Raw genomic sequence first — 288,358 nt, 5'->3', positions numbered from 1 at the left:
GTATTCTCTGGGTAACTGAGGAAGGGAATAGCTGTTGCCTCTCCTGCTACAAAGGGATTTCTGGAAGTTGAAGGGGGTCCAGGAACTGGGTTTTCTGGTTAGACTGGGAATTGCTTTTTAGAGGAGCTCAGCTTCCACCATTTCCATACCACTCTTTGTCCAACCAATTTCATTGCCAGCTGGATCAGGCTTTATGATACCAGGCAAAATCCTGGGTGCATTTCTGCATTGGAAGCCTGACTTTGGGGTGATGTGAGAACAGGGAGAAAGTGCAGGGCAAGGCCAGAAGGACTCATACGAGAAACAGGAAGAGTGAAGAGAGTGCATTTCTGGGTATTGCCTCATGTTTATATCAGCACAGCCTCCTCCAGCCCCTCTTCCTGACCTCACACTCTTCACTCCCTCGTGCAAGTCCCATCAGCACATGGCTGGTGGCCCAGGAGCACATCCAGGGCCAGGGTGCTCCCAGCAGCAGCAGCAGCTGCCTGTCAGTGTGATGGATGCAGCCAAGTTCAGGCATGTGACAGAAATTCTCAGAGCAGGGGCCAATGTGAGACTGTCCAAGCCTTTCAGGAGGTGGCCTTGGAGAAATGACCCCACAGACCCACTGGGCTGCAGAGCCATCCAGTGCTTGTTTGTTTAATTGGGATGTATCCTTCTCTGCTCGCCAAGAGAAAGTTTAGAGGGTGTTTTCTTTGTATTGGCTGGGAAGATGAGAATTTGCAGAGGATTAAAAAAGAGAACGGAAGTTTTGTGGTTTGGTTTTCTTAGGGCTTTTTTTCTCCCCTTAGAATTTATTTTTCTTTGATTTTGGTGACATGAATCTCCCCTCATCCCCCCAACCCCCAGACAGATGGAGGGGGAGCAAAGGACAGCAGACATGGGGGAAAAGAAACTCATCTTGTGACAAGAGAGACAGGGGCAGGTCAGGCCCAGGCTTCTCAGGAAAATAAAAATGCTCACTGCTCCTCTAGACTAGATAGAAACAATCCTCTTTTTCCCACTGCTATGCCCCTGCTCAGCAAACCCTGCCCCAAAATGTGACAGCTTGGAGAGAGGCCAGTCATTGCCTGATCAGAATTCAGCATCATCACCACGGCACGTGGGGCATGGAGGCAGCCAGCAGGGAGGAGGGACCACACAGCTCTGCCTTTCACCTGCCCTCTGCAGCCCCTGCCCATCCCCTCCATGGCCTGGTCAAGCTGCTGGCACGAGACACAGACCACAGATGGCCCAGAGGGACATTGAGGACATGGTGACACTGAGATTGCACGCCAGCCCCTGCCAGCTGCAGCATTCAGGGCTTGGAAAAGGAAGAGGATGGATGCAGAGGTTCATCTGAACTGTGTGAATCCTCCCCATGGCTCTGAGTCCAACAGCTAAAACCCCAGGTTTCTTCTTCCCTTCCCAGAGCTGACTCAGTGTCTGCTCCTCTTCCTCACTTCTGCACTGGGTGGGAAACTGGAGCAAGCAGGAGAGAGGAGAGGAAAGTTTGCCTCTGCCAAAAATATTTGCACACTGACCAGCAAAACTGTAACAGGGACACACACAGACACACAGCTGCAGGATCTGGGCTGCCCTCTGGTCTATCAGTGGCAAAAGGGACAGAAGGGACCTTGCAACTCAGCATATTTCTGTGGGCTAGTGGTGACCCACAGGGCCCTGCACATCTGCAGCACCCAGTTTACCAAACATCCTCCTCCCTGTGCTAGGGATTGTGGCTTCAAGGTCAGAGAAGGTCAAATGCATCAAGCCCTATGTAACAGGTTAAATTTCTCCCCATCTTGGTCTCTCCCACTCCTGACACCTGGATTTCTGACACTGCCTCTGTACTCACTTCTGTCTCAGGATGGACCAGACTCTGTGGGTGTTGGCCTCTTCCTCTCCTTCCCTTTGTGCTTTTTGTCCTGCATCTCTTCCTGCCTCTTCAGCTGTCACCTCTATCTCATCCCTCATGTTCTTCAGCCACAATTACTGCCAGAGACCCTGTTCTCCAGATTCCACCCTAGAATTGCTCCAGTCCAGCTCCCAGACAAGTTTCCCAGCAGCATCCTCCCCACCACTTTGAAACAGCCAGCTGTGCTCTTCATTCACAAGCTTTTCCCTCTTGGAGGGAAAAAGATGACTTGCATCTCTCCTTTTGTTTCTCCCCCCAACTTCTCAGTCCTTCCCTGGGCTCCCCAGGACTGTGCTATGAGCAGTGCCAGCTCCCTTCTGAGACTGCCCCTCACCAAGATGCCCACAAAAAAAAAGGCATGAATAAGGCTAGTCATGTGCTAAGACCTCATTATTTCATTGCACTCCCCACTCTGTCGCCATCTGAGGGCTCTTGTCTTGAGCTGTGATGGGGCTGCTCTCAGGCACACAAACATCCTTTCATTTGGAGCAGCCCGTGACGGGGCCTCTTCAGCATGAGGAGAACTGTGTATAAATAGCTCACAATGCACCTCACCCTGTGATCACTGCAGGGACACAATTAATGAACAAGCCCGTGGTACATAAAGGTACATTCAGACTGTGAATATCACAAGCATTTAAAAAAAATAAATAAAATTGGGTTATTCGGTGTTATCGCAGCACCAGAGACTGGTGGGATTTGCTTTCTCAGACTCTTTCCAACAGCTCTGTTTTTGGCCTTCTAAATATCCATCAGCCTGGTGTGAAGCCCTAAGATGCTGTTACAAAGGAAAATTTGGATTCAGCAGTAATTTTTATGGATGTAGAGCAATGAAACTTGGTTCAAAAAATCAGATATAGAGAGTAAGATCAAGATACATGAACTGTTCTTCTTCCATAGCCTATTTGTTTTCCCTGCCCTGTGGCCTTCTACAAGAGGAGGCAGAATAGACCCTCTTGCCTAAAACAGCTGCCTGAACCACCATGCACAAGGCTTATCAGAGTCAGGATCAGTGCAAACCCAAATTATTGCACACTGAAGAATATTTAACATTTTATTGTAGGGAGAGGGGTCACCCTCCCATTGCTTGATGAACCCTCAAGTACATCCTGCCAGCAGCTGCAGAACTAATTACAGCCCCACGCCTGCCCCACGGGACCTCATTCCTTTTCCCAGAAATGGGGAGAGGTCCCTGCTCATACCAAGTCTAGGAATTGGGCTTGGCTTGTTTTTATGTTCTACATATAAAGAAAGAGCTAAGACCTGAGAGTGCATCTGAAAACAATAAATTGGAAGTTGTCAATGTGTATCAGCTCCAGTAAAATTTCAGTAAAAGTTTGTTCTGCTTCTTTGTCAGCCTCTTTCCAGCTTTGTTTTTAATGGATTTTCTCCCAGTTTTAAAATCATATTCTCTTGGACAAAATGAAGGAGAAGGGAGCCCCAGTTACACGAGTTTAAGTGGTGCCTCATGAGCATGGTACTTATCAGGTGCTGGAGACATGTGCAAGTGGAAGAAACAGGCTCTGGATAAAACAGTTTTGAGGCTTGGGGAAGAATCTGTGAACCCCTTCTGTGGGATCTGAAAGAGATAGCTTAGGAAACCAGCAAGTGATGTGGGTAGGGTTCCTTCAGAGGTCCTCACCTTGACAGAGATGTGGCAGGTTTCCACAGAATGATAATTGTGGCCTTTTCCAGCCCCAGGGAGCTCTCAAAGTGCTGTCTCCTGGCTCTATGCCATGCCATAAGCACACATATCTCAGTTCACACGCTCTCCACTGCAGAGTTTCCACCACTCTGCCATGCAAACACCTAAAGAGCAGTCTACATGTGCAGGGAACTGCTGGGTCAATGTGAGAGAGGAGAGAAAATGCAGTGCCCAGATGTGCAAGTACCCCAATTCCTGTGCTATGGCTCCCTGACTCTGCTCCAGGGCCTCAGCTCAAGGGGCTGATCCTGCTGCCCTGGAGAGCAAGGAGAGGCACTAATGGGGACTGCAGGATGGCAGACAAAATACAGCCTCAGTCAAAAATTAACAACTGTCCTTTGTGAGAATGAGCCAAGGGCTGCTCCCCTTCTTAGGAGCCCCATTTGTGGGTGGCAGTCAGAGACCATGGTTCCTCCCTCTGGGACCAGCCCCAGGCAAGGTGGTGCTCCAGGGAGGATTCTCCCCTGCACACCAGTGAGGTCAACACAGTCATTGCCTCCTCATCAGCACCCCCAAAGAGCTCACCATGCAATCTGAAGGGCAAAAGGGGTCCTTAAGAGCAAAGAGGACCTTCTCTGAGCCCTAGTGAGCATCCATGTCTGATGGAGAGCAGGAAGCAGTGATCCCAGCACACAGCAGGGTCCCAGCACTGCTGTTTTCTTCTCTGCTGTGCTCAGCACAAAGATTAGAGCTCCTGGGATTCCAGGTGGGGATTGATGCCTTAAGTTTTAGCTTTCATGGTTTTCAGATTCTGTGCTGCCCAGGGGTGCAGTTCTGAGCCTCATAATAAGTGTTAGTCAGCTCTCTTCACAGAGTAAGGACACAAAACAAATCTTTTCCTGCTGGAGACCAAGGACAACTTTCAGGCCCAAAAGCACAAACAACAGTGGCTGAAGAGAGGAACAAGAAGGATGAGACCTTACAACCTGAAGCTGTAATTGTGCAATTAAACACTAAAATGCAAATGGACCAAAACTTATAAAAGTGTGAGACCTTGTGACCAGTCAGCCATTTTGTGACCATTTTTGGTCCACCTTGGATGCAGCCCTGGTCAGGCCCTGTCCTGCTCAAGGTGTATCCTTAAAGGCCTTTCAATAAATATCCGCTTTATTCTCCAGCTCTGTCCATGTCTCTGTTCCAGGTCAGCCTTCCCAAGGCATCAGGATCAGCTAGGTGCTGTTGGATATAACCACTCTTCAATGCCATCCCCCTGAAAAACACAGGCACACTGCCTCAGCACACAGGGTTTAATTTGTATGAGGTGACTGACTCTGAGCCCACCAACACAGCAGGAGTTTTTAATGTTTTTGTTCTGCCTCAGAAGCATGAGATTAAATTTCTGCACCTCTGTTTCTCTAAATGTCCCTCATGCTCAGAGAGCCTTTTCCCTTACGCATTTTGCAGCTTGCAGGGGCTGTGAGCAGAGCTTTGCCAAGCCTGTGCTCTAGGAACTGGAAATTGTTTACCACTGCCCATAATGGTTATTTCACACCCACACCAGCAGCTCAGATAGAAGCTATTGATAAAATATTCTTTATGCACTAAAGAGAGCTTTCTTTGATGGCCCAGCTGTGAGAACACTTGCAGATGTTATATATCATATGCCTATTAGAAACGAGTGCATTTACTGAATTTTCAAAGAGGTGGCTTAACAAAGTGAATGTCAATGGAGAAATACCACAATTACTGCACTGTTTTTAAGATTTTGAGCACATCAAGTTTAAAGCACAGACACTATTCATCCAAGCATATGAAGGTGATGAAATCCTGTTCACATAACCCACTCCAAGATCCTAAGGCCAGGATGCCTTTGGATCACCTGGCAGCCCCTGGTCCTTGCATTTTCTCCTGCTCTCACTGTGAGCCCAGTCCTGTGTGTTTTCAAGGCAAAAATAATCAACCATTTCCTTCTTCAGTTGTTCCAGTAGCTGATCACACTAACTGTGATGAATGTGCAGCTTAATTCTGGCTTGTGTCTGCCTGTTGTCAGCTACAGGTCCTTGTCCTGTCCTTCCTGTGAGGTACTCAGAGATTTCTCTCCAAGGAGATGCTGTAGGGGTAATAAGGTCACTTCACCATTTCCTTTGTGTGAAGGAAACAGAGCTCTCTGAGCCTCATGACTCAAAGCATCTTCTCCAGTCTTTAAGCCACTCCTGTGACTTTCTCCAGGGATCAATGGCCCAAGCTTACTCTGCAGGGCAGTGAAAAAGGAATTGTGGTTTTTACCCTACAAGCCAAGTCCAGCCCTTCTGTGCTGCAGGGAGGTGTCTGTCACCATCCCCACGTCCCCAAGCAAGACCACAACATCTCCAGGAGGTGATGACCCATTTGGCAGGAGTGACCTCTGCTTCTCTCTGAATGTGGGATGAGGTGCTCCAGTGTTCACTGTGTGAGCAGGCCTGACTTGACAAGCAACCCATGGTGCTGTTATTATCTTAACTACTTCTTGTCCAGTCCCACATTCCTTTCCCAAGCTAAAAAAGTTGCTTTGAATGTCATGAACCAGATGGATTGAGGCACTGGGGTTACAGCTTTAAAATCATGTCCAGAAGAGCTTCCCATGCCATTTGTTTCCCCCCTTGCCACTGCCATTCATCAGCTCTCTTTCCCTCACACACTCAGATGTTTCCTGCAAGAAGAGAATAAAAGAGAAGTGAAGGAAGGCTGGATGAGAAGTCCTTGGGGTACACATCATCCACCCACGTGGTAGATCTCCTGACACCTAGATACTGCTGCTATGGTAGGACATAAAATTTTAAAAGTAAAAGTTGTCTCAAAGCCCCTAATTCCTTTGGATCCATATAGCAAGACAGGAGGTAGGTGATGGCTGCTGTCTTGGTTTGGACAGGTATCTCTCAGGGAAAGCCAGAGCTCCCCTTGGAATGGAGAATGTAAACCCCCTCCCTCCAAATTATTATAATTTTGCAATTAGGGGCTTTCAGGCAAAGATATGAGAATAGGAATAACAGTTCTTTACTAGGAATATTTTTAAAATTACAAATGTAGTAGTAAAAAAAAAAAAAAAAAAAAAAAAAAAACAAGCAAGCAAACAAACAAAAATCCTAGAAAGCCCTGAATGAGTTAGAGATAAGACCTGACACCTTCTTGGTCAGGGTGTTGGGAGCAGTCCAAATAAACCCTCCTGGAGTAACAGATGTGGTTCTGTTGGAGTAGAGATGATCCTGTAGAAAGGGTCCAGTGGTGGTGAGATGGTTCCAGTCTTCCTCTGGGAAATCCAGTGGAAACAGGCTGTTTAGTGTTTCGGAATCTCAGTTTTTACCCAGGTAGGAATGCTGGGCTCCTCTCCCTGGGTGGAGCATCTCCCCATGGGATGATGTAATTGTATCAGCCCTGCAGTGAGCCTTGGTGGCCCATGGACAGCAGAGATCCCCTGGAGGGAGGATGGGTCCTGGGAGAGATAAAGAACAGTGCCCCACATGGTTTTAACAGCTGCCCATTAACAGAAGACAGCCTCCTCCTCCTCCCTGAGTTATGAGGAAAGGGTTATACAAAAAATAAAGAAAACACCTCCCCAACCAGTTTCAACAGATGGAAAAGTAGAATAAACTTTTTTGTTGTTGTTGTTATATAACCCAAGAGAGGTGGTCAGTGAAGCCTTTGGAATCAGCTCTTGTGGGTTCCCATCCCTCCACGATGAGTGTCCTCCTCTCATCCATCCACCTTGGATGTCCATTCCTCCATCCAGCCACCCACAACAGGTGCCCATGATGGAGGAGGACATGTAGACACAGCAGCAGCACAGAATGACCTGATACACCAAGCAGCCACACTCAGTTCCAGGGGCTGGTGGGCTGATGTGACCATGGCCACCTCTTCCTGCCCCTCCTCCCCTGCCAGGCTCCTCCGTGCTCACAGGCACGCTCTGTTGGGGATGGAGAGAGAGTGTCCTTTCAGCCCTTGGCCTTCAAAGTGCAGGGATGTTTTCCTGCAAGGCTGCCACAGGGATTTTGAAACAGGCTTCCCATTCATACAGAGGTCAATTAACTCAGGCACCTTCGGTGGTATTTCAGAAACCCCCAGGTACTGGAGGGCTTTGAAACGCTGCCTGCAATCACAGAGCTGGGCTCTGTGATCACCTGGACCCACACAGCAGCTCTGAACACCAACCAGCCCCAGGTTTTGACAAACACTCATTTACCTCTACTCTGCATACACCACCACCCTGCAAGAAAGAAGGGTTGGTGTAATTAAGGTCACCTAATCTGGTGATTTCTGTATTATCTATGCCCAGAAGCTCCAGGCTGTTTTCTTCTCACAGTCATGGTGAAGAAAGAGCAACTCTGTGCAGGAGGGCAGTGATGTCTGCAGGACACAAGGAGACACTGTGATGTTAAACCTATTTTTTTCCTCACAGCCCAGCCCCATTCCTCTGTCCTTGGAAACATCCTTGCTCTGAGTGCCAAAGAGATAGCATCAAAAAAACAACTGTCGCTGGAATCTCACAGAAAAGGCCAAACCTCCCATGCCCTCTGTACAGTTTACATAGGGGTGAGGGGAGAAGAAACCCAAAACATCTCTTGACTTGGTAGGTCTGTTCCTGGGAACCCTGAAGGATCTTTGACCTTCTCCAGGCAAGCACCACAGCCACCCTGGGCTTCCAAGAGAAAGCTTCCGCAGTTCTGGGAAATTCAGGGAGGGATTCAGAGCAGGCACTGAGCTCTCTCAACCAGGAAATAGGAGGAAAATCTGCAAATCAGTTCACTCCAGAGAAGCCTGGATGAGGAGAGATGAAACAAAGCACTTTTTCCACACTAAGATTAAACCTAGCTATGGGTGTTCTGCACGATAACTTCTTTTGGCTTTGCCCTCAGTGGGTTTTGTCAGGAAAAGAAGGAAGAGGAGTAGAAACATTAACACTTCCCTCTCTAAGAAGCTGAACAGAGAGTCCTCAGCACAGACAAGAGCTGCATTTCCTCTTGCAGTGATCCCCATGTGGATTTGGTACCAGACATCAGGATGCTGAATGAAAGGAATATTCAGAGCGAGCTCAGATGGGACAAATGATGTTGATGATAAATCCACCCCCCAACTCTGGACAGACAGGGGTATCCACAGCTAAAATAAACAAATGGTCCAGGCAGGCTGACAGGCTTGTTTAGATTCTACTTGGGATAAATGGCAGTGCCCTTTGATCCCATGATGGTTTTGGCGCCTGTGTTGCTGTCTAGCAGCAGGGTATATTTTTCCACCCCAAGGAGCAAGTGGATGCAGCTGCCTATAGCTGATTTATAGTAGGAAGTGATTAACAGGAAATCAAAGCTTCTCACACAGTAAAAATTGCTTGTCTTTTTCACCTCTACCGTCAGTGCAATGATTAGAGCTCTGGGGACTTTGGTTGGGAAGATCAGCAAAGTGTTTTGTGCTTAACATAAATGACTTTCTGCCGTGACTCACAAAGGATGCTCACAGCAGGGCACACCTGCCTCGACATCCTGGGCACTGGCAGCATTTGCATTCAGTCCCATCCCAGGGATTTGAAATTCACATTCCTGTGCTCTCTGCAGCAATGCAGTGCAGGTTCTGGATTTGGATTTGCTCTATTTAATCTTGTCATGGTTTGGGATTTGGGCCTCCTGCACAACTTGTAGCTCAGAATAGGTGTGAGTGCTGTGGGGGGATTGCCCCTGGCCAAAACCCCCATGAGTTATGTCAGGCAAAATGTCATCTTTTATCAAATGCCTGAAGCATGTAGCAAAATGAAGGCTACATTCAAGAATTCTAGACACTACCAAAGTGTGCTTATCACCAATAATGGTTCTGGATTACCAGACGTGATTTAGGAGCTGGTTACTGCTTGCAATTTCTGATAACTGCTCCCATCAGTCTCAGAAGCCAACAAAGCACTTGTTTATTATTGCAAAAAACTTGAGACCTCGTGGGACATCCAGCAAATATTTCTAAGAGAAGGTTTGGCTCTGGCTGCATCCACTGTATGTGCAAGGAAGAGGATTTGCCATCAGCATAATCAGAAACGTGGTGAAAGGGAAGGATGGGATTAAGACTCAGCTGCTGGCAAGCATATGTCACTTCAATTAACTGTGCAGAAATTTCTGTGCTCAAGATAGTGATAAAAATCAGATGAAGTGTGAAAACTCAGCTCTGGAGCTCTGGCTAGTTAAGCATAGAGGTGTGTGTACACAAACACATAAGTGCATGTTGATTTTTTTTTAGTGTTTATTAATGCAAATAAAAGTCTTAGTCTTACCAAATGAATGTTAGGGCCTGCACTCAAAATAAATTAAAAAAAATATCAGAAAAGGCAGCTATAGCTCCCCAGCTCCTCCTCACCTCCCCAAATCCAGCTCCTGGGGTGAGTTTTCAGCCAGGCTGACATCTCCACAGGCAGCACTTCTCCCTGTTAACCTGTGACCTCACAGAGCTGACATCTGCACAGCATCCCCTGTGCACAGCAGCAGGGCAGCAGAGCTACTTCTCTCAAACCTTCCCTGGCTTTCCCTTTCTGTTTTTGTTCCCGAGGCACAGGCTGCACCTTAAGATGCTGCCTACACTTGAGGAGAAGTTTTTGGGTGGAAAAATGTCATCTAGGTACAGTACTGAAGCCTGGCCTAGTTTGTGTCCACAGAAGACACAGAACAAGGATTTGAAGGAGCTGGCAGAGGGCAATGCTGTCCTACAAAGAAGAGAATGGCAGGGTAGAGGACAAGTGTGTCACACCTGTGTCACACCAGCAAAGGCACCCCTGCAGGAATGGGACCCCACACAAGATCCTCAGGGTAAGGGATGTTTATAACACTCCTGGCATGGCCTTGACACCACTGGGATGTAGGAACTTCTCCAGTGTGTGAGGCTGCACCACTGATGACATTTTGCAGACCAAGCTTCAGGCAAACTGGAGACAGCAGGAGCTGGAGCAAGAGCACAGGAGGGACAGTGACACCAGTTGCATGGACAGGCTGGGACATGAATTGGATATAGAATCATGGAATGGTTTGGGCTGGAAGAAAGCTGAAAGACCACCTGGTTCCTACCAGGGACCCTTTTCACTTGGCCAGGTTGCTCCAATTCCCATCTGGATATTTCCAGGGATAAGACATCCACTACTCTGGGCTACAAATGATCCATTGCCATTGCTGCAGACCCCAAAGGGCATTCTGTAGGTTTTGGGGGGGACTCCTATAGTAAAAGCACAGGGAAACAGAGGTGTTTTGTTTGGATAGAAGGCAGGATCTGTCCTAACCTGAAGGAAACAGGAGCTCTGGGAGGAGCACAAAGTACAACAGATCTATCTTTAAGCATCTCATAGTTTGCTGTAACCAAGACAGTAGGTCACTCTCTCCTTCATATTTTGCAAACCACTTTCTTTTGTGGTGGATATCTGGTCCAGGGAAAGTTTTTTGTAATCATGGCAATAAGTAACTTTTATTGGCAGCAGTAGGAGAGAATCAAAACTCAGCAAAACAGGATTATTTCTCCAGGACAATAATAACAGGGGTTTGAGAAATCTTGCCCCTGTGCTTTATCTTTCATCAACATGAGACCAGAACTCTTTCAGCCTGGGATAATTCCAGAAGTTAAAATTGCAGCAGAAATCCTTTTTCATGTCTTGCAAGAATTGCCCATGAAGAGGTTTTTCCTCTAGAAAGACTGTTTGGTCTTTCTTCTCTGAACTGTCCCCCTCCCACTGACAACATTGTTTTTCAAAACATACATGTGTTTATTTGATCTTCCTTTCTTTTAACTGGTGGCTTGATTTCTTTCCTGATTGGGTGGGATGCATTTAATTAAAAAGAAAAAAAAAAAAAAGAAAACAGCTTCACCGACATCATTCATCCTCATGATTTTGTAAACAATGCTGTAGTGGTAGGTAGATGCAGGCATCTGGTTTTTCCCTCGCTGTGTCTGTTGAGGCCAAAGAAGCAGGAGGATAATCATGTCTTCAGGGTAGGAAAAATATATGGATTTGTTTTATAGACCAACACATATTTCTCCTCTGAAATATATGGCAACGTTGCCAGTGTGAGGCTGGGATGGGAATAAGAAATGAACAACCAGCTGCTCTTCCAGGAGTCTTCTGTCCTTCTGGGGAAGGGGAGGGGAAGGGAAGAGAACTGCAAATCGTAGCCCTGAGACTCCATCCAGTTCTCACAGACACAGGCAAGTGTGTGTATTTACTGAGCTGCAATTCAAGTGTTCTCATTGTATTTTACAGCTCTTTCCCATGCCAGTCCTGAAGCAGACAGGCAGTGGTTATTAACTTAGCCTAGAAAGTCCTCTCTAAAACCTTCTGAAGACACAAGAGGTAGGATGTCATCTGAGATTAAGTGAATCTGAATTTTGGTGTCTAAAATCTTGTTATTGCATCTTAAATATTAAAATTAATGAGGTTTTTTAATAGGCTGACATGTATTGAAATAAAAGGTAGCATTACCAAATTGAGGCAAAGATGAGGAGAGCAAATCAGCAATCGGGGTCTCCATATGGTGGAAGAGCATTGAGACAGACACCAAGAATTGTGTTCCTGCTATGGCAAGGAGGTTGGAACTGGAGGGTCTTTAAGATCTCTTCCAACTCAAACCATTCCATGATTGCATAATCAAAACCAACTGAAGAGAGGACAGCTAAGAGCAAGTGGAGACTGTTAAGCCAAAAAGATTTTTGTCCATTCCTTTGAGAGCTTTTAATTCACATTGAAAAACAAAACCTCCAACATTTGGAAGATTGTGAGACCTTGTATTCCAGCCATAAATTCTTCTGCTGTACCTAAGAGACACGACTCTTGAAGAGGTTAAGTTCTTGGTAAGTAAAGTTCTTAGCAAGCAATCTTTTCCCACTGAGTTGGCCTCTTCAGGTTTCTATTTGTGCTGCTAATGAGGTTCCCACAATCTCCAGGAAGCTGGTCTGAGTTCTAATTAAACAAGACTTGAGGAACTCTTCTGCCAAAGTAAGCTCTGGATCTGCCCACCCCATTGACAGAGGAGTCCTGCAGGCTGGATCCATGGAGCCTGGAAATGTAAATCACATATTGACACGGGGAGTTAAACTCTCCAGTGAGGGTGCTCTCTACAGCTGCAGCATTTATTAAACCTTTGCCATCATCCAAAAACAACACTCACAACTTGAACAGTCCCCAAGGCCAGAGAGCCTTCCAGGATCCTTCTGGCCATGTTCTGATCAGGAGATCTGGGCTCCTCTGACCCCTTGAACACTGTCCCAGGCTGTAGGAAACAGGACCTTGGACAATATGGCTCTGGGACTCCATCCAGTCCTTTACATAAAATATGCAGGAATATACATTTACTGGTATTGAAGTATGCTCATGGAGCTGCAGTGTTCCAGAAACAACCATGGCATAGCCATCAGGACTAAAAATGCCAACTTAACCAGAGCAACATGTCTCCATGAGCTCCCCAAATTTTTTTGAGTATTTAGTATATGTATTTTCTTATTATCATCTGAACCATTTTAATTGGTGAGTTCCAAAATGCTTTCATTCACTCCAAATGGAAATGCCAAGCCATCCATTCAATGGAGAAAACACAACTGTGTCCTCCTCATGAGTGTTGCTGTGAGAAAAGGGGCTGATTGAAAAACACTAAACTGGCTCCTGTTCCACTCCCATAAGAAAGGGTTTTTCATGGTGTTTTATGCCAGGTCCTATGATGAGGGCCAGCAGAGACAGAGTGGGATAACTCTCCAAGGAGACACGTAGCAGAGACAAGATTAGTGTCTGTCCATCCCAGGCCAATACAAACCATCCAGTCTGGGAACACTCAGGCATGTGACAGTGTCTGCAGCCTCTGACCAGACAATGAAAGTTTTCCAGCCAATGCTGTCATAAAATCCCATAGTCCCCAACCTCTCCATCCAGACTGAGAGGAAGCAATCCTCACACAGCCTGGGTGCCTGTTTTAAAGGGACAGGTTATTACTCAGGCCAACCAAGACCTGTGATGGAGGAAAATGTGTCCAATTTCCTAATTATACCCCTTTGAGGAGGCAACCACTTGGCCATGCCCATATTATGTGGCTGGAAGCTCCTTCACCCCAGCTAGGGCTGACACTGGGGTGAACAAAGGAGAAGGCTCATGGTACCTCTTCTTTCCTACACTAAACTCAGGAAATCTGTGCCAGGCCCAGGTCTCCAGTGAAAGTAAATCCTCTGAGCTGATCTCCACATGTTTGTGGTTCCAAATCCCACACTGTACAGATCTGGTCAGAGGGAAGAGGGCATTGGAGCATCTCTGGCTTGCAAACCTGGGCATCAGGACACGGGAGGAAGAAGTGTCTGGTCCACACACTGAGGTCCCTTTCCAACATGAAAGGAAACTTTTATAAACATCTAAGATCAAAGACTCCCTGCCAGGCATGAACAGGGAGGCTGGGCCATCTCTCACAGTCAGTACTGACTTCACCTTCAAACTGAGTTTTTTATGGACGTAAATCTGGCTTAGTTTCCCTAGGCCAGTGTGTGCAATAATGTGGAACAATACTTCCCAAAGAAGAGGGTCCCAGATGGCCTGTGCTTGTGTAGGGCTGTGAGAGCTGATTGCAGAGCAGGTCCTACAGGATCAAACCATTAAGGGCCATATATGCTGCAAGAAAACTGTGGAAAGGTTCCTGTTGCCAGGAAAATGTTTAAAGGCTTTCTGTGGATAAAGCAGTGTTATCGCGGGAGCTGAGCGCCTTAGAGGAAATATTAACAGTATGTGTGGTCAGATAAGCAGGAAGGAGTGAGTAGGAGCTGCTGCACTGTTTGCCCCAGCTGCACATCAAAGAACCTACATGGAGAGGGACAGAACCTACATGAAGAGGGACCAGGCAGAGAAATCTAAGGACTTGGTGGAGAATGTTAAAAGGCTCAGCTCTGGAAAACTTCTGCACAATAACTGGGGAGCCAAGGGACAGAGCAGTGAGTGTGGAGAAGGGCAGACTGTTCAACCCTATTGCTCTACAGCCTCCATCTTCCCAATCCAGGACCCTCTGGCACCAGTGGATGGACTCCCATCGATCTGGCCGGGGCTTGAATTGGGCCCTTTGGGAACCAGGACAAAAGGCAAAGTGTCCAACTTTAATTGATGGCTCATCCATCACCTGCTGCCCAAACTCCTCCTGACAAGTGGAGGGAAAAACCCACAAATTAAGTGACCATTGCCTGCCTTCTCTTTTCTTGACGATTGTAAAGGAGAACTTTTGACCTTTCTGCCTCATACATCACAGCCTGGCAGGAGCTGGTCGCTCACCCCGGCTGAACTGTGCCACGCATGTAGCCCCACACAAGAGGTGCCTTTCACGTGCTAAATGATCCTTCCCCTGCTCCTCCTTCGCTCTACTACAACAATATAGAGGGGGACAATGGCACAGCTCCATGGCAGGAGGAGGAGGCTCTCATTAGGAGTCTCTCGTTAGGGATGAAAGACTGGCTGGATCATCCCGCTGCCTTTTTCTGCTTTGGAATGATTTCCGGGAAAGTCTGGTGGGAAGCAGAAGTCTTATCCTGAAGGGGGTTTACCCTCCCTACAAGCTCAGCAGCAGCAGCAGCAAACTCACTTGCAGAGCAGGGTCGGGATGTTGTCAGTGGAAGTGCGGGACAATAAAAGGCTGCTCAGGTCTGGGCATTGCACAGGGAGCCAGTGGTGTCCTGAGGACAGGATGGGAATGTGGAGAGCTCTCCAAGGACTTGGGGCTGGCTTTGAAACCCTTAAGCTTGCCCTGCACTAGTGAGGTCAACCCCACCCCAGGCAGAGTGCCTGGGATAAGCCCCCTGCAAAGCCCCACAAAGGCACAAATGATGGTGATGCCTGTGAGATATTGTGATGTCTGGGCTGTGGAGACACTGAGTGCCTTTGGGCTGTTACATGGAAGCACAGCTCCCTCAGGGAAAAAAAAAAAAAAAAAAAAAAAAAAAAAAAAAAAAAAAAAAAAAAAAAAAAAAAAAAGCTCTTCCTCCAGAAGTTTCCATGTCTAAGAGAAAACTCCTGTGCCATTAACTGAAGAAGGCAGCCTGGTGGCTTTGAAAGCCACTGAAACAGATCTGATGACACAGGGAGCTGGTAACTACCAGGGAAAGTGAAAACATGCAGCCAGCTTACTGCAAAATCAGGATTTTGCTGTAAAATCTATCCCAAAGCTCTACACCAGTATATTGGCCAAAAGCAGGACTTCTTGTACCAGGCACATGCTCTGTTGCCCCACCAAGAGCAGACTTTGTGCAGAGGCTGCCAGTCATGTCCAGTTATTGTACAGAGAAATCCTTGTCTGGTTTGAATTCAAGGATGTGCTGCTGGAGGAAAAAACACCAATACAAATCCCACAGATTTAACACAATCCTGTGTTTGCCACTCTGCATCATCACAGTGCCTTGGTGTGGTCCAGAGGCTGTCTCACACACCAAGGCACAAACCTGAGAGAAGAAAAAAAGCTGCAGGTGATGCTGAAAAGGCATTTTTAAGCTTTGCCACAGAGTGCCTCTCGCAGTCCACACTCCCACCTTAAAATCTGGAACTCCTGACAACTCCTTGCTCTCATAAAGGTCACAGTCAATCATCTCTCAGAGCAGAAAAAATAATCCACCACCAAAGTCTGGATGTAAGCAGAAATTCTGGGCCATTTTTTCTTGACAGACTGTTTTCCCAACTGGGTGGCACTGGATTATGTTGCAAATGTGGGGTTTCTGCTCCCCAAGTGAAAACCTCTGCCAGATTTGTTCATGTATTTATTCAGTGTTCTGGGGCAAGTCCTCATGTCTGTGCCCAATTTCTTACCTTTTCCTGGAGACAGCAGCTGGGCCATGCCCTGGGGACTCCTTGGGAGGAATTCCATCCCTGCTACAAGGGTGGTGATGATAGTGTATAAAATGTAACATCTCAGGTCATCTCCAAACTGGTCTCCACTTTCTGAGCCAGGTTTTTATTGTGGCAATTGGGAGCAAACTTTACTTAAAAAACAGTGTTTATCATATTACAAACCAATGAAACACTGCCAAAAATAAATCCACTTATTAGTTCTTTTCCTTCAAATCATTCTGCACTGTGCCTCAGTTTGCTCTGTACCTGTGAATTTGGGAATCAAATCCTGAAAACCCAAGGAAGGCAAAGTAACAGAGCCTAAAATGCACAGCTCAGTATTTTTTAAATCCTGAACTTTTACAGCAATTAATGAGCTAATTTGGGCTCCATTCATGACCTTTCACACACAGAAAATGGGCAGATCAGCACTCATGACCTTCCCTACAGGTGCAGAGAGTTGTTTCTGTGCTATATAAAATTGTTTAGGTTGGAAAAGTACTTTAGGTTCATCAAGTCCAACCTTTCCCCCAGCACTGCCAAGCCCACACTGAAATATGCCAAGTGCCACATCCACACACCTTTTAAATCCCCCCAAGGATGGTGACTCCACCACTGCCCTGGACAGCCCATTCCAGTGCTTGACGACCCTTTTCATGAAGAAATTTTTCCTAATATCCAATCAAAACCTTCATGCTCTGTGCTTTTCCAACACAAGCACTTCAAGCATCAGTTTGGGCTAAAGGCAGAGAGGAAAGGGGAAGTACCACCCAGCACGGGTGAGGAAATTCAAGATTGTGGGGAAGATTTCAATCCTTATTCTGGCAGAGACTCACAGCAAAACCTGGTGTCTGTGCAATGCTTTTTGCAGGCACATCCACTGGAGTTAACAGAGAAGGAACACAATAAACAAAGCAAAGAAATCCCAAATCCAGTTGCTGGCAAATAGATACTAAAACCATTTTGGTCTCAGTCATGCAAGAAACTTATGAAATACTTGTACCAGGCATCTTGACTGACCAGTGTCAAATTCTTAGTTAATGGCTGTAGGGATCAGTATCCGAAATTATTTTTGAAAGTGGCCAGAAAACAAACTGCCTGTAATGAGACTTTGGCTAAACAGGAGAAAGGGAACCTGGGGACAAATTTCCTTCAATGAAAAAGCAAGCCAGAATATGCTGACAAACCCCTTCATTTCCAAGATGCTCAAAACCCACGGGCAGACCCCATTCCTTGTTTGACAGCTCAGGTGATGGTGGGTTTGAGGGTGTGACCCTGTGGGATCTCACCTTCCAGGCTGCAGATGGAAGAGCTGAGCTTACAGCTGGACAGCAAAGTTTGTGTGAACATTCAATGCCCTCTGCAGAGGGGCCACGTCATCCTTCTGTTTGATAAATGTGGGATGTTACTCTCCAAATGAAACCTTTTTTCAAACCCAGGGCTGCTGGGCTGAGCTCTTATCAATCACTCGCCAGCAGTGGTGAGAGCAGGCTACATGGATCCAGAAAGTGCAAATTCCTGGTCTGCAGCAGATCTGTGTCCTGAAAGCTGATACAATCCTGAAAAAGGAAAAAGAAAAAGCAGAAAAAAGGTTTGGTGAAAGATGAGGACTTGAGGTAATCAAGAGAGAAATATTTGTCACTGTAAGCAGAAAATCGTAAAATCATAGAATTATCTGGGCTTGTTCTACCTCCTGCCATGGGTAGGGTGACCTTCCACTATCCCAGGGTGCTCCAAGCCCAAACCAGCCTGGCCTGGAACACTGCCAGGGATCCAGGGGCAGCCACAGCTTCTCTGGGCAACCTCACCACCCTCACAGTCAACAATTTCTCTCTAACAGACAGCACTGAGCAAAGAAATGGCTGATACCATTCCCAAAGCTTTGTGTAAGCAGCTGTTTTCATCACCTCCTATTGAGGGACCTGGGGCTGAGGAAGAAAATCAGAGAGTGGTGACACCAGTGCCGGAGTGCAGGGCCAGCAGAGCTATTTCCACTGCAGGGAGTTTGGCCCTTGGTTCTTATGAGAAGGAAAGAATCATTGTTTTTACGGGCTCAGAAAGATGCATGAAAAATTTCACAAGCCTGAAAAAAAGAATCGTTCAAGGAGCTTTATGCATGTCATTCATGCAAGAAAAAAAATTTAAAAATAAAATTTAAAAAAATAATTAAAAAAAAAAATTTAAAATATCCATTGCTGTACTCAGGTCCCTGTTTTGGAGCAGCACCAGGGGTTAGGTGTTACCAGCAGCTCCCTGCCAGGATCAAGAGAAGCAGCTCCCAGCACTGATTTTTGAAAGCCTGGAAGGTATTTGATACCTTGTCCAGCTCTCTCCCCCTGGCCCCCACACTCCCTGAAAGAGAAACATCTGTTCCCCTGGGACTTTCACTCTGTGTCATCTGGCCAGGGCTAAGTGCCCATCCCCAGGCACAGCCAGGGTCCTGCCGCTGATAAAAAGGAGGAGGGGGCTGGGAGCCCAGCTGGGGGCAGAGAGCCCTCCTGGCCACAGGGAACGGAGGGGAGATGAAAGGAGCTTGTATTTTCCCAGGTGATTCCAATAGCATCTCAAAGCCCCGGCTTTCTCACTCTGGCTTTAGCCCCAAAACAAACAAACTGGTGCCAATTTGAATACGCCAAGGCCCGGCTGATTTGAGCCTCTTGTTGTGTTTTCACAGTCAGCAGCTGAGTGGAATTCAAAGGGGAAAGGAAAAGAAAATAATAATAATAGCAGATTGATAAGATTCCCCAACTCTTTTCTGGTTAAAATCCCAGCCAGGCTTTGCAAAAAAAAAAAAAAAAAAAAAAAAAAAAAAAAAAAAAAAAAAAAAAAAAGAGCCCAGAGAAGCCAGGGTTGTTCCAGCACAAGAATATCAAAGCTAAAAATGAGGGGAGCCGTCCCAGCAGGGATCAGTGAGATAGCAGCTTGCTTTTCTCTTAACTCCTGCTGCACCAGATAAGGGCACATTTGGGGAACATTGAGACCCCTGGGGCTGGAGCTTCATCCATCAGCACACCAAAGCCAGCACTGCTTCCAGAGCTCCAGGACAAGACTCAAATGAGTCAGGAGAGTAGTCAGGAGGGTCTTCCCACCAGAGCACATCAGTCTGGGTGTTCTCAGGCTTGCAGAAGCTGCTAGAAAAAAAGGGATGTGGGGAAACTCGTTCTGCCATTCCCAGCTGAAGGTAGAGTTTGGTGTCTCCAGGAATCACAGAACCACAGAGTCACTGAGGTTGGAAAAGACCCCTAAGATCATTGAGTCCAACATTGTCCAGCATCACCACTAAACGATGTCCACAAGCATCACATCCACACTTTTTTTGTTGGTTTTTTTTTTATATTTCCAGGTGCGATAGTTCCACCACTTCCCCGGGCAACCCCTTGCAATGCCTGATCGCCCTTTCAGTGAAGAAAGGAGCTGTTCCCCACAGAGCCCCATTTCACATACAGTGAAATCCAGCAGCCTCCCCATCCTGCTGGCACACCTGGGATGTGAAGTGGTTTTATTTCAGATCTAGGGAAAGGATCATATGTTCAGAAACTTCCCTCATGAAGGGAAGGGAAGGGAAGGGAAGGGAAGGGAAGGGAAGGGAAGGGAAGGGAAGGGAAGGGAAGGGAAGGGAAGGGAAGGGAGTTGTTTCTGTGGCAAATCTTTCTTCTGTCACAAGCTTCAGGAGTAGGAGCAAACTGGCATTAAGCAGAGGAGAGAGGCCACACGCTGCCCACTGTGATGCACTCAGAATCACTGGGTTCAGGGGATCAGCAGTGCTCTGACACCCCCCATGTGTCTCCTGGAGAGGCCACCAGGGACAGACAGACAGGGAAGGGACAAGGAACTGCAGAGCAAAGAGACAAGCTGCCAGGCAGTTAGCAAGGAGGTGAAGACTCGATGAACAATAAGCAATGAGGCTCCACGCTGGCAGGCGGCAGAGGAAGGGTGTTGGAGCAGGGACAGGCTGGCAAGGAGAGGATGTCATTAACAGGGTAGCAGTTCCCCTAATAAGAGCAGCACACCGGCTCCTTTGCTGACCTGCAAAAGCTCCGTGGGCTCTTTGAAGTGGCTCCTGGCAGGGCTGGGACATGCACAAAGGCACCCACCGTGCTGCCTGCTGGGCCACGGCATCACCGAGGGCTCTGGTTAATCCCTGGAAACCCCTGCATGTGTTTTGGCGCTCTGATAGAGGGTAAAGATGGGCACCCACTGGGCAAATGAGATCTTACCCTGCCCTGTCCTGGCTGCAAAGGGAATTGCCCTCAGCACCGATGCTGAGAATGGGAATTTCTGCTCATCCTCGCCAGGCGCTGTCATCCCTCATCAGACCAAGTTTTGGGACGGAGAGAGATTCAACATATATATTAAATCTCTGAGTCTCAGAGTTACAGGAATTGTTAAGAGAAGCACTTTTCGTCAGGAAAAAAATCAGAAAACTTGAACTAAATTTATCTCGGAAGTCTAAAACCAAAGGGGAGTAAAAGGGTCCCATATTAACCGAGTCTTACGTGACTCTTAAGCTCACCATTAATTTTCTGGGATGCTGCAGGGCTGCCATCCCACTGCAGGTGTCCACACGAACACACAACTTCTCGTTATTCCCTCTGTGGCTGCACCCAGCTCCACTGACTGCAAATTCAAACCTTGCAGGAGTACGAACTCTTTACAAGGATGTCTGAGAATCCTCCACTTTTGCTAGAGGTGGGAAAGAGAGAAGGTCATTAAAGCTGTGGTCTCACTCTTCATCCTCTGCTCTCTACAGGGCACCTGGGGATGGATGGGGTTTAGGGGGAAAGCCTCATTTAGTGGAAAAAAAAAAAAAAAAAAAAAAAGAGAGGTTTTGTCACCTGGATGACTCCGCAATCCACTAGAGTGACCCAAAAACGAGACAGAAGTGAGCAGTTGGGAAGACGAAAGACAATCTTTAAGAGAGTGTTGATAAATATAGTTGTGAAACCACAGCCTAAGGGGACACATCCCTGCATTGCCCATCAGGAACAGGGACATTTCCCCCTCTCAGCGCTAGTCCAGGGTGGAGATTTGGAGATTTCTGACGTGTCCTTGCCAGGCAGCCTGTCCCCAGACACTGTCCCTGTGCAGACAATGGGGGACAGGGACACACACCACCCACAGCAGAGCAGCGTGGTTTGGATCACACCCTATTAAAAGATCAGCAGTAAACCTCAGAAAACTATTAAAAAATGGCAATGACAGATGAGTTTGTTCTACTGTGCCTGGAGACACTTCTTGCCCTGTCCAAGGCCAACCTCTGCCCTGGGGAGCAGGATTCCAATTGGAAACTTCCAAGGGAGAGACCTCCTCTCCTGCCAATGGGATCCTGTTGTGCTCCATCTTACATTCTACAAACCCTGCTTGGGGTTGTGAGCCTGTGTTTGGGAGAAAGGCCCAGACTTTTAGCACGGGGCAGACATACTTGCTTTGACTTCATTAAAAGGGAACACAAATATGTCTGTAAATGTAGCCATCTAGGAAAGGATCCACTTTTGTTTCCTAAAAAAATTAGCATCCTCCAGTCGAATAGCAAGCATTACTCTGAGCCTCCAGCCAGCCCAGATCTAATCATTGACAACAAAATAATTCATCTCCCTTGCTCTGCCCAGTAAATACTCCCAATATGTCATTTCAGTGTCAAACTTCCCAGAGCCATTCCCCTCCCCAGCATCAGACTCCCCGGCGACGTGCAGGGCAGCCTGAGCCAGAGCCTCCTGCCACAGTCAGCAAACAAGCATGTTTCACATTAGGCACATTAAGGGGAACAGCCCATTGCAGGGAACATTAAATTAAAGGAAAGTAGCAAGGAGAAGGATTCGACCCTGGTTATACACAGAGGAAACACAGGACCAGCCCTAGATTCACAGCACATTGTCATTTCCTCAGTCTGTTTGTGCTCTCTGCATTTACAGACACATTTGTGTTAAATAACTCCAGGGACAGATGGCAAGCTCACTCTTGTGTTACCTCCTCTGCATCTCAGGACAGTCGTGTTATGCCATAAAGTCCTTTACCCCATGACTCTAAAAGGGAAAAACCTCTGTGGTCCTACAGCAGAGCTCGAAGGAGGGGCACAGCCTTGCTGAAGAAGTGTTTGTGTGTGTGTAGGTGTTACCTGAGACACACCTGCCAGTGCAGCAGCCCAGGGCTGGCAGGTTTCTTGCCTATGGCACAGCACCAGTGCTGCAAACTTTGTGCTCAGACCCCAATAAATCAGCAAACCTGTCTCATCTCCTCACCTGGGCAGACTCCAGCTGCACCACAGCCACTCTCCTTCCCCAGGTATTCCCCCTCAGTCCTTGAAAACCTTTCACAAGGAGGGACACATATTTTTTCCTTTGCTCCAGGCCTTCCCCACCTCCTGTCAGCCTATAGCTGTTGGGAAAAATATGAGATTCTCAGCGAGGATCTACTAATACCAATACAAAATGCAAACCCATGTGTACATCTGCATCAATGCCATGTGGGATGGCTCAGCCACCAGCAGTGCAATCTCACACAGTTTGTGGGGCCAGACCCCTCAAAAAGCAAGCCTGAAAAACTTGAAAGCACTTGAAACACCAGAAAAAAAATGGGGAGAGAAATATTTTTTTAGGGTGATGCAAAACCAAGACCATGGAAAGAGTGGAGACACCTACAAGAACAACCTGGATGAGAGGTACTGTTTGCCATGTCTGGTGTGGGAGGTTACAGGTGCTGTCCCTGGGGTCCATGGTGTGTGTAAAAACAGTTGGGAATAAAGTGGGCAGCACTTGGATCCTCCAAGGGCATGGTTAGAAGATAATACCCTGTGTCCAAGTACTTGTAGTTATCACACACCCTCAAGCGTCCCCTGTCTGCAAAGTGAAATGAGTTCATGACAGTGGCTGAAATTTATTGTTTATTATTACTAATTGTTATTAGCAAATATGATTGACTTGTGAGGAGTGAAACATGCCATTACCATCTCTCAGAGGAAGGGTGGTGGCTGAGGAAGGCACAGCAATGCAGCAGCATCTGAGCAGGTGCCCACTCTCTCCCTGCAGCATCTCCCCAGCCAATGTTAACATTGCTGGAGCCATTTTCCCAGGTAACATCTTTGTATGGATGTTTTGCACCACATCAGTTTTAAAAACATAATCCAGGGTATACTAGAGGCCAGATTGTTCTCTGTTGAATCCTAGATAGAGAAGATGAGGTCTAGGAGAGCCCTGCAGAAGCACTGTGAGCTGCATATTCATAAAGATCAGAATTACTCATCTGGAGCTTGTCTGGAGCTGAGGTGGGCCCAGGGTTGAAGCAGCTGGATTAAAATAGTTAGGGAACTATAGGCTCAGCAATGCTGGACAGAGTGGTTTGGCTCCTTGTGAAGATAGAGGTCAGAAAGGAAGCTTCAGATCCTCCTCCAGATCCAGATTTTTCTGCAACTTGAACATGCTTAGATCTGAAGGTCTGGCTTGGCATTTTCCCTGCTGCTCACAGCATTCCGTGTGAAATGTGCAGCGTGCTGGAGAGTGCTAATGCCTTGCAGACCTGGGTTGTGTCATTCCCCAGTGTTATTTATACAGAACTATTTAAAAACACAGGGTAAAACCTGTAGCAGCATCTACGTGGAAGGTTCACTTTATCTAATTTTATCCCCCTACAAGCTTCGTGCCTTAAACTGATACCCCACTTAGAGACAGCTGAAATCTTCAAGGCTGCTTCACAAAGGACTGAGAAAAGCCTCTCCAGCAGGTCATGTGTCAATCCTAACCTGAATACACATCCTGGGAAGGGAAAAATCACCTTCTGGCCATGTATCCTTCTGCCCCAGCCCCACAGTCACCTCTGAGCAGCTGCTGCAGCTCAAGGCTTGGCTGTACCTGGGTAGATCAGGTAAGATGAATTGTGTTGGTGTGACTAAAGGACCTGATCCCCATTTTCAGCAGTGACTTAGGCAGCTCTAGCCAGGTTGTTAGAGCTGTCAGAGACCTAAAAATACCGATAATGATTTGCAGGCTGTTACAGTAAGGGATGCCAGACTGTTACAGTAAGGGATGCCAGGCAGTTCAGCAGACTTTGGGCTCATTAGTCACATAACTGCCTGCTTGCTTTCAAAGAAGTTTCTTCCCCCATTGTCCAAAAAGCCTTGCACACAGCCTGCACACAGCTCCTGTGGTCTGACTTGTCTGAGCAACTCAGGACACATCATCCCTCAGTTCTGGACTCTGAACACTTCCATGGATGGCATGAACAGGGAAGAAAGAAAAAGCCCAGCAGATGCCAATGAAGATTCAATTGGATATTAGGAAAATTTATTTTACTGAAGGGATATTGAAGCACTGGAACAGCCTGTCCAGGGAATGGTGGAATAACTGTTCCTGTGAGTGCTCAGAAAACTTGTAGATGTGGTTCTTTGGGACATGGTTTAGTGGTAGTTTTTCCAATCTTAATGATTCCATTGTTCCCTTTTAAATCACATCTTCTCCTCTCTGTACACATCTGAGGAACCTCAGGCTTGGCTGGACTCTGTCTCTTGATCTGTCTTCCCTTCTTCATGTCTGCTCCAGCAGGTGTGCAGGAGATACACCTCTCTCCACTTTGTGTCCTTTTAAGAAGAAGAAAATGGGCTAAATCCAAGCAAATCATGGGGAAAGCTGACAAGAAGCTTTCATGAAGTTCCTCATGCTCCACAGGATGAACAGGCAGAAAAGAGCCAAAAATGCAGTGGAAGCAGGAAAAAAAAAAAAAAAAAAAAAAAAGGCAACAGCTCCTAATACCTGTCCTTGTTAGCAGAGACCACATGCTCTGAGGCAGATCCTCTGCCTTCCCTTAGCTCTGGGATTGTGCTGAGAGTGTCTCCTTAGGTCTCCAGTGCTGGCAGACAGAGCCAGCCCACCTGATGCAGCAGCAGTGTGTCCCCTCTCCATCTGTGTTCCTGCTGCATGAGCCAGCCCAGCTGCCTGAAATCCAAGGTGGCCTGACAGCAGTTTCCTCTGTCAGCAAAATGCCAAGGAAAGAAGAAAAAAAAAATTAAGAGAAAAACTGCAGGGGGAGCAAGCATAGCAACAAGCTGGATAATCAGCTGCAGTTGAAAGCAGGGAGGGTCTCTGTTTATTCCCCTGATTTACCCACTGCATCTCAGAGTTTTCCACTTTGCAACTCCCATCCCAATGCTCAATGAGTAAATAAATACTCCCAGAAATGATCTGCAAGAATAAGTCACTGCCAAATGTTCTTTTTGTCTGTGGGCTCTTCTCAGTAACCCCAGCAAAGCTGAAACTGTCTTTATTAAGATAATTGCTTCGCTGTAGACAATTTAATGTTGTCTGTAACATGAGGAATGACTGAAGGAGCTGAATCTGCTCCACGCCACATCCCTGTGCCAGGGTGGGAGCCCCAGGCAGTCACTAAATGCCAAGAGTGAGCCCTCCCTGCTGCTGGGCAGCCCAAAAAAGGCTGAGGACATCCCTTCAGAGGCTGCTTTCAACACACTCCCACTGCTCCCTTTCCACAGCCCTCAAGCCATGAAGGAAATATGAAGTGTGAAGTATTACAAACCAAAGAAAATCTCACTTTAAAGGCAAGGCATCCAGGAAAAGAAACAAAAATAAAAACTGTCGGGCACAGCTAGGAAGAGGGCTTTGAAGGGTGCTGGTTAATGCAGAGTGTTTCTACCTCTCCACCAGACCAGGCAGGGATGGAGCAGCCAGAAGGTCAGGGCTGAGCTGAGGAGGAACAGCCAGAGCACTTCAGACATGAAACAAGCCTTGGAAAAACCTGGGGAAATCAAGATTTTTTTTTTTTTTTTTTTTTTTTTTTTTTTGTCAGACTTTGCAAACTATTTTTGTCATTTTTTTGTCAGACTTTGCAAACTATTTTTGTCACTGTCGTTGCTGGGCATTTGGAGACAAAATAACAGAGGCTGGGGGAGAGGGCTGGCTGTAATTTAACCCAGGGACCTCTGTCCTCTCCGAGGCTCGGAGGAATGGATGACCTGCAGATATTGCCTTGTTGGCTTGTACACTGTGTAACATACCATCCACTGCTTCCCATTTCCTCTCTGCCTTTTGTTTGTTTTCTTTAGACAGGCTCCCCAGGCTATGTTTTTGCTCTTTTTTCCCCTGTTTCAAACATTTTCACTCTGTTGGAGCTTTTCTCTCTGCTCTGAGGAGCTGTATTACACTAAGATGGAGCCAAATGCGGACAAACCAAGTGCAAAGTCTGAATCAAACTGGAAATCCTTCCATCTAGATGCTGCCTTCAGGTTTCTACTCCTTAGACCTGGTGCCAGGCACTGACTTATTCTGCATCCATTGAGGGCCAGAGCACCCTCATGATACCATCATTCTCAAACCTACAGCAGCCACAACAAGGCAGGGTGTGAATCTTCAATCGTATGAAGGTTTGGTGTTTGCCCCCAATGGCCTCAAAGGAGGTGGGTACCACGAGGGTGTGCTCAGCAGGAGCCTGGTGTCTTCTCCAACTGCTTCAGCTGGAGCTGCACAAGGGCTGTGGGTGGTGGCATTGCCCAAAAAGTCACCATGTTTCACACACCACAGGATCATAGAATGGTTTGGAAGAGGCTTCAAAGTTCATCCAATTCCAACCCACTGCCATGGGCAGGGACACCCCAAGACCAGGTTGCTCCAAAACCCATCCAAGCTGGTCTGGAACACTGCCAGCAATGGGGCAGCCACAGCTTCTCCGAGCAACCTGTGCCAGGGCCTCACCACCCTCACAGGGAAGAATTTCTTCCCAAAATCCCATCTAACTCTGTCCCCTGTCAGTGTGAAGCCATTCCCTGTGTCCTGCCACTCCAAACCCCTGTCCAAAGTCCCTCTCCAGCTCTCTTGTAGGCCCTCCACTTGCAGATCAACAAGCTTTATTCTTCTAGGTCTAAACGGGAATTATTCCACCTGGTGGCATTTCTACTTCATTTTCTCTTTATGTTTGAGGGCACTGATTAGGAGCAGGGAGTCCCTAAGGTCCTGCAGACCTTGGGTTAAAAACAAGGCAAACCAAGAGCCACAATATGCATTGACTGCTTCCAGACCATCTCTACTTCTGTGTCATCACTCCCCACAGGAATTGCTCATCATTAAACAGAAATTAATGACTAGTCCTTTTTTATTTTTCTTGGGGTTTTTTGTTTTTTCTATCTTTCTTTTTTTAATCCATTGCACAAGCACAGTCTGGAGAACATTTTCTGCAGCTGCCTGTGTGTCACTCATCTATTTTCTCTGAGCCCTCAGAACAATGGGCCCTGATGTTTGCTGTCAGAGGCTGGGGCACAGCTCTGCTCTACCATCTGTTTGGGGTGGTGGGACAGCCACACTCTCCTCCTCTCACCTGGTACTTGTCTGGTGGCTCCAAAAATGGAGGCAGACAAGGCAGCCACAAACTTGGGTGGTCAGGGGGATGAAGGCTCCTTCCAGAACAAGGTGACCCACAGGCTCCTCTTGTTTTTTGGGAAGCTACAGTAGCCAACTTGGTGTTGGCCAAGGCTCCCTGACCTGCACCAGAGGCTGGTATATAAGGCTCAGATGGCTGACACAGATGATTCATCAGGGAGCTAATAAAATAATCGATGCTGGGGATAACTCCCTCAAGTAATTGCTAACTGGGGTCCTCCAGGTAACAGCTGAGACTGACAAGTAATAATCACCCGGCCAAGAGAAAATTGCTGCAGTGCAGATCACTGTCAGAAGTGTCTGCTGCACATGATGGATGTCTCCAGCACGTCAGTCCCCATCTCCTTGTTGCTTCCCCAACAGGGACTGAATCCACCCCGTTGGAAACCCCCTGCCTGCCCCTCGTAGTTACATCCACAGGAATCACATCATTTTTAGAGATTAGTCCCCAGCCACTGCCTACCCTGAGCTTTGCAAACAAAAGTAATGATCACTGGTCCTTGTTTTATTGCAGGTCTGCTGAGCTCAGAGACCTCAAAATGCCGCCTTGCAAATATTAATTCATGATGCTTCGTATTTGCCTTTGGTGTCAAGGAAATGTTTGCAACCATTCTCAGCTAATCATAAAGTCAGAGGCTGTTCCTCACTATTGTTCTCATAAAAAACTGCTCAGGAAAAAAAAAGTTGGCTCGGTCATGTGCTCCATTCATTGCTGATGTTGTCTTTAATTTATTTTAAAAAAGCATAACCACTTGCTCATATTTTTGTGCCCACTATAAATCAGCTCTGTTTGAAAACTAGACAAAAAACCATCACATTGGTTTAGCCTCTGGGTTTTTCTGTTGTTTATCCAGAGGTCTAGATAAACTATCGACTGCAGCGAAGGTTAAACACAACAAACCAGAGCAAAGTCATTCACCTGTTTGAATTAATTTACCCATGAAATCTGTTTGTGGCTCCCACAGCTGCAGGGCACTCCTGCACAGTAACCTTCAGTCTGCAGGCTGCACCTGCCCCTATAGCAAACACCTTGGGCAACCCCCAACCCCCAAAATTTAACCCAAATCCAGAGGACAAAGGGGAAATTTCACCTTCAGCTGAAACATCTGGAATGCATCACACTGCCAGCAGTCCCCTTGCACTCTTAGCCCAAAGTGCTGTGTGTGATCATGTACTTAGGGCTCTGTTCAACAAAAGCACCTCAGCCTGAGCCTAATTTGAAGTTAACTTCGTGCCAGTGCTGTGCCCTGCTAATGGAAATCATGTGTGTGCACACTGGTAGAGGAGCCCGTGGCTTGGCTTTTCCAGCCCCTTGTCACTCATGTGTTTCCCCTCTCTCCAAATTCCCCAGGGACAAAGCCAGCACCCAAAACACACCTGTCCTCCACAGTGACTTATTTATGGTGCTGAGGCTCTCAGTTGGTGCTTGTTAAATGTCCTTTGTGAGGGAGTTGGGTCAGGGCTGTCAATATTATAACACAGCCTAATCAATTATCAGTTCTCCCCTTCACACCATCACTCCTCGTCTAACAGCTCCGGCTTTTTGCACTGAATACTAATGTCAGGGGCTCATCAGTATGCTGGAGGCTGCCTGTGCATCTCAGCCACGCACACTGAGAGCATGAAATCCATAGAGGACACAGGGAAAATTCTCACACAGCTCCATTAATACCACCAGGATGCTTCCCAACCTCTTACCTATCACTGGCACAAGGAGCTGGCCCTAAATGTCCTGTGAATTTGGCCCTGCCACACTCATTGCCACAAACATGAAGTTACCTTTGTGAGATACCAGTGACACACCCAGGAAAGAAAAAAAGTCCTTTCCAGTCTGGCTGTACCTTTCTCATTTTTTATGCAAACCTTTCATTCACACACAGCTTCTCCTGCTGTCACATTGAAAGCATGACCTTGAGCAAAAATGCTTTGCTCTTCTTAAGGGACCCAGCAACCTCCTGAAAGCACAGAGAGCCCTGCAGGGAACTGCAGGATCAGCAGCCCTTTGGGGTGTGGGATGGGATACAGAGCAAGGCTCCAACCACCTGTTCTGAACCAGAGTTCCACCACCCGCTCCTCCAAGAATAACATTTTTCTCCAAGAAAAACATTTTGTGTTTTGATTACTGCATTTCCATTCTTTATGGCATCTCCCTGGCCAGACAAAAGGGTCAAACTGTGTCTGGGGCAAGTGTCACCTCCACCCAGGAGCAGTGGGGTTGAGGGGAGTCCTTACTTCCACAGCACTTCTGGGTTTGCTCTGTAGCCTCCAGCACTGACAGAGCATCCCTGGTGCAAAGAGCAAACTGGTGCCTGACACATCCTGCCAGAGGAGTGGGTCCTGACCACATGGAGGAACCATCAAACCCCAGCCCAACCTGCCCAGTCTTAAGCAGTAAGCAGAGAACCAGGCCTGGGGTGGAGAGGCAGCCTCGGGTCTGTAGGGAGGGACAACTGCAAGTCACATCCTATTTCTCCTTAGGCAGAAGCACCATCTAAACCCCATCCACTCCCCTGATTCATGTGTTTGAATGAGTCAAGCCTCTCATAAAAATCATGCTAAAGAAATAACAAGAGAGAAGAGCAAATCCACATGGTCCCAGACACTGAGTAACCACAGAGGGACAGATTATCTCTGCCCCAAAGCACTTGTGGTATGGCTGGGTGAGACAGAAAAGCTACTATGGATACAAAGAGGGAAAAGATGTACCTAAAATCACCCAGCAAAGTAGTGGCAGTATTAATAATGGATCCAGCTCCCAAGCCTGGGCTCAGCACCCTGCTGACCTGCACATGTCACCTCTCATTTCAGGGACATTCAGAAGAGAAATCAAATGTAACATAGAAATTAAGCACATGAGACTAGTTAGCCATTTCTTTATTATATTTCTCTGCAGCAAGTGTCTGCTCCAGTGTCAGGGCTTGCTCTTTTCATCCATTTATACAATATCCCCACTGTTATCCCTTCTGACTCCAGAGTTGCATGATCCAACCATGAAAAAATGGTTCTGATTCATTTACATTAAAGATGTGGATATTTTAAGGGACATAGAAGAGCTTCTCTTGTGATTGTTAAATGTCCACAGTGAAGCACACAGAGCATAAGCCACTAGGTCATGAAATGCAGCATTTTTTTCATTCTTATCTTCTTTCTCCAGCTTGCCAGAACACTGCAAGCCATCATATTGATATATAAGCAGCAAAATCTCCCTCCCAGAATGGAAAAAAAAAAAATGGCCTTTAAGCACCATTGGCCATTGCCAGCAAAACACACAGCTACAACTGCAGGAAACACAACACAGGTTGTTACAAATATTAAATACAGGCAACCAAAGGATGAAGAGGAAATGCACGAGCATGGTTTTGATAATTTGCATCAAGATGTGTGGTGCCACAGGGAAATGAACAGAGCTGCCATGTGGATGCACAGATCTGAGTTTTCCAGGCAAGTGGAATTGAAATCAAATAGATGGAGGAAACAGGTTGTTCTGCATCCAGACCCCAGGCTCAGTTCCTCAATTAGCTCTCTGATGGAGCATTGCCTTCACTTTGAACCCACTCCTGGGGGAGCAGCGGATGTATCCCGTGTGCAGGCTGGAAATGCCTATTTACAAGTCAGGCAGATCAGAGGGAGAAAATTACATCCTCAGCCTCCCACCCCCATCCCGGCCAGCTCTCCTCTGCCTCCCTCACACCGTGCAGAGCCTCTGGCCCCACTTTTCTTGCACTGCACCTGAGCAGTTGGCAAAGGTTTTGCTGCCACAAGTGCTCCCCAGGTCAAGGGACCACTTCCCTCAAACCCACACTCACATCCCACAGACCTCGGACAAAACAGGCATCTGGTCTGGGAAGTCAATGACAGGCACTAAAAGCCTTTCAGGAGGGGTGTCGTGCTGACAGCAGAGCCATTGGCTGTGGGAGGTACAGCAAATCACAGCACTGGAGGGACCTGTCCCCAGGCTGGGACATGAGGGGACTTTGGGGCCCCATTATTGAGACCTATAGTGTAATATTCCAGCATGGGGCAATCAGTCTTGTGTTCTGCCAGCCATCACACAGCACAGTCTAGCTCTATAAATTAGTCTCTATTTTCCCCTTTTGTAAGGGAAGAGGAGGAGGAGGAGGTGAGTCTGAAGCCCATTGCCACATCTTAGAGGAGAAATCTTATATTATTAATATGGCCATCCATCATGCTGCCTGCTCTGTAAGAAACATGCTCCTTTTAACACAGAAATCAATCCTCTCCTATGGAAAGGAAACAAATGTAATCACTAAATATTGCTAGTCCTTCTTGGCTTTTGTATCTGGGACCCTGAACAACATGAGATTCTTTGTGGATTTTTGGTGCTGACCAGAAGTTGAACTTGTTGCAAGTGCAGTTTCTGGAGGAAGCTGGGAGTGTCCCATCTGAAAGCTATAAAGAGCTCCATGAAAAACAACAGAAAATGTTCCTATGTCTGCAACAGATTTATTTGTTGGATTAAGGAACTCTTCCCTAAAGTTTCATTTTAGGTCCCAAACTCAGGAAAGCATCTCAAATCAGGATATCACTTAAATGAATAACTGATTTTAAAGCAGACATTCCAAGCACACAATCTGTTGGCCAGCTTCAACCTGCATGACACGTTCACAATACGTCCTATTCTCCAGAACTGTATTTTCCTTCCATAAATTACTTTTCTTGCATCCCTGACCAGCAACCTGGTACCCCCAGAGCAGCAGGGTCTGGCTGGCTGCGTGAGCAACCAGCAGTGATGCTGAAGGACAAATATCATGGATCCCTTCCTTGAGATGGAAGTCAGAAGTCAACCCTCCCATCCCACACAGTGAATCTGGACCAGTGATCCCAATTTCCTGCTTTGTACCCCCATGGTTACTCTGAAATTCAAAGTGGAATCTCACTCCTCCCAACCTCTCCAGGCTCTCCAGAGTGTCCTGTTCATTTTGAACAGCCAAGTCCATGCACTGTGCTCCCAGGGGAATTTGGCTGCAAGTTCTCTGCATAGCTCAAATGTCTTTCTTGAATGAAGACCCAGGAGAAAAAAAAAAAAAAAAAAAAAAGAAAGAAAAGAAAAAGGAATTCAGAAGAATCTAACCAGCCATCTAAGGAGAGAAAGGAGGAATGGAGGAATGTGGAGAATGAACCCACCAACATCAAAACCCAGGAAGCTGCCTTTTAGCCACCAGACAATCTCGCTGATAGACTAGATTTTTCTCACCCCAGCTGGGAGTAATGTTTTCTTTTTTTTTTTTTTTTTTTCCATTTGCTGAATGTGTTCATTCTATGGAGGGCGTTTTTAAAAAAAAAGAAAAAAGACAACAGACATTCATGGCTCCCAGCTGTCAAAAGCCACAAAATGCCTGAGGCTGTCTGTCTTCTTGCAAATGCTGAAGCCATTTTCCTGTAGTGTGTGTGCTCATTAATCAAGTTTCAGACTCGTCTCAGTCTATATCATTGTCCATAAGCCAAGAGAGATGCTTTGGGGTCAGCAAAGTAACACAGCAGCACCAAACCTACCCTGGCATTGTCAGAGGTCTCAGCTGGGCTCTTCTTCCACTTAAGTCAGTAGGTTTTTATTTTATTTATCTGGCTCAATTCAGAGTCAGGAGTAGAAGTAATAGCTACAGATTGGGCAAGTGTTTGTTTGAACATCATTGCCAAAAAGAAGCAAAGCCCCAGACCCATCAAAATTAAATAGCTGTGGTGGGTTGACTTAACTCCATCCCCTCCAGACCTAACAAAATTATGTTTAATTTCCACTGAACCACTGGACAAGGGCCTGGCTGGTGCCTGGTGGTGTTCCCTGAGCTCTTCTTGCTGAAATCCTGAGAATAAACAAGGTCCTGGGATGTGGATTATGTGGGGGTTGCCAAGAAGGAGAAGCAGCACATTCACCATTTGCTGCTGGAAAAACATATCCATGCCTGGGGTTCTCACTTCAAAAAGAAAGTTGAAAAGCTCTAAATGGTTCAGAGAAAAGCTCTAATAAAGGGAGAAAGCTGGTTTTGAGTGAGAGGTTAGAAAGTCAATCTGCTCTGCTAATGCAAGAGAGAGTTCAAAGATGCCGACTTTGAGGCCCATAAATATTGCAAGAAGGGCCAGTTTCCAGTATCAGAGCCTCTCCCAACCAGCAGAGACAGAATGATGTCACATCATTCTGCAGGACTGAGCTGAAAACATTCAAGCTGTAAATCTGGAGCTACAGAAATGGAAGGGTGACAATCACCAAGAGGTGAAATGGTCTCACTGGCGTTCACAGGAAGCTCAGCCAGGGGCAGAGGCAGCACAGCTCAGGCACTCACTGTGCCCACAAAACCCTCTCATTCTGCTCATGGCCATGGGGATTGAACAAGTCAAAACTGAGGCCAGCAAAGAGCAAGCAGTGACGTGAGCCATCCCTCACTGCCAGCTCAGCAACATCGCCCGCGGGCCCGGCCCGACCAACACACGACGGAGAAATTGGACGTAATTGGCCCTTCTTGACATTCTCACCTGCACAAAAGCCACAAAAGCACCTCCCACATCTCTGTCAGTGGCAGAGGACCTGGCCCTGACATGGGAGCCCAGCAGATACAGCTCACCAGGCTCCTCTCAGCTGAGGATTACCTTCACCCTGGTAATGAGATATTTCATGTGCTGCTCTTCTCTCCTTTAAGGCAGGTGGAGGGTCAAGGCAGGTTGGCTCCACAGTGGAGCATTTTTTCACTTGTCAATAATTCAATTAATGGCTGGGAAAATATCCATCAGGACTCTGGTGGCAGCCAAGTGATCTGAGGGTCACTGAGGAAAAAAATACAGCAGCAGAGGGAAGAAGCAAGAAATGTGAGCAGACTCCTGCATGCACTCCTGGGAGAGAAAGAGGACCTTTCTTCATCTCATTCCATTCAGAAAATGCTTTTGCATTTTGTAGGTTTGTATCTTTTCTCACCATTCAGGTCATCTTTTAACTGCTGATAATTTTAATTTCAACAGGCACTTAATGTGCTAATCAAACCTGATAGTTCTCAGCAGGATGGAAAATCCCAGGCATGGACATGATTATTTGCCTTTTGAAGAAAAACACTGGAGTATCAAGAGAAAAAAATAAACAACACATCTTTTATAGGGATCATTTATTGTTCTTTTTTGCTTATTATTTATCCACATTGTTCAATTTTACATCCAGGCACAGGTTACCTCATCTGCTACAGCACAGGGTAAATGGTAATGAGAGCTCACTGTTTCTTTTGCCATTAACCACAACTTTTCTTTTTCTCCAAAGGTGACAACAAAGCCAAAATCTCTCATCTGCCATCCCTGCTCACAAGGACTGAACACCTGTTCCCTTCAGGAGCAGGACTTAAAGCAGATGGGGGTGCAGATGTGACACAGAAGTTCAGGACAGTGCAGGCACTTCAGGCACAAGTTCACTTTCTTGGATTCCCAGGGTAGCCCTGGGTCTGATGAGGAGCTGATGAGGAGCCTTCATGGGCTCCAGGCTCCCTCCCTGCCTTGTTGGGGGCTCCTCTGGGTGGGATCACAGCTTGGGAGAAGAGAAATGCCTACTCACCTTCCCCTGACTCAGGCTTGTAAAATACAGCATGGAGAGACCAGCACCCCAATAAATCCTGAAGCCCATTGTTTCATAATGAAGGGGAGTTGGCAGAGGGGCAATGAGATGCCATTGCAGGAGTCCCTGGGTGACAGCTCTGCAGGGGGAAGGAAGCTGCCAGCCCAAGGCCAATGTGGGCCCATCCTGCAGCTGCTCAGGGAGGGGAGCTGGCATCTCCAGAGTGAGGAGGAGTGAAACAGCCAGCAGAGATGAGAGATAGGGCAGGGCACACCTTGAGATGAAAGACATGTGGTTTGTGTTTGAGGAGTCGTGACGTTCAGTGGAGAGGAGTATTTATTTCTTCATTAACTCAGTGCCTGAACAAGTTTATCTTGAAGCACTGAACAAGTGTCATTAATGTTTCCTTTGAGCAAACAAGGCCCTTTGATAATGCTTACCCTCTTCTGACCTTTATTTTAATTTTGAATGATACTAATTAACACCCATCATTCATTCCAACACTAAACTGGTTGTTCCTGCTAAATGCAAAGCAAATGCTTTGTGGTCAGGAGCAAAATGTGGGCAGGCTTCTGTAGGGAAACTCCGGGGTTGTGGGACACTGGCTCTGGGGTGTTCAAACAAGGGAATTTCCTCTCTGGTCCTGGGGGAGTAGCTGGGAATAACACATCCCTTAGGAGAGGAGAGGGGCTCTCAGCACGTGGATTGTGGGGGCGGTGCTGGGAACCAGAACCATGTACACACTTTTCTTTAAGTTTTGTTTTTTTTTTTCTGAAGTGCCTGGTTTTCAGCTCCCTTGGTGAGTGAATTTGGTGATGGCTGAACAGTTTTGCTCCGATATCAATTCCCTCCCCACCACTGCCTGGAGTGCTGACCAGGGATGCTCTTCCTCTGGTCATGAGGGTGATCCTTCATGCTCAGAAGGGATGCACAGGTTCACTCACCCTGTGGACCCACCTCAACCTGTTCTCCAGAGCAAACCTGCCCACCAACCCAGCCAAAATTCCTCATACCTGTGCTTGGAGGTTGTCTTCACCCAGTTTCTCTGAAATACAGGCAGAGCGGGGAGTTCAGTTTGTGCCAGAGGGTCTCTGTGGCCAGAAGACCTGGGATGGGTTTGGGGGAGGAAAAAGGAGTTTTACTGCAGGGAGACCAAGGGCCAGGATTTTCTTTCTCTGCACAAGCCATAACTGAGCATTTTACTTTGATAACTTGTGCAGAGTAAGACATCCAACACAAGCTTAAGGAACAAAACAGGATTTTGAGCTCCAGTGTGAAACCCTCCCTGTGTCACATGAGTGTGAGTAACCACTGTGGTGAGACAGACTGCGGCCAGGAGAGGCTGGAGATTTGGAGGTCAAATCCAACTGGAAGAAATTCTACAGAGCTTTCGTTTCCTCTCTGAGGAATGGGGCTAAAAGATTTCCCTGCAGAGAGTCCTGGAGCTCCACACCAAAATGCTTTTTTTGTCTTGTTTAGATTAGATATTAATCAAGAGAGCAGCACTGCTGGAAGACAGGACCCATCTATTTTCATCTAATATTTTGCACTGTCTATCACTCTGCCATCATTATAGGCCCGTGATATTTCTAGCACAAGCAAGGGAAGATAAAACATCCACTGGCAATGAATGTCAAGCCTGTAACAGCTTCCAGAGCAGGCCAATAGATATAATTATGACTTTCTATGACCAACAGCTTGGCACAACTAAACAAAACCCCTTCCTAGACCCCATGAGAATTTTTATCACCCACAGAACAATCTGTTTTGCACAAACTCCACGTCTGTTATAAACTCAGCCTGCCTTTGGCCATGCTTCCTCAGCCTGGAAGTCCTGTGAGTCTGATTTTAAGCGGGATGGTTTAAACTTCTCATTCAAGAGCCCCACCACATCAGAGGGCAGCAAATGAATCACGTACCCGCTTTATCTGATGATGTGTTTTTGTAAAATGAGCCACATGCAACGAGGAACTTGCTGTTGCAGGGAATTTGTGTTTACATAAATCTCCAGCCCACAGATTTATTTTGCTCTGCCGTTGCCGGTATGTAAAATGCTCATTGGGAGCTATTTAAAAACCATCACCATACAAATAGTTTACAAACTGAAGCTGGGAAGGGGGAGGAAATGCATGATTGCAAAGGGATGTAGTGTTTAGGGAGCTGGTCTTGTGGCTCTGGGGAGAATTTAGTGCACCTTCCAGTACCTAAAGGAGCTGAAGAGAGCTGGAGAGGGACTTTGGACAAGGGCATGGAGTGACAGGACAATAAGAAATAGCTTTAAGGTGAAGGAGGGGAGATTTAGATTAGATATTAAGCAACAGATTTTTCCCAAGAGTTGGGGGTTTTTTACTTTTTTAATGCAGAAAGGAGGGGTTATGTTAAATGTCCACAAAGACACACATACCTAAGGACATCAACAGCACATTATCTTTACTCCTGGCAAGAAAGAATCAATTTATTACACATCAAAAAAATGCTTGCAGGCCTTGAATGTTGAAAGGGCTCTGAAGCAGTATCTCAGATCTGCAATGATGCTTAATTATCCTCAAAAGCCTTGAGATCAGGCCCTGAAATCCCACTGATTTACGTGATTTGGCTGACTCCTAATCCTCACCCTGTCTTGATCCAAACATCCTCCAGCAAAACAGCTCCTGTACCCTCCCTTTTGGAGGCTCTTGCACAGAGGATCACATGCTTGCCAAGCCACGCACTGCAAACTTGGACAATACCAGAAGTGATTTTCTCAGGCCTAATTCTCTCTCCCTGTCCATGCTTTTCCCCCAGGTCTGTTTGGGGGTACCTGCCTCCCACTCATGGCTTCCTTGTCTGGTCCTGCCACTGAATCCTACCCAAATCCAGGTTTCCCTTTCTTCCGTATGTTTATGCTTTGCTGAGCAGAGTTTAAAAGTTCTTCCTACTGAACACAACAGCAGCCTCCACTCCTGAGGAACTGGGTCCTTTGCAGATGGGGCTGAGATGTGGCTACAACAGATGGTCTGGAAAATCTCCTTTGGTGTCACAGAATCACAGAATAGTTCAGGTTGGAAGGGATCTTCAAAATTATCCAGTTCCCACCCCTGCCATGGGCAGGGACACCTTCCCCTATCCTGGGATTTTCCCAAGCCCTGTCCCACCTGACCTGGGACACTTCCAGCAGGGCAGCCACAGCTTCTCTGGGCACCCTGTGCCAGGGCCTCACCAGCCTCAGAGGGAAGAATTGTTTCCTAACATGTAATCTAACCCCTCCCTTTGCCAGTTTAAAGCCATTTTCCATTGTCTTATCAATACATGTCCCCCCACCAGAACTTCCTCGGCTGTTTTTACAGCAGGCAACCTCTGTCCCTGTATCACCAAAGGAGGGCAATGCTGGTGTCCCATGCCCCTTTCCTGGTGGTGTCCCCTGCATTCTCTTGGAGGATAATCCTGCCCTAAGGAGCACTTCCCTTCCCAAACCTCATGCCAGGCTCAGCCTTGCTCTGGGAAAACCCTTTGGCTCACACATCACTATGAGCTGGCCCCCAGCGTGTTTTGCAGGATGCAGAGCACATCTGGTGCTGCTTGCTTGGGCTTTGGTTATGGTGGTGAGAGTTTATCATCACCTACTTAACCCTGCCTTAGACAAGCTCCTCGTGCTGCCCCAGGTTACTCTGTTTGCTGGGGTTGCTGCAGGGAAAACCAGCTTGTGCACACAGACATCATTAAAGGCAGGCTCGTGTGTGAGGCACATGCAATGACTGGGTTGCACTAATAGGTTGTACCTGTTATCAACAGCATTGAGGTGCCTGGGGCTCAGGCTGGGATCAGCATTCCTGCTGCTCAGGGCTCAGGCTGGGATCAGCACTCCTGGTGCCATGCAGGTGTTTGGGAAAGAAATTCTGATGTGATGTGAGCATCAGGTAATTTTTAAGGAGGTTTTTTTGAGGGGCTGATCACTGCCCCATGTAGGTTTTTCTGCCTCGAGGTTTTCTGTGCCGGGAAAGTCATTATTCAAAAGCCAGTTGAATGCTGGAGTTGGCAGAAGGATGGAGTCTCTCTCTGCTCCAGTTGCAGGGGTTCTGGCTCTCCTAGAGGGGTAGGAAAGGAGGGAGAAAGTAGAGGTGCAAGGGGGGTTTTCCCTACTCTAAAGACATCTTTTTGGTGGTGGGGCAGTGTGGTGACTTGCTGGGCAGAACAGCTCAGTCACTGCATGGGCCTGGGCTGCATGTTAGAAAGGAACCAGAGAACCTGTGGTTGCCTCATTCCTGGAAGTGTTCCAGGCCAGGTTGGATGGGGCTTGGAGGAACCTGGTCTAGTGAAAGATGTCACTGGCCACTGCAAAGGAACTGGATGGTTTGATGCCCTTTTCCCATAAAACCATTCTATGATTCCATGGTTCTATGAAACCAGGTATAAGGAGGCAGCAGGGAGCCCCCCCAAGTGGGGACAAGAGCCAGAGCAGAGAGATGAAAAGAGGGATGCAGTGAAAGTGAAAAGCTTAGGTTCAGTTATTCCTGTGGATACTTTTGGGGCACTTGTTTGCATGAGGATCATCCAACAGGGATGTGTGTGTCCCATCAGATGCTCTGCTCTGCACCCTCCAGCCTCTCTCCTGCCTGCAGCCACCTCAGCTGTAACTCCAGCAAGCTGAGGAGAGAGAAGAGGATCCATTTCAACCCAAGCAACAGGTGATTCATCTCCCAGGCAGCCTCCTTGCGTGTGTCCCAGACACCTCACTGGGAGTGTGGATTCAGCAAGAGCAGGGGTCAGCCCAGCCTCCTCCAGTGCCAAGTCCACCCTTTGGTCACCACATCCTGAGGGAAACATGTGAAGAGTTGCAACAGCCTGAGGGCAATTAGGGGTGAAGATGCCAAGGAATGTGCTCAGCATTGGATTGATCTGTGCTAGGAAAAGGGAGATGTTTATATAAAAAAAAAAAAAAGACACAGCTTGGGCAAGAGGCCTTTTGCTTGCAACAGGCTCAGAGAGAAGCCTTGAAATATCCTTGAAGGATATCACAGATCTCCTATTTGCTTTGCAGAACAAAAACCATCCCTCTTCACTGTGTTTCCACAGCTACACAGATAAAAACATACAAAATCCAAGGTTATTTCTGAGGGCTTTCTTTAGTGCTCAGAGCAGGCTCTTTCCAGAGTGGAAGCCTTGCTAGAGGAGGCTCACTCCAGCAGCAGTGCCCTCAACAGTGCTACTTATCGAAGCAAGGCCTTTATTTTGTGATGAGAGGTACTGAGCTGGAAAACATGGGGGCTTGTGATCTCAGGGACTAATCTGCTCATTCAGACTGTGGTGGGGGAAGCAGTTATTCAGGGCAATTTTAATGGCTGGAGCAGCTGGGTTGTAAATAACCCATGTAGGGCTGAGTCTAATTTTTCCCTTAACAGGATGCTCCCACAGATGTGACAATTAATCACAGCCATCAGCGTTTCTGTGCCAGCATTTCCAGATAAACTGAACCAGGGGTTCTTGCTCTTTCAAGGGATTGAACCAAAAATTAAGTCCGGAGGCTTAACACTTAGTCAATACTTCCCCAGAAACAGAGGATATTGAAAGAGAGAAATTACGACGTGGGAAATGTCTCCTGGACTTGCAGTCTGAAGGCCACAGCTGGGATTTATTGGAAATATCTTGGCAGTTGCCATGGCATTTATTGTGCCTTTAAAAGGTCTTGCAGGTGATGCTCTTTGACTTTAGGAATGCTAAGTGCAAAAGGAAGCAGGTTAATTGGATTTCTCTGGAAGACAAGACACAAGAGGACCCAGGCTGATGAGCAGCTGGAGTGTTTCCCCACGAGGTTGCCAGCTGAGCCTCTGAAAAGCAACTCACACCAGGGATGGCCCTGCTGCTGCCTGAGCAATGAGCTCCCAGTTCCCTCCCTGTTGGCAGGTACAGAGAGGAGGAAAATCCTGCAGAAGTGGCTGCTTTTCTCTTCATCTCCATGAGAACTCTCACAGGCGGCTGGCCAACACTTACAAGGACAACTGCACAGCAGACCTGGGGATGAACATGAGCATGGAACCACAGAATCCTAGAATGGTTTGGTTTGAAAGGGACCCTAAAGACCACCTTGTTCCAAACCCCCTGCCACAGGCAGGGACAGCTTCCCCTAGACCAGGTTGTTCCCCACCCCATCCAATCTGGCCTTGAACAATTCCAAGGTAGGGGCATCCATAGATTGTCTGAGCAACCCATTCCAGGTCCCAGCCTGAACCACTCACAGTGAGGTATTTATTCCAAACATCTAAATCTCTCATCTTTTAGTTTGCAGCCACTCCCTCTTGTCTTATCACTATCTGCCCTGCCATGATCAGGCAGGGATGCCACATGTTGTGTGTGAAGGTTTAGCTGTAGGGACAGATTTGGGATCAATCCCGAAATCTGCTCCCAAATGGAGAAGAGGCTGCTTTGCTTTGGATGAGTCATTCCACACTTTTCATCAGCCTCCTGCTCTGTCAAACCCTGGCCTGCTCAGAGAGCACCTCTTCTCATGAAAGGGCTGGAGGAAGGCTTGGACCATTCCTTGGGAGTTTCCTCATCCTGCCCACCCAGTGTGACCCATCAATTTATGGTGTCAGGCAGGAATTCCTCCCTCTGGGACTGATTGTATCACACAGCCATGTGTCACCCAGGGTCAAAGGAGTGTCACAGGGCTTGGGATTATGGGGCAGGTGCTTTCAGGACCTTAGACTGACCAGCTAGTCCAGACAGGCATGAGTTCCTCTGCTTCCACCCTAAGCTGGCCATCCAAAGGGACTTTGACAGGCTGTGCCCATGCAAAACTCATGAAGTTCAATAAGATCAATTTCAAGATCCTGCAGCTCAGTCAGGGCAATCCCAAGCACAGGTAAGAGATGGGAAGAGAATGGACTCAGGGCAGCCATTAGGGGAAGGATTTAGGGATGTTGGTGGATGAGAGGCTGGACATGACCTGGCAACGAGTGCCGGCAGCCCAAAAAGTCATCTGTGTCCTGGGCTGCATCCCCACAGCGTGGGCACCAGGGCGAGGGGGTGGAATTGTCCTCCTGCACTCTGCTCTGCTGAGACCCCACCTGCACTGCTCTGGGACCCCCAACACCAGGAAGACATGGAACTGTTGGAGCAAGTCCAGAGGAGGCCATGAAGGTGCTCTCAGGGCTGCAGAACCTCTTGTAAAGATGAGCTGAGAGAGCTGGGGGTGTTCAGCCTGGAGACCTTCTGGAACCTTCCAGTACCTAAAGGGTCTGCAAGAGAGCTGGAGAGGGACTTCTTTGGGGGGGTGTAGCAACTAGACAAGAGGGAATGGTTTGAAACCTACAAAAGACTGGTTTATATTAGATATAGGGGAGAAATTATTCCCCATGAGTGTGGTGAGGCCCTGGCACAGGTTGCCACAGAAGCTGTGGCTGCCCCATCCCTGGAAGTGTTCTAGGCCAGGTTGGATGGGGCTTTGAGAAACTTGGTCTAGTGGAAGATGTCCCTGCCCATAGCAGGATGCTGGAATGAGATGGTCTTGAAAGTCTCGTCCAAACCATTCTGTGCCTGATGCTCCTGGGTTTGCACCTCTCTAGGTCGATGCACCACCAGATCACAACCTGCCATGGTCAGGGCCACCTTCCTGCCCTGTGTCTGTGCAGCACCTGCTGCAACAGAGCCCAGTTGAGGATCCCACACACCCAGGATGATGTGTGGGTCCAGACCCTTCCCAGCTGCCTGCAGGGGCATTGCTGATGTTGCATAAACCAGAAATAAATGAACTGAAGTCTCACCTGAGAGCTGGGTCACCTTTCTGCAGGTGCTTCACTGCATCGACAACAGAGGGAGCCCGAGGATGTCTGTGCTCCAGAGTCAGGCACCTCAGGCAAATTTAGGGCGGGATGAATCCTGGGCTAAATAAATATTAATACGTTCAGAAAGCAGCAGTAGCAGCATTCACAGATATTTGTGTATACACAGAAAGAAAGAGGGAGGGAGGGAAAGTACGTGCACACCCTTTGGCTTCTCCATGACCCCCAAAATGCCATCAATCACTCTCAGCAGGAGAGCACAGTGCAGCAAGTCTTGCCTCCTGCCACATCTTCCACACTGCCAATAATTTGGCAAACCCTGTTCCTGCCATCAGCGGTGGAGTGAGGGGGCTGCACTGAAGAAATTGGGGTACAGGAGCCGGGGGTTTCCAGGCTGCACTGTGCTCCGTGAGCCAAGAATGCAACATTCCAGCTCCTGCTGCTAAAACCACTGAAGGCTGAGGAAGATGATATTTCCATCTTTTGGAAACCAAACGCTGGGAACACGCCTACACAGCCGTTGTCACAATCTCCCCAACGCAGTCAGAAGTAAAGAACAGGCAGGGGTCAAACTTTTCCTGGCTTAATAGAAACGCTATCAGAATTTTAACCACTTCCCTGCTGGCAGCTCACAGATCCCTCATTCCCAACAAAGACAGCGATGTTTCTGACACCAGCAGACCCGGCTGCGTGAGGACCATCTGTGGGGAGATGCAATCCTGCAAATCCTGCAATCCTGCAATCCTGCAAATCCTGCAATCCTGCAATCCTGCAAATCCTGCAATCCTGCAGTCCTGCATCCATCCCATGTCCCACCCAGCTCTACTGTGCCAGGAGCACACGCTAGGCCAGCCTGGCACTGCTGCCTCAGCCCATCTCACACACACACACACACACATACACACACACGGGAGGAGAGGAGGCAGGAAAGGATGGGCTTCCAGGGACAGCAGATGGGCACCTGTCAGCAGCCATATGTCAGGAGATCAGTGTTTTGGATTGTGCATTAAGACAAAAAAAAAAAAAGGAAAATGGAAAAAAAAAAACCCAACCACCTTCTGTAGGATTTTTAATCACGGGGTCCTCAGATGCTATGTGGAAAAAAAAATTGGCAGGTCTTCCTTTTCTTTTTTCTGAGTGAACAGGCATGAAGCAGCCTGGTATCCCACATTTATCCCAGCACCCCTCACTCTTTTGGAAAAGCAGCAAAGAGGGGTCCACTTCCCTGAGTTATCTCCCTCTGGAAAATAACCATTTCCTGGGAGACAAGGGCAGCTGCCTACAGATGGCCAACCTGGAGAGCAGAAGCAATGAACTGCTGAGAGGCTTGAGCCCTGCAGCTCAGCACCATCACTTCTCAAAAGGTCAGGAGTTAATTCAGATCTATAGGTTGATGGTCATAAAGATCCCAAGCCCTGAAAGTCGATAGCAGACACACCAAGCGTGACACATTAGACAGTGATGGGGTGAAGATGCTCAGGTAACTTTATATTGCCTACCAGACCCCTGTGAGGAGGCTGTTTGCTCCAGCCCAGCTGTCTCCGGGCTCAGGAGCCATACGGCTGGTGGGACCTCAGAGAGGGAGATCAAATTCAGAGGCAGCAAAGCAGGAGGTTGTTTGCTTTTCCCCATCCCTGCTCAACTTTTGGCCTCCCGCTCTCATAATGAATTTCTGGGAGGTTCTCAGCACTGCCTGCCTCTTTAGCAGACTGCACTTCCAGCTACAAAAATAGCGCAGACGCTAAAATGATCTTCGGGAATCAGATAAGAGCTCCTCCCAGGAGGAAGAAAAAAAAGCTTTCTTTCTTCTCTTTTATTTTTTTGTTCTTTGTGTTTGAGGAGGCTGATGTGTTACAAATATAGATTGTGATTTCCATCCCAAAGTACTTCACAAGAGCCTGGCTGGCACCTCTGCGCAGAGCTGGCAGCAGGCACGGCTGGGATGAGCTCTGCAGCTTCACAGAGGAGCACAGCAGCTCCCAAAACCTGCCCAAATAACTGCACAGCAGCACTGCAAGAGACCTTCTGGTGTAGAAACTACCAAAGATGACAGAAAACATTCTTTTCTGACAATGCTTTCTACTAAAACGTAGCTCAGAGAGGAAAACGCATAGGTAAAAGCTCTGTCACATCAAAGGTTTCTGTGGTGTTGGACAAGTCATCTTTCCCACTGAGTTTTGCCAAGGAAAGCCTTAGGGAGCCTCCCACATCTCCCCCAGTTTCCAGCTGGTCACTGCACTCCTCCCTTTGCCCGGGTTTGATGATGACCAGACTGTCCCAAGCCACCTCAGCCCATTAACTGGAGACCAGTGCCCGTGTTGGGTCAGTGTTCTCTCTCCCCTGTGGTTCATATCAGCTCTTGGAGGGATCCCACCAGCCCTGGAGCCGGGCACAGATAAGCCCTGGGAACATGAGGGTGGGAGAGGGGAGGGAAGGGAGAGTGGGACTTCCTCCAGTCCTTCCCTCCACTTGCTGCTTTTCATGGAAACATATTATAAACCTTTCTCTTCTGTAAAACAAGAGCTTCACGACCACCTTATCTGCGTATCGTTACTGATAAGGCCTCTGATATATGTGTCCGGTCACACTGTGAACTCCCTGCCCCTTGCTCAGATCCGTGTGCACAGGAACAGATACCCACAAGCCCCCAAAAGAGAGCCTTTAAATGCTACATAAACACAGATAAATACAACACAATACATCAAATGGAGCCATGAGGGACCTCCAGTGGCGTCCTAGTTCATCCCCCAAAGGAAGGGTGAAATTACACTTTATTGCCCAATCCAGTGCTAAAAATATCCATTGGCCAAAATTCCAGTCTTCCTGAGCAACTGCTTCCCTCGACTCTCTCCTTTTGACCCTTCAAGGCTTTTTCTGGAATTGGATGTTCCTCACTGCAGTTTAAGCCCAGACACTTTCCTGTCCTTGGCAGAGGCAGGGAATGGTTCATTCCATCCTGCTCACAGCACACATCTGGAGTTGGTTACATCTCCCACTCAGGCTTTGCTACATTTGCATCTCTCCTCTAGACAAGCAGTGGCATTTTGTTCAGGAAAAAACCAAAGAGTCAGTGGTTGGTCACAACGCACAAAGCAGAGCTGGTGACAGTGCTGGAAGGAGAGGGGGATGTGGCTCATTTGTTGGTGAGATGTGGTAGCATAAAAACAGGTCCCAGCAGGGGAACCAGGGCCAGGAACTAGAAGACCCCAGAAATGTTTTGCAGAACGACTTGTGCCAGTATTCCACTCCCACCTCTGGGCTGGCACACATGTGCAAGGCTGTGTTTTGCAGTATTTTTCCAATTTTTAATGCTCTTCTAAAGATTTTCCTTGCAAGAGGCCGGAAAGTGTGACATAGTTATAAAATAGTTATAAAACCGGAATGAGTCTGTACTGGACCAAACCTACATGCTCCAGCATCATCTGACAGAGGGAAGGGATAGATGGGATATTAGATAGATGGGATATTAGGAAGAAATTGTTGACTGTGAGAGGGGTGAGGCCCTGGCAAAGGTTGTCCATAGAATCTGTGAACCAGGTCAGGTTGGACAGGGCTTGGAGCAACCTAGAATAGTGGAAGGTGTCCCTACCACGACAGGCAGGTTGGAATGAGATGGTCTTGAACATCTCTTCCAACCCAAACCATCCCATTATTCCATGACTCTACGGATATGCCCCTGTTTCATGATTTGTTGTGGTCCTCACTCAGTGCTCCCCTCCAGCGTGGAGCGTGGCCTCTGCGCACGGCAGCACCTTGAGTGTGACTCAGCTCCAGCCAGGAAAGCACATTTTCCACCCACACAGCTGCAGCTCCTCCTCTGAAGCTCCCTGTGGTGGCTGGGGACAGGGCACACGTCCACCCCTCTGCTGCTGCACCCACTGAGCACATTGCTCTGCCAGCAGTTTGTACCGACTCCTTCCATGGGAGCCCTGGATGGGAGAGTTCCTGCTCCTCTCACATCTCCTCATTGCATCTCCTCTCACAGAGCACCACAGAACAATCTTGCAAGGGATAACAGGAGACAAAATGTGCTGTATAAATTCCTGGGCACTGCTGCTCTCTCTTCCCTTTAACACCAGCAAAGACCATTGAGCCTTAACTGTAAAGCTGCGATCACGGACAGGCAAGAATTTTTTGAGTCCTAACTGAGAGGGAAAAAACCACCTCCTGCACAGGTTAGCCAGCCTATCCCTTACAGAAATTCCCCCTGAGTTTCTCCCAGCTCAGTAAAAGACAAGATGAAATCCCATCTGAAAATGTCAGGGCTCCGGGTCAGTCTAAACACTCCTCTGGGAGCATCTCAAATCCTTGTCCTTCCCCAGCCTTGGAGATGCTGATCCAAATTTTTCCTCTACTGTTTTTCTTGGCAGCTGTTTTCTTTCAAGTCAAGCTATGACTGTCTCGCTTTTAGGTACTTAAATTAATATTCTTGATTCATTTCTTCCCTAATCACTTGGGATACTGAGTTTTACAAAGGGGAGTATAATTAATCTTCCAGGTTTGTGCATGTATGATAAAAAAGATGTGATCCGTGACAATTTAATGCCCTAGCTAGCTGCTGTTAGACAATGGAAATTTCTGAGTTATACCCAAAAAAAAAAAAGCCACACCCAGCTCACAAAGGCTCCAGCAGCTGACAAGCATCTTCTCCAAACTATTCAGCGGGAATTTTTTTTTTTTTTTTTTTTTTTTTTTTTTTTTTTTTTTTTTTGAGAGCTCTTTCGGTTTTGTTGTTGTTTTAAACTTGGCCCCGAATATCGGCTGCAAAAGAACAAAGCCTCAAACTCTTGCAGTGGGTTCGATGAGTTCCAGAAGCCGTTGAATTTCTCACGGCGTTATCAGCGATCTCGGGAAGACCCAGGGAGGTGAATTCCCGTCCAGGAATTGCTGTGAAGATGCTCCTCTCCCCTCTGACATGCATTCCTCCTCCCACTCCCCTCCAACATGCATTCCTCCTCCCATTCCCCTCTGACATGCATTCCTGGCCATCCCGGCGGTGGTTTTTTGACAGTCGGCATCTCTCCAGACAGCTCCATCCCATCCCAATCACTCTGTTAGAAGTTAACAACCCAGCCGATACTGGCTGCCCATAACAAAGCTGTTAGAGTGGCATTTCAGTAGGAAATGGTGGGAATGCCGCAGCGATCAGACAGAGTTATAAAAGGTTAATGAAGATGAAAGGAAAGAAAAATGCAGAGGAAAAAGGCCAGGCAGCCAAGAGAGATTTTTTGGCAAGATTTGCTAAGCTGCTGCCTAGCCACACAGTGCTTCCTGCATTTCCCAATCCGGCTGCACATTTCCAGTAGCCTCAGCAAGTCTCTATCGCTGGGAGAAACGCTGAGCTGACTGTGCAACCCTACATGTCCATCATTGAGGAAAATGTTCAAGTTCCCAAGAGGAATTCGGGAAGAAAGTTCATTTCATCTGAATACCCTGTCCCTGAGGAGAATAAATTCAGAAGTGCTGGAAACTGATGTATTGTCCATGTCCAGCATAACTGAAATATTGACCATGTGTTGCTCACCAAAATAAGAGGTCTTTCCAAGTCAACTCAGTGTTTTTGGAAGGAAAATTTTTCACTTAGAATTATCAGGGAGCTGTTAAGAACAAAAAAATCCTCTGGTGCCGCTGGGTAGGACAGGATGTTGCCAGGCACACTCCTCTAAAGCAGGGGGAAAGAAGTGTCTTAATTTCTTTCCACCCTCAAGGGACAATACCGACAATATAGTTGTACTGTAATATCCCGATTTTTCACTATGGAATTCCACCCCTTCGCCTTAGAAAGCAATTTAACGCCCTAACAGGGGTCCTCATCACATTTTTTTTCCTTTTTTTTTAATTTTATTTTTCCCCTTTTTTAATTTTTTTCTTTTTTCTTTTTTTTTCTTTTCCTTTTCCCCCTTTTTTTTTTTTTTTTTTTTTTTTTTTTTTTTTTTTTTTTTTTTTTTTTTTTTTTTTTACCACACCACTGTTTTATTCTCTGCCTCTCTCACAACCTAAAAAAGTCTCTTCCTCCTCCCCGGCACGTCGGGCTTTCAAATGACTGCGGGCTGTTGCCTAATCTGTGCCCTATTCCTCATCCGATGTCGAGACGGGTGCTTAGCTAAGCTATGCAATAGCTCACAGTCAGCATCGCCACGTCAGTCACTCAGCCTCCTCCAGCCGCTGCTTTCTGAATTCCTGACACTCGTCACCCTGTCACAGCCCCGGGAAGGGGACAAGGAGCTGCTGGGTGGGATCAGACGGGCTCAGCAGAGGGGGACTTGCAGCCCAGCCCATCACTCTGCAGTTTTGCTGCTCTGTGCTTGCTGCTCATCCTTCAAATGGGATCTTCCATGCAAATTTCTCCGTGCTTTATCCAGCTTTCCCGTCTCATCAATAATGTGAAAAACGAGGTTCACTTTTTGGTAATTTTTAAGAAATATGTTTAATAAAAAATGAAGACAATAGGAAGATAAAAAAAAGCCAGGTACGGCTGGCCGGGTGACTTGGCATTCAGCCAAGTCCACACCTCGCTATCCCAGAGACAATCTTTAAATATCCTTTCTGTCACATCAATTTATGAATATTCATATTTTTCCATAAACTAGTTTCCATATTCCAGGAACTGTTTTGCATGGTCCCTCCTTGGGTCTGCCTTTTTAGAGCATGTGTGTTTCTTGGCTGTGTCTTCATTATCACCTCCAGCTCAGGCCTTGGTCCATGCTTTCTTCAGGTGATAGATGCTGATAGTTGGTGTATCAATAGCAGGGTCCTCTTTACATGTTCACTGGATGTTATCTCGACCAAACAGACAGTTCAAGCATTACATCAGTTACTACCACTATGCCTCATTTTCTAAGAGCAGAAATAAAAAGCTTATATTCTATATCCTTACCACAACATTATTAACCATATAGCACACATCTTGCGAAAAGCCAGCTCTATAATATATATATATAACAATAAGAAGGTTCTTTTTTAGCCATGTTGTTGAGTTTATGTGTTTCCAGAGCAAGCCTTGCTCTCCTCTCCTGCTCTCTTCTCCTGGTTCCTCCCAGTCCCACAGTGACTGCAGCTCTGCACAGCATTTAGCACTGAAATAATTTATAAAGGTGCCACATTTAGCCAGATTTACCATCTATAACCCAAGAGACACTTCCTGCAGCCCAACCACACGCCCATCCCCCTGTAGTTATAGCTGTCATTGCTGATGTTGAGTGTACAAGTGGGCAGGCAGAGTTTGCTCCAAACTAACTCGGTCTCCATACAGTGTGGAGGCTTTTGGGTCTCCTACAGCTCATCCCCTGGGGATTTTTTGGCTGTGACAAACTTTGAGCTGGCTTTCAGTTTATGGGGGCTGCTGTATTTCACAGAATCACAGAATGTGTAGATTGGAAGAGACCTTCAAGGTCATCGAGTCCAACCCAGCCTTAACACCCCAACTATGTCATGGTATCAAGTGCCACATCCAGTTTCCTTTTAAACACATCCAGGGATGGTGACTCCACTTTGAACCTCCCTCATGAGTAAACCATTCTGACAAGCCAGATTTAAGTGCAGATGAAAAATTCCATAGCAGAAATATTACAGGAGGCTCAAGATCCTAATTGTTTCCTGCGTAAGGCAGCAGCTTAATTTTTATTTTTTTAAACTCTCAGGTGCTGACAGCCAATATTTTGGTGCGAAAAAGCTGAAGATGCAACTGCTGCCTCACTGCGAGCAGGTAGCAGCTTCCCCGGGTTTAATCTTACACCTTAATTTGTTCTTAATATTCAGATGGTGGCAGCAGCCAGGAGGCATTATCAAGCTAAGTGCTCCTTTGTGTCAATACACAGCGGTAGAAAAATTCCCCGCCCAAACGAGCCGTGATTGTTGTATCGTCTGGAAGAAAGCCACCCTCTTCTCTAGTGCTGCACTAATGCACTTCTAGCGACAGAACTGATTAGGATTCCTGCTTTGGATTTGCTCAGATCTTGCCTGGTGGAGTTTTTAATCTTTAGGATAAGCTGTGGATAGAGAATTAGCCATTTAGATATGAGAGTGCATGGCTGGGAAAACGGTTCACCAGCACCCAACACACAAAATTACTTCAGAGTCAGGTCTGGCAAGTGCTGCTGGATAATAAAGTGATAACCTGGGGTGTGGGGGCAGAGGGGGGTTTTTGGCTTTCAAGAAGCGCCAGACATCTTTGCCTGATTCTGCCTCCACTAGCACAGAATCTGGAAGAGTGCTGAGGAATGTGTGCTAAGAGTGAAAATAAGCACCTGCCACTCATCTCAGATTTGAAATGAGGTCTGGTGGGGGAATTACAGAGTCATCACTGACAAGGGAGGCAAAGGGGGCATTGCCAGGGCTCTCTGGTGCTGTATTTTGATACAGCTGCCCAGTGAAGTCCGGCAGGATGTGTGTCCTTTCCATCTTAGTGAGGCTGAGGAGCAGCACTGCACGTGTGAGGGACACCAGGGTCAGGTTCAATCCAATGGTGAGCTCCTGCCCCTCTGAACCTCCTGTGTCTGGCAAGGAGCAGTGCTCCAATCACACTCTTCTCTTGCAAACAGAAAGAAAGCCAGGTATCCTTCCAGAAGGATTCTTTCTCCAAAGCCATTATTTTTCCCCTAAAAAGCTTTCCCCTAAAAAAGTCTAACTCAGTCACATCCCTCTGGTTGTTCATTGCATATTGAATGGCAAGGCCTCCTGAAGGAGGACTCAGGAGTGACAAAAAACCACAATGGGCTCTGCCACAGCACCCAAGCACCACTTACTCCTGGGATCCCTCTCCCACACACTCATCACCCCACTTTCTCTAGGGCTTGCATCGAATTTGGCAGCAGTATAGACACAGACAGGCAGACTGCAGCCTAAAGATCTCAGATCCAGAAGCACTGGCCAAACTCAGCCTGAAATCAATGTCCTTTCTGATTCTCATGGATGTCAGGAAGATTTATCCAGAGAGATCTTATTTTACAGCCTGTGTCTTCTGATGTGTTTGCTCTTTCAGCACTCAGGGTTCAGAAGCTGCTGCCTCCTCCCCAAACCCTCTCTCACCCCATGCTGGAGGGATATAAATTATAGCAGCCTGCAATATATTCAACTTTGGTCCTGTCCATCATCTGTGCGTGGCATTAACCCTCTGAAATTTGGTCACCCAGATCTGCATTTCCCAAGGTTTGAATCCTCATCCGCTGCTAAAGCCGCTCCGACAGCCCAAGAATGAGTCGCTCAGAGCAGCCGGAATTTCTAAAGAAAACTTGATGGCTCTCTGACACCCGACACATGCAATTCCCAACAGAGTTAATTGAAGCTAATTCCTCAAAGGCTGAGATGAGAATATCCCCATAAATTATGTTCCTGCCTCATTCCAGACAAGGACGTTGTGAATGCATTACACATGATCCCCCAATTTACAGTATTAAACCCAGCAAGTCAATCAAGAAGACTGGATAAAGTCACTCGAAAGCTGAAAATCATTTTCATCCTCTCTCCATCTGTACTGTAACCTGAAAGGTTGATTTTTCAGGGCATATTTCCATACACAGCAGGAGCCATTCAGTGAGAGAGGAGCCTTCTCCATGGATGGGATATGTGGTGGGTACAGCAGGTTTTCAAGGCTGTTATTAAAGCAACTTGCAAAGGTGTCTCTAGAGACCTTTGGGTTTCCAAGACAGAGAGAAAACCACCACAGGACTGAGGGCACCATGTCCCTGCTGTTGTCTCAGAAAGCCAGGGCTGGTTATCGTGGAGGGCACACACAGAGACACACAGGCATAAATCTAACCTATAACACTGCTACTGCCAATCTGCTCTCATTAAAAGAGAGTTATTTTTAAATCCTGTGTTTTTTTGGACACAGTCCTAATGACGAGTTATTTTTAAATGGTACTTTAAAAATAAAGGCACATTTTGCGTGCCATTCATGTTACTTTTAGGGTCTGAAATATCACCGAATTGTACTACAGAGATTATGCAAATTAAAGCCAGACTCAGTGAAAAAGTGGCCAGCTTCTGTGCTGCTCAAAATCAGAAGGACCAAAAATACATTTCTGGGAATTTTTACTGCCTTGCAGAAGCTCTGGAGATGTAAAAGTTGGAAATAACTTGAGCTGTGGTCTATATGCAGTTGGTGATCTGTTGGAGGAGGCAAGAGTGCTTCATGTTGGATAGTGGGAAAGTAAATACTCAGGTGAAGCCAAGGTTAAAAGCTTAGCCCAGAAAAAATAGAAACCCTGTGGCAGAACCAGGATCTTGAGTCCCACTGTGTCTTAACCCCAAAGTCATGCTATAAACGGGAACAGACTAAATAACAAGACTTCAGCATCATATGTCATGTCATAAACGAGCTATAGGGCAACTCTACTGTGTACTTTTTCATTTATAAGGTATTTTAGACGTGGCAATTAAAGTTTGCACCAAGTTCAAGCCCAGCTGTGGTGAACCTGCAGTAATTCTCACTGGAATCTATAGACTTCAAGGGCCCAGGAAGAGCTTAACAACTGCCTTGTCTGACCTTCTGCACAAGATGTATCACAGTTCCTGCCTCAAGTCCATAACTCCTGACTGAGCTATGACCCATCCCCAGGGAAATATGCACACTCAACATAAAGGCTTAGAAGATGGAAAATCCAACTCGTCCTTGAATTGCTGTTCCAAGGTGAGCTGCCTTCCTTGCTCCAAGTCCTCCAGCTCTAATTGACTCTCATTTCCATTGTAACCTTTCCTGCTAACACCAAGAATCTCCTCCTATATAGAAATTTCTTCCATACACAGGTACTCCACGACCACAGTGAGTTGTGTCCTAAATTCTTGGATCAGCTAAACCAGGGAAGGGTTAGTTCATAATTATATATTCACTCCTGGCTGCATATGCAAGGATGTTGCTGCCCTGTCATGAGCAGCAGTTACCACAGGTCAGCTGGGGCTCAGGAAATGTCCACACAAATGCCCTTTGCCCAGAGCTAACACAGGATTATATCTAAAACACAGCCCAGGAACATGATAAACTCATTTGTATTCTTTTCCTTCAGTCTAATTGCTTTGGAGAGAATAATTCATGAATGAAACGCCCCACTCGAGAAGTGTTAAATGCATTGAGACAGCATCCCAAGTACATTTAAATAAAGTAATATTTACCCATAAGAAAACGCAGTGCTGATTTAAACACAGTTTTTAATGATTAAATGGTAAAAATTGTGTTACCAGTTTGAAAACACAGAAAATAACTCACTTTAGGGAAATACATTTTCATTTCTATAAATGAAAGGTTGGGGAAATATTCTTCATCAATGATACATGAGCAATATAATGTTCTGTTCCTCTATTCTACCCGAGAGATCATGTTAATCCTTTTGATTTATGCACAGCTCCTTAACTAATACTGTAACAAATGGTATTGACAATTAAACTCACTTCTGCAAGAAATTCATTGTATTTGCAGCACCCACAGTAAGAAATGCCTTCACGGTTCTGACAGGAGATCTAAATAAAATTAAAGAGCTAAGAACAAAGGCTGTAGAAAAATCAGAAAGGCATGGCTGATAAGGGAGTGTGACTTGCTTATAGGGGGGATTTTTGTATTTATTTAAGCCAGTATATTGCACATAAAAAAAAATGAGGGTTGGTATTCTTCAGTTTAAACACATAAATCTTCAGTTCTTTGCTTCCCAACGCAGAGCTGCCTGAAATGCTGACCATCATACAGCACTGCCTTTGAAAAGGCTGGCAAAGACCCGAATCAATTTAATCTTATTAAAATACAGAGCATTTTAAAGATATTATCCCCAGTGGCTTACTGATGGCTCAATTGCTGCTACAATCTATGCAAAGGCTCGGAGTGATGAAACTCTATTAGCTCCTGCCTTGTCTCTCCTTTTCAAAACGGTTTCAGAGGCTACTGCTATCACTGGCTCATCAGTGCTTAAAGGAAATACTTTCAGAAGCAGAACTAGAAATGTCTCCTCTTGCATTCCCAGTATGTAATTAGGGGAAAGCTGCATTCCTTTCAGCTGTACACACAGAGTCACACAAAGCGTTTTCTAGAAATGGACTTAACTAGGGTCAGACAGCAGCAATCAGCAATAACTCACTCCAGAGCATTCAAAGGAATTAATACTGATTACAGGTTATTTAGTCATTCTGAACAAAAGGAAAAAAAAAAAAACAAAACAAAACAAGAAAAAAAAAAAAAAAAAAAAAAAAAAAAAAAAAAAACCACTCTTGTTAGAAGCAGGCACCTGGCACAGCAGAGAGCTGCCAGCCTGCCACAAAGCGCCGGCGATTACACCCTGCGGAGCCTGTGCAGCAAATCCATGGAATCAGCAATAGCTCAGGATGAGGCACCAGCCCAGAACCAAGCTCGTGCCACTTAAAAAACAGACCTATGATTATTCTCAGGCAACAGTGCCCAAAGCAGCCTAAGGTTTGATTACTAAAAGAGCATTATGTCACACAAACTGCGCGACGATGATTGCAATGGTCACGAGTTTTCCAGGGCTGTGGCAACTTCCCGCTGAGAGAGGGAAAATAAAGAGTATATCATTAAAAAATGAGCTCCTCTCCTGCTTGGGGAGTGCAGGAAAGGGAGAGGAGCCTGTGCTGTGCTCTGCAGCTGCCATTCCCTTGGTCTGGTGGCACTGAGCACACACAGGGCAGCGGCCCAGCGAGCACAATCAGCTGTGGAAGTTGTCAGCTCACAGGATTTTGAAGTGTCCCCCAGGCAAACTACCTCGTAATGAACCCACACTTGGCTCTCAACAACTCACAGTCCCACATCATGGGGCCAGCAGCAGCTCCAAGTGAAACCCATGGCTTTTTAAAGGCATCTCTTCAGTTGTCCTTCAACAAGCACTCAGCAATTTGTGTTCATACCCTGTTATTTATTAAAGCTGGCTCAGGAAGGAGGAGGGTTCAATGCCTGCTTCAAATCAGTCCCCCTAGGTATGCTTGTTTTCAGTCTTAATGGAAATAGAGGATTCCCACTGCCAGGAGGGCATAGCTCAAGTCGAGTAAGGCCTCCTGAAATTGGCCTGTGAGGTGATGAAAGAGCAGGAGTTTTTCTGAGAAAAAGTGGGAATTCCCAGCACAGTTATCATCTCTCTGCTCCATGGAAGACTTTTTAGTCTGCAAAGAGAGGAACAGTTTAGCACAGACAGCACAAAAAGGAGCAGTGGGGTTAGAAGCAGATAATCTTTAAAGTCCTCTCTGACCCAAAACATTCTGTGATTTTGTGATTCCACACTCACTCCCAGCACACCATGACATCGCCTGAAAAACTGACAAAGGAAGGTTCTCTTACAGAAAATGTTCATATTTTAATGAAAGCAAATGTCAGTGTTCACTAATGAAGAGCTGCCCAAGTTTTTTCAGTCCTTCAGTTTTATTTTGGATAGGCTGGGATGTTACAGAAGGCATGTTGCTGTTTCTAAGGATTGCTATCTGTCCTGCTGAGATGCAAATCAAAATTAAAAAGGAGGGTGAAGAAATATTTTCAGCCACTCATGGGATTTCTCCCTTTGACTTTTCTCAGAGTTCAATAGTAGAAACAAACATGGACAGAGAAATTGGGGAGATATTTTATCAGGAAAAGTAACCACAAGCAGCATATGGCTGGGAATTAGATGGTCTGAGGTGTGAAAAATGTGTCTGTGAAGCTAAGAACATCTGTGCTGGGGTCCACTGATCAGCCTGGAGGATGTAACACTTCCAAGTGAGGGGGAATGGCAGGAAATTAAGTCCAGAGAGTTTCCTGATCACGCCACTGTCACCTCCACACTCAGAGAATGACCTGACCCAGATGTGAGCAGTCACCTTGGGACTAAGTAATGAGTTACCAGTGTTGCACAGTGGCAGGTAAAGGCAAAAGAATACCTGTGACTTGTGAGACTTAAAGAAAACAAGAGGGTTGGGAGAAAATAGAGATGCTTCAGGTGGAAATATGCTTTGTGGAGCTTCAGAAAAAGGAGTCTTTCTTTATGAGAGCTGCAGTCTGCTCATCTCCCCATATTCCAGAAGCCTTAACCCAACTTCTTTGCTGATTTTCATTTGCATCTCAAGGTCAGAGTCAGCCTGTTCAAGTCCTCTCCTTCCACACTCCCCCACAGGGTGATTCTGCAGCCAGAGTTCTGACTGCTTTACAGTCCCTAGAAACATTTAGATCATTCCCTCCTTTTCCTCTGTGAGAATGTGGCAGGTTCTGCCGAGAGGAAATCTTCAAAGGACTCTGCTTAGTGTCACAGGGAAGTTGCAGCAACAGGACTGGGGACAGTCCTTGGTGATCTGTGAGCAGCCCCTGGTTATTCCTCTTCTCTGCTGCTCCATGGGCAAGACCCTGCACTCCTGACACTGCTTTTCCTACAGAAGAGTGCTTGAGAAAACAGGCTGTAGGGTGTCCCAGACCTCCCAGCTCCCTGTCCCCATGCCTTCCACAAAAATCTGGAATTTCCAGATGCGTCCTGAAGCTGCTGCAACATCCTTTTGCACAAAACTCAGATCTGAGGCAGATCAAGGGATCACCCTGCACAGATGCCTCTTTCCAAATACCTGCTGCTATCGTCCAAGTCTTTCAACTGAGTCCAGCGTCCTCCTGGTGATTACCCAAGGCTTTGTTAGACATGCAAATGAGACACTCATCTGGGATCTTCATAGATGAGGACTCCGGGATGCGCCGCTGCCTTGCAGTGACAATGAAAGACACTTTTTTTTTTCTTGCTCATGCTGGAAACTTGCTGAGCGTGCATGGGAGGGCGAGTGCTCAGAGAGCAGGGCTCTGAGGAGCTGACAGCATTCCCAGCTGACAGCATTCCCAGCTGACAGCACACCAGCCTGTTTGTTCAGGGAAACCTCCCTGGAGAGGAGTGAGGAGCAGGCAGGTGGCCAGTGGGGATCGCTGCCTCCTGTGTGTCGCCCCTGACTTTCTTGCTTTCAAGTGTTTGAGTCTTTGCAGCACCGTTCTCACGCTGCTTCACATAAATAATATTGTATTCTTAGAATTTATCTGTACGTTTTGTGTAGTTGTTCTCTGAGAGAGAACTTGATTGAAAGTAAGAGTGACCAATGGAGTCAGGAGGTTGTGACCTCCTTGGGCCAATCTGGGCCTTTTGTAAAAAGTGTATATAAGTAGAATTGGAGTCAGATAATAAAGAGCCTTCCATGTTTGACCCTGCTGCTGCCTGCTGTCCTCTGTGAGGGTCCACACCCACGTCACAACATGTTACCCCTCTAAGGGCAGGGGTAACACCTGTGCTTGACTTCACCTTCCTTTCATCCTGCAGCCTCGCTTGCCCTCCTGGACAAAGGCATTGGCTTCAGTCTGAGGCTGCCTGACTGTTTAATCCTTATTTCTCTGGCCTCCTCAAAGGGCTTTTGGACACAGGCACAGCCCAGAGTAAGAAAGTGCAGTCACCGTTTAGAATCAGCATCCAACACGCCCAGCAGTATCTCAGACACTGGATTATCCCAGCACTCCTGCTAAGAACGGGTTTTCCAGGTAATTGCTGATAAATGTTGGCATTTCGAAACAGCTCCCTGATGGATTATTGCAATCAAGCTATGGACATGGCACTATTTAGCAGCATTTATCAGGTGCTGCAATTTTAAATAGTTTAAACATTATCAATGAATGAAGCAAGTAGATATTAGGTAATAGTCTGGACACACTGAATAATCACTTTCCCTTTATTATTCATTCTCCTGAGACAATATTTTGTGATTTTAAAACACTTTTTTTTTTTTTTTTTTTTTTTTTTTTTTTTTTTTTTAATAAAGGAATGGGAAAAGCTGGGATCAAGAGATGTAAGTGGGATAGTAAAGGAGGAGTGAGAGCTCAGCGTAAGTCAAGAAATTGGCAGATCAAAGTCTACCAGTTCCATCCTGAATGAACTTTTGCAAAACAGATTTCTGGGATAGAGCCTTCTCAAGGGCAAAGAGCACTGGGGAATCCACTGACCTGCCAGCAGCCAAGGAGATGCAGCTCTGGCCCGAGGTGATGAGAGAGCCTAAAATCCCAGTTCTGCATGGGCAGCAAGAGCCACACACCCAGCAGCCCATTTCAGCCCCCACAGCCTGGTCAGCACAACGCTATCATTCATTAATAATGGGGAGTAATGAACCTTTCTTGATGGCAGCCCTATTCTGCTCATTCAGGGGCCATTGTCAGCAGCCCACAGTGCAGCATCTCCTTGCTCCAAAAGACAAAGATTGAAAAGCCAACACACTCAGACAGCCCAGGATGGGCTCCTCCATTCGAGCATTATTTCCACATGCTGCTGTGTTTTGCTAAGCCCTTCTGCTCATTTCCAGGAGGATCCCACGGGGTTTAGGAATTAGCCTGGGGCATGGGAAAGTTGAGCTTCATTCCTTGATCTGCCACAGAAACCTCAAGTGCCACTGGGCATATCACTCAGCACCTCCACTCGGGTCTCCTAACTGTAAAATAGGGATAGGAACCCTGTGAGGGTGTTGGCAAGAAGATAAAACATATTAACCATCTGGGAGGTGCTGCGATGCTCTGATAAGAGGGGCCATGCAAGAAACTTAGATAAACAGTTTCAGAACTCTCAGCTTTTCGGTGCTTTCTCTTCCACGCTCAGCATGCTCTGTGATTTCACACTGCAGCTTCAGTCCTGTTTGCTCAACAGCTTCCTGAGCACTAGAGGTTTCCAGCCTTCCCTCAAAATTGCAGAAGGTCCTGATCTTCCCAGTTTGCAGCCTGTGTTTTCAAGGGGGTGGAGCAGAAATCTCCACAGTGCTTTGACACCTTCTGACATGAGGGTTTACACTTTGAGCATGAGGACATCTGTGTCATTTCCCTGTTGGATCTCATCCACCACGACATTCACTCTCAGAGCATCAAGTCAAGCCTTCTCCAGAAATGTTACAACTGCAAGCTTTGGTTTGCCCATCAGCACTCCTATGGATGTTTTAGGAGCATGAGGGAGTATTAAAGGTAAATCATACTCCAAAAGCCTGAGAAAAAGAAACCCAGTCCTGTAAATGCTTTCTAGGATCTGTGGCTGAAGGTCTCATAGACACTGAAGAACTACGAGGTGACAAGAAGTCACTGCAGGGAGATGTAAACAACCCATGAAAAAAACATTGCATTTCAAAAGATAGGGCACTTCTGAGGCCACAGCATTCTAAACAGAATTATCTGATACCAGCTCTGTTTATTTGCTGTCTGAGGTCTCACATGTAGGGCAGCCACAGCTTATCAGAGAAGAGTTGTCACCTATTTAGAGAAAAGCTTTAAGCCAACAAATTCTTGCTCTCTGGAGATACCGACCACATGTGAGGATGGGGCTGACCATACTCATTCGCCACTCGGGAGAACAGTTACCAGCACAACCAACACCTTTCTCAGGATTAATGCCAATCAAAAAGCCTGGCAGGGTCCTGACATCAGCATTCCAGCTGTCTCCAATGCACTTTTATATATACAGGTAAACATTTAATAGATTGAGCAACTTCAAAGCAACACCTTACCTGCTGAATTAACCCCCACTTCCACTCTATTAGAGGATGCTTAACAGAGTAAGAAGCTTTCAGCAATTCGGTTGTCATGCACACTGGGATGCACTGCAGAAAAAAATAAATTAAAAAAAAAAAAAATCCAGCAAGGAAAATGGTGTGAAGTATTTTTTTTTTCAGTGCCTGAAATGACTTTGCTAATGGGTCAGTGTCGTTCTGCAGGTTCAGATGACATGAAATACCCTTCTGGCCCTTTGAGAGCCTGTGAATTACAGTTAAACGAGTCCTAATAGCTTGTTGCTTGACACTAACTGCGGAATTGTGTTGACATACAAAGAGTGGAAGAGTCAACTCATGTTGTGTTGCTCAGCATTTACCCTGTGCCAGGCGGGAGCATGCTCAGATAATTCGGTCTAAGTAGTTACAAGAACAGCAGAAGTCGGGAGAAAAGGCTCCTGTGAAATCTGGCGCAGTTCCAGCTCACCAGCGAAATGATTCCATTTGATATTCAAAACAGGCAGGTGGAAAATTATCCAGAGACACACCATCGTGTTCTGCCTGAACAAATGCAAGAGGGACTCAAATACCACTTTGGACAGCAAATCAATTTAAATCTAAGTGTTTTCCTATCGATCCTCCTTTTTTTTTTTTTCCTTGAAAAATGCACATGCTGTTTTGTTTGTTTGGTTTTTTTATTTTATTTTTGTGGAAGAGACCTGTGTGTCTGAGGGCTCGGAAGGCGGTGTTAATTTAGATTTTCCTCCTCACTCAGTGGGATTCAAAGGGCGTCCACTTGTTTTGCCATGCCAGCCTGTCGTTTTATTCCACCTGGCCTTCTGTGCAAATAAAATCACCCAGTGGGTTTGCAAGGTCTGCTTACAACAGTGATATAACTAATTACTCACAGGAGCCACGGTGATGCTGAGCAGAAGATGCTCAGAACTGCATCTCACCTAACATCCAAAAAAACAAGCACGAATTACAAACCCTGATCCTTGAGGTCAGGGAGGTGGGTTTTCCTCAGCACATCCAAGGCAGACCTTGCAGGGTGTGACCTCCAGACTCAACACACTGCACAGAGCCAGGGGTCGTGCCAGCGCTTCTGACACTGCAGCGTCCATTAAAAAGATGCATTAGGCTTTATTGTAAACAAACAGGCTGTGCTACAGGGAGCCCTATTTCAATTACTTAAGCCCTAATGCCAAACTTGCTCTGTTTCAGAAGCAGAGATAATGCAGCACTGACAAAGTATATTATCCTTGCTTTTCAGTAGCCACAGATAAGTATCACGATGTCACTGTGAAAAAATGTGCTCAATTATCCCATGTTGTTATTACTTAATCTGTTTAAAAAAAAAAAAAAAAAAAAAAAAAAAAAAAAAAAAAGCTTTAGACTGAAAAGATGTTAGATAAAGGCTAAGTATTGCAGATAAAGGCATTGCTTCACTGAATATATGCTGTAAAAGCATGAGCTGTGGTTCCACACATTTAAATGAACCAGGCTCCTCTCAGCACGTTCCAGAGCTGGCAGAGTCACAGCCACCACTGGCTGCTTGCACAAGAAGGTGGTTTTGGAGCCCCAAGTGCAAAATGCAGAGGTAGGCTGGGGAAGGAGGCTGGTCCATGTCAGGGAGAACCTTTTCAAAGACTTCCAGAAGGCTTGGCATGAACCTCCTCCCCAGCTCATGGAGACTGGGTCCCTGCTGAGGTCTGTCCTGGCACCAAATGTACGACCAAGCTGTAAATGGCACAACAGAGGGGGACGGCTCAGCCTGAGTCTTCTCAAATATAACAAAGGAGCTTCATTTAGAAGACCCTGGCCACCAGATTCTCATTCTCTACATAGAGAAAGGTAGCAGGACTCTGGCTACCCATGTTTGGATTCCAGCTGCAAACCCGTGTCAGTGCTGTGTACTTTAATGGCCCCAGAAAACAAGTCCAGCACACTGAATTGATGACAAATTGATTGAAACCAGATGCGGTGAAAAAAGCCTTTTCCAAGTTCAATGGCACTTGAATGGTCTCGGCCTGCCCCCAGATAATCCAACCTCTGTGCCCCAGTCTGCCACAATAAACTAATTGGGAGGTTAATATTTGGTCTCTGTGCTGTGAACTCCTTGGGGAAAGGAGCTTTTTAATTGCAGACACAGCCCATGACCTGGTCGGCTCTAAATCTCACTGGGTGATGGGCAAAGTTATAGTGGGACCTCAGCTGAACACCCTGAGCTCATGTTACTGTCTGGATTAGCAAAACTCCAGACTATTACACCGTCTGCAGTCTTCAGGCATTGCTGGGAGTTGGGTTTCCCCACTGAGCTAAGCTCTTTTTTGGCATAGTCAAAAGAAGACAAACAAAACCCGGCAGGTACAAAGGCACAGGAGGAAAAGCAGCATCAAGCTGTTGTTTGGCCAAGCCAGCAGATGCACGGTGGCAATATTGGCTTTGTGAGAGAGCAGAGGTGGCCAGAGCCTGCACGCCCAGGTCTCACCACTTTGCAGACCTCATCATAACAGATATATTTACACTGGATACGCCTCATTAACACACCCTGCCAGAGCCAAGCTTGCACTCTTCAGCCTGCACATGCAGAGCAAGGCCACAGTTTGGTCAGCTTGTGCTTCTCCAAGGCAGATAAAAATGACCTCAAAAGCCAAGCTTGATTCATGGACTGCCATCAGAGGGTCCCTGGGAGGATGAGTGATTGATCCTGTTTACCTTTGGCACAGCAAGGCATTTAACATCAGGTTGGGAGAAGCTTTGTAGTTGTTATTCTAATGGGTTTCAAGACAGAGCTATTTGTTTTGGAGCGTGATAAGACTTTTCAGAGCACTGGCTCCCCGGGCAAGGCTCTGAAAGTCTATCACAGCACATGTGAAGCCACAGCGTTACCGAGAAAACCTGTCCCTGTTGTATTTCCTTGTCAAAAATTACAGAAAGCCCAACAAATCCTCCAGCGTTCAGCCCACATCTCTTTCCAAAAACCGGGGGAAGATGCCTGCAGCTGAGGTATGGCAGAGAAAAGGTTGAGAGCAGACTCTCCTGGTGACTAATGCAGCCGAGATAATCATCTAGATGCTCGCTAAAACACACAGTATCACAGGCAGATTAAAGGCTCCTTCCGAGATTTTGCAAGCAGCCAGTAAACTCCTACCCAGCCATCTGCCCAGAGAGGGCCTCCCCGACTTGTCAACCAATCCATTTCCCCCAGTGCCACAGGCTGGGTGATACCGATCTCTGCTGTGTTTTCTTATGAGAGCTTTGATGTACAATCTCCTCGCCCCCTTTAGGGAACAAAGCCCAGCTCCAGCCAGGCTCCTCACCAGTTGTCCAGGTATTAGGTTCTTTTTTCCAGCTTCAGGGCAGCCCTGTCACTAACCTTTTCCACTGACCTTCTGCTCGTGGCCATCTGTGTCCTCCTCCCCCTTTTCTTTTAAAACACTCACCTGAGCATTTGCAGCAGGCAGTTGCACACACACACACACACTGGTTTGCATCAGTCACAAAAGCTGTGAGCCTCCAATTAACCACCTCATGCCTTTTAATGATACAACGCTGAACAAGGAAGAGAATTAGAGGGAGCATCCTCAGAAGTGGTTTGCAGCAGGACAGAGCCGTCTTTACTATTTGTTTGCGTGAGGGTAGCACCTAGGAAACTCAGCTAGAGGCTGTGAAAACAAATGGGGAACTTGGGGAATTAATTTAATACGGAGGATTTATAGTCTACGGCACAAGACAGAGTAGGTGGATGGGGTGTAGTGCAGTGAGAGCACAATGATCTTCTAAGGATCAGAATAACCTGTCAACATCCTTTAGTCATCAGTGCCAAGTTCCTGTGTCCTCCCTCCTCCACACCACTTTAAGAGTGTGAATGCTGGCAGAGGGCTCAGTAGCAAAGGCAACTGTGCCTTTGACTCCCAAAGCTCCACGCTGGAAGCACAGGGCAATGCCTTGTCTCTGTTTTTAAAAGATATCTGGAGATACTGCACCTGCTTGGAAGGTTTCAGGCAAAACAGCATTTCAGAGGAATTCCCCAATTCAGCAAAATCTCAGCAAGGTGAGTCAATTTTGCCCAGGTTCCCATGAAACTTGCACAGGGCTCCAAACATCAGAAACCTGCTGAGTTTCCTGCCTGGTCACCCATCTGGTTCCTCCACCGTTCAGGTTTCCAGGGCCCTGGGGCAGCCTGCTGCCAAACAGGCTGCTTAGCAAGAGGGGGTTTCACTGCTCCCACACTCCTCAGCTTGGGGTGTCACAGATATTAGACCATCTCAGGCAGGAAACACCAGAGCATCCACAGGTGGAGAACCCATGAAAACCAGCAGAGAGATCCATGGATCAGCTCTTGAGACTGTGCAAGCTGCTGCACTGTTCCCTTCTGCAGGATTTCTACCTGGTTGTGCTCTGCTCTCTTTTGGCAGGAATTCAGCTTCGTTTCATCAAAACTAAGCTTTTTCCCAAACCTTAATCTCCTATTTAAGCCCCTTCCTAGCATAGACCCTCTCAAGACAGCTCATTTTCCTCTCAACAGCAGCCTCTGCACATCAGCCCAGTCCCAGCTGCTCTCAGGTCAGGGGCAGATATTTGTACATCCTGTGCAGCCCACCAGGAACATTGCAGGGATATACAAATCAGCCAAATCTAAATTATCTGCTCTGGAAGACAGATGATATGAACAATCTTACAGTCCCACGAGCTCGCCATGGGAGGAGAATGAGGTAAAATCTCTGTATTCATCCATCTAGTGGAAATATTTGATCTGCCTGAGGACTGCACACCTGATATTGTGACCACAGTGTCCTGGGGCTCAGAACAGCTCAGCAAACTCAAACAAAGGAAATGGGGGGGAAAGAAGAGATTGACTTGGAAAAATCACTTCCTAAATGACATTTATTCTGTGATTTGCTGGAAAATATGGAGGACAGGTTCTGGAAAAATTGAGATGAAGCAATACCAAAACAAAAGGGACTGGAAGATACTTAAAATGTCCTGTTCTGCTTCATTTAACACTGAACATTTCTCACTGCTCATGGACCAGGTGACAGCAGCAGCAGCCACTGTGCATGGACAGCTTTGCTTACCCTGCTCAGCCCCCAACAGGCTCCACTGGGAGCCTAAATTTATCTGTACCATGGAAAAAAACATTTCTGGAAGCCTGTTGTTCCCAAGGCATACCTGCAACGTGTCCAACAAGCACCGTGGGGAAGTTCTCCTGGGAAACATCTGTAGGAGACACTGACACCAGCTGAAGGGTTGTGTGGCGCTCAAGCAACAAACCATCTGTCAGGACTTGCTCATTAGGATGTTTACTCACAAAACTGGCCTTTTCATCAGCGCAGCAGAAACAGTTTCTGAAAGAAGCCCTGACCACCAAGGAAATGGCCCCAGGATCAATCAGCAGGAGCAGGAGTGGATCCAGCAGCCAGAGGAATCAGTTTCTAGCACAGGGACACCTCGTCCATTTTGCCATCTCTCCCAGCTGTAGATCAGTCAATTATTTGGGTTTTAAGATCAATGTTTTTTGTTTCCTTGCCCCACGCAAATCCATTGACTCTGCTATACAGTAGGGAGGAGGATTTATTATTTTTACTTTCCTGTCCATATTATGATGCCTGTGTTGAGTTGCTAATAAAGCATGCAAACACAACAGAAAGAAAACACAGTTCTCCTCTTGCCTTTTTGTTGTTGTTGTTGTTGTTGTTACATATGAAATTGTTTGTTTCATATTTCTGTAAAGAGTAATTACCCTGTTCATGAGCCCAAACAACCTACCCAGGGTGACAGTGGGCATCTGCAATGGGCCCAGGGGAAGACACATGCTCTGAATCAAATGTCAGTGGCTCAGCAATAAAAGCCTCTCTCAGGCTGAGACCATCCTTCAAAGGCAGCAAGTCTCACTGTGGATCAACACAGGAAAAGGAAAGCAGCAGGGACCACAGCAGAGATCTCTATCTCCATGGCAGGGAAGGGGAGGGGAAGGAAAGGGAACTTGTCATTTAACAGCAATAATAAACACTTCTTAGTGTGCTTCCTCCTCTCCCTGCACGAGCATCTTCACCCTAAGCCCTGATGGGCTCCAGGTGGGATCAGTCAGATCCAAACCTCTCAATCCTGATATTTCTGTCAGAGAAAAAATAATTTGGGGTAGGTGTGGATTGTGCAGCTATAGGGTTGCTGCAGGGTGTCCCACAGTGTTGAAGACAGTGATGTGTTACCTTGATGTGTTTGTTGTCCCATACAAACCACTCAGAAAGACACCTGTAAAAAAAACATGGATATGTTGCAGATGAGAAGAGGATCACATCTCTTCCTTCCAAGCAACTGAACATCAAGGAAAACACTCTCACGAGGTGTTTGACAGGAGAAACAAGCCAGAACTTCACTTTCATTCAGCACTCGGGCTTTAATGCCAAGCCACAATTTATTTCACAAGGAAGAAAAAAAAAAAAAAAAAGGCAGTAAGGGAAACACTTTCCATGAACACGCTGTCTGCTGTGGCCTGGAGGCAGGAAGGTGGCTTAGGCAAAGGCAGGGATCAGGATATCCAGGTCAGTGGCCAACGCTGCCCTTGACCTCACTGCCCACCAGGTGGGATGGCTGCTGGCCTGGTGCAGCTCCTGTGGTTCCTGCCATGGCCTCTGCAAGCTGCTCCAACAGGATTTACAGACCTCTGTCTTATCAAACCTGATGGATTTCCTCTCCCACTCCTTTCCCAGCCCTTGCCCTGCACTGGGAGAGATGCAGCACTGAGGACTGACCTGTCTAGAACGAGCAGACCATCACCATGATTCTGCTTTCCAAGACTCTGGATTTTTAGCAAACACCTACTCTTTCCTGAGCTCCCCTTCCCGAGAGAAAGAGCAACTTGAGGAAATCGTGTCAGTCAAGAGTCCAGGAAAGAAAACTGTAATGTGATACAGGTCTAACCCACAGAAAGGCTGGGAACGTCTCCTTTTACACAGGGCCCTTCCAAAAGGAAACCAACTCCCTGTAAATAATGTGTCTGGGAAGAGAAAGCAAACCTCCAGCCATTCCCTTGCCTCCACTGCTTGCTCAGTTAAGCTGCATCTTTCCTTTGAAGCCAGGCAAAGTTACCCTCTCTGCTTTCTAGCTCTGTTCTCTAGCCCAGAGATCCTGCTGTTTTGCTAATCTCACTGCCTGAAACTGGGATTAAAGTTGGATTAGCCAGGCAGAATAATGAATGGTGCTCCAGACCCTCCACATTTGGTGTTTGTGCCTGTCTCGTTTCTCCAGCTCTACCTGGGCATCCAAGGGAAGGGAAGGGAGTGGATACAGAAAGGGTCATTCTGTCACATCCCAAGTGTTTACACAAAGTCCTGCTACTGGTACAGAGCACAAAGCACATTTATTCATATAATTGAAGTCATTTTAACTCTGTGTCCTCAAATACAACAACATTCATTTCTTCCTTTAAAAGCCCTCCTTGCTATTACTGCTTAAATCAAGGACTCAAGGTACTGCTTCTCCCAAATTCAAATTAACAGTTTGAGTCCAGTTTCACCATACAGAGTCTGCCTTTTAAGGAAGAGCAGGGAGTTCCTTCCAACATGAGCCAAAAGAAGTCATTGGGAGAGTTTGTACAAGCAGGCATGGGACTCTTGGAAAGCTTAGTGACCTTGATCCAGCATTCCTGAGCACATGCTTAATTCACCCCAAAGCGTGTGCTGAAATGCTTCACTGAGTAAGAATGGGCTTAATCACATGCTTAAACACTAACTGCATGAGCACTTCGGAGATTAAGATTTATTAGGTCCTTCTCCTACCTGTACCTCATACCTCCCCTCTTGGTGAAAATCTCATTTCTGGGGGCATGAAGCTCGTAAGGAGACACAGGGAACACATTTTTCAACAGATTGCAAATTTTCCAGCTTCCTGCCCTTGACCACAGAAGACTTGACCTTTTTAAGGGGGGATAAAACAATTTACTTTCAAAGCCTGATGGCATGAACCCCATCACAAGGTCAGAATCCAAGACATACAGGTTTTCCTTTAATATTGTCAAGGAAGTCTTAGTTCCCAGGACTTACAACTCCTTTAAAACAAACAAAATCCAGATTTTCAGAGCTTGGCTCAGTGAAATCAAGTTGTTAATGTTAATACACTTTATTGATCTTAAAGGAATACAGCATGGAAACAAAGGCCATTAATTGAGAGAGAGAGAGGCTCTGGTTACATCAGCAAGTCACACAGCATGAAAGGAATGAAAGGAGCAGATCCAAACTCAGGCCCTGACAAACTGAGCTCCCCAAAAGAACAATATACAATGTTCAAGTGTTTACTTCAGCCAAGACTTAGTCTAGTCCCTAATGTCACTTGGACCAAGCCTGTCCATGTTTTTTGACTGGAAGCTATTCCAGGCAGCCACTGCTGGGTCAGATCCCCAGATCCCTGCTCAGGGGGAAGCACATTTGCCCTTCCCCTGGGTCAGTGTTCTACCAGCATGCTCCAAAACTGCTCTGCTGCCCCAACCAATGCTGGTCAAGAGGAAATGACCATGGGACTCACTTCCAGACTGCTCTGTTGCTCCAAAGCAAGGCACAAGTGGAGACACAGTCAGATGGACAGAAAAATTCCCCAAGGACAGCAAATTCCCAAGGCAAAGAGCAGCGGAGGCACTCTGGCTCAAGGATGGTTCATTTGGTTTGTAGGTCACCAGCTTTTCCTGCAGTTTATAAGCCACTGCAGGGTGTAAAGCTGCTGCCCAACAATGACTCCTAAGGTAGATTCATTTATGGACTGAAGTCATGAGGAAAACACAGGGATTGTGCCCATAATTCTATTTGTGGTACAGGGGATGATGTTCACCATAACAGAGGATTTAGAGTGCCTGCCTGAAAGTGTGGATGAATTTCTTGTGCCAGAAGACAAGAGTGACCAAAACCATGTGTCCACAGTCTGGATAAATGCATGTCACCACCAGCCAAGCATGGAAAGTGAACTTCTTGGCAAAGCAAAGGAAAACTTGCCTTCAGCAGAAGTTGGGGGGGCAAAAGACTAAAAAATATTAGAGTGAGGAAAATTCAAATGCATGGACAACTCCCATCAGTTACTTCAAGATCAGAGGAACACAGGAAATGGTCTGCTGGATCAGCAGGATGATGCATCTCCCCCAGCTAATGGTGCTTCAGCAATTCAGAAAAAAATCTCGAGGAGGAGCGCACAAGCCTGGCCTCTGTTTGCAGTCCAGTCACCTCACACTCTTCCTGGCATCTAAAATCATTGGTAGAGCACATCCATCCCTACCTTCTCTTTCCCTCTGAACTTGCAGATGTTACATCCATCTCACTATTTCCAGCAGAAACAAATTCCTTGCTGTGTAAAAAACTACTTTCTGGTATCCCTTTTAAATAGATCCCCCTTGTTTTCACCTATCTCCTCTCATCCCAGAACTGTGAGAATTTTCTAACTCCAAAGCAACTCATAGAATCATAGAACAGTTAAGGTTGGAAAAGAACTCTAAGATCAAGTCCAACTCTTAATCCAAACACCATCTTTGTTCACCACTAAATCAAGTCCCCAAGTGCCACATTTTCTGAACACTTCCAGGGATGGTGACTCCACCACTTTCCTGGGATGCTTGTCCCAATGCCTGAACACCCTGTCAGTGAAGAATTTTCTCCTAATATCCAATCTAAACCTCCCCTGGTGCAACTTGAGGCTATTTCCTCATGTCCTATTGCTCATTAACTGGGAGAAGAGACTGACCTTCCCTGGCTCTACCCTGCTTTCAGGGAGTTGGAAAAGCTGATAAAGTCTCCCCTAAGCCTTCTTTGCTCCAGGCTGAGGCTCCTGGGCTCCCTCAGCCATTTCTCTCAAGACTTCTGCTCTAGTCCAATCTTTTCTTCCATTCCATTGCCCTTCTCTGGACATGCTCCAGCATCAATTGTTTCTCACCACAGTTCTCCATCTGTAATGTTAAGCTGAGAATGATTCCGTTTTTTGTATTAGCAGCTCAGTCATATTTATTTTTGTTGGCTACTCCAAAGGTACATACTCTGAAGTTAGCTATTAATAATGTATTTAGCTGTTTCTGCTTCCTCAAAAATGTCCTTGTTCCCTCTTGTAAGAAAAATCAGGTGCCTGGGGAAAGCCATGCCCAGCCTGGTGGGTCACCTGCCAGGTGGCCACCACTGCTCATCAAAGTCCTTGCTGCCCTTTGTGACAGGAAGGGGGGCAGGTCCCTCAGGGATGGCTTTGCTGGCTGCCCCCTGAGGAGTGCCTGACCTTCCCCTGAGCCAACAAACAGATCTGGGATTACTGAAGGCACAGGATTGCTGTGGAGGATCTGTTTTCAGTCCTTATCCAGCACAGACCCCAAGCCATGAGAAGAGCAGAAAACTTGTAAGGGGTGTAGAGATTCCTGCTGAAGCCCCAGGAGCAGGAGAGCTGCAGAGGGCTGGGACCTGCAGGCTCTCTGCAAACAGGGGCTGTGCTGTGGGAGGCCAAACCCAGACCTGGGGAATGGAAGCTCATCTCCTGTCCCCAGTTCCTACAGGATTTGGTCAAATGGTTTAAGCACCTCAGCAACTGGGAGTGCCAAGAGTGGTGGCTTTGATCATTCAAAGAGTTCTGGAAGAAATGAGGCAGAGTCCCTGGGAGGACTCCATCAAGTCCACTCTCACTGAGAAGGTATTAGGCTGAAACACCTCCTTTTCCCACCCCTTCCAGAAATGCAGATGACCCAGGATGAGAGCACTCTATTTCTGGGGCTCTCCACTCCTCCTATCCCTCAGACCCAGCTGCCTGAGCCCTTGCTCCACAAGCACACTGGATTTCTCAGGCAAGCAGGAGCTCCACGGCAGGGGCCCCACACAGTTGGGACGTCTGGGCACCACGCCAGAGCCTCTCCCTGACCCCACACACCACCAGACACAGCTTGAGTCTTTATTTGCTGACCCACAGCTGGTGGCTGGAGTGAGGGAGCAGAGGATAGACCCAGAAAACCTGCTGGAAGGCAGACAGCCTAGTGACACGCTCATCCCCTCGGAGTGCACAGTGCTGATTCCCTCAGATAGTATTCCAGAGGGGTGCAGAAACACTGCATGGTCTGAACCACAAGGAATCCAGCTCAAAGCTCATGTTCCTTTATGCTCCTATACTTTCCTGCACATAAGGAGCATAGGAATATCTAATCCCAAAACTCTCCTCTACCACCTACCCCCACCTTGAAACAGCTCCCAGTGCAGTGAAATGTTCCCGCTCCTGACTTCCAAAGACAACCATAAACGCTGGGGATAATTAAAAAGTGAACATCATGAAAAAAAACCACTGGCAAGCTGTGAAGCTGGAAAGCCAGGTAGCTTAAAGAAGTGCCAGATATTCAACTGGTCTCCAAGATCAGCAGATGTTTTTCAGCCTCACGTTGCAAAAACTCACTTACTCAGATGTGTTTCCTAAATCAGAACCAGAGATGAGAATGTGTGTTGTGTATTGGGACCATATCAAGTACTTTTCCAGCACTGTTAAGATCTGTTATTAATAAAAAGAAAAAAAAAAAGAAAAAAGGAGGGGGTTGGGTGTCGATAGAAAAAACTAGGCCTGTTTAAAGGATTCTGGATGCTTACCTAAATCATGTAAGAAAAGGAAAATTCCTTCCCCAAACTGAAAAGACTCGGATGCAATTAAGAGGGAGATACCATCAGCCCATTTCCAAGTCTGGTATTAAGCTATTCAACAAGAGAACTGCAGAATACAGCGGCTGCAGCTGATACAGTGATATTTAGGTGGTTATTCTATTTTCTTTTTTTTTACTCAATTATCTGAAAAGAAACCATTCAGCAGCTCACTTTTGAAAACCAGCCTCCCTCACCTGATACAAGGAAATCTGCTATAGCACTGCAATTAAAAATTCATCATCCCAATGCCACTGGGTGTGGGTTTGTCTTTCCACCAGCAGCTCCTTCACAGCCAGAGAGTGCACGGCTGAGGATCCTCTCTGCTGCTCTGCTACACCTTTGAGGAGATTTACAGGGATTTGCACGTGTTTTTCTCACTCAAAGAGAGATTATGTGACACGATTAAGAGATATTCTAGGAAAGAAACTACCAGCTTCCACAAGACATTCCTTTTGCTTGATATAACACCCATCAGTTATTAATGGGATGGCTTTAAGCTGTTGTTTAGCCTTAGTAATGCCATATTTAACAACAAGCATTACTTCTCTTTCCTCTCTGTAGTGGAAGCCTTTGTCCAGCAATTTCTGGATGAATTATTCTAAACCAATATATAATTTTTTTTTACATACATACAAACATACATATATATACACATATACAGGCTGCTTTTCCATGTATAAAGTAATAGGAGAGTTATGAGCAGATAAGAGGAGTTACAGCTTTTGCTGTTTCATGGGAGGTGGAACTGCAAGGACTTTCTGGGTCACTAAATCTCCAGCCTGGTGATGTACTGCAAAATCCTTACAGAAACTGGTTTTCCACTCCTTTAAAAGAAAAACCAAACCAAAAATCAGAAAAGAACCCACATAAATAGGAAAAGAATAATATGAGACATTAATAAATAGGGATTTACTATACTGCAAATTAAAAAATAAAATGTGCCTCTTAGGAAAAGTGTTCCCACTGTCTCAGAAGCTGCTCCCTGAGATATTTAATTCTGAGTGGATCTTTTCTTCCTACATTTGCAAGGCAAGGAAACCTGGGAGGAAAAAAACTGCTCTGCCTTTCAGGTGGGTGGCAGCAGGAAGGACACAGAGGAACCACAAGTGAAAGCTCTGCTCAGACCTTGCTATGGAATGGAGAGGCTGCACACATATCTCTGAAATCCACACCAGCCACAGCACCCACTCCAGTTGTTTGTCCACTTCTTTGTGTATGCCAAAGCAGAAGATGAACCTGCAGAAACCTGCCCAAAACCTCCATCCTTCCCACCAGGCAGCTCCAAAGCTTTTGTTGTGAAAGGAAGCAGTGCTGCCTATGGAGGGCTCCTTTCTCCTTTGCTGCCAGACTCCCCTCCAGCCCCATGGGAAGAACCTGAGACACAGACCAGTGGGTGACCCAACTGTCGCCTTCCATGACCCTCCTAGGGCTGTAACAGAGCTAAAGCTACAGAGGGCACCATGGACAGGCAGCCTATGCTCTCCCCCACCCAGCCCAGCTCAGCTCCCAGAGCACACAGCTCTTGGGGATTCACTCACTGGACATTCCATGGGGACACCTGTTGTGTCCCACAGATCGATTTGATTACAGAAACCAACCATCTGCCCCCGTGTTGTACCAACCAAAGTCTGCAAGCACCCAGACAGAGGAGCAGGATTATTATTATACTTCCATCTGCTCTGAAATGTGAGCTGCCCATCAGCAACAACCTGAGGATTCCTCTGAGCTCCTAAATCCCACCTTGCCCTTGGAAAAATGCAAGCTATGAGAAGAACAAAAGGAGCCATGACAAGTCAATTCCCTCAAAGCACAAGTCACATCCACAGCAGAATTTTAAACTTGCCCCGTTTCCTGCATGGCTAAATGCAAGGAACACTAACAGGTCACATCAGGAGACATCTAAGTGGTGACAACACCAATATAAAAGCACTGACTGGGTCTGCACCAACGTAACAAACTTAAAAAAGTATTAAAACAGACTGTTTATTACAGCATATGATGTGTTATATTAATTTACACAATGATATATATATTTATATATATATAAAAACAGCCATTGATGATGTACAGTAAATTGGACATCAACAGGAATATTAAAACTACTGATACTCATGCACATGACATGCATATGGGTTTTTTTTTTCTTTTTCAAAAGCAGTTTTACACAATATAATGAAGTTACTAAGCCTTGGTCAGCTGCTCCAGCTGCAGTTTAGTCTGGACACCACCGCTGTCTGCAGTGGGACTCCCAGGAGGTCAGAGCAGAGTGCGCTCCAGGGAAGATGACTTAACCTCGGAGACAGATTGAACAGGAGGAGCCCTTTCCTGGTGGGGGAAGGCTGGTGGAGGACAGGAGTGAGTTTCAAGAAGAGAATCAACAAGAAAAGGAAAAAAAACAGACCAGAGTACCAGAAGGAAAAAAAGGTCAAGATGTGGCAACAGCAGCAGCAGAAAGAGACAAGCAAAACCATGAAGAACCACCCTCACTCCCTCCCCTTTATTCCCTAAAAATGTATGAACTTAAGCTGTCGACATCCTGTATAGGACCCAGAACTGGAAAAACTAGGCAAGGAGGATCCATTCCCAGAAACCTTTTAGCCTTTTCTCAAAGCCTTCTGACACCACATGCTGGAGGCTGTTCACCACTGAAATGGCAGTGTTGTGTTGTTGGGTTTTTCTGAACAAGTGTAACGGTCTTTTATTTCCACATAAAAGGCACTAGTATCCACCCAAGTTCTGAAGACAAGTGACATAATTTACCTTAAGTTTTAAATATTTGTATTAAAAACAAAACAACAAAAAAAAATCTGTGGAAATATGTACAAAAAAAAGCACCTCGCTTCCGAAAGCAGAAGCAGATACATTCCACCAAGTCACCTCACTAGACGGTCGTCATGAGCTTCAGGGAGCCTGACCGAAAGCGGAGGATCTTCTTCTTGAGGTTGTGGGAGGCTTTGATTTTGACAAAAGCCTTGGCCGCATTTTCATGCAGCTCCGGCGCCGTGACCGTTTGGATGGGGAGCGTCTGCACAAACTGGGACCAAATCAGGCCCCCGCTCTCGTCAGAGTCGCTGGTGGTCGTGCTCTCCCCCACAAACTCCACCTCGCTCAGGCTCGACTCGCTGTCTCCAAAGCAGTTCGTGGTGTAGTTGCTCTGCTCGTCCTCGCTCGTGTCCACCACGGTGGAGTGGAACAAGGACTCGCACTCGGCCGAGTACTCAGAGTCGCTGGCCACGTAGGCGTAGGGGCTGACGTAGGGCAGGGGCACATGTGAGTAGACTCCTACGCCCTCCCGCCGGTTCCTCCTCGCCCTCCTCAGGGCCTCCTCGTAGGAGATCTCTGCCGAGGACTTCCAGCGGCGGTAGTCGGCGCGCTTGTGCTTGGGCTTGGCCACCACGACTTCGCGGCCGTGCCCGTGGGAGCGGAGGGCGGATCTGTGCAGGCCGGCCTGCCGGCCCGGGAGGCTCGGCTCCATGGGCAAGCCACTGCCTCTCTTCCCCCTCGACGAGGGCTTTTTCAGTTTCTTATTTGTATCCAATTCCTCAGGAAAGCGGCACTTCTTGCCCACCAGTTTGGTTTTCTCCCGCAAGGCCTGGGAGCTGTTCTCCACCCCGTTGGCAAGGTGGGACCTGTGTTTCAAGGCAGAGCTTTTCAGAATCTTGACGTTCCGGGTGCCTTTGTGAAGCTTCATGCTTTGCTGCTGGGCAGGGATGTACTGGGCGTTGACCAGCAGCCCATCATCCAAACTCTGAGAGGAGGAGCCCTCGCTTTTGAAATCCAGCGCGGGCCTCTCCTCGACAGCTGGTGATGAGGACCGAGCCGCCTGCAAGCTGCTCTTCAACAGGATCTTTTTGGGAGGCTGGCTGACCCTGTTCTCTGGCTGCAGCACCACTGGCTTGCCCGGGGTCTCTTTGGGAGACACAGCAAAGAGCTGGCCGTTCTCCTTGGGGACATCCCCGGCTGTGGCCACGGCGTTGCGACCCAGCTCCGGTGGTGCCGGTTTGACACCTCGTGGCAGGTGCTTGCTCTGGAGTTCTGCCGTTGTGCCAGGTGGGAAAGCTGCTGGCAAAGGGGCCTTCCTACCCTCCAGCTGCTCTCCAGCCGGCTCCCTCGGCCTCTGCTTTAACGGGGAGGGAGCCGTGTGGTCCGGAGCGGGGGCCCCACCGGGAGGCAAACACACGGGCTTGGCGCTCTTCAGGTTGACCACGTTGCCGTGGGCCACCATCGCTGCCGGCGGCCGGACGCACATGCTGCCGTGCCTCAAGATCCCTTTGGCGGCATCGGCGTTGAGACTCGTCCGGGGTTTGTTAGTCCTTACTGCGTGAGTCTTTTTCTGAACCAGGCTTAAGATGTAGCTGTCTATCCTCTTGCTGGTGGAAGGGCACGGAGCCGGCCAGGAGCTCGGCGGGGGGAAGGCGTTGGCAGATTGTCCCGAGTCCGTTTCGGATGGGGTGCAAACGTCGCTCATGTCGCAAGCGAGCCTCTCCTCTTCTCGCTGGGGGTTCTCAGTCACGGGGAGGAGGAACATGGGGCTCTGCACAGCCACGGCGTGGAGCGGGCTGGGGTAGCGGTAGATGTCGTTCCCGTTTTTAGACACCAGATCGCACTGGTACTTGGGATGTACATCTGCAACGACATCGAGGGAATTTGAGTGCGGTGTGGATAAAGAGCGACAGACAGAGCCTGCGGTCTGGTCCTCATGCTGGCCTTCCTTATTATAGTCCATCCAGCCTATGAGATCTGAAAGGCATTTTAGAAGAGTTTAGAGAGCCTGCCAGGGACAGCTGTGCTACGTTTTTAATGTGCTGCCAAGGACGCCGGTCCATCTATGTGCACAATGCAAAGCTTTAACTACAGCAGCAGCAATTTTGCGACCAGGGGTGCTGTTCAAGCAATATAAAAAGCAGCACTATCCTTCTGTGGGCCTCCCTGTCACTGCATCTATGTGGGATTTACCCCACTGTGACCACATGGATAAAACAATAAAAATTGCAGCCCTAATGAGAACGTGTACATTGGTTTCAAACCTCTGCCCAGGTTGTTAAGATCTTCCTATCTTCCTTTCAAGCCACCCAGAAGTCTGCAAGGGTCTCTTATATGTTACAGAGTCACCTGTGACACTCTCTGCAGGCCTCAGCATATATGAATTTTAAATCCAAAGAGAAACATGAAAAATACAGACAAGAGAACAATTAATTCTCGTAGCTTGTTGACAAGTTTCACTTCCGGATTCTTTCAAGCATGTCTCAGGTCAGGAAAAAAATCCAGACCTAGTTTTATTGTTGTTTTTGTTATTGTTACTACTATTATTATCATAATATTTATAGCAATGCTCATAGTAATAACAGATGCTCCTTTTGAGTGATAAGAGGTTAATGAATGGGAAACAGGCTCATGTTTTCACACAAGTACAAGGAGTGCAGGTCAATCCAGCTGACATCCTAGCCTTGGCTCTGCAAAGAGTTCTGCCAGAGAAATCCAGTGCGTTTCAAGATGCATGAGTCAGATTTAATGGCTAAGGAGCTTACTAGAGACGTAAGTGACCTTAAGAATAGGCCTTCCACCCAAGCAACTAAGATTATTATTATTTTTTTAAGCTTAAGTTGCCCTTGTCTTCCTGGGTAGGGGTACAATCTAAATGATCCTCTGCCAGTCCTGTTTTCTGCCCTTGGGCTGGAAACTTCAGCCAGGGTACTCCAATTGGAATGCTCAGTGCTCATCACTTATCTAAGGCTTATTTCAAAGAGGTCTCATCAGTTTCAGCACTGATGAAACTTGCTGATAGAGATGATGTTCCCCTGTGAGCAGGAGAAGAAGAACAGGGAGGTTAAGAGCATAAGCTTCCTTCAGATCATCTCTCAGTTTTCCTACATTTCCTAAATTTTATGTTGCCTTCAAGGAATGTTGACAAAAAGACATTTTTAAAATTTGTCAGTTGGTGAAATTTCATCTCTGAAAGTGAGACTGCATGAATAATGAGGTTTAGTTTTTTTAGGTCCAGCAATGAAATCAGCTGGAATTCCTTGTGTGTTTTTTTGTTTTTGTTTTTGTGGTTTTTTTTAACGTATGGCTCATGAAGATCACATACACCTTACAACAGGGAGCATTAAATTACCTCGAGCTGCTCACAGGAAAACTTAGAGGACTTGTCAGCATCTCAGAATGAATGTATCCCAGGCTGTATTTTCCCAGCTCAGAAAACAGAAGAGCATGAATTATTCTGTCCTCAATTCACAACAGATCACTCTAAGTTAACCTTAAAGAGCAGAAGGCAAATTGGAAATGCTGTGGTTGGAACCATCCTCCCCAACCCAGAATGAGCTAAAGCTTTTGAAAATATCTGCAGTCAACAACACTTGATCACAACAGTCCTATTGAAGAGTCCTTTCTGGAGAACAGAGAAGGCCTTCCTATGGAATCATCCCACAAATCAAGGCTTGCATCTTCAGACTGGTGTTCAAGGAAAGTTCACAGCTCTCTGCCAAAGAGACAAAATGTACCTGCCCTGTTCATGATGTCTATTTGTCTGTAGTGTATAAATACAAAGCAGGACACACCTCACCATGCTCACACACCTCACCATGAGGGGTTGAGGGCCATCAGAATTGACAAAATGACTGCTAAACACAAGTGCCCTGACCTCCTAAAACCTGTAGCCAGCTCCTCACTCTGCGACTTTAACGCTGACATGGCTAAGAGCTATTGTTAATTATTGCCATTCACTAAAAATGCTTTTCTAAAAGAAAGAGAAACCAGCTGACTGATGTGTTTCTGTGTACAGGTACCACTGCCCTCTGCTGGGTAGTGCAGCTGTCAGATCTTCACATGCCATTTTCATGGGTTTAGGGTGACATATTCATGTGCAAAACTGGACCAGTGGAGGGCAAACATTCCTGCCCCATGACCCATGTACGTGAGAGGCACTGGGATCTTTTCAGAGCATAACATGAAAGGAAGAAGGGTTAATCCAACCCAGGTACTCCTGAGGCAGTATTTCCAAAGCCAAAGCCACCTCCTGGAGTATGATGTATTCGACCTGCTTTTACTATACCTGCAGATTTAGGGCGTCCATCTGAGATATTCAGTGTTGCCTCCAAAGGGCTGCAAAAGCAAGTGCTAGAATGGCAACTGGATAAACACTCACTGAAGACAGAGTTAGATGAATTGGAAAGCGATCCAGAAGCTCCATCACTCAGCTCATAAAACCCTATAAAAATAAGAGTTTGGATTTATATTAGTTACGTCTACACAAAGTTACTATTTGTGTCCCTAGAAAGGCAGTCAAGCTGGTGTTTGAGTTGGCTTACTCTAACACAAGTAGTTATGGGATTTCATTCAGTCACCCCCAAAAACAGCCAACAATTTAGTAATATCCTTATTGCCGTGAATTTACTTTGGTTAAAAGGAAAGCACTTAAAACAGTGGAACATATCTTAGCATATGGATTTATTTTTTTTTTTTTTTAACTTTACAAGGGTTGGGGTTCTAACCCTTACAGGGATTTTCAGATTTTAGCAAAAAGGATCCAGGCTGTGCTTGGCAGCCCTCTCATTTAATAGAGTGTTGTACTTCCAAGACAGACTCTCCAACTATTACTTAACTATAAAAGTGTTGGGCTCAATGCTATCCATTACTTTCCTCAAAGTTCTGGAGATAAACATAATATTTGTGGATGACAGGAAAGAAGGAAAATGGCAAATAATGTGCACACACATCAGATTTAATTTCCTGGTAAACTGGGACTACTCAAGGACAAATGACAAACCACAACCAAAAATTAAATTGTTCATTTAGGAATAAGGAATGCAGAGCATGCCTAGAAAATGGGGATGCATCCTGGAAAACAATAATCCTGGAAAGGGCTTAGTCAGCATGGAAAAGCAGCTCAATCAAGCTTAATGATATGGCAAAAAAAAAAAAAAAAGCTAATGAGATTGTTGGATGTACAAAGAAGCTAATGAAGAGCAGCAGGGAAATTACTTCAGCAGTCTACATGGCCCTGGTAAGAAACATTGGAACACTGAGCCCAGTCCCTGAATCCAGCATGCTTTAAAAAAAGCTAAAAAATTGGAAAGAGGCCACCAAGCTATTTAGGAGCTTGGAAAAATGCCTTAAAATGAATGACTTCAAGAACTTGACCTGTTTAGCTCATCAAATAAAAGCCAGGAACTATAACGTATAGCACCTCCAAGAGGAGGAAGAGCCAGGTATTAGAAAAGACCTTTCTTTAGGGGAGAAAAGGATATAAAAATATCAGTGCTGAAACAAGCCAGATTCAGACTAGAAATTAGCAGTGGCTTTAACCATTGCAAGTTGGAGGATTCTCCACTTTTTAGTGTGTTCAGAACAAGTCTAGAGGCCTCTAGGAAAGGCTCCCCATAGTTAAATACCACTTACTGGCTTCAACACAGTTACAATGAGAAGAAATTCAAGACATGGGGGATGAAATTGTTTGATTCCATGCTCCTTTCTGGCTGTATGACCATTTTTGATAACTTCCTCCTGATGGTGGTGCTTATTTTCACTGTTTTTCCTTCAGCCTCCTCCCTAATATACAGGACAATTAGAACTTTTTGAACTAATGGGAGGGTGGCCTCAGAAAAAACAAATGCCCCAAACACTAAAAATCTAATTAAGCTTGAAATGCTCCTCTGAAAGAAGCAACCAGCAGCTTTTCCAGTGGTCAGTGAACTCTGTTAGTGGGAATTAATTATCAGAGTGTGAACGAGACGTAGACATTTACTGCTGTACAGCTGAAAACTCCAGCACTAAATTAAGTTTAATTCCAGGTCCCAAGGGAGGCTGCACTTTGCCCTCACCTGAACTTGGACGACTGTCTGTCTCCAGGTGTTCATCTGTCGTTTTCTCCACGTCCAGGCGGAGATCACTTATTTGCTTATCCAGCTCTTGCAGCTGATTTAATAACCCAGCATCCCTCCTCCTCAAGCAGTTCTGCAAAAGAAGAGGACAAAGAACATCAGCTCCTTCAGTGGGGCAGATGTGAAAGAGTCCCAAGGACCAGCAGACTTCTCCATCTAAGCCTTGTGAAACACCTTGTCAATATTCTTTTTATATTTAAAAAACCGAACAAAGCCCTGACATTTTAGATGGATGCTCTGGATAAATACTTAAGTGAAAAATTATCCAGGCACTTCATTCCCAGCCTGTTCCAGCCAGTTCTGCATGAGGAGCATGTTCCACAGCTCAGGAAGACCAACAGGCTGTGCTGACCACAGCTGTGAGAACAAAGCTGGATTGTGTGACACGGCCAGACCAGACCTGGGCACGTGGAACGGGCGAGGACGGCCGTGCCAGCCTGGCAGGGCACGTTCCCCACCACACTGGTGTTACTCAAAGATCACATCTGCTCACACAATGGCACCAAACAGCTCTGCCAACAAGTGCCTGTGGTGTGGGAACCGCCTTGTTTCTGCTGCACATGATGAGCTTGGAGTCCACCATGCAGAGAGCAAGATTCCCAGGGCTGGGATCACAGCCCTTTTTATTAGTTTTGCAGTGCAGCAGGAAGGAAGAGTAATTCTTCCTTTTCTCCCATTATAATTGGATGAAATTGCTGCGAGATGAATTTTAAGGCTATTTATGAAGGTAATTTGATGGCATAAAACAAGCAACAAGAAATTATTTTGCAAGGCACTCATTAACCCACAGTCAACACAATCAGTTTCCCCCTGTGTATTATAATGTTGCATATCCATCATCTGTTCAGCTTTAATTGCTCTGGCTTTGGGGAAAGTGGAGGAAGCAGGAGGAAGGTTCACCTACTTTTGTTTCTTCGAGTGCATCATCTGACTGGCAGCCAGGGGTGCTCTGATACATTCATTGCAATGAGTTTTGATGCTTAGAGCTAGATTAGTTCTAAACCCATTCAATCCAGAATAATCTTTTCCATGGAGTGGACCAGTCATAGAATCATAGATTCATAGAATGGTTTGGGGTTGGAAGGAACCCTAAAAATCATCTCCTTCCAACCTCCTTGCCATGGGCAGGGACACCTTCCACTGGACCAGGTTGCTCAGAGCCCTGTCCAGCCTGGCCTTGGGCAAAGGGAGAGCAAATGCTTAAAAAGCACTGGTTGAAGATGTGCTGGCGTTTAAGGCCATCCTTTGGTGAACCCAAGGGGTGATCCCAAGGTTTCTCCCCCATTCCTGCGGGAGCCGGGGCTGGCTGGCAGCCAGGCTGTGATGGGTTCAAGGGATGAAGGGATGACTTCGCTGCGCCACCTACTGCCACCAGCGCCCCCTCCCCCAGTCAGCCCCGCATCTGGTTCCAATCTGCAATGTCAAGTGCACAAATTAAAGTGCTACCACAAATCCCCGACCTTTTTTTTTTTTTTTTTTTTTTTTTTTTGAGTAATGATTCCGTGGCCCTTCACTCCGGCTCTCCCAGCCCCTCCTCAGCAGAAAAAAAAAATTTATTTTTATCTTTTTAAAAGGGAAATAACCCTAATTTAACTAAACCAAAAGGGTAATGAAAAAAAAAAAAAATAAAAAAATTCTAAAAGGAGGAAAAAAATGGGGGGGTGGGGAAAAGAAAAAATCAAGGAAATAAATCACGCAATCCAACTTCTCCCTGGGTGAAAGCAAATGCTGAGCCGCGCACAAAGAGCGCCAGGCACAGCTGTACGCTATTTTCATTGAAAAATGATCTGCCGCTTCATGCCGCCCTCCATCCCTTCCCACAGCAGCTCCAAAGCGCGTCCTCCAACAAAAGCATCCCTTCCTTCTCCAGGGCCCGATCCCGCCGCTGCCCGAGCGGCCGCTGCCTCCTCCCGGGGCCGGGAGCCGGGAACCAGCTCCCAACTTCCATTCATGGCAACGGCGGCGCCTCTCTTGCCATGAATGGAAGTGGCACCGCGGGCCGGGCTCGGGACCCGAAGGGAACTCCGCGGTCACCGGCGCATCCCCGGCACGGCCCGTCCACCCCGAGCTGTCACCGGGTGACAGCGGGGCGAGGGTGCCGCCCGCGGGGGCTCCCAGCTCTTTTCTCGCCTCTCCGAGGGCAGGACCCGCGGGTCGCACCGACACCGAGAGGGCGCGCATCTTCTGGTGCTCCCTGCCCGCATCCCGGGGCGCTCCCTGCCCGCATCCCCTATGCTCCCCACCCGCATCCCCCGGCGTTCCCACTCGCATCCCGCGGTGTTCCCACCCGAATCCCCCGGCGTTCCCACTCGCCTCCCGCGGCGCCCCCCGCCCCCGCTCACCAGCTGCCTCCGCAGGAGGAGGATGTTTTCCTCCAGGAACTTCTCCTCCAGGCTGCGCGGCGGCGGCCCCTCTCCCTGCGGCTCCCCTCGGCCGCCCTGCGCCCCGGGCCCCGCTCCCGCCGGCCGCCGCAGCAGGAGGCTCTTCACCAGCAGCTCCTGCCGCTGCCGCAGGTATTCCAGCTCTCCCAGCCCGGCCAGCGTGGCCTCCAGCCGCTCCCGGGTGCGCTGCCGCTCCGCCTCGGCTTCGCCCTTCTCCCTCCAGCGCGCATCGGGCGCCCCCGCGGGTCCCCCCGCCGCCTGCCCCGGCCCCGCCGCCGCCGCGGCACCGGCCACGGGGCTCGCCTTCATCGCCGGGGAGCGGGCGGCCGCCGCTGCCAGCCCTGCCCGCGGGGGCACCGCGCCGAGCCCCGCGCCGAGCCCGCCGCCGCCGCCGCCGGTCGCGAATGGTCCGCGGGGCGCCCGGCTGCCTCCCCGGCTGCCACCGCCCCGCGCCCGCCCACTGCCCGCCTCCATCCCTCCTCCATCCCTCCTCCTCCATCCTTCCTCCCTCATCCATCCCTCCTCCATCCCTGCTTCATCCCTCCTCCATCCCTCCTCCATCCCTCCTTCCTCCCTCCTTCCTCCCTCATCCATCCCTCCTCCATCCCTGCTTCATCCCTCCTCCATCCCTCCTCCATCCCTCCTCCATCCCTCATCCATCCCTCATCCATCCCTCCTTCCCGCCCGCCTTCATCCCCGCCCGGCCGCGGCTCCACGCCCGTGGTCGCCCTGCTCCTCATCTTCATCCTCCTCCTCCTCTCATCTCCACGGCGAGGAGCGAGAAGGTGAGGGATGAAGGAGGGAGTGCAAGCCGCTGATCTTCCCAAAAACTCCATCCTCTGGAGTGACCTCTGGATCCCTACACGGCGTACTGATGTGCCATCACAGAGCAATGACAGAATTATTATTATTGTTGTTGTTGTTATTGTTATTATAGAATCGCAGAACGGTTTGGGTTGGGATATTAAAGACCACCTCGTTCCAACCCCCCCGTGCCATGGGCAGGGACATCTCCAGCAGACCTGGCTGCTCCAAGCCCTGTCCAACCTGGCCTTGGACACTCCCAGGGATGGAGCATCCACAGCTTCTCTGAGCAACCTGTGCCTCACACCCTCACAGGGAAGAATTTCTCCCTAATTCCTAATCTAAACCTGCCCTCTGTCAGTTTAGAGCCAAACGCTGCTTATACAGACCAGCACATTCAAACCAAAATTATTCACCTGGGGAAAAAAAAAATAATCCAGGCATGAAGAGGTGAGGGTGTAAGGAGATGGAAAAGTGGAAAGCAGAGGAGATCGTGGAAGTCCTTGCATTGGGATGCTGACCATGGCATGGGCAGTGGGATCAAAGCACTGCTGAGTTGTTGCTTCAAAGCCTGTGTGTGTAAACCAGTCAAAAAAAAAAAGCCACAATGAAGTGAACTTTGCAGCAGCATGCAGACTAATTGCAGCAAAGGATCTGCAATTAGGTTTTCAATGGGCATGTGGTGGAAAGAGGCGGAGAGAGTGGAATGCAGATGCTGAAGGGAAAAAAAAAGAAAATGTTAGTTTCAAAATAGAGCAAAAATTGAGTTGCAGACATGTAATAAGGGGAGAAAATGGAAGAGGAGGAAACAGGGATTGAGAGAGTCCTCCACAACATGGGGTTTGTATGGGAAGATGTGAGCCCACTGTACAGCAGCTCTCATGGACATTACGAGCACAGTGAAACGCTCTTTCTCACTATCCCTCAGAAGATTATGAGTGTGGTACTGAAGGGATGGAATTTGTCTCCTCAGTCCCACGTTGTTTGCAGCACACAACACACAGTGGTGTGCCATACACCTGCTTTACCTGGTGGGTCCCTGTCCTGAGAGCCCAGAGCTGGCACAATCCTTACATCACAGTCTTCTTAAACCACTCTTAAGTGCTTTCAAAAAAGGACATCCACTTCCTCTTGCAGCTCAACACCAGCACTCCCAAATCCTGGCCCTGATGTAGGTGAGGCCACATGCTCAGAGGATGGCTGAAGATAAAACCAACTCCATTTCTTTTTGCTGCTTCAGCCCACAGCTGTGGCAGTGCAGGGCATCTATGGTCATCTTTTAATTTGAATTGGCAGTGACTTTTCAAAGGGTCTTTCCAGATCATCCCAGCTCACCTGAGGTTGCTAAGAAAAACTAGAAATAGAAAGAAGCCACATGCTGGACCTCTGTCTCTCTACTCCTTTTATGTATCTGGGCCCATAAAGGGCCTCAAAGTAGGTTCAACCCCTGCCCCACAACATTTAGGCCACCCTTGCTGACTTAAAAATCCTCTCCATGGCTTTCCCTCCCGCATGGATCTTGCCTCACAGCATCCCTGGGCATGGTGATGGTGAAACTTGTATTGCAATGCAGAGTAACTTTTCCAAGGGCACCAGAAGCTCTCCAGACACAGAAGCAAAGGCTTCCACGTTTCCCTTCACCCTTTGTAGCCAGGTTTTGCATATAGCTCTGTGCCTCATATGTGTTTGCACACAAAGCTTCATGCAATATTTATGCAAAGCTATTTCAGCTCCTTCCGAGCTGTTGTGCGCTGTACAATATAGACATTGCTTCCAAAATAAAATACAGCTGAATAAAATCTGTCTTAATGATATATATTTTTTTTATTTTCCCACTTATCATCTGGTAAGATTTCAGTCCTATTCCTCCCTCACACGCCACCTCTTTCAATCTGAGGAGTACAAGGTGCTGTCCCCAGGACTGGCCACTGACATTTCTGTGTTCATCCTTCACAGTGCATCAGTTCCAGGGAGGAAAAGAAACACAGGAACTGCCAGGACAGTCAATTCCCTCCATCACATGGAGAGGAGAATGCAGTGTTAAATGAACCAGACTCACGATGTGGTTATAGGATCAGCAAAGAGGAAGGGAAGCAGGATCTGATGGAAAGGAACTCAGTTTTTTCCCCATGGAGGAAGGAATGAGGTGCCTGGGAAGCAGTGGGACTGGGGAGGCTGGACAGCATGGGAGGAGGAGATGTGCAATTGAGCAGCCAGCAAGAAATGATGATTTATGTGAAAAATAGAAGGAAAACAAGGCATCACCTAAGACAAAACAAGGGAGGGGAGGACCACAGAGGCTATTTGAGCTCAGCAGTGTAGGTCATGAAGACAAGGGAGGAGAGAGCCTGGAAAGGCAGGAGAAAAAGCAAAGAGAATGAGCATGAAATACAGGCCTTTTCATTACTCAGGAAGCCACTCAGAAAACAGCAAAATGAAGGCCCCATAAGAAGCAAGAGGGGACAATAAGGTGAGAAGATGGAGAAAGGGGTAGGAATCATCCTTTAGTAAAATGGGGATTTTAAACACAGGAGGAACAAGAGACTGAAATTGGTTTCCTCCCTCTCAGTTACACCACAGTCAATCATCCCAATGAAAAACCAGTCTGAGAGAAGAGAGAGGCCCCAGTCCTCATATTAGCTCTGACTGGTTCAGCAAACCAAACGTCTCAAAACTCTTAGCAAGGGCTGAATAACAGGACTCTCATATGAAAAAAAAAATTGAGTCCAAAATTGTCTTCCATTCATCTCGTGGCTTATGGCAACAGCTGAAGGATTTGCTCTTACACTCCTTTGGAAAGCTGCTACTTGTCACTGAAGTATTCAGATTCAATTCCCCACAAATACTCCCAGATTCCCCACTGAATGTGGAAACAGCGAGGAGTGAGGCAGTGAGATGTCTGCAGGTGAGGAGAAGAGCTGATGATTGAGGAGCTCTGTTGCTAGGATGTTGTGAGAGATGCAATTCTGTCTGCTACAGAGGCGGTTATGAAATGGCTCATCCCTTATGATGATCCTGGTTCCTCTCCCGTGGTTGTTTTATTAAGTGGTAGAAATGCTGTGTTCCTTCAGGATTCATAAGTGGGGGAATGAAGAGCTGGTTCTCTCTGCCCCACAGAGCTTACAAGACAAGAAAGATAATCTAAAAGGAGCCTTGGGAAAGTAGTGGTTGGCACAGTGAAGTCCAAACACACAGGAAAAGAGTGAAAGATTCTGACTCCCATCTCCTGGTCATTTCCTTCCCACTGGGAGCAAACCTTGACATCCCAACCCACACATTTGCCTTTCACCCTGCTGATCATCAAATTCAATTTAGATTGAACGAGGCCAATTAACACCTGTTGCTTTTCCTAGGTTCATTTCTGACCTGTCACACTAAAATGAGTGTAGGGAATTGGAAAAAATGAGGAACATGACAATTCCCTGTTGGTGAAATGAAAGCAAATGCTTTCTTTGCTCATTGAAACACAGCAGGGTGACACAAACACTTGGGGAATATGCCTAAGACCCACAGCTGTCTGATCCTTTATTTTAATCTATTCTAATGTTAATTGTCCAAGTATTTCTTAATTGCATTGGATAATATAATAGGGCATAAATCTTATCAGCAAATCAGCCTGGCATCAGCCTGTGTTATCCTATTACCATGGTTACATTATTATTACAAGTGAACCTTGTGCTCATTACTAACCACAAACAATTCTAGCAAACAAGCTAAAGTGGAGCAAAATATCCTGGCGGTGTTTCAATTTTTTTTTTTTTTTTTATTTTTGTCAAACAAAACTAATTTCTCTGGGTGCTAGGTAACGGCAGCATACCTACAATGCATTTTCAACCTTCTGCATTTATTTACTTACATTTGTACAGCACTGAAACATTTCCCTGCTGTCAACAAGGCTCAGAGGCCAGATTCTTGGAAAGTGGAATAGAATCTTCAACAAAAAACTCACAGCGTTCAGATGACAAGCACTGCCCCAGCCTGTCAAAACACTGCCATGTCTGTACTGTTGTGACAAAAACTGCTGCATTGGGAACCCCTGGCAGCTTGATTAGGTGCCTCAAGGGCCCAGTTTCCCTGTTCTCTCATCTTCTGTGGCTGTGGTCTCCCATCATAAGATCCTTCCCATGGGGATCACTGTGAGGGTCCAACTCCCCTCACCTGGGGTAGGAGAGGAGGACAAGTGATGGATCCAGGGAGGGCAGTGCTGCCCTTCCCTGCCCCAGACTGTTCATTTGGGCATTTTCTGCTGGTCCTCTGCTGCAGAGCATTGTTCTACCAGCTGTGCTGGGACTGTGGCTGGAAAACAGATCTCTATTCTGGTCTGAGTTTAAAAAAACAAAATAACAACTTCTTTTTTTGCTGAGATTTCAGTGATCCACTTTTAAGGGCAAGCAGTTGCGCTGGCACGACTGAGAAAGCAGAGCTGTGCAGGAATGGGGAGACAAGAGCAGGAAACCCTCCAGCAAAAACCTCCATCCAGACGGAATGTGGAAGGAAGGATGGGCTGTTTTCAAAATAAGAAGTCACCCAGGAGGCTATGGAAGAGGATGCAGACGACAGCTGCTCGTGGGGAAGCAACATTAGAGCTTCTCCAGACATTCCTGTCAGACTACAAGCCATGCAATGACATTCATTTCCTTTTTCACAGCAGCAGCCCATCTGTTGTGTCAGGAAAAGGGCTGGTTTTGGATCACCCACTGCTGCCTCCAACACTGTGGTGCTCCCCAAGGCTGTGAACGACCCACTTCATGCAGAACCTGTGGAGGAGAGGAGAGCCCTGAGCCCAGCCAGGTGTCCCTGCTGCTCAGCAATGCCCAGTGCCTGTCAGTGTCACACTGGCAAGGGTGATGCAAACCTCACTTCTAGTCCTTTGATTAGGGAAGATCTGAGAGAAAAATTGATGGAAAGGTGGAAAAGACCCAAGGGTGACCTTCTCATTCTCTACAACCACCTGAAAGCAGCCAGGTTGGCCTCTTTTCTCAGGTAACAAATGGCAGGACCATAGGACATGATCTCAGGTTGCACCAAGGGAGGTTTAGGTTGGATATTGGGGAAGAATTCTTTGCTGACAGGGTGGTCAGGCATTGGAACAGAGTGCCCAGGGCAGCATGGAGTGCTGGAAGTGTTCACAAGGCATTGTGGATGTGGGTTAGTGGTGCTGTGTATGTGGTTGGACTCAAAGACCTTACAGATCTTTACCAATCTTAACCATTCTGTGATTCTGTGAAAGCCAGGCAACATCAGCTCCATTTTAACCTGTTTTCTAAAGATAAGAGAAGGTCTGATAAGGACAGGGCAGGGAGGGAGAAAATGGAGTTAAACAAACCAGTGCCACTTATGATGTTCACAGCTGACAAGAACCAGAGCTTAAAGCTACCACCCTCCTTGTTCACTATAAAGAAACTTCACCAGCATTTCAGCAAATCACCTAATTCATCATGCCCTGATGCTCACTGATGGGACTGCATTCCCTCCTCAGGCTCATGGACACTTCAAATAAGTCAGAGCTGGACTATTCCAAGTGACATTTCCTTTCTCACTTTTTTTTTCCCCCTCATCACCAAACAGATGATGTCAGTTGAGTTCTGCCCCAGTTACTGTCAATACATTCCTTACAATATCACGTCTGACGTTCTTGTATTTTGACTCCTTTTCTTGTCCTGGACTGGGTTTTGTATGTATGTTTTAAAATACCTAAATTTGGAGACATCAACCAACTTCTGCTTTGTTTAATGCCTTCTTACACTCATACTGCCAGTGTTCATTGAGCAGCATGGACCCTCAGCAGCATGGATTTTGTGAAAGAATTAAACTATCAAACTCTGAACAATCAGCCACTGGGACTTAAAACTACATCTTGAGATTTAGACAGCCTGGGAGACATTCCCAACAGAAGGAACTTTTCCAGGAAAAAAAAAAAAAAAAAAAAAAAAAAAAAAAAAAAAAAAAAAAAAAAAAGGTTAGCTGCAGTACAATTTGCATTCAAACTGCCCATGAGGAAGGCAGAGGTGGCTGCAGTTGTGCTCTTTGGATGGCCTTGGGACCCCTCAGCTGGAGCTGGGCAAAGTACTCAGAGGAAATAACAGGAGAAAGTCTCTTTAGTGTGTAACAACAGCAGGTCAAGGAACCACTAAAAAAAAATCCCAAAACCATAAATCATTTTGCCTGAAAAGGTTCTTTTTTCCACTGCCCTCAGAACAAACACAGACCTCTTGCTGTTCTTAGGGCACGTGCCTGGAGAAGAGAAGGTGTCACTGGCCCCAGGCTTTGCATCACTGAGTCCCATAAAGCTGGGAAGTCACAGAGCCCAGGGCACATAAACAGCAGGGGCTGAAAGGCCTCTGGAGGTTTTTGCTGCCAGTCTCTGAGCCTTAACTTAAAATCTGAGCTGAAGAGCTGCAGGTTTTAGCAGAATGACCCACAAGTCAGCTCCATACTCCTCTGAGAAACCTGTGCAACTCTTTTCCCACCTTGCAGGATGGGAGCAGCTCTGGTCCCTGCCATGGGAACATTTATTCCTGCATTTCCTTCCCTGTGTGTTGTGTCACTCCGTTGTCATGTTTGCCTGACTCTTTAAAAGTCTTTCCCAACCTAAATGATTCTGTGGTTCTGTGAGAGGCTGGGTTTGAAGTCAAACTGACACAGAGCGTTACCTGAATTTCTGCTGGGTTTGTTTTGGTTTGGTTTTTTTTTTTAGTATTGAGCCTCTTATCAATCTTACCATAAGAGGAAATAACACTTTTTAATCTTCTCTAATGAAAGCTTTTGTACTGGAAGAACAAGCATTTTCTATCAAGCCAGGCATCTGCAAACCTGCAAGAGGAAAGAATGGCATTTCAATTTCCAGGAATTACTGGCCCAAAAACTTTGATCTGATTCTCACAGCTGAACTGTTCATTCAGGGCACGCTGCATCTTCACATTACCATTTGCTGCAGTGTCACCAGATGTGCAGACAGGACTGTTTCTTCATAGAAAAATAGCCTGGAACAGCCCTGGGGGTGTCATTCCATTCTAAAATTGCCAATCAAAGCCTCTCTGACTTGTCACTGCTTGTCATGGGACAGCACTGCCTGTCCTGGAGTGACCCAGGAGCCCTCCAGACCTGGGAGAGGACATGGGGGAAGGAGAGTCTGGTTTGTCCAGAAAAGGCCAGTCCACCCCTGCAATTTCAGCTGCTTCCAGTTTCTGGAAACCTTTTGGGTGCCCCTGCAATGGGCTGGTATTGTTGCCCAGAACTGTTCCCACTTTTCAGATGATTACCTCCCAGTGCCTCTCAGATTCCAACTGTTAGTCTCATGCATAATGTATTTCATTTCAAGCCTTTCATCTGTGCATAAGTTTTCCATCTATTTCCATCCTGGTCTCAGATACTTTTTTACCTGTGAAGCAGGAAAAGTTCTAATTTTTTCTGTTTATTTTCTGGAGTCTCATTCCTCTCAAAAACCGCTCCAGCTTTTTTTTTGGCCACTTTTTTTTTTTTCCCATCCTTTTTCGCCATTCTCTTAAAAACAGGCACAGCTCACACAGCAAGCAGATGTTTGATGAAGGAATCCTACATGAGTTTCTTGGTCTGAGCTACAGTGAAAGTTAAGCTGAATCCCAACAATCCCTGCTGGGGCTGAAGAGGGTCCTGGAGACAAGCAAACCCCTCAGGCAGCACTCCTGGGGTTACCACACTGCCTTGGGATCACTGATGGAAACTGCAGGACATCCAAACTTCTCTAGGAATTGTTCCAAGGCCTGTGTTAAATGTCCTTAACCCTCTGTGCTCTCTTCTTAGTCACCTGGTGAGCAGAGATGAGCCTTGGAGATGGTTTGGGATAGCAATGAGAGCAGATTGAGAGGAACCAGCCTTCAAAGCAGGAATGCAGAGCTCAGCAGTCAAACATCCAGCAGTATCTGGATGTCACTTCTTTTCCAAATCCTTTCAGATACAGCCCAAGGGTTTAGAATTTGCTTTAAAAGCCAGGGAGGGTGGGGGGGGAACCTGATTGAACAAAACCAGTTAAGCACTTAATAACATTAAGCACAAGCTCAAGTCTCTTCCTACTCAACAAAGCTCTTAAGCACATATTTCACCTCTCTTAGATGGGCCAGAACCAAAACACTGAGTTTTCAGAATATCTTTAATTTTGGAGAAGGGACAGGAATTCAAACCTTGATCCATGTTTTGCAAAGGGTCCCTGCTTACAAGTGAGTCAGACTCCAGCTCCAGAACTACACACCCAAGTGCTGGCACATTCAGATTTTGGACTGGGATCTGAATTTTTCAGCTTGTGCCTCACTCTGATCTATGCTTGTGTTTATTACAGAGGTTGATCTGCAGGCAGGGAGCTGTGGGACCTTGTTTCTGTGCAAGGTTTGAGTTGATGATGTTTTCCCCAACTCCACCTCAGTGTTCAGTGGATGCTCAGCCCAGGAGTGTGCAGGATTTGCAAAGCTCCTCCAGTTTGGCTGCTCCTCCAAAAAATTTAAAGCCTCTGCAGCACAGCTCCCAGAACTGAGGGAAATCCTCAGGTTTGGTTATTATCCAATGCCATCCAGCATCCACTTAGTGGCTGCAGGGGGAAAGAGCAAAGGGAGTGAGCCCAGCCCACCTCAGCAGAGCAAAGGATGACAGCCAAGAGGGAGATTCTCCACCTTCCTCCAAGCTGTTGTCTCAAGCTTTCAGCAGCCTGAAGCAAACATCACCACGTTACCTTGTGTACATTCCCAAATGTCACTGCTTCTTCCAACACTTTCTGCTCTTCTTTTTTCCCCCTGTTGTTTATTTTTTTTTCCTTTTATTATTAATTTTAATTTGCTCCTAAGAAAAGCTGAGATCCTCCAGAGCAGAGCAGCAGGCATCCAGGAGAAGTAGCAAACAAATAAATCAAAGCCAAAACATCTGGGCCACATGGCCAAATCCAGGCCTGCTTCCCATCTCACACCAGTGCCAGCCACATCTCAGTCTGGGGAGAATAACTCTTCTCCTCTCTTGCTTTGACAAGGGAGCTTCAGGGCTTCTGGCAGGGCAGAAGAGAGCTATGAAATAAAAGGCCAGGCTTGTTCCAGGGAGGCTGAAAACAATCGGACTGTCTGGGCAAGCAGGGGAAGTGGCAGTCAGATGTCTGAGGAGTCAGGAGTTCCTTGCATGGACATTACCAATGGCCTGGAGGGGGAAGAAAATGAACCTGGTTAGAAACAAAAAGCAGAATTCAAGTAGCTGCATCTTGGCCCTGCCAATAAGAGCATCACTGGAGGATTTGCTTATGAAGTGGTTGCCAGAAGATGAGAGGAGGAAGGAGCATCCAAGGGCTATAAGGGCCCATGAGGAGCTGTCACTTGGAGCAAAAAGAGGCCCAGGGAACCAGCAGGCCTTTCCTTGCTGGTCAGGATGCTGAAACTGGCTAGAAACCAAACTTTCTAATACAATTTGAAGTATTAGAAAGCAGGCTTTCTTTATTCTCAGCATGCTGGACATCCAGGAGATATTTCCTCTAATCAGGGAATTCACAGCAGGGTATTTATTCCATCATGATGCCACATACTCATCACAGCACAGACTTGCCCAGTGGAGGTGCTTTCCATTGTGTCTGCTCTGAACTAAAGCCTGTGGGCTGGAGACACCAAGAATCCTTCCTTTCAGAGGCAGAGTCAATGCCCATCTGACCAAGTGGGAAACAGGGCTGGGGAGACCTGCCTGAGCTCAGGCACAGAGATGAGAGCAGAGCTGGCATCTGTACACAAATCTGACCAGCCACCATCTGGCACTGGTGACACAAAATCAGCCTCCTTCACACCCCTGGGTGACACAGTGTGACAAGGATCACTCCTGGGAAGGAGCATGCCTGGAAAAGGGTAATAAATAATTAAAATAAGCCAAGCAGCAGCTCCTGGCAGCCCAGCAGTGCTGTAAGAGCTGTCAGGCTCTGCCTTTGAGGTGGCAAAGCTGATGAGTGCCAGTCCCACAGATGTTTTCCCAGCATCATGGAGCAAGAAGCTCCAAAATAACCTCCCTGCACTGCAAGGGATGAGGCAAGAGCTTCACCTTGCATGGACAGGCCCATGAAGGCACCAGCCACAGAGGACTGCAGTGCTGTGTTGGTACAACAAGGATTTGGCTCCTGGGTGTCACTCTGTGCCCCACAGGCCATTCCCTGTCCTCTCTCAGCCTCCCTGAAGCTGGAGCAAGATAAAAGGAACAGGCTCCCCAGGAAAGTGGTCACAGCAGCAAGCCTGCCAGAGTTCAGCAAGTGTTTGGACAACACTGTCAGGCACAGGGTGGGATCCTTGGGGTTGTCCCCTGCGAGGCCAGCCCTCAATGATCCTTGTGGGTCCCTTTCAAATTGGGATATTCTATAAAAGGGGTGAGGAGAGGTTGGGCCCAGCACAAAGAGCCACATGCAGGCTGCAGGGCTGGGTTGTGCTGGTCACTCAGACCCTCCCCAGCTGTGCCCAGACCCCAGGGCACGTCCAAGGGAGTGCACCAAGCCCCAGGGTGGGTGTAACCCTGGGTTTACCACAGCAGGGCTTTGCCCAGCACTCCCAGCTCCATGCACAAATCCGGGCTGCATTAACCAAGAGGCAGAGGAAAGCTCCAAAGGCTGTTACCCTCTCCTGCCTTTCCCAGCAGCTTATCCAGGCAACCTTTTCACTCAAGTGACCAAAACCAGCTTTCCTTCTTTTCCTTAGTGCACACACTGGCTTCTTTTCTATCCCACAGCTGCACTGGGAACCTGCAGCTCTCAGAGAGCTCTGCAGCAGCCACCCTGGGAGATTTATTGGGGCAGGCAGCTCTTGGTTTCCCTGGTCACCCTCCGAGGATTTACAGCCCCTGTGCACTGAGAGTGAACAAAGACCTGCTGTTCCTCATCAGAGACCTTATGATGGTGTTCATGGGGAGGAGGCTCCAGACCTAGATAACCTTTGGGGGGAGAAATGGCCATTCCTGGGTGTAACAGGAGAGACAGGCAGGAAGAAAAGGATCCGCAGTGCTCTGGGAAATCTCACAAAATGAAGCTGGGAGTTTGCAATATTCGTAAGGGTGGAGAGGAGGAGCAGGAGCAGGTTGGGAGCAGAGTTTGTTCATGTAAATTTGGCTTTTCTGAGCCCATTTTCTTTTGGTTGTGACACAATTAAAAGTGGCTTCTGCACAGGATCCAAGTTCCAGCTCCTCCTTCTATCCACAGGAGTGCCCTGAGACCTGCAGCAGCAGCACCTCCTGTTCAGAGTGGGCTGCACTCTGTGACACAGCTACAAGGCACCTACAGGCATCTTTTGGAGTAGAAGGGCTGATAAACTTTCAAAGGACTCTCTGGAGCCCGTGGTGCACTTTGCCCTCCCATCTGTGCCGGGGCTCTGATCTCCCTGTAAGCAGGAGCAGAACCAGCAGCACTTGTGACAGGCTCTGCTGTGATCTGTGGTTTTCCTCCCAGCTTGCCCCAAACGACTGGCATGAGACTTGCACTCAGCCAGTGCCTCATCCTGCTGATGGATCTGACCGTGAATCCCACACAGCTGTTTACTGTACCCTTAGTGTTGGAGTCGTCAGGGAGAAAAAGGAGGGTAAATAGTCATTACTATGCAGATTTCAAAGAGAGCTGCATCTGTGCCTGGCTTTCTGCTTTTTGTTTGGTGACATCTTCACCGGACAAAGTGGAGGGTTTTGTTGTTGTTGTTGTTTTTTCCTTAACTCTTACATTAGCAGGGGAAGTATGAATTTGTCATGATTGGAGTTGTTATATGCACAAAAAAACAACAACAAAAAAAAAAAAACCAAAAAAGAAACAAAAAGCTCCCAAGCAAACAGTAACACAATTCCCTGAGCCTGAAGATTCTGCATCACAGCAAGTGGCTTCCTGGAGGAATATATCCACAAAGGATTAAACTCCCATCCTAATTAGAAGGGAATCTCTGAGACAACCTTTTCCACAAAGGAAACAAAAAAAGGCAGCGCTGACACGTCTGATGCATATATTAACACTAAAGACATGGAAATTAATTGGATTTATTACTCTCACAGCTGCAAAGATGGCTCATTTCTAAGTTTATTTTACAGAAAGTGGCGGGAGGGGTGGGATTTAATAGTCAGCTCAGTTAAGCTAATGAGCCAAAACTAATGGTCTCTTTTTTTGCTTAGAGAGGCCCCAGCTCAGTGGAGCACCTGAGCCTGTGTGCGGCTCAGCCTGGTGAGGGTCCAAGGGAGGCTTGGCACCTGCTGGAATGTTTGTTAAGAAGCAGGACATGCACAGATGCTGAAGGTCTCTGGGAATGAGAAGAAGCATCTTTCCCAAAATCAATGGAATGATCCATGGAGGATCAATCCATGATGTCATTTCTGTCCAGAAAATTGCTCCAGAGAGAAAAAAAGGCAATGAGAAACTGTCCATTTCCAACCAGGTTAGTTTTCTGCTGATTTAAAAGCCCAACCATCTTTCCAAGAGGTTGGATCCATTCCAGAAGGAAGCCACAGGTACCTTGTGATGGCTCCAGCAGGTGGGACACTGAGACAGGAGCTCAGCTGCAGCTCAATACCGGCACCAGTGTCCCTAAATCGCAGCACCTCTCATCTTTTCTAAGCTCCATCACTTGAAAAGGTGTTTAAAAGGTTTCTGAAGAGATCTCTCCTGTAGATGAAGAAAAACAGGAGGTTTTTTGATGGGAAAACTGAGCATGGAAATGGCAAGATGAGTGTTGTTTACAGAGCTCTTACCTCAACCCTCCACGAGAGGATTTGGAGGACTTTGGTGGCTTCCTTCCCAAATTACAAACCGATTTTCTGAGGCTGCCTTGGGCAGGGAGGTGTTAAACTAACAACAAAAGGGAAAGGTGCAAAGAGGGAACAAATGGAAACTCATTTAGCACATAATGAAGGTGCTGAGAACAAAATTAATCAAAGCAAAGAAGGAAGTGGAGAAAAAACGCTTTCATCACCAATTCACCAAAGGTGAATAAACCTTTGGCTAATAAACAGGAATCTCTGTTGTACAGTAAAAATTTGGCATAGCTGGAAAGGTGGAAACCTGGGGGGAAGGTCATGGAGTGTTAAAATCTTTTAGGGAGGCTGAAGTGGGGATAAGACAGGGACCTGCTAGAAATGGGATCAGGAGCATCCAGGTCATTGGAGTCAGTAGTAAATGAATCCGAAAATTGATGGCTCAATCATCTAAAATAGAAAGGACAAAAGAGACCAGCCATGCCTGCAGTGGAGCACAAAATCAAACCTGTGAACCATCTGAACGTCCCCTCCCCAGCAGCTGCCAAAGGCAAGGAGGGGGAAAAGGACCAGATTGTCACAGGGAAACTTCAAATGGAGCAAATCTGCAGGAAAGCTGCCTCCAGCACGGAGACAGGCGCCTGTTTGTGAGGGGTGATGGTGATTATTTGCTATCTCAAAAGAACTCACACATCCAACAGGGGAGAGCTGGGGATCAGACCTTTTTTCTTGGCAGATACAGAGAATTCGATCACAGCACTGAAAACACACAGCAGCTTAGGTGGGAAGTGATTGCCACTCGAAAACATTTGTTATGTGCAGATGGAACAAAATCAAGCCCAGTCAGACACTGCCTTGCTGCTCTCTCAGGCTGCAGTTACCAACCTGAGAACAATCATGAGCTCAATGAGCTCAGAGTAAGATTTTAAACAGGAAAAAGAAAAAAACAAAAAACAAAACCACATACACACACACACACACACAAAAAAAAAAAAAAAAAAAAAAAAACAAAACACAAACCCAAACAAACAAAAAAACACAAAAAACCAACACAAAAAACCCAAAAAACACAAAAAAAAAACCCCAAAAAACCAAAAACCAAAACAAAGAAAAGAAAAAAAAAAAACAACAAAACAACAACAAAAAACCCCCACAACCCCCCCCCCCCACACACACAAAAAAAAAAAAAAAAAAAAAAAAAAAAAAAAAAAAAAAAAAAATTCCCAATAATGAAAATAGGGAATATTGAAGAACATTTCTCCATACTGACCAAAAGCCACAATCTGACAAGTGAGGGACTGTTCCAGTGGTTAAAACAACACCTCTTCATCAAGAGGAGAACAGAGATATCCTTTATAAGCAAATGGGGAACAGAGATGCTGAAGGCAGTGAGTACAAATCCAAAGGTAGGATCTACAGATCATCCATGTGGGAAAAAAAAAAAAGGGTAGGAGACAGCCAAGAGAATCAGGGCAATTGAAGCAATTTTTTTTTTTTTTTTTAAGTACAGGGAAACTTCTTGTTCTCCATGTGGGAGGCAATAGCCTTGCAGAAAAGCACCAATTTTTTGTGTGTGTCCTTTGAAAACAGCCAGAGGGTAAAGTGACATCACCTGGGGCTGATGACAGAGTTTTCCCCCCAGTGGGAAGCAGGGTGATCATTAGGAAGAGATCAGATATTTTGAAATAAAGGGGTTTGTCCAACCTGCAGCAAGGCAGAACTGTCTGTGCTGGGCTTTTGCCTCCCCATTTCCCGTTGATGTTGCTGCTTTGCTCACAGAGGCAACTCTGGGAATTCCTGTGCAGAGGAGAGGCCAGCGAGTGTGTGAGGTAACACTGGGCAACAACAACGTGGGTGCAACACCTCAAACACTGGGAGTAGCCTTCCAGTAAATCTCTCCCCCATCTCCACGGGTAGTGATGAGCCAGTTGTGCCATTGGCAAACAGATCTTTCCTGTCCTCCTGAAGAGCATCAGGGATTGGCCTCCTGGATCCCGGAGATTAAATCTCAGGAGGAGCCTGTGCTGTTGTTGCTGGATGCTGCCCTTCGAGCAGCAAGAAGGACCAGGGCAGTGGGTGGGACAGGATCTTGCAGACACTCCCCTACAGCTCCTGGGCTTGAGACTCACTGTGGGATGAAGAGTTTGCCTTTCCAGCTGGACACTCCCAAACCCACCTCATCTGGGTTTGTTAACAGCTCCTTCATTGCCAATCCGGTTTAGAAACTCCATACAAATATGCTCAGCCCCTTCCCTGCTCTTCAGCAGAGCTGCAGCCCTTCTGGGAGCTCCCAAAACATCCTCAGAGTTACCAGAAAGGTGGAGTTAGTCATGAGACCTTTTAGTGATGGAGACAGACCCAGAGCATGGGTGAGGCCAGGGCAGCTCAGTGAGCTCATGGCCAGGCTCACCTCCAGGACAAGGCACCACTCTGCTCCCTCTCTATCTCTCCCTGACTGGAGCCACCTTCCCAGCAGGAAATGTGGCAGATCCTCTTTTCAAAAGACTGATGTGTTATGTCACTGCTGTGGAGGATAGTGCCCATCCTGCTATTGACCCACAAAGCTGCTCCCATTTCCACTGCAGCTGCATTGGAATCAGCTCATCTCAACACATCCCACTGGCCACTGTTGGCTCAGCTGTCAGCAGCTGAGCTGCCCCACCCGTGGCACATGTGGAGAGGCATCACCAGTGGGTATCTTCACCTTCCAGTGCCTTAAAAAATAAGGAGATCTGCAGAGTGAGGCATAAATCTGCTGTGTTTGTGGTGAGACAAGTCTCTAAGCAATGTCCACACACGCCCACCTCCACTTTCCCAGAAAAGGCCTGTAACACCACTACCAAAAAAAACTCATTTATTGACTATTAATGAAAGCATTCTTCCAAGAGGTGGGAAGGAGCAGGGAAGCTGAGGAGCCCAGCCCAGCTGACCAGAGCCAGAGACGTGGGACGTGCAGTGCCAAGCAGAGATTGATGCAACGTGAGCAGCCCTGAGCCAGCAAACAGAAGAGACCTGGAGTGATGGGGAAAGAGGAGTGGAAATCCCTACAGTGCATAGCCAGGACCTGAAAAAAAATAAATTAGGACAAAAAGTAGAGGGCAAAGCTTGAAACCACCATAAAGAGTCCACCATGAACCCACCACACTCCCAACGCTGCTGTCCCTGGTGCATCAGCCCTTCTTACCCCAGACTGTTACCCAGCAAAGGCAACAAGTCAATGGAATAACCCACTCCAGCTTCATTACTGTCAGAATTATTCGTATTAATGACCAGATTATATCTGTTTATATAACACAAATTACCATAGAGCGACTGCAGGCATTGAGACGCTCCTTGTCTGTTTGACACACATAAATAATGGAGCAGCTCACGCTGCATTTGGTACACATGAGTAACCTTTTATCCCTGGCACCCCGGTGCAGGCTGCAGGGACGACTCGGGTTTCAAATTCCTCGCTCCAGCTGTCATTAGCGTCGGGGCGAATCGGCAGCTAATTGATGTCCTTGTTGGACATTATTTTATTAGTCAGGCCTGGTGAGCATCAAGTGGAATTTTAATGCCCCTTTCTATCCCCGGCTCCACGTGGCTCTAAGTGTTAGGGCTTGTAAATAATTAACTGCACTCTGAGAGTTTTAGGAAAGGGCAAATAAGTTGTCCTTTGTGGGGGTTTGGGCTGCTCCAGCCTTTCCTGGTGGTGTGAGCAGTGTGGGCTCCTGGCAGGATGAGCTGAGCTCTCCATTGGGATATAAGAAAGGATCAAGACCTCAGTGATGGTTCACACCATCCTTAGGTTTGGATGGACCCCTGGGAATCCCCACGGGGAAGAGGGAGAAGCAGGAGTGTGCCAACAGCCTTGGGAGAAGGTTCCAGTGAGGTTTCAGTGTGCCCACATTGCCCAGTGCTTGCTGCTGCACCAAAAATCCATCACTGCACGGGGCTGTCCCCGACATGTGGTGAGGAATAAAGGATTTCCACAACCTGCTGTGAGCTTCTGGCTTGTCTGAAACCCCAGAGCAGGTCACCAAGGGCTTGGGGCTCAGTGCTCACCTCTGGGCCAGGGCACTGAGCACCATCCCCAGCTGGGGGCACAGGGCACAGTCAGGCCCCTGGGGACTGTGAGCAGGGAGGTTTGGCTGTTGCAGGTTGCTTCAAAAATGCTGGCCTTTTTTTCTTTCTCCTTTTGCTTTAAAAATTGGTAAAGAATCTGAAATTTGAGACATGCAAATCAGGGACAAAAAAACATTAAAAAAATAAAAAATTAAGGATTGGGATTTACTTACTTTTTAAAATTGCACCAATCCTTTTTTTTTTTTTTTTTTTTTTTTTTTTTTTTTTTTTTTTTTTCTTTATGATTTTTAACAGCACTGGGAAGTCCACCCTAAGGCCAGACCTCCTGAGCTCACTGCTGGAAGAGCATTCCCTGTTTATCTCTTGGGATTTCTCCCCTTCCTTCCCTTCCTCTCTACCCATCACTGTGTAACCCCTCTGGGAGAGGAATTGTCTGTTCCTCTGTTCTCAAACAGAGCCCCCAGGGCAATAGCAGGATGCAAAAAAAAAAAAAAAAAAAAAAAAAAAAAAAAAAAAAAAATTAAAATCAAACCTTGATCAATCTCATGAGATCCCTTTCTCCAGCCCTGCTCAGGTACTGCACTGGCTTTTCCAGGAACTGAGTAAAAATGAACAGGCACCGTGAGCACACCAGGCTATTCATACATTAGGCAATAATTATAATGTATATGAACTGCCTGGGTGTTGAAAGAGTCCCAGCATGAGACTGCTTCCCTAATAGGAGACAGGAGTGATAAAAGACAGTAATAGATTGCCTTTCAGATGTGGAATTAAAAGCAGCAGCTCATTAGATTATTTTTTTTTTCACAGCCTCTAATCGCAAGGAGTTTCTTTTCAAGTCAGATTTCCATTTCCAAGGCTAAGCTCAGCAACACAAACAGAAATTAAAGAGGATGGGGGGTCCTATTCTGACCTCTCCAGGATCACAGGAAGGGAGAGTAACTGAGCTCAGCTCAGCAGTCCTGCCCAGCCCACCTAGGCAGCCTTCTGAAGACACTAGCATCAAAAGATCACAATTTGGCAGCTTTTTTTTTGGCTTTTTTCTCTTTTTAAAAGGTAGCTGCAGCTCCTAAATTTCCTTTTTATTTTCTTTTCTTTTTTTTAAGAGATAGCCTAGAAGATAAAGCTTTTGAATTCGAACAATCAAACAAAAAAATTAAATAACTTCAAAGCAGTGGTGGAGATTCTTAAAAAACTGACATTTTCACTTACTGATCCAGTTTGTTTCTAGCAAGGAATGCTTTCCAGACAACTTTGGCTGCTGTTTTTAAAAGAAAAGTATAGAAAGAATAAAGAGCTGGATTTTTTTGCTGAGCTGGGAAGCACAGTAAATAACATTCATTAGGTTCTCCCAGACAGTTTTAATGACTCAGAGTTTTACATTGTTCATTCAACATCCTTACAGGCCAAAATGCAGCAAGGTTTCAAACTCAAGTCCTTTGGCAGGAGCTGCATAATCCATAAAACATTTTAAGGGCAAGAATACAGGGGAGAGTCAAAAAGGTATAAAATTAGGCCAGGAATGGTGTTGCTGGTCAAATTTCATCTAAATCAGCAGCAAAGTCTGGTTTTATCTGTATTGATGGCACCTAAAAATAAAGAAATCTGGAGCAGCTCTGTCTCTGCAGCCCCAGAGCCAGGACAGGCACAGCCACAAGCACATTTTGGCTGCCAGGAATGGCTTAACCAGGTTTCACCAGCCCTGCTTTTAGTAGCCAAGCTCTTAAACACAGACACAGACTTGGATCCAGCAGCACAAAAACTGCTCATTTTCCCCCCACTGTTGTGGCCACTTCACCCTGGATGGGAAATGAGCTTTTCAGCAGGTGGGAGTTTACAAAGGATTCATGCAGGAATCCAGGCCTGGGGTTTAGGGCTGGCTTAAGGCTCCAGAAGTGGCAAGATCCATCCATATCTCTTGGGAATAACCCTCCTGTGTCCTTCCAAGTAGAAGTGCCAGTGCTGCTGGTCCTGGCAAGCAGGGGAGCTTGGGCAGCTGGGAATTGTCTGGAAAATGAAGGTAAAATCCTGCAGCTTGGTCACAGCTCTCCTCGAGGAGAATGAGGATGCAGGGAGCACCAGGGAGCTTGTCTGGAGCCCAGGGGCTGGGTTTGGGAGCATCCCTGTGGGGTGTAGTCACTGGAAGTCCATCCCCTTGCCCAGCTCACTGGCTTGAGGTTGGTTATGGTATTTTTTCCTGCCCTCACCGTGCTGTGGTGGGAGTTAAAGAGAGTTTTTAGGATGGTTTAGCACCTGAACAGGGAGAGAAGTGAAGCCCAGAGCCCTTCTGGCTGATGGCAGAGCTGAGTTCATGTGCTGCAGACCTTGCAGCAGCAGCAGGTGGTGACATGGACCAAGTGACACCAGCCCTGCCACAAGGCAGAGCCCCCCAGACTGACCCACAGTGTCACAGCCATCCCTGGATCCTATCTGGGGAGACAGACAGACCTGAGCAACTGAGCTGGGCTGCTCCCAGAGGAGGATTTGCACCCTCAAACTGCAGCAGCTGGCAGGGAGGGAGCAGGGCGGGAGCCTGAGAGGAATGGAGAAATTGTGTTGGGACATTAAGGAACATGGGTTGGCCCAGGAGGTGCTTACAGGGACACACACACACAGAGCAGGGGGAAAAGCAACCTGTGGGGGAGATTTTAAGGAAAGCTTTCAGCATTTTGGGAGCTGGAGAGGCCAGGGGTGCTGCAGAGGCACCAGCTCATCTCATCTGGGGAGGGCTGAAGCTGAGCTGAGCTTTGCCATTTTGGTATGAAAGCCTTTGGGGTGAGCATGGTCAGGGCCCAGGGCTCACCTCCACCAGTGTCAATCAGGAGTGGATTCAGTGCCGCCCACCTGCAGGGGCAGGGCTGGCCCAGAGGGGATGGGGAGCAGGGAAGAAGCTGCTCTGTCTGACAAACACAGGGCTGTGGTTAAGGGTTCACCCAGGAGAGCCCTGGGAGGGGGCAGGAAGGGAAGCCACAGGATTTCCCCTTTATCAGCCACAACCACCTCCTCCATCTCACTGTCAGACAAGAAAGGGTTTGCAGGAAGGCTCTGTGGTCTGGCAGGAAGGGGATTTCATCCCTATCACCCCACACTGTGGCACATGTTGGTGGTTTCCCTGGATCAGAGGGTTGCAGCTGTGTGAGTTTGGCTGTGCAGATCATCCTGTGCTCACCAGCTGGATATCAAACCTGGGGTCAAAACCAAAAGCCCACAAAGCCAGAGCCACACTCCAGCCTGGCTCTGCTTCCCAGCTCTATTTATTCCTCCTCAGGCAAAAGGTTCAGGCCCTTGATGCCTTAGGAAGGCTGACCTGAAACTGAGACTGGACAGAGCTGGAGAATAAAGTGGGTATTTATTAAAAAGCCTTTAGGATACACCTTGGGCAGGGCAGGGCCTGACTAGGGCTGCACCCAAGGTGGACCCAAAATGGTGACAAAATGGCTGAGCAGTCATGAGGTCTTACATTTTTTTAAGTTTTGGTCCATTTGTATATTGGGGTTTAATTGTCTAATTACAGCTTCAGGTTGTGAGGTCTCATCCTTCTTGTTCCTCCCTTCAGCCACCCTTGTTTGTGCTTTTGGGGCTGAAACTTGTACCCCTTGTCCTTGGTCTCCAGCAGGAAAAGGATTTGTTTTGTCTCCCTATTCTGTGAAGAGCTGACTGACACTAAATGTGAGGCTCAGAACTGCACCCCTGGGCAGCACAGGATCTGAAAAACATGAAAGTTCAAACTTAAGGCATCACCCTTTGACCATTTACTTCCTGTGAAAGTAGCCATTAACCCCCCTCCAGAAAGTCCCCATGGATTATTTTTTTGTTGCTAAATATTCTCCCCCTGCTCCCCCTTCCTCCTGGTATCCTGTTGCATGGAGAGCTTGAGCACAAAAAAATGCACAGCTGAAAATGAAGCATCCCCCAGAGAAAACCAGGAAACCAAGCCAGGAGTGAGCCCTTCCCTTCACTGCTCCATGTGCTGAATCCATTGGAGATGAGCAGCTCAGCCCAAGAAGCTCCAGGACTTCCCACTCCCTCTCTCTTTTATGATTACCCAACCCCTCTACAAGCAGGCAATAAAATCCTGCAGCAGCATCAACAAAATTAGATCAATTCCGTGGCTTCACTCCTTTAAACCTTATCAAATTACTCCTCATCCTGAGGATCCTGGGGAATAGCTCTTTACGGGGAGAGCACAAAATCAAATTAAAGATTCATTCAAATTAAAAGGTTCAATTTTAAAAGAGGCAGGGCCAGGCCAGAAGGAGCTGAGGAAAGTAGTTTTTAATGAGCTCAGTGGCAGGAGTGTCTTTAATAATAGATCTGATGGGGGGATCCTGGAACCTGGCAGCACATGGAGCCTTTCCCTCCACACTGGGATAAATCATAGCCCCAGGTGTCCCCACACATTGGTGTTGGCAATGGTCCCTCTGAGCCCTCAATTAAATTTTGGTGACCACAAGAAAAATGTGGCATCTGTCTTATGGATTGGCTGAGCCAACAGCAGGAGGGAGAAACCAGCTGAGAGGAAAAGGCAAGAAAATAGTTATGGAAGAAAATTAATTCTCTGGTAGGATGAGACCTCTGGTAACTTGCCTGTGATCCTTCCTGGTTCTGGTTTGAAAACAAACTCAGCAGGAGAATCAGAGAATCCCAGAATGGCTGGGGTTGGAAGGGACCTTCAGGAACATCTTGTTTCAATCTCCTGCCATAGGCAGAGACATCTTCCACTATCCCAGGGTGTTCCAAGCCTTGTCCAACCTGGCCTGGAACACTTCCAGGGATCCAGGGGCAGCCACAGCTTCTGTGGGCACCTGTGCCAGGGCCTCACCATTCTCACAATCAAGAATTTTTCTAATGTCCAATCTAAACTTACACTCTTTGAATTTAAAGTAATTTCTCATTGTCCAGTCACTCCATGCCCATGTCCAAAATCCCTCTCCAGCTCCCCTGGAGCCCCTTTAAACACTGGAAGTAGCTCTGAGGTCTCTCCAGAGCCTTTTCTTCTCCAGGCTGAACAACCCCAACTCTCAGCTTGGCTCCAAAGAAGAGCTGCTCCAGCCCTCAGAGCATCTTTGCTCCATCAGCTCCATGTCCTTCTGATGTTTGGGACTCCAGAGCTGGATTCAGCACTCAAAGCATTTCCTTATCTTAAATCACCCATCCACATCCATGGATCCATTTAACATCCATTCCCCATTGCCAGGACAGAGATGGGCTTCGATTTTCCTGCTATTTTTAAGGTAATGTTGTAACTCCACTGCTCCAGGTCGGGGCTCTTCCCAAACTCTGCCTGTCCACAGATGGGTTGTCACATTTTTCACCATCAAATCCTTGTAGCAGGATGTGGGTGTGGGTGACCAGAGCTCAGGACTGCAGTGCCTCACTGGAGATGATGATTCCAGCAGCAGGGAAGTTTCCCGAGGCAGTGCAGAGATTGAAGACCTTCAACCCGACTTCGAAACGCCTTCCAGTTTGGGGTGAGGGAGGGAGAGGTTTGGTGATGTGAGACTGTGCCCTTGGAGAGTCTCAGAGAGTGTCAGGGCAGCACCTATATATAGCTGTGCATATAAATACCCCCATACATATGCATGCGTGACACATTGCAATCAGCCTGTCTGCAGCTGCTGACAGGGCCTCTCTCCAATCCAAAACCAGCTGGACTCTGCTGAGAAAGGGGAGGAGGATTCTGAAGTCACCTCAGAAAATTAAGGGGAGAAAAAAAATAAAATAAAATAAAAATAAATAAAAAAGGACTGATCTGCAGCTTGAGGTTTTTTGGGGGCACAGTTTGCTTTTCTCTTTGTTTTTCTCCTCTTTGCCTCACTTGCCTCTGTGCCTGGCTGAGCTCTTGCCCCCTTCTTGCTGCCAGTTTGCTTTCCTGCAGCCCTTTGGGATTCTCCAGTGCCTGGGAGACTCCTGGAAAGCCTCTGCATGGCTGGGCCAGGGGGTGATGAGTTTGCTGCTGCTGCTGCCCACAAAGCAGCACCACCAGAGAGGGAGCCAGGGATGGAAGAAAAACCATTTGCAGATTTTTTTTTTTTTTTAAGCCCCAAAGCCCTCCCTCTCCTCCTTCCCACAAGTGTTCCTGGCTCACAGAGAGTGTCTGTCTGCTCTGGCTGCCCTCTGCTCACTCCCCCACCAGCCCAGGAAGATGGGATGAAGCCCTCCCTCTGTCAGGATGGTAAATTTTGATGCAATTGACTGAAAAAAAAGCTTGGAGAAGCATCCTCTGGGCAGGATTGAGGCCACAGAGAAAGGCTCTAAAGTGCTGCAAAACCCCTGCTCCCTGCACAGGTTAGAAACAAGGGGCATGGTCATTTTCTTTTCCTCAGGGGCTGTTTCCCCACCTTGCCTTGCTCTCAGAGCTGAGCAAAGAGGGGTTTTGAGGGGTGTGAGGGCTCCCAGCTGGCAGAGGGGCTGTGAGACTGTTCACTCCTGACATGGGGCAGGGAGAGGAGTCACCCCCCAGCCCTGCCTGTCAGCTCAGAGCCAGGAATTTAAACTAAATTCTTTATTCAAAACTCATGTTTTGCTTGCCATGGAAGAATTTCTGCTTTAAAAAAAAATTAAAAAGTGGATACAAGGGCATGTAGTGGTAGGACAAGGGGTGATGGCTCTAAACTAATCCAGAATCCCTGGGGATGGTTTGGTCTCAGAAGTGTCAACATCTGAACTGACCAGAGCATCGAGGGAACAACTTCCCCTGCTGATGTTTCAGTTTTCCAGCATGGCCATCCCCTGAATCCTTGAGCTAAAGGGGAATTTTTGTACTTGCTTAAGACATTTTTGTCCTCAGCAAAGCACTGTTCAGGGCCCCCAAATGGGGAATAGCCAAATCCCCTGAGCTGGAAGAGCCTGTTCCCTTGTGCTGAGATTGCTGCACTCTAAAAACACATTTTTAAATGTTTCTGCTCGCACATGGCAAATGCCCTCAATCCCCACTTGGAGCAGGTCCCTTGGAAAGCAATTTATGATGAGTTTTGTTTCTTAATTAGAATGTGGCTGCATAAAAAGTTATAAAGAGACCACTGAGGGTTTTCTTTTTACTTTTTACAGCAGCTCCTTGGGGAAAAAGGCCTTACTTTAAACCATGAGAAGGAATCCAGAGGGCTCTGGCACTCTCCTGATGAACTCAGGGAAGCTGATCCTGGGGGAAATGGCCAAACAGGCAGCTCAGCTCCATCACTCTTGCCTTCACCCACCCCAAAATCCCCACATTCCCCCCTGCAAAGGACCTGCTGCAGGTTGGCTTCCACTCAAGGATGGTTTCAAAAGGCTCAATTTAGCAACAGATGCAGGAACACCATTAGTGATGGCATCACCCCAACACCTCCCCTCTCCCTTTCCAGCTGCATTGGCTGAGAGTAAATTGAAGAATTGCAATGAAAAATAAGATAAATAGTTTGTTTCCATTTTACATGGGATCTGGAGGGGTTCAGAGACATCCATGATGCTGCAGCACTGCCATTGATAACAGGCTGGTTGGAGACAGACTTTGCCAGGGGTCAACCACAGACAAAAGCTCCAGGGGAGCAGCCCAGGTGCATTTCTCCATTGCTCTTCACACAAGTGTCATTGAAGGGTCTGCGAAATTTCTCCCAGCGTTTTGATTGTTCTCTTTTTATAGCCTCATAACCACTTAAAAACACTTTTTCTGGAGGAGCAGGTGGCTTTAAAATAGGGAAGATAAGAGTTATGAAAGGAAATCATTCTACAGTAGGATGAGGTTCCCAGTACTCAGCTGTGTTCCTGCTTAGTCTGGATCTGAAAACAATCTCAGGAGGAGATTCATGGAATCACAGAATGGTTTGGGTTGGAAGAGACCTTCAAGAACATCCAGTTCCACCTCCTGCCATGGGCAGGGACATCTTTCACTCTCCCAGGTGGCTCCAAATGCCATCCAACCTGGCCTGGAACACTTCCAGGGATGGGGCAGCCACAGCTTCTCTGGGCACCCTTTTCCAGTGCCTCACCACCCTCACAGTCAAGGATTTCTTCCTTAAATCTAATCTAATCTCCCCTGTTTCATCTTAAGGCCATTCCCCCTTATGAACCCACCAAAATTCCTGGATCTACAGAAGATGGAGGCAGAAGTCTTTCCTTGCTGTCTCCCTTTGGAGAAACACACACAGCAAACACAATCCAAGCAGCAGCTCCCATGCTCAACATAAAGCCAGGCAACAGTTCAGCAGTTTCCCTGCTCCTGAAGGTGGAAAATGTGTTTGGCTGCACTCACCCAACTCCTCGAGTTGTTGGCACGTCCCAAAGGGAGCGTGATATTCCCGTGTCTCGTAGGAGCAGCACAACAAACCAGACAGACCGAGGAGAAATCAAGGAGCAGCACAAAAGCCATAAAAAATACCAACCACAGCGCTGAGCCAATTAGTGAAACAAGAGAAATCCAATTCAAGCCTTGGGTTTTCACTCAGGGGCAGGAATGTCTCTGCTGCAGCCTGGGAAGTTGGCCGGAGCTGGCAGCTCTGAGGATTCACCTCGTGTAAACTCAGCAGAGAGAGAGAGAGATGAGAAATGCTGCTCCAGGCAAAAGTGGCTGGAAGAGGAGTCTGTGCAAAGATTAATTTGGGGATCAATGGGGAAGGCAGAGCAGCCAAAGGAGCTCGGCTGGACACAAGTGGGTTACTGGGCTACGTGAGCAGTGCCAGGTGGTGAGAGCCACGGCTGGGTCAGAACCAGCACTGAGGAAATGAGGCTGTAATCTCATCTCCTGGCTGTGAGAGGAGTAACCCCACACAAAAATCACAGCACCCACACAGCTGAGGTGCTTGGAAGGTCTTTGAAGGACAGAGAGCACAGGGAGCACAAAAATATCCTGGGAAAGACACACACAAAAGCAGGGACAGAGTGATTTGTGGCAGTAGCTCTCGCCCCTGATGGAGAGATGTCTTCCAAGCTGGGATTTAAATTCAGTTCTTGAGCTTCTACTGGTTTAAAGTCAAGGTCTGATACCCAGTGCAGCAGTGCTGTTTTGCCTTTATTAACCTGTTTAACCAAATAAAAGGTTTAAATCAGCTCTTACACCAAGTTCCTGTATCACTGTCACTGCTTTTTGGCTGCAGGAACCACGGCTTTCTGAAATTCTCTTTATAAACAGAAGGCACTAGGAACAGGCTCTGCTATTTTAGTTCATATTGACATTTTGGCATTGCAGCCAGTCCTCATCAGTAAGAGCAAATGTAACACTGGTGACTTCAATGCTGAAGAACAGGCTTTGAAACCCCCCATAATGCTGCTTTTTGAATGCCCATCACCCTGAAAATTGGGGATATTTGGGATTTAAAGGAGGTGGTGCTGCACCAGTGAACTGCAGTGCCAGTCCACAGGGGACAGAGCAGCCCTGTCCCACCTGAGGGGGTGCAGGAACACAAACCCCAGGGCAGTGTGGAGTCTGAGCATCCCCAGGCTGGGTGAATCACCCAGGGAGCACCAGCACAGCAGGGCAGAGGCAATGGAAAGCAGCAGTGAAATGGGCTCAGCTGGGCACCTCCCCATGGCCTTGCAGGAGCCAAACCCACCACTAAACCATGTCCCCAGGTGGCACAGCCAAAGGCCTTTGACATCCCTCCAGGGATAGTGATTCCCCCACGTTCCTGACCAGCCTGTTCCAGCACTTGACAAGCCATTCCATGAAGAATTTCCCCTAATAGACAATCTAAACTTCCTCAGGTGCAACTTGAGGTTGTTTCCTCTGGTCCTGTCACTGGGAGAAGAGACCATTCCTCAGGTCACTCCAACCTCCTTTCAGGGGGTTGTAGATGGATGGTTTGCTCCATTCTCTGACTATGCATAAACCCAGGGATTTCCAGTCATTTCCTGCTACCTGTGGTGATGCCTGAAGGATGCAGGGAAGGGCATGATGATGCTGGCAGGGAGACAGGAGCAGGAGGCCCTTCTGCATCCCTGTCTCAGCTCAGCCAGAACAGAGGGTGGTGGGGTTTGGCACATCCATCACCTGTGAGGGGTGCACAGGGGACAGAGCACACACCTCCCTCCTCACCCATCACCATCTGGAACAAATCCCTCAGCAGGGACAGGAACAGAGGACAGGGAGCAGCAAGAGAAATTATTTTATTTAATCTTCACTGCAAGCATCAGGAACCTTTGTGTAAGCTGGCTTTGCAGCACCTCTAAAGCAGCATTTCCTGGGTGAGTGAGAAAGCTCTCTGTTAAAGAATAAACTTAACAAAAGACAGATTAAAAACTGTCTCTATCTTACTGAAAAACCCAATTTCTGCAAGCCCTGGCTGCCCTGAGGCACAACTTGTAATGCATCCACACACACCAGCACAGCCTGAGGGCTGAAATCCTACACCCACCAGTTTGTCTGAGGGAGGAAAAGTTATCAGGTTAAAGATCAGCAAGATTTAAGGACCGGCAGAGCATTTATCACCGTGGTTTTTGCACTCATCTGCTTTATGTACTCAAGCAAGATTTACTTGGAGTTGTCACTATTTGGGCTCTGAGGAGGAAACCCTTCTTTCTCATCCACTGAGAGATCTGAGCCTAAGCCTAAATTTACCCAAGAGAAGGGGCTCATTGAAGCTGGTACAAGTATTCTTATACTTAAGTGTAGGGATATGTTTAAATATCTTGTGAAATTGAAGCTTGGGCACAGTAACCCAAAATACTTCCATGTTTCTAAGCTTATCCTCAGCCCTGCTCCTTTCAGAGCTTCTTTCATGTTACTTAAAACGTTTGCACACTCAAGCTTTCCATTTGGTGTGGATAAATTTTCCATTTGGTGTCAGTTTTGCCAGCAGCTGCAGCCACCCAAACAATTCAAATACTCCCAGGGACATGGAAAACCAGTATTTGATCAGGTGCTTGGGTTGTATCAGAAATTTATATATTACTTTTACCTAACTCTAAACTCTTCAATATCCAAGCACTGTTTTCTTCAGATCACAGGATCATGGAATATTCTGAGTTGGAAAGGACTCACAAGGATCTCCAAGTCCTCTCCAAGAGCTCCTGGCCCTGCACAGGACACCCCAAGAATCCCACCCTGTGCCTGAGAGTGTTGTCCAAATGTCTCTCAGGTTTGGTGCTGCCCTGGGAGCTTGTTCAGTGCCCAACCACCCTCTGGATGAGAAACTTTTTGCTCATATTCAATCCCAAACCTTTTCCTAATATCCAGAAATTTTTATCCTAATATCCAGTTGTTTCATTTGCCATGTGAAAATTAATTATCACAGTTCAATTCCCATTACATCAAACACCTTTTGGAAAAAAATCCTAAACCAAGATATTTTTTTTCTCTAATAAAAACACCCAGCAGGATGCAGAAAAAGCTGTAAAAGTAACAGATCAAGCCCAACAACTGTCCTGCATCTATCCAAGTTTGTGCCATGATTCTGCCACGGTGCAGAGAAAATCCAACCTGTGACAACTGTCTTGCATTTCCTGAAAACCACATGAATTCCCAGCTAATTTCTTCATGTGAGCACTGCCTTTCCAAGCCATCTCAGAGCTCATAAAATGCTCTTGCAGAGAGGAATGGGCAAGGAACTTTTTAAAGGCTCTGCAAGAGGACCATGCCTGGAAACCCAGTCTGGTTCTTCTCTGCTTCTGTTTAGGAGCAGCATTCCCAGGCTGCATTTCCAAGAGGTTTTTGGTTTTACAGCTGTCATGACAGCAATTTTCTCAGCTTTGCAAGGTTCCCTCATATCCTGTTCGAACTGGCTTATCTCTGTTTAGAAGCCATGTTCCTACATGGTGTTTTTCAGGAACAGATGTTCCAGCTGATCCCACATTGCAGCACTCAACGTATTTCACGGCCCCATTTTGAAACAATTAGCCTGTCACTGCTGAAAGAAACCTAATGCTTGGCTACTTGTTCACTTTGGAAAAAAAAAAATTAAAAAAAGTCAGGAGTAACCTATGATTTATACTTTCCCCAAATATGCCGAGATGCTCTAAATTTACAGCTCGTTAAAATGGCAGCGTGTCGCGGTTCAGCTGCTGGGCCCAAGATTTGTTATCTTGAGAGAAAGATCTGTGGGCAGAGCAGCTGGCAAAGAGCCCTCCCAGCCCCAAAAGTGACAAAAAAAAAAAAAAAAAAAAGAAAGAAAAAAAAATAAAAAAAAAAAAGAAGAAAAAAAAAAGGAAAAAAAAGAAAAGGAAGGAAGGAAGGAAGGAAGGAAGGAAGGAAGGAAGGAAGGAAGGAAGGAAGGAAGGAAGGAAGGAAGGAAGGAAGGAAGGAAGGAAGGAAGGAAGGAAGGAAGGAAGGAAGGAAGGAAGGAAGGAAGGAAGGAAGGAAGGAAGGAAGGGAAAGAAAGAGAAAGAAAGAGAAAGAAAGAGAAAGAAAGAAAGAAAGGAGAATCTTTATTTACACAAATTAAAAGCTAATGGGTTAGTGAGGAGTGTTCAGAGCAGTGGCATCTGTAGCTTTTGGACCACAGGCTGCTGTCAACACACCCAATTTATTGTGCAGCCTAATTAATAAGTCCTTAATGGAATCATAGAATCCTAGAATGGCTGGGTTGGAAGAGACCTTAAAGCTCATCCAATTCCAACCCTCTGCTATAGGTAGAGACACCTTCCACTATCCCAGGTTGCTCCACGCCTCATCCAACCTGGCCTTGGACACTTCCAGGGATCCAGGGGCAGCCACAGCTTCTCTGGGCAGATGCTCTGGATTGCAAACACCCAACAGAGCACCATGAACCCATGGCTGTGATTTCAGTCATCTGCAGGCAACAGCTTGGGAACCATCCAAGCATAGACATAGTGAATAACAAGATGCAGTAAATGGCTTTGGTGCCATAAAAGCCAAAAGAGCTGCAGGCAGATTTATATCAGGGGAAAATTTGATCCCCAACATTAAGCAGCAGTAACACCCACAAAAGAGGAACATGTAGGTTGCTGTAATAAAATGATCTCCTTTTCATTTTCATCTCATTGAGATTCCTCCAGCCTATTTCTACTTGGAGAAAGAGATCTCATGCTCATACAGATCCAGACCCAAAGGGGTGAGCACCCAGCACAGAGCCCATCTGCCACCAACACACACCCCCTGCTTGTCCCTACCTGCTTGGCACCTTCCAGTGCCATTTGTAACCTTGTGTACCTTTTGCAACCTGTTTCTTGTCAATTCCTTTTTTATTTTCCTTGGAGCAACCTGGTCTAGTGGAAGGTATCCCTGCCCATGGCAGGGGGTTGGAATGACATGATCTTTAAGGTCCCTTCCAATTGCATTCCATGATTCCCCATGTCTACCTTTCCACCAGAGGGATGAGAGTGGATGAGCCAAGCCCGAGCTTGGCTGACATTTCCTGGCCAGCACAGGGTGCAGTAACAAGGAAGGCGGCAACAACAGAGCTCCCAGCATGGAGCAGCTGCCAGGCCACGTGTCCCTGCTGACACACAGCCTGGCAAGGACAGGTCCAGTCTGCCAGGACCAGGCTGAGCAGGAACAGCATCTCCAGGAGCAGGCTGAGAGCCCAGGCAGGAAGAGCATCTCCGGTGACAGCTCAATAGCGGCAGACGGAGATGGGAGACGAGACGAGGGTCAGGAGAGGCACTGCAACAACCACCAGCTCCAATTAAGTGAAAACAGCAGAGGCTGCCTGAAATAAAGCTCTCTCTCATATCAGCTGACACTCAAGGCAACTGCATTTTTGATCATCAAAGCAAAACCAAAAAGCTTTTGCTCTCTGCGATTGCTCACAGAGCTTCGCTGGGGAGTCATCCCAGCACTCACAAGTTTAGGGAGAGAAATTCAGGCTCCTGGAAGGATCACACAGCACAGACATGCCAGAGCCATTCCCTGGTATTATATATGTGTATCAGATGTAAAACTCATTTCATAAGTGCATTTTACTCTCAAGCAAGGGGTAGCTGAACTAAGGATAAGAGTGGAGCAGTCAAATGCTTGCATGGAGCTCTCTGGGCCACTGCTAATTCTAAAGACGGATTTAGCAGCCAACACTCCTCAAGGAAAGGCTGGAAGATGAGGTTTGCTCACTTAGAGGCTCTCAGGACAACAGTACTAGAGGAAAATGACCACTGGGTTGGGGTCATCCCTACCAGCTCTGATCCAAACCATCCAGGGGTGTGGGGAATGACCAGAAAAAACCCAAAGGAGGAGTCTCCGAGTGCAGAGGTGGCTCACATCCTAGAGAGCCTGTTCCAAAAACCATAAGGAGGTGCAGAGGGATAGCAGAGATGTGGACACCTTCACTGTCCACCAAATGGAATCCCACTCTCAGCAGAGTCACATCAACAGGACCCCTGTTACATAGAGAACACTTAACCTGTTACATACAGAAAAATAGCTGTTCTGCACTGAAAAGCAAAGCCTGAATCCAGCACTTATTCCCCAAGGGATATTTCTACAACATTCATCACTGATTAAAGGGAGTTTGGGTACCACCACCTCCCCCAGACTGGCCTTTCTGCCTCTGGGTTCTTGCACAGAGCTGGGGGTGCAGCAGGCAGGGGCTGAATTACCAGGGTTATAATTCTTGGCTGGGTACTCCTAACTCTGGTGAGGCACTGGCAGAGCTCAGCTCACTAATTCACCTCCATGTAAACATGATTATTTTAAATGAACTCCAGACGAGGCTTAACTGTAAAAACATCTCCAGTTTTTGTAGCATTTTTAAGTGTTCAGCTCCGAGTTGTTTTCGTTACGGCAAGAACTTACCCCTTTCTTCAGCTTACAAAGAATATTTTCAGAATTAATGATGCCCAACACTCCCCCCAGCTGTAACACGAAAAGTCACAAGTCTGAAAATTAAGCTGCAGCAGGATTTCACGGTCGGGATTTTCCCTTTCTTAGCCAACCATTCCTTTTCCCTCCCAAACAGGAATGCTTTCAGCTTTCCGAGCCAAGCCGAGGAGAAGTGAAAACAGTGAGAGGTATTCACTTGGCTGCATTTCTTTGAGTGTTTCTGGTGCAGGGTTCCCATTACAGCTTGCGAGAAGAAGTGGCAGAAAAACACTGTGTGTACACGGGAAGGGTTGTGCTTTCTCTGAGCAGACACGTTTCCAGGAGGCAGCAGATGAAAGAACTGCTGGTACTTCAGACAGGGGGGAAAAAAATAACATCTTGCCAGTTGTGTTTATTTGTAGGGCCCTGTGATTTATGCCTTCCCATTTGCAGAGGGGTTGAGAGGGATGGTTCACGGGGGCTCTGTTTAGATAATCCCCCAGGAAATTTGGAGGACATCAAGCAGGGAGAAGATGGGGTTTGTTCTGGTGGAGGAGAGAGGCTGGGAAATGGCAGGGAGATGTGAGATTTCCTCAAGATCCTGGAATGAAGTTCAAGGCTCTGATTTTCTGAGAAGATTGAGTGTGGGTTGTGAGAACGAAGCAATTAAGATAAGAACACAAGGAGTTCAGGGTAGGCAGGGATGAACATTTCTTTGCTGTTATTTACTGGCCCGGTGCAGAGGAAAACAAGGAGTTACTCCCTCAAAGACCTTTACCTGTCAAACAGCGCAAGGAGAAGATGCAAAACTGTTGCTCCAAGCAGGAAAGCAGAATGTCACCCTCTGACTCACATTCCTGCTCTTTTTCTTTTCCATAAGAATGTCTCTTTGTGGTATGGTCCCCATCTCAACCCCTTGGACCCTCCAGGATTTAGCAGGACTTGCAGAAATCAGCATTTCACACCCTGAATAAACATCCTTACCACAGTTAGAGGAGGCAAGAATGTGACTTCTCTTAAAAAGAATAAGTACTTATGGCAAAGATGAGTTTAGTTAATTGATCTGGGGAAACAAAGCAAAAGGCCAGGCTGGATGGGGATTGCAGCAACCTGGGCTGGTGCAAGGTGTCCCTAGATAGGAACTGGATGGTCTTTAAAGTCCCTTTGAATTCTGTGACTCAAAATCAGCTGTTCAAAGAGGCAACAGCTCAGCAGCCCCAGCACAGGAAATCCTCCTCAAGCCTTGAGCTGCAGAGCTTAAGGGCCAGAGGAATCCCTGAGTGTGCAGCACCTGGCACAGTGCTCCCTGCAAAGCTGCTTTAACCACTCGGCATTAGCAGCCCCAAGTGCTCTTGCACAGGCAGTGGCACGTTTGATCCGTGCCCCGGTGCCTGCTGCTCTGCCATAGGTGCTGATTAAGGGAACACAGCAGGGAAGGAGAGAAGAGAAGATGGGGTTTGTGTGTGACAGATGCTGAATGCCCTTCGCCAAGGGCACATCACAAGGGAGCAGCACCATTTCCCAGACTGCTGGCAGGATAAAAAGAAGAGGGGGGAAAAAAATTAAAAAATGACAAGGATGCCACTCACCCAGCCAAATCCTCCATCAGCTCCCAGAACCCATTAAAAAGAAGCTCAAAGTCCTCATTTCAGTGGCAGGATTTTGCCATGGTGATCAAACACTCGGCTCTCTGGGTGATAACAGGCTGCAGGGAAGTACAACTGCACCTGCATTAAGGAACAGGCACCGACCAAGGGAGACTTTTTCATCTGACAGTAACAAATTGGAGCACTGAGAGCTCTACAAGAGCAGAGAACGACCCCACTGCATCCCTGCCTGCAGCCAGGTCAAGGCAATAGGAAGTGTTAGCAACCCTAATTTGCAGGGCTGGGCACCCCTGCCAGGAGAGAACAGAGCTGAGAGAGTTGTCTGAAGAGCCCAAGCTGCTGCTTTGTCTGCCCAGGGTAGGCAGGATGAAGATGAGTTCACTGCTTTCCTCCTAAACCTCCCTCCTGGAAGCTGCTCAGGCTTCCAGAGGAGGCAGCAGCAGCAGCAGGATTGCTGCTTCCCTGCTGGTTTTAGTTTTCTTGGGTTTTAGTAAAGTTCTTTGCTCAGCACCTGCTCAGATCTTCATGTGAGTGATTTTTGTATCTTTTCTTCCAACTTTTTTTTTTTTTTTTTTTTTTTTTTTAAGAGCTACCCTAGACCTGCAACAGCCATTCCAGGAGAAAAAAGTCCCAGTGGCTTTTAGATCAAGAAATTTTAAGGGCTTCATATCCCTCTTCAAGGTCCTCTACAACTTTGGTGCAGGATCTGCCAGCCTGGGCACCTGGGGCCTTTGGGGTGAAGTCTGACCAGAAGGACAATGATCCTCTGCCCCAAATAAACTCCACAGAGAGGGTGAAAAAGCACCTCTTCCCAAAATGGCCATTTCTTGCCCTGAAAATATTGGAGAATGACCTCCCCCCTGATCAAGGCACCTCACAGCCCTCTGATTCCACTTCTTACTTGACTTTTCTCTCCTTTCTGTATTTTAACCTAAATAAGAAGTAATGTATAAAGAAAAAAAAATAAGCCCTGGACCATAAGAATCCCCTTTCTGCACTCACCTTTTAAGGCAGAGAATGAGAGCAAAAGAGAAAACCAGGCCTTCCCTTTTACCCAAAATACAACAAAAGCTGCAGACCTGGATACAGGACTGTGGGTTTGTGTTATTGCCATCACAGGAACAAAGCCCAGGCCTTATTCTGGCCTCTGCTCAGCTGGCCACACCACCACACTGAGATTTCCATAATTTTATTTGGGATTTCTGGAAGAACCTTTTGTTGCAGCTCCCTGACCTGGCTCAAGGATGCCACAACACTGAGATTTGGATAAGGGATCTGGCCACATCCACAAGAGCAAAGCAGCAAAATCCCATCCAAGTCCTGGAGGGTTGGGGGAGGCATCAACACACAATAGAAATAATGAATTTTTTGAGGTAACTTATGAAAGACGAGCGTCTAAATCAGGAGTGCAGCAGAAAATAAGGGAATAAAAAAGAGATCTCCATAGGAACAATCCTGCCAACCAGGCAAATATCTCAATGCTTGTGCAGAAGCTTTTAGTTCCACATACACGAAACACCACTGGGACACCTATGGGAAGGATGGATTTCCCACGTTGTAACAATCCCACAGGATGCAATCCTGCCCCCAGTGCTTGTGCCAAGTGTTAACAGTGAGCTGTTAAACAGTTGCAGCTTTTTTGTGGCTGCATTTCAGACTGGAATCCAACAGAATTTTTGCACATGTGTCATTTTACACATCTGAGTGCTCAGTCCACTGGGAGGAGGTTGGCACACACATCTTTACCCCTTCAGGACAGAAATGTTATCCTGTAGAGATTCATAAAGCACCTTGGGAAGGTCAGCTCATGTTTTTAGCAGCTAATTTTGACAACTTCCATCTCTGAGCTATGAAGAGGACTAACAAAAACCTCACTTTTATCCAATTTCCCACAATGCAGGATAAGATGAAGTGTGTACATGAAACTTTTCTCTTCTGATATTGAAAATCCAGATAAAATCCTGAGCAGGGTGACACCAGCTGGAGTCCTCTCCCAGAGCCACTGCTGGTCTGGGATCTCCTCCTGTGCCAGGAATCTCATGTCCTACCACTCTCACCACACAGCAGCTCTTTTATCTTCAGGAAGGCGAGAAAAGGGGGGGCAAAAAAAGCGCCATGGATTCTTGAGCACCTCACTTCCAAAATGCCAGATTTCCCTCACCAAAGTCAGAAAAAGATTCTCTGCAAATATAAAAGCTCCTGACATTTCAGTTTCGTGCTTCCCTAGCACTGCCAGTCCAATCCATGAGCAAACACCCTCGTTGCAGTGCTTTCCCACTGTGAGACACGAGCAAACTTCACCAGGAATTCAATCAAACCAAAAAAATAAAGCCAGGGGTTTGGTTTCCACGCTACAACCCTGAAATCCAATAACACTCTCCTTTACCTCCCTCACCTCTCTGCTGCTGAGATTTAACTGAAAAAGTAGAGCTGCATAGAGGTGGGGTTTTTTTTTAAATACTTTTCCTGGATGGAATTCTATTTGATGCTGTTAAGCTTTGATGACATACCCCAATGACTGGCTTGGAAGAAATCCATTTAGCAAGCTTGCAAATCACGCTGTTTCAGTTCCGTGAGTGCCCATGAGAAATGTGCATTTTCAATCATAAAAGCTGTAGAAACAAAATGGAACTTGGAGAGGCAGACAGAAAAATTCCTTATCAAGGCTTGGCTGTGCTCACAGAACATGTGCTTACCATTTCCAACTCCGGAAAACTACTTACAGCAACCTGAAATGCAAGGCTGAATCCAAAAGTAAGAAATAGATAAATTTCTAGATGATACGTTTAGTTTTTGGGTGGTTTTTTTTTTTCCATTTCAAAGTCAAAATGGAGACTCAGATAAAAATTAAAGCAACTCTCCCTTCTCCCCCTGGCTTCTCCTAGGAATATAAATAATTGTAATATGATCCATGCATGGAGTGCCAGATTTACAGAGGTTCCCTTATGTTTATGTGGCAGGACACATTGTTTTGGGGAAGCCTGGAGGAAGGAAAAGCCAAGAGTTTGCACTTTTTTCACCTCTCCAAAGTGCTCTTTGAATAGGATTGAAGGATTAGCAGATCCCACTGCCATCCATGGTGTATCCATCCCCACCAGCAGCACGTTTTTGAAGCCCAGTGCCAGGAACCCAGAAGCTTCCAAAAAGATCAGTCAGTCACGACAAGCTGGGAGAGAACACAGCCCTATGGGGAATTTTTAAAGCTGACTGAAAATGGTATTCACTGGGCATTTCCTGACATATTTTCCTCAAAATTTCTCCACAATTCAGTCAATGAAAATGACAACACCTTTGATTAATTGCAAGAGAAGATAATTGGAACAAAATGTGAGATGCTCAGCACTGAAGACAATAAAACCCCACGCAGTAATTTTCTGGGCATTATGAGCTGATGGCCTCTCCCACTGGTTGGGCTGCCTCATCCTTTCCTAAACAGTCTCCTTGCCTGTGTATCCATCTGCTGCCTCCCATCCCCATCCCTCATCTGTCAGCTCTCTGCATGTTCTCAATTCAATTACTGCACTTTGTTTAGCAAAGCACAGTCCTAACCCACAGGAACAGCTCAACTGCTCTTCACACTGCAACAAAGGGGACCTAAATGATACATCTGAACCACCCAGGAGGCTGACAGAGCCCTTGGAACACAGCTGCAGGAAGGTTTGCTCCTGCAGGAAAGTTTTAAGTTTAAGAAGTTCTTGCCCTCTCCACTGCATTTCCTTATCCTCTCACTTGTTTCAATGCAGAGTGAGAGAACATCTCCATCCTCCCCAGAGAAGCTGTTGTTTGTACAAAGCATTGATTGGGTCAATAGTGTGATCTGGAGTGCAGTTCCAGAGAGAGCAGCAATGAACAGAACTGTGCAGATCCTCATCACAGCACCAGAGCGTTGAGAAGCAGCTCTCTGCTCGTGCCAGGGATTGTGGCATCATCACCTGCTGGATCCCAGCTCCCAGAAATGTCATCTCATAGACTGGATCTTAGGAAGAAATTCTTCCCTGTGAGGGTGGGGAGGCCCTGGCAAAGGCTGCCCACAGAAGCTGTGGCTGCCCCTGGATCCCTGGCAGTGTCCAAGGGCAGGTTGGATGAGGCTTGGAGCAATCTGGGATTGTGGAAGGTGTCCCTGCCTGTGGCAGCAGGGCTGGGACAAGATGGTCTTTAAGGTCCCTTTCAACCTAAACCATTCCATGGTTCTGTGATTCTCATTTGTGCTTTTCCTTTTTTTTTTAAGTGATGTTGCATTTTGCACAAAGCCTGACACTCTTTCACCTCCACCCAAATCTGCTATTTATGTGTCTGTCACAAGACAAGAGCACAACTCTGCAAGGTGCTTGAGACACACCCTTGAAAGCTGAATCCTGGGGATATTACTGACCTTGAAGGCTGAAGGTCTCTCTTTTTCCATTTACCCTTGCACATGCTGCAGCAAATTAACTGAACCTTGTGGTCAATGAGAGCAACATAAAGCCAAAAGGAAGTTCTGATATTTCTCTGTTATGGAGAGATGAAATCAGTGCAGGCTCCAGAAAATAAACAGTAATGGGAACTGTTCATGGTTATTATCTGCAACAACCAAATGCCTCTAATAAGTGATGAGGAACAGAGAATAAGCTGTGTTTGCCCTGCTTAGAAAAGAGCTTCTTTCCCAATTTTTCTACTGTAACATATCTGAATTTCTTTTTTCTTTCATTTTGCTTGGACGCTGTTTGGGGCAGGTGATCACACCTTGCTCCTGGATCAACAACCTTGTCCTGACAGAGGCAACACAAAGGTGGAGCAGTCCCTGGGAGAGTGGCACTGTGTCCATCCACTCTTGCTGTTAACCATTACTATTGGCATTCCCAACTGAGGCAGTCGTGATTCTGAAGGGCTGAGAGTGCAGGAATTAATTCTGTCTCATGAGAAGGAAAAAAAAAATTACATTAAAAGTGTAAAGAAACAGTCTTACTCACACAATCTCACTGGCGTGCTTCCAGATGGGAAAAAATCTTCAGGGAAACAAACATGAAATGCTGAGAAATTCTTGTAAGTCTAAAAAAATAAATTCTTCATAATAACAGTACAAACTCCACAGGTCTTTTTTCCAGTTTTGAATTACTGGCTTGTCATAGTGGTCTTCTAAGGATGAACAACCTCTGATGATACCTAGAAACACATTTCTCTTGCAGACTTTGGTTCCAAATGCATTTCCCTTTGGCTCAACATTTGGACAGTACTGATGTGATGTTGAGCCAAGAGGTTTTCCATAAGTGAGACACACTTTTGCAGTGGATTTTAATACCAACCACCTTCACATTCACCTGTAATACAATAAATATTTAAAAGGCTTTTATTGACTTCAACTCATGACGATTCTGAAAAAACTATTTTATATGCTTAAAAATAATTGATATATCCACATACAGAATCATTTAAAATAATAACAAAATTATAAGAAAAAATAGTAGAAAATAAACAGTACTGAAAGGACTGTTATTTTGATGGAACAGCCAGACTATCACACCAGACAGACAAATGTACCAGTGACAACAGCTTCAGACAGACACCGTCATAAACAGCCCTAAGCTTTAAAATGTGTCTGTCCCTGAAGAATCCGAATCTCCATCTGCACTGCTCAGACTCTGTGTCTCATTATCTGTGTTCGTGCCAGGCAGCTGCACTGACCCCCCTGCTGCAGAAAGATGTGGATTCAGATGAGGGGCAGCATCCTCTCCTAAAAAAAAAAAAAAAAAAAAAAAAAAAAAAAAAAAAAAGGAAAGAAATTAAAAAGGACAACTAAAGTCAGTATTTGCTGTCTGTGACAAATGACTGAATTATGAAGTCATCTCCATTTTTCATGGAAACACAGGTACACCCTTGCTGCCCACAGTTCTGAGGCACCTCAGAGGTGCTGCTTCAGCCATCAGAACTCTCCTTAGCAGGTAATAACAAAGGGATAAATTTCTGTGCACACACAGAATCACTGAATGGGCTGGGTTGAAAGGGACCTTCAAGCCCATCTCATTCCAAACCCTGCCATGGCAGGGACACCTTCCACTAGCCCAGGCTGCTCCAGGACTTGTCCAACCTGAAACACTTCCAGGGATGGGGCAGCCACAGCTTCTCTGGGCACTCTGTGTCAGAGCCTCCCCACCCTCACAGAGAAGAATTTCTCCCTAATCTCCAATTTAACTTTACTCTCTGTTAGTTTCAAGCCATTCCCATTTTTCCTGTCAGTCCATGCCCTTGTATGAAACGCCTTTCCAGATTTTTTGGACACCCTTTAAGTACTGGAAGGACTGAGTTTTATATATACACTGGGTTGTATTTACATACACATACACCACACACACACACATATATCTATAATCTTCAGTAGGCCCAGAATAATTTCAAATATTTTTACTGGTGTTTCTGGTGTATTCCATAGCACTGGAATGGGATCCATAGAAAAGCCATGGGCAAAAGTTAATGTATTTAGCCAAAGGAAGGAGACAGATAAACCAATTCATGGAGCAGAAAAGCAAGTCATGGATCAGGGCAGAGACAAAGAATGAAGGAACTCAGGAGAAATGGCACTGGGAGAATGGCACAACATGCACTCAACTACAGAAAGAGCATTTTGAGATTTCAGTTGTCCTGGGGGCATTTAAGTGCAGCAGCTACAAGCAAAACAAACATATCTGAGTCCATGTACAGCAGCAAAGGCTGTCTTGGAGCTTGTTCTTATTCCAATAAGCTGTAACAATTCTCCCTTCCTCTGTGATAGACTAGATAATTAAAACACTATTTTCCCAATAAAACCAAAAAGTTAGGCTTTCTTTCACCCCAGTTAATTATCTGCTATGTCACTGAAGCAGTCATCTGCATTCATCTGACTGGCAGCAAAGCAGGCTTCAAATGGCTAATTAAAACAAAACCCCACTGCTAAAATAAAATTCCATCAGTGTTTTTCCTGCTAGAACAGCAGCCAACAGCCTGGGAAGTCAAACATGAGTGAGGCCAAAGACAGTAAAGGCAGGACATGGAGTGACCTGTGCTATTCAGGAAGGCAGCAGAAGCACAAGAGTATTTTTTTGTGTCCTCAGGGAATCAGCACCATCACCTGGAGAGGAAAAGGCTTGGGGAGACCTTGGAGCAGCCTTCCAGTACCTAAGTGGGCTCTAAGAGAGCTGGAGAGGGATTTTCCACAAAGGTATGGAGTGATGGAACAAGGGGGAGTGGCTTTAACTAACAAAGAGCAGATTTAGGTGGGATATTGGGAAGAAAGTCTTGGTTATCAGGGTGGTGAGGACCTGGCAAAGATTGCTCAGAGAAGCTGAGGTTGCCCCTGGATCCCTGGAAGTGTTCCAGGGTAGGTTGGATGGAGCTTGGAGCAACCTGGGACAGTGGAAGGTGTCCCTGCCATGGCAGGAGCTGGAATTGGATGATATTTAAGTTCCCTTCCAACCCAAACCATTCTGAGATTTTGGGATTCCAATCCGTAGCTGTGTTTGATACAAAAATGCTGCTAAGAACAAAAGCAAAGGGTTTGTTTGGTGAGACATGAAAATGCCACAGTAAAGATGTGACTGTGCAGTGCCCAAGGAAACCTGGTAAATCATCCTCTACCAAAGCCCCTCTCCAGCACTAGATGTAGTTTGATGCTTTCAAAGCTTGACTTTCTTAATAATTTCCACAGTCATGTCACATTCCATGATGTCATTGTTTCAACAGCTGTTTTCAGGTTTGTTAAAAAAAAAGGGAAAGAAAAAAAAAAAAAAAGGAAAAAAGAAAAAATGAAAGGAAAAAAGAAAGTAATATTCCCTTATCCCAAGGCTCTGTCAGAACTTCTCAAGCCTTTGATTCTGGGAGTGCTAAAAAAAAGTATCATATTAGTCTGCATTCCTCTTAACACATACTCCAATATATTTTACAGATATACTACAGACCAATTTTACAATCGTTATAAAATGCTAAAAGACTGAAAAAATAAAATGAGTAATTCCATCTACTTGCTTAACAGAAAATTTACCAGTTCCTGAGCTATCAAAATATCTTTAACTTTAAAATACCCAAAGTCAACAGTGCCCTTTTTTTAAAAGGCAAAAATCTGAAGTCTCTGACTTTGTTAAATTCACACAGAAAATACAGAACGTGGATTTTCAGCATTTTAACTGTGAAAAACCTGTGGGTATCATATTTCAGCTAAATGGGAGATTCTGCTCCAAGCCTGTAACTTCCCAGGATAAAAAGCTGCTAGTCCTGAAACTCTACATTGGCCCCAAAAATGTAACTACCAAGTTACTCTCACATGTGTTTTATCATTCTTACCTTTTGCTGAGTGTAACCTCGTGCACGCACAGTGCATAAAACTCTTTATATCCACATACAGGGAGGGGTATGGGAATAAAAACACAAATAGAGGCTTGGATAGCCCCTGGTCTGCTCCTTTTTTAATAATGTGATATTTCATTTTATGTCTTCCCCTCATCAGAGAGCAGCTCAGAGCAAATATTAAGATGGTTTCCTCTCTAACAATGAGTTCCTCACCAGCAGAAATACGCAACCTGCAATGGTTAAAATCTTTTGATACACCATAAAAATGGAAATGAAATTCTTTTCCTTTACAAAGCACGAAAGGGCAAGCAGGCAGGTAATCTTCATGGCTTTTCCCCCCACTTTTTTAGAGGCTCTGGGAGCACTCAGTACAATTTTGTAATCATGTAGTTAGGTGTATTTATAAAAATTTTCCTTGTTAAAATCCAATAAATGGAGCGTGTGACCTTAGGTGACCTCCAGTTTTCCAAATTCATTGACACCATCTAATAGAATAAATTCATATGAACTGTGAAAACTGACACTCTTGGTAAGAGAGTCCTTGGCTGCTAGAAACTCATCAGGGACTGAAAACATCTTGGTGACCCACTGATGGAAAAGGTCACATTTCAGATCAGAGATTTTTCCTGCTCTTGGCACTCTGTAACAAATTCATGTACAGTACTAAATTTCCAGACCTTTGTTTAACAGAAGCATAAAAATTAATGGTGTGTCAACCATCCAGTGACCTGTGAAGGGAGTTTTTCTCTAAGAGGTAGTGTCACACTCAGAATATGCCATATACAAAGGGTGTCAAGAATGTGTGCCAAAGGAAAAAGGAATTAACCACACTGAAGGGAGGTTTGGTTACTCACATCATATGGCAAGAGTAAGAACAAAGAAAAATGTTTTAAACCTTTCTTTTTGAATTTTTCTATTTGGCAAAATAAAAAGACTAAACAAGTCTGACTTTTAAGCCAAATGAAAACCATGTGCTTTAAATCCTCTGACTGGGTGTCCATATATTAAATAAAACTATTTTAAATCTAACTAGGGATGAAAGAGAGCCATATCTTGTAAGTTAAATTGTAATCATGGAAACACAGAATGGTTTGGGGTGGAAGGGACCTTAAAGATCATCCAGTTCCAACCCTTGCCATGGGCAGGGACATTGTCCACTATCCCAGGTTGCTCCAAGCCCTGTCCAATCTGCTCTGGAACACTTCAGGGATAAGGCAGCCACAGTTTCTCTGGGCAGCCTGTGCCAGTGTCCCACCACCCTCACAATCCAGATTTTTTTCCCAGAATCTAATCTAAACCTATTCTCTTTCATTTTGAAGCCATTTCCCCATGTCCTGTCAGTCCATGCTCTTGTAAATCATCTCTGCCCATCAAGGCAATAAAAGAGGGAAGGGTTTGAAGGATCAGGACCCAGGTTATTTTTCAGTATAAAACCAGAACCATAATTACTGTCATTACCTACATATTGCTTCCTGAAATTTCAAAACAATCCTCCCTCTATTCCCCAACTGAAGCAGCTCTCTTCAAGAGCAAGAATAAACTTCCAAGACTGTAAAAACAACTCCAGTGCAGTGCTCTCATTCCTTTAATAGCGAGGGCTGATAGGAATGGCTTGTTTCTTCTCCTGCCAGATTCCAGCTGCTTCTCTTTGTTTATTCCTGACTTCAAAGTTTCAAACACTGTCCTGTCCCAACAAATAACTTCCTCCAGATGGCATTAGCTCAAGTGCTCTGAGCACTGGGATAGCACAGCACCTGCAGATCTAACTCAGCATCAAAATCTTCATTGAAGGTGCTTTTTCTTTTCTTCTGTCATTTCCCCATTTTGTTTTTTCCCTACATAAAAAGATTTACATCTGGCATATAGTTACAAAGACCATTAGAGTGAAACAGAGTTGTCAGAAATTCTTTGCACTAATGGCTGAAGCAAAGTAGAAGAATGAATGTCTACAGGCTCAAAGGTAACAGAACCATTGTCAGCAGAAACATTTTACAGAGTCACAGAATGGTTTGGGTTGGAAGGAACCTTAAAGACCATCCAGTTCCTACCCCCTGCCATGGGCAGGGACACCTTCCACTATCCCAGGTTGCTCCAAGCTGTGTCCAGCCTGTTCTGGAACATTTCCAGGGATGGGGCAGCCACAGTTTCTCTGTAATCTGTGCCAGGGCCTCAGCACTGTCACAGGGAAGAATTATTTTCTAACCCTGCCCTCTGTCAGTTTGAGGCCATTGTCCCTTGTACTGTCACACCAAGCTCTTGTCCCAAGTCCCTCTCCAGATCTTTTGGAGCCCCTTTACTGGCAGGGCCTTTAAGGTCTCCCTGGAGTCTTCACCAGGCTGAATATCCCCAACTCTCAGCCTGTCAGTCTCTTATTTGCACCTCAATTCTCCTCTCTTATCTGCTCCTCTCTTTTCTCCTCTCTCAGCCTCTCCTATCTGCTCCTGTTACCTGTAAGCAAAGCTGTGAGGTACAGATTTGTACCAATATGTGTCCTGTCCATGCCTCCATGGATGGGTTTGTGTGGTACCACATGAAATTCACCCATATTAAAATGCTTGTACCTACAGCACAATTACCCCAAATTTTTGTAATTGCACCTTTCATATGTGGCTGTACAGGTGAGTTACCAAGCAGAGCAATTCAAGAAGTGGCATTTTTGGCAAAATCAAAATTATTCCTGGTTTGCTGGGCTAACACATACTGGTAAGAAACATCCATATTTTGATGTTAGTAATTCTGAAGGCTGCAGTGAAAACAGAAATTCCACTGCAATGCCAGTTATGCTACTCATTATAATGATATTTAGCATTTCCAGTCAGAGTCACATTTTGCTGTATTGTGCATACTGACTATTTAATGCTTCTGGAATTCAGTGGTTTATAAAGTTGAAAGTGGGTAGGTTACAGAACTAAATGAATACAATCTTTGCAGGAATAAGCAGGACCATCAACAGGCTCTCAAATAATCTGAATTTTTGGGCAAATTATTCTCTATTTATTAGAAATGAGAGTTCCTCCTCCAGGGCTTTTCTTGCTCTTGCCACCTTGAATCCATGGGCTTGTTTAGGTTATTGTGGTGAAGCTGGCCTTTCTCAGCTCTGCCAGTAACGTGCTTTTTAGGGCAAGGGCTCTCTTGTTGTGTGAATGTTTTACCAAACAGTCACCTGGCTGCAGGTGAGAGCTCTGCCTTCCACTGGGACAGAAACACAGAAAACAAGAACATGAACTCCTGCAAATGCCTGCAGTTCTCTTTTTTAACTCCAACCCAGACTGCCCCAACTTAGCTGCATCATGATAAACAGAAAAGACTCGAGGCAAAACCAGGCCAAATTTCTAAGGCTGAGTTACATGAAAGGGGTACATTTACAATTAAAACACTTGAGCTGTTTTACAGAAATGGACAGACATCTGGAGGACTTGAGCCAAAAATGTCTGGATTTAAAAGCACGAGTCTACTGCCGGAGCTGAAAAAACACAGTTTCATTCTCAAAGGCTGCAGCCAACTCATAAACTTCCATAAGTGGGCCACAGACACCAGTGGAGACAGAAAACTATATAGTATGAGTTCAGTTCAAGTTCTGACCTAAACTTGGCAAATTCCACCTTCCCCTTGGTGTCATGTACTTACAAAAACCCTGCACACGAGCACACAGAAAATAAACACGTGTATACACACACACTGTGCTTTTGCTGTTTGTTTGTGTAACCCTCAATGTATAGCCTAGCTATAAATATTTCCAAAGAAGAAAATAAATGCAGCTCCCCAGCCAGTAAAGGAGGGTGGGGCCAGGCTCAGCAGCTAACAAGTATTTCAAAGCAGAATATTTGAAAATGGTTTTTTTCCTCCTCTCGAGTCGAAGTTCAAGGTTCAGTGGTTTTCCAAAACACTCTGTATTCCCACCAATAGCAACACTAAACAGAACAAAAACTAGAAATACATTAAATAAACTAGAACCAGATTTTTCCAAGTCCTAACACAGAGACTGGTAGGGAAGGGCAGACAGAAAGCAGCTCCAAAAACATCCAGAAATGAGATAGTGGAGTTTACTAAATAAACATTTCCTTTTGGTGCCTAAAATCTACTCTGCTCCTTTTGATCTGGCATCTTTTGCTCTATAGAACCTCTCACTGCTTAACAAATTCATTCCCTGGCCACATCTCTTGCTGCTGGTTTCCCACCAAATCTCTTCCAAAACACATGTAATGATCTTTCCAAAAAAACTACAATAATTATTAACACGAAGAAGAAATATTAAAAGTGAATTTGATTTTTCCATACAGATGGCTGTGATTTTTGGATGTGCAATTGGCTCAGAACAAACAGTTCAACATTTAAGCACTGCTCTCTCTAGGCTGCAATCATTTTCCTGAGGAAAAAAATCAGATGAGGCTCTGTGGCAAATACTGAAGTTGTAATTTTTATTTCAAAATAATAAAAAAAAAAGGAGGAGTTGGTTCCTTACTGGTCCAGAATCTTTGAAAAACCACCAGGAAAATAAATGTGTATCTTGTGCAAAGGCCAGGGGGAGGAGTAATCCCTAAATCCACAAGAGATAACCTAGGTAAACAGCTGGTGGAATCAGGAGAATCTGACAAGTGATAATTAAAATTCTGCAGATCTAATGGTGTAATTAATATTTGACTTATTCAGTAAAACTAAATATCACCTACATACCAATTTTTTTTGTACTAATTTTATGCAAAATTTAACCAGCAAGTGGACAGGAAAGTAATTTGAAAAGCATATTTCTATAATATATTTGGCTCTGTTATTCACACCTTCATGTTTGGGGCTCCAAAAGACATTTTAATGCCTGTATCTAAAACAAAATAAAGAAGCTAAAAAAGATAACTCAATGATCAATCGTGGGAATTCACACTTAATTCTAAGATAAAGTTCTGCTCAATTCCCTTAGGATGCAGAGTCAGTGAGTGCAAAGCCAGCAGCAGGACTGGCTCCACTGAGACCTCCTATCTTAATGATATTAATTGCAGCAATACTGCCTCCAGCTTATCTGCATTCACAGCCTTCTTGGGGAGTGGCAAGGAAAAGAAATAAAAATCAAAGCATCTTTTTAATTCTTAGAAGTTACATGGCCTCCTTTTATTAAAAAATAATGTAAAAATATTTTTACACGAATAATTAAAGTTGAACGACCAAAGTCAAGTGATGTTTCACCATCAATTAAGAACTGAAAATTAACATTTTTCCAGCTCACAGCTGAAATGCAGGTGGGGTGTCCCTGTGAGCTGTGGATGCTCCATCCTTGGAAGTGTCCAAGGCCAGGCTGGATCTTGGAGCTACGTGGGACAGTGGAAGGTGTCCCTGCCCATGGCAGGGGGATGGAACTGGAGAATTCCAAACTGTCCAGCCCTGCCACCTCCCAAGATCCCAAATATCCCAAAAAATCCTTAAGAATCTCAGAGAACAAGTTTCAGTGAATCCCTGTAAGAAGAGACAAGCTACTTGGTACCACTAAAAGGTTCAGTGAGAGACCTCGATGAGCTCTCCCTCAAACAGACAAGAGGATTTCCTGGGCAAGGAGGTTTTATCCTCTCCAGCCACGGCTCAAATCTGCACCCAGACCTGAGTGAAAGTTAAGGAATGGGGATCAGAAAGAAAAGAGAAAACTTTCTGCCTGAAGGGCAAGGCTGCAGGGCAGAATTTTCTCACTGCAAGTCACTCCTCACATATAATGGGGTCACTAAATGCATTCTTATAATACAAAATTAAGTAAGAAAACTTCAAATAACAAGTGTTTTTTTCTAGGTGACCACAAGCAAAATAGCTTTATTTCTCTACTCTGAATATTTAAATATTCCCATGATCCTGTGCATTTGTTTTGATGGTTTTCACTAACAAAGTCAAGGGATTCCCCATATGGAAACAGTTTGCCAAGACTCCCTTTACTGTACTACCATTACCATGATCTGGCATATTAAAATGCTTGTACCTACACCATCAATTACCTCAAATTTTTGTAATTACACCTTTTCAAAAGGAGATGATGAACATTTTCCCCAGGAACAAAACAGAACAAGACAGAACAAAAGCCAGCTCTATACAGTTGGCATTTTCCAATGGTCAGTCTAATAAATTCCAAAACATTTCTACACACATTTCTAGTACATGAACAAACTTATAAAAAATACACCTTTTCCAGCCTTTTGTGGCCACTACAAGTCTTACCATTTGTGGATATCAATGACCTTTGGAAAATGTATAAGAATAAGCATTTCTAGGAAGCTTAGAGAGGCAAACAACTTTTCTGTTAGCTCAGAAAGAGGACTGACTAAGTAAGCACATGTTCAAACAAGGAAAACATTAAATTACTTTACTGGAAGATGTGGGAGCTCACTGTTATAGAAGCATAAAATCATTTAGGTTAGAAAACACTTGTAATATTATGAAGTCCCACCATTAACCCACTACCACCATGTTCACCCTAAACCATGTTCCTAAATACCACATCCAACACATTTTTTTCAACATTTTCAGGGATGGTGATTCCAACACTCCCCTGGCAGCTTGTTCTAATGTCTGACCACCCTTTCAGTGCAGAAATTTTTCATAATACCCCATCTAAATCTCCCTTGGTGCAACTTGAGACCATTTCCTCTGGTCCTGTCTGTATCCAGATCCTATTTTGACTTGCTCTTGAAATGAGCACAGACTGTGATGACAAGTAACTCTGCCTTCACAATCTAATGCCTGGGACCAGAAACTTGGAAAGGTCTGAGAGTAAATATATGATTTTATCTTGTGCTATTTTCAAGTTTGTTAAAATCTAAAATGATTAAACTTTGTGCAATAAGAGATAAGCATTCCTCCTTTAAAAAAATATAAATAAAAGGATACAAAAACCTTGGCCTGTTACATGGGAAAGAGCAAAACCAAAATTCCTCTGCAATACTTGGGTGAATCTGAGCTCTAAACCAGCAGAATAAATGAGCTGGAGAAATGCATTGCTCTACATTTCTGTTGCACATTAAGCACAGTGCTCCACCTTCTCAACTCTCTCTTAGACACATCAGTGATTTTAATATCACACCCCCTCCATCTCTGCTCAGTGGTATCAAACACAGGGAGAACTGCAGGCAGCTCCCACCAACTCTTGAAGGATTCTCTGCCAGTGAACAGATCCCCAGCAGCACCAGAGAAACCAACAACTCTTGTCAAGAGCTGCTCTGCACAACCCTTAGAGCTGGTGTCAAGCAGCAGGGCGTTGAACAGACCCTTTTCCATTAGTTTCTCATCTGGGCAGATGCTCTTTGCCTATGAAGCTGCAGCCACAGGCACATAAATTGAAATTTGGGATGCTGGCTGCACCAATTTCCTTCAGGAAGCTCTGCAGCTCTTTGACTCTTCCCAGCTCAAGCTGATCTGATGAGCACCCAGATCATCCACAGCTCTCCTCAGTGCTTTGGGCCATGAGCAGGATTAACAGAGCTTGCAGGCGTCTGAGGGAAAAGAATTTATCAGTTCTCTGGGTTTAAATATCCCTGGCCAAAACACAGAGAGATCTGCACTGCAAAGGAGCAGATATGGAAATCCAGTGTGGGAGCAGAGTGTGGGCTCTGCCTGATGATGAACACGACTTGGAATTATCCAACCATTCAGGCTGGAAAAGTCCTCTAAGGTGAAGGGCACAGACATCTGGCTCTGTGCATCATTCCAGAGCACACACCTGAACTCAGGAGCTGTTCACAGGAACAGCAGTTACACAAAGCTCCTCGGGAAAGCAGCTCCTGCAAACCCTCCACGCCCCCGACAACGACACAGACTCAATTATTTTGCACAATCCTGATCTGACATGATGACACCCAGTGTGTGCCAGCAGGAAAAGCACAATGGCAAAGGGAGTCTTATCTCGTGTGCCTCATGGAATTTAATGGCTCCCCAGAATGTTACCTGAAGCAAATTCATTCACATTATACACACAACACACTCCCAGGTTCAGGAACACTTTCTCTGCAAGAATCAGATAAAGCAATCTGTTTTCTGGCAGTTTATTGCACATACTACAATAAGACCAGAATTTTAAGAAACATTATCCATTATTTTCTTTCTTTCTGCCTCTTAAATATCAGGGAAGAACTGAGTCTGGAATATACTTAAAATTCAACACATCTCCAGGTTGGGGAATATGTCTTCCCTCGTCATTACTCTGTCATTGAACATTATGCTGCCTACACAAGAGCAGGAGAGAACAAATGCATAAAGATCATCTTTCTTTACACACAACATTAAAGTGTCACTGTTACTTGATGCAATATTGAAGGTTTTTAAAATCTTGAGAGGCAGAGAAGACACGTGTTGCAAAATCTCTGCAACAGGAGTGTCTCCTTCAATGCTGGAAGCCTGGAAAGGGTCTGGATCATGCCCAGGGCCTCCCTCACTAATTCTGCAATGCAAACTGCAATGTAGTTTTAATTCTACAGGTTACAGAGTTCTGCAATCATTCCCTGTTCCTTCAGATGAGAAGTAAACAGGTTAATGCAGACTCATTGTGCATTGCTCTGTATTTTTAGAGAGCTATTTGGAAAGGGAGTAGTGGAGTATCCAAGGTGCAGCTTTATTAGCACAACCTGCATTTGTCACACACAGAAAGTTTCCTGGAAACCTATTCGAAATCTGATAAGAAAAATCCTCATCAAGAATCATTTGCTTGTTTAATTTTCACTTATTGAGCTTTAATGTGCAATAAAAGCAGTAACAACAGTGCCTTAACTAAATACTGCTTGTCTTGCATTCATTAATTTCAGAAGAACACAAAACTGCTTGTAGATACAGGAAGCTGCTGGAAAATAAAAAGGAACCGATTGCATAAACTCAAACGAGAGAATATTTTTTCATGGAACACGGAGTTCAACAAAAATGTATTCTGTTCACTGTACACACGACACCAATGGGAATAAGAGCCAGTTCAAGTTCTAAGTTACCATTACTTGGGTAATGGCTTCAAGCTGCAAGGCACAGCTGTATGGGCCCAGCCAGACAGGCTATCACAGCAATGCTTTGATAGCATGGGGCCCTTAAGTGTCAGGATATAGAAAAGGCAGCAGTTGTTGGCTGTGAAAACAGTCTGATACAAACCAGATGGGGACTCACTTCATGGGCAACACAAAGGAAAACAATTGGCTCATTCAACAAAGTCAGGCCACTGCCCCAGAGAATTAACAGAAGACAATAACAGTCAACCAGAGTTGATGCAAACAAGAAACAGCCATGTGGTTACGGTTTAAGGAATTGTTTCTCCTCAGACTAAACATAAAGTTTTGATTTCTAATTCTCATATTCATTAATTTCAGTCTCGTTTACAAGCCCCTTCTTCCTCCAAAGTCTTCCGTGTAATTCATTTATGTAGCACCAGCCTTCACACACCTACTTAAGCAAGAAAAAAAATCTACGACAAAGGCAGCTATATTAATTTAATGTTTCCTGAGGAATGCCAAGACCACAGACAACTTTCTGAACCATGGCAGAACAACATAAGAGATACACAGAGTGTTATCAGACATATTTGCATGTATATGGCAATATATTTACTGATTCTTTTTGATATGAAATGCATAAAGCCCAACAGGTCACAAGCTGGGTTACCAGAGTACAGATGTCCTCCAGTTTTGTGAACAGTTCTTCTGGTTTCTTACTTAGGTTTTTTTTTAAAGCAAACTTCAGATCAATTATGTTGCCACATAAGAGTTTTGTCAGGCTATGGTTAAAAAATCTATTAAAATAGCTATTACCAAACCTTTTCTGAAGCAATCAAAAATTTAAAAACTGCCTATTTCATCCATAACTCAAAAAAAAAAAAAAAAAAATCCCCAGCCCACTCATATGTAGAAGCTCGTAGAAGATTATGGTCCAAAATCTTAATTGCTCTTGCTGTTTTATTACAGGAAATATGAAAGTGACATGTGCAAAGGTATTTTGATTACAAATTACTTACAGAGATTGCACAATAACTCAGACCTCTAAGGGCCTTCTGCAATTTCACTCTCAGACTGAAAACATCTGAACTTTCTTTTCATACACTTCAGACTATTCCCCCTGGCAGGTCCTGCACTGTGGAGCTCCCCATGGGTTTGAGTGCTTGGATGGCACTGCTCTGAGAGGAAACCACAGCTGGAAATCCAATCCAGGGGCACCTTTCACTATCCCAAGTTGCTCCAAGCCCTGTCCAACCTGGCCTTGGACACTTCCAGGGATGTGGCAGCCACAGCTTCTCTGGGCAACCTGTTCCAGTGTCTCACAATCCGGAATTTTTTTCCAGTATCTAATCTAAACACAGTCTGAATCTATGGTTCTCATTTAACATTGACTCTGGAATGATAGAGGGAGTTGGTCCTTTAAGAAAGTGAAAAAAACTCTCTCTCTTGAATTAATGAATCAGAGAGTCAGGCCCTAATCATCCTCTTAAGTGATTCTAGCCTTCAGCTGCTGTGCTTCTGCAGCCTTTGAGCATGAAAAAGGCCAAAACACAGCCTTGGCTGCATTCAAACCAAACCACCAGGTACTGCAGGTGGAAAAACCAGGTTTTACTCCAGTGTCCTGCCATAAGCACAGAGCCAACAGAGCCATTGAGTGCTGTGCTCTCTCTGAGCTAAAACACAGAACCATGGCCAAAAGCGCAGCCAAATTCTTGAGACCTGGGCTGCAGGGCTGGGCTGTCACATTGTAGCAAGAGGAGACTTTGCCTGCAGTGCTGCTATTATTCATTTTTCACATCATATATACATCGAGGTCAGACCACATCTTCCTACGTGCAGCTGGAATTTTGGGTTGAGTCTCTCTGTTAGGTCGTTGCTAGAAAACGACGAACCTTAGGAACAGAACAAGCCTGAAAACCTCAGAGATACTGGCAGTCGTAGTCCTGCATTAAAAGCAGATGAGAGAGGAGCTGAAAACCTCTTTAAACCCCAGGTCTGCCTGCACAGGCAAACCCCAATTGCTGTTATAAAAAGGGTTTTGGACATGGTGTGTCAGAGGACGCCTGCACATAAAGGGCAGCTGGAGCAGGGGGAGGCACGGCTGCCCAAAGTGAGGATTCCAACAGGAAACTGTTTCCCCCTTTCTCTTTTTTTTTTTTTTTTTTTTTAATCAGGAAGGAAGCTTCATCTTCAGAAACAAGCATTCCCTGTGTAATCTCCCTGCCTGGCTGTCTCTAGGACCGAGTCCAATTACTGAAATAGGCAACATGCACTTCTGAGAAATCAACCGTGTATTTACACTGTAACTCAAACTAGTAAATATTTCCCATTTATAACTCTGATTTACGTAACGTGGCAGCCGTTAAGTAAATTAAACAATTTTTCTCGAGATCTGTAATTATGGTTTCAGGATAATAAGAACACACACGCAAAAAAAAAAGTCAGAAATTAAGCAATTTGCAACAAATTCTGTGGTTTTTACTTCTCCTGAAGACACAATGGCCTGACAAGGACCAGGACACTGCAGCTGTTTTACTGTCTTTAAACAAACACAGCTCTGCCTAACTCTTGCAATATGCACAGTGCCTAAAACAAGGTCAGGATATGCAACCCTGAGATGATGACTTTACTGTAACACCCTGAGTTAGGATGGAGAAAAGCAGATTAAGTCTAAGCCACCTTGACTGGCTAATTTTGAGCCAAAATTTAAACATAATTCTACCAGACCTAGTAAAGGTGAGATACATTTTCATTGTTCACAGCTGGTTGATGATTTATTAATTTGAATTAAAAATACACGTCTATTTGACATTAAAAAAAGAGTTAACTGGAAGGCAAAGTCATGCTGTACACAAAGAGAAACAGTTACTTCCCTGCAGGCAAAGCACTGGGGGAAAAAAATGCATTTCACAGACCTTCTCCATATTTTGTGTCACACTCAACAACTTTCACTCAGGTTGTTTAGAACTGTGCTTAAAACCAGCTCTTCCTTCTTTAAGCGCAAAACATAAGTTTTAGATTAGAGCAGAACAACAGGACATAGAAAGATTCTAAATTTAAATTAAATTTTTCTAGGTGTAGGAGATTTTTTTTCTCTCCTGAATGACAGCACTCATGATAAAAACCAGAGCACAGTAGTCCACAGACCAAGTTTAACCCACCTCCATCATTTACTACTGTTCCTTGCAAAGGCAGTCACCAAAAGCACATTTTGCAAGTGGTATTTCAGAGATGAGCACATGTTGTACTTCACTTACAGAATCAGTTGCATGAAGATGAAGAGGGTTTTACTCCAGCTTTATGTTAGGAAATGTTATTCCACAGAGTTACAAAACACAGCCCCTTGTGCAGCCTCAGCACTGAGCAACAGGTCATGCATGACAACTTTAATCTTCACTCACCAGCCCTTACCCTATTTTTTTAACAAGAATGCTACTTTGGCAGCCTGCATTTCTCAAAATCAGCATGTTATCAAAGAGGAGCATTACCAGTATTTACATAGTGTTCTTCATTTGGAAGACATCCTAGATAACATTTACTCCATGCTGTTGCCTTATTTGAAAATTTAATGGGCTCCTGTTCTTAAGAAATTAATCCTGTGGGCTTGGGAACCCTGTATTTATATTTAATTATAAGCAGCCTTTGTATCACTGTATTGAGAAGGTGGAGCTGGACAAACTTGGTTTCTCTTTGGTGCATGAAGTCAAAGGTCTGTTTATTCCCAAAGCATGTAGAAAAACAAGAAATAAAGCACAAAGTAACAACATTGGTCACCAGCATGAAAATTGCCTGTAAGTCAAGCCCTTTCACAATCTAATAAGCAGTAGAATTTTAAAAATACCATTTGATTGTGGACACAAATTGTCTAAATATCCATCTTTATTGACCACTTTGGTTCTCTTCCTAACTTTACAGCTGTGCCTTGCCTCTCCCAGCGGTGCCAAAAATTTACAAAGCATTAAAAATAAAAGAAAGGTTTTTTGTCTGAGAACGACAGCTTCTGTGAATCCCCAGTCTGCTTTGTAGGGGCAGACAGTCAGAATTTGTGAGTTATTCATCACTCACCTCATACACACTCATGGGCAGGAGAGAAATCCCTACCCAGCCACCCCCCACACTAACAGCTGGCTCCTTCCAGCTTTTATGTAGTGCTTAAAAAAAGCTGAATTGAGAGCAATTTAAGAACAGGTAAAGCTGAAGGGAGTCCAGCTGCCTCTGCCCAGGGCTCAGCACAGTGGGGAGAGCAGAAGCTGCTCCTTCTGTTGCGCCACTCTCAGACTTGCACGAGCCACTGAATTATAAAAGGCAACATCTGCCTTCCTTACCAAGCAGGAAAATGTACCAAACTCAGCACATGCTGAAGACATAAAGCCTGCATTTCTCCTATCACAGTGCTATATATGTTTCTCCAAGTTGAAATATGTGTTTGTAATACTCCTTGTCTTCACCTGTCACGAAACAGTATCCAGGCAATGTGCTGCCAGCACCCAAAAGCATCGACTTCCTGCTCTGATACTGATGCCTTTTATAAAAAAAAAAGAAAAAGAAAAAAAAGAAAACTAAAAAGAAAAAAAGGGAGATAAGAGGCCTGCTTAAATGACTGTTAATCCAAGTAAGGATGGTCATCCTGGGAGATTCTGTGCTGCATGTGCCAACTGAACTAACCCAGCCAGCAGCAGGTCTGCCTGAGACCTGGAATGGTTCCTGCCTCAGCTTTGCTGGTGTGGATTCATCAGGCTGTACACAGAGAGTGACTGAGAAGTGTAAATGTGTCTTATTCAGAAAACTGCCTTGGTAGGCTGTAAAAATGTGTGAGAGGCTGCAGCATAGTTCTGGAGGCAGGAACTCTAACCAAATGCCCTGCTGGAAAGGGAATGCTGTTTCTCTGAATTGTGGAACCACAAAATGGTTTGGGGTAGAAGGGATCTTTAAAAATCATCCAGTTTCCAAACCCCTGACATGGGCAGGGACAGCTTCCACTATCCCAGGGTGCTCCAAGCCCCATCCAACCTGGCCTTGGACATTTCCAGGGATCCAGGGGCAGCCACAGCTTCTGTGGGCAGCCTGTGCCAGGGCCTCCCCACCCTCAACGCAAAAAAATTTCTTCTTCACATCTAATCTAAACCTGACTCTTCCATTTTAAACCATCGCCCCTTATCCTGCCACTCTCTACCTATATAAAAAAATTCATCTCCCTCATTTTTATGGCCCCTTTAGGGTACTGGAAGGCCACAGTGAGGTGTCCTTGGAGTCTTCTCCAGGCTGAATAATCCCAGCTCTCCCAGCTTGTCTTCACAGCAGAGGTGCTCTGGTCACATCTTGTTGCAGTGACACACTGAGGCACATCCTTTAGAACAACCAGGAATCCCAATTTACGTTCTTTTACCATCACTGCTAACAAACAGGCATGTGAATTAAACTACTACAAGACCACAAAAATTGAATGCCTCTTCACAACATTATGACAGCAGATGACATGCAAAGGGACTTCAGACTCAATTATATGTCTACAAATGAGCAACAGGTTCAGGAGAGACTGTTCTGTTCCTCTTCCACGACCCATCACAACACACAGGCCACAGAACAGCTAAGCATGCTTACTTTCTAGTTGCACATCACTTCTTTCTTGTTAAACCATGGGCTCAGAGCTGTGGAACCACTAATTTGTGAGAAACTTCTCCCTCCAGAGAAGAGCTAACTGGAAACAGCCCTGGGGCTGATGTAAGCATTAAGTACATGGGGAGTCTCTGTCCTTAGGTGGCTTGCCCAAGCCCATTAATTTTTGTGTGTGTGTCCCCCATTTATATAAGCAATGTTTGCATGAAAGGGGAAAGCAGGTCAGCCACCATCTGCTTTTATTCAGAGTTGCTCAAGATCAGTGCCAGTGGGATCAGTGCCCATTAAAGGGGTTTATTGTGTGTGTTTATTTTTTGCTCTTTACAATGAAGGCAACAGCAATTACTGTAACTTTGTAAAAGTGCATACAAATCATAATCCTCAATACAAAGCTGCTTCAGTCAGATCCCAGCATGTTTACAGATCCTAGACAGGCTGTGAGAAAAGCTGTCCTGGCACAACAATTTCTACAGACTGGGGAGGAGTGTGGTAATGTCCAGGAGATCAGAGACTTGGATTTAATAGTTGTTATCAAGACCCATCCCCTGTTTGCAATCCACAGCAACTCCAGCTGATTTGCCACCACATGAGAGTCTTTGACAGAAGAAAAAGCCTCACATTGGAGCTTGACCCCCAGGCAGGCTGACAATAGATGGGTTTATACAGCTACAACTGGAGCTGGTGAGAGATCAAAGGTAGGCTGCCAAAGTGGAAATAGCAATTTAGAGGTCTCAGCTGGTACATTCCAACTCCAAGGAGTGGACATGCAGCAGCAAGAGGTACCCCTTCTTTAAGGAGAATTCTGCCTAGGATATGCCTGGCCACTAGACACACAAGCTACCCAAACTCCTGAAATGAAACAAAATATCAAAACCCCCCAAACAATTAAACAATTGTAAAAATCCCCACCCTAACTGGCAAAAGGAACAAAACAAAAAAAAAAAAAAAAAAAGGAAAATAGAGAATTGCAGTAGTAGAACTGCACTGCTTTGGTTCCAGGTAGTCATAAGTGTTTGAAAACTAAATGCAATTATGAATCATTTCTTAAAAAAATAAATTCCAGTTAATTTGGATGTAAAATCCTTTACATTTTTATAACACACTTCAGAACAGAAGATGCTCTGAACCTTCAAGTGTCTGGGTGACTTGATGTAGGCAGATTAGCAGGCACCTGGACTAGGCAACATAGGATATTTTGGGGTAAAAAGGGCATAAAGTGATAGGAAAAGGGGACATGGCCTCAAGCTGAAGGAGGGTAGATTTAACTTAGATATTAGGATAAAACTCTTTATTATATAGGTGGGGAGGCCCTGGCACAGGCTGCCCACAGAAGCTGTGGCTGTCCCTGGATCCCTGAAGTGTCCAAGGCCAGGCTGGACAAGGCTTGGAGCACCCTGGGATAGTGGAGGGTGACTCTGCCCATGGCAGGGGTTTGGAACTGGATGATTTTTAAGGTCCCTTACAACCCAGACCTGTCTGTGATTCCATGACTCAATGAAAAATGACAAACTCCAAATGTACACTGGGTGCTCTGTGCAGCACTGCCACAAGTTTACAGTTTATCCCCATGAAAAAGGCACTGGTCCCTCAATATTTTCACATCACAGTCCCCACGTGTGACTGAAATACCAGGCTTCATTTTGGCATTGCCCTGAAGTTTAACTTGTGATCTATAGAACACATTTAGAGGGATGCCACAGGTCACTGGATTAGATCATCTGGAATCCTTTAAAATCTAGGCTTGAAGAGGAAATCAGATGAGATTTTGGAATATTTACTTTTGAGCCCCAGAAAATCTGGCTAAAGACAAGCAAAAAATCTAAATATTTGACAGTCTCCATAGGAAGTAATGCTTTCAGTGGTGATCACGTCACTTTGAAGAAGTTTTTCTTTCCCTTTCTGCACAAAAAAACCCATCTGGTGCTGGAATTTCACTAAAAATCCCTGCTGCTCTGTTCAGACAGAGAAGGGGCTTGGTACAGGAACACACCATGAAATTCAGAAAAATAAATGTATTTAAAGACGAATATCTTATCTCAAAAGGGAGAAGGCTTTATTCTTTTTACTATATGAAAAGTGCAGAATGGTTCCCTCCAGAGATCAGCCAAACACACACCAGCAGTGGATTCTCCTGAGGGCTGGAGGGTGAGGATGCAGAAATCTGTGCAGATTTTGTGATGGGTGTGAACACCATCAGCACAGGCACCAAGGGGAGGCTAAAAAGGGAAGTTTTCTGCCTTTGCACAAGGCAAAAGCCTCAGCACAAGGTGACAGCAATGTCACTGCAGCAGAGAGAGGTGTGACACTTAGGGAGGGCTGCAGGAAGAGCAGAAAGAACTCTCAGCCTTTTAGAAGTTGAAGGAATTTGGCAGAAGGTGATCTGCAGGGAAAGGATTTGGCAATACATGGTGTGGAACTGGCCTCCAGAGGAGAATCCCTTCTCCCTGAGCACAGTAGGAAAGCCTCAGACTGCAGGGCAACATGACACTGCTTGCTACAGTTTTCTTCAAGTCTAAACTGTGTTGTTTTGGTTTTTTTAATTTCTCCATCTGACCACTTGTATTTCAATTCATTTAGGCGCCTCAAAAAATCAAATTACACTCTTGGAGTCTAAAAAACAAACCAGAGTTTGTAGTTACTATTCTTCATACCTTTAGGACAAGTAAGTGAAGTGGAAAAATGACAGGTGGAGGAGACCAGAGGACCTTTTCCCAGGAAGGGATTTTTTGGGAATGGCTACAAAGATGTGCACAGTCCCAAGAAACCCAGAGCAATTCCTGCTCTTTGTTTCCTCATGACTCAAACCTGAAGCAGCAGAACATACTCACAGCAGGACATCATCATCCACCCTGACAAATTCACACAAGACTTTGCCTCGAGCTATGGAAAGTCCAACTTCTGGTTTAACATTTTGTCTGAAAAATAACTGAAGTAACTCAGTGGGAAAAGGAGCAGCCACAGATATAAATTACACTTCTTAATTGATAAATAATATTTACAAAAGCCAAGGAATTAAAAACTCCTGTTCCAAATGCACTATAACACAGCAAAATATTTACTTACAGGAATTCACAGTAGAAACTCTCAAGTGTGGCTGCTGAGGATTTGATGTGGGATATTATTCAAAATGCACAGTTATTACTAACAGGCATATTTTCTACTGCATGGGCTGGAGTGTAACTCCTATGGACACAAATAATGTGCAGAATAAACAAAACCTCCTTGAGAACTGGCATTCTAAACCACTTGGAGCACCTCAAACCTAATGGCTGCTTACAGAAAAGCCAGAGCTTCTGTGGGAAATGCAGCCTTGCACTTCCTGCCTGGCCCAAATGTAAAATACATTAACCGAGTGATGTCAATGAGCCACCTGATAGCACAGAGAGGTAACTGGAGAGGAAAAACAGGGGAAAAATAGATCAGAAACATCTCTGGAAGGGTTCAAGGCCAGGCTGGACAAGGCTTGGAGCAACTTGGGATAGTGGAAGTGACCCTGTCCATGGCTGGGGGTGGCACTAAATAATCTTTGAAGTCCTTTACAAGCTCATTCTCTGAGCCTGTAACAACAATTCTGAAGAAACACTGAAAAAACTTACACCAAACACTTTCCTGAAAAATGCCTTAATTACAGCTAAGTGATTTCATCCCTCCAATTTCCAAGATCTTCTCTGAGAAATTAGGCAAAATTCAAAGAGCAATCCAGGCTACACAAACTGTTTCAGCCTCTCAGGTTGTGGTGGTTCTCCCCACAGTGTGGAAGAGGAGCTCTGGTTTGCTTCACTGGCTGCTCTATCCAGGGTGGTGAGGGGAGTCTTTAGCAAAAGCATCCAGTGAAATTCAGGCCAAAAAAAGAAACAGCAGGATATTAAGGGAAAAGTAAGCTTTCAGAATAGTCATTGAGTTTGACCAAAACAGTTCCAGTTCTAAGAAAAAAAAAAAAAAAGAAAGACCTTTAGCCTTATCCTAATCTTCTTCCTTCCTTGAAGCATCTGTTACAGATTTGCCTCACGCCACAATAGTTTTAAGAAAAAATAACCCAAAACCTAACTCAGAGCAATTCCTGGCTGAAGAAGAAAGACAAAGAAGTATTTAGTTATAGCCATATTTTCAGTATTAAAGCTTTCAATACAGCCTAAAGTTAATGTTAACACAGAAACAGCCCATTTTCAATATTGAACAAGGACTGTGGAATTTTTGTTTTTATACAGATCGTTTTAAGGGCATCTTGTCATCTTATTCATTTATTGCACAGATCATCTCCTCCCACAAGCAGTTGTGCAATCTCTCTGTGGCAACAAAGCCAATGGTTTAGTGTCCCAATATTCTTTTCCCATGTATTTACATTGCCTGAATATAATTCACCAGCTGGAGATAAAAAGGAATCACTATCATCAAATTGTGCTCTCTAGGTCCCATTTTGAGAGTCTGTGCTGTAGGAAAATAATGAAGTGAAGATATATCTACCTCTGAGCTGCTCATATTAAAGTTTAAAAATGCTCTGCACTCAAACATTGCCACCTGTTCTTTCATTTTAGTTTTAAAAATTTTGAATCCCTTTAATGTAAACCTGAAAATGTTTAAATTTTGGAAATATGAGCATTCACTAACCACAACAATTACGATCCTATTAAATTCACGAAGATATATGAAAGAATGGTACAAAGATTAAAGGGTATTATAAAGCCAAAAATATATATGCATGTATATTATGCACTACAACTCTGTGTTTTCAAACCACTGTCTCCACTGTGTCTAGAGAAAGCACAAATTTCAATTAATAATATATCCAGGCTTGATTTTCAGTTGTAACTTTTCAGGAGAGTTTGCCCTTTCAGACATGATATTGTAGCAGTCCTGAACTTCAGCTTTCATTAGAAGCCATCAATCAACTTTCTCTCAGTAAAAACACATGTTCACTGCAGACCACAGAAACTTTTAAAGAACAAAAGCAAGCTCTAATATATATATATATATATATATGTTTATGGCCACCTAAAGATGAATCAGATCTTGTCATGTACTGATCAATTAAACAAAAATGGGTTTTTTTTACATCCAACTTGAAGTCCAAAACGATTTTCCTTTTCTCCCAGCACTGTGAATTCACACTTCATCTCAGGGCTTTGGATTTCCTAAACTCTAATACCAATCCCAACCCTTTAAACTCTGAAAAAAGTACCTAAATGGTCCTGCCTCCAGAATGGTTCTCCATTTCCAGGCCAGCATTCCTGGTCCCTTGCTATCCCAGGGAAGGCAACCATCTGACATGAAGCTTTTATAAACAAGGTGCTTTGAACTTACAGTAACAGATGTGCTTAATTTTAAAATGTTGTATTTACTTAAACCCACGTACACTTATCATGTTGCAGCCTTTCCTTTTCCTTTCAAATGCTTCTTATTAATTTTTTACCCTCAACTTTTGGCCTGATTAAGGTCTCTGTGGTGGAGCTTAGAGAGAGAAGACATTCTGGTTAAAAGTGACAGACAGTTGTTTCCATTCGCTAATCCTCCAGATTTTTATTGGCTTATTAAATATGGATACTTCGAATGAGATTTCAATTATCCTGGTATATAAATCATCCTCTTTTTCCTTTTTTTTTTTTTTTGTTCCTCTCAAAGAAAATTGACTACTGCCATCTCCTGGTCACAGGTTTTCAGCTGACAGACATAGCTGGACCGTGCCCAAACTCCTTGTGTTACAGTACAAATCCAAAAAGGTAAAAATAAGTAAACACAGACCTGCACTAAGTTTTGCCACTTCAGCTCTGGAAGCTTTTACACTAATTATCCACAGATAATTTTTACATTATTCATAACTTACTTCATATGCAAACCACAGTTTTGAAATTAGGTTCCAAGTCCCACGACCAATAACATCGGCCCTGGGGCTTTTCTTACCACTTATAAATATTTGAAGCAAAATAATTCCCTCAGAATTCGATGAGATGCTTTTAAAAAAATTAAATGGAAGAAGTTCAAAGAATTATTTTTAAAAGGGCTTGAAGGAAGAATTTCTCAGTGCTAGGGTGGAGCAATTATAATTGCATATATTGCAGACAGGCAGGTTTTTAGATTCTTGTTCTCAGAATGTAAGATTAAAATTGCTACACATCTCACTGTAGCCCCTCCACAAACTTCTTATCTGCTAAAACAATTACCCATGGCAGTCATGTGCAGTTTATGCTATTCCAACACTGACTTGAACTACAATAAACAAAAGATATTCTCTCCCCCTCTTTCACCATCCTGAACACCTTCACAAACACTGTTAAGCAACCTCCAAAAATAGCAGAGATAATACTGAGTGTCCTTCAGAACAGAAAATCATTATCTGTTACACACCAGCTTGAAGCCCATCTCAAACCAGGTCATTTTAACATTGAAAATATCTCTTTTTTTTCCCCCACCTTTGCATGACCTTAACTTACACTATTTTTCAGTTCTCCTGCAGCACTCCTGTGTTTTCTCAAGCCACTCCCTTTATCACAACATTAGGAACATCTCGTTTGCTGAACAGCACTCCATGAAGCACTTAAGATGCAGTTGACTACAGAAAATGCACGTTGTCATGCTGTTGGCAAATCCAAATTTAAATAAATAATTGCCAAGATTCTCATGACTTCCATACAGATACATTTCATAGAATCACAGAATGCATTGGGTTGGAAGGGAACTTAAAACTCATCCCATGGGCAGGGACACCTTCCACTATCCCAGGCTGCTCCAGGCCCCATCCAACCTGGCCTTGGAAATTCCAGAGATCCAGGGGAAGCCACAGCTTCTCTGGACACCCTCTGCAAGGGCCTCATCACCCTCACAAGGAAGAATTTTTTCCCAATATTCCATTTAATTCTGCCCTCTGCCACTGTGAAGCCACTGCCTGTTGTCCTGCCACTCCATCCCTTATCCAAAGTCCCTCTCCAGATCTCTTGGAGCCCATTTAAGGGACTCTAAAATCTCCCTGGATCTTCTCCAGGCTGAATTTCCTTTCAATGTACCCCAACAATACCATAAATATATACAAATACAGCCATAACTTTGTACACATGTATAAACTATGTCTACAGAAATGTCTGGAAATGTTGTAGTAATGAAAACCAAATATTAAAAAAATCATGAAAAAAATATGTCAGTATACAACAATATTTAGAAGTGATGTGCTCAACTGAGAGAACTCTGCATATTGACATTGATTTACCTTCTTGTTGCATCTCCTCAGATTTCCTCCTCACAAAGATAACTCGGGGTTTCACAGTCTCAGCACGTGCAGCTCCCTGGCTTTCCTCCTAGGTATCACACATTAAAATCACATTACAAATCTCACTTTTGATGTAAAAGCACAGCAAGATTACATTCGGCTTCAAGAAACATCCAAACAAGTTTTTAAAGATTCATTAAACACGTGCACTCATTCTCCCTACATCTGACTTCAAGAGAATTGAGCTCTGAATTAGCCTATTACAGCTATTCCCTCTAGACAAACATCCTGGGAGCACCAAGAATGGATGGAAAAGTGCCATTTAGACCTCAAGACACAGGAGACTTTCAATTTTTACTCAAAGCATGTAGTGGAAAGAACATAAAATTTCCCTGCCTTTCTTCTCAATACCCAGGATATCTCCCTAGGTATTATCCTCCTGACTAATAAGAGAAAGATGAAAGAGAAAAGAAAAGAGAGAAGTTTCAGCACACAGGTTGGAAAACCCAGGCCAAATCTAAAATTTATTTCCTTGGCCATGTTTTAAGAATTGGTTGGTCTAAGCCCCATCCAGTCTGGTCTTGGACACTTCCAGGGATGGGGCAGCCACAGCTTCTCTGGGTAACCTGTGCCCCTGTCATCACCCTCCCAGGGAAGAATTTATTCCTAATCTCTAATCTAACCCTGCCCTCTGGCAGTTTAAAATCACTGCCCCTTGTCCTGTCACTATCTGGAAGATTTAAGCTTTCTCTTAAAACAGACAAATTTAAAGCAGACAAGATGAAAAAGAGCTGATATTATTTTCTGAGAGCATGAAGGTCTCATGAAAATGTGACTGAAGGACGCCAATATATTAAATGAATATTAAATGTCAGCAGCATAACAGTTCTAATGGGTCCATCTGAAGTGGTTTTTTTTCTACTGGATTTATAATACAGCAAAACTCAGTTTAAACTGAGCCAAGCTGCAAACAGAAATTGAGAGATAACACAGCTTCATAACCTACAATTATGCATTCCTGAAGATTAAAAAACCATGTCTTTTGAAATACTGAAAAATGAAAGCTAATGAGAATACCAAAGTTGACAATCCCACTTGAAAAATGTGGACGGTATAAAAAACATCCATACTTATAAAAGAATATTATGAAAATATTTTGCAACCAAGGGATTTTTTAAGATTTTAACAATGCATTTGGGACTTCAAATTATTTAGATTTACCATCTCTGGAATGTGCAGCCACGCAAATATTACTTCAGTGTTCCTGTCCCTCCCATGATCAAAATGATTTGTTTAGAATAGGAAGAGCCCAGTTTCCTCCAAGTCATTCTCTTGCTTCTTAGAGCTCAGACCATGGGGGCAAAATGGCCACAAATAACAGTCAATTCCTGTATTGTTGCACAAGAATGGACAGGAGGGGTCAAAGTAAAGATGCATTTAGTCTGGCTTTCTGTCTAACAGTGGCTAAAAGGATATATAAATCTCAAAAAAAAAATTTAAAAAAATCAAATGCCAGAAATGGAGGAGCAGCCAAGGAATTTGGGTAGATAAGAAAATTCCTGTATGACTCAAGCCATTTGTTTTGGACTGAGTGACCACACAGACACATGACTAAAAGCCATTTGCTCGTGCCCTGTGTGAAAACCCAGTGCTCTTTCTGCTGGTGAAAACCTGACCTACAACACCAGTGCCAGGGAGAAAACAAGTCTGGCAGCTCCACATCCCTGCCACAACCTCCCTGGCAGCAGGATCCTGTTCACACAGGCTGCAGAAACCACCCAGGCTGTGCCCATCACCTCCCAAGCCCAAAGCCCAGCAGGACACCATTTGCAATCCTGCATTTTCTCAGCTCTCTCAGCAAATTTTGCTCCTAAAGAGATTTGTCTTTCTGCCTTTGTAGGCAGGTGATAGTTTCATTTCAATGAAGGCGAACACCGTCTGCAGATGAAGAACAAGATGTGAGAGTCAGTGACTGACTTGTGAGGAAATCCTTCAAGAAGTCTGAAGTGAATATTGCCTTAAACGTTTGCACAGAATGAATGAATCACCCTGAAAGCCTCAGTACCTCTTGCTCTCTCAGCTTGGTGTAATGTGACCAGAAAATCTGTCTCCTGCAGGCAGGTGACAAGGCAGATCCAATGGCAGAGCTGAACACCATCCTTAATTAAACCAGGGGAAAGGTTCATCCTTGTCACAAGGTGGATAAGTGCTGTCACAACAAGCTTTCCAACCACCTGGTACAGGGATTAGTTTTTCATTTCAGAGAAGGATGTACAGATCTAGTAGAGGTTCTTAAATATCTCTCCTGGATGGGGCAATCATTTATATAAGATAATATATAACTATCTGTATATTTTCTGTAAGAGACACACGTTACCCTCTCTGTCCCTATTACTTTTGGCTAGAATCCACTTTTGCCTGTGAACAGTAATTCCAAAAATGTCTGCTCTGGTGAGCTCAAAGTAAAAGAGGTGTAACATTAAAAATCTCTGAAGATGCAACACATCACTTCAGGTGACAAATTTAAGAACTGCTCAGACACCAATGGCACAATACACATCAAGGCTCAAAAACATAAACCCAAGGGCAGTTTAATGCACGATACTTTAGATTATTTTTAATACAAATAAAACATCAAATATAAAAAAAAAAATCAGGGAATTTATCCATGAACACAGCAACCATGGTAAGTATCTAATGCTTTCAAACACACTGTGAAGCCTCACGTATTAGAGAGCAGTCTGCCACCTCAATTTTAGCTTTTGCCACTTGTTATTTGAATTTAGTTAGCAAGTAAACCATCATCTCTAGGTAACAGCACATACTAATAAAGGAGCAAAAAATTAACTGTCTAGGTTTGAAGCAGAGATCAATAAGATGTTCCTCTGTAAGTGCTCTGAGGTTCATCATCCTCACTGCCTTTCCAACCTTGCCCCTATTAGGACAAATGAAGCTCCTGGAATGCTGAGTTAATGGGTTACAACTCCTGAGGCCAAATCCCTATTGTCACTTCCTCTGCCATATACCCAGGATGTTATCCTGCATTCCTTAAAACGTGGGAATGCCCCAATGAATGTCATATAGGACTGAATCCTGTGAGACCAGTGAAGCTGTGAGGAAGTGCAGAAAAGATAAAAAAAGAAAGTCTGAGCTTTAAAGAAGGGATATTCTAAGGATTTGTCACAGGAAACAACCACCTTTACTGTCTACAAGCACTTTGATTTTTCTCAGCTGAATGTGTCACTTTAAATGCAGCAGTTCTCTGATGTCAGGCATGATAGTGGAACAGGAAAATTTATTTTCCCAGGTTTCAGTTTGCTCCTCCTGACTAGGCACAAGAGAAGTCCTTTCAGCTCACCTGGGACAGATCCTCTGGGAGTGGTGTCATGCTGCAGCTTGGCTGGGCTGCTGGCAGAGCAGGAATTGAACCTGGCTGTGACTCCAGTTCAGCCAAAAGCATCGGACTGGGACTTGCATCAGCATCTCCAAGAATTTCTGCTGAGAGAAAACAATTCCTTCATGAGCTGGAGCCATAACCTCCTGGTCAACTCACGTGGTAGAATGTGCAGCCTTTCAAACTTGCAACACTGGGACAAGAAGTGTTAAAGAGAATGATTTCTTCCTTTACATGGCTCATTGCGTACCCCTTAAATTGCTCTTGTGGGGATAAAAATGAAATAAGAAATACATGTCTGTGGAAATTGAAAAAATAAATCAGCTTTATCTGTAGATTTCTAATGTGGCAGCATCTAAGAAAGCTTCAGAGCTGTACAGTTCATCATAGCATTATATGCTTAATGAGCTTTATCACACCTACTGGAAAGAAATTGGAAAAGATTCTTCATTAAAATGTTTCACTCCTGTATGAACTAAAAGAAACCTGTATATAGTCTCTTTTAAAGGGATAATTTGCTCTCTAATCCAACATTTATCATGGTTTTGCAGCCTGCAAGTGTGTAAAACATCTTTATGAAAAATGTACTGACAGCTCATGAACTAACTTTAGCCTTCTGCTATCATACAGAGCCAAAGAATGAATTTTAAGCCTAATTAACTATAATCATTGCTTAATTAACTGTAATTATTGTTCACTTTAAGACTGCATGTGCCACATTTCATTTGCATGTTGGTTTTTATATCCGTGACTGTAAGCACTGAAAACAAGGATTTATAAGTGACTGATCTTCAAGATGCTGTTACGTCTCTCCATGAGCAACACCTGCTCCATCCTATAAATGGACATTGTGTTTCCATAATGCAAATAAAAACTGATCACAAAACTGCAAACAACCCACAGACACACAATCCCCAAAATTCCTACAGACACCTCTGTGAGTGACTCCTTCTGACAGAGGAACTGAGTATCCACTGCAAGATTTCATGTGCAGAGATGCACACTCTGAAATATGTGAGCACTGACACCATAGGTATAACTATTGGTATTAGCCCTAAAAATAATAATAAATAAAAATATTAGCCCTTAAAAATAAAATAATTTTATTTTATCAAATAAAAGGATGGACCTGCATTGTAGCTGTTGTGGCTGTCAGGAACTAGTTGACTTGCACTAGGCTGAAGGACAGGCAATCACAGCCCAGTGGAGAGAGAAAAAAGGTTCGGAAGGAAAGTGAAAACAATCACTGATTATTCCTTCCACCCTTCACCCGACCCTGCCTGCAAATCAGATTGTTTTCTTCTCACTGTTGACTTCACTAACAAAAGGACTTAGAAACAAGGATTTCTGTTCCTCCTTGAGATGAAAACAACTCTTGTCTTGAAAGCAGATCCAAGCTTTTATACAATGTCGTTTCCTTAGCAATGCAGTGAATTACTGTGCTGTGTTCAGAGGTGGGGAGGGAGGGAAGCTAAATTAAAAATCATCAGAATGCAATAGAACTCAGTCTGGGATTGTAAAGGTTATGTAAAAGGACAGGGCACTGCCCTATGGTAGTTAGTCCAGGGCACTTACCTCCTCTCAAAAACATGCTGCAATAAAAACTAAAAACAACATTACAAGATTTACAGATAAGCTTAAAAATCAGCAGAGAAACACACTGCTGGTGGATTATCATCACATGCAGGAGATGGTTTGAAAAGTGTTAAGATATTTTCAGGACAGTCAAAGGGCATCCTAAATTAAATTAAATTAAAAATTATTTTTGGAGATACAAGGAGATACAACCCTGTTATGCCAGATACAGGCATGGACAGTCTGGGTAAGGAGGACATAAGGACAGACAGACACAGAGACAGATTTTGCCATTAACAGGCATCTCCCAACTCTGTGGTCCTGAGCACCATTACAGACTTACAGAACCAGAGAAACCCCAGAATGGTTTGCGTTAAAGGGACCTTAAACTTCATCCTGTTCCACTCCCCTGCCATGGGCAAGGACACTTTCCACTGTCCCAGGCTGCTCCAAGCCTTATCCAGCCTGGCCTTGGACACTTCCAGGGATCCAGGGGCAGCCACAGCTGCTCTGGGCACCCTGTGCCAGGGCCTCACTGCCCTCACAGGGAAGAATTTCTTCACCACATTTAATCTAAATCTCTCCTCTTTTAGTTAAAACCATTCCCCCCTGTCCTGCACTATCTGCAGATGATCTGATCACTGATTTATTGCCACATCACAGCGTCCTTGGTGCTGACTGACCTCCACCAACACAAACAAGTGACTTGGAGAAATCTCTTATCTCAAGAAACTTCATGCAACCAGTTTTCAAACAACCTTCAACGAACTACTTTAAAGGAGAAGTTCGACAATATATAAAGTACCAGAATGTATTTTGAAGGCTGACACTGGTGTAGTTGTCCAAAATGTTAGGTCACAGCTGGTTTAGAAGGTTACTGTGTGACCAGTTCAAATGTTAATAATTTCAAAACCAAGCCAATATTCTATTTTCACCAAGCTTGTTTTTGCCACGTGTTAAAATACATTTAATTTCAATCCATTTCCTACTGGCCAAGGGTTAATAATGTGAGATAAGCTTCTCTTGTCATATTCATAAATGTGAAAATTAAAAGGACAGAAAAACAGCTGTTTGGTCACTTTAATTTACACAACATTTGATAAATCAGTGCAACCACGTTTGTGTTGCAACAGCCTAGTAATTATTTCAGTTTAGTTTAAACAGATTTAAAATCACAGTCAACAAAAATAAAAGAGTTTCTACATCCTTGCAGCAGTTACATTAAATGAGTGTAAAAGGACATTTTCAGATAACAGAGAACCTGGGATAAAAAATAAGGAAGAGGAAGGAAGGACCACTGGTTTCAGCACTACTTTCAACTGAAATAAAATAAATTTCACCTGCTTTGCCACAGCAACACATCCCTGCTTTGTACAGGATGTGTGTGCCTGAGCTATCCATCTGGGAAAAAATTAATTTCCATATCATTAGAGGAATAGATGAAGCTAAAATATATTGTCATTTATGAGCCACTGCAGTATCACCATGATGGAGTGATAAAAGCAAAGAGGAGCAGTGCTGAGCAAGGGGACAGAGAGAAGTAGCTTCAAATGCTGGTGTTAACACCTGCCCAATGGAAACTGCCTCCATGTGTTTCTCAGAACTGAATTTGACTTAAATGAATCAAATAGACACTTTACAAGTTAATTTTTCTATAGGCAAGTGGGTATTTGCCATGATTTTTATTCCAATTGTAGGAAATTGCTAAGAAGAGTGAGGACAAGGCTTGAATTAAATCCAGTTCTTGAAATAGGAAGACTAATAATTTCATTGTAGGAATTGCCTGTAAATACTCAATTTTGAACGTATGGTCTGAAATTATTTCAGATGCTGTCATGGAAAACCTTCATAATCCACATGAATATCCTAGAGAAGAAATAAGAATGTAATTGTACCTCCAATTTGGGCAAGCTGCCCTGGAGATGCAGAACGGAGACCCTGGTGTGGCCTGTTCCCAGAGCTCTGAGCAGTTGGATGCTCCATAAAAATGGAATTTCCCATCAGGATTCTCCCCTGTGCTCTGGTCAGCCTCGGTCTCTGACCTTCACTGAGCTCCCCAATGCTGCCATCAGAATCCTGCAGAGAACACCAAAACCACAGCACATACAAAAACCCAGTGTGAGTCTTCCAAACCCAGACATTGTTTTCTAATTATATTAACCATGAAAGCATTTATAAACTTAAGTTTATTCTATTTGCTTGGAAAAAGAAAACAAGCCCTGGAGATACAATCAAGGTTTGAAGTTAAGATCTACATTTATCAGTACTGGACAGAAAAGAAACACTTGCAGCCAAACATCATTTATTTTGTCAGTGGTATCTCAACATGATCAGAACCTAAGTTACATTTTTAGCACATGAAGCCTTTGATGTTATAGATTTGGCCACTGTTGACTGCCTGACCTTGAAACATTGGCAGCATCTAAAAGCTATTGACTGTCTGCAGTGCATGTCAGATAAAAGCTTCAATTTTCCAGTAGGTTTGGAGGGGCTAAAAATAGAGATGGTACCCTAGATCCTGACTTTCAAAGGTGCAGGTTAAACCCAGCTTGTTTCCATGTAGAAAAACAGGTGGAACACACAAATAGAGACATGTGCACAGTATCACTCTAAGGCAACACAGGGAACATGCAGGAGAATGTTGATTCTCCTCTAAAGGAGAAGGGACACCTGCACACACCTTGCCACAATCTGGGGGGATTTTTATGAGTGCCTTGTGTGGACAGACTGAGTGGTTTGTGACTATGGGAAAGGGAAAAAGCAAAGCAGAGCTCCATTTGTAATTGGCAGTGCTGATGAGAAAATGTCACTGCAATTACAGGCAGACTTGGGAGTTAACATTGTAGAAAGCTTTTCACCAAGTCCAGCCACCAGAGCTCATCAGCAAAAATAAAGAAAGACAAAGGAATAGCCAAGGAGGTGAGTCAAGATGGTAATTATTTAGACTAAACTGACCAAGACAGAAAGAAGAAACTGCATTATGCATCAGTAGCATCACAGAAAAAGCAGTGTCTGCTGTAAATAAAGGTGCTCATGAACCATTGCTGCAGTATTCAAAGTTCATTTCCTTCAAACATTCCTCCAGCTATGTCAGTTAGAATGAACACCCCAACCAAATTGCTGTTTTCCAACAGAGAAATAATTCAGATATGTGACAAAAAAATTGTGATGCATATAATTACATTTTTCTCTGTCTCTTTTTAATTTTTTTTTCTGCCAGCTGAATAGGAATTTTTGAGGTTTTGTTCCAAGATCAGTATCAACAGCATGTGCAAACTACATGTAAACACTTGCTGGGTTGTTTTTCATAGCTCCCTAAAACACTCCTGTGGCTGTTAAATGCAGTGTATTTCTACTGTTCAACATTCCACCTGCATTGCTGAAGTGACAGAAAATTCCCTGGTACTCCAAGTGACAGGACAAGCCTGGGACATGGGGACAGTCACACACATACCTGGAAAACGAGGTAAATATGATGTACAGTTTGTTTATAACACTGAGACTTCAGTGTTTTTAAAGAATTTTTACACAAAACCGAAGCCAACAGAAGTGGGATCACTTGGAGCAGGGAATGAAGTGTATGAAGCTGTTCTACAGCCAACAGGAAGGATAAGCTTGGGATATTTTATCTACTTTTGAGTAGGAAAGAATCACTTCAAAACTACTCTACAGGAAAGCCAAGGGCTGTAAGTTACCTCCAAGTGGTCTCTTCCTTCTTGTGCAAAAACAGGTGCTTGATTTAATTTGGTTAAAATAGTCAGGACAGGATCCCTGTGACAGCCTTTATCTGTTCTCCTCAGCACCTGCCCTTCACTTGGAGGATCATAATCCTAGAACAAAGTAACAACAACAACAAAAAAATCCACATAATACATGTTCCAAAACTGGGTTTTGGTAGGCATTTGAATCATTCTTACTTTAGTTCACAACTAAGCTTTTTTTAACGTTAAGTTTCCACACTGAAAAATTATGTCGTGAAAATTCAAGCATTTAAAAATAAGCAAACAGATGACACACTGTTTTCTCTTTTTACCCACAGACATGCACATTCTTCATTTGATACAAAAAAACTGCAATACTTAAAGAGGAACAAGGTCCTCCAGGCCTCCAAAGATCAGGGAAACAGTTAAATCCTCACACATCCTTTGCTAGTAACAATCTGGCTGCAGAGCTGCTCTCACCAGCAAGGAATTACCTTCCTCAACCAAACAGCCTGGATTGAGGGTGGAGAAATACTAGAAGGAGCTACAATCCAGCTGACAAAGAGAGGGAAGAACATCTCAGCAGGCAAATGTTCCTCTGATGAAGAGAACTTTAATTTAGGTTCATCTGTTATCAGAGTTTTAAGCCCAGAGTTTAAGAGAGGAGGTGTGGCAGACAGAGAATCTGCCAGTTCAGGGCTCAGTCTCACAACTGTGGTGGTTGTTTTTTGGGGGGTTTTGTGCAGAGCCAGGGGTTGGACTTGATCATTCTTGTGGTTCCCTTCCAACTGAGGATGTTCTTTGATGCCATGACTTGAATGGAATCATGGATGTTGGATGGGAAGCTCTGTACAGGTGAGGTGTACCCATGAATGTGCAGAAATGAGTAGGAAGGACAGGCCAGGAGAAGAGGACTCCTGCTCTAGAACATTAAACTTGCCTTGTGGAGCTTGGAAGGGACCTCTGGAGGTTTTCTAGCCCAACTCAGCTGCCCAAAGCAGCCTTTCTCCCAGTGTTTGGCCACTCCACAGTAAAAACATCTTTTATGTTTAAACCAAATTTCCTGAATTTCAACCTCTTTTCCACTCCCCCTTGTCTTTCCCTGGCTCTTCCTTCCCTCCTTCTTTCCACCACATATTTATACAGTGGTGAGGTCCCCCCAGAGCTTTCTCTTCTCCATATTCTCTCCTATAATTTCTGTGACAGCTACAGATTACCAAGAGGCTTTATACTAAGTCAGAGAGGTAAAGTCCAGGCATTTGAGGAATACCGAAAGAGAGAAAGGGAATGGAGAATTCCTTGACTTGGGAGGCTTCCAGAACCATGGACTACAGCAGACATTGGATAAGAAACTTTTCTGATGTTTTAAGCAGCTTTAACTGACTCCAGCCTCAGCTAACCCACTTTAATAATTTAATCACACAAGCAATTAAAAGATGGCTCAAAGCTGCAACAGCTCAGAGCATAGCAATGTTCTATTCTGTTTAAAATGCCTTAAAACTAGAAACAGTAAAGAAATAAGAGTGCATAATAGCTATCTCTCACCTACAGAAGTATATAAATCACCCAACTTTTTTAAAAACATAAATTAGTTTGTATTAATGTGGTCTTTTTTCCTTTGGTGTTCTGAAATTCTAACACTCTGTGTGAGTATGCAGTTTGAAAGTGTGAACAAAAAAAAAGTTGGTGAGTGAAAATGTTTAAAGCACATCCAATTCAGCAGGATGCCCAAGGTGCAACCCACATTATCTCTGATCCTTTATGAAAGAAAGAGTTCCTCACCATCTCATTGGCATCTCGGAGAGTACTGGATAAGCTCTCAGTGAGGTTTGGAAGAGACAATCCTCCTCCTGTTAAGGCTGAAAAATATTTTGTGTTACAACTATTAAAAACATTGAAGTTACTTGACAGAAAACCCAAGCTACATTCTTTAAGAAGTGCAACACTGTGCTTTAGTAAATTTGGAAATTCCTGCTGCCAGATGTCGATTTTCATATTTTCATATTTCTTTTTGTATTTCTTACACTTTGCTTTCAATACAACTTAGTACCACATGGCACGTAAGCAAGACAAATCCCAATTATTTTCCAGATTGATCTCATGACAAAAGAGCAGATTGAATCTTTTCCCTTTAATAAACAGCAGTGACGGGAAAAAGAACAACGAGAGCTTGTCAATCTCCACCAACTGGAAGTTCATACTTGTAGCTTTATATGAATAAAAAATAACTCAAATTCTGATTTCCACAGCTGGTTACCTGCTGCAGGCAGTGTCTGTCCATAGGTGAAGAGCACCTCTCCTTCTGAGAGGGCTCTGTCTGTGGTCTCAGTCTCTGTAGGGATGATGCTGCTGCTGCTGCTCTCCTGTGAGGACACTCCGGAGCTGACCGTGGGCACAGGTGATGGCACCTGGGCACTGCAGGGAAGGGGCTCCAAGGGCCTCCCTGGCAGCTGCTGGGATGGTAAAACCCAAGCCTCTGGTTCCTCATCATTGGCCACTGACATCTCCCTGCAAGGTCACAACATGCACTGTGAATACACCCAGACACACTGAACAGTCCAGATCAACATCATAAATTCAATACTGGAAAGAAAATAATTTTGAAGTATTTTTTCCAATGCAAGAGCACAGCGTTTCACAGAATAGTTCAAGAATTAACATGGTTAAATGATGTTACCTGTGAGTTTCTGGTTGTAACTAAAAACTCCCACATGTATTGCCAAGGAGGTAGTACAAAAATTAAAATGCTAATATAATAAAATGTTTCATTGTCATTCTATGTGTTACTGGCAGGTGCAGCAATACAAGTTTACTAAGTACAGTGTTCAGAAGGGCAATGAATAAGGGCTGATAAATCCTGAGGAAGGCCCTGATTTCATATTTTTCTCTAAAATGCCCATTAAGCAATTAAAAAAAAAATGAAAACCCAATCCTGGCTTATCTCAAATGCCTCCTGATATATACATTAAGCATTTCTTCCTGCTGACATTTTGAGCATTATATGTAGAAAGAATATACACATTTCAGTTTTTAAGAAACGAGAAAACTGTGCAGCCTGTTGAACTCACACAGGCCTGGGACAGAAGGGTTCTTCAGGCACAGGACTGGGGTTCTCTTCTTGCAGAGGAAGTTCTGCACCATCCCACGGGTTTGGGAGCTTTGGGCTTTCCCTTCTTGCAGCTTGGGAGCCCCACTCTGAGACAGGAGGGCTTGGTGTGGCTGCTGGGGGAGGTGTGGTGACAGGAGTGACCACAGGGGTGACAACACGGCTGGTGGCAGCTTCAGTCTCAACTCCTGCACGTGGGAAGGCAAATTTCAGACCTGAAAGGAAAGCAGGAAGTGGATCTCAGACAGGGAGAGTCAGTTCTACCAAACATTCGCAGTTTTTGTGATATCTTTTGATAGTTATAAAGACTAGATTAAGAAATGCTTCTTTTATCTGCAGTGCTGGCACCTGAAGAAGTTTGAATAAAATCTCAATTTCTTCCTCAAGGGAGACTGCTCTGCATTTTAAAAAACCAAGCTGCTTTACTGGAAGAGTGTACATTTGATTTAATTAACATTACAAGCACAGGAAGGAGCAAAAGACAGCTATTTTTCTGATGTAAAAATTTGTGGAGGGGTTGGGAGGGGTGGAAATCACACAGACCATAGAAATGTGCATTAATTTTGAAAATAGACCTGTTACCAAATAAAAGATGTTTGCTTTCTATATAAATTACCCCACAAATTTTTGTAGAACATGAGTTTCCACTTGAATTATAGCCTCAAGAATATTTATCTTGAGAGATAACATTTCTTTGAAGAAGAAAATTAAAGGCAGTAGATTAAAGCATATTTGCTACTTCTAAACTTCCATCATTATTTTCAATACCTGTTTCTTTAATTTTTTCATGCTCACGAACATCCCCACTCATCTCTGGAGGAGATGGAGATGAATCTGGAGTTTTGACCTCAGGCAATTCTTTTTCTGAAGGTGGTGATGGTGGTGGTGTGGCCTGAGGTGTTGGCACTGGAGTAGGCACAGGAGCCTCCTGAGGGGAAGAAAAATCATAACCACAGTTATGATCTCAGTGCAGAATTCCTGCCTTCCCAGGAGCCCCAGAGAGAGCTGAGCAAGAGAGGGAAAGGCAGCTCATCACAGGACAGGAACAGTTGCTGCTTCCATGGATCCAACTCCTCCAGGAAGCTGCACCAGGAGAAAGTAAATGCAAACCAATGAATTAGGCATTAAAATGGTTAAATTGGGAAATCATGATGTATGGAACAGAACAGACTATTTCAGTTGGAAGGGAACCACAATCATCATCCAGTCCAACTGTCTGACCAATTCAGGGCTGGCCAAAAGCTGGGATTTGTTGTTAAAGGCATTGTCCAAATGCCTCTGAAATACTGACGGGTTTTGGGTACCAAGCACCTCTCCAGGAAGCCTAATCCCATGTTTAACCATCCTCTTGGTGAAGAAATGATTCCTAATGTCCAGTCTAAATAGGAATTCTATTATTATATGGATTTTAATAAAGCATTTGAGGCAATGTTTAGCAAGAAAATATTTCATGACATGGATAAAACTGAGTCAGTATTGATGATTTCATGGTAAGAAGAAATAGCTAAAAGAAAATTACAAACAAAGTAATAACCAAGACAGCAAAGCACTAAAAGAACCACAAACAGAATTGTGATGCTCCTTAAAAAGATGACAGCATTGGACATAAACCTGACAAGCAAATAATGATGGCTGTTGTTTGGCCTGCTGTGGAGGAATATGCTGGACCTTTCCAAGTATTTCCCAGCCTTGTTCTCTGACCTTTCATAAAGGAAACAAGGCAATGAGGCTATAGGAAGATTTCCAGGCTAGTTTCTGAAGAGTATGTCCTCAGGCTGATGATTTTTATTAAAATTTCTCATGAGAAGTGGAACCTGCCAACACATTTGGCAGCTCCCACCCCACTGTGTGACACCATGGACACCAAAGTACTCAGGAACAGCTGAAATTCAGTTCCAGATACAAAAATTAACAGTGGGAAGGGAGAAATCAAGAATGAATAAGCTGCATTTTCAAGAACTTCTGCTATAGATTGAGCACAAATGCAAAAAAAGAATTAAAATACTTTTCTAGCTATCCTTTAACTTGTGCTATCACACTACAAAATGTGGAAAGACTTTAAAAAAAACTTAATTAGCTGCCTGGGATTCCAATAAAAGTAGGAGAGAATCATTACTACAGCTGAGGGCATTGAGGAAACCCCATCTTGGAGACCACAGTGTTATTAAAAATGTTTATGAGCATTTTTAGTGTTACCTGTGCTTGAAACCAATCTACACTGGAAAACAATAGCAAGAGTCAAAAAATGGTCCACATATGGATGTTTGCTCTCTTTAGGCTAATCAAACCAAGGCCAAAGAGGACAAAATTAATCTCTTGAAGTGTAGAAATATATACAAGCAAGGAAAACTCAGCCACTTCAACTAAAGGATATTTCAGTTAAAGCTCATAGAGAAAAAAAAAAAAGGGAGATCAGTAAATGTAGAATAAACAACAGGAGAGGTTTCTGAGCATCAGAAGATCAAGCTGAGAGGAACACCAGGCCCTCCTCAATCTGTAATGGAGTGGAAAAGATGCTGGGGGGGGCTGAGGTTAAGCCCTCACCACTGAAACCTTTACTTTTGCCTATGGAATCACCTCTTTGTCCCCTGCAGCAGGGCAGGAGGAGGTGTTCCAGGCTAACTGCACTGCAGCAGAACAGAATGACTGATCCCACTTCTAACAAAGCCTTCCATAGCTGGATTTCTAAGCACAGCAATTTCCACAAGCATCCCAAAGACATTACACAACACCAGATTGCAGCACAGTCATGTTGTTATCAAAGTAAGAGCCAGCTGTCATTTGATTATCAAAGGGAACACAGGAAATTATCCTGTATTACATACAGGAAGCTCTACTCATCAATTAAGCATTTATTCAAAACTCAGAAAGAATTAATAGTCATTTTAACAGATATTAAAGAATGGCTGTGAGCCCATAACACCAAAAATAATATTGCTCTCAGCTTCCATTTCTTCTTAGATGAGGAAATTAATTTCTTCATCTCTCATTTGATTGCAAGAAAGCAGAATAACTATTTTTGTTTGGAAATAACACGAGCTATCTTTTAACAACGTGAAATTAATACCAAGTCTCTCAGAACTTCAGCAGAAAAGCTTGAATAAAACAGATTCTTACCATCACTGTGGGTGTGCTGGGAGGAGCACGTGGACCAGGAACTGCTCTCTGAGCCTGACTGTCACCCAGCATGGTTGCAATGGTTTCACTGAGAGCTTCTTTTACAAAATTATTTATCATTTCTGAGTCCACAGGGACACCAGCATCGACAAAGTGCTGAAATCCTTCAGCACCTGCAACTTCATCTGAAAATGAAGGAATATGAAACACACAGCCAGGTGTCACTTCCTAAAATCCGTGTACTGCACTGCAGCCACTCACCCTCTATGAAATTTTAAATATTCCTTTGTAGAAAGTGATTTTTTTTTTAACCTTCCAGATAAACAACACTAGAGAAACAAATCAGGAGCATAAAAGAAGGGAACAGAAAAGGGCAGTGACATCATAGGAGAAATGCTTTTCTCTCCATTCTCACACATTCATAACAGAAGTAATTTTTGACACATCTATTAAAAAAAACAAAGGCAAACAAACATTACAGGCTCAGCAAAATGCCAAATGTGATTTAGGTGGCCAATAACAGAAGGTGATTTGAACAGTGCTGTTATACTAAGTCTTCATTTTCTTTTTATTTTAGATAATTTATTTCAATGGCCTTGCAACACTTGCTCTGTCTCAACATAAATTTAGGTGTGCGCTGCTGCTTTTCAGCTTCACTGGTTCAGGATTATCCACCCTTAGGCTGAAGTAACAGCCACCTACACACAGCTAGTTAGAATTAGCCAAAAATTAAGATAATCCAATAATTCCTACTTACCAAAGTCAGGGGATCCAGCCTCACTGTCTTCACTCTCTGAGCTAATGCTGGCCACTGTTTCTTTCTGAGCTGAGCATATCTCACTGATAATTTTTGCCATTATTTCTTGTTCCACCCTGGCAGAATAAAACCCATTTAAGGATCAGCAAACCCCAAGACACCTAAGAGCACACAAAAGAGCATTCTTGACATAAAATGCAAGGCAGCTCAAAGGAAAATGGATAAAGGAATGGAGGTGAGAAAAAAGGGAAAGATCATTAGTGAATCATTCCTTCTTCCATCTATATCCTTTGCCACTTTTTTTAAATTGCAACTCACCAATTTATCAGCTTGTTTTCTATAGTTTCTCTCCTCTGAATCCTTTCATCCAAAATATCAGCAGACTGCTGGGGAGCACAAACCACTGGAGGAAACAAGGGACCATTGCATGGTGGAGACGCAACTTTAAACTGGCCATTAAGCTCCAGAAGAGGCTCAAGGAATTCTGGAATTTCATCCCTCTCCTCTTCCTGATCCTAATAAATAAGCAGTAAATTAAGTTATGGTACATTTCTGGAAGGCAATGTCATTGAGGTAACTGTCAGGTTTTTTTTCTTTAAGAAACATTTGTGGGTGTATGACAGCACAAAAACCACACTCTCCCTCCTCACTGTGCTGTAGTTAATTGATACAACTCTAAGCTTAGCAAATCATAAATCTGCAGAGGTATAAAGCCATAGGAATTGCTCAGTAAAACACGATTTGGCTCATATTTCCTGCCTGTGCTGCACAGGGCAGGGAGCCAGTGGCAATGCTAATACTTGAAAAATTTACTTGTGACCTAAGTCAGGTTTCTTTAACATCACACCAGAAATGTTCCTCCTCTAAACAAAAAAACCTTAGGAAACATTCTACAGTTACTTGTTGGGTTAGGGAGTTTTTTGTTTGTTTGGGTTGGGTTTTGGTGTTTTGGTTGTTTTTTTCTTAAAATAAACCAAACTTGCTCTTTAGAGTCGCCAGTCTGAAAAGACAAATTCACAGAAGTTATTGAGCATGTAGCCAGTCAAAACTCTAACAAACTTGCCAGCACTAAAAATTAGACATTAATAGTTTACACACATGTCACACGTGTGTTTACACTGCCATTAATTTCAGCTGCTTAAAGTTAGAAGGTATTTCTGGGCAATAATTCAGACAAACCCTCACAGACATCTTGATTTTAATTAAATAAGTGCTACTTCTAAAAAGTTAGAGAAGTGACTTGGTGTGTTAAAATATTTGGGTTTTCCCAAAAAGATGCCTCCCTCCTTTTTGCCCTGGAGCACAAACACAGCACCAAGTCCCAAAAAAGCAGCCACTAACCCACCATAATGTCTCCTGATGAATGAGAACCTGCAACCTCCACTCCTAATATTAAAAACAAATGTCTCTAATAGTAATATGACTCTCTAAGAAGAAAATTTGGCATGCCAGAAAGAGATGAGGAGCTGAGCCCTGTATTACCAGTGAGAAATATGTGATGCTGCATAAAAGCTCACTGTAAATCTGTATTTACTAAGGTTAATCTCCAACACAGTGAAAGGAGGGGAAAAAGTCTCCTTTTCCCTTATAGAAATTAAATTTACTTTCAACCCATAAAATAAGACCACATGCTATATATTATCTAGGAAAAAAAAAAGAAAAAAAAACACTGAAAAGAGAAAGAACAGGAAAAAAAAAGTAGCATTTCCCTGTCTCCTTCCCCAGCCCAGCATTAACACTTCTCCTACCTTAACACATTTTAAAACTGCAAAGACAGAGAAGTCCCTGATGGGTATTACACAAAGAACTACTGGGTCTTCCTACATCTTTAAATAGTGATAATCTTCAAAGAAGGGAGAGAACCAGAATATGTGTATGTGGGCGACAAATAAAGATCTTTAAACCATTCCAGGCATAGAAATGAGCAGTGAAGTTAAACTCAGAAGGCTCTGGGTGCTTTGCAGGCTGCCCAGCAGTTCATGCTGTTGGGATATGTGTATTGAGGACAATAATTCATTCTGACAGCAAATGTAAAGATGTCTTTGTCCAGCATTTCATTTTGCATTTTCCTCTGCCTGCATTACTCCATAAATTTTCTTTGATGTTGCCTATTTAATACCTCTGAAAGTATGCAAAATACCAACATCTGGATTAAATAAAGCAAGTACATACAATATATCTTACATCTATTCAGTGACTCTGACAAACTTCTGCAGCTCTACTGCATTTCTAAAATATTTGATATTTTATAGAGCACAAATCCAGAATAATGCACAAAATTATATTCATTTGAGGGTGATATATTATCTCTGCTGAAATTTAAAAAACCCCTGCAATAGTCAGTATTTAATTATACTGATTGAACTTGAACATATATCAACTTCTAGACCAATCTTGAATAATCTGCACTAAATTCTGCATTTTGCTTCCCTGGAGACTGTTGAAAATATCTATCACAACCCCCAATCAAAACATGGCATAAATTAGAAAGTCTTCCAGATATGATTGGAATATTAATCACTATACTTTATTATAAAGTATCAAGCCAAAATTCTATTTCCCAAATTACATTCAGATAATTAAAAAAAAAAAAGAAGTTTGAAATTATTAGATGTTATAGATTAGTTTTGTTCCATTACCAAACATGCACATGCAGAATCTTTAATTATTAAAGACTCCTGAAACTTAAGCCATGGATTTCTTCTTGATGGATTTCTAAAGAAATTCTGCATTGCAGGTGTCACCTGTGAGCTTTGGTCTAAAGAGTGAAGTGTAAAAATATCAATGTCCTGCCCAAGAACATCAATGAGAAATGAGGGTTGAGGAAAATACATTCACTTTGAGCTCTGCAGGTTGTATATTTTGTTGTATATTTGTGGCATTCAAATTGGAAGCAAAAAATCTGAGAAAAAAGCCCCAACCTTGCAATTAGGGCATATTCAGAGAGAGCACAAAGTGCATTTAACCTGAAATCCCAGGAAGTTTGCTAAAGGAACTGCAGGATGTGGCTGCTTGGAAGAATTTGAGAGCAGACTCAATAAATCTGAGAGTCAGTTGTGAGCTGAGCAAGTTTCTCACTCTGAAACAACCCCAGATTCACAGAAAGGTTTGGGTGGGAAAGGAGCTCAAAGATCATTTTATTCCAAACCCCAGCCATGGGCAGGGACACTTCCACCAGACCAGGCTGCCCCAAGCCCTGCCCAACCTGGCCTGGGACACTTCCAGGGAAAACAACAGGAAAAGGTAACAAAAACAAACAAAAAAGGAAGATATTTCACACAAATACTTATCCTACTCACTTCTAACAGAATTAAGCTTCCATAATAGAAGGGGAGTGGGGGAAAACAACAAAAGCTATTTTTTTTGCATAGGATTTTATGCACATACTTTCATGAATCTGAAGACTCTTTTATAACAATAACTTTGCTTTCTTTTGATGTCTTAAATACCCCTGCCACTCCAGAGACTGATTTTATGCTTCCCCATTGTGTTTGCCTTGCACATTTTTAAGAACATTGTCTGTGTGGTCATAGGCCAAACATATGTTTCACTTGGAACATTTTTGGTATTGTGGTTAAAATATATTCCATTGCCAGAACTAAAAGATAAAAGCAATCCAGGAAAAAAAAAGAAAAAAAAAAAGAAAAGATGAGTAACTATTATTCACATAATAAAAATTTAACATTGCAGCATTTTTTGATAGCTCCTAAAACGATTTCTTTAAAGCTTTTTTCCTTGTGCTAACAGAAGAACAATGTTTAACTCCTCCCCCCCAGTAACATAAGGTAATTGTGAAACTATAAATGAATAAAGCATTTGCACACTTTTGATAGACAAACCATCAAATTAGGGCTGATTTAATGAACTGATAATGCTAAATGATTAACTCATTTTAAAAATAAATCTACCTGTAAGATCTAGGGTTACTATTTGATACACACTCTAATCCTGGGATCAGGAACACACAGAAGAAGTAAAAAGAATAAAAATTTCAGATCAATTTTGATTACACACAGTAAGTTTTGTTCAGTAAAGTGAAATACAGGCTGGTTCACCAACCTTGAGTGTTTCTCAGGATCCCCAGACAAAAGGTGAGCTAACCAAAAAAAAGGATTTGCTGCCAAAAAAAATTAAACTGTGAAAGAAGATCTCAAATAAACCTGTGCCACCAGAAACCAGAAACAACAATATTTTCAAAATTTTCTTCTTAAAATCTAATTCTAACCCTGCCCTCTGTGAGTTTGAAGCCATTTCCCTTGTCCTGTCACTCCAGGCCCTTGTCCTAAGTCCCCCTCCAGTTCTCCTGGAGCCCCTTTAGGCACTGGAAGGTGCTCCAAGGTCTCCCCAGAACCTTCTCTTCTCCAGGATGAAGAACCTCAGCTCTCTCAGCCTGTCACAATATTCATTACATGCAGAGTTTTAAATTGGAAAGTCTAAGTGCTATAATCACTGCTGATTTTAGAGAACTACTTGTATTTCTAGTGGATCCTAACATAACCAAATAAAAGCTAATTTTAGCTTTTTACTCCAATTTTTCAAAAGCTTCTCTACTCACCAACACACAGTGATTTCCAAGATTCTTTATAACACTGTGAACAGTTCAGTACTGCTCACAAAGTGTACTTTTAAAGCTGCTAGGAAGGCAAAATAGTTTCTTTGCATTGTGTGTCCAGTTTTGACAGAATAATATAAAACAAATATAAAAATTATTAAAAGAAGAAGACACTTTTGCAATGGGATTACCTGAATGACATCAGTAACATCAATGAAGTTATTTCCTGGAATCTTTGTGTCTTCCTCTTCACTTTCTTCTGGACTCTTACAAAGACAGATTGCAGCTGTTAGGTATTTCATCTTGGGGGGGTGGAAATGCATTAGCAGAAAACCTCCATGACAAGAATCAATTAAATGACACCTTTTCACTATCCCAGGTTCCTCCAAGCCCCATCCAACCTGGCCTGGAACACTGCCAGGGATGGGGCAGCCACAGCTTCTGTGGGGAACCTATGCCAGGGCCTCAGCAGCCTCACAGACAAAGATTTCTCCCTAATATCCAATCTAAACCTACTCTCTGTCAGTTTGAAACCATTCCCCCATGTCCTGACTCTTGTAAATAGTCTCTGTCGTTCTTGTAGGGTCCTTTCAGGTACTGGAAGTACCTGAGTGAGGTCACCCCAAAGCCTTCTCTCCTCCAGGCTGAACAACCCCCAATTCTCTCAGCCTTTCCTCACTTCTCTAATCAACTTGCTGGGATGGAGTAATAGAATTTTAAATACAAATTTTAGTCCACCAGCTCTGTCTGATTCAGTGAATACCTGGATCACAGGATTCTGGAGGACCCAAACTCCTGAAGTCAGGAAAAGACAATGTACAATAACCACACAAAAATAATCACCAAGCCTTCACACACTCTGTCCTTATCACTCAGCACGCAGCAGTTACCCCCAGAGCTGCACAAAAACCTTCCCTGCTGCTCAGATCAAAACTAAATACACTTCTGAACAGTTGTAGGGAAAGAGAATTGAGTGGCCACTCCAACACCACAGGCTCCTGGGGCTCAGAGCCCACACCACTGACCACTCCAGAAGAGCCAAGCAACAGAGGGAGGGATGAGGAACATCCTCAGAACACTGAAGCCAGTGAAAACAAGACAGGCATGGGCCAGGAGGGATTATAATTCTTTCCAGGACACAAGAACACTGTTTTTCTTAGAGTTTTACCATGGTGATTATTTAATCTTGGCAGAAGAGCATCTTTCTACAATTTTTCATTTTCTTAAACAAATACCTTGTACTATAAATTCTTTAGAATAATTACTCAATTCTTCCCAGACCTGTCTCATTTCTCTAACTAAGGAAAGACAGTGAGAACTTTGCAGCAATTGAACATATTTTCCTTTTGAACAAGTCTGAATTCCCAGACAATCAGTACCTGTATTACAGCATCGACAGGAGGGAGCAGAACATCAGAGCCTGGAGGAAAGTGACTTACACTCCCACTGGCACTTGAGGCACTGTCAATATCAACATTTGGTAACACCTAGGACAGAAAAAAAAAGCATCAATATAAAAATCTATATATTAGCCTGGCTATTAGCATTGAACTTTACAGGGTTTTTTTTTTCTTCCACCTGCTTCTGAGCCACTAAAATTCTCCTTTCTCATGCCTCTATCTGATATCAACTTGGTTCTGAAAATCAAATTTCTGTAATGTCAAAAACTAACACCAGAAATAGTCACCTCTTCTCTTGCAGTACCTGGTTTGTCCTGTTCTCTAATTCCCTGACACTTTGTCTTGCAGAAGGTGTTTCTGTAATAATTACCTATAACAGTTAGAGGTGTGTTTGACCTGCAATTAGTATAAAAGATTACAATATAGTCTGTAATCAAGGCATGTCCATTACAGCATTAAAATCTGTTGTATTTCTGTTAAGAACCAAGATTTCAATGCTTCATTCCTTTGGGAAAAGAAAAATCACCTTCAATATTTAAGAAATGGGTGAAATAACAGCAAAATGCAGGTGGGTGGAATAAAGTGACACAGCAAGGGAACAAAGCACAGAACACTGTACCTGTGTTTAACTCTGAGCTCCATGAATCATTTGTGTCTGAAAGGTGTGTGGGGGAGTGTGTGCAGACTCAACAATTGGAATCCAAAACAATGAACATGTAAGAAACATTCACTCCCTTGACAACAGAAAAAATTAACACAACAAACCCCAACCCACAAGGTAAGGACTGCAAGGGTTGATTAATCAGGAGTGAAATCCTTGGGCTGACAATCATGCTTGAAACACAAATCTTAAAGGCCAAAGCAATCATCCAAGAAAACTGACATTTATGTTTATACTTCTTTTATTCCAAGTTTGTTCTGGCTCAAAAATCTCATTTAAAAAATAAAAAAAGAAAATGTGACATAGATTTTACAAATGCCCTGCATAGGTGACTTAGGGAAGAAACAGTTTTCTATTTTGGTCAAATAATAAAGATAATAGTTAAAACATGAATAAATATATTACTATGGCATGAAAACTGCTTGGCCCTTCCACTCCATATTTTTCTAATTCTTATTGAAAACCATCTATTGATGTCAAAGTGATGGATCAGGCAGCCTGTAGTCAGTAAAATAAACAAACAAATCATCATCACTCTTGACATGTACCTGCACAGAGAGCTGAGGTGGGTCCTTCTTCTCTGATCTCATCTCTACTATAGCTATATTTGGTTTTTTCACCTCGACTGGAGGCTTTGGTGGCACTTGAGGAAGGGAGGTTGTAAGTGTGATAGGATGAGGTTTATCTATCACTACCACAGCTGGCTGCACTAATGAGCTGCTGCTTTGGGTTTGACCTAAAGACAAACAACAAAAAAATACAATGAAAACTTCATATATCCATCTCCAAAGCCAGAAAATTAATAAATTAATTAAAATCATATTCTGTGTGCAATTACAGACCAATTAAAAAGCCCCCTATTAATATGAGCTAAACCACAGTAATTCACCAGATAATTTTAAGCTTTCCCAGCAGAAATTGTCAACTCAACGCTACCTGGTTTTAAAATTATTCACTTTTCTTGACTCTGGTGACATCTACTGCTGAAAACAAGAATTGTGTTTGCCATTCAAAAGCTACAGACCATCACACCCAAAGTATTACTACAGTTAGCATAACAACCCAGAATTTTGTCTGAGACAGCCTTTTAAAAAATAATTACCTTATTTCAATGCCTATAGAATACTAATCCTTCTCAAAATAAGCCCTATATAAAGGTTCTATTGAAAATCAAAAAATCCAGAAGTCATGAGAAGGAATTTACTGTGCTTGGCACAGTCCTGCTGAAATTGTTGGGCTGAAGTCATTGCAAATGTTGAATCCAAGGGTGAGTGATTCAGTTCCTGCTTACATGGATACCAAATTGAAAGAACATGGAGCTTAAAACCAAAATGAACCAAAAAAGGTACAGCAAAGCAATTGCTCTGTCAGGGTGTCAGCAGACATCCAGCACGAAGGATGAGGAAAACCAGAACATTTTCAACTGATCCCTCAGATTTCCCACGAGAAGGGCAGGTACAAATCTCATGGAATGATTTGAGCTGGAAGGGACCTTTGAGATCATCTAATTCCAACTCCCAAACCACTGACTTATGAAGAAAAAAGCTGTATTTCCATGGAACAGCAGAGATTACTCTGCACACAACCTTCTCCAGGTTATTTGCTCCTACCTAGTGGAATAGCCATGGGAATGAGCTGGCCTTCCAGAGGACCAGAGGCAGCAGGGACATCTTGGCTGGGGCTGAAGAAATACTGGCTGGGCTGCTGGGGAAGGGCAAACACAGGCTGCTTCTTCTGGGGGCTGCTGATGATCTTCCCTGTGTGAGAGGAGGTCTGGGTCTTTGCTGACTTCACCTTTGTGCCTGAAACAAGAGCAGATAAACTGCAGGTCACAATGAATGCACAAACACAGTGATAACACTGTACTGATCCAAGCCTTCCTATTGAATCCACACTGCAGATTTCTTTCCTGGGGGATGGAGGGAGTAGAGGGAGGGAGTCCCAAAGGGAAGAACCTGAAAGTGCTATAGGTAGATGACAGATGAATGTCTCAGTATTGGCTTCAATGAAGGAGTTAAAATTGCAATTATTAAGCTGAATCTAGCAGATAAGGACACAGAAACACCTTGGAAAGGACCAAAGGGCAGCAGTAAGTTGGAACAAAATGTGTGATTTAGCAGTTAAGAAGAAATCAATGATTTAAGTTTGAAATTTGGAACTGAATGTGTGATTTAGCAGCTAAGAAGAAATCCAGAACTTGGGCTTGAAATGCTGCCACAAAACTGACAGGTACTCAGAGGAACAGGTATAATCTGTAAATTCCTGGTTTAACAACTCAGTGCTACTGCAAAATCAGGCCACAGTTAATACCCAATAGTCTTGACTTCCATCATCAAGGAAACACTGATTTTTTGGTCCAGTTTTTCAAGTGTATTGTAAATAGCCAGCCAGAAGGAATTTATATGTAAAAATGGCTTAAGCAAAGAGCAGGGTCGAGCATTTATTGCAATGTGCATTTCTCACCATGCAACCATGCAAGGTCTTACTCAGCTTACAGCAAACAATGGATATTATTAAGGAAATTAGTTATATAAATGGATAAATACTGCTTTAAAATCCCCCCCCAAAAGTCAACAGTTGTCAATCAGGCAGAAGTGCTTCTACTGTCATTCTGTAGGTGTTAGGATAATGAATCTGGAAAAAAACATGCTGATAACCAACTTCATACCTTTATTAGAGCCAAAAAAATGTCATCTTACTCCCCTGTTGCTTCTAATAATCACCTCCCTGTACCTGCAGCCAGTTAACACGTGGCAACAAGCACTTTTTAGCTCTGCTCATATTTAGCAGCCTCCTAATTAATTGAAGAATGCAAGTCAGTGATTATAAAATACAGGGATAATAGAGATTGATAACGTGACTTTTGTCAGATGCAGACAAGGCAGGTGAGGCAGTTCACTTATAAAGTGATATTTTTGTACAAATTATGGGTTGTAAGTCTGGAAACAAGAACAAGTCAGAACTCCTCAGTGAGAAAATACAGGTCAGAGAGAAGCATCTCTAGAAAAGGGTTTATGGTCATGTTGGGGAAGCAATGGGATGAGAAATGCCTTGGTCAAAAGGATAAATGTAACCCTTAGAAGTCTGAGATGGAGCAGGAGATGACTTTAATGGATGATAACTCTGCAAATATTAAAATAGATTGGATATTAATAGGCACTCTTGATTTTTTAAAGGAAAAATCACCTGGAAACTGAAGTAGCTGTAATCTGAAGCCAAAACCTCACTACAAATCAGGTAATAAATCTGAAGTGTCCTGTTTGCTTTCGAAGCACAAGGTATTTTGTCATGGGAAGCAGCAGAATTTCTGCTGTCTTTACATGATGAGTTTGTGCCTTTCCACAAAGCACAGGTTAGCCAAAAAAACTGCTCTGCAGTCAGACAAATTACTGGACTCTGTAACATAAATAGATACAGTTCAGAGGCTTGTGATTTAGAAGAGGTCATACTACATGATCTAACAGTCCCCCTTGGCCTTGAACTTTTGAGTAAAAGCAGAAATTGGCAGCATATCTGTAATGCTGCCAACTTGTAAAAACAAGGTTTTCACAGTGAGAATGATTAAGTACTGTATACACACAGCACCTCATTTTAATTGCTTTCAACTTTTCATTTTTCCCTGCAAAGTTTATTTGCACTGGGCAGAAACTAGACATTTAATTAAACTTAGCTCTAAAAAAACAGTGTTTTACATGTATTTATCAGTTCACATTATGCAAGAAAACAACTTCAGCTTCTTTTTTTTTTCAGAAATGATCTCTTACTCATAAAAGTGTTACTTGAATTTTTTTCCTAACTTCCCATAAGAAACCAAGCATTAGTCACCATAGTTTATTTGCAAAGAAAATGGTTGAGAGTTATAAAATGACTGAAAAGAGACTCTCCAGATGGCCATTTCAGTCTTAAACAAACATCCTTATTCTAACACTAATTTAAAACAAGCTCAGTGGACTTCTCTAACAAAATAGAGTCATTTAACAAGTCTGGATTTTGCAGCCAGTCACACCCAAGGCCAAAGATTTCCAATAATTTTGAAGCCTTTATCATCACCTGGTTCATCAAGGCCAGGAAGAGGATCTGTGGGTGCCGATCTGTGAAGGGAAGAACTCACCATGCCTAATGAGAAAGAGATTTGTTTATTTACTTCTTTTTTTTATATATAAGAACCTGGTGCTTTAAAGTGCTCACTCAACCTTGGTGCATTTTATTTACACTCCTCCTATAGAGGAGCACAGATCTGTTCCCCATTTTATTATTTATACTTTGCTTTGCCAGAACAGCTTCTTCTAGAACAGCAGCCCCCAAAATGTCTGAACTGTTTTGTCTTCATGAGACCCATGTGAAATATCATGGGATATTTTTCCATTTTACTGGCAAGGTATAGGAAAGGACAAAAATGAAGCAGATTGACCAAGAGCCTTACCAAAAGACAAAGATAAATAATGCCAGTATCAAACAAACCTCAGTCTCAGTTAAAATCAGAAAGCTTGGGAATAGGATATTCATTGGAGTGCTGCTCCTTTACACAACATGCAAAAAATTCCATTTTTCCCTGAGATAAGAACACAAGGGGGTGTCTTATTTTATTTATTCTCAGGATAGAGACAAAACCATAAATTCCCGTAACTCCAGCCTGCTGTTAAATAGAGAAACAAATCTGATGGTGGCTTTACTGCTGCAAACACAAGTTTTGCTCTGCAGCATGACTTCATGGCTTGGAAGGGAAGCACTCTGGGGAAAGGCTATCCAGAGTTCACTGTGTTTTCCAGCAAAGAGCTTTGAGGCTGTTTGTCACACACAGGAGCTCTGGAAGGTTGAAGGCAGCATTGACCCAGTGCAGTTTTTCCTTTTATTTCTATTTGCCTCCAACAGAAAAAAAAAAAGCTGAAGCACAGGAGCAGCTTGTTCCAAGTGCACAGAACCTGCACCTTTCCCTTCCACTGACACCACTGAATTCAACTGGTGGTTTCAAATGATCAAATGACCTATTTGTTATAATTAGATTGGGCAGGAGGGGCACTCTTTCTGCCACTTTACAAGATATTGTTTCTGGAATGATGAAATTGGCCTCCCTGGAAAGGTTATGAACTTCTGTAAAGGATAAGAGCCCAATAAATAGAGAAGAAAATTCATTTAGGACTCAGCCAAAGTAGAACTGCTGATTAAATATTTTTAAAGAAGTGCCTGTTCTCAATCCAAATCTTAGTGGTCACTGTATCACTGTTATTACTAAGTGCTTACTAGCACACATTTAATCCAGAAAGATCTATACAGAATAGATTAAATTATAGGTGTACTGCACAGCCAATAGTCAAGTCCAGTGATATGTATCATGCTTCAAATGAGTATACCAGAGGATACACCATTTTCACCACAGAAAAGACATTCAAGAGAGGGCAAACAAAACACCTAAGTCATAAGGCTGGTAGTTTTCATGTAGCAAGGTCTCACCTTTTAAAAAAATAGTGAGTTTTGAAAAGTTTTCTAGTTGTTTTTTTGTTTTGTTTTGGTTTTGTTTTTTGTTGGGTTTTTTTGTTTGCTTGGGGTTTTTTTGCCAGGGTTATAACCCACATTTTCCATGAGGGTGGTGAGAATTGTGAATCCTTTGTACCAATAACATTTTCTCTTCACAGATCACAGCTGGGCTCCAGAGCACAGGTAAGGAAAAGTGCCATAAAGTCCATGTCAGGCCAAACAAGAGATTCTTGTACAATTTTGAGCACTTGCCCCTGTGGATGTACATCATAACCACAGAAGGGTTTGGATTGGAAGGAACCTTCAGGATCAATCAGTTCCAGCCCCCTGCCATGGGCAAGGACACCTTCCACTAGGTTATGCAGTAATATTAAAATAATAATAATAATAATAATAATAATAATAATAATAATAATAATGTAAAAAAATCCCCAACCTCAAACCCCAGCAGTGCCTGCCTTCAGAGACACAGATATGTTTTCCACCATCCATTGCAATAACCTAAAATCATGATTTCATCAAGTGACTGGCTGCCTCCTGATGTTAATCTCTCGTGTTTCACACAGAATGTAAGGCTTTGACAGCTGTAATAAAAACCCAGGCAGCATTTTTAAACCTGGCATTTAAGACTGCATCAAGTCTATTTTCTCTGCATGGGTAACAAGAGCCTAAGTGCAAGAAGTGTGGAGGAAGCCAGTTAATATTTTTCCATGGATGCACATCCTATTAACTCCATTGTGCCCACCATCACTTTTTAACCACCTCCTCCTCTGAAGCCTCTCTCCCATCTCCACATTTTCCTCTCATCATTATCTTTTCTCATGTCATTTGCTCACTTTCTCCCCAGTAAAATGATCCACAAAGGGTTTCTTTTTGAAATACCAGTTAAAGATTATTCTTAGTTTTTGTATTAAGAATGAGGTAAGTTTTGAAAAGGTAACTAGGAAATAAAACAGATTCAATTAAAACATTAGTGTTTACTGACTCTAGATGAAGTTGATCTACACTGACCTGTGTCAGGTATCATATAGTGTTCCTTTGGAATTATTTTTACACATTTTTAATAAGTTAGAAAATTAATGCCCTCTTATCCTAACACTTTGCCTACAAAACTAATGAATAGAATTCATTATTAATCAACTAATAACCTTTATCAATTAAATAATCTTAGCAAGCTATCACAGAAAGGAATTCTACTCTGCTTATAACTCTAACTGGATGAAGAACAAGGAGTTACTTGCACTCAGTGAACTTTACCAATGATTCTGATTACATCTTTCAATATTTACAAGCTCACAGATTGTCATCTTCATGCTCATGTATTTAATCTTTCATATTTCAACTGATGCATTAGAAACAGGAAATTAAATATCAGGCTTCCTTCAGTTTTCAAGTCTCAGTACATTTCTGAACTCTGAATGAATTACATATTTAAATGAAAAATCACTGGATAAACATGACACAAAAAATACAAGTCCCAGTGACCTTTATATCAAAAATTGACTTCGTTTTTCAACACACTCAGCTGTGATTAATTTTAGCAACCCAGCTCATTAAATCTTGGACAACATACATACATACTAATAATAAACAATAATATACATACTAATACATTTAACATATTTAGAAATAAGTATTTATTTGACAATCTAAAATAAGTGAGAGACACATTAAGCTGAGTTGAAAAATTTCTGGTATTTTTTAGTTTTGAAAAGAGGATCTTAAATAGAAATAAACTATTTCAAATGGACAGGACCTACACCCACCATCTAGTCCAACTGCCTGACCACTTCAGAGCTGACCAAAGGTTAAATGAAGAGCATTTTGCAAATGTTTCTGAAGCCCTGACAAACCTGAGGCAGTGACCACCTCTCTGAAAAGCCATTGCAGTTACTTAACCTTTATACTGAAGAGCAGATGAACTACAATTAACAGATCCATTTCCACAAGGAATTCCTGGTAGAAAACCTGGGAAGGAAGAACACCTTGTTCCCCATCAAAGAATCCCTTACCTCTAACAGTCTCTATCAGCTTGGGTCTGAGAAGTTTGGATTTGGGAGAGGGAGAGTTGAATCTCAGGTAGGGTCCTTTTTTAAGTGTGCTACGGTGGCCCTGGTAAATGGGCTTGCCATAAACCTGGGACAGATCATCTTCATTTTGGAGCAGTGCAGTTCCACCTACAGCTCCCTGATGGGACAACAAAAAGGGAAAAAAAAAGTAGTTTACAATTCTTCATTTATGTAAATTGGAGCAGGACAGAGCTACTGCTTTCATTTGAATTGAAACCTGCACACACAATTTTTCATGTCAATACTGAACAGTTTTTTTCCAGAAAAAAACCAATTACTTGGCAACTCACATCTGTCCTTCTTTCTTTGCTCTGCACATTTTCAGAGAAGTAAGTTCTAAACTTCTGTTTCCTTGTGTTGTCTTCCACCTGCTTCTGCAATGGTTTAGGTGCAGATAAAGGTTTTTTTGTCAAACATCCTTGGATGCTTTGAGTTCTCTCTTTAATTTCTTTCTTGGTCTTCACAGCCTTGAGGTTTTGAGCTTTCTTATTCCATGGGGCTTTTTGATCGTATTTCCCCTGTTCTGAATCATTTCTTGCCATTTCAGTCTAAATAGAAAACATAAAGGTAATAAAAGGAGATTTTTATCTTCAAGGCTATCAGCAGAGTGTGTGAATAATTCTGAAGCTCTGAGAAAGGGCCTGTTTTTCATTTTAGCCAGCAACTGAGACCATGGATTTTCATTATACAACCACAGTTTTAATACAGAGGTAAATATTTTATTATAGCTTTACTGCATGGGAGTAATAATAGGCAGCTTTCTCATGTTTTCAAGGGCTGAGTAAATCACTTTAGTGTGGACAGATGGAAAAGCTTTAACACAAAAATGTTAAGTCATTTTTCCAGCCCTACCTGGATTTCCTCACTGATTGCCTTGATCCACTCATCCACAGTCCTTCGGATACGAATCTCTTCCAAGACATCTCTGAAACAGGAGGAAGAATCATTTTTAGGTCAGTGCTTCTCAAATTGCACAGATTTGTTCCTGGGAAAGTAGTGACCTTTAAATGCTCCAAAAAGAGAAGCCCAGAACACAGAGAGTGAGATTCTGCACCTCTGCACTCCCCAAAAGACACCAAGCAAAAACCATTGAGAGTCTCAACCCCAAATCTGTTGTCACACGATGCCACCTGCAAAGCTCATTCCCTGCTGGTAAATACTGACATTATTACAAGTCTTTTAGGAATAAGATGCAGCCATGTGTCACTCCCTACTTTGATCACAACTGAAAAAAAACCAAGAAAACAAAAATATTCCAACTTAACAAAAAAAGATGACAAATTACTACATCCTCTAAAATATAATGAGGGCAGGTTATATGCCTAAAAAAAATCCCTTAAAGCAAAAGTTCAAAAGCCAAAGATCCGTTGTGAGGTGATTAAATTCTGTAAATTTGCAGGCTTATGAAGCCTCTTCTAGCTCTGAATAATTCAATTAGGCTTCAATTTTCTTATTAATGCAAGTTGGTATGGAAACAGTTGACAGCAGAGCAGTTTGTCCAACTGATAAAGACTCAGAAATCAGATTTAGGCACCTGACAAAAATCAGTTCACACCACAAGGGTCAAAAAAAACATCTGAATTTCAAGAATCAGACAATGATTGCTAGAAGCAGTCAATAAATCCTTTTTGCAGGGAAGAGCACAAGTTCCTCAATGCCCAGATTTGGAAACATCAATGTCCCAAAGCACTGAACTGTAGGGTCTGACCTGTTTGTAGCCAAGGAGTTACTGATGGAATACAGAGCGTCTCCATCTTTTGCATGAGTAACAGCTTCCAGATTCTCCTCAAGGACTTTTTTACTGTTTTGCACTCCTCTCAAAGCCTTTTCAGCATCTGTCAGGATAGACCTTGGCACTTCAACCTTTTGAAGGATGGACGGTTTGTCGAGCAGACCATGTTCAGGAGGATCAGGTGCACTTTTTTCAGGAGGATTTTTTGACTAAAATTGAAGCAGAACCTTTAGCTTTTAATCAGAGATTGTAATTTCCTATTAACCTGTTATCACATCAATGCCATCATATGAAATACTGCCCATGAGCACTATCAGCAACTTCAAGAATGTTCATTATGTTGCAAATATATTAAGAGAAGTGAAAGACATCCATAAGATCTCAAAAGGAAGATGATGTGAAGTATGAGAGGCAATGCTAATGAGGCTAATAATAAGCATGTGAAAAGATGGCAATTAGATACATGAAGTAGCACAAGCAAATCTCTCCATGTAACAGTAATTAAATATAATTAAGAGTCTAATAAAAGCCCAAGTCCTCTAAATAGATGCACTTGTTTGGCATCAATCTACCCCCAAGAAACACCAAGCAATACTTGTAAAGTTTCAACAAGATAAATCCCCCAGCAGCCCCTTAATCCTCTTTCACTTTTACTCATTTTCACTTTTCAGAAGGAACAATGAAACCTCTCACTGTGCAGAGCCGTTTTACAAAGATAAAAATCGAGCATAAATTAGCTGTTAAGTACAAAAGAAAGGGACACAAACACAGGAAACAAGTGCTCACATTCATTCTCACATTTCTGAGGAAAAACGCAGAGGCCCATGAAAACTTCATTAAAGAGTAAAAAATTTTAAAAGTGATAAATGTACATTTTAAAAAAGGAAAAAACAAACCCTCAAACCAGAACTAAATACACAGACTTGAGTAGACTGTGAAAACATCAACTGAATGAACAGAAACAAAATAAAAATCTCACAGATCACAACTCAGTTTTGGTTTTAGAGCTACTGTTTTGTTAAATCAGAATAAAACAAAAGTTTGTGTTTGAACAGATGTACTGCCACAATGCCATAACAAAACGGGAATCAACACACTGATCCCATGACCTTGATTTTGGCCTGGTGAGAAAAATACACCAAAATTTTTATCAATTTTATATAGGCTTTCATTTTAAAATGAAACTTTTGGACAAATATTAACTCAATAGGACAGGTAAAATCTGTGAGAAAAGGTAAGAACTACAGATATATGACCAATTGTAAAATGTAGACTTGGTAGTGAGACCCAGATCATGAAATGGTAAGTGGGTCTGTTAAATATATAAAAAATGCTGGTAGGAGCAGCCTACCCTGTGCCAGTCTGACACAGCAGCTTCCTGCCTGACATTATCCCCTCCAGGGATTTACTAAGACTGAACCAGACAGAGTAATGCGATCTGTGCAAGAGAAAGCCTTTAACAAACACCCAGGTGTGCAACAGGCAGGCTGTGGCATTTCATTGCAAACACATTCCAAACTGCTTCAGCATTAGACTGTTTTATACAAAACTCACAAATAAAAAAGACAAAAAAATTCAAAGAATACCTTAATAATGTCCTTCGCTTCAGATTTCAATGGATTTGCTCCCTAAAAAGACAAAAGATGAGCTGTTGGAACTTTAAAGTAAAACGCACAGGAGATAAACCCACAAAAGAAAAACATAAAAATTTCAAGGTATACCTTAGTAACATCATTCACATCAGACTTCCATGGACTTGTTCCCTAAAAAGACAGAAGAAGAATTGTTGGAACTTTCAGGTAAAATGCATAGGAGATAAACCCACAAAAACCATAAAAATTTCAAGGTATACCTTAACAACATCCTTCACATCAGATTTCAATGGACTTGCTCCCTAAAAACATAGAAGAGCTGTTGGAACTTTAAGGTAAAATGCACAGGAGATAAACCCACAAAACAAACCATAAAAATTTCAAGGTATACCTTAATAACATCATTAGTGTCAGATTTCCATGGACTTGCTCCCTAAGAAGACAGAAATAGAGTTGCTAGAACTTTAAGGTAAAATGCATAGGAGATAAACCCACAAATACCATAAAAATTTGAAGGTATACCTTAGTAACATCATTCACTTCAGATTTCCATGGACTTGCTCCCTAAAAAGACAGAACAGCTGTTGGAACTTTAAGGTAGAATCTATGGGAGATACACCCACAAATGACACACAGAGAAAAATTTCAATGCATACCTTGATAACATCATTCACATCAGATTTCCATGGACTTGTTCCCTAAAAACACAGAAGAGCTGTTGGGACTTTAAGGTAAAATGCACAGGAGATAAACCCACAAAAAAACCATAAAAATTTCAAGGTATACCTTAATAACATCATTAGTGTCAGATTTCCATGGACTTGCTCCCTAAAAAGACAGAAGAAAAGCTGTTGGAACTTTAAGGTAAAATCTATAGGAGATACTGGATCAGTTTCACTGGCCACAATGAATTCCTTGGGTTAGAGCACCACCTTCTGTTCTCAGCTAATTCAGACCTTTGCTTTATGACAGAGCTGATATATAATTTACCAAAAAATTTATCATTATCTTACTCTACTAACCTCTCAGTGATGAGGAGTCAATACCTAAATGTTTAATTGACCCAACTCTCCATTTGTCATCACACCTCTGTCTTTCTACTGACTTTTTTCATGAGAGAAATTTCATATCATTTCTGTAACTGTGTCTTTCTCCAATTCCTTATCCCATCTCGTCTTGTTCTGTTGCCTGTACTAAGGTATGTTACTTGTTCAAGTTTTTAGCAATAGTGGAATATAATAGAAAATATTTGCAATCTCAGTGGGGCACAAGGCACCTGTTCCATCTCCAGTAAGAACAGTTAAATGTAAAATCCACAAAGTGTTACAAAACCTATAAAAAATGCATCAGCCATGCTGTAAGAGATGACAAATCAAAGCTGCAATTTTCCAAGATACAGCAACAAAAACCAGACAGGCAAGACAAAATATTTTTAGGGATATATCCACTTGAAACTTTCGACTATAGAAATGAACCAAAGTTATTAAATTTCAAGCCAATTCCTAGAGGTGAATTTTCAAGCTTTTCTTCTTTCTCACTGTAGATATTGACAAGGACAGAGAGGTGGAACCAGAAATGGCACCAGGTTAAGAGATAAAAGCCTCACTTGTCAAAAGCTCCGTGTTGCCAGCACAGAAGCTGATCTTGTACCCAAAGGTACAAAATCATTAGCACAAGAAACAGCACAAGGATTCTATGCCAGGCAATTCCTTGGAAACAGCACTCAGTACAAAAAGAAGTGGCAAAATGAGAAAGGAAATGCTTAAATCATCCCTTAAAGCTGAGATAACTGGAGATAAATGAACACTGTTCTTTCCCAAAAGGGAAAATTACATCAGCTCTGTAGGTCTGCAGAGAACAGGCACTGAAAAGTTTAAAGTATCCGAAAGTTTAAAACAAACAAATAAACAAACCTCTTTTTTTTTCTCTTTCTGTTCATCCTTCTCTCTCACCTATTTTATGTCTGGGACAATGGCAGTCAGTCCATTGCACACCCAGAGCATTATTCAGGCTCAAAGCTCTTCCATACACAGAGATTCCAATATTTCAATTTATTGTAAACAAATGTGGATCTTTTTATAGGTGTAAAAAAAAGAGCAACACTTTTACTGATAGCAGACCTCTGTGTTTTTCCCCACGATTTTAACTCCTCTTCTTCAAACCCCTGCCCATTGTGATCAGACTGAATTTACCTGCAGAATGTTGTGCATTTCTCTTCTCAACTTGCCAAGATCTTGAAGTAAATCATCTGCTTTTTGCACTGTTTTCTCGATTGAACGGTAGCTCTCAAAAGGGTTTGAGCTTGCACGCAAAGCTTTGTGTCTGAGGGGAGAAACACTCCTGGTTACAGCTCTCATGGCTCCTGAGGTGGCCCAGCAAAGGATTCAACTCTGAAACCAAGTGGGAATTTACAGTGCAAGAACCAAACCTTCAGATAAACTGGAACTTGCTTTGGCATCTGAAGTTATACTGAGGTTATTGGGCTTTCTCTGTTTACCACTTAACACTTTCAGCTGTATCCTTTTATTTTCAATCGTGAAATTACATCTAATGGAGCAACATTTAAACTTTGGGTATCTTTCCATTTGAAGCAATTAATATTTTTGTGCCCACTGTTCTAAATTAGACAGCACATATGAGCAGCTTCTCACTGCATCAGTGAAATTATAACTTTACATTATTGCCTGGGGAAAATATGCTTCAGATATTGGTGGCTAAGAAGATTTTTTCATCCATTTTAAATCTTGGGAATTGACCTAAACCTGCTCTGACACAGCTCCAGCTGTTCCCTCAGGTCCTGTCTAAATTAATGCAAAAATAGAAATACTCCAGCACAGCTGTGCCAGACTCCAGGACCACACCAGTGACTCTGTTACACCATCACTGCCCAATGCACCTCTCTCAATTTCATTAAAACAGACAGAAATTCTTCCCCATTTTTGGATTGTTTATCCACCTGTCTCTCACAGAATGCCTGCTCCTCTCATTGCTGCTCAGTGCTGTCTTCTTGGAAGATTCCATTTGCTTCACTGATATTTCTTGAGAATTCCAAACATGAAATGAAGCAGAAAAAAAAAAAAAAAGAAAGTTAAGTTAGTTCAATATATTTAATATTTTCTTTTCCTTTCCAGGTATTTCACCATTATATAATACTCACCAAGGAGAGTAAAATATTTTTTTAATTTAAATATATAGATCTATTTCAGATAAGGCAAGTCACTTAAAACCACTCAGACTAATCTGTCTTTCTGAGATTGCTTTAAATTAGCAAAGCTAGATGGAACTGGGATGGCAATGAACTGAGTCACTGAGAACAAATCTGTGACATTATGGACAGAATGGTTCTTCTTTTGCCTTATTTCATTTATTCCTGGAGCCATTGAACAATAGGAATACCTGACAGCATTGTAACAGAGACAGAACCTGATCAAAAACAGTAAAATTATTTACATTTAATTTACAACTGCAGCTGTCAATATAATAACCCAGAGACCTTGAGGACCCATGAAAAAATAAAATAAAAATTCAACTTAACCAATGATAATGACAAAGTTATTAAGTAGCTCCCCAGTTTTACATTATTCTGTCTAAGCTTCCTGAAACTTGACTTTCAAAAAGTATTTCAGTGAGCAGACCTGCTGAAACTCTATAGATTAAATCAGCACTGTCTTTAGGTCTTTATTACTTATGAGTCAGTGACTTATACACAGAACTAACCCTTCCCAACTGTAGATTCCAAATATTCTGAATAAATGCATTTAGGTGCCAGCAACCCAACAGAAAAGGTGACAAAAGGTGAGGAATACACAAAGTAACCACCAGGCCATATTAGTTAGGCCAGTGGAGGACAATACCTTCTCTTGTAGGTTTGAGAATATTTTCTTTTTTTACTAGAGAGTTTTCTTTCTCTGAGATTTTTGCATTTTTGGGTACAGGTTCTGGAGCATATCTTCGAGGAACTGGTGTGTTTAGAGGAGATTTTTGTGCATGAAGCCCAAGACTTGGAAAATGGCTTGAATATGCTGCAGGGAAAAATAATAAAAAAAAAAAAGTTATTTAAATGTTAATAATTTTCTTCAAAGGAAATGGTATCATAGAATCACAGAATGGGTTTGGGTTGGAAAGGAACTTAAAGATCATCCAGTTTCAACCCCCTGCCATGGGCAGGGACACTTTCCACTATCCCAGGGTGCTCCAAACCCTGTCCAATCTGGCCTGGAACATTTCCAGGGATGGGGCAGCCACAGCTTCTCTGGACACCCTGTGCCAGAGCCTCACCACCCTCACAAGAATTTCTTCCTGGCATCTAATTTAAGCCTACATTCCTTCAGTTTGGAGCCATTCTCCCTTGTCCTATCACAACTTGCCCTTGTAGATTCTAGGGAAAAAAAAAATCTAGAAAAAAACCCCCATGCCAGGTCTATAAATTCTTCACAAAAATGGAAAGCATTACTGCACTAGTTAAGTAAACAGGAAGAAAATTTCAAGGGATAAAAAAATTCCCCAAAACCCAACTGTAGCTCATCACAGGCTTCCACACAGATTATGTCTCAATAAGATTATTTTAAGTCCAGGCCTCTCCTGGTGCAGACTTAATAAATCAAAAGTCTCGCTTTAATTTAAACTGGAAGATACTGGAACATCTTCAGAATGTCACAAAAAAATATAAAGAGCATTGGGCAACAAAACAAATTACACAGAAGAAACGTTTACTACCCATTACAGATGTGATGCACAATCCAATAGGAATGGACACAAAATTAATGCAAAACTAACAGTGAAAATAAGACAGTAAGAATTTGTCTCCACCTTGGACAGACGCAGCACTGGTAGGGAATAAACTCCTGTGAGATGAAGGTGCTTCATTAGTGAGAGATCTGTGCTCTGGCTTCTCCCAGCGGCCTGTCAGGGGCCCAGGGGCAGGACTCTGCTGCAGGCCACGGCTGTTCACTGCAGAGCTGATGAGGTGGGACTGGGAGACAGAATTACAGAGTATTTCTGGTCATTCAAATACAGAATTCTTAAGGCTGGAAAAGATCTTTAAAAATAAGGAATCCAACTCTTCTCCCAGCACCACCGTGGTCCCCACCAAACCAAGTCCATCCATGTTTTCTGAACACTTCCAGGGATTGTGACTCCACCACTGCCCTGTGCATCTTCCAGTATGTCTGAGCACATTCTTCAGTGAAGAATTTTCCCTTAATACCAAACCAAAACATACCCTGGTACAACTTGAGGCATTTGCCCTTGTCCTGTCCCTGTTTCCTGGGAGCAGAGCCCGACCTGCACCAGCCCCACCCTCCTGTCTGGGAGTTGTGCAGAGCCACAAAGTTCCTCCTGAGCCTCCTTTTCTCCAGGCTGAGCCTCTTCCCCAGATCCCTCAGCCTCTCCTGGGGCTCCAGACCCTTCCCCAGCTCCCTCAGCCTCTCCTGGGGCTCCAGACCCTTCCCCAGCTCCACTGCCCTTCTCTGGACATGTCCCAGCCTCTCAGTGTCTTTTTTGTTGTTGATGCTTTCACTTTCTTTGATCCACTTCCACTGAACCTTCTTTCTTTCTAATACTAAGAAACAATCTATATTATTATAAAATTAACACTGAGAAACAGAAGAAATTATTAACCTGAAGTTTCTGCCCTGTGACTTAGATACCTGAATATTCATTTGCTGCTCCTGTAGCTTTTCCAAGTGCTGAATCCTTTGCACCATGAAAGCATTCATCTGTTTTTCAAGCTCTCTGACTCTCTGGTGGTAGTGGGGCTCCTCATGTTGGGCCTTCACACTTGTCTGTTGTTCAGACATTCGCTGCAGTTGCCTGTCTGTCTCCTGCAGTTTCTGGACCAGCTCTGAAACTGAGTTCACTTTTGCTTCCAAATCATTTTGAACCTACAAAAAAGGATTAAAAAAAATAAAAAAGGAAGAGTGGAAAAAAAAGCATTATTGCAGAAGATGTGAGAGTATGAAAAGAACAAAATATCCTTCACAGAATCCTGGCTTTGCATCCCCAAAAGAAACAAAATTCTATTTGGTGGTTTAGCAATATTGTGAATTTCCAATAGATAAATCAAATGTCCTCTGTCTTCTGCCCATTTAGTTAAACCCAAATTATTTCCCTGTGGTACAGTGGTCAGTGAGTGTGAGATGACAAACACACAAAGCAGTGAGCAGACACACTCAGCCTCTCTGGAGCTACTATCAACAGCTTCAGGCTTGTTTGGAACATTCACTATTTTAAGACGACAAAGAGCTGCTCCTCTCATTAGCTGCCCACTGACCTTGAGGAGTGGAGCTGCCGTGGCAATGACAGCAGCAGCAGCTGCTGCAATGGTTGTTGCAGAGTCAACATCCCTGGCTGCTGACCTGGGGCTACCCCCAAGACTTTCCCTTTTGTCTGTGAAGGCATTTCCCAAGAGCTGCACCTTCACCTCCTTAGGGACAGGAACGTTCTGAATCCTGTAAAAATAAAGAAATGTCTGTAAACAGAATTGTCTCCATATCTCCTCAAAGGAACTGTTTTCCCACACACAGCATTGATATCACTGTGGAAGCTTTTCTCCTGGAAGTTTTGACACAAGATACTCTAGGGAATAAAATCAACTGAAAACACTTTCATACAGAAAAAGAACCTTGACAGGGAACAGTAAAAAACACTTCTTTACCAGCGATGCATTTTGGCAAAAAAACTCAAGTGGTGTAGTTGTACAGAAATAGAACAGCTCAGACACCAACAACAATTCACACTTACTTTTGCATTAATACTGCTCTCAGAGCTTCTTTCTGGCCAGTAGCATACTGAGAAATCAAAACATAATCTGTGGGGAAGGACAAACATCCTTTGTTGAGATAATTGGCATGAAATGTCTATTATCACAGGTAGAGACTAAGTATTATTTCAATATATTTAATTTTGCTGTGAAGAATCTGTTGTCTGCAGGAACCACATCATCTATTGCAACAACAAATTGCTTCCTTTCAGTAAGCAGAAAACTTAAATAATGGTAAGAGTAAGAGCAGGCTTCATTTAACACCATTTTTATAGCACTGAATGCTGGTATCCATAAAGTCCATCAATGGTGAGTAAAGTCTCAGTGGTAACTCAAGCTCAGACAACACAGTCAATAAAATGCTGCAAATTCTGACTTGAAAAAAATTTAATTGAGAAAATGAGAAAACCTCATTCTCCTGCCATCATCATAAATTACAACTAATTTTTTAAATAGGTGCAAATCATGCTAAAAGGATTGCAGGCTCTCCCCCACTCAACTGTTTGCTGGGCAGAGGAAGCAAAGGCTGGTAAGTCAGGTAGCTGCTGCCTGTGAGTGTAAAAGTATTGATTTTTGGTCTTAACTAGGGTATTGATTTGTGTTTTTTTTTTTCTCCTCTACACAGCTCCAGACATCCAAGAAACCTGCATAAGTGTGTTTTCTTTAAAAAGCCTTCACTTCCCAAAATCTGATTGAAATTGGCAGATTCAGGAATTAAAAGAAAAGACATTGAATCTGTGATTTCCTAGGATTCTTAAGGATTAGAAATACACTTTTTTTGGTACAGGCTGCTTGAAGAAAAATATGCCTTTGTAGTACAATAATTCACAAGAAAATGGATCAAAACAAGCCCCTTCCCTAAACTGTATATTCAAAGACATGAATAATTTGGTTAATAAGAGGAATCGCAACATTGTGGCACACTAGCAGAAGTCCCACCCAGTTAATTAAAAGAATGTAATGCCAGCAAGAATGGGGTAAAATTTGCAAAAATTCAAGAATGTTTGCTACAATTATCACCTTTTTATCAAAGCAACTTTTGAATATTTTCGCTCTGAAGTTTCTATAATGAAAAAAAAACCAAAACTAAAAGCTCCCTTTAATTTCCTTTAATTAATCAGTCTCCTTACAAAAAAAAAAAAAAAAAAAAAAAAAAGGGTGATTTTTGTGTTTTACCTTCAGGTCTTCTGCTGTATTCCAGCAGCAGTGAAGGATCATCTTGTGCTGCAGCTTCTCCAGGATAACGCTTCAGAACAAGAGAGAAAAAAGGGGAGATCAAAGCCTCTGCCAACAGCAGCCCAAATTTCAGAGGCAGATGGAACTGCTGAGCTCACAAATGGAACCATTTACACACAGGTCTTGGCACAAAAGATGTGATGACCTGTCCCACAGAAGGGTCTGGACATTGCTGTCAAGAAACTCACAGGGCATTTTAGGGACTAAAACCCCACAAACACAATTCAAATTAAAACCACATATTCTAAAGGCTAAGTAAGTTTATTCTCCACATCTGTGGCCAAAGAAGTTATAGTGAAACTATTCCTGCTTAAGCTCAGAGAAGTTGCTAATCTTGGACAGTTCAGGATTGCTCAGACACAGAGAATTGAGCACTGCTGACACTCACTGTTAAATAAAACCCCTAAAAACATCAGCAATAAAACCACCTCAACAGCAACTCAAGAGAGGAAAAGCAGCTGCACAGTTGTGGTCCAGAAGCTGAGCCAGAATCTTGTGCTGCTTTTAGAGGAGCTACAGCTTTTTGAGGAAAAAAGAGTTCTCTTAGCTCAGGACTTGCAGGAAGGAACAGCAACTTTTCTTACCATTTGGGATAAAAACATGGGCTCTGAATTTTCGACTGGAACCAGACATTTGGTGCTTAGGACTCCTAAAATAAAAGCAGTTTTACTGTGGTCAGAATCATTTGTGGTGCATTTCCTGCACAGCTCCACATTTCCCTCATCTCTGAATCCCTAAACACCACAACTCCCACAAACGACCACAGGGATTGAGCTGAAGCTTAAAACCATCAACACATTCTGTGAGTGTGAATGAAAAATTTGATTTACAGCATGGGGAAACCTCTAAAAAACCATTACTAAATATCCTTTAAACAGGGGATGTTTAACAGGGATTCAGTATTCTTGCTGCCATGGAGAGAGGGACAACTTCCACTATATCCAGGCTGCTCCAAGCCTTTATCCAGGCTGGTCTTGAACACTTCCAGGGATGGGGCAATGTGTGCCAGAGCATCACCAGCCGGCACAACTCACTTTTAACGTGCAAAACAGTTTGGGAAAATGAAGATTCCTTAATTACAGAACTCCTGGGAGTCACCCCTGCATTTCTTGCTTTCAATTGTTTGAGTCTTTGCAGCAGCTTCTCACGCTGCTTCATGTAAACAATATTGTGTTCTTAGAATTTATCAGTATGTTTTGCATTCTTGTTCTCTGAGAGGAGAACTTGACTGATGGTCATATTGACCAATGGAGTCAGGAGGTTGTGACCTCCTTGGGCCAATCTGGGCCCTCTGTACAAAATGTATATAAGCTTTTGGAGTCAGATAATAAAGCAGCCTTCCATGTTTGACCCTGCCGTCCTCTGTGAGGGTCCACACCCACATCGCAACGTGTTGCGCCTCTAAGGGCAGGGGTAACTCCTGGGTGGCTGAAGGAGCCTCTCAGCTCTTCCAGCACAGGAAGGCGGCGGTGTCCTGGACGCACCTGTTGGGGGCTCGGGGGAGCCGCGGGCTGTACCTGTCCCTGCCCAGGCCGGGGCCGGGAGGGCTCGGGCGGTCCCGTCCGCAGCCAAATCCCCCGGGCAGGGCGAGCCCCCGGCGCGGAGCTGCGGCACGGCCACGGTCACTGCGGGCCCCCCGGGCGGGCCCGGCTCCCTGCGCACCGCCGTGGAGCGGATCAGCACATTGCCCGGCGTCAGCCCGCCCAGGGAGTCCTGGCTGTCGCTGGACGTGCTCTCCGCCTCCATGGAGAGACTCTGAGGGCTCGGCTGAGGGGCTGTGCAGGCTGAGACACCGGCCTGAGGGCTGCGGGGAGCGGGTCCTTCCACACCGCGGGGACGGCCCGAAGAGAGCCCCGGTCCCGCTGGCCCGGCCCCGATCCTGCTATTCCAGCGCTATCCCAGCCCCGGTCCCGCTATCCCAGCCCCGATCTCAGCCCCGATCCTGCAGTCCCAGCCCCGTTCCCGCTGTCCCGGCCCCGTTCCCACTATCCCAATATCGCTCCCGCTATCCCAGCTCCGATCTCAGCCCCGTTCCCGCTATCCCAGCCCCGGTCTCAGCCCTGATCCCGCAGTCTCAGCCCTGTTCCCGCAGTCCCAGCCCCGTTCCCCCTATCCCAGCCCGGTTCCCGCTATCCCAGCACTGATCCCAGCCCCGATCCCGCAGTCCCAGCCCCGATCCCGTTAGCCCAGCCCCGATCTCAGCCCGGTTCCCGCAGTCCCGGCCCGGCCGGCGGCACCGGAAGCGCGCGGTGCCATGGCCACGGCGTACCTTCAACCGGCGTCCGGCGGGAAACGCGGGGTCCTCCTTTCAACGGCGTCCGGCGGGAAACGCGCGGCCCGAAGAGGGTAAATCGGGCGGGGCGGGTCCGCTCGCGGCCGATTCCGCCGGTCCGTGGCGAATCTGTGGTGTCCCGGACAGGGCAGGGCGGGGCGAGGCCCGTGGCGAATCTGCGGTGTCCCGGGGCAGGGCGGGGCGAGGCCCGTGGCGAATCTGCGGTGTCCCAGGGCGGGGCGGGGCCTGTGGCGAATCTGCGGGGCCCGTGGCGAATCTGCGGGGGGCGGGGCCTCCCGGTGCACGCGCGCGCGTGGCGAATCTGCGGGGCCGGCGCGCGGGGTGGTGAGTGCGCGCGGGCCCCGGAGCGCGTGAGGGGAGGGGACGGGCGGGGGGAGCGGGCGCGCGCCCGTGAGGGACCGGGGGCGTCCTGAGGGGACCGGGAGGAACCGGGAGCGTTCCCGTGGCCCGTGAGGGACCGAGAGGAACCGGGAGCGTTCCCGTTGCTTGGGAAGGGACCGGGAGGCTTCCTGAGGGGACCGAGAGGAACCGGGAACGCCCCCGAAGGCCCTCAGTGGGGAAATCCCCGCTCTGCCCCGGGAGTTTTCCCCGTGCCGGGGATAAGAGCGCTCCGTGCCCGGTGTTGGGCCGGGACTTGGCTCAGCCAGTGATTCCCGAGGGAGAGGAACTCAGTGTGCCCTTGGAAGGGAGAAATGGAGGATAGAGTAGAAGGAAATGACAAAAAAAAAAATAAATTAAAGCTCTATGTGAAGTCGGCTTAGCCTCAGGTTTTGGTTTTGTTGGGTGAGAAGCGTCAGCCAAGTGTGATCTCCCTTAAATGGGGGAGTGCTGGTGGGAAATTGTGTGTTTTCCCTCAGGGCTGGTGCCCATTCCCGTGGTCAGTGTGCTCAGAGGGGCTCCCCTGGAGCCTGAGCTCAGCCTGACTCTGGGAACTTCATCTTTGGGGTTGGGTTTCTGCCTCTGATCTCTCCTCCTTCAGAGCAGGGCCCAGGTCAAATCCAGGAGACAGGGAAGGGACAAGCTGTGCACAGCTACACCTGGTTATCCTGACTAGCCCCTCATCCTGTCCTTCTCACTTCATTAAATGCCTCTTAAAATCAATTTTTTTGGGCTTCTTTTAAATCTGATGTCAATCCAGTTTGTAGCCCAGTAATCCCCCATGATAAAAGAATTTTCTCCACAAGATGTGGGGAGTTTACCTTGACACAATTCTTTGAGATTTTTATTCTTTGAGACATTTCTTGGACTCTGTGTTTTCACTCTTCTTTTTTTTTTCCTTTCCAGAAACACTTGCACGGTGTTCTCAGTGTGCAGCTGGAAGCAAAGGTTTAAAGAGACATTTCAGCCTTGTTTTTATGGAGTAGGTGGTAATCACAGCTGATTCAGATGTTTAGTGGGGATTACTAAAGTGTGAGGGATTTATAGTGTCTCTCCATCACTCTTTTTCCCAGAAAAATGCAGCTCTTCTCAAAAAGATGGGGGAAAAAAATTCCCAAACACAGGGCTTGTTTATTTTGCTCAGAGGGACTTCTCTTAATGTCTCTTTAGAACACCAAAACATATTTGGAAAAGCCCCAGGGCCTTTCAAGAAGGGAGATTTCCCACTTCTTCCTCCTTTCTGATGACCCAGACTGTGTGTCCCTTGCAGCAGAGGTTTATTCAGAGACCTCTGCTTCCTGCAGTGTGAATAGAAGGGCAGTGCTGAATTTTTAACTCATGTTTAGCCCACAGGGAAGTCCTCCAGGCTCTGTGGGATTAATCCTGAGCCGTGCAGGAGTGCTGTGAGCAGCTCTGCAGGAAGCTCTGGGCCAGGCTGGCCGAGGTGCTGAGCACTCTTTCATCACCCTTTTAAAAGCTTTTTTCAGAGAGTTGGAGGGAAAGGGGAGAAGCAGCAGGAAATCTTGAACTAATACATTTTCCAGACTTTGGAACAAAGCAGATTTGCACATTCCTGGGAATGTTCAGTGGCATGTTTTCAGATGTGAGCCTGATTTATAGCTGAAGGTGCAGCAGAGCCCTGTAATTTCACTGAGGAATGTGTGAAATACCTGTGCTGGGACAGGAGCTTCAGGCACTTCAGATCAGATGGGGCTGTGGTGCTGATGTCAATCAGAGCCTTTCCCAGCTGTCAAAGCTCTGTGAAACTACAGCTTCAACCTGCCATTTCCAATCCTGCCAAATCAGTCACAGAAAGGCAGGGATCAGGTTTGATATAAACACAGATCATGAGGCAACCCTGAGTGTGAGAAAATGGCACCAGAACTTGAAGCTTTGAGCTTCCCGCCTTTGGCAGAGGACAAAAGTGCTCCCTGCAGTTTCTGTTTAATTATCTGCCTTGTTTAATACCCTGCCCTGAGAGAATTATCACTGCTCTTGCTTTCTCACAGGCTGAGAAATGAGGGAGTGGAGTTGCCATCACTTCTCACTGGTTGCTCCAGGTGACGGGCATGTCCATGCTCCTGAAATAAATTAGGGACATGGGCATGTCCGTGCTCCTGAAATAAATTAGGGGTTTGGGATAGAGGAGGGAGGCTGGAGAGGGACTTTGGACAAGGGCATGGGGTGACAGGACATGGCTTTGCACTGCCACAGGACAGGGTTGGGTATTGGAAAGAAGTTCCTGAGTGTGAGCTTGGTGAGGGCCTGGCACAGGGTGCCCAGAGATGTGTGGGTACCCCATCCTGGGAATGTTCCAGACCATGTTGGTTCCATGTTCCATGGATGGGGCTTGGAGCAACCTGGGATAGTGGAAGTTGTCCCCTGCCCATGGCAGGAGGCTGGAACGAGATGATCTTGAAGGTCCCTTCCTTCCATCCCACATCAGTTTGTGATTCAGTGACAACCTGAATAAAACCTGGTTCCTTGTTAGCCACCATATCCTGTATTCCTTCAGAATAACCTGTGTGGCCTGGCTGCCCATGAGGAATTCTTACATTTTACATCCCAGAATCATCTGTGTCCTTGTCCTCCAGTCTCTGAGCTGGCTCCCTGTGCAGAGGTGAAGTGAAGCAGATGTCACCATCCCTGTGCTGCTGGGAGGGGAAGTAGGGACAGTTCACTCTTGTGAGAGTTCCCTGCTGCTATTTTTAGTTGCTTCATTTTCTTTCTGTTGGATAAATAATTCTTTGCTGTCTCTTTGTTGACATTCAGGCAGCTTGTGTCCCCCTTCCCTTCCCTTCCCCCTGCTGAGAGACTGGAGTAGCTCTCAAAAACATGAATGTCTTGCCCAAAAATTGGCAAAGCATAATAGAAGAAAGTAGTCCTTGATAAATGACTAAAAACTATTTTTTTCCCAAAAGTGATTGCACTTCAGTGCTCATTTTTCTTCCACAAGTTGAATTAACCTGAAGGAGTTTGTTCTTGCCAACACATGATACTAGTTTGCATTATCATCTGTGGTAATGGGTCTTAGGTAACATGGAAATTAAGGGAAAAAGAAGACTAGGCTTCAGTCTTCTAGGAAACCTGCAGGGATGCTTTCAAGCCTTAACTTGTTCAGTGTGTTGGGTTAGGAATGTGAGTCTTCCTTGAGGATGCTTGTTTAAATTCTTGGATCCATGGCTGTTTACTTCTTTCCTTCTTCTTTGTCTGTTCCATTCCTTTAAGGCCCTTTCCATTGTTCTGTGTTTTTCTTGCATTTAATTCACTACAATGACCACAACATTCGCTGTAGTTCAGGTGTTTGGTGCAGCTGCACAGAAACCAGGCCCTGCACCTTGTGCTGCATCTGTTCAGTGACTGCCAATTTTTATTTGCCTTTTTTCCTTACTTTTTACAGCTCACATCTAAAGTCACTGAAACTCTAAGGCTAGAAAGTGTTCTGAGTTTACTTCTTCCCCAGCTCCTGCCCTAGCTTATTTAGTAAGTTTGACAGCACTTTAAAAATTAAATAAGGTATTCTGTAAGTGACTTTAGCTGTGTGAAATGCCTTAAAAGTCTTTAAAGGACAACAATTAGCAGGTGGATCTGGGAAAGTTTCATACCTGGAATTATCTTGGATGGTTTTTTTAACTGAATACATTCCCAACAGGTAACTTCCCTTCGAGTGATTGGCTTGGAAGTTTTTGATAGCAAAGTTGCATTTAAAGACACTTCAGGGATGCACAGAATTCCATTCTGATGTAAAATGTGGCAGTTCATATTTATGTTTTTTTTATTTAAAACTCGACTTTTATCCTCACTTTTAGGTGACTGAGTCACAGGTGGAGGAAGATGGCTGGACAAATATCAGAGTCTGATCAGATCAAGCAGGTGAGATGCTGCATTTGGGAGGGGTGGCTTTGGAAGTCTTGTGCTGCTCTGTCACACGGAGTGGAAGGTGTGGGGGGCATAGAGAAGGACAAAAACTGAGTTATCACCTGAGTTAACCAAAATTTCAGCAGGTGACCATACAACATGTTTTGTGTAGAAGCAGCTTTTGATGCTGAAATCTGACTGAGAGTAAATTTTTCTAGTGACTTGTCCTTCAGATTTTCTTACACCATGTAGCTGTAGAAAAAAATAATACTGATTTTTAGATTATTTTATTTAATATTCATTGTCCAATTTTTATTTACAGTTCAAGGAGTTTCTTGGCACGTACAACAAACTCACAGAAAATTGCTTTGTGGACTGCATAAAGGATTTCACCAGCAGAGATGTGAAACCGGAAGAGGTAGGTGATGGCTTCTCGTGGCCCTTTGGTAGAACTGCTGTGCAGGATTCCAATTTCAGACGAGAGTTATGATCTTAGAGAGTTTTGATCTTTAAACTAAGATACAAAGCCAGGCAGCAGCCTCCAGTGGAGTGTGAGTGTGTGTCCCATCCCAGAGCAGCCTGGACAGGGCTTGGAGCAGCCTGGGATAGTGGAAGGTGTCCCTGCCCATGGCAGGGGATTGGAACTGGATGCTCTTTAGGATTCCTTCCCACCAAAACCATTCTGTCACACACAGAATCTGCCCAGTCTCCACTGAATATTGGCTGCTCATTGCAATTCCATGTGTTTTATTCCCTGAGCTGTCAGTGAAGGTTCTTGTGCCTTAACTTCTCATGGATGGTAACTCCATGGACATGGAAGCTGCCCACCTACAGCCTGCCTCTCATTCTTTGAGGACTCCTGCTGAAATATTTGTTTATCTGCCCACGTTCCTGCTTTGCAGTGAGTCATGGGAACACAGCTCTGGCTGTTAAATCCACTTCCCTGCTCTGCAGGGAGCTCCCTCACGTCGTCATCTGCAGAAAGATTAAGCTCTCCGTAAGATTAGTTCCATGTTTTTGCTTCTCCTCGCCTGTTGAGAGGCTGTTTCAGAGCCTAATCATTTCGTTGGTTAAAAATCTAATAACCTTTGCTCAAGTCTGCTGGCAGAAAAAAAAAGTCTAAATTTTTAAACTGTTACTTTTGAGTCTTTTTTGCCTCCTTGGAGTTCAGCTCCTCACTGCAGGCAAAACTCATGTCTCCTTTCAGTTTTGGTTCTGTTGCCCTGCACAGAGCTCTCTTGGCTTCCCAAGACAGATTTCTTCTTTTCCTAATCTTCTCTGCTTTAATGGAATTCTATTACAGGTCATAATTATTCTGGATTAAAGATTACTTAGGTCCAAAAAATATTCTTTAGATTCTTGGAGCAACCTGGACTAGTGGGAGGTGTTGGAATGAGGGAGACTAGGAGGTTGGAATTAGATGATATTTGAGGTCTGTCCCAACCCAAACCATTTTCTGGTTGTGACCTGCCTTTTTTTTTGCTTCTGTGGATTGCAGATGGTTCATGTCTGGTAGCACAGGAGCCATTTGTTAACAGTGGAACTGGGAAGAAACTTCCTTATGGGAAGTTCTGCCCATGTTGTCCATCATGGGATTTCTCAGCTGTCTGTGCAAACAGGACACTTGGCTGGATGGACACTGGTCTGCCTGCTGTGGATATTCCCATATTTCTGTTAAGAGTTGTAGTTCCTCATTAAATAATTGATTTATACCTCCATGCATCCCCTTTGGGATCCTGCACTTGGAAAAACCCAATTCCTGAGCTCTTTCCTTGCCCAAGTGCCAGGGCAAGTCTGGACTCCCCAGCAGCGTGTCACACACGCCGCTCCCTCTGGCAGCCGAGGCTTGGGGCAGCTCCAGAACTTGTTCCCTAGGGAGATTCCACTCCTGCTCAGCAGGTTTGGCTGTAGCTGCTGCCAGGCTGAGGACAGGGAAGGGCAGGTGCTGTGTGGAGCTTGCTGGGGTTTTGTCTAGTTCATTTTCATCCCTTCTGCTTTTCCCATCCCTGTACGGAGCAGAACCACAGCACTGTCTGCTCTGCCAGGCAAAGGGGTTGGCTCTCCTGTCTACCCAAATTTGTTACCTTTGCAGTGACAGCAAGGCTTTGAGCCATGGCACAGAATGTCCAATGGGTAGGACTGTAGCACAGAAATAATCTCACAGCTCTTTCTCTACATTTGAAGAAAGAAACCACTTTAAAATTGAAAAATTTATTTCCCAGTCCAGCTGACTGAGGTACTCTGGTGGTTTTGCTGAAGGGTAACAAGGCAGGTACCAGAAGGCTGATAGAGCCAATGGGAACAAGAGTAGAAAAGGGTTAAACTGAGTTAGCAGAGAGCAGATCATATTTGGCTGTCAAAGCCAGTATGTTTGTAAACAGAATTAAAACAAAATGTACTAATTTAATGGATTTATTATTCATTTCAAATATAGTTCAATTCCACAAGAGGAGCCCAAGGACAAAAGGATCGTATCTTCTAGGGCCAGGGTGTTTTCCATGGAGGCTTTAATATGAGAATGAATATCAGTAGATGTTTCAGGGATACCTGAAAAACTCAAGTTCACATTTTTTACTGCCCTCACCTTGAGGCTGGACAATATGAGATGTACTCACCTAACTGTTTATCCCTGTCTGTGGTGATATTTTGTGTCCTGGTTGGGGACGTGTTTGCCTCACTGTCTGTTTCCCTCTTGCTGTAGATAACTTGCTCAGAGAACTGCCTGCAGAAGTATCTCAAGATGACACAGAGGATCTCCATGAGATTCCAGGAGTACCACATCCAGCAGAACGAGGCTCTGGCAGCCAAGGCAGGACTGCTCAGCCAACCTCGTTAGGCCAGAGCCCCCTGCTCAGACTGAAGCTGTGCCAGTGTTCCCTGGGCAAGAACACACTGGGGGATTCCTGCTGTCAGGATGTGTGTCCAGCAGCTCAGAGCAGAGCTGTGGGAGCCATGAAGGGTTAAACAGGAGCTCAGTCCTGCTGGCCTGGCAGTGGAGTTTGTTTCCACAAGGGAATGATGCACATGCAGCTTTTCCCAGGGCCCACAGACTGCTGTCTGAATTTCAGGGGTGGTGGGAGGGCTCACCTGCCTTTTGCTGAGACTGTTTGAGATGAATCAATGTAATGTGGGGAATACATTTTTTTATTTAATTCAAATAAAATCAACGGGAGCCATATAAACGTGTGTGATCTTTCCAAAGAGCCATTTTTGGAACATTTTGTTTGCCGGGGGCTCTTTGCTGAGCTGCTCCAGAGCTCTGTTCATTCACTGCTGCTGTCAGAGCTGAGAGATGCCAGAGGGAGCTCAGGCAGGGCCAGCCTTGCCCCAGGTGCCTCCCTGTGTCATTTACAGGGGACAGAGGGCCATGAGCAGCTCCTGTGCACCCTTTGTTTCCCTCAGGGAGCCCCATGGGGTCCTCCCAGCCTGACGCACTCTGAGCACTGAGCTTGCTGCAGCTTCCTCCTTTCAGCAGCACATACAGGGTCTGTTCTGCTGCTGCATGAGCCCAGAGAAAGGTTTGGAAGGCAGCTGGATTGGCTTAGGAAACACAGCAGTGCTTTGGAAGGATCCTGACAGCTGAAATCCTGCAGTCAGGGCATTAGTGCAGTGGAATGACAATCAACAGGCAGCCTGTGCTTCAGTTCTAACTCATGAAATACAGGGAACTGAACATCAGGAGCACCAATTTTGAGATTTCAGGTGATGAGGAGTGAACCAAAGCTATTTCATGTCAGCTGCCAGGTTTTGTTATTTATAGAGAGACAATAGCAATGAACAGAAAGGGCACGAAGACTTTTTTGTTGTTACCTTTTCTTTCCAGCAGCTGTTTAAATAACTCAGCTGTCCAGGTTGTGGATTCCTGGCCCCTGAGGGCAGCACAGGGCCCACTGCTGCTTGCCCCAGACATTGCTCTCTGTGCTGCTCCCCAGCTCTCCCTGGAATGCTGTTCCTGTGCTTGCAAAGGTGGAAGGAGCCACTGTGATCCTCCAGTTCCTGTATCACAGCTCCTTCCTCCTTTGCCTGTGCCTTGTTACCCTGGAGATGGGTGAGAGCTCACTCTGAAATAGTGAAGGCTAAAAACCAGCCCAAATAAGGCAGCAAGTCTCCACTTTTCAAAGGAATATCAGGCTAAAACTGTCCAGATTCTTTGCTACAATCAGGCCACAAATGTTGCAGCCAATTAGAATCAATACATGCATAATAAAGACTGAAGGCTTTCCTTGAAGCAGCTCTTTTTGTTAAACATTTGAAAGTAATCCATGATTGAGATTTTCCACTGGATCTTCATGTGCAAAGAGTTGCTCAGAAAAGTTCCTGAAGAGTTTAACTGATGGAAGTGGAGGATTTTCATGTTATCTGAACAAAGCACCTTGGGGCTGAAGTGAGGAGGGTTAAAAAAATAATGGTTTTCTCTTATTTCAATATATTTAAATATTTACTAGGAGAGATTTCCTGAAAAAAAAGGTTAAGCAAGTTTTAGAGGGACTTAGTTAATAAATTACCCATTCAGGTTAGGATAATCAGTTTTGTCAAAGCTTTGTTTCTCTACAAAAATGTTGTGGTCTTTCAAATCCAGCTGACAGGTTGCATACAGATGATACAAATATATTTGAGCTTGGAAATAAAATGCATCCATGTAACTAAAGCATCCAGGTGATAAAAATAGAGGATAAAAATAAATAATAGGATATTATCTCTGGATCCTAACAGACAACTGCATTTTCTTAAATGCTGTTCAGGGGAGTCAAGAGGAGGTGAATCACCTTGCTGAGGCACAATAGGTGCAGGAATGGATCCCACTCTGATGGAAGAAGGAGCAAAGGGTGAAAAATGGGAATTTGCTGAGGAAGGAATACTGAGAAAGCTGTGGAAAAAGTGAGCCAAAGTGGAGGTGGGAGGGGAGGGAGCAGGAGGGCAGCCTGCCAAAAACCAGCTCAATGAAACTGAGCTGGTAAACAGACACTCATTTGGAGGAGACACTCGCTGCAGCTGCGACGGGAACACGGATCCTTCCTGCTGGAAGCACACACAATTATTCCTCAGCCCACAGAAACCAGAACAGATTTCAGCAGGAAGGGTCAAATGAGAACCTTGCTCCAGAGTGCCCTGGACAGCAGCAGTGCTGGCACAGCCATCAGATCAATCAGCTGGAAGATTATAATAGAGGCTCCTTGAATTCTGTCCAGGATAAAAGCAAAGCCCCAATTTATGTAATCCCCTGCTGAGAGCTTCAACTGCTGAGCTCTGTTGGAAGGCAAGAAAAGGAGTGACTGCAGTGCTGTGTCGTCAGGGAGTGTGGGTGAAACACTGAGTGTGGCTGTGGCTTCAGAGCAAGGAGGCAAATCCTCTGTGCTCTGGCATTCCCCACTCTGGGAGCTGGAGCTTAGCAACAGCTCCTGTTTCAGCATTTTCTCTTAGCTAGTTGGGAAGTCAGCACATGGAATTTGAGAAATCCAGTTCAAATCTTAGAGAATCCATTAAGCTCAGCTCCAAAATTCCTTGAATGAGTTTGGCCCAAACTCTAAAAGCTGTAAAAGCAATCAAAGCTTCTGACACCTGAACTGCATCACTTGAATTTGCAGAGGACAGCATTAAAATAACTCAAAAAGTTACAATTCTGCTTTGTATGGGAGGGTATTTAAAATTATGTTTTACTTTAACTTCACACTCCTTTGTGTTTTGGTGTCAGGGAGCAGCAGGTTCTTCACAATCAGTGTCAGGTAAAATGCACGTTACAACATTTTTACAGCAACAACTGGAATTAGATCGGGGAAGTACATTAGTGACTGTTTCTTCAGATTAAAGTGGTGTTGTGTTACAAAAGGCACGGGGAGGTGGCTGGGTCACACCAGAGGGAGGCACTTGGAGGATGATGATGGATCCTGGGGCACAGGAAAGGGGCAGGGTCAACCTTGGGGGTACTCAGAGACCACAGAGGTTGCTGGGGGACAAACAGATACTCCTGGGGGGGTGGAAATAGATTATCTGTAAGAGTCCCTTCCTATCCAAACTCTCTTTTGTTCTTCAGAGATGTAAGAAAATGTCTTATGGAAGATGTGGAAGAAAAGACAACACATTTCACTGCTTGCCTGCACATCCCCAGCTCCAGGCAAGGCTCTGGGGCAGGCAGGACATTGCAGGGGATGATGAGCAGTGTCAGCCCTGTGCACTGGGACAGTCCAACAGGAAAGGTTTTGTATGAAACCAGCTCTGGGCTGAATGGAGCATCAGCTGAGTGTTCCAAGGCACAGAGAGGTGTTACCCTGCACAGGGATGCTGCCCAGAGCCTCTGAGCTGAAGAGAAATCACATTCTCATCAATTGTTCAGGGTTCTCCAAAGGAAAAGCAGGAAACCAGAACAGCAGCAGCCAAACCACAGCCACAAAAATCAGCTCCCTCCTGCACTGCCTGTGGAAAACATTATTCCATAATTATTCCCACAGGATTAAATGGGGCTGCTCTCATATTCTGAGTTAATCACATTCAAAAATACCTGCACAGACCAACATAAAATTTTACCTCTCACTGGTTCCACTGCCAAAACATTTCCTTATCAGAGAGGGATTGTCCTGCCCATCTGAGGGCAGCCCCTGCCCCTGGGGTGGCACACAAGGGTCACCTGCAGGGTGGGCAGCAGACCATGTGCAGAAGGAATCAAGGGTTGGGGGTTTTTCTTTTTTTCTTTTAAAATAGCTTTATTTATTCATAAGGGAAATAAAGGTGCCTGAAGAGAGATGGGTTTAAGTTACACATCCACATAAACAAGTGCCTTGTTAAAACAGAAAGAAAAAACACTCTTGTGCAATACACAGCAGAGTATTTCATACAAATTCCACATCTTACCCCTCCTTGTGAAACTGGCATAGCTGGCAGGAGCACGGTAAATTAGGTCAAGCTGTACCCAGATGAGGGATTAGAGGAGGAGTTTAGGAACAGCTGAAGACACCACAGTGCTGGAATGGAAATGTTGGGTTACTCTGAACAGCAGGAAAATCAAGAGATTCTCAAAAAATCACCCACAGCACCAACCCAGAGCAGTGCATCCCTCACCAGCAGGCTCAGGGTGAGGGTTAAACACACGAGTAACAACCCCCTGCAGGTTGTCCCAGCTCCAGCAGAGCTCCAGGGCAGCTTTTCTGTGCTGGCAAACACTGCAAGAGGGAAAGTGAAGCAAAGCTCCCGTGGTTACTGCAGTGAGGGAGCTGTGCTGATGCACTGAGGCCAAGTGGCATCAAACAAGGACATTTCTCATGCTGGAAAACTCTTGGTGTGGGATAAGCAGCAGCACAAGGGTGTTTTAACCAATGTAAACAGCTGCAGAGCTGAAGCAGAACCAACCTGCTCTGAGGCAGAATTTAGGGTTCCTCTGAAATGGGAAGGAGCAGGAACAACAGCATAAAGATAATTCCAAACAAAGAAGGCACAAGACAAGTCCTATTCTTAGAAAAACTGCTTTCACAATTGGCAGTTTCATCCTTCCAGTTTTCTTTAAATGACAGCACAGTGAGTATTTGTCATTGGGTTGTGGTTAACCATAAAATCCACCACTCACTGGCATTAAAACAAGCACACCATCAGACCAAAACCACTGGAACCCACAAAAAAAAAAAAAATTTACATATCCATCCAAAGCAACAGATGGGACAAATAAATACTTTTGGAATTTGGGGGACTCACAGATCTCCAGAGCAAACAAAAGACCCCAAGTAAATCCAACTACTCAGTGGTAACTGATAAAGGTGAATGATTTTAAACTCTGACACCTCTTAAAATCCCATCCTGTTTGCTGTGACGTAATATGGGAGAATGACAGAATTTCTCAAAATCTGAGAGCAAGCTTAATAGTGTGAGCTAATTATAAAATGTCATTTTCCTTAGCCCTGGAATTACAGTGAGTCAGCCTCTGGCAATATCCCCTTTGGTTCCACTGTTTTATTATGTCCCCCACATCTCCAGAGCCTTTATCCTGCACACTGTAGCAAATAATAAAATCCCAAGACCAGAGAAGGAAAAATAACCAGATTTCAGTGCATAATTTTTGCAAAGGCAGGGGCGCAGTGAAGTAAACAACTCAACATACTTTTGTGAACACATTAATCTTTTATTTCAGCTGGTAAATCTGGCTCCTGGCTCATGTCAGATTTCTTTCAAGCCATCAAACCAAACTTGCTCTTTTTCTTAAAAAGAGGACAACAGCATTCTTTACACTTACTGCTGTAAAAGAATTCCAGTAAATGGTGCCCAGAAAATCCATTTGGCTGCCTCGGCTATCCAAGAATATTTTTAATGGGGGGGAAAAAAGAACATGTTATAAAAGCATTAATTTTTTACTGTAATATTCCATCTGGTTGACAAACCTGTCTGCAGAGAAGTAGTGGATATAATGACTGAGTTGACAATCCTTAGATTCAGGTTCTCTTCCCAGCTCCACATCAAAGCCATCCTGAGTAATTTTGGTAGCCATTTCTTCATGGCTCCCCCTACAAAAAATGAGACCATGTAACCATTTTAAAAATTTCTGTCTATTCTAATACCGCACCTTTTAAAAAATTAGACCGAAGCATGCACAAAAGCACTAACAGTGATTTAATCACCTTTTTTGCTGCTCCCTGTGAAGGTCAGATACACCATCTCCTTTATGAAGACACACATTTCTTTGCCCTTGTTATGCTTTTCTTTCACTGATAATTACTACTGAAAATCTGTTTAACCTCTGTCACAACAATGGCTTGTTATTATTGTTCTGACAACTCTGCTTCTCTTGCCTGATCTGTTCAGGCTGATTAAGCAGGAGAAACTTTCTCAGCCACCAGCAACTTGATGGAGGAGCCAAAAACAAGCAGGGATTTAACTGGGTGTTGCTAAACTTTCACATTAGAAAATAAAAGCTCATTAGTACAAATGTAGCTGATACACTCCATGGAAAGGAAGTGAAGATGAAAACAAGTAAGGAAATTAATCTTACCTTATGTCCTTGCACGGAAACATTCTGAGTTTTTCCATCTTTCAGATTTTTGCCAATATAAAAATAAGGTGTCTGCCAGCATCTGACAGCAGTTCTTTGTATCAATTGCAGGAAATGAAGGAAGAGTGTGATTCTCTTACTACCTTGTTCTTTTTAACAGTGTTGGATCCTGTATCTTATTTAATTTTTTTTAACCTTCTAATGAAGCTTGAAATAAGTATGATTTTGAAGAAAACCTGTAGGAGATCAGAAGGCAGGAGAACAGCACAAAAACTGCCAAGGGGATGCTTTACTTCTGCTTGGTCTCAGAAACACAATACCTAATCTCTTATTTAAAAAATCCCAATTCTGTATAATCATAATCACTGTGTCTTCAACAGGATAAACTTTCAGCCAGTGAAAGACACTTTGGAATTTGCATCAACAAGGCTTCAATAAGGGGATTATTGCAGATTTAGAAATCATAGATTTCATTAGAGTTTCTTGATTTCATCTTTAACCCAGGACAGCCCAATGATGACAGCCAGTTTTCTTTTCCCTGTGATATTTTTAAACATCACAGGAAACTTTTACTGAATAATCTGATGGGCTCCTTCCCAAAGAGATAAAACCATGAAATCAGTGACATGCTGGAGGCTTTGCCAGTGGCTTGGCAGAAAATGCATCTTTCCCTGCAGGTTTAGTGCTCTGCCAGAATAACAGCAGTTGGTTTTGGGGTGAGCAGTGTGAGGGAAGGAGGTGGGAGAGGAAGCTCTCCCTGTCAATGGGCTGGAATGGGTTTCCATGTCTCATTGGAGCATACCTGGAGCCTTCCAAGCAGGGATTTAAACATTCCTAAGAGACAGGAGCAGCACTCAGCTGAGAACACACGGGGGGAACATCCAGGCCAGGGCAGCAGCTCCTCCATCCTCTGTGCCTGTTTAAGATCTCAACAGTGTGCACACAGGTTAGATATCAGAGATCTGCACAAGTTGTCATTAATCCTGTTATTTCCCCAGATTTTGGATTGCTTCTGCAAGTATTAAACATGTGACCCATGTTACTTCCTTTTAAATGAGTATTGCTTTTTATTCGTAGCTATTAGAAGATTAACAAGTAAAAGTTAGCTCTGAAAAAAGTCTTTACAGTAATTTATGGAGATTAACTTTCCTATTTAGGGTAAAGTCCAGACATTTACAAGAACAATCACTTAAATAAAAATAGAATATAAAGCCTATGTTTAAAACATGGCCTTTATTAGCGCTGTCTAGTGAGCTCCATATTTATCTTACATTGAAATAGTTCTGCTTTGCTTAAGAAAAGACAGAAAAAGTGCATTTACAAGAGTACTTTTTCTTTAATTTTCTGCGAAAATGGAAGGAATTGGAATCACAAGTTGACAAATGTTGTAAAATGAAATTTCAAGAAACATCACTTTCAGTAATGCTACGCCCATCACTAGTGTTTCCTCCTGACCTTCTGCCGTCTGGAACCAGAATATCCTGATATACAGTCTAGAGCATCTATGTTATTATTCTACAGCATATTAAACACAGAAAAAGGGGCTCGGGGCCCCCTCTCAATGTACAAACATGAATAAAAAAATCGTTTTTAAAAAAATCACTTTTTATACATAATGTATATGCAAACTGCTTTAAATACACGGGTTTGGAAGAGTTATTTACAAACTGCACCTGCCCGTGGGACAATCCACAGGCAGAGCACACACAGTCGCTTTTTACTTTATCGGTGCATCTCAACTTTGGGAGATATAAATTTATTCGGCAGTACAGCAAACACAAGAACTTGTGACAAAGCATCTTTTTAAGGGCAACCCAAATAAATTTTGTTCCTCCAAACAAGGTTAAGTACTAGGACTGCCAAAGTTTCCAAATCGAGTTTGATTTTTAACCCAGATGCCTGCTGGCAGATCTGTGTGGTGGAGGATTTGTAGACAGACCCATTGGAAGTACAGGTTTGGCTACTGGATAAACTCCTCCTGAAGAGCCAGAACTGATAAGGATGTTTTGTCCAAAGAGTGAACTAACCTAGAATTTATTTTTTTTTCCAATTTTATTAATATTTTAAAAAATACATAAAAATACAACATCCAATGTCTGAATAAATATATTTAACAAGTTGCAAGATACCTTATTTTACACAAAAATTTCAGCTTTAGAAATCTTGTTAAATAACTTCATTGTTGTTATATATTTCATTTTTCGTCTTTTTGTAACAAAATAAAAACTCTGAAATTACATAGAAAAAAGACAAAATATTTTTGTCAAGGGATAAGATAGTCCACTGAAAACCTATTCACAATTCCACTGTAAACATTAATAAACATTAAAACATTTGCATAATTGTGTGCTCAAAAATCCTATAAAAAGTGGAAGACTTATTACAACTGTAGTTTTCAGTCAACTACACTTCCTTTCACAATTTATTTTGTCCCATTTACAGCTTTAAAACTGGGCACATTGCTGAACACATACTTTGGCAGTTCTGTATAGCAAGTGCTTCCACAAAGAGGAACTACTCACCAAGAGTTACCCACAGCTCGGTGAAAGTGCAGCAGTTTCTCAGTTCTTTTGGATAATACTCTGATGTCTGCTTGGTGCACTTGCTTTTTTTTTACATTTTTTTTTTTTTTAAGATCACCCTAGAACACCTGAATGCTTCATTGGACATAACTTTGCAAATTTGATAAGTGCCCTTTCTCTGTGTTAGGAAAAAAAACAAAACAAAACAAAAAGAAACAAAACAAGAAACAAAAACGAACACAATGACAAGGATGTCACGTTGTGCCTACAAACCTTCAGTTACCAATGAGCTTAAGTTCTCTGAACAGTAAATTAAACAAAAGAAGAGGGTAGGAGGGGGGAAACAGGTACAGTCCAGCAGTGGAAGTGTGTACAGGATATACTTGGCAATGTCCAACCAGTTGAGTGCTTTCTGTGGCTGAATTTCAGGGTTTATGTCCATGGCAGGGAGCTGCTGGCAAGGCAGAGAAATGTTCATCACCTGCATTCCACAGCCAGCACGTTCTGGGGAGGAGAGGAGGACGAGGGGCTCATTCCAGTGTCTGAGGAAGCAGATGACATGGATGCTCCTGTATGGGACACTGAACACACAGAACAACACATCAGCATTAGGTTATCAAAGAACAGCTCACAAAGAAGATTTCCTTGGTTATCAGGTTATGTAAAAGACGTCAAAGCAGCAACACAGGCACAAAAACTGATATAGAGGTTTTGCCAATTGCTTTCACTGCTGTATTCACAGACACAGGATTAGCCTTACCCAATACTGAAAAGGTAACTCATGAGTCTAATGAAAACACTTGCACTAGGAAGTCCAAGTTTCTACTACAGTATAAAAGAGTCAGCAAACATTTCTGTCAGGTTCAAGTTCCAAAAAGCCACAAATATTCTAAATATGCATGCAAACAGATGCTAACATCTTTCTTTCTTCTAAAATATCATCATTTAAACTCAAATTGCTATGAGTTATCCATTTCCAAACAAATTAATTCCTCATTAATCATAAAGAAAACCTCAACCTTACCTTCTCTGTCTTTCTTTTTTAATCGTTTCCTTCTCCTGTCTATGGTTGCTACTTCTGACTTCAAGGACATGTAGTATTTTCGTATCTCCTGGAGTTTTTCTTGTAGGAAAGAGATCCTTTCAGTGCTGCTCATATTGTCCAGTTCATCTGTAAGTGGAAAGAAAAAAATAGCTTTGTCAAGGTGATTTTAAACAAATGAATGCAGTTCTTAAGATGATGTAAGACCCAGTATGGAAGATAAAACATTCCCATAACTATGCCAGAAAAGGCCCACACCTAAATTAGAATCCCAAAATTTCCATGTTTTTCTTTCAGAACAAATTTTCTCACAAATTCCCTGTAATCAAGTCAATTTCAAGAATCCTTACTGAGCTGGAAGCTCCATTTGTAGACTCTGGGTGAAGCATTCTGGTGGTGGTGCTTGTCCCTGTGCTTGTCCTTCTCTCCATCTTTGATGTGAGGAGAAATCACTCTGGCAGGGGAGCGGGAAATCTTCTGGGGTTTGGAGGCATTGATGTGTTTGACAGGAGTACATTTACTGGAACTGTCCAGGACAGGGAGATCTTCACTGTCACTGCTTTGTCCTGCAGGAAAAAAGAATTAATTAGGACTTAAAACCTCCACACTGACATTTTAAAAATTATGGTTATAGTAAGGAAACCATGATTAAGAAAAAACTGCTGCTTCTTGCTCAGAAGATCCCAAAACACACCCAAGGAATAATGATCTCAGATTCCATGGATAACCTGATCAGACACAACATGCACTGAACACTCAAGTGTAATAATCATGGTTGGTGAAGGAGAATTCAAGGGCTGAATAGGCCTAGTTAAAAAGTAATAGCCAAATTTCTTCACAGAAATAATAAATAAACTTAGCAAAATTAGAATATTAGAGCACTGATAAACTGTCTTACATCACCTATTTTAGCTTTCTAAATCTAAAACTTTTTCTTAAAGATTAAATCTGTATTACTATGGGTAGGTAGCACACAATTGTATTTAGTTATCAAACTTCTTCACACATCTAAAGGAACAGTTCTGAAACATGACTAAAACAACAGAAGTTCAATATGTAACAGAAAATTTTTAGCTCATATATTCAAGTATTTTAGATTCCCACAGTAACTGCCAAGTTCTCCACAGGCATGTTAAATATATCTGAATAGTCTGTATCAGATAATTACTATTTTAGTTTGATATTTAGAAATATAAGTGTTGCCACAAAGCCAAAACCACTGATTCATTCAAGCGATGATTGTTAAAAATTTTGTGACAGGACAAGAGGGAATGTCCTTAAGCTGAAGGAAGGCAGGGATAGATGGGATATAAGACAGAAATTCTTTATAATAAAGATGGTGAGGCCCTGGCACAGGGTGCCCAGAGAAACTGCAGCTGCTCCATCCCTGGTCATGTTCCAGGCCAGGTTAAATGGGGCTTGGAGCCACCTGGGATAGTGGAAGGTGTCCCTGGCCATGGCACAGGCTTGGAACAAGATGATTTTTAAGGTCCTTTCCAACCCAAACCATTCTGTGATTCTCTGAAAAATGAGCTACAGAAGCAGAAAAATCCAGATTTCTATAGCAAGTTTAAAATAGTCACATGCTTTAGAAAAAAATTAGACAAAATTCCTTTGGATGAAAATACATTTTTCCATATTTCAAAAATGTTGACATTTTCCCAGGAGAAACACTTGTTTTAAGACTTTAAATGTGCCCTCTCCCAAATTCATAACCAATCCAATATTTAAAAATCAGCATAATGATAAGTATGTAGTAACTGCTGATATAAATAATAATTTAGAGCTTTTTTTCCTAAGTGAGTAATATAAAGTAGCAAGAGATTTCCCAGTTACACTGTTCCTGCAGAGCTCAGAACTCCTCTCCAGTTTATCACCAACAGTCACGACGAATAAAAATGAAACACCTTGAGAGGGAAGTCCCATCCACTGGAAATGATTTGTAACATGAGAACAGTAGGTTCTTACAGATATTTCCAGGACAGGAAAACCTTCCCCCTCCCCTCCCTGCAGGAATTTACCTGTTCCATTCTTTTCATTTTTGGCTGCAGCACTGGTTCGCTTTGGAGTTCGCTTCTGCTTTTTTGCCAGTGTTCCACTATTGCTGTCACTGGGTCTTTTTTGACCTATGAGAGGAGGAAAAAAAAGAACAAAAATAAAACATGAGACATCTCAAATACTTCTGCTACTAAAAAGCTCTTTTTATAAGCGACAAAGAAATTTAAAACTAGACAGGCTGAGAGATTTGGGGCTATTCAGAGAAGAGAAGGCTCTGGAGAGACCTTAGAGCCCCTTCCAGGGGCTAAAAGGGATCCAAGAGAGCTGGAGGGGAGTTTGGACAAAGGCCTGGAGTGACAGGACAAGGGGAAGTGGCTACACACTGCCAGAGGGCAGGGTTAGGTGGGATATTGGGAAGAAATTCTTTACTCTGAGGCCCTGGCACAGGTTGCCCAGAGAAGTTGTGGCTGCCCCATCCCTGGAAGTGTTCCAGGACAGGCGTGATGGAGCTTGGAGCAGCCTGGGATAGTGGAAGGTGCCCCTGCCCATGGCAGTGGGCTGGAACAAGATGGGCTTTGAGGTCCCTTCTAACCCAAACCATTCTGTGAATCTCTAACCAGCAGACAAAACAGACCAGCAGTTTTTAGCCAAGTGACACCAGTCTCCAAACACCCTCAGCAAGGATCAGAGCAGGGAATGGCTCCTCCAGGAAATGCTCACCTTTCTCTCCCACCTCTCTCTCCTGCCCAGCAATGCTGCAATTGCTGGAGGTGGTACTGGCTTCGAATCCATTGGCAGACTCACTCTCACAGAGCCCTTCCTGGGACTCTTCTGCCACACTGTCCACCTCAATGGTCATGTCACTCTCGCTCTTGATGCTGCGCGACTCGTCCTGGCTGAGGGCCAGGGGAGAGGCCACCGGGAAGCTCGAGGGGACACTGGGGGCTAAGGCAGAGGGGGCAGAGTTGGAAGCATTGGGGTCTGGCTTTTCTGCTATTGTGTCTTCACTGCTGCTCTTCTCCTTCTCATCCAAGTCATCCAGGTCTACTTCATGGCACAGCAAGGTTTCAGGGCCGATCTGAGGCATCGTGTCGTCCTCATCTTTCAAGGGGACGTTCTCGGTGGCTTCAGCCGGACGTTGGAAGTTGTCATTCCTCAGCTCCGGACCGTGAGGAACCGATTCCGCCACCAGGGATGGCATCTCCTCGTTTTCAGTTCTGAGGGACTCCTCAGCACTCGGCCCTCTACATTCCTCTGCTCCTGTACATTCATTGGTCCTCTCTTCAGATACGATATTTGGCACTTCCATCTCACTCTCTCGCCGGTTTCTCTTCTCGGGTGATGCCTGTTCCAATGTTTTCCTTTTCAAAAGTTTCTTATCTTTCGTGGAGGGCTCTGTTTCACTTGCAGTAGTGCTGGAAATGTCTTTACAGTCCAAGGAAGACACATCTAATCTTTCAGGTTCTGTAAGAGATTCATTTGTCACCTCTTCCTGGCTTCCTGGTGCAATCTTTGCATTCTCCAATGAGGGATCCTTTGTCTTGCTCCTTCTCCCTTTTCCCTTAGGTGATTTTTCAACCTCTCTTTTGATTTCTTCAATTTGATCCATTTTATTTCCGAAAATTTGAACGATTTGTTCACTTTCCTCAACTTCCAGTTTCAGTGTTTCTAGTGGCTGCACTTGAGTCCTGTCGTTTTCCTTCAGCGCGTGAGAAATCTTTGGGTTTTCCTCATCCAGCTTCTCATCACGGAGTTTTTCACTTTTTTCCAGTTCTGAAGTTTCTGAAGAAAATTCTTCATTCAAATTCTTTTCAGATGACTCATCTGCTTCACTGTCAGATGTGCCAGAGTCTAAAAAAAATTTAAAAAGAAGCAAAGAGCACCCTAAATAATTAATTGCAGCATGACTTTTTTATTTGAACCTCACAAAACTCCCTGTTTTCAGTAATCTGTGGTGTCAGCATCAGTTTACAGCATTAATTTTAAACTTTAAAAATCCTGCACTATTCAAAACAGTTGCTACAGTTCTTACTTTTAACTTAAATTTCTATGAAACTGCAGTAGTGGTGGTGCTATCAGAGTTCAGGAAGCATCTGGATGATGCTCTTGACTCAGGTGATTTAGTTAAAGTCTATGATTCTCCTACCCCTACTTCTCAAATAAGACAATACAAATGAATTACATTTTATTGCAGCAAAAATAATTTTACATATCCCCCTGATCCCATGGATATTGCCTCTCCCATGTGACACTACAAAACCAAAAAACAAGACTTCTCTCCCCTCCATGCAAAGAAAAAAACCCAACCCAAACCCCAAAATAAAAACCTTCTAAACCCAAATATGGACATTTCATTGCTCAACTATTGTACAAATGATGCACCACACAGAGAGCAAGCATTAGTACACGACCAGAAGATTATTCAGGGACCTGTACTAAAAGGAGACAGTGATTTCACTTCAGCTCTTGTTCAGAGAGGCTTAGAAACACCAAAGATGTGCTGCCATTTGTGTATAATTAACAGCTCTGCTGCAGGATGGAGTATTGAGGTTGAGGACTTAATTAGCACAATAAAGACTATCATTATAGCACTGGATTTGGCCTGTTCAGGACTGAAAGGTTCTGGCTGAAGAACATGGAATGACTTGTACAGTCACTGCTCTTCTGTGAGCAAGCTGTGCTCCTCAGCAGTGTCAGCTCAACTGCTTACTCAATAAAATTTACAAGGAGAAAGGGAAAAAAAATAAAATAAAAAAAAGAAGGTTTAAAAAATCCCTAAAAAATAAAAACCAAACCTCTTTTCAAAAAGGTACTGAAAAAAGCCTCCAAAGCATACACAGGGCTGAGATCACTCACCGTTTGATCCTCTATCAGAATCAAACATTCCTGAGCTACGTCTGGTCTGCCTGCGAGGTGTTGCTAAAATTAAAATCGAAAGAATTAATTTGTATCGAGCGGAAGGAGCTCCCGGGCTCGGTGCTGGGGCAGAGCAGGGACCTCAGAGCTCACATGCAGCCAGCTCCAGGCCACCACAGCACCCTGGGCTCCAGCTGGGAATGGTGGGGAGCACACGCTGTTCCCTGCACCTCTGGAGCAGGATTTACCTTCACTGTTGGGCGGTTTGGGGAGGCTGCAGGACGTGTTGGAGGGGAGGGTGGATTTCAGAGGGGGCCGCCCACGCTTGGATTTTTGTTTCTCCTCGTCCTTCTTCTCCTCCTTTTCACCATCTTCTTTATTCTGCAGGGGAAACAGTGGATTTTAAATAATGCTTCACTGCTGATTATCAAACCTTTTGCTCTATTAAAAACTAGACTGTGGACTGAATAACTTTTTAATTTTTTTTTTTTAACAGGAACACTGCTAGTCATTAAATAGGATACTACAACAAACTCATTGAAATCATTACTTTTGTTTTTTTCTTCTGTTTTCTCTTTGGTCCTCCTTTTTCCACTGGCCAGATAATCCGATCAGCTTTCACCCACTCATCATACCTGAAAGGGAATGACAACAATGCTGTTATCACTGCACATCAAAATGTTGTTTGAAGATGAGGAGTAAAATACTTGAATTACATAAAATATTTATTAATGAGGTAGGAAAAGGCCAACACCAGGTTGGACAGGGCTCAGAGGACCGTGAGACAGCAGAAGGCTGGAATGAGATGGGATTTCCTTTCCAACCCAAACCATTCCTTGAGAGCAGAACACATATTTACAACTCCTGCACTATCTGGCCTTAAAAAGGTGAATGACATTTCCAGTCCATTAAAATAAACCTTATGGGATGAGGGAATGAAGGCACAAACTTCCCTGTCCATCACCAGCAAAGCACTGGAACACTCAGGGCACTGAGCCAGCTCTGAAGGGTCAGTTATTCCACATCATACACATAAGACAGTTTTCACCATATCAAGCCTCAGCAGGAAAATGTACTTTTTTTTTTAAGGTAAACTTTTTAAATTATGGCAACAAACTGGATGAGATTCTGAAAAGTAAAAACACATTAATGCTCTTCAAAAATCTCCTAAAGGTATTAATAAGGTAAAGGAAAGCTGTAAATATTTGGGGAATATTGCCACACTCAAACTTCATGTTGCCACAGAAAGGAATTTGCCTATGGATTTGGAATACCACAAGTTATATACCAGAAGTATATAAAGTATTATGAAGACTAAGTGACAGGAGAAGCATTTTTAAAATCAGGTAACATTCAATACAAGAATATATTGTTGCCAAAACTCCAGTGATTAATACACTTAATTGTAAATATCTTCACTATTATCAATGACTCCCTTAAAGAAAAGTCTGCTGGTGCTAACACTGACAGACACAATAAATATCAGGGATACTTTGTTTCCTTAAAATCCAAAATTTCTTTTGCAAATAAGTCTTTGAACAAAGAAATGAAAGGCAGTTTTTTATCCTCACCTTACATTCCAACCGTAGTAATGAACTAAATATAAAACTTCTCCATCATCAATTTCTGTGCTTTTAATACTGGCTTCATAAATTTTTTGAGTCTTTCCACGTCCATATTTTACTTTCACTTTGGTTCCAGTCAGGCAGGGTTCTGTGTCCTCCTCATCCTCTTCACCTTCTGATTCTCCTTTGTTCTCAATTTCTTCCCTGCAGTAAAATGTATTTAAAATGCCCACTAATTAGTGACAATCATATTTTAAAATTTAAAGAGAGGAGTCAAGGTGGAAAAAGGCTATGAGAGAAAAAGAAATTCATTTTCTGCACCCTGTCTTGTCTCTGAAGCTTCTTTAGGAACAGATTTTTTTGAAATCAAGAATAGAACTTAGGGAGAACAGGGTTAAATGTCAAAAATATCCAGAAAGTTTTATTAAAATTTAAACACAATTCATAAAGCATACAACTACCTCAAAGCTTAAAGACTATTTTTTAAATTAGTATTTTGATAATACAAAGAGGAATAAAAGTTAACTCTGTTTGTGTGTCCTAAACAGCATAGGAAGAACTAACATCAGTTTTTGAAATATTTGATTTTGCCATGTTATTTATAAAAAAAGGTACTTTTACAACTGGCTTAACATGCTACAGAGTTTGTTAACTGCACATAAGTTTGAATTGCCATCACAATGATACTCTTATGGACACAAACACCATTCCACTGGACAAAAACTTGATCATAAAAGTGTTCAGCCAAGCTTAAAAGAGTCTGCACAGCTCTTATTAGATACATTCACCTCTTATTACACCTTTAGCTACTGTTTAAATAATATTAAATAAACATATTTTGAAGAACTACAATCTAACCTATTTTTAGCTAAAATTCCTTCCCTATTTAAGGGAGAATTTAGCATAATCAGAAATTACTCTACAAAAAAGTCAGCAAGAAATAAAATATTAAAAAGGACTTTTGGTTTGCTTTTAATGAAATAGATTTGCTGGCCTTCAGTGAAAGATCAATTATCTTGTGGCAAGCATTTCAGAGGACAAGTAACACCCACGCAGCTTAAAGAAAACTTTTTGATGCCTTGATCATCAGACACACAATAAAAACAAGGAACTTCACCAGCCATCAGCAAAGCCTTAAAAGCACAGGAGAAGAAGGATTTGCCATTTCTGTTTTAACTGCCCAAGGAAGTGTGTCCAAGCTGTTCCCATCCTGACAGCACCTGACAGACTTACAGCCTGGTCAGCTTGGTGTGATAAAACACCAACACAGCCTTGGCAAGTAAAACGACAGTGAAAAATATTGCCTGGCATTGAGCACAAGAAGATGCTTCCAGAAAGTACAGCAGGCTCTACAAGCTTGAAATAAAATGTTCCCTTCCTTGCCTGTCTGAGTGAATAAGGTTTCTGATTTTCACGCTTTAGTAAGATCAAGTCTGTGTCCTCCTGCCTGGAGAACAGCTCAATCATGGCACAGAGAAACTCAAGGATGGTGACACAAGTTAGTGTTTACCTCTCCCTCTGCCTGTCTTCCTCTTCATCTGACTCCTTATCAGAATCCTCCTGTTTTTTAATTTTCTTCTCTTTTTGCTTTGGTGTGCTTTTCTTCCCTAGTGGAGTTTCATTTTCTTTCTTTTCTGCATTCTCAGGTGTTTCCTCTACATCTTTGTTTTCTTTGTTACTGTCTTTTAATTTGTCTTGGGTTTTATCCTCTTCACCATCTTTTTTAGCAGGGGCTGCATCACGGGCAAGTCTCCTTCGTCCCTGGAACAGAAATAAGATCAGTTTAACAACTCCTGTCACCTGCTTTCTCCACAACCTCTCCAAATCTCAGCACAAAAGTGAGACATGCAAGCCCTGTAGACAAGAAAGTATTTGAAAATACTAAAATTAAAGCTGCCAGTTTTTGTATCTACTTCATTTGGAATAATGAGAACGAGTTTCTGATTAACTGATAGAGGATTTCAGGACATTTGTTTGGACCTGTAACCTTTGTTGCTCTGATAAAAAGGCCAAAATGTCTCGTTCACCTACAGCAACAACATTATTTGAAGTGTTTGTACAGGACTATTGAGGGGAGGCATCTTCATTCCTGACAGTCACCTGTGGACATCACAGGCAGAAATTTGTCAGCGTTCAAAAACCTCTAAGTATCCCATTTCTAAAAGGCACTTTTGAGTACTCAAGCAGTTACTGCCTAGGACTATGTGCAACTGATTCTTAGAGATCTAGCACAGGATTATCATTTGATTTATTAAAAGTCTCTTGATAGGATCAGTGTTTTTTAATTAGAACAAAGAGCCAATTATTAAAAAGACAAAAAAATTCTTACATTTCTTTATCCTTCTTTTGAGTGTTCTCAAAAGAAAAGCAACTCAAAAATAAATGAACAAACTAAGAACAAAGCCAATCTCATGTCAGGAAATTCACTGAGGCTGATGAAGCTCGGAAGAACCACTTTCATTTAAATAGAAATATAATTTATAATAGAAGCCTCAACTTGTGTTTACACCATGTCCTTTCATCTATTAATTTATAAGGCCATACATTTGCTCAAAAAGCTGCTTTGCAAGAAGGATTTTAACAGAATGACATTTTAGTCAAACAGAATCTTTAGAACCTGAACAATTTAAAAGCAGCAATTCTTGTCCTTCAGTACTCATACTCTATTAAAGAGCACAAAATGTTCTTTTTATGTAATTAAATGAGTGCTACAGTCATATTCTAATCCCTTTAAAGTGCTGTCTGTATTCCTCATGGTGTTCAGCATCCTCCAGCTGATGTGCCACTGATTTGATCTATGCAGCTACTAATACAACCACCACCTTTACAGCATTTAGAGACAAATGAAGGCTAAACTCAATTGTTCTTCCCTCTACTTTTGTCTATATACTCTAATATTTGGGTGTTCCTTCCATTAGAAGGGATAAAAACCAACTCAGAGAATGGAGTCTTAGATCCATAGCAGGTTTTTGATATCCCTGCTCTTTGCCAGAAGGCTCCAGGTTCCATGTACCTGTGGAAATCCTCACCCACGCCCAAGACTGTCCTGCTGTGTTTCACTGTTCCGATGGTAACAGCTCCAAGCAGCTCCTGAGCCATCCCTGAACCTCAGGACATCCAACTGAGCCTGAGCAAATCCAATGCATGGTGTGGAATATGAAGGAATAATCAAACCTGACTCTGTCTAAGGGAAAACATAATCGACACTTAACACTCACAGAACTCCACACTTGTACAAAAGTGCACCAATTCCAACGTGCAGTTGCTCCACAGGGAAAACTCATAATGGAAACTGTTCACTATACAAAGGGGCTTTTGTTAAGGACTAAACACAAATCAGTTCAAACCACTCACCCTTGGGGATCTTAGTTCAATTTCTTCTTTCTCACTTTCACTGCTGGAATAATTTTCTTCTGCTTCTTTTTTCACTTCTGTTGGGGGCATTTTTTGTTCCTCTTTCACACTTTCCTCCATTGGTTCCACGTGTTTCTGCGTGTCTTCTACCACTTTTGGTTCATTGTGATGGATGGTCCTAAACTGAATGTTTGCAGAACGGCAGTACTCTTCGAAACCATAAAGATACCTACAGACACAAGCAAAGTCCCATTTGTATTTCAAGGTTTATTTCTATTTATTGAAGTGCATAAAACCCATTTTCCTGCTCAGTAACTTCAGGAAAATAATAATAATAAAAAGAACAACAACCAAACAAACCCAAATATACAAAAATATAAAAGCTAGAGAAGATTTTGAAGTGAAACCATTTCAAGTCAAATGCTGAGAAAGAATACACAGTGGTGCTCCCCACATATTTAACTGCATCCCCATCCAGTTAAGAATTCATGACAGCAATGCCATGCATGAGCTTGTTTTCTGGAAACTGCCTGTGCACACTCTAATCCAGTTACAGGTGAGAGAGGTATGAATTAGCTTAAATTCTTATTATTAAGAATTAGAATTGCTAATTCTTAGCAAGAATTAATATGCAAGTTACAACACACTATCACTGTCACAACACATTTTCGTGTGCCCAAACAACATCATCATTATTCCCACTGTAACAGCAACCCAGTACATTTACCAATTACTCTTTCCAGGATAAACACTCTTCTCTGTAAAATACAGACCTTAAAAATGTGCCCAGTTCAAATCCCACTGAGGATAGTCTCAATATTGTCATCTTCATCGACATTAACATGAGTTGAGTCATTAGTCATCCCTATTTCCATATTTCCTTAGGTTTGACTCAAGAGAATCTCATTCTTCCCTTTTACTCAAAAAGCCCAATTGTTTCTTGTCAGACTTCCAGGAGGATAAATAATAGAAACAATTTTTATTTAGAAAACGAGCTTGAAAAATGTCATTCCTGAAAGGTTTCCAATTCAAAAGTTACAACACAGCTGAAAAGCGAGGGTCAGAAGAAAAAGATTTATGCATTTGATCATTGTTAAGTAATGATTTTACTATTTAATAACTGTCACATCCACCATAGCAATCCACATAGTTAAGCTCCAAAGCCATTATCCTACAAATATTATATGCAAATATACAATCTGAAATGTGTCTTTTTTCAGTCAACATCTTTCATGAAGTTAAAGCAACTGGTATAAAATTCTCCTCAATAAATTCACCTCAGATCCGAAGATTAAGGAGTCTGTTACTGTTAATTGCCTTACCTTGCAAAGCTGAATCTGCCAAAGCTTATTTTATAAATTTCATTGGTGCACTCTGAAATGCCATCAGACTGTGAGGAAAGTGGAAGTTTCTTGGTAAAAAAATGAGCAGAATTCTGATGTATTGGAGCAACAGGAACTTACAGCCCTGAGTGCTCCCTCCTTTCCTCCAGATCAAGCACTGGAAAATGCTCAGAACTGTTCATTAACTGAAGAATATCAGCTGCTGTCTGTAACTGTCAAAAATCTCATGAATATTGTACATGCTACAACTAGGAAGAAGGAGAAGTGTTTTCACCATTATCCAATATAAGAACTTACTTTCTATAAGCAGTTTTTACATTGTAGGAAGCAGCCGAGTTCAAAATAGGAATGCCAAGGTCCATATAAATTTGCTTCCATACAGCACCACTCTCAATCTTTGGGGGGAAAAGAAAGAAAAAAGGAAGTTTACAGGTTTTGTTAAATAAGAACATTAAAGAATAATATCTAACAGAGCTAAAATCCAAAGCCTTTTATAACCATTGAACAGTTTGGGTTGGAAGCGATCTTAAAAATCATCCAGTTATCCAGTTCCAACCCTTTGCCATGGGCAGGGACACCTCCCACTCTCCCAGGTTGTTCCAAGCCCTGTCCAACCTGGCCTGAACATTTTTAGGGATGGGGCAGCCACAGCTTCCCTGGACAACCATTAACAGATATGAAAGAACAAACATTTCTTTCACGGAACATCCAGCACTTACATTGTCACACCCACCCTGATGATAAACCAGCCTAAAAAGTTTGAAGAGATTAAGGTCCTTGTAGCCCAGAACCGGTGGTTTATTGATAGGAGTACCTGAATAAAACAAAACAAAAACAAGTTATCCCAAAGAACAGCAACTTGCTTCTTCCATTCCTTTAGCACACATTTGATTATAAGTATTCTTCTGCATTTTAAAATCTGTATTTAATGGCTTAAGGCATGTTCCCAAGTCAGCAAATTCCAACCATCAGTTAAGGCTTCACCCTCTTTTGAATGCACCATTCTCTCTGGGTGGTTTATCAGCCTCCCAGGTTTATTAACCCCCATCCACCTGGCTGCATCCCAGGGCTCCTCTCATGAGCAGCGAGGACAGCCAGAACTGCAGGAAGCTCCAGAGAACACCTGAGGAATGCTGGAATACAGCAGTGATTAACTAAGAGATTAACTAAAATCTCTGTGGGCTGAAAGGAACGAGGAAGAAGCAGAGATGTTGGATCAGGAAGAGACACTCAGGCAAATTGTCAGAATGTGGAAAAGAGCAAGGCCCTGACCAGACATGAATATTTGGGACAGTTCCAGGGAAAAGAAAAGAACTCAAATCAGCTGAGTGGCAGTGACATAAAGAACAGTAATTATGTGCAAAAGGAGAAACCAAAAGTGACTTAAGGCAAGTGGCTGCATACGCAGACAATAATCCTCCCAGCAAGGAAGAATATCAAATCTCCTCCCTGCTGCTTCATATCTTCCCTCATCTTCATGCAATTATATTTGGAATCATTAAAATAATTTTATAGGACTTTGGGAATACTGTCATGATTCCATGAATCAAAACATTTATACTGAGAGAACAGAATGTAGAACAAATCTGGTGGGAACAGGAATCTTGCTATAAGGACGGAGAAGGAAAATAAAAAGCAAACAGGCAGAGGGAAAGTCCCAGTCCTGGAAAATGTCCTGCACGTTGCTCAATCCACATACTGGCTTAAAGAATATTTCATGGACTGAGTCTTCAAATTCACAAATACTTTCTTATTTTGCCTTCACAAGGTTCTGACATCCCCACCTGTTTTGTAGTCTGTGAGTGTTTAAGAAACAGAATGAGAATGGAAGAAAACAGGAAAGTGGGAAGAAACAGGCTACGTGAAAGGAAAACTCTGGATTAGCCCAGCAGCAGAGCGATTTCTTTTTTTTTTCCCCTTCAACTTAGCCTTTTATTCTCCTAAGGAAGTTTATTCTCCAGAAACACTGGTTATGTACACAGGAGGCCTTCAAAATTATACTGGATGAGCTCCAGAACACTTTACTGTAATACATGCTCAATTTCTAAACCTCTGATAAGAACTGGCAATATTGAACAGCTTTTGAATTGTCCTTTTATGATTCTGTGTCCAGAACACACCTCATTAGAAGGCACACAGACCCTCTTTTACAAAGGCAGCTTGATTTCCCCATTAATTTTAACAATCTCCCTCCCTGAAAAAGAGAAAGGGGCAAATATTCAGACTGAAAATAGTTCATGTTTTACCCTTACTTCTGGTTATTTCAAATTCAAATATATCAACATTTGCTGCACTCTGTGCTTCTATGGAACTATCATTCAGGTAACTGCTGATTAGAGATCAGAAAGATTTTAAAAAAAGGGAAAAGGGCAGTAGTTACACCCGTGATCTACTTCCACACCAAGGCTACTGCAGGATGAAAATGGTATTTGAAATACAGGATTGAAATGGTGACTTTGTGAGCAAAATAAATCAAACCACTGTACTCTAAAAGACAAAACTCTCTGCAAGTTTGAATATATATTTTTTAAAAGGAGCATAAAAGCTTCCATTTTAGTGTCAGTCTCATCACAACTGCAAATGCAAATGCCTTATGCAACAGCAGCTCTCCCAGGTCAGCAGGTACCTCCTGCTCCCTATGCAGAGCACGTGCACTTTGATACAGCTCTGAAGCCAAGACTTGAACTGTTCTAATTTACTAAGTCTCACTTAATTCTGTAAAGACAGAAGTTTAAAATACACAAGTTTAAAATACAGTATTTTATTGTTCTAGCTACAGGATAAAACAGAATCTTTGAAGTTGTCTCTTCAGGTACCACTGCTGTTTGTGCACAGAGATTTGAGGATGGCACAACTCCGTTCTCTGCTGGTTGGATTTCACCATCCAGGGACAGAGTCCAGCCTGGGATTAACAGCAGCAGAGCTCTCAGCCATGGCTGTCACAACCAGAAATCAACCAAGGGCTTATTTCACAGGCCTTGTGAACATAAAAAAGGCTTTGTGAAAGGAAAACAAAACCAAAACACCTCAGGGAGGATTTGAGTTCCCTTTGAGTGCTGTGCCATTGAAGAAGTGGACTAGAGGTAAAAAAAGGAAAGAAAATACAGTGTTACCTCTGTCTTCCATAAACTTGTAAAGCTGTTGGAGGAAGTTGTCCCTCTCTTCAGGATCAAGCTCTTCCTCAGGCTGTAAAAATAAATGTAGCCATAAATGAAAACAGCAAACATGCAAAGTAACCATTTATTTGTACAAAAGCCTAAGAGCAAGAACTAAACTCAAACCACTTCCCATCTGGCCCTGAACCCATGTAATGGTGAAATATGTAGAAAACAAAATTTACTCAGGAAGACTGAAGTGGTACCTCAGGAGGAAAAAAAAAAAAAAAAAAAGAAAATGCAGGTCAGGGAAAGCATCAGTCCATGACCCTCAAAATGAGAACACTAATACACAGAGCATACCCACTAACACAGACAAGGTCTGGTATTTACAAGACAGAAGGAATTCACAGGATTTCCAGGGGGGGTTTGGTTAGTTTTTTTCTGTTTGTTTGGGGCTTTTTTGTTTAACTCATTTTCCTTATCCCAAGTTTAGCTCAGGTTGCAGCACAATTCTTTCTCCAACAGTACCTGCTGGAGATGCTCCAGACTGTATTTGTTCTGTAATTAAACTCCAATGCTTGATTTCAGCCTTATATTTGGAAACACCTTTAAAGTCATTTCTGTAATTCATTACTATGATTATAAATACCTTAGTTTTACCTTTACAACCTAAAGCCTCAAAGAGATACAAACACTTACTAACTTTATGGCAAGGAATTCACAGCATGAAATAAAGATATTCCTTTTATTCCAGTGAAAATTATTTAAAATAAAGCAAATTAATTGCAGGGTGGAAGGAGCAGGTAGAGGAAATAATGTCTACGTATCTTCATGGAATTTTAAGATTCTAGCAGAGACAAAAAAAAAAAAAAAAAAAAAAAAAATAAAACAGAAAAAGGAAAAAAAAAATAAAACCTTTCCCCTGCAATGCTTTCTGCATGCCACTTTCTTCCTGCCAGCCTGGCAGTTTGCACGAGGCAGGCTGCAGCTGTCTTGAAGGAAAAGACGTACAGTACGTGTCAAAAAATCTTATCATTACATTATTAAAAATAACAGGAAAGTGACAAGCAGTTCCAGAAGGAAACCAGAATAACAATTTAGATTTCAGGCATTTCTGCATTCTGTAAACTTGAAGTTTCAAGGTGAGGAGATGGGCAGGGAAATGGGGATGTACATGCTAGTGGCTTGCTAACCAGCAAGCAATCTGCCCAGCATCAGAATGAATCCCAGCCCTGCCTGCTTCACTGAATTCTGAGCTTCTAAACCCAACAGGGCTCAGCTACGTTTAGGCAGAGACAATATGTGTGTCTTACTTCACTAATTTTTCGTCAGGAATAATTGGAAGGAATTAAATGTGTAATCACAGCACTGCACAGCATCAGTTACCATTTGCTCAGCACATTACAGGGATTATATAAGGAGAAACAGTTATCTATAGAATTAGCATGCTCTTCCAGGTTATCAAGTGAAGTATTGCTATAGAAACCACAGCTTTTTTCTCCCCATCCAGACTGCAAAATAACTTCAAGATCGAGAAATTTCTACCGTCTACTGTAATGTTTACTGACTGAAGGCAGTATGGCTCAAACTGTGCAAACTAAATGCATCTAATAACAGCAAACAGTCAGAAATATTCCTGAACAGTTGAATTAAAGCCATTTCTTCTGTGAGGGCACAATGCCAAACCAGAACTGTGGGTCAGAACACCAGAAATGTAGGTTAGAAATAGCGATACTGCAGCCAGAATTTAACCCTTCCTCTGAGACCAGGCACTTTCAGCTGAAGAAAAGCAAAAAGGAAAGATGAAAAGCTTTTACATCTTTATAGGGTGGGGGCATAAAACCTGGCTGCAATACTCATGCACCTGTGTGAGATATTCCAAATTCTGCACCTGCCTCTCCCTGTTGATGGTGTAAGAGCCCCTTGACAGAGGGAGTCTGAACAGTGCCTGGTACTGATGCCAGAACAGGCACCAGATCCTTCTCACAAGTCACTTGAGGAAGACCTGAGTGACTGTCCCCATGGAATAAACCATGATCAGCTGCTCTTGTGCTTCTGGCCAAAATGAGAAAGACTAACCCTTCCTGGATATGCTTACTGCAACGTGAGGATGAGACATCATTTTTTCACTTGGGTTATCTCTTTGGAACAGAACATAAAGGAATTCCCAGGAGTGTCTGCTGTTCTGAGCTAGAGCTGAATTTTACTTTAAATCTATCAGCCATCACAAAACCATAGAACGGACTTTAAAGACCATCTAGTCCCAACCCCCTTGCCATGGGGAGTCATCTAAGCTGCTGTAAATCTGCACCCAAATCAAGGAAACACCTGAGAGACGTTGATGCCACTACCTGTGATCACCATCAGAGAGCAAATGGAGAGCTGAAATTCCCAGCACTGATTTCCAGCAGGAACCAGGATGACAGTGCTACTCTCCAAAACTCCCTGCTACTCTCCAGACATTTGTGCCCATTTTAGAGTGGGCATGAATAAGCTCACAGTGATAATTGTTTTAAACCCGTTACTGAAGAGAATCTGCCTCTCTATTTCATTTTTTTTAATAAAGATGTTCTTATACAGGAGACTGTAGCCAAAGGTAAGTCCAAGTAAGAGGCAAAATAACATGAAAATTTTAAGCTGCAAGAGTTCAAAACTGAGACCTTTCTGGTGTTCCTCCAAGACCCACAGCTAAATGCAACATGAGAAAAACTTTTTTGTTTCAGGATGAGAGGCTGAATTTCATTTAAATGAAAAGAAATAAAAATCTCCATGATGCCCCTTTTCTAATCAAAAGATTGAAATTTTATGGGTTTGAGGGTTTTTTTTCCTCCTTTCTTACAAGCAGGCCACATCTGCTAAGGGAACACCAGAAACAGTAAAACACTAAAATCGACCAGGAACATTATTTTTTTATCTTAGTACAACGGACATGTTTCCTTCTCAACTCCATTTCTTGTGGTCTTCCAAACAACATTATCAGCATCCATGTATTTTCTTAAACTGTATGGTAAGCACCAGCAACATGAAGCAGACAGAAATGTCTAGAACACTTGGAACTGGTTTTGCTTCATTTGGTTTCGAGCCGCCTAATTCACCATGAGCTTTGCCTCCATCCTTAGCATGATTTTAAACAAGAATGTGGCTCTGTTATCCTGACTCATCATTTACTCCACAGAAAGATGTTAAAGCTTCTGTGGGTGCCAACCTTTAGAGCTGAGTGGGAGCACAAAGGATGAAATAGTTTCTTCTACAAAAGAAAGAATGAAGCTCTACCTACAAGCACGTAGACTCTGAACTCAGGCAATCTGAGGTGGAGCTACCAGGGACAGATCTTTCTTTTATGTTATAAATAGACTGACAAGATCATAAATGCTTCTGTGAAGGAAATGCAGGTGAAGAGGAAGAGCAGCATACACAAGGTTTGGAGTTCAGAGGGAGGAGATGATCAAGACAAGCTGCCAGAATTACAGTTAATGTAATTTTGTTGCTTCACAGTACTTCAATGCGATTTCATCACTTGCACATTTGCTTTCTAACGCCAAGCTTGAAAACTAATTAAGGAAATGACAAGAATTAAACTGATTGCAACAAGTTAACAGCTTTAAAACACGTGGAGATGAGCATAGTCTTAAAATGTTAATTTGTACCAACAAGAACCAGAAATTCCACAAACCAACAATGACTCACTCCAGAGCTGCCCCTCAGTTTGCAACTTCTCTTGGAGTGACATTCTGAGATTGCCTCTTTGCATAAAATGATGAGCAAGAAAGTCTTTAAAGAACATTTGTGCATGGCATGATGCAGGCTGTGCTTCACAGTAGCCAGAACTCCTACAAACGCACACATGCATGAGAAGGAGGATTAGCTAATCAATGTTTAGCTATTTTTAAAGGCTATTCTGTGCATTACACATCACAGCTGCTTAGGGAGGTTTATAGATATAAATCACAGAATCTTACAATGGTTTGGGTTGGAAGGGACCTAAAAAACAATCTTGTTCCATCTCCTGTCATGGGCAGGGACATCTTCCACTATCCCAGGTTGCTCCAAGCCTCATCCAACCTGTTCTTGGACACTTCCAGGGATGGGGCAGCCACAACTTCTCTGGGAAACCTGTGCCAGGGCCTCCCTATCCTCACAGGGAAGAATTTCTTCTCAGTATCTAATAAGCCACTTCTTTCTGGATATCACCCTTCATTAACTTTGAAATGACTGTTTTTTCCTGTATTTAACCTCCAGAATCAGCCATTTCAATGTTATTTTAGAACACAAATAGGTTGCAACAGACATGGCAATTTGGGTTTGATTTTATGGGATCTCCCACAGTTACTTAGAGCAAAGCCTACACAGAGAACAAGTATTATGTTGAAGCAAAATGTAAATATTTTAATAGTTGACTACAGATTATTTGTAGGAATTTCAAGCCTCCTAAAACACATCATGGATTTCTCATCCTTCCTTTATGGACTTAATGCTAATAAAATATATGGTAACAACTTACCATGAGAACTGAAATCCTTGCTTATTTGCAGAAGAGGAACACTGGAAAATGCCTGTGGCATCTTCCCTTTTCAACAATGTAAAGCAACTGTAACTGATTTTTTTTATGCCCTTGTGATACAAGAACCTTAAAAAGGTTAAATGAATGCACCCCATTAAACAGCTACACATACATCCTCCAGGTGACTGTCAGAAAAAAACCCTTGAAGAAAATCTTAGCAAACACCTGGAGGTGCTACAACTCTTCCCCCAATGAGCCACAGAGACAGGCTAGCTGGAATTTGTTTTTTCTGAAGAAATTCCTTGCCTTTACTCTGGTCTTAAGTGAATATATCAGTTAAGGACATGTACTGAAAAGATATTTGAAATAACTGTAAGCTAAGATCTTCATTCTAATGGAATCAGAATGGCTCACAGGGAGAGAAGTCAAAACCAAATGTTGCTTACACATCCCCCTGTAAAACAGGGAGTATTGGAATATTTAAGCTTGAGAAACAAATGTGATGGATGACAGTGGATTCTACAGCTTCTCCTACCAGCACATTTACCTGTCTGGAATCTTTTACTTCAATATTTTACACCTAGATTAGATTCTTCTTTCTTCTTCCCTGACAGAACAACTTAAATACAAGCAAATACAGTAGTAGATACAATCTGTTCTGAGTAAAAATCAGGTAATGTCCAATGCTCCAAAAGCTTTTGTTTCCATGTGGAAATACTGGAGTTAAGATTTTCTCTTTCCTTTTAGCTGCAGTGCACAGACTGCCAAAAGTACCCTCCAAACACAGTTGACCATCTTATTCCGACACATTGAGAACTGGGTAAAAAGCAAAAGCAATATCCAGATTTTTATCTGGAATCAAATAATTGAATGATTCTTTTAATTATTTTTTTCTATAATACCTCTGGAGATTTTCACTTTTTATGAAATGTGTCGTTAAAACCTTAATTGCTAATGGAAAATAATCCAGAGTTGCAGCACATTATCACCAAAATCCCAGCAATTTGAACATGATGAGTAGCTCTGTGTAATGCAATCCCTGTTAGGAGTCCATGACAAGCAATTTCCACATTATCCTCCTTCCCAGCCAACTCTGGAGCACAAGAGTCACTCACTGGGGTGAGGAGGAGGAGCCCCAAACCAACACCATGTTTGTTCCCCCTCCTGAACTTACAAAAGCCATGGAAAGCCTGGAAACCTGGTGGTACCAACTCCACCACCTCTTAAAGGTGTCATAAAAGGCAACACGCTTAGAAAGTCAGTTTCTGTCAAAACAAAGTTGCAGTTTTTTAAGCTAGCTACTGGAAAAATGGCAGGATCTAATGCCACCAGCCACACCAGATCCCTCTGCTCCATTATGGTTATAAAAGATCCTGCTTCAGAAAAAGGATCCTTTCCATTCCAGAATTAGACTTTTCTGACTGATTTTATCCTGTGATTATATATTAAGTAGGTCTGTGTCCATTTGATTATTTAATGATGGCCTACCATGGCTGGGCAGCAGCTGGACAGGCCCTGACAGCAAAGCTGCTGTGCACACCAAAAGATGGGAATGAGGGGAAAATAAAAAGGTATTTTTAATTATCTCGCTCCCATCTCTAATAATATTACCAATTACAGTTCTAAAACAAAAAGTCCACTGAGAATATTCTGAGAGAAGATGGACAGGAGCTATTTTTGACCTTGATAAATAAAAGGATGCACTCCATAAAATATAAAATTTCAGTAATTCAGCATCTGCATTCAAAAACAGGCAAAAAAACCACTCCAAATCATTCACTTGTCGATTCTCTCTGCAGGCAGTATTACTGCCTTTCTATGGGAAAAGAAAGCAGAAATTCCTTAAATTCCCTAAACGTTGTCTGTTGCAATATCTAGCACGGCCCACAATTAAAAATATGTATTCTAACAGCTGAAGCAGGAATGGGATTTAATGGGCCATCATGACAGTTTTGCTCTGACATTATCTAGAAAGATTCATATCTACCCTGTGCTACAGAGCTTCAGCATGAAGCTGCTCACCTTACATTCCTACTTGTCACCTGGAAATAATGGATTCCACAGCTTCTCCTATCAGCACATCCACCTGTCTGGAATCCTTTGCTTCACTCTTTTATGTTAACATCATTCTTTAAAAATAATCTCTCTTTCTTTTACAGGAATGCCTTTTTTAATTTTTTTTTTAAACCACCAAAGCTTCCCCCTCCCCCTTCTTTGTTTGAAACACACAGCATTTTATGCAATAGGCACGAAAAATGAGAATAAAAATGGATAGTAGGAAACTAGTACAGCAATTCCTTGATTTTCAGTGACTGATACTGTGAAATTTTAACCAATGTTAATACAGACAGAGCCATACAGACTGCAACAGTTCACACCCTGCAAAATGTGGCCTATTCAGTCTTTTTCACTGCAAACAGAGGGGGGAAAAAACCCAGAGGATTTTACATTTCTGCACACATTCATCTCAGATTCATCTTATCACACCACTACCCTCACACAGACATCTACTCCATTTTCCAAACCACTGATATCCCAGCTCAAAATTCACACCTAAAAATAGATCCTCATTGTCTTTTATTTATTTTTTTTTTCACCTGGAAAGCTCTCCCCTGGCTGCAAAGCTCCACCAGGCAGTTCCCAGATCACAAACCCGAGTTAAACCCCCATCCCCGACCACCACCAAGCTCCACATCACGGCTTCCAGCCCACAATCCTTACCTAGCAGCCGCATTCTTTCAAACGCAAAATGGTTTTACTTCCTTTCTATCTAATCTGCCCAACAGCCTGGACATATTTTCAGCCTGACTTTCAAATTCTCTCTCTCTCTCTCTCTCTCCCCCCCAGCGCGGCGGCCGCGGTTAACCGGCATTACTTACATTCTCTTCCGCACGGGGTGGGGGGAAAAAATAATATAAAAAAAAAATTTAAAAAAATTTAAAAAATAAGTAATGGATAGGGGGGAGAACGCGAGGCTTTAGATGAAAGGCAGAGGGAAGGGCCAGCCCATCTCCGAGCCCCCGGCCAGCCCCGGCTCCCGCGGCCGCTCCCCGCGCCTGCGCCGCGCCCGCTCCGGTTGCCCGGGGAACGCCGAGGCCGCCGCCGAGCGCCATCGGCCATTCCGTGAGGGAAGGGAAGGGAAAAGGGAAAAGGGGAAGGGGAAGCGGCGTTTGACCTTCCTCCCGACACGCGGGGCCGCGCTCGGGGTTTTGCGGTTCGCGTTTTCGGGGGGTTGTGGTGAGGATGGAGCGGTGGGGGGATAAATAAATCCCGCAGTGCCGGCCCTCCCCGCCCCCCCCACCACCTCCGCCCATGGTTCTAAATCCAACAGCCAGGTTTATAGAAGGGAATTCTGTAAGGGCGGCTTTGATGACATGAAGAAACCGGCTAACCTCGTGGAAAAGAAGCCACTTAAAATATACGAAAGCAGAAAAAAAATATGAGAACCATGGAATCACATTCCATGATCTGGGTTGGAAGGGAACTTAAAGACCATCCAAGTTCTAATTCTCTGCATGGGGAGGGACACCTTCCACCAGATCAGGCTCCTCCAAGCCCTGTCCAACCTGGCCTGGAACAATTCCAGGGATCCAGGGGCAGCCACAGCTTCTGTACCAGGGCCTCCCCACCCTCACAGCCAAGAATTTCTCCCTGATGTCTAACCCAAATCTCTCGTTCAGTTCAAAGCCATTCCCCCTTGTCCTATTGCTCCATGTCCTTAGCCCAGAGTCCCTCCAGCTCTCCTGGATCCCCTTTATGCCCTGGAAGGGGCTCAGGTCTCTCCCAGAGCCTCCCCCAGCCTGGCTCCAGCCCTCGGAGCAACTTCCCCAGGTCTCTCCTGTGCTGAGGCCCCTGGAGCTGGACAAAGTGCTCCAGAGGGGTCTCATGAGAGCAGAATAAAGGAGAGAATCCCCTTGTTCACACAGCCCAGGACACGTTTGGCTTTCTGAGCCACAAGCACTCATCATTGCTGGTTCATGTCCAGCATTCTACCCATGAGAAGTCCCAAGCCTTTCTCCACAGGGCTGCTCTCCATGAATTCCTCTTCCAGTCTGTACATGCCACAACAGATTCGACAGAAAGTCCATACACCACATCATTCCATGATTCCCAACTAACATGCACGAAAGTCAGTCCTGTACTGCTCTAAATAGCATTTATTGCCCTGTGAATTAGCTCATAGTTTCAGTCAACCTCCTGCTTTTCCTTGAAAAGTTTTGTCTTTTTAAATCACACTGGTTTCAGAAACAAGTTGTTTTTTATATAACCTACGTACAAAGAAAAATACAAAAGGAAATCACAAAAGAAAAATGCAAAGATACTGTATTTAAGGTGGAATTAGTGCTACTAGGCTCAACCTAAGTATTTTGGTTTTGCCTTTTCTTTTGACCTAGAACCTTTCACTCTTCTCTGCCTTGAATTCCTAGTTTCTGAGATTTGTCTCCAGTTTCTTAATTGGGTAACAGAGACAACTTGCCACTGCTCATAAATCCCAATAAAGACAACTGTAGCAGAGAGAAGAGGAACAGGACTGAAAAGACACTGAAGTGAACCAAGTCTGAGTATAATATGTTGGAAAGTGCAGGATTTTCAGGCAAGCAAGTTATTAAATAATCCCTGAAAAATGACTGAAATTGTCCAGACTTACTGCTACTTCTTCTGTTTTCTCTTCTCTTTTTTGCTCCTCTTCATCAGTTTCTGCAGCAGCTCCATCCTCCTCATCACTGCTGGAGGACTCCAGAATTTCACTGATGTCCATTTTCCAGTTCCGAGGGACACCCTTGGTGCTGAGAAATGTGGTTGCCTCCTGTAGCCCTACAAAGGAAAGGGCCCTGGCTTTACCTCATCTGCAGCACTCCCAGTCACAAAGCATCTTTTTTATTTCCCTCCCACCTTCCTGCAAATCACAGCACCAACTTAAATGCAATGAATCCATCACAGATCAAGCACCGTGGCTTGCTTTGCTCTTTTCCAAAATATCATGTTTTAGACTAAAAAAAAAATAAATAAATAAAAAAGAGCACTGCCCAAATAGATGTGACAATGTTCAGAACAGAAGGAAAACACGTTAGTGACCAAAGGAGTGATGGGACAGGCACAAGTTACACTTGTACAATGGAAATACCTCAAATTCTTTTCCTTGAAGAGGTGCTCCAAGGGTAGAAAACAACAAAGCAAAACAAGCCTAGATAACCCCAAAATCTGCCTCTCAGTCACAATAAAAGACTTTAATAAAGGAGCCAGAAAAACACCCAGAAGAACACACTGCAATGAACAACTGTTCAGTGTTACCAAAGAAGAAAAGGCACCAGTTTTTAACAGTGCTGAAAGAAAAACCTCCAGACATTGGTCTCAACTCTTTTTTTTTTTTTTTTTTTGAAACCATTAGTACCTTTGGTTCCAAAATATTCCCTTGTAGCAAGGAATGTCACAACCCAATTATGTTCTGCACAGGAAAAAAGTCCCTTTCTTCAATTTATCTCAAATCTGGCATCTGCTATTTATTTTTGGCTGTTCTAAACTTCTTGTACTGTGAAACAGCTATTAAGAACAAAGTAGAAGAGAAATCATGTAATATTAGACAGATCAATCAAAACCACCTCAAGCTTTCATTTGAAGCATTTTCAATCTTGACTTGCAAGGAGCTGCTCCACACCTTTACTCAAACCAGATCCTGTTGTTGTTGAGTGGGGACTTTTAATTGTAATTTTTAATAAACACAATCTAAACATTTCTCCTGAACACATTTCGTGTTTTGATGGATTGTGGTATCCATGTCATCCATCCATCTACCAATTCTCTAATTGTATTTTTAAATTTAATATTAATCACAGTTTCTTGTTGTAATGAAGTTTACACCTTGCTGTCTGGGTATTTTTAATGTAAACAGAGTGTTTTGTGCAATAGCACAAAATTTTAGCATTAGGAGAGGTAACTATATATTCCACTGCTCACTGACACTTCAGATAGACTACCTTGAAAAATATTCAATTTCCACAAATTTGGACTGGATCAAAACAATGAAAAATCAAATAAAGCATGATTTCTACTAGACACAGCTGTATCCAAAGTTTCATTAATTTCTCCCATTTAAAATTGCTTACAAAATGTCCAAGAGCAATTATCAGAAATCAACAGGTCATCACTCATCAGCAAATGTTAAAAGAACCTTTGTATGAAATTACTTCTTTTAAGCATCTAGAATTTATTCTAAATTACCTTTTTTAGGAGAGGACTCTGATTTTGGTAAGTTTTGAAGATCTAGTTCCTTAATGTCTTTTCTTGCTATCGAGTAACTGTAAAAGAACAAGGTTTTGTGATTACATCAGAGAAAAGCAAGCATTTGACTTAGAAAAACGGCAATTTCTGAAATTTTCAAGAGTTATCATTCACTTGCAAGGTCCTTACTAACAACTAATTGCTTAAGGCACTTGTTATTGTATGGTCCAAATACAAGAGTAATTTACCAAGAGTAAGTTTCCTATCTTTGAAATCCAGGCATTGAAGTATCATTAAGTAATTAAGAAAACTTTGTAAATGTTCTTTATTTTAATTGCTTAACCTGCAAAAATTTGCAAAGGTTAAACACGCAGGCAAAAGCAATTTTCTGAACTGAAAATATTCCCAAGAAGCAACAGCTGCTCTCCAAAACAAGGATCTAGCTAAGAGGACAGAAGCAAGTCCTCTATTTTCAAAATGTCTTTTTACTAGCACAGAACCACAGTGAAGCCAATTCACAGATTTGCATTGATAGACAGTTGATTTTAATTTTTAAATTACAAAAGTGCTCTCACAGCAAAGCATATGGAGGTTGCTCTGTTCCAAAGCCATACTGGATATCCAGTCACAAGAAAAATCCTAACCAAATTGCAGGGAAAGTCTTAAAAGTCAGTTAGTCTAACACTTTTCCCCCCCCCCCCTCTTCTTTCATCATTTCAGAAAATCTGGTGTAAAACCTCAGGAATTAGAGGCTGCCATTTTCTGAAGTTAAAGCCATAATGCTCTGGGGGAAAAAAACAAACAGCCAAACAGAGCAAGTCTAGATTTTACCAGTAACATTCAACTTTCAGTACAGAAGGAGCCAGGCTCATCCAGTAGGCTGATGACACAAATCCACATTAAGAGGCCAAAATGAACCAAGTCTTCAGGTACTTGAAATACTTTTCAGTAATCAAGTCCTTTTAACCTACTCAAATCATGGCTAGCAAAAATCAAAAACTGCTCACTTTGAAAGAAAGAGGGTGATAGGGGGCCTTTGGTGAGGAAGTTTTTAGTTATAATGTGTTAACACAGATGCAATGCAATAACAATGAAGAGAAATAAAGGGGAGCAGCCTTTTAAAAAACCCCAAAACAGTGTGCATGCTCTTATGGATACAGTATTCATTATTGTAGACACACATCTGTCTCTCTCCCCTTTTTGGAGTGGAGGATGGACTAACAGGACCTTTCTTACTTGATTCAGGTTCTGTAAACATTTTAATTAGCAATTCTATTTAAATTCTCTTTTCTATTTAAAAAAAAAAAAAAAAAAAAAAAAGGAGATTAAACCCTTATAAACTACCTAAACAACTATGGACACTGGAGCAGTGGAGATAATGAGGCAGATACTCAAACTACTACAACTGACACCCATAAAGAAGGTAATTTAAAGCAGTAAGGAAACAATTAAAAGCGTAACTCATTTAAAATTATAGATATTATGGGAAAAAAAAAAGGAAAAACATCCAGGTGTTTAAACTTTAAATTGTTGTTATTTTTAAATGAAGAAGCACCAGAAACTTTCTTGATTCAATGAATTCTTATTGTTACACACAACAGAAAGAAGAGTGAGGAAGCACAGGAGTGAGCTGGAAATAGATTGTGAATGTCAAATGTGTCCATCCAGCATTACAGAAAACTGTACCCTTTCCTTTAGGAAGAAATAACATCTTCAGGAGCAGTATGTGATTATTTTGCCAGTTTCCTCCCCCAGATATCTAATCAAAGTGAGCTACCACTTACAATTTGGAGTCTGCAAAGGATCGAACTAAACACTGGTCCTTTTTCACGGTGACATCGTCATTGCAGCTCGGTGACACAACCTGAAGATTCAAATAAAACACTCCTTTACCAAAAAGAAGAAGAAAAAAAAAGCTGATCTTGAAAGGAAAGAATGATAGACTGCAGGAGAACTTCTGTTTTCTGTTTCTTCTATTGTATTTCCAGTACTGGGTAAACAAACCTACTTTAATTTATATGACTAAGGCAAACAACAGCAAATTTTCTACCCCAAATTATTGACTTGTTATGTACAAGCCAAGAAAGTCTAAAATTTCATTTGAAAACTAACCTACCGAGGTCACTTGTTCACACAAAAACTTTTTAAAAGCATCTATTTAAAAAGTAAAAAATCCACTTATTTTATACCAGCTTCTGATTTTTGGCATTTAAACTGAGACTTAAGTTGTTTTCTTCGGTTTGTTTTGTTTATTGAGGTGTGGATAATATAAACCACTGTGAAATCCAGCAAATCCTCCCACAGCAGTATCATCTCTAGGTCTAAAGAAAGTGATAAAAATGCATTGGCAGTATTTAATAAAAGTGCATTTGTACTACCACAAACAGAACAAGTTTCTGTTTTGATCTAGATCGTATACAAGCAGAAAATGTTAAATTCAAATATATGATCTCCAAGAACTTAACCCACAAGAGCCGTATTAAATAAAAATCTGTCATCAATAAAGGCAGCTGCAACCAGAACATGTACAATACCACATTTTAAATTGAGGTACATACAGGTGGATAAGGCAGTTGTCAATTTTCACCCTACATTACACCATGTCTGAAAATACCAGAAAGTTTTGTACAGGAAGCAACTTTTAATATGCACATGATCAACTTTTCTGTGTGTATCAATAAGATGCAAAGTGTCTGCCTTTACAATACAAGTCTACTTGAACTTGGATTTATTTAATGTATATTTAATATCAGCAGTTGCAATGAACAGCTGTATCATTTACTGACAGTCAAATCAAAATAAGCACCAACATCTGCTCCTAGCTGACCACTGGTAAAAATGTGAACATCAAAAAAATTACTATTTCATAAAACTGAAAGTCTAGGGAAAAAGACAATTACATTTAAAAAAATTAAAATTCCTAAATCTAGATACTCTTAAATTGCCTGGGAGTGCAAGTCCTAACATACTTTATTTTTAGAAGAAAAGTAGCATTACACACTGATCATTTTGTATGCGGTTCTAAAACACTCGAACGTCATGAAACTGTAACTTACACACAAATGTTAATCTCTGCTTTCCTACTCCTCCTAGATACTGTGAAACACTTGTATTTTTAGCAAACATGGGAGTAGAGCTTAGCCTGACTACATTCACAGCTTTCCTGCAAGAGGAACTCACCAAAGCTGGGTACCAGTCTGCCTTCTCTGAATTAAAAGTCACACTCACAACCTTGCCAAGCAATTCATCGTTGAGGCGCCTCTTATCTTCATCCTCTTCTTCACTACTCTCTTCTTCCTTTTCATCTTCAGTACTGAATTATCAAAATGTAGAACATTTTAAAGTTGGTCTGAAGTTACTACTTGAAAACCAAAAAGAGCTTAGAACGAGATTTTTCTTCCTATTTTGCAAAGCTTCAAAACCAGTTATATTTTAAGAGGTGAAATTGCTTGAAATACCCTTACATATTAAGTGCACTTATTCAGTGAGAGGAATTTTGTAGGAATTCTTTCCAAGTAGCAGTATTTTACAACAGCATCATCTTAGAATTGGAGACATGACTCAGGTTTTGATTCTGCACAGACATGAAACAAAAATGCTTTCTACCCTAAAAATTAAAAAGCATCTTTTTTTTTTTTTACTGTGTTCAGTATAAAGAAAGTTAAAAATCCTACATTTCCTATTAGATGAAAGAAGCATAAATGTTCTTAAGGGTACTACAGGAAAAAACCCTTCAGTTTCATAATATTGCCAGCATATGACCATGTCTATCAGCTGTGCACAAAATTCAGGTGACAGAGCATTCAGGCCATGGCAGCTTCAATGGGACTGCTTCAGTTTCAGCAAAGGACACTAAAGGAAAAGTAGAACACTCTCAGAACTCACACAGGAAGAGAAGATCTTCTCCCTCTATTAGATTTCTTCCCAATAACTGGAGTTCCAAAGTGCTCTGGATTGGTTAGTGGCAGTTGATCAAGTGTCTACATGGAAAACAACAATGGTTTGCAATACCTTGTTATAAAACAGATCTGAATTAACTATTCACTTTTAATTCCATGTCCACCATTGTCTTACCTCACTTTCTGCAAAGTGCCTTTCTCCCTTCAAGCATAATGAAGTTCGTCTCAAGGTCCTTTCATCACCGTCATCAAAAACTAGAGTGAAGCCGAGAAAGAACATCAGCCAAAGCTGATCAGATCTCAATCCCAAGTCTACTCTTTATCTCACAATCAAGAACATTCTCTAAAACATCACTTTCAGCCTCATTTACTCACTCTTCAGTTCACAAGCAAAAGGAAAGTCAGGATTCAGTCTTGTAATAGATTTTCACACAGAGATTCAAGCCAGTACAAAGCAAGGTTTGGGTGCAAAAGTCTCAGTGTAATTTAGACATTCCTCTTATCAATACAACTGCACATTTCCAACCACAGCCCCAGCTGCACACCAGTTACCTTTATCTACCAATCTCTGGGGTTTGTTTGGTTTTGTGGGTTGGTTTTTTTTTTTTCACCTTATACATTTTTTCCCTACTTGTCATCATTTAATAAACATGGTATCTTTTACTTCTCCTCTTGCTATGAGCAATCACACTAAAATGATCAATGGAAATTAAAACAAGTTTCTGATATGTTTTTGTTACACTTATCAATGCCATCTTACAAACAGATCAAGATACTGGAAACCTGCAATTCCAAATCTGACCACTTCATAAGAAACATTTAGTACACATCTTGTTGTGTTATAGCTCACAAATAGGAAGTTCCATCAATTTCCATCAACACACAGCAGAAGAAGGCTGGAATGCTATGAGGCTACTGCAAGCTTTGCCTGAGAAATTGGCAAATTTATTTAAACTATTCAGTTTAAATAAAACCTCTTCACGAAAATTTCCATGTAGAAAAGGATAGCAAAGTTACCAATTCTCCCTGACTCCAAGTAACAGGGCCCAGGTGGCTGCAGTCTGGTACAAGTTTATTTCTATGGGGTCAAAGTGCAGAACAGAACACTTCTCTGTATTTAAACTACTTGAAACAGGCTTTGTGCACTAGTAAAAGAAAGTTTCAAGTGTTGTGCATAGCAGTATGGTAATTTTGGCATACTTATAAAATTAATTAAGATGAATAAGATAAGCTTTACGGTTCCTCCATCTTCAGAGTAAATACTGCTGTGGTATACGCTCCATATGCTCCACTACCAAATTATCTTAATGGCTTAGAACACTTGTACACACAAAACAATTAACTTTCCCCCCTCCAAATATCTCAAGCTACTAAATTCTCAAGAATAATCACTTTAGGGGACAAATGGTTGGTGATTTGCAACAGGTAAGTTGATTGAAAAAAGGCAAACAGAACCTAATACTTGACAATAGAACTAAACTGCTTCTTTTTATTTATTATCTCCAAAATTGGAAGCTCTGACCATTTATTTAAACTAGTCCAGTAGAGGGATAAAGAAAGTAAACTACCAGATGACACATACCAGTTTTTCATCCTTAAAAGATAAAACTTTATAAATACTGGAGGTTAAGTAAAATACCCTCATTAAAATACACTAAACTCAAATTAAGACACATAAGGAAATTATGACAATCAAGAGTAACAATTTATATTGTGGACACGTACAAAGCACCTGCAGGATTTGGAGTAAAACATCCTTGCAGAACAAAGTGCAAAAAAACAGAATACACAGAAAAATTTCCTTATCTACATAAATGATCACTTTAGTAAGTTTCAACAGAGAAAGGACAGCACCATTTGTCATAGAAAAATATCAATTATTTGAGTTACTAAGGTGGAGCCAACAAGGAGTCTCTCCAATTAATCATGATGCTTGAAGTATTTCATAATTGTAGCTACTTCAAACTTGCTTCTCCTCCAGGGAAAACACTTGACTGTGCCTTACTGAAAGGGCACTCAGAAACTCACACTGATAAACTCAGCACCTTTAAAAATATGAACCTTTCTTAAACTAAATAGGCCTTGTGGTTTCCATCTCACTCCTCAGAAAAATCTGCTATGCCAAAGTACTGCTCATATCCGTGTCGCCCTGTGCGTGACTCCTTAATGCAGGTCCTGGAGGATTTAAGGGAATGTCTTTCCAAGGCACAGTATCAAATATTAAGGATTCTGTAAAATATAAGCAGTAAGGCAGATGGCACAGTTTTTGGCTATGAGATATTTTGAAGCTGTGATAACAGTCGTGGCAGAAGAACTTAATACACTCTAAGCTGCAAATTCATTCCTCTTTTTAATCTCATCCAGAAGCAAGGCCGTTTAACTCCAGCTAAAATGCCTAGAACTACTAACAATCAAACTAAAAACTTTTAGATTAGTGTTGAATAACTTGGATCAATTACTTCATTCCTTCAACAGGTTATTGCTACAACTCCAAATCCTTCACAAGCTGTGTTTTATAAGGAAGGATTCGCTGGGCAGGGAGAGGGCAGGAAACAGGAACAGAAGACAAGGAGACATCTCCCCATCCACACACACACACAGTGAGGTCATCAAAGGACGTGTTTACAGTGTCACAATTCTCATCTCTAAATAGGAAATTACAGTCCTGCCTTACAAAGAAACAAGGGTGAAAAAGCAGAAGCCCTACAGGTCCTGCTGTTACCTCATCTTGTAGTGGGCAGGGGCTTGCTGAGGCAACAGGGTGCAGCAGCTGATTTCTGGGAAAGGAAGGATACAAACTAGCCAGGGAAGTGCTCGCTGCTGCTCAACAGTGAACAGAACATCACGGGAAGGAAGGGAAGAAAAGCGACATTTCTGCCGGGCACAGTCCTTTCTTCCAAACATGTTCCTTAATGAGGAACACTGACAGAAGGGGAAAAGAGATGAGTAAGCAGCACAACCTGGAGGAACAGTCTCTGCCATAATGCTTGGTCTAGTCCCAAGAACTGAGTCCAATATGCTCCATTCAGAGCATATTGAAACAGTGGCAATAAAATGGAAATTTTCAGAATTTCGCTGCAACTCAATCTTGTTAGGAAAGAAACAGAATTGGGTTTTTTTTCTATTTGTGAAAATCTACACAACCCTAATCTATGACAGAAAACTAAAAACAAACTTCCCAGCAGTGATCAATACGACACTTTGCAAGAATTTAAAAAAAACAATTGACTAAAAGTTCAGTACCTCAAAAATGCAACTTTAAACTCACTATTGATGAGCTGGTATCTTTCATTTCCTGCCTGTAGCAGACTTGTATATACCATCAGCAAAAATCCACTAACCCTGTCTTTACAATAAGGCTGTCTCAAGTTTGTTTTTCATGTATTAAAATATTTAATATTAACAAGTCAACTCATCATAATCATTTTTAGGAGCTGTGAAGAAGCTTGTCACAAAATACTACAGATCAGTTTGACAACATCTTGTTTAGAAATATATATATAGCTGTGTTACAAATAGATTAAAGAAAAAAAAAGAAGAGAAAAAGGAGAAGAGAGCAGAACTCTAGAGAGAACATCCTCCTCACAGCAGTTATGAGATGACTCCTACAGAGCCACCAGTGTTGCCAGGACAAGGCAGCTCTGTGACACACGAGTGCACAGGGAAAACAACCCTCAAGGCTGCATCTTGCAAACTTCAAATGCAACAAGTTGTGTTCCTGCTGCTGCCCAAACCAAGAGAGATTAGTTTCTAAACTTCACTGCAAGTTTCCCAACCCACTGAGAAACTTTTAAGTCACCAAGACGATGAAATGAAAGTGCACACCACAAATTGAAGCTGTTCCAGTCTCGCTGTGCACACTGAATTATTCCCACTGGCTGCCTGGCAAAGCAGCAATTTATCAACTACAAGAGATGCTGTCTATGAATATCTCGACTGATGTGTGCAGATTTTGCAGATATTTGGGGTTCAGCTGTGGAAAAAACATAGGAAGTACCAAAAGCTGTGCAGTGCTTGCTGAATGGCCTTGTAGACAAGGGCTGTGCTACTGATTCATCACTGTGAAAGGACATAAGAGCAAGTACTGCACTGCATGGTGCTACTGAGAGACCACACAACTCCAATTTACTATTTTTAAATGATTTGAAGTGAGCCCAAGTTCCTCTTACAAAAATATATTTGAAATATCTCAGAAAGCAGGGAAGTTTGAGTGGCCTTTGAGTCTAATCATAGAAAACTCCCATCTCCCAGACAAAAGCCTGCTGCCTGAAACTGTTTTTTCTGAAATGTTAATTTACTATTGTTGCAGATAAAGAAATTAGAGGAAACAAATCTACCTCCTTGCTTTCCCTAGAGTATTGTTTGTACACAATTTAAAAATATTTTTAACTCAGTTCACATAGTAACAAGGTGGTTTTATATAAGCAAGACTTTGATCCAGTTGATTTGTAACAAAGTTCTACTGCTAAAATAGTATTTTTCACTACAAAATCTTGCTCCTCTACACACCTGTTACCTAAACACATGTAAACACAACTCATAGTGCTGTTCTTTTTTTTTCTAGATTCTCCAGAGAGCAACCAGCAGAGCTACTGCACCATTTTTACGTGCCACAGGTTAAACAACACATCCCATGGAAGGCCTCTGGACAAATACAGAGTTACCTCAAAATCCACACAAACGAATTTTAAAGAGAAAAAGAACAAATTTATGGTTGGGTGATGGTGGTAGAGAACACCAGCCAAGTGGAGGCAAACACCTGTGGTTTTGGACTCCTGGATGACACATGCACAGCCCAGAGATGATGCTGCTGCCACGTGAAACTCAACAGGATGCTGGAAACTGGTCAAACCTGCCCTGCAGACACGACCAGTGCCTGGCACACAGCACAGGGCAGGGGCTGGTCAAGCTCTGAAGGGACAAACCAACAGCAGCTCTCTGGCTTGGATGGGCTCTGCTGGCTGTGGGAGCTCCCATCACCCCTGAAATAAGAGCTCACAGCTGGAGTGGACCAAAATAGGCCAAGCCTGTTTTTCCTCTTAGCATAACTATCTCCACAAAGCCTCAGAAGAAAACTTCTTTTAAAAATAGGAAAATGTGACTATAGATAGCTCCTGTTAGCACTGAAGTCCCAGGACATCAATGTTGGTTCATTTGCTGATAAATATCCTCAACATGATGAACTGAAATCTTCAAAATCCATGGAGCATGCAAGTGACTAAAACCAAATCCTCAGTATCTTTAATTTCTGTGACCTCATCACAGTTACAGGAAGTGATGCAGTTGGTGGCTGAGGCTGCACTTCATTCCCAGAACAAGCAGCCAGGTCTCTAACTCCTCTCAGCACACACTCAGCTCAGCATTTCCTGGAAACTGCCACCATGATTACGTGAGAGGAAGAAGCCACCAGCAGAGCTGTGGGGCTCACTGAGGTGTCTCAGAAGCATCTGAAAGGCATAAGTCTCAAAAGGTAAGGAATTACATTTCCTTTCACTCTAAACAGTACATAAAATCCTAATAACTGACAGCAAGGTCTGCTAGAAACTGCAAAGACCTCTCACTGTTTCCTTCTCCTACTTCCTACTCATTTCAGAGGAAACATTACTGAAAGTTAATACATGTTTTTCATTTCTTTCTTTCTTTAGAAATACTTTTCCATTATTCTACCTAGCAAAATAGAAGGCTCAATGTATTTGATGTTTTTGTTTAATCTTGTTTAAAGTTGAAGAAATTATATTACATAATAAAAAGAGACCTAAGCACACAAAGATTACTGACTTGAGTTTTGTCAAAGGAGAGATGTGATGGGACAACATCAACCAGGCCACTCTAACAGCAACTCCTGGACGCTCAAATGAAATCCCGTTTCTCACTTATATATATATATATATATATATATATATAAAAAACATGACTTCTAAATCTGTCCAAAAGTGACAGAAAATTTTTCCTTTAAAGAACATCTACAACAGCATTCCTGTTTTCTGAAATTCTGGTAATGCTTGTAAGACTCCAGGCAAAGTGTGAGAGAAGGAAAATACAACTATGCACCTTGTAAGGTGTGGTCTGGGTTATGGTTTCTTTGTCAGTCATTTCAGACATTATTTCAGTATTTACCTGAAGCATTTTACAAGTTAACAGAGAATCAGGTGGATGGTAAACTCAGTAAACTGTAATTCAAACCTTGTTCAGCTAAAGCAGATCTGACAGACCATTTTAATTCTATGCAATTATCACCTAACAATATATTCAACACTTCAAAAGCATCAATGCAGCACTTTGTAATTTGTAAATTAAAGAAGTTCAGTTTAGATAACTGCATTCTAAAGACAAACATCATCAAACCATTGAATCACTTAGTAAAATCATCAGGTCCAACTGAGCCATTTGTTAACCAAAGAACTTAAACCCCTATTAGTGTCACATCACTTTGACACTGCCTTGTGCAGTGACATTTCCCAGACACTTCTAAACTTCCACTCCAAACAGCTTTTGCTTCTTCACCTGCTTATCCTGAAAAAGCTGAATTTCAAAGGTGATTTCAGAAGTGTTTCCAAATTGCAGCTGAAAAGTTCAACAAGACTACATGGCTAGATTAACATCATTATCATATAAAAAGAGGTCAAAAAGTGATTCTGTTCAAGCTACAATAAAAATAAAGCCTTGTTTATTCTGGGTACATGAACACCACTAATAGACAGGAAGATAATGTTCAAATACACCACCTGATCACCACTGTGACTCCTGCATTAAAGTGGTGGCAAAGCAGCCTCTTACAGCAAACTCAGCACTTCCACTGGTTCAATTTATTGATCAAAGCAAAGTTGTTTCAGGTAACTTTTCTCCTTTCCATCCCTACATGAAACAGAAAGCTTGATATGCAGAAGTGAACATCATCACTTCTCGCTAGACACGCAGGCAATTTTGTTTTGGTGCATTTTTTACACATCTGTATTTAATCTTCTGAAAATGTTTGCCTGTATGTATTAGTGGTTTCACTAGCCAGAGATCAGTTTGCTTTTAGATCACTAGGAAAGAGATGTTAGATAACACAGAGAATAAATAGTAAAGGAAATGCACAAACTACTGAAATACAAGCTTTCCCTTGTGCTTTCCATCTCGGAATGCTCAGGAAGGCAACCTGTAAACCTGGAGTCTGGTTAATCCACTTCCCTCTCAGCTCTTCAGCTGTGACTGCTCCACTCAGGAAGGCAGAGGAGCAGCACATTCACCAGCTATTAAAAGGCAACAAATCCAACTGTTTGCTTTACCAGCAGCATAAATATACATCTCATTTCTATCCAAAACTTTCTGCAATGACACAATGGAAGCAGCAGGCAAAAGATAAAGCTTATGTTTCACAAGCCAATATTCCTGCACTCAACCTAGAACACTTTCCCAATTTAAACTGCAGAAGAACCCTGATGCAAAACTTCATCATCTGCTTACCCTGATCAGTGTTACCTGCACTTTCAACTCCAACAAGCAACTCACCAGACAGAACTAACAAAAACATTCCTAAGATCTAAATCCAACAATTACAATTGTATTTTCAGAGCTAAAGCACCACGTAACAGTTCTGCATGTTTATTCACTGTAAGATTACTTGAATCTCTCCCTCAGCTCCAAATTTTTACAAAATCCTAGCAGTCTTAACACATTTGCATATGGAATACATATTTTATTTTCTCCATTCTGCCTGTCAAAAAATATTATTTGGGGAAAGAAAATGACAGGACTTAATTAATCCATGAGTTCAAGTTTCTGAGGAACTGCACTTTAATAAATGTATGAAGTAAAAATCACGGCATGCATGATTTCTCTCTTACATAATTGGGGAGAGTTCAACAAGTTGTTAAATATAAACAACAATCCATTAGCTCAGGGCAGAGCATTTATTCACTGTTCGAATTTCCTGCTCATCAAGTAAAGATTTTTTGGCAGAAATACACTGCTCAAAAAAAAAAGAAAAGAAAATAAAAAGGAAAAAAAAAAGAGAACATGGACAAAACTCATCCCCTGAACCAGGGATTTAAAGTTCACATATCAAATGTAAGAAGACAAATGTCTTCTGGCCCAAATTCAAACAGAATTAGTTGAAAGTGCTACTTGAAAACTGAAATAAGTAAGGAATTCTACAATTAAAACGCTAACTCATAAACCATGAAATTGTTAGTGCAAAACTGTGTTTCTTATCACTTCTGTAACAGAATGGTGAACCTCTGAAAATCCATAAAGAGAAGTTAAAGGTCCAGTGTTCTACCTCAACTATGTCACATCATAGTACTAAACTAAGTAGATTTAAAATCTTCTGCACTTCAAAATAATCCTGCCTTTCCTCCCTGACCTGACATCCACTACAATTTTACAGCAATGTTATAATCCTGAAGAAAAAGGCAAAGAACTGTGAGCTTTGTCAACCAGCTTAGAGTTAAAGCACTCAATAACAATAATAATCATAAAGCAATAAATCCTTCCAAATTATCTGCAGAGCTTTATCCTGATCCCACCAATGACAACATAACCTCACCTACTGCAAAGGAAACGCTGAATTACTGAAAATAGCTTATTTCAATCTTAAAAAGGGGTTAATGAACCAAAATGATTAGGAGTTCATGGGACAGAGAACTCCTCCAGAGAGGATGGAAGAACATGAAGTAAAGCAGAATACATTTGGTACCCAAGGCAGCTAATGAGAAACACAGAGGTTAAATTTACAAGTACTAATCTCCAAAGCAATGCCCAAGAGTAGCATGTACAGGACAATTAACAGGAGCATGTTCCTTCTAGGCAACCATTAGGGAATAGAAGGCTCCTATTCTTACTGCTGTAAGAAAGTTGTGCAAAAAGAGGATGGGTGCTTGCAAAGCTCCCTGATTCAAACACTGTCCTTTTATATTTGCTTATCTATGATTACTTGAATGTTGCTGAGTTTTGTCATTCTGTTCCTAAAGCTGTTTCAGAAAAACCTGGAGATCAGAATTATTGAAAATAAGGAAATTTGTCTTACAATGAATTTTCATCCAACACTGACATTTCGCTGACCCTGCATTCTGAACTTTCTATTTCGGTAACTGAACACTACATGAGCCTCCAACATAAGGAGAAAAGTAGTTTTTTATTTCCTTTTAGATCATGATTTGTAAATTTCATTAAAGGAAAGAGCTATACACATTATAAATGAATACCTCCTCTTTCCTTTTTATTATGTGGTATGTTGATTCTTTTCTTAAAAAGAAACAGATTCTGTCTTCTGTTGATACTATCCATGTTTTCTTTGTGTACAAGCTTGCATATAGTGCAAGGAAACTCATATTTCAGTCATTCATTTCATGCCTCAGCTTTTCAGCTGAAAGAATGATTTTACAAGGCTTATGTCTTAAAATCTGCAAAAAATTAGTCTGAATTTCAGTGAGTGCAAGTGCTATCATTACAGGTACATTATGTCAAATAAAACTTGATTATTCAGCCCTGCAATTACCTGTGCAAAAGCCTGCCTGAACATCAATTAATTATTATCCTACTTGAAATGGAAAAAGAATCAAGATGTGGATGACTTTTTTTTTTAAAGTCTCCTCCAAAACTCTCTCAGATCACACCACACAAGATGTGATTACTGACACTGTGACCTATAACTCAAAATACATTGTTCAAAGATTACAGCCCATAAATGAGACGTGGCCACTCACCTACAGTGTACCAACTGGCATCTGTCAGCTTGCTGATAACTGCTTCCTGAAAAGATCCATCGGGCATTTTGGTTTCAACCATTGCTCCAACCTGCAAGAAGGAACAGCTCAAAGTTAGCTGGAAGCCCACGCTCAGAAAATTGAAAAAAAACCCACATTGATCCTCCCAGCAAGGCAGGTTTAGTTTTTAAGACTCAGATTAGCTAAATGCTGCTTTGCAAGTTTGGTTACTGTGCAGGTGAGAACAAAGGGCCTTCATCAGGAATGATGGACTGAAACTAGACACTAAAGCATTGAGAAACTCAGGACTAATCTAAATTCACCATGAGTTCATCATCTCAAGAAATAGAAGGCCAATAGAATACAAATATCCAAAGCCATTAATTCATTAGTGATAATCATTCAATTACTATCATTTCTTATACTTTAATCACAGTTCTACTGTCAGCTAGATCAGAATTTCAGTAGCAGCCTTGGTGTTCCTGCAGGAGAACACAGAAAAGACAAATACAAGCAAGATGACCTTCTCTGGAAAACTCTATTTGCATTCAGTGTTTGTAACACAGCTCTGCATTTTAGCACACAACTGTTACACAAAATGAAAATACAAACAAACACCCTTTTATACAAAATATATTAACTATTCTAAAATACTGAGTAATTGTTTTTACTCTTGTCTAATGGGCTTGAACATGGCCTGGCACTCAAGTTGTTAATTACTTCTCAGAAGTTTGAATGTTTTGTTATTTATAAGAAATTTTGCATCTTACGAGAAGATAAAAAAATCTCTGTGCAGGCAAAACTGTGTTATCAAGTACACTATACAGTGAAGCATAAAAAGCCACAAAATTTAAAGCTTATTCCTCAGAACCCATCTCATCTAAAGCAATGAGCCTCTTGTTGATTTCAATCCTGAAGAACAAGTGCCCACCTAAACAACATCAAAATTCAAGAGTTTTAGAAATTTACGTGGATTACCAAAGGAAGGCATGCAATATACATACTCTTAGAGGTCCTTTGACTTGGTCATCTTGCACTAACTGAGTTGAGTTATCCCCCTTCAAGACCACCTGAAAGATATTAATGAACTTTTTAATACAAGTCTCATTTCTTAATAGATCAAATAGACAAAAAATACAAGGAAAAAAAAATCTTATTATTCACATTAAGATTATCAATTAAGACTCAAATGTTACTCTCCAGAAAACACTTGGCATGGCCAGTTTTACTGACAAGAAGCCCCAAGTACTACATTTAATTTTTAATCTGAAACATTGTAATTAAAGAACAGGGCAAATCAAACACCAGTCACTCCAAAGCAAACACATTTTTAGGTGAGTTTAGAACTTGACAGAATCCAGGGCAAACCTGGAACTGGCCTTCCAGATGAGGAGATTAAGCAGTGGTTTTTCTTCTCTCTGATTCAACTGTAGCACTTCACTGACAACACTTTAAATGCTAAGCAACAACCAAAATAAAACCCCCTCAATTAAAAATGTATCAAAAAATCACCAAACTGGCCACAATAACAGCATTTCTGCTGCCTTGAACAAGTTTTTATGGCAAACATGTGTAACACTACCAGTGAAATGAAAATAAGGATCAGTTACAGTGTAGGTAAACTCTGCTTTTCCTTTCAAAATCTTAAATTCTAGAAGGGAACAGTGAGGAAACAGATTAAACATCAGCCTATGCAGTTTAGTTTAAAAGAAAATTCCAAAATTTCTACTTATTTTCAGGAACCAAAAGTTCCAGGAGCTTGCTTTGATAATGATGACCAGTTTTCTGGCTCCTTCAATTATCCCCCAAGCACAGACTACACTGTAGCTGGATTTATACACACAACACCAGCAGCATGCCAAAACAGCATCAGTGTTAACACGCGTTCAGGTTAAAAACGCACTTTATGCTGATATAAAATTTAAAATAAAAATTGCAGAGGGATGAATACAGGTTGTCCTGCTGCTCAGGAAAAGGCAACTGAACGTTTTGGACTTTTTGCACTCTTGGCAAGCGTGCCAGGGTGTGCCTACACACTCTTAATTACAGTATCAGGCTTAGCTTGTTAAAACTCCTATTGTTATAACAGAATCGAGAGCCAGCAACAGGAATTCCCACCAAGTCACAGCAGCCTCGTGTGATTCCCAATCTTATCGTGGAATAATAAAGCACCTGATTCTAATGAGAAAAAAAGAAACTCCTGCCGATTAACAGGCTAAATGCTCTGGCAGACCAAAGATGCAGACAAAATCCAGCTTGTCAGACCTGCACACTGCTTCCTATGGGAGCTTCTCATTAACACAGATTTCAAAGAACACCACAAGTTTCCCTAAGTACTCATTAAGAACAGGCAAAAGACTCCAGTATCTGAATTAGGTTATTTTTCTATTGATGAAAAGCACTCTGATAAAGTGATATGATCTATATATGTAACTGAAGAGGCTGATGGCTTGTTCTACTTGATCTAAGCATTAAAGCACACTAAAGCCGGGATGTTTAGTTACAAAAAGCAGCTTTCACCTCAATTTGTTGGGGATTTTGGGTCACTAATGCCTTATTTACTATCTTGGAGAGCAGGCACCAAAGTAGGAAGTGGGAAGACTTTGACAAGACAAAGAAGAACAACAACTTCTATATTTACTTTCAATTTTAACTTGCATTTAACAAGGTTTTACTCTTATTCTCACACAGTGGCATTTACAACAGTGTTACAACACCAAAATGACAACTTGTCTCTTGGTTGTTTTGGCAAAAGCCCTGTAAATGTGAATGAACACTATGTGCCAATACCATCCATGCACAGAAATTCAGCTGCAGCCTGGTCATGCTGCTTTAGAAGCTGCATCAAGATGCTCAAAACTTAAGTATTATCCTGGGCATTGCTAAAACCTGGCCTAAAAAAAAAAAAAATTATTGTCATCTCTCTTGCTGTTGACTTATTTTCACATCGCCTTTTCAGTTCCAAACTATGAGAGTGTCAGTTGGTATGAAATAGAACTTTTGCTTCTGAAGAGGTAGTTCTTATTCCTTATTATTCATGCAAAGCTGTAATCCTCTATTTGTGACATCAAAACTTACTACTAGGAAACTGATGCATTCAAAAACAGAAGACAAATGCAGTGAGGAAAGAAGGAGCAAGAAAGCTCATTTCTGTTCCAGCATGCCACTAAAAATATAATAAAAAAAAACAACATTTCCCCAAAAAAATAAAGAGAAAAAAAAAAACACAATAAAAAAAGTTCCAAAACAAACAGCAATATATGAAAAAAATCTCATTTAAATGTTGTTTAAAATCCATACAGTGAGATGATGAAAAATCTTCAGGAGTAGGACCTCCCGTGACAGCCCTTTGAGCACAATGCTTTAACAGAACCAGCAGCAGCCTGAGCACACTCACCTTGACTTTCACAAGCCTTTTCACCGTCTTGATCTTTGCCTCGCAGAAGGCACCGCGGTACTTGGCACTGACATCAGTCCCCACTGTCAGGTAGGCAGGCTCATCTGCTGCCTGCAGGGAAAACAAAAACACAAAAACAAACTTTAGCTCTCCTTCAGAGTCACAGCTGCACCGTTGTGTATTTTATTTTATGCCTAGACTTTTAAACCTGTTGATTTTTAATTGATAAACGGTGTCTGGCCTTGAGATTGTCATCACGGAGTTCTTCAAAAGAGAAAAAAAACAACCAAGCAACAAGTTACAGGAAGTTTTGGTTTGTCACTGATGTTGACACACCCCTCCTGTCAATTCACTGTCAGCCTCTCCCAGAAATGTTTTAAAGGGTATTCATTGATACTTGAGACATCTGCTTACAAAAAGGGCAACAAAGTAAAGGAGTGACTATTAACTCCAGTAGTTTCTATAACAAATGAAAACATTTCAAAGCAATATAACAGACAGCTGTGTTTTGTCAGCTATAAGCAATCCAATAGCACAGATTATTTAAAACGTTTGAGATTGGTGTCATCCCAACACTTACAATTAAGTCTATAATATTCTATATATAGGATTTCTTTCCTGGTGACTAAAAGGAGACCTCTAGAGAAATCTGTTGCAATCTTTCAAACAGCTATTAAAAAGTATTTTTCTTTCCTGGAATGCCTTTATCAAAACTTAATTGCCTGGGCATTTTTAAAGAGAAATACTCATCACGTTTTCCTTAACATGGACTTTAATACTCAACATTTCACTTTACCGTGGCTCACTGCAACTGATAAACAAGGACAAAAATTACCACATTGAAAAGACAGGAAATGGGAGCAGAATCTAAAATAAAATAGGATACGTATGAGTTGGGGGGGTTTTAACTCGATATTTCATTCAACTCCGAAAGGAAAAGGAAAAGTTTTGTAAATTACACCGCAATTGTTGAGCCTTTTGTACTGAGCAAACCGGCAGGAGCAAAGGCGGGACAAAAGCAGTGGCTTTGCAAACTTGCCATAGCAGCTGCTGATACAGGAAGCGTTTAAAGACGAGGGAGCCCGAAGGACAACAACAACAACTCGGAGGCGACGAGGATGTTCCGAGCGCTCCTCCAGCGGCGGCCAGAGCTTTAAATCACCTGCACCGGGCCGGGGGAGCGGGAGCAGCGCTCACAGCACGCCCCGAACCAACCCCGCCGTGCCCAGACGGAACGCGATTTAAAAAAAAAAAAAAAAAAAAAATGAAATATCTCCCGAGCGGGGGGCGGCGATTCCCCGCTCCGCTCCCGCCGGAGCCGCCTACCTTCATCCTTAAGGGTTATGCGAGCGATTCCAGCTTCCAGGACTTCTCCTCCCCGCACGGGAAACGCTGCAAAACAAGAGCGGGGGAGGCTGAGGGCTGAGCGCGGGGCTCCCCGCGAGGGGCGGCGGGGGGAGCCCGGGGAAGGCGGAGGGAGGGAGGGAGGGACGGAGAGAGGGAAGGAGCCGCCGCCCGTCCCGGCCGCGCTGAGGGAGAGAGAGAGAGAGAGAGAGAGGGAGGGAGAGAGAGAGAGAGAGAGCGCGGCCGCCGCTTCCCGCCGGGCCGGCCCCGCGCTCGGTCCGTGTCACGTCGCCATTTGCTCCGCGGGGCTCAGGGGCCGCCGCCCCCCGCCCGCCAGGGCCCCCCTCTCAACTTTCCGCCGCCCCGCCGGGCCCCCCTTTCCTCCTCCCGGAGTCGTGCCTCCCGCCCCGCGGGGCAGCGCCGGAGCTCCTCGGCCCGGGGAGCGCGGGGCCCGATCCCGGGGATACCGGGACGGAGTTGGGGGTGCCGGTCCCGGGGTTCCCGCTCCCTGAGGGGGGCGGCGCGCGCCCTGCGCTCCCCCCGGGGCGGGGGAGGGGTGGCGGCCCGGGGGAGGGGGGGGTGGGGGGGGTTTAAAGCGCAGCTCCCGGAGCCGCTTTCGCGTCCCCTCCCCCGGGACGGCGGCGGCGCGGCAGGCGCAACTCCGCCACCACCGCCGCCTCCTGTTCCTCTTTCTCTACCCCCGTCCTCCTCCTATTCCTCCTCCTCCCGGCGCGCCCCTTCCTACCTGCGAACTCCTGGTTCCGCAGCCCCCGCGCCGCCCGGGCCCCTCCGCAGACGGCGGCGGCCCCGGCTGAGCGCGGCCCCCGCTCCGCCCCGCCCCCCCGCGCTCCCTCCCGCCCCCTCCCCTCCCCCCCCCTCCCCTCCCCCCCCCCCCCCCAGCACGGACCCGCCCCGCGCCGCAGCGCGAGCCCCAATAAACAAGCGGCGGGAGCGCGGCCGCTCCCATTGGCCGCCGCCCCGACGCCCCGCGCGCATTGGGCCGCCGCGGACAGCACCCCCATTGGGCTGCTGCGCGGGCCCGGGCGCACCGGATTGGCTGGCGGAGGGGACCGGAAGGGGAACGGCGCGATGCGATTGGTTCGGAACGGGACGGGCGGGAGGGAAGGGGGAAGGACGGGGCGGGGGCGGGACGGCGGCGGTGGCGGCGGGGGGCGGAGCCGGAGCGCGCGTTGCGCAGGCGCGGCGGCCGCGGCGGCGCCGGCGCCATTTTGTGCGCGGCTCTTTCCCATTTTAGGCCGCGGGGAGAGGGAGGAGCGGGAGCGTCCGTGGGATCGGTGTGGGGAGCGGTCGGGAGGCTCGTCCTGAGCTCCGCTGAGGCGGCACCGCGTCTCTTCCCGGCGGTACGACCCCCGTCGCTGGGTGTCGGCGGCCGCCCCGCCGGCGGCGGCGATGGCGCAGGAGCGGGCCCGGCCGGACCCGGAAGTGGAGCGGCCGCCATGGAGGCGCCGGGACCGCCCGCCGTGAGGGCGCGGAGCCGCCGGGGCGGCCCGAGCGCCCCGCAGAGACACACCCGGGGTGCAGGTAGGGGCTGCCGGCCCGCGCCGCCTTCCCGCGGGGGAGGGCGCGGCTCCGCCGCCCTTCATCATCCCGTGACGCGTGTGGGGAGGGAACGAGCCCGGCCCTCGCTGCTCCAGCGCTTCCCCGCGGGTCCCTCTGCAGGAAGGCGCGGCAAGGACAGGGATGAGCAGCGTGGAGGAGGCTGAGGCTTTTTCTGGGAGGCGTGTGGGGTGTTGTAGTGTCTGCGAGTGCGGCCTTACGCGGCGGGATATTTACACCTGTCGGAGTCCTGTGAGAGAGTTTGATTTTAGAAAGGAGCTTCGACCTGGATAAATAGGAGTTACACTTCGAAGCCTGTGATAAAACCTTATGTTTAAATTTTGATTTCACATTTTTGCGTATTGTACGGAATTTGTTTTTCTTATCTTCCTATTTCTGGCTTATGGTAATACGTATGTATAGTTTTTATTTTGAAGCAACGGCTCCATAATTTTTATTCCAGAGTGATGAGTATCTGTTTGACAGTGCTCACTGTGAGCTAAAAGGCTTCTCTCAGGGTTATCTAAAGCAACAGCGGGGAAACCATTGTGTTAATTCCACAGAAATAAATGGTTAATTTAGGTATAGTTCCAAAAGTTCTGCTTTGAAGGAGGCTTTTGTAATTTTATTTTTTTTTAATTAAATTTGGTGTTTTGGAAAGTGGCCAGTAATGGGAGAGTTCTCCAGGGAGTTCAGTGAGCAGAGGTGTGTGGTGCAGGTGAGCTCTGGAGGTTTAACAATGCACAAAGTACACAGGAGTTTGTGTTTGGAGTTGACTCTGGGTGAGGCCTGACAGGGGGGAAAGGTCTGGAATTCTGGTGTTGGGATCTGGGTTGTGAATATAAAGATGTTTGAGGGTCTCAATAAAATGACTAAAGGTTGAGGCATTTAGCATTGAGAGAGCTTTGATTCTGTGCTGTGGTTCTGTTTTCTGCAGTGGATAAACTGGGGAGTGTCTGAGGGGAACCCACAGGAGACCTGGAGAGGGACTTTGGACAAGGGCAAGGAGTGACAGGACTGGACAGGGAATGGCTTTGCAGTGCCTGGGAGCAGGTGGAGCTGCTATGTGAGGAGGAAATTCCTGCCTGTGAGGGTGTGAGGCCCTGGCACTGGTTTGCCCAGAGAAGCTGTGGCTGCTCCGTCCCTGGAAATGTTCCAGGCCAGTTTGGATGGGGCTTGGAGCAACTTGGGATAGTGGAAGGTGTCCCTGCCCATGGCAGGGGGGTTGGAATTGGATGATGTTTTTAAGGTTCCTTCCAACCCAAACCATTCTCTGATTCTGTGACTTAGAATATGTTATGTCTAATCCAAATGTTAACAAAACTTCCAAAATTCCATTTGCATGTGAACTTCTGATTTCTCTGTGGAATGTCCTGAGCAAATCCTGCCTTGGATTGTGAGTTTTCCTGAGGCATGGTTTGTATCTCTGTACTGAGTGTGGAACCATTCAATAAACAACGGTTTGTGTTTAAACTAACCAGTCTTGTTTCTGATTTCTAGCACAAAAATCCTGCCCCCCTGGATGTATCTGTTACAGCCAGCACAAACAGGAGGCTCGTGGCACATCACCCACCCAGCTGCTGTGAGCAAGAGGACTTTATTTCTCTATAGCCAGTGACAGGAGAGGTGACTTGTTCTTTTATGGCATTTTAAGCACCCAAGAATGTCCAGTGGGCAGCTGAGCACAGCACAAATGTCCTCACACAGCTTAGGGATGATGTCTGGTGTCATGAAATGGGAACACTGTGCTTCTGGCAAGGCAGGGAAAAAGTCCAATTTTGGTTTAAATATCTTTTCATTGGAATAGGAGCTTTGAGACTTAAGAATTACTCCGTGGTACTGAAATTTGTCATCCTGGCTGTCATTGTTGAGCAGCCCTGAAACTTGAAGCCATTCTGGATGGATCCAGCCTGTGCTGGATCTTTGCTCTGTGCCCCATCCCCCTGTGCAAACCTTCGTAGGGGAACTGTGGAAAGGAGTGGAAGAAATGAGCAGTGGAGGTCACTTTGCTGAGCCTTTTTATCGTGTTAACTGCACAGAGTTAACAGCTGAGGAGCTCTAGAGTGGGACACTCACAGTAACTCATTTTAAAATGTGTCTAATCTCTCTGTAAACAGGCTGTGAGGGAGAAACATTTCATTTTTTAGATCATTGTTCAAAGCAGCAGGACTTGTGTTATCTGGACTTTATTAGTACCAAAGGTCTTGTGGATGCAGCACTGGAGGTTTGCCTGGGGAAATGCATTTGAGTCTCAGCTTGAGCAAATTAAAGGCTGCTTAATTTAAAAGCATTGAGGCACTCTAAGCATGACACTGGTCATTGGTCACATGGAATTCTAAGTGGTGGCTGTAAGTAAATTAGTAAAAATAATACACTTAAACACTTGAAAATGTGTTTGGTGTATTAGTTCCAGAATATACAGAAATCTTGCCCAAAGTCTTCCATGTATGTGGGACTTGATAAGAAAAAGCAAATTTGAGAGTGTATTTTACAGTCTTCTTTATAAGAATAACAAAGTAACTGTTGAATGTATCACATGGCTTCCTTCAGACCACAGATAAAAGTAAGATTTCTGGGATAAGTAAGATGGTTTTATTCTGTTCAGTAATCACATTCTGCTCTTGACATACTGGATGTTTTTGTAGATAAAAGTACTCAGAATACATGTACAATTGCAGCCAAAATAGTGTAGAAATATTAAAAATACTGGATCTTATCTTAACACTGAGCTTCTTTCTATGTAGTGGAGTACAGTGCTATTCTGTCAGACTTTGCAGTTGTTCAGGAGACTTTCAGCTTTTATTTCTGTTTCCATTTAGTTCTTTTTTTTGTTAATGCTCTTCCCCTTGGTGTTTCTGTTCTGCAGTTAAATAGGCAATATTTTTGCAGGTGCTCTGTCTGTGAGGAACTGCAGGATTTCTGTAGAAATTAAGGTCACATCCTTCCCACAAAGCTTTATTATCCAAGTGATTGCAGACTGCTCAGAGGAGCATGGTAAGAAGTTGTGAAGTGCAGGTGTAAAGAGAAAAAAATCCCAATAAATGTGAAGTTGACAGCAAAAAAAATCAGTCTGTAATAGCTGGATTATAAAAATGGAAAATCAAACCTTTCCTGCTCATGGAGAAAATTGTGTTTCACTGTTAAACTATCAGCATGAAGTTCCTTCATTTTTATAATTGTGTGTGTGAGAGAGGGAAAAGAAAAAAAAAAAACAACTTGAATGAAACCTGTTCACATTAAATGCTTACTTACATTTTCCCCAGCTCTGGGACATCCCTGTTCTCAAGTTCCAAAAATGGACATTTAATTATTGAAACATAACTTGATGGTGATTTTAATCATTGCCTCGTGAGGGTTCCCACTGGAGAAGACACAAAGCCTGGTAACCCTCAGGAAGCCTGAATTGATGAATTCTCTCCACTGATTTCTTGGATCTGCTCTGGGGATGTTTTGCAGCAGTGCAGTATCTTCTGGACATGAGTAATGATGAAAATATTTATGATGTAGAGCACTGTCAGAAATACTTGCGTGAGGAAAAAAACTCAGAATTGGAATTTCTATCAGCTCTGCAAAAACACTCACTTTGTAGTTGCTTTTCCCAGTAACACCAGTAAAGTGATCCATGTTCAGCTGGGGAAGCTCTTGGCAGCAGCCTCGGTGATCTGCAGGGAGGAGCAGCCCCATTTTCCCTGAATAAACCACGTCCAGACTTTGTTGTGCTTTGTGGCATCAGGTGTGAGCTGCAATCCCACGAGCTGCAGGAGCCAGTGGTGCATTCACTGGCACCACTGGAGCTGGTTCAGTTCTCAGCTGTGGAGCTGCTGCTTCCCCCTGCCCTGTCAGCCTTTAATGCCAGACAGAAAATGTTCCTCGTTTTAAGACTGGTTTGGTAATCTTGTGTTTGGACAGGACAAGAGCTGTGTTGTCAGAAGCTATTTTTATTCTTTCTGGTATGTAATTTTGTGATAGCTGACATATTTGTATCAAATGTTAAAGTTGGCTGATTTAGGAGCTACGTGCTTATTGCCAGGCTTTACTTAAGCATGGATTCTAAAGCCAGTTTTTGCATGTTTTGGCATGTGGTGTTATCTGAATATTATAGATGTTTAATTTCTATTTTGTTGTCTAATGAAAGGGATGCAGCATATGGGATTTGATTACAAATCCACTGAATTTCTTGTGTTATTTCTCAGGACTGGAAGTTGACATTGGTGACGATAGTTACAGCAATCCTGGGGAAGTCGTGCAGTGTTGCAAAACAACTACACAGCACTGCAGGGAAGCTGAAGATTTGTGCAGCAGCTTTAATTTAGATGTGGCAGAGGATTCTGTCATCACCTGCAATCAAGTGATCAGCATGTCTTTCAAAACTTGAAGTAGGTGCTTGAAGTCAAATTGAGAATTTAGTTACTGTTCTGGGTAGCACTGCTCACACAGCTGCTGAAGGAGAGTGTTCTTACATATTTTTAAAACACCACTTTGGGTGTCAGCAGTAAAGGTGAAGGATCAGGTCTTTATATTTACCTGTCATCAGTTCCCTTTCAGGCTCTCTGAATGTTTTTCATGGCAGACACAAGAGTGGCTACAGAAATGTATCCTGTGCATGTACAGGCTGCATCAGTGCATCAGCCATTCCAGGGCTGTAAATGTAATTTTTTTAAGTGGTTTCCAAATTATCTCTGCAGCATGCAGCATTTTTTTCTTGGCTTCTCAGATGTAAACCTTATTCCTGATGTAAATTCTTTATCTGTGAAAGTTTTGATCTTTCAAGAGGAGAAAAGATAGGTTTTTTACAGCATTGAAGGAGCATTTTTTTGTCAGTTTAAAGCAGTTACCCATCTGTAGATTGAATGCATTTTATGTTCTTGAAATAAGCTTAAATAGAAAACATTTAAACTTACACCTGAATCTCTAAATACTTTGTATTCTTCCTAACAAAGTCAAATCTCTAGTTTATAATTACTGCAGCTTTAGTAAACTCCCATCTAAATCAAATGTACAGGGTACAACTTGAAAGCAAAACCCCATGTGGGTTTGGGAGTGGCAATTACTTATTTCGTTGCTATGAAAACCAACAGGAGAAAAAGTCTTTTGAAGTTCTGTGTGTTGTATTTGAAGAACCTTCTGCAGTCTTCTGAGTAAATTGAGATGCTGAAATAAAAGACACTCTTCTGTAAATATTTAACTCCTAAGATCTACTTTGTAGCAACATTGTGGTCACTTTTTCAGCCTTTTGTGATACCACAGTGGGAGTAAATGTTTACTGAAGAGGTGTCTAATGCTGCCCGTAGCTGTGAGTTGCTGCTGACATTGGAGAGCTGAAATGAGTGTTTCACTTTGCTATAGAGAAATAATTCTGGCTGGATTAATTTCTTTACCTATTTTAGATTCAGAGTTTACTTCTTTTTCAGTAGTTTGAGTGATCTGTCATGGGCAATCTGAAGTAAGAATCTTCCCTGTTGATCCTTTTATCCTACCTGTTGCTAGTTTATATCTTAAACTGTTGTTGTTTTTTTTTTTCTCACTGCCTCCTGATAAGACTTTTAGCTGCAGCAGTAGCCATGTAAAAACATACAAGAAGGAAATAAAGCTCTTACAAGCCATGTTCTCATGTACCAGAGTCTGAAAACCTTGTGCCAGTGGCTTACAGAGTTCAGATTTTTACTAAAATGCATCTTTCCATACTTGTGGAGAGAAAGAACAGGGTTCCTTCTGATATTGATGGCGAGTCCTTGGACATGGTCCACCTGCCAGAATAAAGGTGTCTCAGGCTTGCCAGCACTGATAAACTGGTGATTAAAATACTTTATTGTTACAGATGCAGAGTGTAGAGCAACGTGATCCAGCAGGATCAGGACTGTGGATTCACAGTCCTTCCTTCCTTGTAACCCTCCAGGAGCTGTGTCACTGCAGTCTGTGTGTCACCAGCAGCCTGCAGCCTGGCACAGAGGGAAGCAGCAGCAGCACTGCTGTTCAGCATGGCTGCTCAGCAAAAAAAAAAAAAGCTGGTGAGGGCAGTGGTTACATGGCCTTTCTTCCAGGGCTTTAGCTTGTCCAAATTGTTTCAATCACTGCAGGTTAATTTACTTTGCAGGCTCAGTTAACAAGACTGCAGTTGGTCAGTATTGATTCTTACTTAAAAGTATTAATGCCCTCAGTCTTTTGAATTAAATGTTTTGGGCTGTAAGTAGCTGCTGTTGGTGAGAATCTACAGTTCAGCCAGTGATTAAATTCTGATTTTTTTTTTCCTGCTCAGCCATCTTTTCCAAAGCTATTTTTCATTTCTCTGTGTCTTTTGGAGGATATTATTCCAGGTGGCCAAGGGACTTGGCTGCCCCATCAACACTTGACCTGTGAATTAATTGCCAGACTGTGCTGCTTGCAGGATTTTATACCTTCAGGGATGTGCTTTCCCCTGCAGTCCTCCTGCATAGTGTCACCTCAGTAGCTACAGCTGTAAACAGAGCTGTGCTGTGTGGCACTCAGAGCTCTGACACAGCCAAACACATGGCTTTTCAGAGGGGTTTATTATTCTGGATCAATGGAAGATGCATTTGTGGGAGTGATCTGTCGTTTCCTTGCAAGCACCACAACAGGATACACTGGTCTGAGGGCAGACACAAGCACTTGGCTGGGGGGAGCAGCTCTTGTTAAACTAACTGATGGAAAACACATTGAGCTACATTTTGGTTCTGCCTCAAGCAGCAGTTCAGATTTGTTTCTATTCCTGATGTACACAGGAAAGTGTTTGGGGGGAAATAGGCTCTCACTTGATGGGATTTGTTGACTGTGGGAACACCTGGGGTTAGAATTGAAGCTGAGCTTTGAACATTCTGCTGAAGTAGCTGGTGCTTCCTGTGCTGCTCCTGTCACCTGTTAATGTAGTCCCCTGGAATAGGTCCCTGTTCTTTCTGAATATAATGAAAGGAGCAGATTTCCTGCTTTTCTAAAATCCCAACAAACAAGATAAAATTTATCTTCCAAATACTTAGGCATCACTTGGGTGGGTTTTGGGTGTGTGTGTGTGTGTTTGGAATGCATCAGGTTTTGGGTGAACTCACTATAATTGAACCTACTCTTAATCTGGTGAAACTGGAATCCTAATGACTGATTTGGGATATGCAGACAATATGTGTACCAAATTATACCTAACTTTATGCAGCAATAAAGCACATCATGTTCTTTCTAACCCCTTGATTGGCTTGTTTTATCACGTTGCCTAAAATGGTATTTCAGTGGGCAGCTCCTACACTGTTTTTAGGGGAGACTTAAGGGAATTTCAGCTTTTTCCTATATCTGAAGATATGCATGTGTTTGGACTGCAAACTGTGTGATGCTGCTGCCTTGCTTCATTCTGGCTGTCCATTTTTGGTTGGCACAGCAACTCATAGGAACCATTTTTAAACAACCGTTTCAGAGTCCTTTAATAGCAATGTGCTGAAAATGAAAGAGCACCGTGTGGGGGTGGCTGCATCCATCTGCAAATAGGAGACTTGGTTTGAGCTTGGTTGTAGATCCTGTGTTCTAAAATACTAGAATGTATTTACAGTAAGGCAAGACTTTACTCTTGCTGCCACTTGTTTTCTGCAACTCTGGGTAATTGGACATAATAGGCAGCAAGATGCTCTATAGTGGAAAGTTACAAGCAGTTGGTATCTCAAAATAGCTCTCAGTTCTTAAGTAGAAGTAACTTCCTTGCTGCATGCAACTTGAAAAACTGGTGGGTGGAGGAAAAGCTGGTCCTTGTCTTACAGACATGCAACTGAAAGGAGAAAATGAGGGGGAGAGAACAGACCGGGCTGTATTTTTGGTGCAATTACAGCGTCAGAATTGTCATGACAATCAAAACTGTTTTTCTCTTCGTAATCTTTAGGCTGTGTACTTCCATTTTAAGGTCACGCTAAGATGCATTATTAAATTGACTGCTTTGCCTTCCCTTCTATGGCTGTGGTTTTATCTTCAGGAAGAGACTTGCAAAACAGCCCTGGAGTCATTCCAAATCTCCTTCCTTAAGAGTGCCTGGGAGTGCACAGGCAGGGAGCATCCCAAGTGCTGCATCCACATGGACAGTCACACTCTCAGCATGTGGGGCTTTAACCTCAGGCCATCGAGCTATTTTTGGTGATGAGAAGTTACAAATGAATGACCCAATGCTTGGCATACTTCAGATCTGCATGAGATACATTCTGCTTGGAATGTTTCCTTTCTCAGAGTCAGCACCAAATACAGATGAGTAGTTATTTCTTTTAGAGATGGCCTCGTGGATGTTTGCCACACAGGAAATTTCACATATGGGTTTTCTAACAATCTTGCCATCATTTCATCAGCAGCACTAGCAATTTTAAGGAGGATATTATCCAAGTCAGTAACTTTTATGGCCATATTAAAGCAGCATAAAATTAATTATCTTGATGCAATAGCCTAAACTTGCTTTTTGAACTCTGCAAGTGCACTTTCATATTCTAAAATCTGCCCTGGTGCAGTCATGGAGATGGATGTAAGTAAACCAGATACTGGAGCCTGTTGTTTGTAATTTGTCACCTGCAGTTCCCCTAGTCCCCTTCTTAATTCTCCTGAGCAAAGCTGCTGTATGTGGACTTGCTGACTAAATAATTGTAATGTGGAATGTGACATATCCAGCCTTAATAAACAGCAGAGTAGTGATTCATCAGGTGCTGAATAACAGCCAGTGGATGTGTGAGACTTGGGGAGGAAGCATCTTACTGAACAGGCTACTCTTGTGTCATTGTTGGACCTGTGCTGCTCAAACACTCCTTGGGTGGAGGGATGACTTTGGGCTAAGAGATGACTTGGTCTGTGCACTCTTCCTTTAAGTCCTGTGCTTTGGGTCTTAAGCAAGAATTGCACCACTGAAACCCTGAGCATGAAGTGTTTCAGCGTGGCAAGAACTGGAGTTCTGCATTCCAAGTGGGTATTTAGCTTTCTGCTGTATTATGTGTTCCCATAAATGGCCAGAGTGGGACAAAGCAGGTTAGTTGTGGAGCCTGAAGCCAGCAGTGCTGCTTTTCTATCTTTAGATCAGAAACTTCCCAGTGCTTTGGGCAGAAATAACCCAAGTGAGACTCGGAATCACCTCTTGCTCAAATCTCTAATTCAGAAGATTTTACCCTGCCATTTGTTTGCCTTGCAAAGCATTTCCTCATTTTAGTTACACTGAAGTTATAATTGACCATTTTCAAGCCAGCTAGAAAAGCTAATTTTAATTTTAGGGAAGGGGATCCAAGCCTTACTTTTGTAGGAATGCATGCTGCCTGATCAGGTGTTGTTCTCTGGGCTTAAATCAAACTCCTGTCCTTAGATGTTGTTTAAGCCTGCAGGATATGGGAGTATCTATAACAGAGCCAGATTTCCCCCCTCTAGTCCTTTAATTAAAACAGAGCCTCTGCTAAATGTAAAGCTTTTTGGTTGTTTGCAATTTAATATTATTTTTGCTTGTTTACCAAGTGATTTGCCTCAGCTGTATATATATAGAAAAAAAAAATGGTCTTCAATATGAATAAAAGTTTAATCTTGCTTTGCTGTCCTAGTGCATTTTTAATTCTTTTTTTGGTCAGTGTGAGCATAAGTAGCCACTTCTTTTTTCCTGAAAGATTTCTTCCCCTCCTCAACTTCACTGTTTGACATAGCAACAAGTAAATACTTCCCAGTAGCAAAACTTATTGAAGTTTCTGTTTAGCCTTTCAGCTGTGGACTAAATTAGTGAAACATTATAATGGCTAATGCACTACTGTATAATTAATTAATCATTGTTAAGTAACTTCAGATTTGTAAGTTATATGTTAAATACAGTGTGGTTCTCTCATGGAACTGCAGGGTTACAAAAATAGCTGTCACAGGGGAGTTGCAGTAGTTTCACTGCTGGAATGAGTCTCTCTGGGCTAGAAATCCATTCTAATGTTCCTGGGCCTTGTTAACAAGAGGTAGCAATGCTGAACCTAAGATCAAAAAGAATTCTGCTAGTTTTGTTTCTAAAGTAAAGGGAAATATCAGTATTGAAGTAGCTTATTTAGTATTCTCCTCTTTGACCTCCTCATCCCCCCCAAAAAAGGGCAAATTTCTTTTAATGCTCAATTTTTTTTTTTCTTTCCTCATTTGCAGTCGTGGAAATTAAAGTAGGTTTTTTCTTTACCATACAATTTTCATCAACAGGCTGAGTCTATCCTCTGATAAATTAATGATTAGATTTGGAAAATAACTGGACAGTAATAATCATCTTGGTAATGTTTAATTAAATTTTGCCATGATAAGCAAGACACTGGGCAGCACTTTGCATGTACTGTGATCCACAGCCTCTTAAAATGGCTTTTCATGGAACTTTTTACTTGTTGTGAAAAGGTACAGAAAAATAAAGTGTTGATCCTCAAAGGAGCTTTTTAGATTGCCATGTTCTCCAAGAAGTAGTTATTTGGAAAATTTGGATAAGCAAGTGGGTGGCTGTGCACCTGCACCTACCTCTTATCTCTTTATATTCCTTCAATTTTGTCTTTTAAATATACACAGCTGGTAGTGCTCCTCTCAGTGTACCCTGAAATCTGGCTGAGAGTGTTTTTACAGTTCCTGTTCCTAATTGTGAGTGACTGAAAGGATTAGAGGGGTGGAGGGGTGGGTGTAGCCACACAATGACAGCTTTCAGTTTCCCTTCAGCAGTTCACATTGTGGTGCTAAAAACACCAAGCTCATGGGTTTCCATCCTGGACATGATGATCCTTGTGGGTCCCTTCCAGCTCAGATTATTCTGTGATTTTAGGAATAGACTCAAGACAAAATGAAGAGAATCAGGAAGTTCCCTGCTGCCATACCCAGGGAGGCAGATGAGGCTGAGCTGATGCTTTAAGGTGCTGCTGAGGATTTCCTGCCTGGTGCTGGGCTGTGACTCAAAGAGCTGAGTCAGGAGGAAACTGCAGTAGTAAATTCAGTCTGGAGCCCTGGAATTCCAGGCTGACTCAGTGCAGCAGCTGCTCCTGTTGCCTCAGGAGAAGACACAGAAGGAGGCACAGGAGGAGCTGCTGTCCTGGCCATGACTCAGGCTGGCTCAGGCTGCCCCCATCTGTCCCAGCTGAGCTCAGGTACCTGAACTGACACAGTCAGAGCCACCTCCCTCTGCTGCCTTTCCCGTGTCACAGAAAGGAAGTAGCACCTGTCCTTTGTAATCCTGGTACAAAGGAGACTGGAGAAGGGCAAGTATTTTCCAAACCACCTCTATAAAAATAAACCTGTAAGGGAAAGCATCTGTTTTAAGGGCTGGTGAGCATGACTGTGTAGTCCTAAAGCTGGCGAGTTTGATTCATTACACAAGTATGCATTTTAGATTAGCAGGGCCTTTAGAATTTTAACTGCATGTACAAACAAGACTTCCATTTTAACTGAGGTTTAAGGTGGTGAACAGAACAGTTTATTACCTTATAGAATGATATGGATTAGAAAGGACACTCAGAGATCTCTCTGCCCTCCCCTGTCACGGGCAGGGTCACCTTCCACCAGACCAGGTTGTACCCAGCCCTGTCCAACCTGCTGCTTCAAAACTGAAGTGACTAGAAGAGGCAGTCTGTTTTCCTAGGGGGGAAATGACACAGCAAAGCTTGTTTTTAACTTCTGGAAGGGTCAACAATTGATTAAGCTGATTCAGAAGTGTGATAAGAAACTAAAGCTGAATAAAAGAGTTTAAAAATAGTTTGGCTTTTCAAGCATTAATTCCAGTTACATTGCTTAAGAGATCTCACAGCTTTAGAACTTAACACAAGCACTGTTTTAAACTGAATTAGTTTTTAATTCCTCCTACTCCTCCACTAAGCCCAGGCTTAGTACTTGACATTAACATTCCTTTTCCTGAACTCCTGGTTGTTATAGAGGCTGTCAGGAGTTGTCAGCTGTGCACATCACCTTACACTGTAACCTGCTGCTGGAGCTGGCCACGTTCTCATCTCTTCTGCCAAGAGCAGTCACAGACTGTGGCTGTGAACAAACTGCAAATTGTGCTATTGGTTCATCAAGGAAGAACAGAGTACGAGTTTTTAATATTAAACTCTGCAGCATAAACAAGAAACTTGTCTAATGTCTGAACATCTGAACAGAGTGTTTTTCTGTGCATAGCCTGGCTCAAATGGAGTGCTTTAGGAAGCAACAGCAGCCTGATAATGTCTTTCCTTCCTAATGTCTGTTTAGTTGCTGGCCTATTTATTTTGAAATAAAAGCTAAGAGACAGTAAAATGGAAAATTTATTAGTGCAAGTTGGTCAGTTGGTTTCTTCCAACAAGTACACAACAGCATCCCATGCATAATGCATTATAAACAAACCTGGTCTAAGATAAGAAAAGTTGGACTTGTTTTGGAGTAACAATGTGTTACATATTGTCATCATCTGACTCATCTTCCTCTTTCAAAGATTCCTGTTTAAAAAAAGAAAGTGTAATTAAAAAACAGTCTAACAGTTGTTTTATAATCCAGCCTGCAATGAACAAAATGAGGTTTGCTGCAGCCTCACACCCCTCTCACTGTGCCCAAACCCCTGCAGTCAGGAGGACAGTTCCCATCAGTACATTTACTTTTGAAGGAGAAAGACCCCACTTGTGGCAGGCTCTGAATTAACAGTTTCTGGGAGCAAGAACTCCCTGGGTTACACTGTAGCCTTCCCTGCTGTCCCTTCCCAGAAACAGCAGCTGCCACTGAGGGGATGGATGTGAGGTGGAATCAATGATACATTTTCCAGGCAGCTCAACAGTTTGTCAAGTGAAGCACTGAGACAACACTGAAGTCAGAACTTACCTTGGCATATTTTTCTGCTTCTTCTCTGATGTCTTTGGGAACAATTTCATGTTTTCCATTGGTTACTGCCAATAAAAAGAGTATGTCTTAATTAAAATTCACACAAGGACCCTGACATAGAGGGTGAATTTAAGAAGCAATGTTTTACTTTAAGTACAAAAAGTTACAAATTTTCTGGAATGTTTATAGAAATTACAGAAATGCATTACTTTCTCCAACCCAGCTGAGTTCCAGCTCAAAGGCTTTATCCTTTACTTCATCGTGAACTATGTAGATTCTGAAAGGAACAGACAAAGAACAGATTAGAACAGACTGACCAACAGGCTAAATATAATTTGTTCCTGTCACAGATCTCTTCTGTTGAAGTATTCTTATGATTAATAGAAGCTCTCCCTGTGCCTTCTCCCCACCAAGCACCATCAGAGAATGTTCCAGGCTTAACTGCTACCCTGACACCCCCTTAAATCATTACAGCCCAGATGCAGGTTGACATGTTCAAGTTTCCTAATTGGAACAAACATTAAGGTTTAGATATTGCAGAACCAAGGCTGTGTCATCACTGCCTGCTGGATCAGTTAAAATACAGCTTGGAGTGTATTTCCCTGCATTTCCCCTGTAAGCCTTGCTTCAGTTTACACTCCACACTAAATCCCAACACCACAGTGCCTGGTGTCTAATCAGAAGTCTGGACATAAGATTTCCAGTGTGGTGCTTATTGCAAACATGGAAATGGGAATTTAAACTCCAAGTGGTGTCACAGCAGACACAGTGCCACCCAGAGCACTCCAATCACTGCTTAGGCTGTGGGACAGAAATGTTAACACTGCAGTAACAAAACTGATTTGATTCATCCTGGGGCAGAACACGCAAACCAACTGGAACAGTCCTGGGCTGAGACACTCCAAACAGCAGAACTCACAATAACCTGTAGCTTCACTCTTTAAGAAGCCTGTGTCTTGTATTTCTTAGTTTGCTTCAGAAAGCACTAATGAGTCAGAAGTCGAAAAATACCAGCAATTCCTACCCAAGGTGGAAACCTTGGAGAGGGTGGAGGAAGGCAGGATATCCAGTAGAAGTGTTGTGAAACAAATATAAAGACTGAAATGAACACTGGTGTCCAGGGAAATGCCCCTCAATGCTTATAGACCCTCCTGTCTGTTGGCTGAGGTGATCTCTAGGCCTTTCTCATGTTTCAGCTGGTTACAAGCCTTTTGCAGCAAAGGGTACCTTTACAGGCTCCTGAAGAAATCACTGCTCTGGACTGTGCCTGGTATTCTAGTTTTAAAAGTTAATAAAATCTTTGCTATCTTGCTAAATCCTACTAAGGAGCTGAATTTGAGCTGAAAAACAGAACAAACCCTGTCTAGAGCTGCTGCTGAGTTTAAGCTGAAGCAGAACTAGAACAGAAGTGTTTTCATTATAAGAAATTATTTTAAAATGTCTAATAATACATCTGTACTGTATATATTCCTTTAAAGAAGTTCTATTTTGCTTCTTTCCCAAGCATTTGAGTAATTTCTGTTGTTTTTTTTTTTTAGGCTGGGTCCAAGACCTCAGCACCATTTGTGGGCAGCTTCTCTCTGAAGCATCAGGTCATTGTTCAAACAGCTCTTACTTCACAATCAGCACACCCAAGAAGTTTCCCTTCATCTGCCACCTGGTTTAAATATTTTAAACCCAGGGATTACAGTCAGATAATTTAACACACAATACCCAATTTAAAAGGAACAGCCTCAATTTGAAACCAAAGCAAGTTCACCAGTCTGGATTTTTTGTCAAGTTGGAAAAACATGTCAGAGACTTACATTTTTGCAACTTCTTTAACAACATCACGGCAGGTCATTTCCTTCATCTGTAGGCAAAAGACAAAGAGATCTAAGATTTCCATTAAGGGAACATAAATCTTCCCCAGGGCCAGAAGAGCAGAGGCTGTGCATGTACCTAATGAGCTTTCTGTTCAGCAGAGTAACAGAAAAGGCCAGAAGCACATTTCTTCTCTACAATGCATCTTCCAGCCTGCTCTATGCAAGTCATTCTTCCAGGGAAGAATATTATAGCTGAAAGATTCTAGGAAAAAAATACTACTTGGAAATTCCCTAGTTTAAAGCACTCATCAGCTGAAATCTTAGAGGCTACACTGGTGATGCTGTAGCATCCTAAAAGCTTGACTTGTTCCTTGATGTTTTATGCTCCACAGGGGAGAGGCACCAGATATTCACATGTAATACTGATACTCCTTCTAGGCTGCATAGTAATACTTTTGGTCTTACCAACATTTTACGGAAGTAATTTTGGGTTTTAAGTAATGCCCCAAGAGGAGAATATTGTTTAACAACCATCTGCCTGCCTGAGCAAGGCATCAACATCTCATTTCATATTTTCTGTTCTATCACAGTCTTTTAGTAGCTTCACAGTTAATCAGAACAAAGGCTGGTGCAGATTTCCATGACATAATAAACTTTTCTGGCCTATGAAACAGCAATATATTCTCCTATATTTCATTAATGCAAATTACCATCTCTTCAAATTCACAAAATAATTTCAAACTCTTACTCTGGAAGGTAGTTGTAAGGCATTGGTGAAGGGATTAAGATGACAAGAGTTCTTGAGGAGTGTCACAGCCCTTTCTGGGGTGAAGCAACGGGCCAGAGAAGAAATGCCCATGTCTGGTTAGACAAATGTGCCATCACAATCCCATCTGGAGGAGTTCCCTGAACAGTCCCCACTGCCTTTGTGACACAGTCCTGAACACAAATGTAACTTATGTCACACAGATTTTAAAATGATGATGTGTATTTGTGCATATAAAGTTATTAGTCAAACAGGAAATCCTAAAGCTCTACTACTGTCATGCATATTTACAAAAAAGAAAACTGAAGTCAGTTTAATTTCTGCCATCATCCTTTTCCCATCCCAGGTATGTTAATTCTGCAGACAATGAAAGTAAACAATGTGAACAGTTTTATCCCAGGAGTTAATCATGATCATGTCCACGTATCAAAAAGCTGTAATAGTGTCAGAGCTGCAGGAGATTAAAGCAGTCTCCACACAACTACCAGTTTTCCCACAGCTGAGTTTACAGACAATAAAATGCAAGAGATGTGATCAATGCAGGGTTTTCCTCTTGTCCTTTGGCTATACCAGAGTTTCACACACTGTATCCACAGGAGCTGCTCTGCAGCCCCCAGGGCAGGTTTAAATCCTGACTCCCTGCTTGCCTCTCCCTTTCCACCTGCAGTCATCTCTTCCAACAAACAAATCTGAGCTGACCCTAAGCTGGATCACCCCACAAACCTTTTGTACTTGTGGTTTTTCCCATCCTAGCTTTGACAAATTCATCTTGTCAAAATCAGCTGTGACCTGGAAACCTGCCCAGTCCACAGTGAACACAAGTTATTGTCACACTGGGCTGGAGTCACCCCACACCTGCAGTTCTGGGGACACTGCACACACACCCCTAAATAAACACCTGCAGCTGGGCCCTGGGCCACACCTCTGTTCTTCTACAGCTCTGCTGGGAAGTTCCAGCAATTGACATCAGAAGTAACTGCAGAAGTTTTGGAAAATCCCAGCACTGCACAAAAAAATTAATTATTTGGAGTAAATCGTGTGTTACTCAACACAGCACTGTCTTTTGCCAATGTGTACACATGGGAATTGGAATTATGGCAAAGATCAAATGATCATGCAGGCTTCTTACCTTTAATTTGGTATTCAAGCATCTGAACTAGATTCAAAACTGACTGAATTAAGTCTAGAACATTCTATTTTTTCCTGTAATGTCTCAGTCATGGTGCCTACAGCACCATAAATAGGCTATGCTTAGAAACATAACAAACTATGAACATTTCCATGAACAGCTGTGACTGCAGACCAAAAAAATATACATTTATAACAGTATCACATAAAAAATACATGAGACAGACCAGGAGAAGGATCTGGTTCCATGCTGTCTCCAAGTCCAAGGGTGTCAGATATTTAACACATGAGGAAGATGGAAATCTTTCAGGATTCTAACATAATATCAATCAGCTAAAGGGACACTTCAATACTTTTTGGTTGTCTTCTCTCCACAGACCAGTTTGTCTTTAGCAAGAGCAGCTTTTCTGAAATTCTTCAACAAAAGAATTATCTGAAATCATTGGGCAAAAATAGATACAGCACCCTCCACAATGCTGCCCTGTTGTTTTCATTCAGAATGAAAAATATATTTATACTTTTATAATCACTCAGTTACTTGGGTCACTGCAAATGCACAAGGAAATATTTCACCTGCTTCTCCTGCATTTTAAGTATTTCAGGCACCCAAAAGGTAACATGATAAACCAGGAATATTTGTCTTGAGACAGCACAACACTGTCACACCATACCTGAAGTTTTTCTATCTCTGTTTTTGCAGCCTGCCTGGCTTTACCAATGGCACAACCCCAGTAACCCTAAAAAAAGAAAGAAAGAAACAAATAAATAGTGTGCAAATGTAATTAAATACTAGACCCTGTACAGTTCTTAGTGTCACTCAGCACATGACAACACCACCTTACACTAAAGCCAAAAACCCCTGGTATTGTTCTGTCTTGGGGCACATCCCCAAAGTGTTGAATAGAGCACAATTACTACATCAGGTACCACCATTACTGATAGAAAAGTGCTCAGTAATTCTTGGGCAGAAATTTATCAGCTCAAAATGTTGTAATAGATTTTTTAATTGCTGTCACAAAAAATGGAAGAATAAACTACAATTAGTTTGAAGAGAGAAGTTCTACAGGAACTACAGAAGTTGTGCAGGATCCAAGCAAACCCCAAGCTAAACCCACCTACTGTGCAAATACATTTGAAGTGTAAGCACATAAAAATTAATAAATTCTATTTCTCTCAACAGCCATGGTTCTGAATATATTGCAAGAAAATTTTAAGAAATCCAGCAGTATAGGTGTGCATCAACCTGTGTGTAACACACAGCTTTTATGGAAATGCAGCACTAACAAACAATTAACAACAATTCTATTTTGATTTCATTTGCTGCTGGCAAGCTTTGCCAGAGGAACAGCCCTCTCTTACCTGAAGTATTTAGAGAAGGGCCTATCACTACAATTTCTGCCTTTTTGGGGCAGTGCCTGAGAGTTTTCACTAGACATAGCCATGTGGATGAACTCTCAATTTCTGAGAGACAAGTTTTAAACTCATTTCTCAGACTGCACTTCTAAGAAACACACAGTGTTTGTTTAACAAGGACCTGCAAATGAGCAGGAGTGATTCACCAGAGATCTTCCCAGGCAAAAGGAGAAAACAACAACAGCTCTTTTGGAGCAACACTTCCTATTTTACCAACCAGAAACTTTTAAAAGAGGAACTCATACTAAGATGGGAATATTTTTAACACTCACGTATGAAACTCCCGATGGATCAATCATGTACAGTTGTGCACCATCATCACTGTCATAGGACCCCAACATGAAACTGGAGGAGAAAAGAGAAATTAAAACTTTTCCTTTTACCCACACACCCAGAACTCGAGGGGGTTTCCTACATCCTTCCTGGAGCAAAACTCCTCCTGTCCTGCTACACTCTGTTGAGCAATTTGCCTCACAACAGCACCAGAAACATTTTACTGATCAGTGACCTGGCAGCAGATCTGTGTTTATCAGTCCCCTCATACCAGAATCACACAGGAGCTGTAACCTGGAGCTCTTTAGGTGTCAGGGCAAGCAGGATGATTGCAGAGGGAAGTTCTGCTTTCGCCACCATCACAGACTGAATGGCACAAACCCTAAAACTTTAATAACCAGGGACAAATTAACCAGCTCTGCAGAAACCTGGCAGAGCCTTATGGGAATATGAATTCCTCACTTGAGCTGTCAGATATACACAAAAAGAAAGGGAAGGGATTCTTTAGGAGATGAAAGTTACTAATTCCAGGTTTCAGAAAAGAACTCAGACAACCAAAGCAGTTCCAGCAATGGTGAATCAAAAGACATTTACAAATAGAGTGTGTCAGCAAGACTCACCTGCACCCAAAAGGCCTGACAGCACTGTACAGGGTGTAGGCGTGCACATACATGGCCACTCTGTCTGCAAGATGCTGCGTGCAAAAGGAAAAATAAAACACTTATTTACAGAAATAAGCAATAAAACTCAATTCTCACGCCAAGAATAGAAGCCAAAAGCCCTGAGAGCTGCCCTGGTCTCTTACCTTGAGGGGGATGTCATAGCCATAGTTAGACCTGAAGTTGGAAGCCTCTTCGCGGGCGATGTCAGCCAAGGACCGCGCGTCTGCCAGGAGCCCCGCGACCGCCTGCAGCGACAGAGACACCCCTGGCTGCAGCTCACGGGATTTATCCTGCACTGCCCATCTGCCACCACCCTCAAAACATGCCTCAGCCTCAACAGCATCCTATAATAACAGAGTTTTTTCTCTAGGAACATCAATATCTTTATGCTAATTATTATCTCGTGATTTACCATGACTGCACCAACCCAAACAATCCTTGTGTATTCACCAGGTTTCTCTCACACAGCAAACACTCCCTGACACCCTCCTGACATCACTGTTAGGACAGGCCAGTCCTCCATACACCAATCTTTAAGGAATTCAACTGATTTCCACATTGTTGAGAAGAAAATCTCATATGCAGCATTATTTTCCCTGAACACACTTTATTTGGTAACTATGTAAAGAAGTATCATTTTAACACTTGTGTTTATATCTACATATGAGTCTGAACAACTGGAAAAGTAGTTCTAAAAATTTAGAACAGCCTCAATCTTCTATTTGAAGTTTGGATTTTACTTATTCAAAACAGCCTCAGTCTTCTACTTGAAGTTTGGATTTTACTTCTGTAGCTTTAGCACAAAGAATAAATTACAGAAAACAGTAAAAAAAAAACACTGGCATTTCTTTACACAGACACATTAACATTACTTCCTTAACCTGCTCATTTTTGATTCTGTGATTGATAAATTTGTCCTTTTGAGGGGAGGTCACCTCACAATTTCTGCAGAAAAATGAAATGGCAGCTCACCATCCCCACGTGTCGGTCGACATTGAAGAGGCGTTTGTTGGACCCCTCCTCGTAGAGCTTGGACAGGACTAATTTTTCTACTCCAAAGACAACTCCATCTTTGCATCTTATCCCAATTGCTGTACTGGAAGACAAGAAAAATGTCAGTTCCTCACAATGGAAAACACTTCACAGAGAATTACCAGGACAAGAGGAAACAGTGATCGTGATTTCCCCCAAGGTAAGTTTGTCACAATTCCGGCACTGAAGGCAACAAGGGGGTGGAACTAAATGGTCTTTAAGGTGCCTTTCAACCCAAAAATCATCCTGGGGTTCTGTGATCCTAATCCTTATCTGGAGCAGAGCCCTGGGTGACCCTGCCAATCCATCTTGCTGCCCCTAAAGCACAGCTGGGAATTTCCACTTCCCAACATCCCTTCACACACATTCCAGGGAAGAGAAACACTCCCAGAGCAGCTGGAGCAGCTTCAGCAGCACCTGGATTTCCTCCATGTCTTGAGGAATCCCCAGGAGGCTGATACACATTGACAAGGAAGGCCTTGAGCCTCAATTCCCATCTCTAAAATGGGCTTTTAGATCAGAACTCATTTTACCACCAAAATTTTATCCTCATGTTTCTCTAGTCCAACAGCATTACTTTAGAAGAGGCCAAAGGAGCAGACATTTAATGCAGATATTTGTATCTTACCTGCTGTTCTCCACAGCTTTCATAGCATATTCCACCTGGAACACTCTGCCATCTGGGGAAAACGTGGAAGCTGACAGGTCATACTGAAGAAAAAGAAGACACAATTCTCAGGAAGAAAAACCCACATAATATCACAGCATTTTCAGATCAAGCCTGTTTATTTAAAAAATTCAACCCTGTCGCTGCCAGAGATGGTGTGAAGCCCCCAAAGCAGGCTGACCCCTGAGATAAGATGTAGAAACAGAAGAAAACGGAGAATAAAAGCCAGGAGAGGCCATTTCATCAGTCCTGGATGTTGTACCCACACTGCCAATCCTGGATGTGAAATCACTGAGCGTTACACAACACTCAAAACCTGGGGGAGCTTTTGTCTGCCTTTATATTGTACAGAACCCCACAGGGGGTTGGTTGGAAGGGACCCTTGGATCATCCACGGGCAGGGACACCTTCCACTGTCCCAGGCTGCTCCCAGCCCTGTCCAGCCTGGCCTTGGACACCTCCAGGGATCCAGGGGCAGCCTGAGCTTCTCTGGGCACCCTGTGCCAGGCTTCACCACCCTCCCAGGGGTGAATTCCTCCCCAACACCGAACCGAACCTTCTCCTCTCTCACTGTGTATTAATTACTCTTTGCCACATCACTACAGCTCCGACCAAGAGACCCTCCCCTGCCTCCCTGTAAGCCCCCACTTAATTTAAACGTGCGGATCACAGGAATAGATTTGAAATGCATACAAGTATATTATGTAGAGAGGTATAATAAATATATTATCCCGGCGCCCGCCCCGCCCCACCGCCGGTTCCCCGGGCCTGCCGGGCCGCAGTGACTCAGCCGCCCGCAGCGCCCCGGAGCCGCCGCGCCGCGCTCTCTGCAGGCCCGGGGAGGCCGCGGGCCCGGCGGGGGCCGGTCGGGGCGGCGGGGCGGCCGCGCTGTGCCCGTCCCGGGGCCCGCGGTGCCCCCCTCACGCCGCACTCACCCCGGTGCCGATGGAGCTCATGGCGGCGCCGCTCCCAGCCCGTCCCGCGCCCACCGCCCAGCAACGCGCGCTCCCATTGGCCGCCGCACGGCGCCGCCGGGATGACGTCACCACGTACTACGTTGAATTATATGTAATGTCACGACAGCCCGCAGCGCCCGGCTAGCTCAGTCGGTAGAGCATGGGACTCTTAATCCCAGGGTCGTGGGTTCGAGCCCCACGTTGGGCGTATCGTTTTTGAGTTTCCGCGGAAGGTTGCGGGTGGGAAAACGCCGCCCCGGGGGGAAATGTCCCGTGCGGAGACACCCTGGATGGTTTTAAAAGTGATAAACACCGCAGCGGTGGGAAAATCAGCTTTTTTAAGTGGCCTGGATGCAGGAATAACGTGTGCATAATTAAAGTGCATAATAAACCATGAGGAGCTGGCCAGTGACCACTGAACATCGGATCCCGGGACGTTTTATTCTTTTTAATAAACAGTGTGGGAAAGAGATGACAACCAAGTAGGAGCTCTGGGCAATTACAGAGATACCTGGATCAAGTGGAGAGCTGGGCAAGCACCTGCCATAGGGAATGTAACAAGAGCCAGTGTGGATTCTCCATCTAAGATAGGGCAACCCTGGTTAAACACAAACTACAGGAGAGCAGCCAGAGCAGCCGACGGGAAGGGATCTGGGGGGTTTGTAGTAGGAAAAAATTCTTCCTTGTGAGGGCAGTGAGGCTCTGCGACTGCCCCTGGATCCCTGGAAATGTTCCAGGACAAGTTGGACGGGGCTTGGAGCAGCCTGGGGTAGTGCAAGGTGTCCCTGCCCATGGCAGGGGGTGGAACTGGTTGGGCTTTAAGGTCCCTTCCAACCCAAACCATTCTGAGAATCTGTGGGTGGTGTTGGTCCATCACTGAACAGCCCCTCCCGGGAAGTGCTCACGGCCTGTCAGAGTTCAAGGAGCATCTGGACAATGCTCTTGGCCACAGGACTTACTCCATGTAGTCCTGGAATGAGTAGGGAGTTGCACTCCACAAGCCTCAGGGGCCCCTTCTGACTTCAGACAACCCGATTCCACGAAAAGGCAGATGAGGGAACGAGATAAAGCCAATGCCCCAGGGACCAGCTCCTGCTGATGCAGCACAGACACAGCACAATGGGCATGTGAATATTCCAAAATCCTCCTCCAGCCAGCAGGACTCACCTGGAGCTGTTCGCAATCCACCAACATCAACCTGCTGGGATGACATCCACTCAATTCTGAGGAAAACCCTCCAGTTACTGCAGGGGTTTGTGTCTGTCACTGCCTTTCCTGCTAAAGCAGGCGGGCACACTGGGAATTTGTCTGCTGGGAGGATCCATGGATCCCTCAGCTCTGCCAGGGAGGGAAGAACTGCAACACCGAGCCTGGAAAACCCAACCATTTCTACACCATTACACATTTAGGGTGTGATCGCTGAGGGCTTCCCAGGGCACATCATTAAGAGTCTTTCTCACCCCTTCGATGAACTAAATATCTGCCTTAGCAGGTCCCAGGACTCTGCACTCAACCAGCAGCAACACAGGAGTGAGGAATTCTGTCGCTGCCATGTGGAACAGAAGCAGCTGAGGCTGTTCAGTGATGCAGAAACCCCACAGGAGCAGATCTGAGTGGGCAGAAGGAAGATGAGGTGGCAGAACACGCCGGGAGAGGTCCCAGGGTACGTTTGTGCAGCAGCACGGAAATACCCCCAAAAAGGGAAAGGCTAAGAATATCCTCAATTTCCTCAGCTGCAGTCTGCTGCAGTTCAGGAAAATGACATCATTGCACCACCAGCACCACAGGCTCTGTAGGAGTTTCATCTCCTGACTCCCTTCCCACTGAGAAGGGAAGGAGCTCCCAGCTCCGTGGGACTTGCAGATGGCAAATTCCTCTCTCAGGCAGCTCTGGCTCAGCTCTTACTGAGCTAAAATATAAACCTGCACCCCAAATCACCCAGATTGTGACTGAAAATGAGCAGCACAGCTCAGGCTGCGTGTTCTGTGCTCCTAAGGCTGGCTCTCTGTGCCCGGAAACGAGATTGTGTCCATTTATCCAGCCTGGAATGACACCAGGAGCTGGTCCCTAAAATACCAATTTCATCCCAGGACTGTAAAAACTAACAGCACCTGTAAAGGTAAAGCTCACAGGAAACACTGACAAAACCATGCAGGAGTTACTCAAGTGCTGCAGCACATTCCCTGTGTCAAGGTTCACCAGAAGAGGATTTCTTTAAATATCTGTTTGAGTGGCAGAGTCGTGCTCCAGGCACAGAGCAGGTGGGCAGCACAGGGAGATCTGTCACAAAAAGCACATTTGTGCCAATCAAAGACTTCATCACCCCAAAAAATGTTATATTTATCTTCCCAAATTTGAGACAAAAATTACTCCTCAGGGTAGGATTTAAACCAGATTTAAACCAGTCAGATTTAACCAGCAGATACCAGCAGTCACTATGTAGCCACTGAGTCAAGTTTGACCTCACAACTGTTAATATTTAATTTATATTAATTTATGATCTTACAGGCTGAAATCTTTCTTGGGGGAGACAGAGGGAGAGGTTTTAACTCAGCACTATGAGAGAATTTCAGGCAGAAGAGTTCTCTGCTAAAACAGGGGAAATAATATTTCCACTACCTTTGCTAAACAGCCCCAAACCATTTCTTCACATGTGATTCAAGGGTGGAATATTTTAATACAGAATTTGGCACAAGAAATTCCCACAGATGTTTCCCTAGTGCTGTTCATTCTTCTCAGCATGCTTAAAATGAAAATATCTTAAACCAAATTCTCTCAGCAATGCCATTTACTATACATATAAATAATAAACAACTCAGTAGGGAACAGCTTGTGAGGGGACAGAATTTCTCCAAAACAAGACAAAAGAGAAGAGGAGTTGCCAGAGTTCAGTTTGTAAACTAGAACTGGACAGGGTTTTAAACAGTGTTAGTGCCTACACCCTGACAACACCCACACTGTTCATATTTAATAGTGTTACACACAAATTAACGAACAGAAAACAAAAAAAACCCAATGCACATGGGATGTAATTGGAACAGGAGCAGAATCCTTGTGTGGATTTAGGTGCTTATTTCTCTGTGGAAAAAGCCCTTTTCATCAGTGGTGGGGGTGCTTTCCCAACATCAAACATCATTTCCAGAGGGGGGTTGTTGAGGCAGCACCAGTCGGGGATCCGGCCGGTCTGGCTGTAATATTCCTTGGACACAGAGCGGCTCCCAAGGATGTCCTGCAGTGCTCCAAAAATGGCTCCTGTTATTGGCAAAGAGAAACAAAAATTTGCATTAACTTCATCTAGAATTTCTCTTTCTACTTCTTCCCACTGAGAATCTCAACTGGGATTTTTTAGCTCTCTCTCTAAATTTAAAGGGATGAATGGATATTGCTGCTTTCTTTTTTAGTAGCCCATTTCAGTCCCAAACTGCTTCCATTTATATCCCTGGAAAGTAACTGAAAACAAGGAATCATCTGCTCTCTGCTATCAGCAGACCTGGCTTGGTTGACCCACTCCTTCCAACAAAGCTTTTATTTTAAGCACTTCAACCAAACCCCATTGTGTTCAACACAATTTCTCCCCCAAAAAACGTTGCCCCACAAATTCACAGCAGCTGTGAGAAGATTCAGCCCACAGCAGCTGGCCAGGAAAGGAATGCATCATTCAGTGCACAGAAATTGTTCTGGTTTGCTAACCCTAAAAATACAAGGCTTTATTCCCTACAAATCCCATTTGGAAGGGGTGGAAGGTGCTTTTTTTCACTCCTGCTTCTCAGTTGTCCCCATTCTTACCTCCCAGCCAGGCCACGCAGTTGGCTTTGGCAGGGGGAGTGTGGATCCTGAAGGTTTTAGTGGCAAGAGCTTCCTTGTATTTGGGTTTCTCCACCAGGTGTCTGATCTCAGCCATGAGCCTGTGCAGGAAGCCCGGCAGCATCGCCGTGCCCCCGATCACCACCAGGTTCTCTGCCAGCTGCTTCCTCGTGTCTATGGGGCACTAATGCAAACAGGGACACAAAAAAACCCCCAAATAACTCAACCTGTATTATCTTGAAGTCATTCAGAAGTCTCTTAGAAATTCAGTCCATTTCTATGCCCTCCAATTGCTGTTTTCTCATGTTTAGCTGGAAAATAACCAACGTAACAAGAGAAATGCGTGGAGGTGCAGAGGTGAAGGCTCCAGGCACAGAACTTCTTGAACAATTTGTTTTCATAAAGAATTATAATTGAAATGTTTGTCATATCAGCCAAGTCCGTGGCTCTCCAATAAATTGCACCTCAGCAAACTTATTTAAATGGCATCAATAGCTACAGGGAGCCAACTTTAATTAACATACACACACCACCACATAATGAAAATTTCCATTTATAGTGGTTTCCTAATGCACTTTTTTCCTAAATATAATAAGAAGTGAAGCATTTGTATACACCAAGAAAAAAAAATCTGTAATAAATTTAATATGCTGCCTGTAATAAAGATGTCCAAATTAATTTTATTCTAGCACAGGTAAACCAGCAGCCTGCAAGACTCAAAAGTCTTGAGTCATTTTTAACTGCAGGTTCTCTAAGGCTGGTGGCATTCCCTAAACTGTTTTCAATAGAAAAATACCTGAACAAGTGAATCCAAGATCAAAGTGGCAACAGATGTCTCTTCATTATCCTGCTCAAAGAGGATTTCCACCACGGAGTCTCTGTGGCCCAGACAGGGAGTGAGTGTTAATCAGCAGCAAATCCACACTGAGCTCAAATCAGGCCCCAGCAGAGCTGGAGATACCCCTAAGCCTTCCTGCTGCCAGCACTCTGTCACTCCTGTCACACAGCAGTGCCAGCAGGGAGGGGACAGTCATGGTATCCTCAGGACAATCATGGAAAACACCTTTAAGATTATCACATTCAGCCCTCAACCCAACATCAGCACTTTGCTCACCACTAAACCACATCCCCAAGTGCCACATCCACACGTGTTTTGAACACTTCCAGGGATGGTGACTCCACCACTGCCCTGGGCAGCCTGTTCCAGTGCTTTATAACCCTTTCAGTGAAGACATTTTCACTAATATCCAATCCAAACCTCCCCAAGTCAACTTGAGGCCCTTCACTCTTGTCCTGTCCCTTGTTCCCTGGGAGCAGAGCCCAGCCCCCAGCTGGCTGCACCCTCCTGCCAGGAGTTGCAGAGTGAGAAAGTTCCCTCTGAGCCTCCTTTTCCCCAGGTTAAAATGCCCTGTTCCCATCACTAAACCTGTCCTATTATCAGGCTTTGATACTCATTTCTCTTCCCCCATCCCTCCAATCTCTCTGCTCTCATCTTCCTCTTGGAGCTCTGGAGAAGACACTCCCTTCCATGGTGGGCTTGCACTGTGCCCAGCACACACCTTTCACTTTAGAGGCATTAAAAGCATAGGCAAGTGTCTCATTAAAATACAATTTTATGCAAATTAATGTGCTTTTAGAGTTGAAATACATCCTTGTAATGACAAATACTCTGCCATGGCATTTCTCACCTGATGGGGCCAACTACGTGGAGAATCTTTTCTCCATCCAAAGGATAGTCCACGTCTGGAGGCGGTGAGGGACGCTGGAAATAAAAACACACTTGTATTATTATTATTTTAGAGCCCAAAAAGGCTGCAGCCACCTCCAAAGAGCAGGAAGAGCTTTATCCTCACCTCAGCACTGCCATCGATGTTGAACTTGGCTGCCTGGATTTTCAGCCCCCGTTGGAGGTCACTCACAAAGCACGTGCGGACTGTGCAGAGGGGAAGAGAGGGGACAAGTGAGTGGATCCTTCCATCACCAGTAAAAACAGTCATTCCTCTTAATTTAGAGAAAAACACACACTCCAGCCCCTTGCTGGTCCAAGATATCACCAAATAGATGCAAAGAGAAGCAGTCTCTACACTCCAGCAGAGTTCAGCTGCTCTCTAGACCACGAGTTAAATGAAGCTGAACCAAAATTCTGTTGGAAATCCTGCCTGTCCTTTCTCACACAAACCACACGAGATTTAAGGCCAGAGGGATGTTGCTAAAGGTGCCTCAAGGTGCCAGGGGATGTATCCTGCCTTCACTGCAGGTCTTGCACCACAGCTTCAAATGAGGCATTGCTCCTTTTCTAAACAAGCTCCTACCATGAAACATTTTCCTTACTGCAACTCTGCAACACCTAAAGAATTCCAGAGGGTTTTTCTGCTTCCAGACAACACTGACAGAGCACAGTCTCATTTGTATGCCAGCTGCTACTGTTATTATACACTTATTTATTTGTATTTGGCACAGGTGAGCATTTTCCCCACAAGCTGCTGTCACAAAGAATCAATCCTTCAACACAGAGACAACAGCAATTTCATCCCTGGCCTGCTGTCTCTGGCTCCAAAAGACTGCAAGGAAAACACGACTTGACAGAAAATCCAGGAATCAGAAAAGCAACTTCCATTTCATAAACAGCTGCATTTATTTTGCATTTGACTGATGGATTTCTTCCTAATTTAACCCAAGGGATACATAGTAGTTACTGTTTTCTAGGAAAACACACTTTTTTCTATCTGTTGCACATGTAACAATTACATAGGAATTTATCCAAATTCTTCCCAAAGACTCTATTTTCTTCTGATGTAGTTAATATAGTTCCTGTCTCATCTTCCCTGCCTTGATTAACAACCAAAATATCTTATATATTTTTTTAAATTGACTTTAAAGCAAACTGAGCCTTTCAAGTTAATCTATAAACAAGACTACACAATAGTATAATCCTCTTTCTGTGCCCACCTATCAAATCTATTTAAAAGTTTAACCTCTGTGTTCTTGAGTTGCAAGTCAAAGAGGAATTCAATACCTGGTTTTGTTTTTAAAGAGGAAAAACAACACAAGTTCATCCAAGAGGTAATAAATATGGCAGAGAAGAGAAATAAATTCCTAAATGTAAAATATTGCACACTTGTTATTATCACACCACTGCACAATTTCATACATCAGAGTTTCACAAAGCAAACAGATTTACCTTTTATATCCTCTACTATGTCTTCTGGGACTGAGCCTGAAATTAAAAAAAAAAAAAAACAACTAATTTAGTTTCATTCTTAAATTCTCTTCCTGTTTAAAAAAACCTTTTGCTTTAAGTTTGAATTACATTTAATATATTAAACTTTCACTGACAGCAGCTTTCAAAGACTTCCAAAGCAGAAAAGATATTAAGAACAGAAATAAGCTTGGCTTTGCTCAAAACAGACTGAAAAACTACTACAGAACTTTTATCTCAGCCTTTATTCAAAACTGCTGTGAGAAGAGGCTTTTCATGAAAATAATATATTTGTTAAATCACAGAATGACTGGGTTGGAAGAGACCTTCAAGATCATCGAGTCCAACCCATGCCCCAACACCTCAACTAAACCCTGGCACTGAGTGCCACATCCAGTCTTTGTTTAAACACATCCAGGGATGGTGACTCCACCACTGTTCTGGGGAGATCATTTCATAAGAATTCCATTCTTTCCATAAGAAGCTTTTTCCTAATATCCAACCTGTATTTCCCTTGGCCCAGCTTAAGACTTTGTCATTTGCTTCTGTCAGTTGCTCTCTGGAGAAAGAGACCAACCCCACCTGAGCACAGCCACCTTTCAGGGAGTTGTAGAGAGTGACAAGGTCACCTCTGAGTCTCCTTTTCTCCAGGATAAACACCCCCAGCTACCTCAGTTGCTCCTCACAGGGTTTGTGTTCCAAGCCCCTCACCAGCCTCACTGCCTCCTCTGGATGTGCTCAAGGGTCTCAATGTCCTTCTTAAACTGAGGGGCCAGAACTGGACACAGCACTCAATGTCCATCCTAAACTGAGGGACCAGGAGTGGACACAGCACTCGAGGTGTGGCCTCACCAGTGCCCAGTACAGGGGAACAATGACTTCCCTGCTCCTGCTGGACACACTGATCCTGATCCACGCCAGGATGCCAAGACAGAATTCATGCAAGCAGGCCACAGGAGATGCAGTATATCCATTTTATTTACTGTTAGGATTACCAGCCTTTCCCCAGTGCAGCTCCCAGCACAGACGCCCCACCCCAGCCCTTACCCATCACGGAGGGAAGGCTCTGTCCTTTGGCCAGTCCTGTGTCCACCGTGCACTGCTCCAGCAGCTGATACTCCAGCTCCCTAAACAGAGCACAGGAGGGTGGGGAAAGACAGCCATGAACTCAGCCTGCCACTCTGGACCACACTCCAGGAACAGGATTAATTCATTTAAGCTACATCTTTCTAAATATAAACTTAAGAAGACCCCATTCCCATAGTTTTTACCACATCAGCAACAGTTACACAGTTTTAACTCTAAATATTGGATGATGTTACAGCAAGATAAGATTTAAAAGAGGAATTTTAGCTCATGGTCAAAGAGGAACATTCACAGATAAGTAATTTGTAACCTGGAATGGATAACTATGAACTTACTTGTGGATGGCCTTTCCTCCCAGGGGAAGGGAACCCCAGCAACTCAGGATTGGAATTCCCTCATAGATCTACAGGAAGATCAGGAAATTCTCCTCTTTTTCATTATGACTTTTCAGTGTGCTGGAACTAAATGCCTTTTCCCTTCTACAATCCCTTGCATCAACCACCTTCTAACTGCTTTTGCCCAAAGTTAATTTCTAGTCAATAAAAATCTCGAGTTTCAGGACAGATGAAAGGATACAGGCAGCACCAAGCTTTCTGCATATCCACAGTCCAGCACCATGGCAGAGTTGATCCCCAGGGTCAGGAGAGACATCAAGTGACTTGGAGCAAACAAAACAGAAGGGACCTACAAGGAAACCAAAAGCAAAGTTGACAGAAGGGAGGGAAAAAAGAAGCAAAAAAACCCCAAAGCATCGATGCCTTCCCTGATTGGCATTTTAAAAAGCAAAACCCGAACAACTGTACCTTGAATTATTTCAGTACTAATTTAATTAACAAAACACAACAGGATTCCAAATTCTGTGTTCATCTTCTCTGTGGTGCACACCGGGTGCTTCAGTAATGATGAAGAAAAGCAAGTGTTGGCTATAAAACTCAGGTCAAGGTTCTTATTGTTATTGAAAAGAAATCAAGAAACTGAAGTACAGCTGCCTGGAAAGCTGTAAAAACTTGAAGATGTGAACAAAAGTGCTAGAAAATCCATAAAAGTGTCCCTTATGACAAACACTGCTGCACCCAAACACAAGAGGCTGTTTGAAACACTCTCACAAAAACAATGTGGAAACTCAAGTTAAAATTACATGAGAATTGCTTTCTTCTCCCAGAATTCCATAAATCAAGTTTCCAAAAAAGCAACAGTTCCTTTAAAGGAACACTTTGAAGAGTGAATGAAATGAGAAACCTCAATAGATCCTGCACTTACAGGAAACATACTGACCTTTAACCCAGAGATAGAAGATAAAATATTGACCCTGCATTAATAAACTACTCTTTGCACCAAATAGAAAACTAGAAACCAGAGAGAATTAACCTTCCATCAGTATTAACTGGATTCTTAACAAGTTACAAAGTCTACCCATCAAAATATGACTGGAAACATAAGCCATTTTTGGCAAACCATTTTGCATGGGATGTGCTTTAGCTGAGACATTTAATTGCTGTAAAGGGATTAGGAAAAAAAAATACCTCAAAAAACTGACTCAGATCTTTCAGCAAGTCAAAGTCATCAGAAAATTTTAGCAATAGTAAGAAAGAATTATGCAGGAGTTTGAGATTAACTGGCAAAGTGTTAACTGTGGAAGGACAGTGAAGAAGTACTGCAGACAAGCTGGTTTCACTACTTTTTACAGAAAAACCTTGACCTTTGTTGTGATTGAATTGAAGAACCATGGAGTCACCTGCTAAAACATTTTCTACTACAACTGAGCCAGAATCAGGTTCAGACTTTTCCCAGAATCCTTGACTGGTTGGGTTGGATGGAAACTTAGGGATCATCCAGTTCCACCCCCTGCCATGGGCAGGGACAATTCCACTATCCCAGGTTGCTCCAAGCCTCATCCAACCTGGCCTTGGACACTGCCAAGGATGGGGCAGCCACAGGTTTGTTTTTTTCCTCACAACTTTCCTTCACAAAGACTGATTAAGCAGAGAAGATATTTGATTTCAGGTAAGTTCTTCTCTAAACAAGCACAGCTGTCTGCTAGGCAGATATTGACTGTGGCAGAAATCATGAGACTTGCTGACAGGGCACTAACAAGAGTCTAAATATAAACCCTGGCTGCAGGCAGTGCTCAGTGGGGATTATTGGATCTGTCTGGGACAGGGCACTGTGAGCTGTATTATCTACAAGCCAGGGCAGCCTTGCAGAATCTTGTTAATTGCTGCTGCTTTGTGCCCTCATCAAGAGTTCAGGATAGAACAGGAATGGTCTTTAATCCAACTTCCACACTCTACTTCCTAACAACATCATCTGATTTTTCTTCTTTATGCCTCTCACTCTTCTGCCACAATTTTCATTTTGTTTTGTCCTCATCTGGTACTGACTTTAAGCAAAATTCCTCCCGGCAAGCAGAGCAAATTTACACATTTCTGTCCAACACTTGCCTCAAAATGCTTGAACAGGACCCTGGTGAGGGTGTCCCTGAAGTGTGAAGGGCACAGCACCGACTCGATGATCACAACGCGCCGGTCCCTGGGATTCACCAGCAGATGCCTAAAGAAAGACAAGATGTGTAAAATAAAACTGGGAAGTTTAAGCACATTTTATGAGCTCTATCCTACAGTCATATTCAATTTTCCTCAAAAATCCTAAAGGTCTCCATTTAGATAGCATTTGCTACAGCAGACCCCAAAGTCTTTTTCACAAATCTAAAAAACCCCAATGCTTGCCCAAGAGAAAGTCAGGAAACTGAGGCAGGAAAAACAAGTGACAGAGCTCTCAGCCAGAGCCTGTAGCTCTGGATATTCATTATACATTTCTAAATCAATATAAAGTAATATAAAAATAAGTCATCAATGACTTGTTCAGTGTCATAAAGCACATAACAATGATGATTCTGATACTCAGATTTCAGTGGAAAGGGATGAATTTGTCCTGATTTCAACTGCAAAGTGATGGTCCTGGACAGGAGGAGAAAAGAACCCAACCCAGAGCAGGTCTGAGGCACAGAAATTAAGTCCTGCTTTCCCTGTAATGGCTTTCACTGTGTAAAAATATGGACTGGAAGCAAAGAGAAAAGACCAAGTCCCAGGTCATTATTCACTAAGGGTACTAAAAACAGAATAAAGAGATGTATTGCTGAGGTAAAAACATTCCACAGGTAAAGATTCCTCCTTCCAAACCACTGTGGAGAGAGTTCTGCACTGACAGGAGCTTCAATGCAACTCCTGAGGTAAATCCTTTCTCTTCTCAGACCCTTTATAAACACCTCAGCTGAAAGGTAATTTATCAAGCACTTTCTGCTTTTACAGAGCAACTGCTGCTGCAGGACAGGAATTCATTGTAAGGTAACCTGGATCTCAGCACCACCAAACTCCTCCTGCACCAAACACAGCCAGGCAGCCCCCTGCAAAGTCTTATCTCTGTTTACTTATCTAATCACCCTGCTCACAGCCCTGGAAGTGCTCAGAGAGGTGTCCCTTTACCTGAAATACAGCATGTGGATAAATTCCTTCAGGTAGGAATACAGCTCTTCTGTATTGATGTTGTACTGAACCACCTTGACAGGCTGGGAAGGGAAAACACCCACAGTCAGCTCAAATGTTGGGATAAATAATCAGTATATATTTATTATATATTATATACATTCTATATATATAACATAATATAAATGTTATATATTATATAATATAAAATAATAATATAATTACATTATTAATTACAAATATATTATTATAATATTAATTTATAATTAATAATGTAATTATAGAATATAATATATTATTACAATATATATTATTGTAATTAATTTATTAATTATACTATATAATACATATTATAATACTATAATTCTATTAATAATTAATTATATCTATATAGTAGATATTATTAATCTGAACAATAATTTATATTAAATATGTAAATTATATTTAATTTATAAATACATATTATTTATGTATTTATTGATTATTTATTTATAAATACATATTTATTTAAATATTTAAGTATTATTTATATGTTTATATTAATATATACATATTCACACATGATATATAAAGAAACATATATGATAAATAGATTATATATATTTAATCTGACATTATATATAAACACTCCTGCCTGATTTTTTCTTTATCTTTAAAACATCTCATAAACTCACCCCATAACTAAATTCCAGGATTAATTAATACTAATTTTTCATACAAGCAACTTAGAATTAATTTTCCAAATCTGCAACCCTCTACTAAAAGAGAATGAAAAAAGCATAACCAGGCAAAGCAATTTCTCAATAAATGCCCCAAAACACAATTTCCCTGGGGGCTGAGCAGCAATGAACACCAGCACTGGCACCACACTTACCTGCCCCTACCCACAGTTTTTCATTAGCAGCAGTTAAAATAATGAAAAATATAACAATATTTCAGAATATTGTGAAAAGTGGTTTGTGATGGACACAAAAAGCATCTGCAAATTCCTTCTGTGCCAGAAGAAAACACCAAACACCATAAAAACTGTTCACCTTTGAGACATCAGGTTTCTTGATTTCACTGGGGATGATGCATCTTGGTCCTGTTTCTCCTGCAAACCCACACCTGAAGGAAAACGTTGAAAACCTGATTATTTGAAGTCACCATTTGACCCCCTGGGCTTTAGGGACCATCCCAGAGTAAGGAATCAGGGAATTCTGTTACTGCAGTGAGGGGTTCTGCACACAGCTTTCCTATCCAGACACTTGGAGACTTTAAAGAATTTAAAGACAGATTAAAAGATAAAGATTTTTGTATCTTTTTTTTAATTGACTCCCTCAACAAAAGGATAAAACCAGCAGCAACCCCAAACCAAACCTTCCAGAAACCCACCTGAATTTCCTCAAAGACACAAGAACCAAGGACTGAGGAAATGAAATTAGAAGCAAAATGAATTCAAGGTTTATTTTAGTCTCAGTGCCTGATATTTATTTCATCCCCTGCCACTCCCAGTAACTACAAATCTCAGAAGAAAACTACAGTTTTCTGTAAAGCTGCTGGACTTGGGAGCATTTTTAATGCAAGAAGTCAGTTAATGTTTGATTTTGGTATTTGGCAACTGTGTTGGATCATTTCAGAAAAAACAAAACAAAACAAAAACAAAACAAAACTTAAAACAGCCACAACTCAGAATTTAATTTTCTTTTTTTTTTTGTCTCAGACAGATATTTGTGCAGTCCCAGTGTGTACAGGGAGTTTTCCTTGAACTTTCAGCTAATTTCAGCTTTATTTGGAAAAGAACAGACATTTCTCATGTCATTACTTCTGTGAGAATGAAGGCTGGAAACAGACCCTAAAAACACATTATTTGGAGAAAAAACTTTTCCAAAAGAGAGTTTTATTGTGTAAACAATGCCCAGGGAATAAAAGCCCACAAACACCCCAACCTGGGGAAAAGCTTTCAATTGGCCACACAACAAAATCACAAATTTTTTGTGAAAAAGCCACTCATGGGACTCACTTATCCCCATCCATGAAGGTTCTGTTAAATCCTCCCATTCTCAGGTAACACAGCTTTTGGCCCACAAGGTGAAATAATAAATAAATAGTGAAAATTCCTGTTTCAGCACTCGAGCTAAACCTTGTTTGAATCTAAAACACAACACTAAAAAGCAAGGCTGCTCATTACCAGCTCCACACCACACGGATCAATTCAGAAAGCAAAAAAATCATAATTACTATTGGAATAACGGTTGGGACTGGAAGGAGACTTAAAAACCATCTAATTTCACCCCCTGCCATGGCAGGGACACCTTCCACTACCCCAGGTTTTTCCAAGCCCCATCCAGCTTGCCCTTGGACACTTCCAGGGATGGGGCAGCCACAGTTTCTCTGGATAATTTGTGTCAGGGCCTCAGCACCCTCACAGACAAGAATTTTTCCCCACTATCCCACCTAACCCTGTCCTCTGCCAGTGAAAAACTATTCCCTCATGTCCTGTCACTCTGCCCCTTGTCCAAAAATCCCTCCTCAGCTCTCCTGGAGCCCCTTTAGTCACTGGAAGGGGCTCTGAGCTCTCCCTGGACCTTTCTCCGGACCGGACACCCCCAATTCCCGAGCACTCACTTGGTGAAGGCCTGGCCCAGGTCGATCACCACGGCGGTTTTCTCCCCGCCGCTGCCGAGCCCCTCGTACAGCGGCATCGCGGCGCGGCCTGCCTTTTCCCCCCTTTCTCCCCTTCTCCTTCCTCCCGTTCCCTTCTCCTTTTCCCTCCCGCTCCACCTCCCTCAGCCGCCGCCGCACGGGGCCCTTCCTGCTCCCGGGCGCTCCGGGCTGCCCGCGGCGCCTGTTCGCTTCACCACCGCCCCGCCGCCTTCCCCAGGCCCGCAAATCCGCTTCCGACCCATCCTGCAGGGCTCCAGAGCGGCCGGGAATGCCGAGGGGGCGGTGATGTGAGCGGTGCGGAGCGGATTCCCCTCAGTCCCAGACCGGCGGCGGGCGGGGCAGCCGCGGGGAGAAAGGCGGCGGGGCCACGGAGGGCCCCAGGGGCGGG

At 43.6% G+C, this 288,358-nt stretch overlaps 6 protein-coding genes and 1 long non-coding RNA gene across 12 annotated transcripts; 2 read left to right on the top strand and 5 right to left on the bottom strand.

The window, feature by feature from the left end:
* Positions 1-74,380: 74,380 nt before the first annotated feature.
* On the bottom strand, positions 74,381-83,684 carry DACT1 (dishevelled binding antagonist of beta catenin 1; the record flags this gene model as incomplete). Its single annotated transcript, XM_083863474.1, has 4 exons — positions 74,381-76,855; positions 79,167-79,322; positions 80,935-81,067; positions 83,337-83,684. The coding sequence occupies 4 exons, from the start codon at positions 83,682-83,684 to the stop codon at positions 74,997-74,999; spliced, it is 2,496 nt and encodes an 831-aa protein (XP_083719600.1). The 3' UTR covers positions 74,381-74,996.
* Positions 83,685-122,600: 38,916 nt separating this feature from the next.
* On the bottom strand, positions 122,601-190,738 carry KIAA0586. The gene is made up of 35 exons (XM_083863411.1): positions 190,657-190,738; positions 188,972-189,036; positions 188,328-188,397; positions 187,133-187,199; positions 186,663-186,840; positions 186,040-186,273; positions 185,201-185,363; positions 184,246-184,413; positions 183,348-183,468; positions 182,584-182,713; positions 181,178-181,219; positions 181,048-181,089; positions 180,914-180,955; positions 180,783-180,824; positions 180,521-180,562; positions 178,776-179,008; positions 177,920-177,992; positions 177,358-177,615; positions 177,011-177,185; positions 171,134-171,325; positions 170,072-170,259; positions 168,842-168,949; positions 167,654-167,728; positions 163,229-163,425; positions 162,911-163,026; positions 162,154-162,338; positions 159,805-159,964; positions 158,999-159,251; positions 158,188-158,438; positions 157,713-157,789; positions 155,925-156,059; positions 154,125-154,305; positions 150,619-150,755; positions 147,261-147,348; positions 122,601-122,928 (listed from the first exon to the last, which is right to left on the bottom strand). The coding sequence occupies exons 2-35, from the start codon at positions 188,987-188,989 to the stop codon at positions 122,783-122,785; spliced, it is 4,587 nt and encodes a 1,528-aa protein (XP_083719537.1). The 5' UTR covers positions 188,990-189,036; positions 190,657-190,738; the 3' UTR covers positions 122,601-122,782.
* A 206-nt stretch (positions 190,739-190,944) lies between these two features.
* Positions 190,945-198,098, top strand: TIMM9 (translocase of inner mitochondrial membrane 9). Of its 4 annotated transcripts, none has more exons than XM_083863762.1 (4): positions 190,945-191,004; positions 194,868-194,931; positions 195,239-195,334; positions 197,618-198,098. In XM_083863762.1, exons 2-4 carry the CDS (start codon positions 194,893-194,895, stop codon positions 197,750-197,752), a joined length of 270 nt encoding a protein of 89 aa, XP_083719888.1. In that variant the 5' UTR covers positions 190,945-191,004; positions 194,868-194,892; the 3' UTR covers positions 197,753-198,098. The 4 variants fall into 4 exon arrangements, with proteins under 4 accessions (XP_083719888.1, XP_083719891.1, XP_083719889.1 ...); XM_083863765.1 differs by lacking the exon at positions 190,945-191,004 and adding an exon at positions 191,021-191,030; XM_083863763.1 differs by lacking the exon at positions 190,945-191,004 and adding an exon at positions 191,968-192,006.
* An 8,374-nt stretch (positions 198,099-206,472) lies between these two features.
* On the bottom strand, positions 206,473-251,529 carry ARID4A (AT-rich interaction domain 4A). Of its 2 annotated transcripts, XM_083864076.1 has the most exons (25): positions 251,457-251,529; positions 250,694-250,759; positions 249,368-249,478; positions 246,975-247,040; positions 245,971-246,061; positions 236,457-236,536; positions 236,268-236,362; positions 235,563-235,695; positions 234,167-234,246; positions 232,383-232,459; positions 230,812-230,978; positions 221,678-221,750; positions 219,284-219,378; positions 218,862-218,959; positions 217,222-217,450; positions 215,378-215,628; positions 213,874-214,071; positions 212,853-212,937; positions 212,551-212,683; positions 212,303-212,365; positions 210,167-211,297; positions 209,470-209,574; positions 207,799-208,014; positions 207,431-207,577; positions 206,473-206,987 (listed from the first exon to the last, which is right to left on the bottom strand). In XM_083864076.1, the coding sequence occupies exons 2-25, from the start codon at positions 250,697-250,699 to the stop codon at positions 206,884-206,886; spliced, it is 3,834 nt and encodes a 1,277-aa protein (XP_083720202.1). In that variant the 5' UTR covers positions 250,700-250,759; positions 251,457-251,529; the 3' UTR covers positions 206,473-206,883. The 2 variants fall into 2 exon arrangements, with proteins under 2 accessions (XP_083720202.1, XP_083720203.1); XM_083864077.1 differs by lacking the exon at positions 212,303-212,365.
* A 422-nt stretch (positions 251,530-251,951) lies between these two features.
* On the top strand, positions 251,952-262,767 carry LOC310911099. Its single transcript, XR_014590446.1, has 3 exons — positions 251,952-252,253; positions 253,769-256,644; positions 258,087-262,767. It is a non-coding gene; the product is annotated as an uncharacterized lncRNA (long non-coding RNA).
* A 933-nt stretch (positions 262,768-263,700) lies between these two features.
* PSMA3 (proteasome 20S subunit alpha 3) lies at positions 263,701-273,807 on the bottom strand. Of its 2 annotated transcripts, XM_083864311.1 has the most exons (12): positions 273,733-273,807; positions 272,759-272,841; positions 272,071-272,194; positions 271,242-271,343; positions 271,057-271,130; positions 270,436-270,508; positions 269,422-269,487; positions 266,857-266,903; positions 265,261-265,328; positions 265,052-265,116; positions 264,584-264,675; positions 263,701-263,842 (listed from the first exon to the last, which is right to left on the bottom strand). In XM_083864311.1, exons 1-11 carry the CDS (start codon positions 273,751-273,753, stop codon positions 264,631-264,633), a joined length of 768 nt encoding a protein of 255 aa, XP_083720437.1. In that variant the 5' UTR covers positions 273,754-273,807; the 3' UTR covers positions 263,701-263,842; positions 264,584-264,630. The 2 variants fall into 2 exon arrangements, with proteins under 2 accessions (XP_083720437.1, XP_083720436.1); XM_083864310.1 differs by lacking the exon at positions 263,701-263,842 and having other exon boundaries at positions 264,487-264,675.
* A 2,470-nt stretch (positions 273,808-276,277) lies between these two features.
* Positions 276,278-288,108, bottom strand: ACTR10 (actin related protein 10). The gene is made up of 13 exons (XM_083864217.1): positions 287,932-288,108; positions 286,359-286,431; positions 285,325-285,407; positions 284,284-284,392; positions 282,419-282,526; positions 282,178-282,245; positions 281,804-281,883; positions 280,739-280,774; positions 279,411-279,490; positions 279,246-279,319; positions 278,354-278,435; positions 277,540-277,741; positions 276,278-277,005 (listed from the first exon to the last, which is right to left on the bottom strand). The coding sequence occupies exons 1-13, from the start codon at positions 288,006-288,008 to the stop codon at positions 276,824-276,826; spliced, it is 1,254 nt and encodes a 417-aa protein (XP_083720343.1). The 5' UTR covers positions 288,009-288,108; the 3' UTR covers positions 276,278-276,823.
* Positions 288,109-288,358: the final 250 nt, after the last annotated feature.

This window comes from Zosterops lateralis (assembly GCF_965231275.1).
Source record: "Zosterops lateralis genome assembly, chromosome: 6".
In the NCBI taxonomy this organism is placed as follows: domain Eukaryota; kingdom Metazoa; phylum Chordata; class Aves; order Passeriformes; family Zosteropidae; genus Zosterops; species Zosterops lateralis.
Note: the sequence above shows the minus strand (reverse complement) of the source record. Positions and strands in the feature narration are given on the sequence as shown.

Bases quoted from the DNA above. Each gene is read 5' to 3' on its own strand.
- KIAA0586 (XM_083863411.1), bottom strand. The intron at 186,274-186,662 runs GTCAGTGGGCAG...CCTTTTTTGTAG, and splicing joins CGGCAGCTCCACTCCTCAAG to GTTCAAAATGATTTGGAAGC. The intron at 177,993-178,775 runs GTCAGACCCTAC...CTCCTGTTTCAG, and splicing joins AACTCCTTGGCTACAAACAG to AGATGTCTTGGAAGAGATTC.
- TIMM9 (XM_083863762.1), top strand. From the start codon at position 194,893: ATGGCTGGACAAATATCAGAGTCTGATCAGATCAAGCAG. The intron at 194,932-195,238 runs GTGAGATGCTGC...TTTTATTTACAG, and splicing joins AGTCTGATCAGATCAAGCAG to TTCAAGGAGTTTCTTGGCAC. The intron at 195,335-197,617 runs GTAGGTGATGGC...CTCTTGCTGTAG, and splicing joins GAGATGTGAAACCGGAAGAG to ATAACTTGCTCAGAGAACTG.
- ARID4A (XM_083864076.1), bottom strand. The intron at 221,751-230,811 runs GTAAGTCTGGAC...TTATTTTTACAG, and splicing joins AGAAAACAGAAGAAGTAGCA to CCTGAGGAAGAGCTTGATCC. The intron at 215,629-217,221 runs GTGAGTGGTTTG...TTTCTGTTCCAG, and splicing joins TTGAACTAAGATCCCCAAGG to GGACGAAGGAGACTTGCCCG.
- ACTR10 (XM_083864217.1), bottom strand. From the start codon at position 288,008: ATGCCGCTGTACGAGGGGCTCGGCAGCGGCGGGGAGAAAACCGCCGTG. The intron at 279,491-280,738 runs GTAAATCTGTTT...CCCTCTGCACAG, and splicing joins CATAGTAGAGGATATAAAAG to TCCGCACGTGCTTTGTGAGT. The intron at 279,320-279,410 runs GTGAGGATAAAG...TTTTATTTCCAG, and splicing joins ACATCGATGGCAGTGCTGAG to CGTCCCTCACCGCCTCCAGA.
- PSMA3 (XM_083864311.1), bottom strand. From the start codon at position 273,753: ATGAGCTCCATCGGCACCGGG. The intron at 272,842-273,732 runs GTGAGTGCGGCG...CTTTTTCTTCAG, and splicing joins TGAGCTCCATCGGCACCGGG to TATGACCTGTCAGCTTCCAC. The intron at 270,509-271,056 runs GTGAGTCTTGCT...TTTCTCCTCCAG, and splicing joins GTCAGGCCTTTTGGGTGCAG to TTTCATGTTGGGGTCCTATG.